The sequence below is a fragment of the Cinclus cinclus genome, chromosome 5, assembly GCF_963662255.1.
Source record: "Cinclus cinclus chromosome 5, bCinCin1.1, whole genome shotgun sequence".
Taxonomy (NCBI): Eukaryota; Metazoa; Chordata; class Aves; order Passeriformes; family Cinclidae; genus Cinclus; species Cinclus cinclus.
The window spans coordinates 38,495,571-38,783,928 of NC_085050.1; the positions used below are offsets into that span (position 1 = coordinate 38,495,571).

Below are 288,358 nucleotides of genomic sequence, written 5' to 3' on the forward strand. Positions count from 1 at the left end.
TTCTCAAGTCATGGTTAACCATGATGGTCCACAGCTCTGCTTTAAAGATTGCACAAAGTTTAAGAGCAAGTATTTAGCAAGGAAACATAGAGATTTCACACAGAGGAGAAATACCAATGCAAAAGCTGTAGATGTACAAAAATGAGGAGTATGAAAATAACCTGTGATTGTCTACAAAGGGAAAATGACAAAATGTTTACAAACAATAAAAACACTCCAGAGGTTTCTTCATTTGAAGGTGGAACTAGAGAGCTGCAGACAGAATTTCCAAGTTAATTCAGTACCTGATTAAAACATTGGTAAGGAATGGGCAGGAATGTAATGCCCATTTCAAACATAAATCTGAACTACTTTTTCTTTAAGAATGTCTGTAAAGACATCTGACAACGTTGGAGAAAGAGTTTCAAATCTACAAACATTCAGCTGAAGAACAGGAAAAAGGTGCCCATGTGTCAGTCACCTGGCATACAAAATCAGAGCATACCTTCAAAATGTACTGCTATGGCAGTGCATCATGTGCATGATGGAAAACACATTTGAATGCATTTCTTGCTGAGAAGCAGCACATCATGTTATCTGAGCTGCTTAAGGCAAGTCAGACTTCATGTTTTGTATTTCAAACTAGACTCACTACTTGACATTTTTGTATTTGAGCTCTTTAGAACTTGGAATGCATTACAGAATACTGAGATTAAAAGCTTAAGGATTGTTGTCAAAATTAATTGCTTCTGTGTATCTGCTTCTTCTTGACTCATAAATGGTCTAAAAATACTTTGACCATCCATCATGGAAATGAAAAAATATAAAATTATCTATCCAATAAGATGTGACTACATCTTCACTTTGAAAACAACCTGAAACTCACATTTATTCTTGGCCCAGGTTACCCTGCTCTTTTAGTGGGCAAAAAAATAGTTTCATGTATGAAACAAAGCAGGAATTTCACACTGTGGTTGTAAAATCATGCCTATGATTAGCCTGAGAGTTTAAAAAATACTATTTTAAGCATCTAAAGTTCTAATGCAATGGTGCTAGGTATGGTAAGAAGTACTTATCAGTTTATTAAAAAAGGTATTCTGCAACACTGTTTAAAATGTTTATAATATCTCACCCATGCATTTTACTGGCCTTTTTTGTAGTTTTTGGTTGTGGTTTTGCTTGTTTTTTGTTTGGTCATATTTTTGTAAATAAACACATTTAAAATTGCCAACCCGATGCAGGCAACTCTACCTAGATTATAGAATATGATATTTCCTTGTTAATCAACAAGGTATTTTGAAAACTTCTACACCATCTTAACATTCAAAATAAAGTAAACAACTCTTTCAGTCCTGGCATTAAGCAAAAGGTCATAAATGTGACGTTGCTTTGGGGTGAGAGTTCAATAGACAGTAGAGTCTGTTACCAAATAGTTTTAAATTCTTACCAATGACCTTGATTCTGGACATATACAAATACTCACACGTGTGAGATCAACAGAAGCATAAATAATTTGAAAGCCTGAAACCTAGCATTTGCAAATTTCAATGTAGATCTTATTTTGTGGAGTTTTTAAAATTGAAGCTATGAGACATGTCACTTCATCTTATTTTGTGCTAAAACATCAGTGATGTACATCGAAGTGCAAAGCCTCAAGAAAGAGTTTTTAAAAATTATTTAAAAGTGCTTCAGACATTCGTTGAGTAGATGAAAGAAGATTATAGTAGTTTAGAACTGTCAGAACCTATGTTGTCTAGGCAGCAAGCTTAAATTGAAAGACAAAAATTGGGAAATAATTATCCCCCAAATCTGCAAATATGCCTAATATTACTAATGGACCACTCCACTGGTTTATTTGCATACCAAAAATTAAATACTTTTTTGTTTTAAGGAATTGATCATAGGTCTGCAATATTAGATAGCTGTTTTGATTCATAGTTTTAATTTATAATGTAATACTTCACTATGAATCATTTTCCACTGACAAACTGGAGACATCCCATGCTAAAAATTGATCTTTCCTCAGTTAATTTTATTGGTTAAAAAATAATATTCCTTCAGAACTATTAAAAATTTGACAATTAATTCTCCAGCAACATATGTGAGTTTCAAATTTCAGATATAGAGAGGCACACCAATCATTTAATATGTACTTTTTGAAAGGTATTGAAAAACATAGAAGATATTAGAAGGTATGACCTTCTTTGATATCTTCATGTTATCTACCCAGAGAGCATTTCAATCAGTCTTTAATAATATTTTACAAAATGATAACTGTGTCAAGATGTCAGGTCTGGACTAGGCATTGCTCCTGATTTCAGAAGGTACTGTGCCACAAAAATTCACAGTAATTTAATTAATGAAAGACCTCATATGGCTGTCATACAAAATAATAAACTCTAGTAAACGTTCTACCAACTACGTTCCCCTAGATAGTTCTCTCTGCAGCAAATAATTTCACCATTAATTAATCCAAAACCTTTTAAAAGCTGATTGAAAATGCTGCCCTTAAATGCCTTTAAATTTCAGTTTATCTTTCTTTATCTTTGCTTATTTTTATCTTCTCTTACACAATTTTCGTCTTTATGTCTTTCATTTCTCTCTCAGATTTCCCATTATTCACTGTTTTTGTCTGCTCCTTTTCCCACTCAGTGTTTTTTTTTTCCTCACATTCTTTGTTTCGTAACATCCCTGTTTTAAATGTATTTGGAATGTAGCAATTACTATGCACACTATTCACGTCTAAACTGCTCCCCTCGCACCATCCCAATCTTTTTCCAGAGCCCAGAAAACAGCAGCTCTGTCTCCCCATAACAAAAAGCAGGATTAAAGACACAATCTTCTTCAGCAGCTCTGCCCTCCACTGCTAACCTGTCATCCTTTCTGGGACCAGTTTCATGCAGTCACCTCTGTGATTTCACTCTAAGACAATAAAACCCTGAGGCATCTCTACTTACAGCAGTTCAGTGCTGTATTATCCCAAAACAGACTCCTCAGCTAGAAATCTATGGATTTTCCCCAAAGGGCATCTTGCTTCTCACTGAAGCTGTATGTCATCATGTGGGAATGATGAACTTTATGCTCCTGGCTAAGGGGCAAGTGATGCACTTCCCCTGGATGCTTAGTTCAGTGAACAGGACAGCTCTGCACAATCAGGTAGGATCCAAGATGCAATACCTAATGAGAGGCAATGTTTGTGTTGTCCTCGGGCATGCCCTTGAGGCCGAAAGCCATCCTGTACCTGTGCTTGTGACCAAACTGGAGAAACCTTCAGGTCCATTGGGAGTTCACCAACTTCATCCTTAGCTCACATGAACAGGTACTCTTGCCCAGGGTATTCTAAATTCGTTTCTTGCAAGCTCTCTTACTTGGTAAATAAATTCCTAAAGTTCCCATCCCATGAAGCTTCTCTCATTATTTAACTTGTACACCTCATTTAAAGGTTTTCACTGCAGTCCTGTGGTGACAGCTCAAACACTGCTGACAGATGCATTGCATGTTGAGCCTGGCAAGGTAAGAAAAGTGTCACCACCTACAACCAAGAGACAAGGAGCCACATTAGCTATAATCTTCTCAATGGCTTAGCTTGTCCTACACCAGTTAATAACTGTGCTTGTGATTCTCTCTTTTAACTCTTCTCTCCTCTGCTGGATGTTTACCTGCCTGTGTTCACATGTGATAGAGCATAACGGTGAGTGTTAAGATTTGAGCACCATAAAAACAGTGAAGCTGTGGAAAGTCTTGGCTGGGACCCCAACTCATGCAACCTCTTGAGTATTAATCCAGGAGCTGCAGCTGCACTCAGTCTCATGGTCTAGCCTGAGCTATGGTGGAGGTGTGCTGTGCCTGGCATTGCACTTTTCCTTGCCTTCCTGACTTGTCATTCTGGCCTGACGTCAGGCATGTCTCTTCACTACAGGCTTGCTCCTTCATCATTGGGCTGTTAGCTGAATCTGGTTATTGAACTCTTTCTTCCTCTTTCCCTGGGGTACTGTGAGAGAGAGACTTCAGCCTGAGGGTGAGGGTGCTGCCTTTCCAGCCTGGCTGCCACCATTGGCTCCTGGCTTGCATTCCCTAATAGAACAGCCTTCTCTGTTTCCTGACAAAACCCTTCAGGGTAAGAAACCCAGCCTTTGGTGCCCTGAGACAGACTTTATTTTGTCTGTACAGGTAGTGACATCCTTCAATCTCTTCCAGTATTCATGTTCTCCATCCATTCTTTGAAGCATGTGCATCGAAGTGCAAGGTGGGAGACAGATGTATAAAGCCATCAATCATCCTGCCTGCTGTAACTGGAAGGCCTCAGGCAGGTACTCCCAATCCCACACATATTCAGGTGTCAGATCCTTGTAACTATCCAATATCTGTCATACAGGTACTTGGCTGTATGCAGGAATGGTTTTTTCTCTCACATTGAGGCTCAGACAGGAGACTCGGACCTGTTGCAGGTTCTTTGAAATGTTGTGAGGACAGTTCCTGGGTCACTTCAATAAAAGCATGAACTTACTCCAAGGACAGAATTTACTGCTATGATGGCTACAGGATGGCATTTTGGGGTCCTTAATGACAGGTCAATGCAGCAGTATCTTCAGCATCATGATCTATTGAAGTCCCTGTAAACCTGGGAACGGCTGACTTGCCGAGGTCATCAGGAACAGTTTCACCAGGAGCAGATGTAAGAAACTGCAATACCTAGTTTTGCTTTGACCACTACTGTGAGAGGAAAAAGACCCAGGACCCATAAGGAAAAAAACAAATGTGGCATCAGAGATTGAGCAATAATGTTGACAGGTGAATTATTTCAGCAGGTATTATTAAGGAATTTATGGTTTCAAAATTTCCTTTAATTTTTAGGTTTATGACATTGAAATTTAGAAATAGATGGAAATAATTCAGTTTTAAGAAATTGTAAAAAACATTTTTTTCATTTATGCAGATTGTTTCTAGTATATTCTGATTCTCATTTCTAGTATATTCTTCAGTATTTTAAATTGAACTGGAGATGAAGTAAAAAAGAAACCTATCATTCGCTTAGCTACTACCATTAGCATAAGAGCTATTATATCTCACTACTTCCAATGGATATATAAAATACAGTTCCTGATACAATGGAAACCTTTGATCCTTTGACAGAGAATGGAGCTATTATTTACATAAATGTAACAGTTCAGAAAGCAGAAGCAAATTGATTTTTCTGCAATGTACCATGCACATTAGAATTATCAAGGAGGTTTCTAAAGAAAAAAAAAACCAAGAATAGAAATTCAAAGAAAGAAAAGCCTCCTCACACCATATTTCCAAATATGCACTAGCAGGTGCATATATAGATATACATTTCAGAATTGCCTTATTGCATTCATATAGGAAAGGCAAAAACTGCTGTTGGAAACCAGGAAACAAAAATAACTTCACACTGAGCAGTTTTTGCAATTCAGTTTAAAAAGCAAGTCTGAGGCAAAATATATTAACTCGGCGCTCATTTATTCCCCCCATCTTTATATTTGCGATTATTATCATAAACTGAAGGAAGAAATAACTTTTTAAAGTAGTGATTATGAGATCTTGCCAGTGAATGTGATATTTCATGAGTTGTGGCAATCTATGTCCTAGGGCTATATGCACTTTCCAGAGGGGTACGATGGTCTCAAAAAGGGCTGTAAGAAAATTAGGGTATCACGCTAAGAAAATAAGTTACCATTTGTGAATGGAGACATAACCACAAGGGCCCACAACCTAGGGATTGTTAAAATTATGAGCCTATGCCTGAAAATTCAAACACTAAAATGCAGCTTCCAGATAAAATGTACAGGAACAATTCACATTTCACTCAGTCCCAATCTTCTATTGCAAAGCATGCCTCCTTTTGTCAAGCATGGGTTTGCATAGCTTGCCTGATTTAAGATGCATTTAATTACCTTCTGAAATGGTACCAAGGAGAAAGATAAAATTACAGAGAAACACTTGAAGGACTGTTGAATTTCAGAAAGTAACCATTTAACAAAGCAAAGCATTGATTTGTAAGTGTGCCTTTTATAATTTCAAATACATTTTAAAGCTTGCCTCTTCTTTGGAGTAATAGCCCTGTTTCTTTTTGCAGGCAACAGGTATATTGCACCTGTTTTCAGGTATAAAAAAGAATTCATTTTGGCATAAACTAATTAGCTTTATTTTGTATTTGGTTAAAAATATAAAGAGTACTTGACAACAGCTTGAGACAATACTGACAATCATAGAAAAAGATTTGTCATTCTTAAGTGATTAATATTTTACATGTAGGTATGAGATTAAACTGAGTGTTTCTCAGGTGTAGTAAGGCATCTAGAGTTGAAAGGGTTTTGCAGTTATATAGCCAGCATTAATTAATTAATTATGTTTTTTACTGTGGGATCCAATGTTCCATTTCAGCTAGGGACATCTTACAGTCATTCTTATATTCTAAGAACAAAAGTTATTTACAGAATTGAAAGGATAAATTCTGTATTGCATGTACTTCCCTCACAATCTGAAGTGCAAATCTAGCCATGCTCTGTCTTCTATTGATACACTGTATAAGTTCTCTGTTTTGCCTCCCACTTCCAAGACTTCCTTAGTTAATTTCCCATGTCAAGAAAGAAATAACAGAAAAGAGCACTGGCTTTTAATTGTGATACTTCAAAATTATAAGCCCTAAGCTTTGAAGGTCCTTTCTTAAAAATTCTAAAAACTGCTCAAGACTAAAGATATTTCTGGAGAAATTTATGTCTTTGTCATGTAAATTCATTCAAGCAGAAAAAATTGGCACCATCAGGGAGCCTGGGGGTTTAAAAGTATACCAAGAAGCATATGAATTGTCTTCATCACTTATAAGTGTAACATAGCTGACATGCTAGGTCAGAGAAAAGGTCTGTCTAATGAAAGATGCTCATAAGTGGTCATAACAGATGTTCAAAAACACCAGGGTAAGAAACTGCAAGTGTTCATGAATCTTCCTGATGACACCTTGCCAGGTGCCGGGACTATCACTGGTGCACTGTGTTGAGGAGTATGCTAAAGATAAATCTACACTCTAGATTAGGATCCAAGGTATAAGCTTACTGCTCTTCTTGGAGACTTAGCAATACTTTCTTTGGAAAAAAAGATGCTTTCTTCTACTTTTAGTCCACCAAGGCTCTTGGGTACTTTTAACTGATAATATATATAACTATTTTGGTGTTAGACAGAAAATTGATCTGCCTGTGATCTGAACAGATGCAAGTTTTCTTTGGTGTACCCAGAGAAGACCAAAAGCCTACTGAGGAGGAGGAGGAAGGCACACTGGCACAGGATCAATGCCAAAATATTTGCATTTTCTTGACTCCCTGAGGTCTTGAACTGTGAACAGTGACTGTGGCTAGCCTGTAAAATGCCAAGATGCACTTTTCTGTTTGATTTAAAGAGAATTTCTAAATTTCCTATCTCGGAGGAAATCTTTGAAGTCAAGTTGGAGGATGGAGCCTGAGGCTGTTGGGAGGTGAGAATTTTCTTACTGAAATGTAAGGGCATAAAGCCAAAGGCTTCTGGGACATATCAGCAAAGTTCAATCATTTGATCATGTGATTAACACCAGAAAAAGATGGCATTGTGTTTTAGAAAGGAAATTTTTAACTAATATTCTTCACAGACAATAAGAATAGATAGCTTGCCCAAAGAAAACGAGAAATCTATGACAACATCTGAAAAGTAGTCAAGATTTTATGTCAGGTTTCTGAGTATAATATCAGACAGTCCTCTATGTCTTAGTCAATGTGACTGAAGTATTTTTTAAGAACTGACAAACGGAAATCTCCTGAAACCTTACAAATGTTATTATTTTATTTACAATTAATGAAATGCCCTTTGTACTGAATTATTCAAACACCATCAAGAAATTGTTTAAAATGTAGTTTCATCTATCCAGGAGATTTCAGATTTTATGGAAAGAGACAATATTTTCACTTGTCTTTTCTTTCCTCTGTCAAACTACCAAACATGCAGCACAGCGGGAGGAGCAGAGTGACAGGGGAGTCCTTAACTGTGGCCTGTATGTGGGAGGTGAAATAGCTGGAAAGATGTTGGTTTGGTGATGTGGACTTACTTTGGAGTGTAGCTCATCAAAGAATGCAGGTTGTGAATTCTCATCCTTTTGTGATGCAGCCTTTGTCTGGGGGAGCAAAGCAGCAGTTCCTTGCTTGGGGCAGAGCCAGAGTTGAGTCCAAAGACAGCAAAGTCCATCTGTCATATCTGCAACAGATTGGCCAAGTTTGTAGCACAGATTTACACCATGGGCTACAACTGTGAAGGAACACAGAATTGAAGTAATTTTCACTGGTTTAAAATTGCAACTTTCTTAAACAGAGACACACATTTCTCTTTTTTTTCAGTGTGAGAAACAAAAATACAGATGTAATCAAGTCTCACTGGAAAAGCTGCAAAAGTGGAATTACATTGGAATGTGATTCCCACTTTTAGCTGCTTGGCTATAGAATCATGTTGATCGTTACTCAATTTCTGCCCTAGTAAATCTCACCATTTATTTCTTTCTAATGACACAATTTTAAAAGAGGAATAGGGACACTGCTAGTGCCTCTCTTAGGACCAGTTTCAGAATAAACAGTAAAACTCTGTGGAGAAGAGCAATGTGGTTGAAATTTTTAGAAAAGAGCAATCAATAAGTCAACTCACAGCAGTAAATACTTCACTGAGGAGCCAAGAGAGTTTGCCTATATCTCTTCCATTTCAGTTTCTAAAGGAGAGGTAACACTTGCTTCCCTAAATCAGCAGAGTTTTAGGAAAACCTCTCTGCAGTCTTGAAATGATACCTCCACCCTGAAAGCAACAATTCAGTCAGACTGTCATTAGCAGTTGCTACCGACAAGCTGAAGTGCCATAAAAAAGCCAAATTTTGCTAATTTTATGTGGCCCTTCACTCAGTCTAAAGCCCCATGCACGGAGTGATGTCGACAATGGGCTTTCAGAATTAATCACCTTGTGTTCCAACATCTGTGTGTGACAAAGTGCCTCTTTGAATCTACTCTAAGTCCTGATCTATGTTGGAATGATGAATGTTTTCAACTATCAGCTATGCAATTATTAAAGATGGTTAATTTGAATATAATTTTAAGCAATTTCTGAGAAGATAGCTTTAAATATTCAATCTTCTTTTTCCACTGCAACACACATACATTAATTTATGTTCTTTATAATTCTAGAATATTAGTCTGTTATGACCATATATTAAGGAAATATTTGATTCAGTAAAATTCTATTTCATCACTTGTTTTCTTCACAAATGAGGAAAGGATTAATTAATTTTTATTAAAGTCATTATACTATTTATGGATATTATTACTTTTCCTGATATTTTTCCTGACATTTTACTTTCATTTCTTAATTTTTCACATAATTTGTGCTTATCTTTATTCAGGACAGGTATTTCCATAACTGAACTCGCCATCCACATGCAGTCCAAGTCTCATGTTTTATGTGTTTATCACAGCAAATGCTCTACAAATCACTTTGACTTGTCTTATATATTTTAATTTCTTCTGTTATATTAAAAAATATGCTTGCTTCTACAGTGTTGTTATTCAGATTTTCCTTAGGCTGATTTTGTTTTCTATTCTTATTACACCTGAAATATCATACAAACATGTTTCTGTCTCACATCCATATAATTTTCAGTCCCCAGTTCCCCATTTCTACCTGTTCCTGGCAATTAATTTCCTACATCTGATTTACTGTCAATCATTTCTGCTTAACACCTGCCTGTTTCATTCTAGATGGCATTCTTGGGCACCTCTAATAGTCTTCTTTCTTATGATTGCTAATGAAGTCTAGACTTCTCTAAAGTAGGAGATGAGAAAATTGGAGAAATTATATTCAAGCCCTGTTAGCAGCTGCTACCATTCAAGAAGACAGCTGCAGAAAGGTACTACAAACAACATCAACCAGTCTAAGGCCACATGGACTGAAAGAATAACCACATTTTTTCATTTATCAGTTTTATTTCTCTCTAGATTATTTCCTTTTTTGCATCTGTTTTACCCCACGGGATTACCTGCCCTTCTCTCCTTTCTCTTGAGTTTATATTCTATTTCTGTGCTTAATTTCCACATCCTTCAGTATTGTAAGGTCATTTTTCTACTCTATTTGTCACTAGCAGGCTTTTTCAGAGAATTATAGGATGGTTTGGTTTGAACAGGATCTAAAAAATCATCTAGTTTAAGATAGCACAATTTCAGCATTTGTATATCCCAGCATCTTATGACCTTCCTGTGCCCACTCTATCGATGCCTCAGTACTAGCCACTGGATCCCATTTTTTATACCTTACCCCTCTCAAAAAAAAATTCTTGAAAATCCTCTTTATAAACTGGCTCCTTGGGCTGGATGCCATGGCTGAAACTCTCAGCCTTGGTCAGCAAAAGGAGCATTAACCAACCATCAGCTGTGAGCAGAGATTTCCCTCAGCAATAAGTCCACTATTCTGTCACAATATTCAAACACTTGAAAGCCCAACCAAGCTCTGCCATCATAGAGACTGTCACTTTATTCACTTTGGAAAAAAAAAAATATAAGCTCTACTCACATCCAGGAGGAGATTCAAGTGTGCTACTTTTTTTTTAAAGTGAGGTGTTGGGGTTTTTCCCCTCAAGCCAAGATTTCCCCTTTATTTAAGCTGTTGACTATCATATCCCACTAAGTCTATGATCAAAGATAGTTCTGTTTGCTGTCACATGAACTACACTGAGTTTGACAGAGACTTTGTCAAAATCTGACAGACTCTGCAATGGAAAGTATTACACACTGTGAACAGAGGAATCTAGCATAACACTAGGAAACAACAGAAATAAAAAACCATACAAGGCTTGGACTGAATTATTTAAACCAACCCACTCTCACTATTAGATTGCTTCACCTTTGATCTCAGCATGCATTTTGTTTGTGGAGTGCAACTGGGGGATGCACCTCACCTGCAGCTCACCTCAGGAGACTTCAATCTGTAAATATACTCCAGCTGTTGGTGCAAGATGAAATCACAAAAACTACTAATTTCAAGTTATAAGATTAAAGTTTCAACTTTTATCTACCTTTCTATCTACCTATATATAGCTCTATGTCTATAAAGACAAAAAACAACTACTTCCTAAAATTTTAATATGCATCTTTCTTGACAGCACATGCCATTACAAGATTTAGTGAAAATGCAGAAGCAGCAAAATGAAGGCAATGCTTTTATTGCTCTTAACACACTGTCATCCAAACCATTATTTGGTCTACAAACCTCCAGTTGAGTGCAGTATGTTAAAACTAATATTGTTCTGAAGAACTTACATGGCCCCTATTCTTTGAATTCAGTTGAACTATCAAACAATACTGTATTAGAAACAATTATTATGGGGGGGGAAGGAAGAAAAGGAAAAAAAAAAATCACAGGGATTTTTTTCTCATTGAACTCCATGCATTTTATTAATAATTTCAACAGAAACAGGATTATACTGGAGGGAAAAGTTTTGTCCCTTTGGTCAGGTACAAAAGGGATCACAAATCTGAACAGCTATTTCACTAACATTTTATCTGACGTTATTCAGTGCCTTTTATGTCTTATCTTATGCCAGAAACAGTTCCAAAGGTGCTGTCCCAGGGCTATTAGCCCATAAAAACACAGCTGTACCATACCTCATGCTTCTACATTTTCACATGGTGTGACAGAGTGCTTTGTAAGCTTGCTGTCTCAGGTGCACTGAGTTGAGGTTACTTTCTCCAGGGAAAATGCATAAAATAATGTACATGTTCTGAGGGCAAAGTCCTCCCAGGATTTTGGAGAAAACTAAAGGAAAAAGAAGCAGGCGCGCCACAGCCGTCACAAAGCTTTTCTCAGAGTGTGTGATTACAGCTTTCCAAATGCATCAGACAGAGAAATATTCCCTGTCAACAGAAATGCAAGGAAGAAGTACAATGGCAAAGAAAAAATAGTGCTTGGTGTGATTGAAGGGATTTAGGGGAAGCTCATGGGAGAGCACAATGGAGAAGATGCAGGAAGCTGGGCTGAAAAAGAGAAAGATAAGGGAATATGCTCACCAATAAATTAGAAGGATAAAGGACTGGAGTTTTACTGAGGAATAACCATAAAACCATAGAGTTAAAATTAAAGCTAACAGAAAACAGATAACACCTTTTATAGAGAAAGGAAATCCTAAAGGCCTCCATCTATTCAAATGTCACACTGGGGAAAGTGGAGGTAACAGGAGTAATGCTTCTTTCTCACCTGCAGACTCCAGACTAAAACCAGAGGTATCTTCATAGAGAAGAAAGCTTAATTTATTTATGAAAAGCTAGTACTGTTTTAAGACAGAACATTATTACTAAGAGGCCTAAATTATTGGTGATTTTATTATAACTACATGTTGACAATATAAGATAATCTGCCTCTAATAGCAAGTAAGTGTCAGAAGCATGGAAAGCAGACAGCAATAGCAGCTACAACTTTCACAGGTTTTGGCTTTCTTAAAAGCAATAACAAAATGCTTACTTCATTAATGTTGGATTTCCTACATGGGCAAATTTATCAGATTTTCAGTACAAGGCCAGCCTGCCCATATAACATCTAATTTCAATCTTGAAACCACAAAGATGAGAACTATAAAGTAAATGGGGAAAAAAACCCACCCCAAGAATAGCCTCCTGGGTTTTCACTAGACACAGACTTTTTCATGATTTTAGCTCTGATTTGTATGAACAGCAAGAGAACAATCAATGCTAGTATACAAATCCTAAAAATTCTTAGCAGTAATCTTAAAGGCTTTATCACAAGATTATGAGCAACAATAAATGGTTTTTGTTGCTCGTTATATGTTAATATGCAGCTGAACTATTTCAGAGTCTCATATGGTCATTACAACTACACTCAATTTCCATTAACACTCTCCCAGGTATTTAAACTGAAAAACAAAACAAAACAAAACAAAAACAACAGCACAAGGAATATAACAGATGAATGGTTCTTCTTTTATGAGAATGGTGTTACTTAATCTTAAGAATTATCTTCTTGGAATATTTAGTATATCTTGCAAATCAGCATATTACAAACTATCCACCAAAATCTGTCTCTGTAAAAAGCACTTTAATTTCTGTTCAGGTTTACTCTAAGTGGTGCAGATTTGAAAAGGCCCAAGATGCTGAGTATGAAGACAGACATGTCACTGCTTTGCTTGAAGGACTCCTATCACCAGTTCACATTGCAAGCAAATATTACAAGTTTTACATCTTTTCACAGATGCCTTCCCTGATAACCATCCAGCTGTTAAAGCCTTTTCCTGAGGCTTTGTGCTTTTTGATGTTTCAATCACACTTTGAGAAATTAAACTCTTACATCTCCCATACTAAAAGTCTTGCATCTTTCAAGGCATCTATGTAACAGACTGGATTTGTGCAGAGAAAGAATCAACAGCTGGATTTGTTCTGGTAAGACAAGTACATTTAGAGTGTGAGATCAGAGATTTGATTCACAGCTAGCTGATTTAGATAGATTTCCAGTCCAGAAATAAGAAGGATGGATATTGGCTGCATACAAGCTTAAAAATCCATGAATGGATGGTCACTGGAGTGGGCCATAAATACTCATGGGTGTCCTTTTAGCAATTTTTGTGCTGATGTGAAGGAGGGCAGAAAGTCACTTTGCTCTGTTCTTCAGTTGCAATGAGCCAGTGTTGCTGCCAGTCACTTCTAGTCCTGCCTCAAAGAAGGCACCATCAAGGTATATGCACGAATATGGAGACAAAACATACAGACATAAGCCCTTAAATACATACACACATTTTCTGATAGTCAACTGGCTGGTTTTGTGAAGTCAGTATTCTAAATGTTAATGAAGTACAAGCCTTCCAACACAAAAAAATATATTTTGTATAAAGCTCAGAGACAACAGCATGACTTAGTGGCAATAACTGGGCCTTTCTTTAACTAGAAATAATATTGACTCTCTTTAATATAATCTTGCAGTCACATATGTGACTGTTAATGCTGAGTCAGATGACCATATCTGAAAAAATAAAGGTAGGCTCACTCTAATAAGATTTATTCTTTGGTCTGCTCTGGCATAATCAGTGTTGTGGCTGTAGACCCTCAGGAAAGCTCAATGTTGCAAATTCTGTGCAGATGACCACTGCCTGTGGCATTCAGTCTGTTCTCAACTTCTTTGGACTAAATGACCTGGGATGCACTGGGAATAGTGGTTCTGCCTTTAGTAGCACTGCCTCTCTCTCTCTTTTCTCACCCAACAAGACTGGGCTCACAGTGGGACAGTGATGATGTCCTAAATTAAAGTCAGAGTATATGTTAATCAAGCTAAACCTTCTATTTTACAGCATAAGACAGGGAAATTAATGCATGAGCTTTTAGTTATTCAAATTACAGTTATTTGATTAAAATTACAATAGTTTCTTAAGCGTACCAATAAGAATGGAAGTGAACATAATGGAAAGTAGATTGAACAAAAACAAAAACTGTGTATATGAAGAGACTGTAAGAAATGGTTACAATTAAAATAAAATGAAACATAATTGAATTTCAGGAGGTCTGAATATGACTTATACAGGAACTTTGTTTGACATTGGAACAAGTGTTTTCATTCAACAGTCAGCATCCAGAGGGTACATAGTCCTTTAAGTCCATCTGAGTTTAAGAATAGAATCACATTGCTATTTTAAAATTAGCTAAACTATGTAGAAGACCTTTATTTTGTGTTTTTTTCCTTCAGAAGTGGCTGGGGAAAAACTGGCAAAGGTTTCATAATTTCCAGAGATGTGTTTAGCTCCAGGGGATGCCTTTGTAAAATATCAACCACTGAATGTGAATAAAATGTGAATGTGATAAACCCCAGATAATAATTTACATTAAGAAAAGGCTGATGCAATATTTAGAGATTTGTGATGGAACAGCTAGCATGGATATAGACAATAACAAGCTAAAAGGTATCTGTGCTAAAGGATTTTTTAATTCACAATTAATTTATTTTATCCCTTACCCTCACAAGAACTGCACACTTATTTGAAGAGCAACATAATTTCTTTTATAGGTTGTACAATATTTTTTAAAATACAAATGATTGAAAAGCTAGGGTCTTGCTATTTAAAAGAGCCATTGCTCTCTCCTTTTCCCACAAATTTTTCCTGCATCAGCTGGGTACAACTTCAAGATTACATATGTACCTTCTTGTTGTGCAGGAGAAAATTTGTCAGGAAGACACACTGTGTCCTTCCTCTTCATATGTAAATTTGCTGCAATTCCATAATTTACTGACATCACATCTGGCACAACAACCAAAACTACCTTCCCACAGAACATCTGACCAGAGAGAGGTACACTAGGGAGTGTGGGGGGGGGGTTGGGGGGCAGAGGAAGGATGCAAAATCCTCCCTGTCAGAAAAGATGAAGAAACTGCACTTCTGTTATGTGTACTTCAAAGTGTGCCAACATGCACAATCCATTTAGAACACACTATTCTGGATGTTAAACATCATCACACATGAAGTTGAAATTTAAAATATATACAGAATTGATGTTTAAATAAGTGAGCTAATTCAAGGTGAAAATACCTTCCTGTAAACTAAGATGTACATATAAAAGGCCTAATCTGACAAACAGATTAATTGCAATCACAAGTAATAAAGAATGCATTTTTTTCAGATTTTGTTAAAACACGAGCACTTTGGTAGAGTTGGAAAAAGAAATAAAACTGGCCAGAAAGATGGAAATTTGAAAAGCTCAAGTATGAGTAAACTGGCAGCAAAGACATACAATATTCTAAACCAAGCCAATGAAATACTGGCTTCTTTACTGTGAAGTTTTATAATGGGTGGTGTTATAACATTGTTACAGTGATAGCTGTATCACTACTGAAGGATGAACTCCTACATTCAGAAAAATTGCTGAATTTATTCTATGGTACTTGACAAAACAAAACTACAAGTATTACATAATAAATGCAAATTCTTTTCTTCTTGAGTGCCAAAAAGCAATAGTTACATAACCGAATAAAGTAGAAGAATGTGTCACAGTAAATCTTTAAGCTTTTATAGTCTGTAAGGCAATAGAATAAAACATTTTAAGGAAACAAACAGATTTTGTGATAAAAGTGACTGCCCCATGTGAACTATCTGAAATGTGAAATCTGATCTGACACAATATTTTAAGCCAAGAATGTGTTAGCTCTTGGGTGAAAATGTGTTATTTTTCCTTTTCCAAGTTGAACCTTCATCTAAAGATAACTTAAAATAATAAGAATACAAAAAGTCATAGGCATAAAGCATCTGTACACAAGAATAATTATGCTGTTCTCTAAAAACAACAAATAAATTACTCATGCATACTAGCATTTTCAGAATCATTAATTCTGTACCATTTGGGGGTATTTTCCACTTTCTTTCAAAACTGAATATGAGTCAAAAATTTAAGGCATTAACCTCCCCATGGTAAAGCAATTTATTGCTATTTTAGGTTTACCCATATTGAGACACTGGTCTCAAGTGCTCAGCAGCAACGTACCTAGCTTAAGTACAAAAGTCAGAAGCCTCAGAGGAATGCTGCCTGCCTGTCTCTTCTCCATCTGTTAGAGTTCTCATACAGCATGGAGAAGACACAGGCATTTATTTCTATCTTCTGGACAGAGAAGTTCAAACATTTTTACAGCAGGATAATGAAGCCCAAACACCTCAGACTACATTCCTATTGACTCCTGACATAGTATCTCAGTACTTTTACATATCTCCTAATACACAGTGAAAACCAAACCCATCATTTCCTAATGTAGTAAGGCATCAATATAAAGATTTTCAGCTTTATTTAATAGTTAATATAATTTTATAATAAATAATATATGACTGACTTTTAAACAGATGCTTATACCTTTGTGCCATATTTCAAGTTTGACTCACATAACAGAAAGTCCCTTAGAACATCTTCAGTGCAACAGATGCAAATAAGCAACTCTTTAATGAGGAGCTTTTACTAGTTACTTCTACTAGTCAGCAAGTTTATTTCAAGCACTGTTTGATTACATTAAGAACAAAAGTGGTTCTGACCATGAATAAAGATTTTCAGTTCATGTCTATGGCTTAATTTTGCTATTCTCACTAGCACTAAGTCATTCTTAATCCTGCTAGTAATTTTACTGAACATTATTCATACCTTCATGTTCACATCTAAAGGTAAAACTGACTCTACATAAAAGTTCATAAAGAGAGAATTATCTATTTACTCCATACCCTGAAAGCTATATGAACCAGTTCAAATATAGTTGCTATTAATTGAAAGGGGAAAGTAGATTGCATTTTATATCAACAGCCTTGGTGTTTTTAACTTTGAAATACTAGTTTTACAAATATGCAAGTTAATACAAGTTTCAGTACTTCATTCTGTATTAACAGAAACTACAAAAAGGTTATAGGAGGTGCAGTAGTCTATCAAAGTCGATTCCCGAAAGCTTTAGAAAAACCTCAAGGCTGTGGAGAGGAAATGCAGATATAGATGAGAAAATACAACCCAGATTAGTTCTGAGATCCATTTTTTTTAAGCCCCAGGAAAAGATACATTATTCTATAAGTAATTCTTTCAAACTGATTTCCAATGAATAAAAAAGTGAAACTAAATTAAATTGCCTGTATGTTTTCACATTAGAAAACCCACACCAAACTTAGAAAGGACATAAAATCTCACCAAACTTATAAAATGTGTAAAATGTCAGCAGTAGAATCAAACTATCTGAATACATTGAAGCCAATTTGATGTTAGGATATGATTCAGCATACTTAGCTATCTATAGTGCAATGCTCAATTAGTACATCTTGATAATACATATTGTATTGAAGATCTTAGTTTTTAGTGAAGTTGCTTTAAAAAAATATTAATTCCTCAAGGAATCTTATGTTTTTATATCGGAATTTAGTTTTAAATTAAAATAAAATATTAACTGAATAAAATAATGCCTTGATAAACATTTTTCTCAAACCATAAGTTCTTTTATACAATTATTTATACATTTTTGTGTTTCTAAATGTAATTTCAGCCCCAGAAATGAAATATGCAAAAGCAGTATTTAATCACTAAGTCAACAATCAACTTTTTAACAGCATCCAGAGAGGTTACTTGAATTCTTTCATATTTTTGTTTTCACATAATACTCTTCCTGGATTTCAGTCAGCTCCTAAATATATTCATTGCATTTTGTCATATTTGATATGCCAGTGATTCCTCCCTTGCAGTGAAATGAAAAAAGAATTTTTTTAATCTTTGAATTTCATTATATTTTATTGGACAGTACACCAGATCCTTTCAAGACTGTGAAATAATTATTTTTCAGCTTTAAGTTGTAGATACATAGGAAGTGGATCCATTATCATTGCACTTTATCAGCTTCAAGACAGTGCCTCTTTCAGACTTTCTCACTAACCATCAGCTTTAGATGTGTGAAAGATTTATAGGTCCATACCTGTGAATATTTTCTTCCTCTACCCCAAGTGTGCAGGGTTTTCAGCTGAGATTCATTTCTTCTCTATACAACTGCAGAGGTGTTTTCCAGTACTTTATGGCTTTGAGTATAGAAAGGTGTTTCTTTTTCCTTGTTCCATTAGGGCTGGGAGAAGTTCCTGCTCCAAACAACCCTTGAAAAAGCTCTGTTATGGAGTAAATCATGCTGCCTCACGTGTTCTCCACAGAGACGACAATTATCCACAAATTGGATCTCTGGCTGTGTTTTACAAGACTTTCAGTTGTGTTCCCAACCTCTTAATTATGCCCTTGGAGATGCTGTCTTCAGTTCTCCTATCCTTATCAAACCTAAAATTTTTTACATGATGTATTACTGCTATGCCCTCAAATGCTGATTTTTATATCTAGATTTTGTAACTTAGAATTTTTTCCCATTTTCTCATCTGACATTTTTGTGTACAGCTCTTGTGAAAACCATGCCTCTATATAGCAGTTATTACTGGAGAGGAGAGTGTTTGTCTGGCACTGGCTTTCTTAGCAGAACCTGAAAGCTTGTCTAGGGTGCTGGGAGAGTTTTCTGTAGCTCACAGATTTTTTCATGACATGAATCCACACTGGACTATCAGCACCTGCTAATCCCAGATAGTCTGGTCAACCAGCTATGGGTTCATACCAAGCAATTGAGGGAGCAGCAGCTTCTTGAGCCACCTCTGACTGGCAGAACCTTTGAAGCCAGTCTTCAGCAGTCAGCTCAGCTGTTCAGTTTTACATTGGTCCTACAATATACTAAAGACTGCATAGCCAGACACAAGTTTTAGTGGAGCACAAGGGAGCACATGTCTGATCACAGTACAAATTTCTGAGCCCCATCAGCTGCATGCTATTTTGTGAGGCTTAAATTCAACCTAAATCTGCCTTGCACATATGCGGTGCGTCAAAACATATGCTGTCAATTGTTGCATGCTTTCAGAAAAAACATTATTTTCTATCACCATTATGCAATCACTTACTGACTTCCTTCATTTTTTGCTTAACCTTTTAATTCAAGTAAAAGTTTGCTTTTGATTCATGTAATTCAACAAGAAAAGATTACAAGAAAATGTGCAGGCTTCCTATTTAGCTCTCTCTTTCATTTGGGCCAGTTAAATAAAATTTGTCACATGACAGGAACAGTGTCATTCTGATCAGTAAGGCTCAGCCTCAGCCAGTATCTCGCAAGACCAAACCCCTGCAGCCATTCAGAAAATCAATAGATAAAGCACTCGGATGTGGTGAACAAACTTGCATTTGGGTTCAACTCCTTCAATAGGCAGAGTGGTGAATGATAAAACAGCTCTCAAAAGGATATTTTATGCCATTAATATTTTTATAGTAATTATTTCTGTGCATTAAACAAAAAGAACTGTAGCAAAGTAGATATTCCCTCTGTTGCTTTTCATTATGCTTGCTTTGGAATTAAAACTTGTTTTCTTGTATCTCATTTTGGACAGGCTCTGGACTAAAAACATTTCCCTATCATATAAGCAATTCACTCTATGACTGTACAGTCATCTACAGTGCAGAAAGGTTATGACTTCTAGTTCGAAGAAAACCACTAAAACAACATTTTTGTTGAAATGAATGCAGATGGTTTCATTAAAATTAATTCTTTTGGCACAGGTGAATGAGGCAAAATATAATTGGCAGAGGATATTCAGAAATGCGCTTTTGTTTATCTACAGGCAAGTAAATCAAAGTTTCTTTCTGCAATTTGAACACAAGAAAAGGAAAGTTATATCCTTTTCTTTTAACTAAATGTAGAGGAAGGATATACTATTGGTTTTCATTGTGAAATCAATGTAAATTTGTTTAGAGGGAAAATTAATAACATTAAGCAGCAATGGGAGAGGTGAAGTCATGGACATTTCCCCTTAGCTTTTTGTGAACATCTATTTTAAAACCAGACCAGTTACAACCACACATGTATCCACTGACAGATAAATTCTGCATGAAACACATAAATTGCATTATCAGGTTGGACATCAGCTTCCTAAACCTAATCACAAGAAGTTAAACTACTTATTTTCTTATGTTGCTGGGGCCATAACAGCCCTGGTATAATCTTTTTCCAGTGAACCATTATTGAAGCTTGCATATTTTATAGCAACAAAGACAGCTAGATAAACTCCGTGTGTGCTCACACATATGTATTGATGGGAGAAACTATTCCATACCTGCTATAATTTTTCAAGAATATACTGCATTGTTGCTAGCATCTGTATTTTATTCAAATAAATAGTGAAAAAAAAAATTCTTTGCTACTCTCTCCAGTTTGCTTGTCAGTGTATTCTTACTCTGAATGGCCTCTTCTAATGAACCTTATAAGTGTTCGTGGCAGCTAACTGGGAAATGTTAATCAAGGGTTTCACTTAACAAGGAGCTGCAAATTATCCAACTTGCTAAGTTTTCTGATAGTCATCTTTTGAATTTAATTATTGGAACTGTTTTTCACCCACCACTCAAAGAAAATTATTTAACTATTTTATAAATTGCATTATCAAGGATTTTGTATCACTTTAATAAATAATAACTCTGCCAAATTCTTATAGAACATCACTCTAGTGATCTATTAACAAACTCTTAATGGTTATCATTTCAGTGCATCTGATAAGTACCATAAGTCTTAATACAGAAAAATTATGTGAAGAAAGAAAAGCCCCATGGGCCTTACTGCAGCTATGATTATGTTGGTAATGTATACAGAAACAGCACGTCTTCCCACTCTTCCAGCTGTTTAAGCAAGTACTGCCTGTACAACAGGTAATAATTATTTTGTGAAATCATCACAGCAGGAAAGTGAATACAGCTCTCCCACAGACCAGAGGCAGATGCTGAAATCCTGGGGCAAGATGGGATTTTAGGCACTCCCACATCTTCACTGAATCTTTTCAGCTAGCTTTGATTGGTGTGTTGTTTTCAGCATGATTTTGATGTCCCTTGGAGTTACTGCACAGTCAGTGAGCTGTCTAACTTGGATATTGTTAAATCTTCTGGGACAGGTTTCAAGCACAGTATCACCAACACTGTGACACCTGATTCCAGTTTACTGATTAGTCTGAAAACTGACTACATGTTAATCTTTTGTTCTGTGTTGTGTATGTACGCTGTGATTATTCAGAGCATCTCTTCCTAAAATAGAGACTCAATATCCTTGGAAAATCCCATGACACCAAATGAGTTAACCAGGAAGTGAAAAACCTGAAGAGTCTACTTCTGACATAGGATAGGTCAGTAAGTTATGGGAAATGTGGGATTTAGTGAAGAAGAATTTACATTTTATTGGAGGCAAACTACTACTGAGCAGTCCCTCTTTCCAATTTTTTCATTTGTATCTCAATACAGCTGCAATGAACTTAATTTCGTTTTCTTTGTTCTTAATGCCTAGGAATATAATTATTCCTCAGAGAAAAGCTTTCAACCAAACCAAATAAAAGCACTTCTGCTGCAACACTGGTGTCTATGAACCATTGTTTGAGCATGTTAATGCGCTGCTGTAGCAATAGATAAGGATAGAAGTGTGTGGTCAGAGAGGCCAGAGTTGTTTATAAAGACTCTCTGGGGACTAAGAAACAATCTATTCACTAATATAAATCATGAACTGTTAAAGTGAAAAATAAAATCTCCTTTGCAGGAATGAAGAAATCACCAAACATCAATGGAATTGCATTTGGGGCACTCATGTATTATTCAGTAGACAATAGAGGATGTAGTAATTGATTTTGGAGAGGATAAGATTTGTCCAGATGAATCTTTCAAGGCTTTTTCACCCCATTAGTATCCCCAGCAGCTAAGTCATGGCCAGAAAAAGCACTAAAATGAAGATAACTTTTAAAAACCCTGACTAAGGATTAAGACATTTGTACCAGTGCTGATGTAGTGTTTTTAATGTTTTACTACCAAAAATCAAACTTCCTTTCTATTTTTAAGTATTCTGTTGAATCAAAATTACCATAGGCATTTCAGACAAATCCAATTTCACTTGGCTTTCTTGGATGTTTAGAAGAGATTTCTGCAGTGTCTGTAGCTTATTTGCTTTTCTTTAGAAAAGCGGGGATTTCCAAAAGAAATTTCAGTGTTTCTGTAATTAAAAAACAAAAATCTTCTGCAAAAAAAATTACAATCTTCTCTCTAATGGGGAGCCTTTTTCTGCAGGGCTTAATTGAAGAGTATTGGATATTAACACTCACTTTGCTAGGCAAGTTTATCAGATTCTGTATTTTTAGTCACATTAAAGGTGTTACAAGACTGAAATCCACTGTTAAACAAAGTATAGGATAAGAAAAATCTCCAGAGAAATTGACACCTAACTGTCTTTTGACATATAAGTACTAGTAGACTATTATACTTGAGCTATGGCAAAGTGATTTCCTAATCCATTACTAGATCCTAGAGAAGCACTTCTTTCCCCTCATAATTGTGCTTTTTATTACCAAATATTTGTTTCTCATTCCAAATATATTTAGTGGATAAGAAACTATGTCCAGGCATAGAGATACTCAACACAATTAAAACACCCATTTCTCTCAACAGGGAAATAGAGACATTGAAGTAGGGAGTTTACAAAGATGTAAAATAGCCTAAATCACAGAATCATTACATTCAAGATCACCTAAGTCAGTCTTCAGCCTAGCACCACCATAATTAACCCTAAACCATATCCCCAAGTACCACATCCAGATGCCTCTTGTATGCTTCCAGAGACAGTGACTCCTCTACCTCCCTGGGCAATTTATTCCAGTGCCTAACCACTCTCACAGTGAAAAAAAAAAATTCCTAATATGTAATTTGAACTTCCCCTGGTGCAACTTAAGGCAATTTCCTCTCCTCTTTTCACACGAGACTTGGCAGAAGAGACTAAACCCCACCTCAATACAACCTCCTTTCAAGTGGGAAGCAACACAAAAACTGTAGAGAAGCAGCAACTGCAGAGAGCAACAAGGTTCCCCCTGAGCCTCCTTTTCTCCAGATTAAGCAGCCCCAGTTCCCTGTCACTCCTCACAGGACATGTTTTTCCTTCACACCTTTCTTGTCCTTCTCTGGACCCGCTCCAGCACCTCAATGACTTTCCTGTAGTCAAGGGTCCAGAACAGAGCACAGGATTCAAGGCAGGGTCTCACTGCCTTGAGAGGAGGTGCAGTCTGGTCCTGCTGGCCACGCCATTCTTCATATAGACCAAGTAGCCTCTGGCCTTCTTGATCACCTGAGCACACTACTGGTTTATATCCAGGGTGCTGCTGGTTGTACACCTGCACCCTAAGTCCCCATTCCTTGCACTTGCCAAGGTCCCAGATGTGGATTTTATCTTCACTGTCTTCTTCCAGTCCCCAAGTGTCCTTCCAGATTTTTGCTGGCATTCTTGCTTCTCAGAATGCAGTTTTTGAAAATGAAGATTTGAGATTTTTGTTCTCTGTATTTTGTGCCAAAAAGATCCAGATGTTTATGACACTGTGAACTTCATTTTCTATAACTTTGTGAGATTTGCTTTTGTGAAGTTTCTGTGAGTTAACCCCTTTGGCTTTAAGGCCAATTCTCTTGCCCTGTTTGAAACTACATAACCAATGTGTAGATAAATGTTTTGTCGATTAAATGAAAACTCTTGCAGGTTGCATTATATAGGAACAGAGTGTTATGCATTTGTCTAAGGACTATTTAACTTTTGTTGGTGCAATTGCTTCCTGTGTTACTGAACAGGTCAGTTTCTCAACGAGTCATTGCCTTCTCAGCCTTTCTCATGCACTGCAAAACAGCTTTGCCATAAGAAGCTGTTTAATTCTAGGTGATTTTATGCACTATATTAGTATTAATCAGTACATAAACCTTTATAACTTGTTTTTCACTCTTCTCATTGCATCCCTTTTCTATTTTGAACAGTGGTGGACAGAAAATATTGATCATGAACTGGAAGGTCAAATGACAAGGTTCTAGAAGAATCTGAGGGAAAGCATTTTTTTGGTGCTAACATTTTGACAACTATTGTTTCCTGCTTGATGTGTGTTCTTGTACTCTCTCTGTATTTGATTTCACTAGTCACAATAAGTACCCCACTGGAATGGGAATTATGTTATATAACTATTTCGACCTTAAAAAAGAAGGAAATATACCCAACTTATAATTCCAGAAACACCTGGATAAATTTAGTTAATTAAATAATGCAGAAATATTGCAATCTGCCATATAAATAATTTTCAAAAGAATTGCACTTGTGAAGTCAAGGAGTTTGTCCATGAGATGCAGCAATAGCTGCTGAGGATTCCTTACTGTGAAGTAAGTAGTGCTGTCTTTTGAACACCATGTATAATAAAAAAAGATTTAGCCTCAGGCTGGTACTGCACAATCATTATGGCTCTTACATTATACACATACTTTAATTATGCTAATATGGTTATTCTGTCCATTGAACTCATATATTAAATTCAGATGATTAAAGTCATTAGCACCATAAAAAACCCCGGATAAAACTAGGATGAATATGAAGAAGGATAAAAGATAATGTTTACTTTCCCAAATGTTGATCTGCAAACTGCTTTTGATGCATAAAAATAGTCCAAGTATTATATATGCACTAAAAAATTCCAAGTTCTCTCAAAGATTTGTGGAAGAAGACTAAATAATAAAAATTCCTGTGAATTTTCAAACCTTAACTTTGGATGTGAATATGCTAAATTAGAGCCTTTTGCAGGTCTCTTCCTTCTTTCAGTTCTCATTTTGTGTCTCATTATGCTCCAAATGCATTTTACCATAGAGGCAAAACTTTTCAACAGGGAAGAAAACAACAGAGAAACAAGACCACACTGAACATGAATACGTAGCACAAATCAATCAATACCAGCACACTGTCTTGGAAATATTACTTTTTGTTGCTGTTTTCATCAACTTTTCTTAACTTCTTCACAAGTGCACTAATTACAGTAGTGGGATTGTTTGAAATTGGGTGTGGAAAGTTGTGATTTTATGTTAGATTTTGAACTGAAGGGCGATGTGGAGTTACAAGAAAATTATACCTTTTGTTTCATAGCATTTAGAGGACAGAACTGCTAAGAAAGTCAAAGACAAAAGAAAACAAGCCAACATTAATTGCTCCTGACAACCATAGGTCGGTTGCTGTAAATGGATGTGATTTTTAAGCCCATCTCTAATTGTTATTCAGATTGAATGATCATTTTTTTCTCTTTCAATCTAAATAACAAAATATCCTCAATAACTGGCATTCATTATTAATGATGTTACATTGCCATACAACATTTATGTTTCTGAGAATCTTAATTTTAGAGATTTTCTAAGAAATAAAAGTAAGGCTGTGTCAGTGGACAATCATCTAGACAAGTAATAGAGATTTGAGGTATTTTGTCACTCCCACTGAGAAAATTCTCATGCCTCTGCCTCCTGCTTATAGTGTCACCAAATATCAGAGGTGTTGCCAGCCTGTCCTTTCAAGCATGGATGTTCTTTTTTAAAGGCAGCATCTTATGGCATTGTTCAGATTTTTGTTATTGTGCCTCTTGACATATCTAGTGAACTGTTCTGTGAATACTCACTAGTTTCTTGCATTGAAGTCAGCCTTTGGGGTATGACAGATATAAAGATCAAAGGAACAGTATGTGAGTAAGGACAAAGTTAAGGGTACTAATAGGTGCTCATGATTAATCTGCTTTTCTACTCAGTTTCTCTCAAAATCATTTGTCTTAGCAAAGTGATGAATAAAGCAAGTGAAATGGCATTCCCTGAGATCTCTGTTTGCCTCCTCAAACCAGCACCCTCTCTGGCCTTTATCTTCTATTTCTCTGGCCTTAAAACAGCCTTGGAATATCAGATGGCCCTAGGCAAGACAGACCAGTATCGACCTTCTTCTCTCCCTGGCTGCTTTGGTGGTGGAGCTACAACCCTGATCTTCTTCAGCAGCTAGACCTCAAGGAGCAGAGACCAACCTCCCTGCAGTGAGTGTACGAGCCTCCTGTTCATCAGGTTTTCACAGTGACCCTTGAAAATTCTTGTAGGAAATGAAAGATGGAGGTTGTATAAATATTTAAATATTTATACTATAGTCAAAAAACCCTCTCAGCAGCAGATACTCCTAAGACAAAATTATTTCAACAAAGCCATAGAGGTTGCACCTACCCTGGAATTTGTAATTGGAGATACATATATCTGCATCCTTTAGTTATGCTAATAGTCCTCTTGGTCTCAGCAGCACGTAGAGGGGAAGTATGACAGCGTCCAACTTGAACCTATCAGATCCTCAGTTGAAGGATCCTCAGTAAATGCTGAAGCTCCATCCAGATCAAGACAGGGCTGTCATATAAATTTGCATCTAGTGGAGATCTGGAAGGGCAAAACAACTCCACGGGATACAAGTATCAAAGACAACAGAAAGGATTTAGGTCACTGGGGTATGACAGCACCAATCAAAGTTATTTGCATGTTCCCTGATTTCAAAAAACTTTGTGGTATGCAGAAAAACAGGAATGAGGAGTCTGGCTACCCTCACACTTTGTAACTTGTATATGTGCGATATGCTGGCCCAGGTGTACAAACCAGCTCTCTCTTTCAGCCTTTCCCCTTGAACGTGACAAAAGAATTCACTTTAGTTCTCTTCCTTCAGTCAATTGGCATTATAGTACTGCTGTCTCCACTGCTTTTCTGCCCTAGAATGCTGATTTGGTAGAGTTCATGTGACACAGCACAACAAAAATTACATTTATTCTAATACTGTCTCCTTTTCCCCCCATCATTTACAGTCTGCAGATTTTCATAGATAACACTGTGCTCATTCAACTCAGGCATTTTTCTCGAGGGAGTGTTTTTTTATCATCTATATAATTAAAAGTTAAACAAACTAAGGTCACAAAATCTGAAACAGACCACAGACAGAAAACTAGAAACAAGTCTATGCAGTTTCAAGCAAACCAAAATAAAATTAAATGTTTCATATCAGTTATGAGGTTTGTTTTAATCTTTTAAATTTTTAGAACTGATGTAAAATGCCAATGAAAAAAAAAAATCTCAAATTAAAGGAATTAACCATACATTTTGAGTCTACTAGATCTTTTTTGGCTTCATCACAGTCATTCAGCAATATACTGTATATGGTAAAATGTTCCAGTGAACCTGAATCTTCTAAATTATTTCATGGTACTTTTTTCCAACAGAAGGCAAGAGAAAGATTATGCCCTGGTCTAAAATCAGATTTTATTTATTCTTAGCTTTCTAGACACTGAAGTTACAGACCACATATTTCTTACCACATACACCAGATGTGAAAAAACTGCATGTGGAAAATGAACCAAAAAAACTTCTCAGGTTTTCTATGTACTTGTGTAATTTTACTCTTCAAGCATGTTTGAGTGAGGCTCACAGAGTAATGTTAAGAGTAAAGCAGTAATGAATCAGAGGCTACAGCAGAAGGAAAGAGGCCAAACCTGGGTGAGAGCAGGCAGTCACAGGTTCAGACAGAGCTCCATAAAATTCTAAAGTTACATATCATGTGCAAGAGAGTGACCTGTACATATATTTTCATATGATCATGTACATAGAATATTTTAAAATGTTCAAGCTGGAAAAGACCACTAAGATCACTGAGTCTAACCATTAACCTAACACTGCCAAATCCACCACTAAATCACAGACCTGAGTATCACATCCACTTATCTTTAAAATACCACTACAGATGTGTACATAGCCCACTCTTCAAGACAGGCTATTTTAAAACTGTCCTTACTGATATTTATAATTGATGCTTCCACTTATTTGTGCAAATAAGCAGTACAAACAAATGATTTCTCAGACACTTGATCACTGTGTGCATGCAGGTGTTTTAATGTGCTAAAATTCACATTAAACTTTTAAATTCTCATTTTTGAATAGGAAAAGGAGTTAGCAGTTTGGATATGGTAAAGACAGCAGTTTTAGAAGACTATTGAAATGAAATATAGCATATTAAAATATTTGAACCCTTTCATTTATTTACCTCTGTGCAATGCTCCTTTAAGATCAATAATGTTAGAGAAAGTTGCATTCTGTTGCAGATACTGGTTGAATATAAGTGGATGGCCACATCAATTTTCTTTATAACTGGTAGATGACAACTGTAGAAGAGAGAAATATTTCACAATATATATTTGTGATTGTTTGGGCATGGGGGCTGGGGGTGGTGATGTTTGTACTTCTGAAACCTGTGTTTACCTTCCTACTGCAAATGAGGAGCAAGTACTTTGATAAATGCACATCTTCATTACAAACATCGACTGACCTTTCTGTATATGTCAGTGACAATAAGCAGGTTTTTGCAACAAGCCTGTGAGAATGAAAGTAACTTGGCCACACCCTTGTAAAGAATAAGATAAGTTTTTGATGGGGTAGGGTCATAAGAATTTCAGTGTGTAGTAATAACTTCAAAATCATTACTGACCTTTCTGAAGATTAGAAATGTGGAACAATACAGTAAATTTAAGACTACAAATAGTCTCCATAGAAGTATTGCAGTTTATTCCATTGATAGTGATCCCAAGCCATGTCCTCTGAATTTTAATGCAGCTCAGGTTCTGGAAACGAGATCTGTAGCAGTAACATGATTTTATTAATCAGGCTGTGTTTGGGTTGATAAGTTTATAATTTGCCTGTGAGCAATCAGAGCTACATGTAGGGCCATTCATTTTTTCAGCTAAGTCAGGCTACATGAGGAAAGCAGCTGTTTGAAAAGGCAAATTGACAGGGAGTGGATGAGAACAAATAAAGCCTTCATCATCATTTTTCGGTTTTGCAGAACCCCAACTACTCCCACACTCAGGCCACAGAAGGTCAGCAGGAGCCCACAGCCAAACCTCTTGCTGGTTTGTGACTCTCTCTGTTCCAAACCCTCTAGCTCCCGCTACTGCTAAATCAGATTGGAACTCCTCAGAAAGCTGAAAGCAATCCCAACAAGTACTTTCCTTTACTATTACATAATTTTCTCAAGAATAAAAAGCTTACTTCTATTTTTCTGACCTGAGCCCCATGGCCCAAACCCCCGCCATGCATACCAGATCACTCATAGCTCAAGTCCTAATTTCTAGCGTCAAATCAAAGGCAATTCTGTTCTTTTATATCCTTTAAAGTTCTGATATTTCCTGACTTTTACTCCCCATGCAGCTCAGCTCTTGGCATAAATGAAAATTCCACTTTAAAGAGCATAGAATTGGCAGACTGGCATGTAGATGAAGTTACAGATCTCAAGGACACTTTCAAGTTGCAAGAGGTGAATGAACACCCAGTAGATTATGAGTCAGAAAATGTCAGAATAATCATATGAGGATACTCCTATGACTTACTTGACCTTTCTTTCTTTTTTATTTTTTAGGAAAAAAACCTTCAACTTTCCCTGCACTTGTTTTATTTAATTTCTACTCAGAAATTAAAAACATGTCCTTAAAGCCAAGAAAGCAATTGGAAATTGCTCATACTGTTAATATTTTATACCTTGATAGTGGAATGAGTGCCAAAAAAAATGCATTTTCAAATGACAATATATGTATTTCAAGATACTTATAATTAACTCTTGTAGAGCTCTTTAAAACTAGAGAACAAAGTAAAATAAAAGTTTTGTGTAGAGAGGGATAGACAAGAAATAACTATTCTTTTCTGAAATACTTTTGTCTCTGACAGAGTAATGCACAATAGCAAAAACCACAAATCTTCAGAAAATTTTGTCTCAGGGATACTGAGCTGAAGCTTATTAGCATATTTATCTCAGACTATTTCTGAGATTATTCTTATTATTTCTGAGACTATTAGCCTTGTCTTTTAAGCAAAAAGATGGACTAGCAACAGTCTTTAGTTCTGGGAGGCTGTCGTGAGCTGATTGTTCAGGTTCCTTGCTCCCCTGCTAGCCACACAATCAAGCTTGAAAATGTCTGCATAGGTGAAGATACTCATTTTTCCTATGCTGGCTTCACATGCATTCCTCAGCAGGTCTGAGGGTTTCTCTTGCAATCCTAGAGCTGACTGACCAGCAAAGTCTGATCATGCCAGCCTGGGGGAATGGTCCTTCACCTGTAACCTCAGGTGAGGTTCTCACTATTTTAGAAAGAATTGATCAGCTTAGTTCTGTTCCTACATGAGAACATGTTCTCTTATGGGAAAATCCAGAATATGACTGCAATGGGACTACTGAGGCAGTAGTAATTATGCTTTTTTACACTGAAATTATCCTATGGGGTGAATAGAAAAGATTCAGTAAAAAGACAATTTTACTACCCAAAAATTATTCCAGGGATGTGATTTTGAGTGTTTCCTGTATATAAGTGAGGAATATTATAAAAACTTGCTCTCACTTCCTAGGATAAACTTTACGAATGCTATATAATGTCTGTGATTATCATATGCATGAAAATATTATGTAAACAGAAAAAATAATCTATGTTTTGCCAGGGCCTATAGAAATAAGCAGCACTTTTGCCTAAAAAAAAAATACAAACTGTTTGCTCACAGTTATTGTTTCACAGAAAATTTTGTTAATTCTTATCCAAGTGCCAAGTAACTCCATGAAAAACTTGCCTGAAGGTCCTGTGAAAGCCACCTCAACCACAAAGGGATCAGGACAAAGACATCTCCTATCCAGGGTCCAGTCCACAGCACCAAGGTCCACCTCCTTCAGCATGACTGGGCCCAAACTCCCAGACCATATTTTGCCACAGCTTTTGCATGCATCCTGTGGAATCACAAAAGATATTGTGGAATGGCAAGGGAACACATTCTTGGGATTGGACTACCCCCATGGGCTGCAGTCTAAATCTCCTTCCTGCTGACTTCCCACCAGTTTCCCTAGGTAGCTAACACAAAGTGCAATTAATTGTCTGCACGTAGAATAAGACTATATAACTTTCAGGAAACCCTTCTTATCACTCAGATGTCCACTCTTAACACAGAAATAGCTTCTGCCTTCTAGGACGATCTGTAGACAGGTAGATTCTCTTTAGGATTCTCAGTAAGGAGCTGAGATATGAGCTATGATATGAGAAGATGCAGCATGTGAGTTCCCATGTGAGTTCCCAGTAAGATGCTGGCCTGACTTTGCTAATAAAGAATAGTTACCCAATATCCTGATCTACCCAGGAGCCCAGCAGGATGACACTCGGTGATAACTAAGACCCTATGCTCTTTTCCAATATAGATCTTCATTACTTACAGCCCTCTATGTGGTGTCTACCAGCCTCCTCCTCCTTGGGGTGTCTTCATTAAACCCATGGTGTGCCTGATTTAACAGAGAAGCAGAAAAAATGCCATTGAATCACTAATTTTACAACAGAACTTGGTTTGCTTCTGTTTAAAACCAGTAACAAAACAAATATTGATATTTGTGGAAAAAGAATTGTGTCTTAAAATATTACCCTGGGATTCATGAGAAACAAATTTTAAAAAGAGCCACCATAACAGTATTTTCCCAGGCTGTTAAGAACATCCAATTCCAACTTTATTTTATTTGCAATTCTATATTATCTTTTCTAGACATACTCTTCAGTCTTCCCTTTGCAAGACAGGTGTCACAATTTTAAATGAAAATGTTAGAATTTTGCAATGAAAACTATTTTTTAGCCATAACATCAAAATTGCTTGCTGTTCCATTTACTTATGAGCTGCAGATTATATTTATCATTAACAAACATTTCTTGGCAAGATTGGATTAATCTCTAGGGGTTTTTTTGTTTTTTTTTTTCTTTTTTTTGCTTTCTTGGTCTTCTATATTAAGTATTCTTCTCAAATATGTATTTTCTTTGCAAAAATCTGTGATTAGAAATGAACATTTCTACGTATGACTTTGCCTGAAGTGTTTGTCTTTTTTGTGCTTTAGTATGTGACTATAAATTTTAACAGTAGAATAACCTTCCAGAGAGCAGGCAGACCTCACCACTACAGTGGATCTAACATTAAACTTGCGTGGTTAAAAATATAGGAACTGATGTTTTCCCATTGATATTCACTTTACATATTTTTTCTGTGTCTCACTAGTGGGCTTTAAAAAAAAAAAAAAAAAAGAGGCAGTCTGCCCGTGGTAGAAAAAAAAGGGGAAAAGCAAACGGACAAATTCAGGTTAAGAAGGATGCCCTTTCTTCTTCCTTGGACGGAAAGCAGCCTGTTTGATTTCACCAGCAGGTCAGGAGAAAGACTGTTGTATAACATCGGCAGTCATCAGTGGTTCCCTGCAGTGCCTCCACTGACTGCTTTTGCATTATCAGAAACTGAAGGGAGAAGTGTCATCACACACTCAGGGGTGGTCAGGGTCAGGCAGGGGTAGATGCACACAAGGCGTGTAAGCAAATGGTACTTTCTGCAAAGGCATGCCTGACAAATTAAAGCTGAGGATTTACTGCTGGGCTTCTTCTCTTTGAAAGGATCCATAAAAAAAGGAATCTTGATTACATTCTATCAACATGAAGGAAGTGAAGTATCAAAATTCAGGAACGTTTTCACAAGGAAATGCATGGAGGTTTTCCAACTATATCGTTTATATTTTGCCTTAGATATGTTTCCTTATCATTTTATTAAATACATAAAATTAAATGCTTGTCTTCACCACCTGTCTATTCATTATTTGCTGTTTGGACACAATGCAAATAAAAGGAATTTTGAAACAGTTTTGCAGGAACAAAGAAAGTGGCTTTTTATTTCATAATCACGATGGTCCCTCAGCTCCAAAACGACAGCATGAGAGAAAGAATAAAAGTATCTATCAAGCATGTAAGAACCATGTTGTTAGCTAGCAACTTAGTGAATATCAGGACGACTGAAACGAAACAGCAAGGAGAAAAGATGGAACATGGTACTATAAAGGGAATTCAAAGGGAAGGAATGACAAGATCGGAGGAAGGAGTCATAAATCCTTTTGACATCTTCAAAGCAAGCAGAGTTGAGAGAAGGAGATGCATGCACAAGTTTTTCGTTTTACTGCACTGTATTAATTTTCACAGCCTTTTTCAGTTATGCCCTACTTATTTTCTATCTGTAAATGCATTACCAACCCGAAGATCCCAGTTACTGTGGGAATTGCAGAGATCTCAATTACTACAGAAACTTGTTAAAATCACTTTTCTACACACATAACTATGATACTAAGACTTTAGTCCCCAAACAGAGTAAAAGCCTGAGGCTGGAAACAGCACAGACCACAGTGTTTGCAGGACTCAGACCATTTACATGCACATCCGTTATTGCATTTATAATGAATATCAATTCATTTTACTGTATTAGAGAAAGAAAATTATATGAGATGTGATATTCAAGGTATGAGGCCAGTCAGCAAAAGAGATGATAGGTGCTTTTTCTTCACTCTCTTCAAGGAAAAAAGAGGGTTTGGGAAAGATAATAACCCTGCTTCCATTCCCTGCTCTGTTTTCTGTTTTCTCTCTTGTGTTCAGATTACTTACATTTTAAACAAGAGATGCCAAATGGAGGTTTTCCTGGCAAGTACAAGAAGAGAGATGTATTCTACATTATTTATATGCTGTTGAATAAAGAACGCATGGTTTACACTGAAGTAGATAAAATGATGCAGGTCAGACTCCCTCATGTGGCTGTCCATGACTGTACAGAAACTCTTTCTACCCTGATGTCTCAGACAGGTCTGTGCTGCTGTCCAGTTTTCTGGCAGAAATAGCCCAGGGGACAGAACTGAGAGATCTGTTACTCTGCTTTTACATATCAAATGGCTATAGATTTGTCACTAAGGGCAGTAATGAAACAGAACAGCTTCCTGATGGAAAAATAGATAAAGAAGAATTAAAGGGAGAAAACCAGAGATGAGTCATGCATTGGTTTCCAAAATTAGTTATAGATACAGCTATATAGAGTGTATAGAAATAGATAGGTGTGTGTACATATATGCCTATATTAAATTTGTACCATCATCTGGGCAATTACTTAGAATAAGATGCAATTAATGGTAGGATATTTTTGGGAGGATTCCAGTATAAAATCCGCAGAGGAAATCTGAATAACAGTAATAAACTTAGTGGTTTAGGCTGCATTACTCTGATGTTTCTTAAACTATGTACAAGAAAAATACATGACCATTCATTCTTAAAACATCTTGTGTGGTAAGTAAAGAATAAGAAATTATATGTATTCTTCATATTTTGTTTACCTGCACAGATGGTGGCTAATTTTGTTCAAGTGTCAGCAGTGTTTCAAACTGAGTTTGGCGGTGGGTAAACATTTGACTCAGCCTGACACTAACAGCCTGAATCCTAAGGACTCGGAGAGCATGCTCACCCCAGCTTGATGAGCTACAGAGCACTCTAATTCTTGTCTTTGCTCTGTTGGCAGTGATGTACAAGTTGGCATGCACTCATATCTAAGCCAGAACACCTGATAAACACAATTGCAGAGCAAGAGGTATGCACTGTTTTTACACTAAAGCTCAAAATCTTTTATATCTGAAGACTTAATAACATTTTTTACAATGAATATGTACCACGATAAGACTAGAATTACTTCCACCTCCTTTGTATTGAGAAAAACAAAGTAATTTTATTGCCATTTCTGACTTCAGTGCTGAATCAATTGCACTGTATGAATCATAGAGTCATTTATTTTGGAAAAGACCTCTAAAATCATCAAGTCATCTGTTAAAAGCCACTGCCAAGTCCACCACTAAACCATGACTCTAAGTGACATATTTATGCCTCTTTTAAAAACCTCCAGGGATAGTGACTCGGCAGCTTCCCTGGGCAGCCTGCTCCAATGTTTCTTTTTATGTAGAATTTTTTCCTAATATCCAATCTAAATCTTCCCTGGCCCAAATTGAGGCCATTTTCCCTTATCCTATAATTTGCTATGCGAGAGAAGAAACTGCCCCCCACCTGGCTACAGCCTCCTTCCAGGGGGCTGTAGAGAGCAGTAAGGTCCCCCCTGAGACTCCTTTCCTCCAGACTGAGTAACCCCAGCTCCCTCAGCTGCTCCTCACAGGACTTGTGCTCCAGAGCCTTCACCAGCTCCTTTGCCTTTCTCTGGACATGCTCCAACACCCCAACATCCTTCTTGCAATGAGAGGCCTAAAACTGTATTTCCCATCTGTGTAATTCAAAGGCAAAAATCAAAGAAAAGTGGTTGAGTTACAACATATGTTTTACTTTCTTGTAGATTATACCATCTATATGACTGAGTCCAGACTGAAGAGGAGTGAGAAGTGGAAAATTTAAGAAATCAGTTTGTCAGACTTTATGTTTGATGATCATTTTATTTGCTTTAATTTTATTTTTTAGTTAATGTATACATAAATAAGAATTAAAATTACTTTTCTATTCATCTAAATAGTGTTTTTAGACTTGCTTGTCCACTGGAGATAAAAAAGGACTATGTGTTAAGATAAACATAGCTACCTTTGGCTTATTTTAAGAGGCTAACATAACTAATTTTATCAATTAATAAATTCAGTGTTACTGCTTTTTTCACATTATACAAGAATAACAAATATTTGAACTTCTAAGGCTTTGGTAGCACTGGTCAAACAAATTAAGTACACCATGAACTTCCAAAAATTAAATGCTGACTTCTTTATCAATAACAGAGCATGCAATGCTTAGGAACCAAAACAAATATTAATAAGGGCAGTGTACTCTGGATGGTAAAGCACCTTCAAATTATAAAATTATAATTATAATTAGTATATATATATATATATATATAAACTTTGTACTAACTTTACAAGCATGATATAATGGAATAAATGATAGCAGAATGTGATGACAGATGAATGTGTTAAATACAACAAGGCTACCATATGTCTTTAATTCATTTTGTTAACGGCTTGTCATGATGTTACCTAGTAAATGGCAATTTAAAAAAAAATATGGTACATAATTGCCAAAATATTTCTTTTACTGGGTTTTCCAGTGAGTACATAGGATTGCAGTCTTAGTATCACTTTATAATGAGAAAAGCAATAGTTTTGAACAACAGTGTATACTACACAGCTAAATAAGACTCTTAAATAAAAACAGAGAAATAAGTTTTGATAGTAACTATACAAGTGAAATGTGCACATGACATCTTCCTATCTTTCTTTTAATAGCTGCAGCAGCATGGCTTTTTCAGGTACACTAAGCATACGGGTTTCTCTCTCCCAGATGTTTAAAAGAATATAAGCCCATTTTCTTTTATCTTTAGAGTAGGAACATACTGAAAACAGTCTGAAAATCATGTTTAACTCACTGTTCTAATAATATAGACGATATGTGATTTGTCAGACTTCATGAATGGTAACTTACTGTGTATGGAACAGCATGACAATCCATTTTCAGATGATCTAATTTCCCTTCAATCTCGAAACTTCATCTGAGACACAAACTGGGCCCTGCTAAAAATCACTACAGGATGACCTGGAAAGACATCAACCATTATGCTAAGGATTTCTTACCACCTCTTACTGCTGTCGCGCTGCATAAGCCATGGGAAATTTTGATGCAAGAGCAGCAAAAGAGGTATAAAATATTTCACCATTTTGAAAAAACATTACCAGTAGCTGGGCCAGATCATCAAATAGGTCATTTCCAAGAATGTTACAGGATAGTTTTTTGGATGTCCTTTTTCTCCTCTCTTTCCTGCAAAGTGCCTTTTCCCTGGTCATGTTGAAGTTAGGGACTGCCATTGAGCAGCACTGCTGGGAAGCAGCTCAGTGGTGAGAGCCAGACCTATGGCTTGGGCTTAGGAACCTGTCAATTATTTCAAGGGGAATTTTATGTGCAATTAGGAACATTAAATCATGTAACACTTTTCACATAAGCCTTTTCCTCAGAATAGTGGGATACCTCTCTAATAGGTCAACAAAAATCAAAAGATGACTGCAGCATCCCATTTAGGATTAGAAGGGTGTCTGTATGTTGCTCACAACTAACACTTCCAATGGCCTTTGTCAAGGTTTGGTCATCAATTTTTCTACCATTCAGAGGGTACTTACATGAAGAACCAACACACAGTTTTAATTGTGTAAAATGATTTTTCAGGAGAATTACATGATGATTAAATATACAGGTGAGGGGAAGGAATAGTTTTTTGAGAGGAAAATCTTTAGTTTCAACTCACCTGACATTTTTCCATAATTTCAAGAATGGCACATCAAAATAAACCCACTGTGATTAGTTTATGCCCCAAGTTACAGTGCAGCAGGGAATATACTATCCCCATGCTGTAAATTGTGCTTTGGAGGAGAATCTCTTTCACTTTCTCAATGTTCCTTTTCTTCTCTCTCCCTCTGCGCAGGAACCCTAGAGAGGCTGGTATCTTAATGAAGGACTTAGTCTGCACTAATATCCCTTTTTTTTGGGCTCCCTCCAGTCACATTTCTCAGCATGTCCCAGGCAGGATGCAGAGCACACTGGAGACTGAGGGCTAATTACATCTCCTTCCTATCCTCTCACTTCCCAAGTGGTTTGTCAGCACATGCTTGTCCTATTTCCCATAAACTCCCCTCCACTATTTATGCAGCTACACCCTTTGCATACATTTCCTGTAACACACAACACTTTTCATACTTCTATCTGATAATTGCATCTGATGAAAAGGTGAGGAGGGTTGCACATTACAGGAAATTTATTGAAAGCTTACGACTATTCAAAATAGTCCCTTCCAAAAAGAACAAGACAACACCCAACTCCTAGCCTCTTGACATTGAGAACAAAACCAATTTCTCAACATAATATCTGCTGCTCTTTCTGTGCTCTGTCCACCTATAATTTATCAGCATGAGACCCTCAAGCCATTTACATTCCTCATAAATTCTCCAGCAAGAGGAGAATCTGAGATACATATTTGATTCTGGTGATATGTGCCATTCATTTTCCTTTTATGAATACTTTGGGAAAGCACTGTGGTTTTACTCTCTTTTTTTGTTGTTTTTCTGTTTTGATCTTATTAGAAATAAATGAGCTCCAAGTCTCACTGGGCATAGTGCGCAAAATTCCAGGTATAGATCTATAAAAATGTTCTTGTTTTTTAGGGCTTCAAAACAGTTTCATGTTCAAGAAAATCTAGAGAATCTCTTGGGTTTGGGGAGTACAATGCCAAAACAAGCTGCAGAAAAGTTGTGTCAAGTGTAGATATGTATCTGATAATGCCTGAATTTCCTCATATAAAGTATACAGTTCCACTAGATACAGACTAGCCCAATTTCAGATACTTGATGGTAACAGTGAACAGCATAAATACATAAACTATACAGAGAGAGGGAGAGAGAACCCCAAATGAGTCTTCTACAGAAATAGCATCATAACTGCCTCAATTATCACATAGAGATAAAAAGCAGAACTCAAGAAATAGAAGCTGTCATGAAACATTTATCTCTGAGTAACTGAAGGATCTAGAAGGAAAAGTTGAACTGAATGCTTTACAATAATTGATTTATGCAAAATTTTGATTAATTTTTTTTAGACTTTATGGTAAGAATGTTCCATGAGAATTCAGAGCTGCTATTCAATGGAAAAAAATAGTAAAGGATAGTAGATTTGAGAGAGAACAGCCTTCATCAATTAAAAGATAAAATCATTATATAATTACTTTGTGGCCAGTTTTGATCAATAATGAATGACTCAATACATCCTGCTGTGGCTGTGGATTATTACCTCCATCTTATTTACTTTTCAATATTTCACCTTTAGCAGCATATTTACTTAGTAATTAGTGAGAGCAGACATTTTGAATGGCAAGTATTTTTCCACATGTGTTTCTTCATTGCTTTCCCCAGTGCTTCTAGAGATTTGTTTTGTAGTTATCCATGATCAGATGCAGATAAAATTTGGCATTATTTCATATTTTTGATGTCACAGTGGTTAATTATTGCAACATAATAAATAGATTCTCTTCAAAAATCACAGAAAAAGCTCCCTTCTCCTGCTTTAAATACATTTAATTTGTTCTAATGTAATCATATTTCCTAGTGTGAATTAGTCTCTGATAAAAATGCCACGAACTCTTTAAGTAGTTATGCAGAAAGTCACATCAACCTCCCATAAACTGTACTCATTCATGCTGTGTCTACAATATGACCTAAATTATGGAAAAATGGTACAGTTTGGACTCTTTTCTTAACATTATCCTCACATAACATGCATCATATAAGACATCACTTTTTTCTCTGGCCAACACAACACATTGCAGTTGTCTTTTCAGTCATTCTTCAGATTGTCAGTGTGGTTTTATTTAGAAAGGTATTTCCCCAATGTAACAGCACAAAATATTGAGTGTGTACCAGCCACTAGTGCACATAAGTTGTGCACTAGGCCTAAAGGATTCCTTATTATCACAAACAGCAATGACTAGAAACAGGGTTGATTCACTAAGGTCAACAGAAATCTTAGGTTCCTTCTATGTGAGAATTACAGACATCGATATTTTCATTGTGGCTTGCGTTGGAAGGGACTGAAAGGATTGTCTTGTTCCAATGCCCCCGCTGTGGGCAGAGACAGCTTCCACTAGAGCAGATTGCTCAAAGCAACCATCCAACCTGGCCTTGAACACTTCCACGGATGGGGCATCCATTACTTCTCAGGGCAACCCTTTCCAGTGCCTTGCCGCTCTCACACTAAAGGTTTTCTTCCTAATATCAAATCTGAACCTAACCTCCTTCATCTTAAGGCTGTCCCACTCTTGTTCTATCACTCCATGCCCTTGTGAAATGTCCCTCTCTAGCTCTCTTGCAGCCTCCTTTAGGCAACAAAAGGCTGCTGTAAGGTCTCCCTAGAGCCTTCTCTTCTCCAAGCTGAACAACTCCAAGTCTTAGCCTCCGAGAAAGGAGCTCAAGCCCTCAGATCATCCTTATGGTTTTGATATAATGAAGTTTCAATCAGCTCTAATGTTGTTCAGTTTCTTCATGCTAATGAGTTAAATTCCAATGAATTATATCAGCCTCTTAAAGTGATCACTGTTTTTGAGCAACCAAATGAACATGTTCCAGATTAAGACTTCAGATTAATTTGATTTAAACATTTTCATCTATATTTTGTACCTAGCTAGCATGAAATAGGAAAATATTTTTTCTAATGATAAACAATATATTCAAAGGATATAGAGTGAATGATGTTAGCCAGCTAAACTGACAATGAAGAACCATTAGAAGAAATTTTGTAAAACTTTAACATTGGTTTTGGCCTGAAAACCCCTTTAAAACCAGAACTACTCTTGATTTGGTAAATTTGTATATAGACCATAGATTAGGCTGAAAAGAATTGTCTTTTAGTCTAAAATAAAAATATCTGCCTAATTTGACAATTAAGTTATTTTTTTTCTCAGCTGTGAAATGAGAACAGCATTTGAATATTGCACAGGGTCTCCACTGAGCTGGAAGTACTTGAGTATGTGTGTGTGCTATGAGCAAGCCTGTCTGCATCTCAAAGACTAGTTCCATGTGAGGGACAACATGAGCATTGTCTAATGATCCTGTTCATGGGCAGGATGGAGCAAGCATTTGCTCTGAGCTAGACCATCTGGATTCTTGGTCCAGTTGGTGAAGTTTTATCAGTAATATATATTTCTCTGAATTTCTGAGTCTCTTGGCAGATTGTAAAACTACTTTGAATTAAGGGGAAACAGAAGCAAATTTGACTCTTAACTAATTAAGCTTTATAATATTCCCATGCAATATTTATTAATGAGGAATTGAAAGTGTCCTACTCATCTTCATGTCAACTGGCACTGTAGATGCTCTGAACCTTGAAAATAAGATCATGTCCTTTGATCCCTGAAGTTGCTCTGATGATTTTGGCAATGGTGTCTCTCTGAGATGTACATTGAGTTACTGGCAGAAATAAAAAAAAAGTAAAAAAAACCAAACACCCACAGAAGTCCATATACTCCAGGTTCATCCTTATCTTTGTGTTTTAACCCAAAAATATAAAATATCTTTTCCTTATTCTCCAGCTTTGCATTTAAGCAGTCTTTTACTATATCCACTGAAAATACATGCTGAGGTGTAGAATGAGAACATCACATCTCAAGAGCTATGGAAAGTATGTTAGGAACTAGGTTGTCCTAGCACATCTTAATGGCTTTAGAGCATAACCCTGTGCTTTTCTGTCACTGCTGGAAACTGACAGACTCTTCTGGGAGGAAGGTGGAAGCCAAAGCAATGTTTGCCAGCTGGTTCACAAAGATGCTGCAGTGTCAGCATATTACAGAGCCAAAAGGCCAGGTGGTGAGAGACCAGACTGTAACTGGAGTAAATTCCTATTCTCACTGCTGTAACCACCCACAGCTATAGTTGGGGCAAGCCAGCTCCTTTCTATCCATCTTTCCTAGTGCAACTGATCAATCCACTACTACTACTCGGAAGTAAAAGGGAATGAAGAACTAATAAACTTTATGAAGTGAAATCTGTATTTCTCCTCAGCACTCCTAGATCCAGCATGTGTTGATCCCACTCAAACAATTTTTCAATTTGTTGTTTACAACAATATTCTTTTTTATATTCTCTATTTCCTTTCCAAAGCAGCTGTTTGCAGCCCCACCTCTAATACTCTTGGTATCCACCTGTTTCTCATTGAACCTGATAATAAAACTTTGCTCTGGATGAGAGGGCAGGGAGAGATGCAATTACAGCTTTTTCCTATGTGAAATTCAGTTTTTTCCCCTACAGTGTTCTGCATACTCACCATAACAACAGATACAAATTTCATCAACAGCCATCTCCATCAACTGGACTCCAAGAGCAGTGCTAATAGGAAAAAATGGAGACAACTAACAGTATAAGCATGGAAAATCTGCATCTTTTCCTCATTGTGTCTTTCTCCTCTGCTGAAAATGACCTGCAAGAAATGTTTGCATTTTAAACATCTTACATTTGTTCTTCTGACACACTTAAGCCTCGGTAACTGCATAAGTGTTATCATGATGTCCCTCTTTTTTAGAAGTACACAGCAGCCTAGAGGATTATATCAATCCAGTAACTACAGGACCAGAAGGCAGCTCCCTTGCATTGAGTTCAGACAATTTCCTTCACAGGCAACACATCTCATACTGCCTTTTGTAAATTTGCTCAATTCCCCTTAAAAAAAAAACTTTTTCGGCTTTTGCTTCACTTATTTGGAGCTGTAACCTCTCTCTCTGAAGAAATCTTCTGCAGTTTTCAGCACTCACATAATTATGCTTATTTGCTTTGATGCAGTGTTTGTTCCTTACCTTACATAGTTATTTTACCCTCCATGATATCCATTTTCAGTAGTTGCAGAAACAATGATACCTCTCTTATACTTCTGCAAACTCAGGTTTCTATTGCTTTAAATTCCACCCTGTAAGATGGGTTGATTATTTTGTGTTTTCTTTTTTCTTAAGAAATTAATAGTACAGGGAAATGATTAATTCTATAATTAGTAGAGGCTGTAGTTGCTGATCTTCAGTGGAGATAGTTCACATGTGATATGACTTAGGGTCATATTTACTTTTTCTCAGCCTAAATCAAATTGTTAACTCACAGATGCATTAGGAAAGTTAGGCTCCCCTCTTAAATAAATTGTCCCACTTCATCTTACATTCAAGCTGTGTAATTTTATCCCAATAATTCTCCTAAGGTGTTTTCTGGTACACCTGTATAAAGCCAAAAAAAAAAAAAAAAAGGCTTAAACAATCCTGAAAATGGGATTCAAAACTGAGTGCATTATTAGCACAACCTGTAGCTGGTTCCACACCTGCAGGTCTGACACTCATCCCTTCTTCTTCCTTCTAAACTAAGAAATTTTAAAATATCAAATATTGTATTCTTAAAAAAATCCTCTAATCACTTGTTGAAAAATCAAAAACTGCCAGATGTTTCTGTTATAATCTTTCTTTGATACACAATCAGTGCAACATTTTATGACATTTCCAATTTACTGCTTGTGAGATTGATAGAGTAATCAGAAGTCAATTACTTTACTCTTAATATTTCAGTCTATCCATTAGGTTTCATTGCATGGGATGGACTTCAGTAGACATGAGAAACTGGTTAAAAATTTATCTCATGGTTTGGCAAAACAGCATCGAATTCTTTTCTTTATACTTACTTCTTTACTGGCCACACATTAACTGCAGAAGTTGTCATATAGATTTTTGTTTTCAGAGATTTCTTAATTCCAAAATTACAACAAAAAGGTTAAAAGACATTCCAGAGCTCTGCTGCTTGTTTTCTGTGCTTAGGATGTGAAATTTCTGCATCGAATATTATATATGCTAGTTTTTATCCAGCACACACAGGTGTCCCATTATGTTTAGCATAAATTATATCAGATTTGTTGAAGAGAAATGCAAAAGAGCTAACATTAAAGAGCTGTTTTATATTCAGAGAAGAATGAAGTCATTTAAATAAACAATGTTTGTGCCTAGAACTGTAATAAAAGCATTTATATTTACCTGTTTCTGGATGAAGTAGTCTAGGGAAATATGGTTTCCAATACCTCAAACAGAGAAAGAAATTTCAAAAGGCAAAAATAACAAGCTCTTCAAGTTTAAGAGAGGCAAAGGTCTTAAAACAAAAGGTTTTTTACATGCAGATACAAGAGATCTGTGAGGAGCATAAGGTCAAAATAAAGGTTAGAAACATGTTCCTGGAAAAAACTCTTTGTTGTCTCTGTGGCACACTAAGCCTTTCCAGAGTCCCTTGCCTATTCTCTGCCAAGCCAGCAGGAATGCAACATATAGTATTGACCAACTTTCATCAGAAATACAGACATAGTAATATAGAACTATTTTCTTCCAAGGAAATGCCTGTGAAAACATTACAAAGAAGGCTATCAAAACTAAAACCTGCTAGGTGAATGGTTTGGGTTGTGTACTAGCTACAGACAAGGTTTCAATAAAAAAATAGCAGTTTAAAGACAGATTATTTTCATGTTCACAATACACATGGTCATGAGGTTCTTCTGACATAAGAACAGTTTCTAACACTATTTAACCCTCAGGCTACTCAGCTCACTAGCACTAGGTAAAACTTAAAAACTACAGCAGTGATGTCATGGAAACAATTATACTATCAGGAACTTAAGTATATTGGAGATTTTCCTCCAGAGTTAAATAACATTAAGTTTTTAAATAATGCTATTATTTTTAAAGTTGCTAAGGATCAAATAAATTATAAGAAAAAATAACCTTAAATGAGTGAATCAATAAATAACTGGTTTTGTGTTTAACGATGTATGCTTTGACTGAAATATCAAGGCATAAATCAAAGTGCTGAATCTCTCACACAGTCTGCAGAATTTTAGGGATAAGTTTATCAAGGTCCAAAAAAATTAACTTTCATTGCAGAAATATGGCAGAGCTTTCAGGGTGATGCAATAAACTGGTTGGACTGGTATCATGGCAGCTCCTTTAATGTCTGAAGTCTGCTGTTGCAGAACAACCCAGGTCTGAATACAGAATGCTAGTCATTAAACAAAAATAGCAACAGTCTTTCCTCTAGCATGAACCTCAAAACATGTATTGAAATTGCTGCAGGAGAAAGTGAGGAATTCCTTCCTCAGCAATGCAGCCGAGTCTCAGAAGTACCAGGGATTCCAGGGATGTGAACTTCTTGGGCAAAAATGATATTTTTTTGTCCACAGTCAGATCTACCCGACACAAAATATTGAATATACCTTAATAACTCTTTGACATTTCTATCAAGTCCATCTGTTTTGGTGGTCCTTCTTTGCTGTTTTGATAGGTTAGCTCTTCTTACAGGGTGACAGGACTATTTTGGTTTCTTCTCCCTCAAGGTCAGCAACCTCTTTTCCCTCCACAATTCAAAGTCTCTAAGAGGTAGAAAGCAAAATATACTAAAACAGTTTCCTTTCCCTCTATTCTCTCTTTAGTCCTACCTTCCTAGAGATATTTGAAACTTGTATAAGTGCATTTGATTCCTTAAATTAAAATCCAAACAAATGATAACTAAAAAAATAAACCACAAACCAAAACCCAAACCCTAAGAAAACCTCTTGGGAATTTTATCTACAGAAATTTCATACACTGAGATATTATCTTAAATCAATTCTTTTTCTCAGTAGAGAGGGTGAGAAAATTGGCATGAATCACTGCCCATATCCCCACAAAGCCTTTTCTCATCTTCCAATCCATGGTGGAACAAAAAATTTCTGGTTAAGAGAAGATCACTGCAGTGACTTTTTTTCTTTGAAGCTTCACTAGCAACAATACTGATGAAATCATGCTATATGTATCTTTATATTTGAACTACACGAATTAAAAATCCTACTCTTTGAAATAAAAAAAGTTCTTGAGTGATTTAGAGCTGCCATTATTTTCCCTTTGGCATCTCCAGCAGAACTGTTTCCTTCTCCAAGCAACAACAGAATCTGTGTTTTCCACAGGGGTACAAGCAAGTTTTTAAAAGTTAAAACATGTACCTAGAAGTTGAAAATGCATAACAAGAACATTGCAATATTTTAAAGATAGAAGGACCAGCTAAAGCGAGAAAACCAAAAGCAGAAACAACAAAAAAATGAAACAGAGCCAAGCACCAGCATTTTCCCTCCTGAACTGAAAAGGCCAGAAACACGCAAAAGTCATGGTTCTTGGAACAAGAAAAGAACTTTAAAGCAGTTATCTCACACTGATTTTATATTTTTCCATATCTCAGTGTTTCTTCAAAGTGAAACTGATTAGTGAGCATTTAACAGAATTTATGAGACTTGCTTATATTTTAGAAACTTTGCTACCAACTTATATGCGTAGGGAATGAAGCGGAAGGGGAAGGAGAGGCAAGGAAATCAGCTGAACCTTTCCAGGCAATTAGTTATGCATCAGATAAGTTGTTTTCTACAGCTGCACAACTGCACTTCTTTTTTGATTTGGGATTCAAATCAGCTTATAAATATTGAAATTATAAGCTTAAGGAAATTGTACTATTTGATGCATGACCTATTTCTAAGAATTATTCTAACAGAAAAATCATGGCTGAAGTGTCACCATTTCAGTGTGCTATTCTACTAACACTTGCTGACCCTTTCAGTAAATGGTCTCTGTAGAGATTGTGGTGTTACTATGCACTGCTGTTTCCATCTTACTTCTATACTGCTCCTGGAAGTTCATTAGGTTGGATTTTAATTCCTAAGTGCTCTCCTCACCGTTAGCTGCTGCAGTGCTAGAGGACCTAGCACCAGTCTGCTTCACAGACCACTTCTACGGAGTCTGCAGTACTTGTTTCATACTGCTTTCAGGTACTTCAGGATTTCTACCATGCTTGCTATAAAAGTAGCTATGTAACTCAGTCTCCCGCCTGCAGTCCACTTTTCTTTTTGCTTCTACATCTTCTTGAACACAGGTTTTCTGCACAGCATAATTAATATTCTTCTTTCTGAGAGCAGGCTGTCCCCAGGGTGCAGTGACTATAGCTTTAGAAGGAAACCAAACTGTTTCAGGAGTTTTCATCCAAAACATAGTAAGGGAGAGGGAGTTGTACAGAGGTAAGTAACACAGATTCCCTCTAGACCCTGACTGCAAGTTGTGGTGTTTTGAATCCTCATATGTATGACTGCAGCAATAACAATAATCAAAATTACTTCTACATCCTGACAACTTATGAAAATATTTTTTTAAATTTTGATTTGGAACAAATCTCATAAAATAATTTCAATAAAATTAAAACAAAAATTCCTCTTTTTTTTTCTATTAAAACAAGCTGGAATGCAGGATTGGGTAGCCTTCTTCATGGCAGTGCAGTCTAAAAGTCAAATCTCCTCCATCTTACACCCCCAGGATTGCTTTCCATTATACAGAGGAAACAGCAAAGACTTGGTTTTCCATCGCTACAAAAGGCATTTTTCATGCTGTGAAATCTTGCATACAGTTATTATTCCCTATCAAAAACTGCATTAATCATTAATATCCATAATAACAATTAATACCAGTAAAAATCATTAAAGTGAAAATTCAGATAGAAACATTCTAACCTGTTTGTTTGGGTCTTTTATAACATGCAAGTATTCCACATAATTTTGTTGCCCGTTTGCCAATTAGATTCAGAGTTTTATGGAATTCATATGTAATTCCCTATTATTTGGTGAGAATAATTTGCATTTTTTTAGCTACCAAGTTATCTCATAGCTGATGTTAATGTCATCATTACCTGCCACAAGGTCCTTCACTAACACTTCCATAAGCTTCTAGAATTTAATGCCATGACCCCATAGGCACTACATTGGAGTGTGGGTCAGACTACAGTAGAGGGGTAGCTCTACTTTTCATTTAAAAATCATAAAGTATACTGCATTTAAAAATCCTTAATTTCTTATTTCTCCTATTTCAGATCGCTTCTGTCTCTTGACTCTGAGAATGCAGGGTCTGGTAAGGTTTCTCTGAAGATCTTTTTTTGAGCACTGCTTCTGCTAGCTGTTTTTATATTAGGTTGCTTTGTTTGAGCACACTGATTTTTTTTTTTTGCACACAGCACACAAGATTAACTGCAGAGGTTTCCTTCTAAAGGATGACATTTCTAAACTATCAAAGTTTTAAAACTCTCACCACTCTTGAGCATACAGTTCACAGGCACATCCATTCTTCTCACTGATCTTTGAGTCTTTTGCTCTGTGCTGTCACCTGCCTCATTGAATCCTGCTTAGAGAGATGCCACAAATTGTAACATAGGTGAATAGCAGAATCTGTTTAAGTATGCCACTATTTCTCCAACATATCTTTGCTCTACAATGACTTACTTTTCTCACTATGTTAAAAGTTTGACTGTTTTGACTGCCTCCTTAAATCACATTTGCTCTTTAACAAGTATTTTATTTTATCAGTCTTGATAGCTGCTATCAATATTGCATGGCAGCAGATGTGAGTGGCTTGTTGAAATGCATCCTTTACAATATTTTGGAAAAAAAATCTTTCATATATTACAACTTGTAGTAAATATGAGTGTTACAAAAATTATAACTTCTCTAAAAATAATTCAGTACATTTTTTTCTGTCCCAAGAGTACTGAACATTAACATACTGCTAATCAACTTACATTAACTACTAAAAAACTATCTCTGTGGTGGGAAAAATAACTCAGCTACACACATGATCACAGAAGTCAGTTGCATTAAGATATGTCATCTCATAGTAGCTTGTTCCCTGCACTATTTTGTTGCAAGTTTATTGGCAGTCTAATAATTAAGTACAGGAAAACTTTAGACTAGTCTGAAAGTCTGATTATAACATCTAGGGACAGGTATCCAACCAAATCCTGCTCACTGTGCTCAAATCACTTTCAGCAGCAGGCTGTTTTCCTCAGTCTACCATCTTAACCTAAATTAGGCATATCCCAGACTGACTGAATGCTCATAAGGCTCAAACCTGCTAGTATTAGGAGGTTGGGTCCCATCAGAATCCAAGAAGGAATGAATACAGCCTACACTGGTATCAGCCATGTTACAAGCATTAAAGTCCAGTTAATTTCAGTTTCAGCTGTGCTATTTTTTTCTCTATGAGCTTCTGATGCATTTCTGAGAACCACATTAGATAAGCACAGAGGAGAGAATTTGCAGAGACAAACAAGAAAAAAAGAGCACGTCAAAGAATGTTCTTCACATTGTAGGGTGGTATTTTTGGGGTTTTGGAAGTTTGAACATTTTAGAAATCAATGTTTAGGCAGTCAAGCATGCATAAAAGTTAAAAACTAAAATAAACCACCTGGACATTGGAATTAGACAAAGGAATACAAACTACTAAATGAAGACACAGTTTTGTAGTCAAATGTAGCTGTATTACTGAATCTTTCAGCTCAGAGTAAATTCCTAATTACTGGGTACTGCATTTACTAGTAAATGCATTCCTGTTGCTAAAAGATTTCCCAGAGATGTAAAGGATGAGAAGGTACTTTAATCCAAAACATTTTTATATTTGCTATGGGCAAAAATGGAGGAGAATGCTGATGAAAACTGGGTTCAGAATGACCTAGCTGCATCATTAAGGTTGAGATCTTGAAATCAGAACATGAGAACACAGACTGAGAGAGAATTGCTGCACAGGAAATATACTTGTAATTAACAAAAAGGAAGTAAGCAGAAGAACCAAAAATATGAGCAGTATAACAAATACACTTCATTTAGGAACACAAGAGAGGATTAATATTTAAAAACATGGGTTCAGAATGTCTTAGGCTGAGACCCTAAACACATGATCAAATCAAACCCGTTGTACCACTTAGAAAACATGATCTACTTTCAGTAAGACTTTATCTTACCTTAAGATTCACAGCTTTTTATATGTGCTAAACACTGACTTCCTACTCTAAGTAATGAAACTTAAATATGTTCTGTTTGTAGATTTAGTCTAGCTACTGACATGAACTTTTCACCAAGGAACAATTCTGACACTAAAAGAATACATTAAAAAGAACTCATTAAGAAAAAGTCTTCTTCTCTAAAGTGCTCTTTTTCTGCAGTACAGCCTACATCTTTGAAAATAAAGATGGTAGAGCTGGACCAGTGGACCACATGGAACACGTCACACAAATGAGCAAGTGGATATGCATCTGTCTGAAAGGCAGGAAGAAAAGCTCCAAAGTTAAACAGAACTTTTCTCCTTACAAATTATTCAGACTGGAACCATGCAAGCTAGTTGATTTAGAGATTGAAGACCATTTAGGCTGCAGAATTTTTCTTCTTTTCGTTCAACAGTCTCTTTTCCTGTACCCACAAAAAAACACTTTAATCTAAATTTCATGAAGAAAATTTTTAGGTAATTTCACACAGACTTAAAAGGAAAGAGGGAGCAATAGTAATGGTTACAGAAAAACAATGATGGATATTTACCATGTATTCATCCTCAAGCAAAAGCATAAAGTAATAAAATGGCTTTTGTTACAGTCATCTGGCATCTGAGAAATACCTAATGCTCAAGGAAGAGAAGGATATTCTAAGGTTTGAAAAAATATGAAGTAGTTAGGCAATTGTTTTCAGATGTAGTCTGCAAAGAATTAGGACTTTATAAATAGTTGTTATATACGTGTGTGTGTGTGTGTGTGTGTGTATAATTTGTTCCAATATCTGGGTGCTTTCATGCTTGCATGTCTGCATCATAAACTTTTGAAAATGGCTCATAACAGCAGTAGTACCAAATGCTTTTATCATTATTGCAGCTCCTCCCTGCTTTGGAAGAATGTCTACTACTTTCAGTCTTGCCTCAGGCCATTCAATAAGAAAGCAAAAATTATCAGAAAACTCACTGGAAACTGTCCCTTCATTATTAGAGCAAGATATTGGTAAAATCAAACAAACATACAAACAAACAAAGAAACAAAAAAGGTGGAATTTTCACAAATTAATTGCATAAAAATAATAAACAAATGTTTATTTCTTTTCAATGCAAATTATGTACTTGCAGATAAAATCATATGCTACAAAGGCAAAATAACTTAAAACATAATTGACAATATTAAAACGAGGTTTGAAGCCTGGGGAAAGGAAATGTCTGTTGGAACAAGCTTTCTAAATAACCAGGTATTCCAATCTGGATGAAGTAAACAGCGGGCAGCCTGCAAATGGACAATCAGAGTTGCTAGGTCTCAGAAAAGTACCATCTTGTAGAGTCCCTTTCCAATTTCTCCCTTTAGATGCCCTTTAATTCGCTGTGTCACAAATTCCCATGAATATTTCACAAACAGTTGATGCTTGGGCTTAGCTATCCCCTGATACATTAGCAAGGTGATCCGAGACACCTGGAAATGCGAAGGTCTCCACTACTCATCTGCCTGACCACTGTGCAGATCTCTTGGTGTCCTGAGCATCCTAAATGACACCAAATGTCTCTGTTTAGGCCTCTGAACTGTGCCAAGAATGTCTAGTCCCCAGTTCCTCAGTTAGGCAAGAGCAAATCAGACAGCCAGGCAGCTCAATAGCAAGCTGGACTGTATTGACACCAGGTGATGAAAGACAAGATGTTTTGAGATGACTATTCCCAACATTATAACCAACCTGAGGAGCACGTCTGAAACAGGTGTTTGATCATTTCAAGCACAAGTGTGTCCACGTTTCTGAATTTATTATAACCTCTTGTGACCAAATATTCCTAGTCACAGAAAATGTACAAAGACCTAGTAGATCAATCAAAATACAATCTAAGATGTGAGCACCTTGATACAAAGAGAGACCTGCTGTAGATAATAATCTCAAGTGCAACTTTGCAAATTAGGTAAACCATTTGTTGGGGGTTGGTTCTCTCCCTTTTCCCTCTGTGGAATTTTCCCCATTGCCATGCTAAGATACCTGTTGACTGGGCCCTGGTGACAAGGGGTGGGGGACGGGAGGGAAGGGGAGGGGAGGGGAGGGGAAAACCCCTCGATATCCAAACATCCAGAAGAGCAGATGGAAGGCTCTGGCTCGGCCCATTTCCCCCTGCGGAGTTCGGACGAGAAGGACGATCGCTGCCTCAGCTCCATCCCTGCCATCCCAGCACCGGGAACCATCCTCACTGCTGTCAGACCCTGCCCTGCTGCCTTCTCGCTGTAACCTGCCACCATCCAGCACTCTGCTGAGCACCAGGACCCACACCGTGAGCTGAGAGCTCTCTCTCCATCTCTCTCTCCCCCTGGGACAGCTCTGCCATCACCCCCAGCCCTCCTGCAGCTCTGCGGGACCCGCCCGCCCCCAGCACCGGGAACTGCAGCTCAGGGAAAAGGTGCCTGCAGCCAAAAAACACTGGGACTGAGTTACTGTTCTGTTTGTGGGTAATTTCATAGCTGTTGTGGTTCTAGTTTGTCTTGTTAGATATACTAGTAAAGAACTGTTATTCCTACCCCCATATATTTGCCTGAGAGCTCCCTTAACTTCAAAATCATAATAATTTGTAATAAGGAAGGATCACATTTTTCAGTTCAAAGGAAGGCTTCTGCTTTTCTTAGCAAACACCTGTCTTTCAAACTAGGACACCATTGAAGTCCAAACTATAAATTATATGCTGACTCTGAGTAAATGGAAGCCAGGTAAAGATAAGAAAGTTGGCTGGCCAAAATTAGCAGGGGAACATTTTGTTTTAAAGGTTGCAAAAAGAAAAAAAAGAGACATTAAATATAAGATTTTCCATAGTGTTGCATGATGGCCCAGCTCCCTGCTCTCTTGAATTCTGCATGAGTTTTTCTGTTTCCTTGGTGCAGTGTGCTCAGAGTTATCAATTTTTTTAGAAATCACAGATTTTTTTCAAACTGAATGCAATGTGAAGTAAAATACTAATGATTTGTAATTGTATCACTGCATTCAGCTGTTCAGTAATCAAATAAACTATTTTGTGACTACTTTCTCATTCAGTTCTTAGCTTAAAACACAAAGAATTTAGTAGTGTCAGTATAATAATCTGAGCATCATTGAGGATAACTAGACTAAATGATTCACAGTAGAATTATAAGGGCTAAACACTAACTGATATCATACTCTGCCACTTTATTTGTGTCCATGTGTATGTGTAAACCTACTGTAAGGAAGAAAAAATGAATTTACTAGAATATTTCCAATATACATACAAAGATAGCATTGGTATCCTACTCATACTTAACCTGATGAAAATGTTTCTGAAAATATGGCAGCCAAGAAATGCTACCCTTGTGTAAAGATTGTCCAGAAATAGTTTATTAGACAAATTACTATATTCATCTGAGATGTTTGCCCAAGAATAGCCAACCACGTAAGAAATTGTTCTAATGTGTTCTATAGTTTATGAATGAGCTCTCTCTATATAGCATCACACTTCACAATTAAAGTTATTACTGTAAAATGCAGGAAATTGCATTCATGGTTAATTGCATAATTCATTAACTTAGGCAAAGTGTGAGCTTGGTAAATATGTAAAACTTTTCAATCAACTCAAGTAGAATGAAAGAGCAAAACACATTATTGCTGAAGCTTTTTATATAGCAAATAAATGTTGAGTTGAGGAATGCATTTGGTTTTACATTCTCATTTAATATTAAAGAGGAAAAATTGATGAGCACAAAAACCCAAGTGGGAACTACCTTCATATTTTGGGGATTTTTTTCTTGTGGTTGAGACAGAAAGATTCAAATATTTCAACTAGTTATTAAATCTAACATTGATTTTCTTGACTTACAAAGCAACTAACTGAAAATTATGATAGCACTGTGCATTTATTTACATTTTTATTACTTTTGATAGACCAAAGGGTGAAATAGGAAAAGATACTATCTTTGAGGTATAAATATCTTTGAAATTCTAGAATTCAATATTAAATTGAATGCACAAGTCTGAGCCTCTAAATTGTTCTTCTGTAACAACTCTGATTTCTGTTCCATTTAAAGACATCTTGCACAAAAACACAGAAAAATAAATATTTATTCAAAAGGGAGTAACATACTGTTAAAATTAATTTTTATCTTTTGAGTCAAGATTTATTTTAACAATTACTTCATGTTCTTTCCCATGTTGGTCATTTGAGCATTATGGTATATGCTTGTGAGTATTAATATAGGGCTTACTGGTACTATTTGACCATGCTCATATATTTATAATATATGCTGTTCTCTCATCTACCCTTCTAGAAGAAAACTGAATAACACTACTAGCATTTAGAGAAAGGTTTTGAATCCAAGAAAAAGGAACATTTTCAGAGTACCTTTATTCACATTTTTCTTCCCAGTTTTGCTGTCCTTCCTCATTCACTTTTGGATTTACCAGGAATGCACTAGTAGCAAGCCTTGCCCTTTTGATATATACCTTTATCTAGTCTTATAAAACATGGATGGATATCAAGGCCTTAAGAGTGGTATACTAACCTCATTGAAACAAATTCTTGCTTCTGATGAAGATGGAAACACTCTAGGAATAACCTAGGAACCAAAGACCTTGCCCCTTGGGTTTTATATCTAGACCAGTACTTTATTCCCCGAAGAGTTGCTGAAACCTATTGCCTTAAATATCAAACTATAGACTGAGGTAATTAAACATGGAGTGTTGAGCTTTCTTTGAGAAAGAATCCCATAATCTCTGTTGAAAATAATGACCTAGGAAAGAAAGGACACTAAATCTAAATGCACTGTTTCTGGTAAACTGCATCTCAGATCTATTGAGCGACTGTTTTTTGGAACATTGTTTTGAAAACATTATCACTAATGAGCACAGCTGTGTTTTGCAGCAGATTGTTCTCTGTCAATGCATTACACATAAAAGCCTCCTACATGGAGTCACTGGTAGAGTACAGATTTTACAGCTAAAAAGAATTTTCTTTCTCTTGATCTAACAACACCAAGGAACTCACACATGAAAACATTGACAGCTAAAAATTAATGTGTCATAGTTAATAATCTCTTACAGTACTTTTACACATTATCTATACATGTATATTTATTTGCACTGTGCATGACATTTAAAAAGCAATTAAGCTCTGCAGAAGAACATAGGAGATTCCAGTAAACCACTGCTGAGCCACACACAAGTGAATTACAAGTCATGTTATCTGTGACATGGCACGGATAAGAGCTGACATATAAGGAACATAGTGTTTTTTACTGCTAATAGTTGCAAAGATGTATTCTATTGATGGTGCAATATTCTGTAGCAGAAGTGAAATCTTCAGTATCAACAAATTAGTTGAAGACTTTCTTATCTAATAATATCCTAGTCTAACAATATAAAATTCTGATTGATATCAGTATAGCACAACAAACAGCAGAATAGTAGAATAGATTTTATAAGATCCTAATCAACTGTCAGCTTTTCAATTGCTTTGTAACCTTCAGCACATCTCTCTCAGTAGATAAAATCTGAGCACTTGATAAAAGTAGTAGCAGAATATCTGTCACGATAAAAAAAATGCAAAAAACTAGAAGAACAACTTTTGCTACAGAAGGAGTTCATACACTGGATATGGTTCACCAGGGACAAGCTCTCTGCACATCTTAGGGGCAGGAACACTGGGGGAACTAGGTGTATCCTCTAAGAGAGACATGAAACAAAGGAATGATCCAGATGGTAATTGAAGCCTGAACTTTGCTTCAGTAACTTGAAAATACATATTACTTTTCATGCCCCTACTTACATTAAAGACTCAAGTCATTCAAACTCCACCTAAACATGAAATGACACCACACGTAACTTTACCTTTTTGCCTCCCTCAAGAAAAAAAAAAAGTCATGAAAGATATTTTCTTTAAAAGGTGAAATGTATTTTTCAGCAATCATACTAGGTACTGTAAAAAAATGACTAATGCTTTTTGGCACCCATTAATAAAATGGCATGCACCTAAGAAATTTGGAAAACTAGCTATAAAAGGAAAACATTCAACAGTCCAAGTAAAGACCCATATAAAATGAATTATCTCAAATACCTACTGAGTGGTTCAACATGCTGCAGAAACTGGGTTTTTCCTTCCTTTCATTCAGTCTGAATCCAAGATTCTGTCACAGAATATCCTTATTCTGCTTGGAATTTGCTTACCTGGGCTCCCAGTGCTAAGATTTGAAGTTTTTTCTAATTTTTTTCTAATTTTAAGATTTTTCTAGTTGATCTTTGAGCACTGAAGGGCATCTTATATTCTTTTCCTGCTGCATTCAGAGCAGCTACTTTGCATATAAAGCTGTACTCGGCTTGGGTTACAACAAAATTTGCTGTTTTCTCATGCATCCTTATAATTTATTAAATGACCACCTGTCCAGTACCACAGGAGATGTAAATGAAAATTGTCCTAATGTAAACATTTTTCAGTCTAAAATCATTAATGCAGTCCCAACAGAAAATTATTCTCTAAATAATGCAACAGCCTGACAGGGACTCCCAACTGTTTGATGAGCCGTAGGTATTCTACAGAAAATATTGTTAATGGTAGGCCATCTAATCAGAAGTTTAGAGTTGACACTGGTCTTTCTGCCTAAAGATGTTCTTCCAGAGAGAGAGAATTAACAGTGTTGGGCTTCACTCATAACAACACAGAATATAATCAGACACAGTAGAAACAAGGTATTGGAAATTCCGTTTGAGGCATATGGAAAAGGTGAGATGTTGAGAGGTGCGAGAGGAAAAAGTGGCTATGATGAAGACAACTGACAAAAACAGAGAAAAACTGACAGAGACGTGTTGGGGGTTGGTTCTCTCCCTTTTCTCTCTGTGGAATTTTCCCCATTGTCATGCTAAGATACCTGTTGACTGGGCCCTGGTGACAAGGGTGGGGGAGGAGGGGGAGAGAGAGAGAGAGAGAGAGAGAGAGAGAGGGGAGGGGAAAACCCCGCGAGATTCAAACAGCCAGAAGAGGAAGCGGAAGGCTCTGGCTCTCCCCATTTCCCCCGCGGAGTTCGGACGAGAAGGACGATCGCCGCCGGTGTCCCATCCCTGCCATCCCAGTGTCAGGAACCATCCTCACTGCTGTCAGACCCTGCCCTGCTGCCTTCTCACTGTAACCTGCCACCATCCAGCACTCTGCTGAGCACCAGGACCCACACCGTGAGCGGAGGGCTCTCTCTCCATCTCTCTCTCCCCCTGGGACAGCTCTGCCATCACCCCCAGCCCTCCTGCAGCTCTGCGGGACCCGCCCGCCCCCAGCACCGGGAACTGCAGCTCAGGGAAAAGGTGCCTGCAGCCAAAAAACACTGGGACTGAGTTACTGTTCTGTTTGTGGGTAATTTCATAGCTGTTGTTGTTCTTGTTTGTCTTGTTAGATACACTAGTAAAGAACTGTTATTCCTACCCCCATATCTTTGCCTGAGAGCTCTCTTAATTTCAAAATTATAATAATCGGAAGGAAGGAAGGAAGGATCACATTTTTTTTTTCAGTCCAAAGGGAAGCTTCTGCTTTCCTTAGCAAACACCTGTCTTTCAAACCAGGACAACATGGCCAATAAAGTGAAAAACTATTTTTAAATACACGTGCCTAGAGAGAAAGCGCTTACAGTACACTAAATGGAGGACTAAATTAAGTCAAAAGCTTAATGTGACTTCAGATTGAAGTATCAACAATAATTGTTCTATTAAATACGTAGTCTAAAATGCAATCTATGGCTTTGTATTGGTTTAAATATTCCATGTTGTTATCAAGTTTAATAATTCTTTAGAAACGTTCTTTATTTTAGCATTCTCTCTAATGGCATATATGGCCTAGCACCGCATATATACTTACCCTCCCTCATATAAAACCAGCAGTGTAAATAAGCTGAATACAATCTACGGATGGATGAAACATTTGGAGCTAATGTATTTGAAAGAAATCAACAGTTTGGAAAGCAGACCTGTGTCGTTTACTGGGTCATCAAATGGTAACCTTTTAAATGAAATGCAAATAAATTGCTAGTTCAAATGCATTTTATCCAACTGAAGCAAAGACTAAAGTTCACTTTAGTTAATTGCTCAAATTCTGAAAACAGTTATGAAGTCAAAGTTCATAATATAAAGGACAAGGCCTGCAATTTTTCCTTAACAGCACACAATGAGTTTATATTTGGAGGTTCCTTCAAAAATAGAAATCTCATCCTACATACTAAATCTGCTATTTTATGTCTTATGAATTTACAATTAATTCCTCCAAAAATTAATTTTTCAGTGGAACTTTGTGCTATACTCTACTTGACCTCTTTATATTGAATGATTAGAGCACAGATTTTAAAACTGTATTTATAATCATGTTTAATATGTTTTAATAATTTATTGTAGTGAAAATTTATTATCCTCTAATTCTTACCCATTTTTTATACTTGAAACTAAATAATAACTTTTTTAATATGTAATATATTAGACAACTCAAGATTTACTAAAAATTAACAACCTCATTGTTAAAAGAGGGTAGAAATAAAAAAAGTGGACAATAAACCCCATGCAGAAATAAACCTCAACAACAGCCTGTCCTGGTTTGAAAGACAGGTGTTTGCTAAGGAAATGATCCTTCCTTCCCACAGATTATTATGATTCTGAAATTAAGGGAGCTCTCAGGGAAAGATATGGGGGTAGGAATAGCAGTTCTTTACTAGTATATCTAACAAGACAAACAAGAACAACAACAGCTATGAAATTACCCACAAACAGAACAGTAACTCAGTCCCAGTGTTTTTTGGCTGCAGGCACCTTTTCCCTGAGCTGCAGTTCCCGGTGCTGGGGGCGGGCGGGTCCCGCAGAGCTGCAGGAGGGCTGGGGGTGATGGCAGAGCTGTCCCAGGGGGAGAGAGAGATGGAGAGAGAGCTCTCCGCTCACGGTGTGGGTCCTGATGCTCAGCAGAGTGCTGGATGGTGGTAGTTCACAGAGAGAAGACAGCCAGGCAGGGTCCGATGGTGGTTTCCCGACGCTGGGATGGGACACAGGCGGCGATCGTCCTTCTCGTCCGAACTCCGAGGGGGAAATGGGCCGAGGCCCAGCCTTCCGCTTCCTCTTCTGGCTGTTTGAATCTCGCGGGGTTCCCTCTTCCCTCCCGTCCCCTCCCCCTTGTCACCAGGGCCCAGTCAACAGGTATCTTAGCATGACAATGGGGAAAATTCCACAGAGGGAAAAGGGAGAGAACCAACCCCCAACACAGCCTTTGTTTTTAAATTAAGATATAACATGCAAAAGCAGACAGATATACCTGAGACATCCTACTTGCATGCAGTTACAAAATAGTTAAAATGTTTAAAAAGTTTTGAACCACGTGTCTGGTAGAGTTATTATGTCACCCACCATGACATTCTGGTCAGTAATTCTTTATATTTCAGTGTCATTCCTATGAGTTTATCAACAAACAGAATGTTATGATTGATGAAAGAAAGGAAAATTCTTAAGCTGGCAAATGATGCAGTCAAATCCAATAAGAATTCTTTGTAGAATACTTGTACAGGTAATTTGGGAAGTAACTTTTTTTCTTTTTTCCATTTATATTTCCAAATGGCATTAAGAATATGCAAAGGCTGCCTCCAGACGAAAGCAACATACCAGTGTGGATCTGGCTGTGGAAATAGTTTTAACACCATGAGGCAAGCTCCTGGGAAAAACATGCCAGTGAGAGTTTACCAAAAGCAAAGCATTTTGACACGACAAGATAGCAAAAGCAGAATACCCTCTTCCCAGAGTAAATATCTGCATTGGAATTTGTTGCCCTAAGTTATAATTATGGAAACTATGAAAATCAAAACTCAAGATCATAAGTTATCAGCACTATGTCTGTGGAAACAGGATAATACTGTCCACTACTGTTTACTTCTGCCTGATATTTAATTTCAGGCTATTTTTCTAATATTAGTTGATCATGACTTGCTTTTCCTTTGCAAGGTGAAAAGTAGGACCCTTTCCATCTTTGCATTTTATTCTACCATCTCCAGTTCTGTGTTTCCAAATTATATATTGTATACTCCTAACCATTAAATAAATTGGCTTATTACTGCACCAGAGGACATCAGAATGCTTAGACCCATGTAAATGACACTGTAACTGTGCCATACAACTATTCTATAGTAATTAGCTTATTTCAGATGGAAAACAGCAGAGGAAAACTGGAAAAGAAGTAACTGAAAAACAGTTAATCAACTTTCTACTGTTACGGTGTATTTCTGCAAAGTGTTCCTTGTGCCCTGGGTCAGCATAAAGCTGCTTCCCTCATCTATTGAATTACCTCATCAGAAAACCTATTGTGGAGTGGAAAGGTGCTGCTAATATGGTCCTGCCTGCTTCCTAGAGCAGTGGCATGGCTGAAGTTTGCTAGTTAGTGTCTTCATGGCTTCATTTCCTTATCTGTATTTTGCAATAAGAAGGAATTCACTACTCTTTTGCAAACGGTTTCTTGGAAGACAGCTAAAGTGAATTGCCTGGGTATTGTATCCCTCCAAGAGCTATAAGGGGAAAGAGAAGGCAAAGGAAGGGGAAAGAGAGGTGAACACTGGAACACGCCCATCTTTTATTGCAAAGAGAATCTGCAGTAGGTGTCCCACACTGTAACCTGCTGATAGTGCATTTTTGTTTAAGGACATACTGCATTGCCATTAACTTGCCAATCTTGAACAGAAATCAAGTTGAGTCAGCTCAGGGCAGAAGGGAAAAATGCCAGTTCAAGCATCTGGACAAACAGAACACCAGGCTTATGTATAACTGTCTGGGGTCCAAAAACCAAAGCTCCTGAAACACTTATTTGATGTAGTATGACATTCCCAACAGCATCTAAAGTTAAATATTTTCAGGCATGTAAACGCATAGCTGGTAGAAAGCAAGTAGGAATCTACTGACAGAAACTTAAGCACTGAAACTGCATCTGAATATGAAACTTAGCAGATACATGGACATTATACAACCATCAGAAATAGCTGAAAGTTGGAAGCAAACCTGCAGATCCAGTCAGTAACCAAGTCCCCTTCAGAAATTTGCCTTCAAAGTTGATTTTAATTAGAGCTCATCTTAATGCATTGCATTGCATTGAGACGAACCTCTTTTTAACATCAGGTCTACATCTCTGTTAGCAGCTTTGCCACAATATTTTAGATGATGCAGTAGTGGAGTTGCAAAACCTGAGAACAGACCAGGATTTACAGACCCTTTTACCTGTTCATTTTAGAGGCTTTTGATGAGTGCAAGATAATTTTGAGGCAATTAAGGCAATTTAGAGAGGAGTGCAAAAACCTCCTAGAGAAAGAAATGAGAAAAGGACATTGGTTTAATTCACTGAGAATTACTTTTAGAATCTCATATTTGGAAGAGATTCATCCATGCCTAATTTTTAATCTGCAGAGCTTTGATCAAATTTTATACATGTAAAATGAGGTTTAGAAGGAGAGCATGCAATACTGATGTTATGGAGGAGCTGTGCAGACCATTCCCTTAACTAATTTACGTAAGTCATGTCAATTTTCTTTAGCTAAAGTAAACACTATAAATATTTCCAGTACAACAGTTAGATTTATTTTATACTCCAAGAACCTAGGACAAAACAGTGCAGCAGATTTACGTATTCTTTATTACTTTTAGTGATATCCATTCAAAAGGAAAAGGAACCTCCGAGTTGAAAGTGAATGAAAATTACAATGCAAATTTAGGGGGAAGGATAAGAATTAGAAATGGTTAGAATGAATGCACTATGTTATTTTCCCTCCTGAATCTTCCTGCTAGGATTCCATGAAGATGTGATGGATGCAAATAATTGACAGTGACATCCTGTTTACTATCACTTTATGGTTTTTCTTATCTACAAAATGAAGTTAGCTGGAAAATGTAATTCTAGAAATCACACAAAAATCACAAGAGTGTGTGCATACAAATAATAAATAGCAATGTTTAAGGATATAGATATTCTTAGTCTGCTTGTCCATGTGGTGAATACACCCAAGTATTTCAGGGTGCTTAGGCAGTACCCTGCAGAAATTCTGGTCTGGCCATGTGTCACTGAACCTCTTTATCAAGTAGGTAATTTCCATTAAATATTTTCAATAAAGAATGATTACAAAAGGATGACTAATTTAAGAATAATCTGGTTTCTTCCATGTGATAAAATACATATGCATGGATATCTCTATGATTTCATATATGTTGTTAATGAGAGACCATTAATGCCATACACAGTATGACACAATGACTGTGATTTCCTCACAGATATTTCTTTTAAGGGCAACTCTTTCAAGACTGATCAGAAATAGCTTAACAAATCACACCTCTGCAGTTTTTACAGCACGTTTACTACATTTTGAAATAACTACCTGAAGTCCAGAATGTCAAATGATTGCTAGGGAGCTTCACTGAAGTAAAATGGTGTTAAAAGTAAGCATCACAGATTACTTACACTGCAACTCTGTACACTGCAAACTTGTAAAAAGTGAGCAAACGTGAGCACTGGTGCTGTTCATCAAACGTGTCTGATATCAAGCAATAATGAGCACAGATCTTCTAAGATACTTTCATTTTATCTGGCCAGAAACAGATGAGATAACAAAATACTGTGCATTGAAGATGATATCCTAAATCAGAAGAAATAACCGTTTAGGAAAGCGGTATCAAGCAAAATATAAGGTCGTTAAAAGATACTTCTCTCTTCCGAATCTTGTGAGTTTTATAAAGACATTCTAGACAATTCTGAGACATACATATTTCTCTGGCCATAAGACCATCATGACTTTTATCAGTATCACAAAAATCAAGATCTGGCCTTTTCACAGGCATTTCTGGAAAGCCTATTCACTTTTTGAGCTAAACATCAGAGTACTAGAGTACCAGTATTAAGAGGCACAGTACTAAATCTCAGATAAGTTTCCCATCAAAGTTCAACTGCTTTGTTAGTGGGTTTACTTGTTAATATTCTCTGTTTGGAGAACCAGCCAGAAGACAAAGTCGGCTGTCTGAAACATACAGAATTTAACTTGCCATACAGAAAGAGAGAACATGTGAACCCTTTTCTCAAGTTCTTTCTCAGTGTGTAATTAAATTGTTCCTTAATATGATGATTTTATATCTTTAATACCAATAATACAAAACTACATAATGGAATAAAATTGGAAATTAAAGGCTAACTTTTGACAATGAAATGCTACTGCTGCTTTCTGCTTACTGCTTCAGCTTGCACAGACTTCAAGAAAAGCGTCAGATTGCATTAAGCCTCACCTTTATTCTGTTGTACAACCTTTCAAGTACTTGCATTTGATCATACAGTTCAGGATGGCTCCTGAAAAGCTAGAGAGAAGCATGCTTTGTCATCTTGTGCTCTAAAAGATTTTATGAGTCAGAGAGAGACCTCATGCTTCTGCAAAATAAATATTTCATTGAATAAACATCAAACATAAGAATGCAATTCAAAAAGCCTGTTTCACATTAAGTGCGTAACATACCCAAGATTATATATAAGCATCTTATGGGTCCTCTGGTTTAAATTAAAAGTTCTAAAATTATGGTTATGGAGAAAGCACATTCAGAATGTCGACTGCAACTTAGTTCCAGCTGCTAAAATTTGATGAAAATATTGTAATTATTTTATAAGGGCCATGTGACTACAAAGTGAAATCATTAGAAAAGGGTTTCTTCAAGACAGCTCCCATATTTTCTGATATTTGTTTTTGGTTCAACTTCTAAAGGTATATAAACTGTGTGATTTAGTCACAATTACTAGTAACTTCAGCTTCCATAATTTTTTTTCTTCTCTACAATACATATCTGTGCACCCATCCCAATTTATTTGACCTCTCCTCTAATGGCATAAATATGCATTTAGCAAATTACTCCTTTCCTGGTCCCCCCATCACTGCCTTCCCCTCCCCTGCCTCCCTCCACTCTCTAATAATCTGGATAATACCAGCAAAAACTAATAAATCTGACACATTATTGGAGCACCCCTCCCATTCTTGACAGCATTAATCTGAAAACCTACTATTATTTACAGGAATACAGTAGGGATGTGATCCAGTTTGCAGGGAGTTAATGGTAGTCTTCTTACCCTAATTTATAAGCAGTAACAGAAGTTGAAAGAACATTTCCCAAGTGATGGGAAATTCAGAAGCAAATGTAAATAATTGTGTAACTGTTTTTTAACACCACGGCTTTTGTGCTTGGTAGATTTGGTCACTGGGCTCTTGCCTTTTGTCTGAGCTTTGTAAAACTTGAAGTTTGAATTTTCTGGACTGCTTAGTATTTTTTCTAGTTAGAGAAAAAAAAATTACCCTTTTTTGAAGAATGCATGTCCAGGTTCAGTACAATGTTGAACAGCGAGTACAACTCTAGCTTTGTTTTCCACTAGCAGAATTTAACTGTAATTGAAAATTAAGATGTATTGGTATTTAAAGAACCATAACTAAATTTGGTAGTTGAGTAATTGACTTCTGAATTTTCACCTCAATTGTTCCTTGAAGTCTATTTGAAAGAGAGGAGATGTGATGAAATGCCCAACAAGAATGCCAAGATGATATAGTCTGTAAAAGGTCTTTGAAGCATCCTTGAAGAATTTGGTTTAGCAGTACATGGAACTCAGAACTTGCTACTCTTATCACAGTTACTACCTACAGAGTATATTGCTGAGATATTCATCTGAAAAAGGGCATGTAAATATGCTAATTTTCCCCCACTGTATTTCAACTAAAATTATATGAGCCAATAATTTACAGCTGGTCTAGTTTAAAATAAGATGCGAAGGTCTGGCACAAATACTGAAATAAAGGATCATCACTTATTTTCAGAGGTAGGAACTGCATTTTCATTGTCAACGTAGTTATCAACACAAATGTCAGAATTCAATGTCATCTTGATGTTTCAGTAAGAAAAATGATGAGTGCTTAAAAAAACCTGAATATTTGGTAATGTTTGAACATTCCCATGTGCAAAATGAGTAATAGAAAAATGTGCAAGGCAATGCTTCAGATAATAGAAATAGGAAAAACAAGTATTGATGTAGACACAAAATACTGCAGATTTATGTCTGATCATGAAGAAAATGTGGAAGCACACTGTTGGTTAATGGTGGTTAGCATGCAATTCAGTAGTGGCATGGAAATTTATGCCAAATATTAGTTAATATGTACCTAAACTCTCATGATAAAATGTGTTTAACTTTATACCGAGGTATTATGGACATTCAATCATTTATTATGCCACCTTATTTCATGACAGTAACTCTGGCTTGCCATGACACCCAAAATGTACCTGGACTAAGTGGAAGAATGCAGCTTGCTAAAAATCTGAGACCTGATTCTACATATTCACTAATAGTACTGGAAGAATTCTTACTACCCAAAGTCATCAGAAAGGTAGAGAAGCCTGGGAATAGAAGATTTTTTAAAAGTACCAATGTTCGGTGTGTGGAACCTGATGCTTAGAGGAATAATAAGTAACTATGCATCTTTAATTACCATGGTCAGATTGGCCTCCCAGGAAAAAATCAGGAAAACCAGACACACAGTTTGATCAGTAAGAGGAAACTGGTAAAAGAAGTGTTGAAAACTTTCCTTCCCATTTCACAGAACAACAAATATTATTTGAAAACCAATTTACCCCTCAACAACTCGTTCTTCATCAAAGCTTTCTTTCTTTACTATTTTTCATTATTTACTGATTGGTTACTGTTACAGACTGAAAACAGAAGTCTTTTTGAAAGAGATGTGATGAAAGGCTTAACAAGAATGCCATGATGATATAGTCTGCAAAAGATCTTTGAAGCACTTTTCAGATAAGTTTTATGTCATAGGTACATTACGTTCATAAAATTTTGGTATTTATTCATATCTGAAAGCCAATACAGAAATGAAATTTTAAGATAGACATAAAATTACTGGCTTAAAAATAGAAAATTGGTATCTAATATCCAGAATATCTATGGTAATATTTTCTCACTTAGAATCTTCCTATGTCTAGACAAATAGAGCAGCATAGTTTATAGATTATTGGTTAGATTATTTCCAGAACACTCATGGATTGAAACTGCTGTTCTCTGGTTAAGTGATTTACCAAGATTTTCACTGAGATTGAGAAAATAATCCTTCTGAAAATACTATTTCTCTTATTTTAGCAAACAAGTAATTTATACTCATTAACTCAGTATAATAATGTATTCAATAGGTCTTTGAAATAGAATCTGTGTTGGTCATGAATTAACTGCTATGCTGAATTTCATTTTGTGAACACAGATGGTACATTTTGGTAAATTACAGGCATTATAAAAATATGAATTTGGAACTAAATTATTTTCTTCTGATAAGCTTAATCTTATATTCCATTATTCTAGGGTGTCTCCGAAGAAGTCATGGCAGATATAAAATAAAAATCCTCCACTCATTAATATTCAACACAACCAATTATTAACACAACCAATGTTCTACATATCAATGAAAATGTAAAAGCCAATTGCTCACTTGCTGTCTGGAACTAATATAATGTGGTTGAGCAGACAAAAAAGTAGTACTTCTGTTTTCTATGAAAAATCTGCTTCTAGTACTAATATTACTCATGATAAAACCTCATGACTATTTGTCCAATTTTTCAAACAGATATTTCTGTCTACATTTATAACTCCTAAATATGATTCAGCTAAGAATGTAGCAAGAATTTTCTTTACACCGCTAGAGAGAGCAACCTTTGTAAAGTTTTTCTTATGATCCTTGATATCCTAGGTAAAAAAAGAAGTTTTCAAAACTATTTGAAAAGAACAGAAAAAACCCCCAACAAATTGCAAATTTTCAGAAAGAAAACATTGCTAAGAAAAATTATGGTGATTAACATTTTATAATAATAAGGGAACAGCAAAATACTTCAAGTTTCATTTCACCTTCCTGGGACAGAAGACATTTTTTTCTTTCCTGACTTCTGAATAAATCAATGTAGAACTGAGAAATGGCCCCTTCGAATCAATCCACAAGATCCAGACTGAAGATCAATTGAGAAGATGAAGTGGTCAAGTGAGGTTGTCAGGGAAAGGTTTATTCTTTACTATGTGATATGCTGTTTTAGTCTGCACAGGTCCCTCCTTGGATGATAGGAAGAGCCTTAGCGGTACTATGCCTGCATTTCAAAAAGTTTTATTTCCTTGGAAAATTTGTCCTTGGTAACTTAATGTAAAGATTTGATCTTATAAAACAAAGCAGTGATGGGAATTTGTAATCATATTTTCAACATCCTTTAATTATCATCAATGTTGCATTGTCATTTGACAAATATTTCAGTTTTTCTGTCAAAATGATGACAAATACAGCTGGATTTGGTAGGAGGAAAGCCATATTTCTGAAACAGGCACTGCAGATATCTTTTCGTATGCAGAATTGGCACAAAGAGACAGGTGTCACCACCTAAAGCATATTTTGGGTGGCCAGTTTCTGCAGCAAGGTCTCCACAGCCAAGCGGAAGAGAATAACTATTATACCACATCAGCTGAGCAGGCAGCATCACTGTGACCTGAAAGTGAGAAATTAGCCTGCACCCTATAATTATTAATGTCAGGACAGGAACTCCTTACCTAATTTTCACTACGCCCCTACATTTTTTTTTTATTGTATACCTGACCAGAGAGCAGGAAAAGAAGCAATCCAAAGAAAACATAGGAAATTAATGGTGATTATCTTTCTTTCTTTCTTTCTTTGAGCTTAGTTTCTGTTTTCCGGTGCAGACAGAGGAAGAAAAGAGATAATGAAGGATTTTTATTTCCTTTCCCTGATATAGAATGAGACATCTTGTAGATCCAAATTTCCCAGACAGAAATTTCTTTGTGATTAAGTTTTTAATTGCAGAAATGTTAGCTAAAAGGTAAGGAGATTGGGGCATACCTGGTTCTGCTTATTCAAGGCTGACCATCCCTTGGAAATAATATCTGTTATCTTCAACTTTATAGCATGTTATCATCAGCTTCAGAGCAACCATGAAGTACATGTATTTACCCCCTCAGCATCTGTACTGCTGAGTTCACTTTAGTGCAACAGAAATTCCAGTGATCAGGACATTTGAAGAAATGTTCCAAAATGCCTGAAGTGTTAAAAACCAGAAAATTGGTGCAGAAAATATCCATTCTGGCATGTTAGTCACTTTAGATCACTACCCACAGGCAAATGCTAATGAACAAAACTGTCAGATCTACTGCTTTCTGCTCACATTCCTGAAAGGACAGTCCTCTATGACACACAGCAGACACCTTCATTTGCAAGTGCTGAAATTGGACAATTCAACTTTGTTGCTCAGATTGAACCTTGCTGTACTTTTACATACTTGGGAGATATTGAGTCCTACCTTTTCCACACAGCAATGATAGAAAGGAGAAAACATACAATGTTACTGCAACACGTTACTATCTGTTCATCCTTAGATTAACTAAAACAAAAAAGGCTCTATGTTGTACATTCTTTATAGTCCCTCCCACTGTGGTCTACTGACATTCAAAGTCTTCACCAGAGTCTTTGTAAAGACATCATGGATCAGTGATAGTCTTTGTCTTGACATCAAAAGCTCTCTGAGGAAGAGAATGCTAATATTTAATCTGATAGCAATTGCAAATTCTTGTTGCTGCTGTAAAAGATACAATTTCTAACCGCACCAAGAACCAAGGAGCTGACTCTAGGCTCATGCACAGAAAAATTATAAGTGACTCAAAATACAGTACATAAAACTGGTCTGAATATATACATTGTGTCACAAAGAAATCTGCAGCTATTTTCTGAGAAGGATTTTATGTTTTCTCCCTGCCATTTGTATTCTCACACCACTCTTGTTCTTTGGTAACCCAGTGTTTGCTGCAACCACTAAATTCTTACCAGAGAAGAACAGCCTTTATAGCCATAATAATTCATACCAGTTAAGGATTTCTTTCTCCCATCTTTTAAATTTTAAGGAAAATTCTTTAGAGGGAAACACATACTCAAATGAGTCCTCTCCTATGTGGTACAACTTGTCTCTGAGGTCTTACAGTCCAGAGCCAGCTGCCAGATTAGGAAGATGGCAGGAGACCAGCATCAAGCTCTCTTGAACAGATTACAGCATTACATTCCTTGCCCTGGAGCCCAGTTTCATCTATGTTGTGCTACTACATTCAAATATGATCCTTATGCTGGCTCGTCATGAAAGTTCCCACAGTTCCCACATGCAACAAAAACTGTAAACAACCAAAATTTGCCTCTACCACCTAAAATATTAAATCAGATTTGCATTTCAAAGCTCAGGGTTCAAATCAGTCAGAGAAAAAAAAAATATTTCTCCCCATTCTGAAAAGGTTTCAGAACATTGTTCTAGAACAATACTACTTTTAAAATCTTGTAGCTAGAAAAAAAACCCAAAACAACGCCTTACAAGTCCTTTTTTGTATATTTAAAACTCTAGGTAAATGGCTGCTTTCTAAAAGCAGTTTCACAAAAAGTGGAGGGGGCAGGAGCAGAAAATGTGTGACATACTCTGGGTACTTCCAAGTTTGAAATTACAATGTCTCAAAACATGCATATAGGAGAGAGTTCAATTGAATTAATTTTAATATACTCTTTACCAATGTAAATAAAGAATCACAGAATATCTTAGGACCTAAAGCACCATGGTAAAAAATAGATAAATGATAAACTGAAACATTGCTGATTGCGAAACAGATTGACTGTGCTGAGATATGATACAATGTTCAATTTATCACAGAAAAGGCTTTTAGGAGACCAACAGTGGCAGACCATACCTTATATATTGTACCACTTACCAAAATTTATTACTATTCTAAAATGCAGAGAGAGGAAGGAAATCTGAATCCTATGTAAGTACTGGCTTTGGTTTCACAGAATTCACAGAATGACCAGGTTGGAAGAGACCTTCAAGACCATCAAGTCCAACCCATGCCCTAACATCTCAACTAAACCATGGCACCGAGTGCCACATCCAATCTTTTTTTAAACACATCCAGGGATGCTGACTCCACCACCTCCCTGGGCAGACCATTCCAGTACTTTATCACTCTCTCCATGAAAAACTTTTTCCTCACATCCAACCTGTATCTCCCTTGCCCCAGCTTGATTTGGATTATTTATTGAGGAAAACGCTGTAGTTAGTCTGCTGGCACCTCTTTCTCAGGTTAGGACTTTGAAAGAGATGCCTAAGGACAGAATAACACTTTTTTGTTTAAAATATCCAAGTATGTTACACACAAATGTCCAGAGGACCCTTCAGTTGCTGCCTAGTAATGTTTTTGAAAAGAGAATTCTGCTTAGCTAACACGTGTAATTCCAGGAATCTCATTAAACCCCCTTAATGCGATTTTACAATATTATTGATCAATACCTGTTCCACAACCATATATATATATTTCTGAATATAAATGGCTGATTGCATCTCATTTTATAATAATAGAGCATGGGACACAGATGTTTATATTGCTTGTCTGTACATAAAAATTGTCCAGAGCTTAGTTATTTGGAATATGTTTAGCACTTTTAGTTTGATTTACCTTGAAAGCATTCCTGTAAGCGTCTCTGACTTATTCCAGGTGGGGATAGGGTCTTGGAATTTTTATGCAAAGGCAATTTTTTTCATGAAAGGACTGCACAATTAATTAAGGCTTGGAATATTTCCATCAGCCGGAAGTTGTATGTTTTCTTATCTCTGTGGTAAGGATGAATAATTTCAAGCACAGAAGAACAACTCACTGAATTTCACACAGCAAATTGCAAGTAGCAGAAGAATCACATCTGAGGGATTTTTAGCTTCTAGCACTTGTTTGACCTCATTGTGCCTTTGAAGTACATTTACCTGTGAAATAGCAGCTCGAGGCTGAGGAAGTTGAAAGGGCTTATAATAGATTTCCAAGGGTCTTAAGTGTCCTATATAGCTAAGCCCTCTTTCTCTCATTAAAGTGCAGCTATCCATTTTGATTCCTTTCAATAACATGTTTCTTCTGTGTATCCCATGAATGGAAGTTGTACCTAAACCACAACACCTTTTTTAAGAACAGAGAGCTCTGTAAAATATCAGATGTCTGAAGGGTTCTAAAAGGCGTTAAAAACAGCCAACACATACTTTAGAAAAATAATTTTTTTTCCAAATGGCAGATGACTGAAAAGGAAACATGAGGACTGGGACATTTTTATCACCTTCAATGAAAATATATATCCCTTAAGTCTAATCGTTCTCAGAGTTTAGTCAGAAAATAATAAAGTACAAGTAAAAAAAGAATAGCGGTATGGCACAAACCAAAGCTTATGCTAAATATTTCACACTAATGTTGAAATTCTTTACTTACCATATAAATCTCCCATGATTCCCCATGTATAAATTATTGGCATTCCTCTCTCGTAGTTGTGTACCAGCCTGCCGTTGAAGATTCCATCCCTACACTTGAATACTTTTGGAGTTCCTCAGCCAAAATAGGCTGGGCTAGTCTTCACAATTTAAATAAGTATTTTATACTAACCCAGATTATTTTCCCTAAAATGTCTGAGGAAATGCTTATAAAACTCCTTTACATATCAATATGAGACAGTCAGACAAGCTGAGAGGGCCAGGGTTCCATTTATTATGTAAAATAAATGGATTTGCAAAGTGAAAGTAGGTGCTAGCCTACTAGCCTCTATTGTCAGGAGACTACCGTTAGTTCCATAACTGAGAATTTTCATTGTTTCATTGGGTTATTTATTTGATTTATAAAACTTTGATAAGTGTGCTAAAAAACCCAGAACACTGCTAGAAAATGGAATAATGGAATTAAAAGACAGTAAAAGGCAAAATCAGAAAAAGAAATACCTTCATCTCTTCCTTAGCTTCATTAGGTCTGTAAATCTAGATACCTTGGAAAATAAAACACAAAGCAGAATGTAATTTCCCTCAAAGCCAGAAAATTTTAGAAAATTGTTAAAACAATGTATTTGGTGACACAGTAGCATTGAATATTTTAACATCCATTAATGACATTCCCTTCCTTAAAAAAAAAAAAAAAACCACTGTTAGTCTTGACATTGCACAGGCATAGGAGACAGAAAGATTATGTAGAAAAATTTATCAGTGAACCTTAGAGAGAGGCTATTCTCTCTGTGAGTAGGTATATTCTTCTGCTAAAGTTACCAGGACAGAAATACCTGCCACAAAACTAATTAGTACAGGAAACTTGTACTGTTTTCACCAGCTGTGATTGGTAAAACATACTCATGTACTACTCCAGCTATAGCCAGGCATGTGGTGACCTGTATACTCTGAACCTGCACCACCATACTATGTTCATTTTCTTAATCCTAGGAACTAATACAATTCTGTTCTGATTTCCCTTTTTCCAACGTACCAAATGTACTGAAATGTACTTTGGGTAGAGCCTAAGGCAGTTAACCCTCAGAGTTTATTTTAATCCAAATACTGTCTTACTCTCCATGTAAATTCAGCCAATGCCATCCTTAAAAATCATCACAGTGATTTCACAGTCGTGTTGAAGAGGGAAGGATGTGACTGACAGTTGTCCAAAAGCACTTCCAAGGGCAGTATTGCTTAACTTTAATCCAAAGCCTGCTTGACTTCTCTGAAAACTTCCAAAGGCCACACCCTGTCATTAATGCCAACCAAAACCATTGTCATTAGGATTTCTGCTAATTTATCCAAATAATGTTTAAGCTAAATTTGAAATAATTGTTTGCTATTGCTCCTTTTGATAGCATGAGAAAAAATATCCATGCTGCCATGACTTTTCCCCCCACTTTGTGATACCAGATAATTTCAGCAGTTCACTGATCAAGGAAGGGCATCTTTCTGTCTCTCACTTGGCAATTCTATCTGGTTTGCACAGGCTGCTGACACACCAGCAACAGCCACTTCACATTAACAGGAGCTGCAGCTCATCAGGACTGCATCAGCAGAGAAACAGAGATGGTGCTAATGGCCATCTCAGCTATGCACCTTTGGGCTGTGGCTGATGTTGCAGATTGAGCTCTTGGTAATTTTAGTGGGCTGGGTTTTCCTTACAGGACTTCAGGCACATTTTCCTCTGAAGGGATCAGATTTATGCAGTCATTCACCTTTCCATGATGTAACAGCAAACCACAGGTTGTGGTGGCTGCTCAAGAGACCAGGTTTGTGTGCAAAATAGAATGCTAATCTAAGCACAACTGCTACAGCAGGTAAAACAAAGTGTTTCTTCATCATTATTACAAAGACAACTAATCTAGTAAAAGAGTAATTCAGTCAACTGAAACTGTGCTGTGAAAAGTACTGTCTTACCAGATGACCAACACAGGGAGGATGGGAAAGCCATAGAAAATACCAACTAAAACACCAATATCAATAAATCTAAATAAAAAGTTCTTCTCCTACTGTTGCAGTAAGGAGGAAGGCTCTCCTATTTTCAGCACAAATTGTTTTCGGCTTTATTTCTTTTCGGGAGTACATGCAGATCTCTGCAAAGCAACAGCTTCTGATTTAAATACATACCCCTCAGTACCAAGTAACTACTGGGCAAGACACTTCTTGCTAACAACCTGGACATCAGATTTCCAATAGGAAAGCAGTCAGGACAAGGTTCTTCACCATCTAAGTGTAGTATACAAATGAAAAACAACAGTGTCTCTGTAAACAAACTAATATATATGGAGCAAATTATTATGTGTGAAAAAACAGCTTTGGTTAAAAGGATTTTCAATATAATTCTTTACTTTCAAATTATCAGGTCTAAGCAAACTACAGAGATTCATTCCCCCACTTAAAGACAGAGGGTATTTTGCTCATGGGGACTACACTTTAATTTTTGACTGAGCCTTTCTAACTATTTTGGCATAATTGAAAAAGCCTTACAATGGGAAAAAGATTCTTTACTTCTCAAAGTACAGTCAAGACATACACATGAGTGATCGCTATAGTTTTCTAGGTAGAAATTCTTTTTATTATACAGTAAGGCAGTGATACAAGGCAAAGACCTTGAGGAAGGACTCACTCAAATCCATACTTCAGTTAGCATCAATATTAAATAGGGCTTAATGTGCAGCTGTTTCTTTCAGCTTTAATTTAATTTTATTTTGGTTAGAACAAACACTCTACAGTTGTAACCCCAAAATGCCATCTTTAATTATTCTCTGTTCATATTTTTTCTATTGTGGATGCCCAATTTCAACTCAGCACCTTTGCAGTTTCAGAGAAGCCACAGCATACACCACCCCCTCTCCTTTTTCTCCCTCTGTTTTGTCCAGTCCCAGAATTCAGGGCAGCTTTGGAATAAGCTGGCATGCAAAACAGTAATTATCCTTCAGTCTTCATGAGGAAATCATTGGAAGACTAGAAATATAGCATTAACTTAACCATTAATTTGTGCCCAGGCACAAGACCCAGCTGTAGCACATGAAGATTATGCTATGCATTAAGATATCCATTAGTGTTTTAATTGTGCTGATTGACAGCCAAGTCTTTTGTGATTCAGTTGTTTGGTATGCACAGATAGAAAATTATTACTTTGACATTCTTATTAATTGATTTAATATTATTTAAAATGTTGGTTGTAAAAAAATAAAAGAAAGGCAAAAAAATGGCAGAAAAAGCAAAGCCTTCTTAGTAATATCTTTTGTGTGTCATTCGAAGTGACATATGTGTGGGGTTGGGTGGTGGAGGTTTTCTTAACATTTTCTAATTACTCTATTCTTTCCTGAGTGACTGCATGTTTCAATTTCCTTCAAGACTAAAACCCTTTATTTTACTGCTCTTAAGTTTTTCTGCCTCATGGTAACTCTTGACAATTGCCTTGCTTGAGACATCAGCCCCAAGATACCTTATAACAAGATACTAAGCAATGCCACAGATAGCAGGAGAAGCATACTGCTGTGAACACTGAAGTTGGTTGAAGATTGATGGGAATAATACTTAAATATTCTAACAGAAGAAAGGGGTAAATAGCTCTGCTAAAAAAGTGAGCTGCATTTCAACAGCCTCCAAACTTACACAAAGACACATATGCAATTATTTTATTTTCTGAGCAGTTTCTGGGATTGTGTATTCAGAGTACCTGTGATAAGCCACAATGAAGAATTATAATCAGACATATAAATCATACTTATTCAAGAGTTTCTTTTCTTCAACAAAAGAAAACCCAGCAAGATCTGTTCACGCTAAATACGGACTGCTCTAGATTCCTAAGTATCTAAAATTATAAAACAAAGGGAGTTTTCAAATGTGAACAGAAGCAAACCTTAGTCCTATCCCCAAAAGTGTATCTTCTACTTGTTGCCAGTGGGACAAGGGTTTTATCCTAGATATTTTACCACTGAGCAGGTGGACAAAATGTCATAGCAGTATGACAGCATAGTCACAGTTTTCCACAGTTATAGGCATCAAATAAAACCACTTGAAAATACATAAACTGTTCAGCCAAGAAACACTAAATTATACATCCTTTATCCACTAATTCTAATTTGTTTGCTAATGAGTACAGGTTGGTAATGGGTTTTTTGCAGAAAAAAAAATTAAGGGAAATTAATGTAGCACATGCCTTGCAATGGTGCTCAAGAGAAGATGGAATTTCACCACTTCAGTTTCACAGTCACAAATACCTTTGAGTTTTCTGATTTGTGTATCATCCAATATGTCTTTATGATACTTTGCTGGAAACTTTAAATACTTATGCATCTTCTTGTAATTACAGTTATATACTTATAAAAATGGTTTCAGTTTTTTTCATTGTTTTTTCTTCTTCCTTTTTTTAATACTTCTGTGGATTATTAGCTTATTGCTGACTTCCTCATTTATAAAACTGCAGAATTAGCAGTTTGCTTGCTCTATCTTATGTGTTAGCATTATCTAAAAATGATTTGGTATTACAAGAGTTTTGTTTGGATTGTTTTCTTTGTTTTAATTTTTGAAATAAGACCTGCTGATACAGCATACTGCTGTTTCACTGTTAATGCATATATTGGCCTTTTAGTTGATATTTTATGAGCTTCATAAGGGAAAAAGAAAAAAGAAATTTCACATTATCTATTGAGCTGCCACACAGACACAGGGAAGAATTAACACATAGCTACAGGCCTTTACATATAATAAATTTAAAAAATAAAATACAGTTGTTATGTAATCGCTAACAAGTTTTTTTTCAAGAGGTTGAGGTTTATACTACAGTGAAAAACAGGCCATAATAATGAAAATGGAAGTGCTTACCCTACAGCAGTCAAAGAGAGAAGCAATGTCCTGCAGACACCTTATGCATTTTCAGGTATTTCCTTAACAATAACAGCTAGAAGAAACAAAATTATATAAAAAGTTCAGTACATGTTTTTCAGAAAGTCTGCATTCAGCAGATCTGATTCCAAGTAAATCCTGTATCTGCAGGTGAAGATGTGGTTTCTTATGAGAGAAACACTTAGTCATGTATATGGCATACCATAAATACAATAACAGTTCAGGGCCATTTCCCAAGAGGACTAAAAAGAACCCATGCATTAATAAATGCATGACTTTGGTACTGTAGTGTAATTAATAGTGACTGTTAAGCTTAGGTCAGGACTTCTAAAAACCTTGTGGCTGTTAACAGTAGGCAGCAGAGACTGTGTTTTGTTAGACAGGAAACTTAAAAACAGAGGAGGCATGGTTCATCTCCTACACACAGAAAACTTCCTTCCCTATTAATTGCCATTTGAAGTAGCAGCATTTCAATCCTTACTACAGAGCAACTTCTTCAAACTCTTAATCTGCAGAAAATTAATGCCTGAGAACACTGTGAGTTTTTATGTACTCATATAAAACACAAGATGCTGTAGTGATGAAGAACATATAAATGACTAGCTATATAAATTTACTATGTGTCCTGCATGTCCTAATAGTAAGCAATACTCATATTTTTCCAGACACAGCAAGCTGTTTTGCTCTTTGCTATGTGGCTGATGAACAGCTCCCAGCTAGATTTTTATCAGGCTATACCTAACTGATTAAATCCAGACAGTTTCAATCTAAATTAAGACTGAAAGACATGTAATTAAATGTACCACCCAAGATGACTGATATCAGCTAACAATTGGTTAACATTCAAGGCCTTGGAAAAGACCTTGAAGGGCACAGAGAGAAGGAAAAAAAATGCTAACCTAATTTCTAGTTCATGGGCTGACTTGGATTTAGGGAAATGTCCTCTTCTAAGAGGATCTTTACTATTTCCATGACTTCCTCTTTCACAGTGTGTTGTTTTCCGTGGTCATTCCAAGGTTAAAACTAAAGTCTTATAAACAGCATGTATCAAGAGCTAAACCTAACAGTGGAGCAGAAATGTCAAAGCAGTTGTTTTATCTAACTGAGAACATTAAAGCTTCCTATTTGAAGGGAAAAGCCTTATTTCAGTGGGAGGGTCACAGCTAGTGAGCATACCAGACAGCACAGTGATGGCATATGGAGCATTTTAGTTCTGGGTCATTGGGCTCAAATCTGACCTAGCTTTTAGTAGGCAGTAGTAATTACCATCTGTTGACTATTAGTGGCTATATGAATTAGTTCTCTGTCTAAAACGTAGTAAAATTATTCACTTTCACAGATAGACAGTATTCGAGATTTGTTTGGCATGCCTCCATCTTTTTGTCCCCCTGAAGGATGGACACATCTCAAGAAATCACCCTCTTTTCTACAGAATTGGACCCTACAGGAAGTATTTGGAGTTATTACAAAGGATGTGTGCACTGGAGCTCATTGTGTGGTCCCTGTTGTGCAAACAAAGGGAAACACTCATGCTCCAGGGCTGCCAGTCTGGACACCTTTTATAAAGTCAGAAACGTTAAAGCTAAAGAGGAGAATGAAAACCATCTCATCTAACCTGCACTTCACATGCCGTACAGCAAACAATAATCAAATGAGAACTACATCCTGAAATACTTTTTGGAGCAATAGCACTCCCGAGTTGTACTTTTCCATTCTACTGATCCAAGATGTTATTGATAGAGCAATACTTTTCTAGGTAAGATGATAAACAAAATATGTCACCACTGACAACCTGGAACGTCTTTTGAGTCTGAATTTCTTCAACTGCAGTTTTCAACTACATCATTTGCTAACGAGAACCAAATACTACCAGAGATGTCTTTATTAGGTATGTAGTACATGCCATGATAAATTCCACTGAATTTATAACTTCTAAACGCAAGTACCTTTCAAAGTTCAAAGCCTTCCTCTATGCTTTTGGAAAGAATTTTAACAATAAAAAGAAAAATTTGACCTTTTTTTCCTGAAGACAGCTGGGATTTTTGTTGCTATAATCAGAGAAAAAACTAATCTCTTTACTTTATGCCTCCTGCCTTTCTTTTTAGGGCTATTAGGTCAGTATCTTAGTATCAGTGAATTAGAAATTATTTCACATCTTTAAAGTCATTATGAGATTGTAATTTATGTTGCAAGGCATGCAACAGGTCTTAATTCATAGATACCTTAATTTTCATTTAGCCTCCTTAATATTCATCAAATGAGGTCCCTGTATGAAGAAATCCAAATGTGTAGACTCTCTCCACTGCTTTTCACCATTTCTGTCGCATGAATCCTTCTGGGATTATGGCTTTTCCAAAGAAAAAGTGGCTTTTCAGTGGCAATAGACATCTGGATGGTTAATGCTAGTCCCTTCTTTTGCTCACTGTCCTCCTAGGAAAAAAACACATCTCTTATTTTAAAATGTTAACTTCAAAATGACAGGGGAAAAAAAAGGCCTACTTTTTTTTTTTTTATTTTTGTGAAAGATGGTGTTCTCCTTCCCCTTAATTCTTCATCTCTACAACTGGCAAGAAAAACCACAGCAAAAATTCTTGCCTTAGTACTTTAATTCTTTCCATTCAACATTGCTATGAGCTATCTACAGGTTTTTACACAGAGTCTCTTTTAAAACTCATGCTACGCAACTCTAGAAACAGCTAACAGCCCAAACATTTTCTATGTGGCCCAAAAGCAGACTTTGCCACTGTGGAGGCTCTCAACAGATTCTATGGTTTGTGGAGGTTCTGTTGGCAAAAGGTCTCCTTCAGCACCAGGGGAGTGAAGGGAAGTCTTGGAAACTGAAGCGACCAAAACCGTCAGCCCTCTAGGGCAAAATTAGCAATTACCAGTTGCAGTTCCTGCTAGTTCCCCCAGCCCATCCTACAGATGCATGCAGAAACAGGAAGTATTTCTGTGTCTTTTCCATTAAAGGCAGAGCAATTCGTGCTGGGCTGTGTTCTCCTTCAGGTCTTTTCATCCCTTACAAACCCTTCCCTCAGCAAGTCTCTGGGCATCTCCAACCTAATGCATCACCCAGAAGACATGTCCATCCACCATACATTTTCTACACTCTCTCCCTCAGGTTCCTCATCATGAAAGGGCATAACTGCAGTTTGACGTAAAAAACTTCTTTCTTCTTTACTAGATTAAGCACTCTTTTCCCACAGTCCTCTAGTTTCACAAACAGCTGAGGGTCTTAATATCAGCACAAGATTTTTCCCGCTCTTTATGTCCCTTCTGAAGCTGTTGATGATCTCTCAATCAAGGTAATTTGTGCCATGGCTTTCAGTGATCAACATGATTTTTACCATGCTATTCAGACTCCTATCAGCCCTCTGTGTGATCTATGTTTTTATTGCTTCAACAAAACACTATGCACATTTTCTGTCCTTTTGCCCTCTACTGAATGTCTTGTCTGTCTTGTCTGCTGTTCATAATGTTAGGAATGTTGAATTAATAACATTTTTTTTTTTTAAAAAAAGGAGAAACATCTTATGTCTTATGAACTTTGATGCTGAGTGTTCTGGAAAAATGCTGATGTGCTCTTCTAAGTGATACGTTTTAACTATCAAATATCTTCATGCATATTAAATTACCTCTGAGCTTGCTTTCATGTTAGTTTGGAGACAAGGTTGCTTTGAAGTGCTTTAAAATACATTCTTTTATGTGTTGCAGTATTAAAAATGGAATGCTTTACCTTTAAAGGATGAGGAACTTTCTGAAAACTGTCTGGGGGCTTTGGGGGTGTTTGTGTTTATGGCAATTGTTCCTGTCAATGTGTAATGACAGCTAAGTATTTTCTCCAGTGACTTTCACAACCAGAATCAATCAGGTAGCAGCATGAATACACAGCAGTACATACTCAGACATAAATTGATTTACAGGGTCATTACTTTTCTCACTAACTTAAGGGAGCAGCTCCTATTAGTGACACCAGGAGATGCTTGACATTCAACTGCTCATAAAATAATAAGACAACGAAACAGAACTGAATCTCTCAAACTGATCCTAGCAGCAAGTGGAAAATTACATTTAAAGCTACACTAATATAACAATTCAAGATTCTGGGGTGACCCTGATAAAACAGCACAACTATTCTCTCTGGAGCATGTATTGTAGAATTAAACTTTCAATGGTCCACAATTACCATGATATTATTTCACGTTTATGTATATCTAAAAAAAAAAAAAAAAAATTAGGAATAAAAAAGCAATTCCTTAGGACAAACATTCTAACTATGCATTACTTATATAAAGTAGCAAGCAAATTCCATTAAAATTTGCATACTATTTATGGATTTCTAGATATGCAATATAATACCAAGACATTGTTTAATTTGTGTTTTAGTTTTTGATATTCAGGACAGAATTCCTTGTGATAGATAGAAATATCAATGCTGTGTCAACTCTGCATTCTAAGACTTTTTTAAAGCCAAAATGTTTAAGCGATATTCTATTGTTCAACAATGTTCATGCCCCTTAATACCTGTCATCACTGCTGCCAGACTACTAAGTTTTGCATGTTCTACCACCCAACCTATGTTCTGTACTTCAACTTGAAAGGGGAGTCTGTCTCCTGAACATCAAAGGCTGACACTTCATAGCTTTTCTATTACTGCCTGTGCTCTGCCTGACACAGCTGAAGAGACGTTGCACTGAGAGCTCACCTGAATCAGCTTTAACTCTGCAGCTCTGCAACAGCAATGTTCCTTTCTTTAGCTAGCCCATACCCAGTACCTCTTCTACAGTTCTGACACTGCTTTTAGGTTAACTCCATTCAGAACTTGCCACTGCTCTTAGAAAAATGCAATGGAAATTGTAGGGCCACATCAATGTGGCACATTCCCTCAGTGCTTTAATTTGGTGCTAGTGATGTCTCATGATAGACAGGTAAGAAGCATAATGTAGTCCGAATTCTCAGTTGCCATTCCTGGCTGTGCAGTAATACTTAGCCTTTTTTTTTTTTTTTAATTAATGTATTTGTTTTTCAGGAACGAGTTGTTTTTGGACTAGAAAAACTTTTCTGAACAAGCTGTATTCATAGTGCAAACAACAAAGCATTAGTAAGATAGGGATCCTTTGTCTGGCATCTCACTCACCACTGACACAACACAAGTATGCTGGGAAAATCAGCAAGATAGTATAGTCTGCCCAATATTTACCTTTTTTAGTTTTCTGGAAAAGTCCAGGGACCTGATAAAATCCATTTTAATTTTTTTGGAAAACAGAAGTACAAAAAGCAGCACAATGTATTTATGTTTAAATTTTCCTGAAACTTCAAGTTTAAAGAAGTGCCACCACTATATATTGTTTGATTTTTGTCTCAACAAAGAAGATTACTTTACTAAAGAAGTTGAAGTCTTCATGTATTTAAAGATTTCTTTCATAGCTACTTTCATGTCAGGACCTTTTCCTTTGCCACTTTTCATCTCATGCCTTATCCTATCTCTTTTTCTTCCTGTGTTTAGATCACATCTTTATAAGTTGTGTTTTCTTTTCAAAAATAGGCATCTCCTTTTAGCTCAGCTACATTTACTGAAAGATTTTTTGATCATTCTGTGGCCATTAAAATAACTAAGATTTATCTGTCTTAGAGAGCCTGTATGAGTTTGTCCTGTGTACTAGAATAGCACTCTGGTGGAAAGGTTAATGCAAAAGCCTAGAAAACTAGAGTTTGAGTCCCATTTTTCTGGTAGAAGAGCTGTCAGTATGGACTCTCAGAGGGCATACATCAGTCTATTTGGAAGAAGGGCTGTCAGGGTTCCTTAAGAGGCATTCCTGAAGGGAAGAGTCCAGGAAGACTGGATATTCTTCAAGAAAATCTTAAAGGCGCAGGAGAAGGCCCCATGAGGTGAAAGATGAGCTGGAAGGCAAGAAGACTGAACTGTCTGGGAAAAAAAAGGGAGAGTTTATGTCCTTTGGAAGAAGGGGTAGGCAACTTAGAACCTCAAGGATGTTTGTAAGGTTATGCAGGTTAAATAATTAGAGGGTCTAAAGATCAGCTAGAAAATTGTCTACATCTATAAAAGACAAAAAAAAATGTTTCTATAAATCCATCAGTAACAAAAAGAGGGCTAAGGACAATCTCCTTCCTTTGCCAGGGAAAATAGTGACAGAAGAGGAGAAAAAGGCTAAGGTACTTAATGTTTTCTTTGCTTTAGTCCTTAATAACAAAACCAGTTTTCTTTGAGTACCCAGCCCCCCAAGATGGAAGACAGGGTCTTAAAGACTATGTGTCACAATTAATAGAGAATGGCAGAATAAACCAACGTAATTATTTCATTATTTCTCACTTATATTGTCTCTATGAATGTAATCCTTTGTTTAAGGACCAGCAGACTAATGTGCTAAAGTGCATACAAACACAAATTAGAAAAACAGTCTCTGGAGCAAAGACTCCACAATAAGACATACAACAGATAACGGTTGGATTCTGCAAAAAATAATGGACATTTCAAAAACCCAGAACTTTCTGTTTCCTGGTGACACAAATAAATGATTCCTGGATTAGATAGAAATGGAATTCTACTGACCAGGATTAACAATCATCCTTCTATATCAGGAACATATTTTGCTCAAGGTTTTCTGTGAGTATAGGGGAATTTTAAGGATTATAATGGAGCATCTTTGTGGCTACGTATGACATATCTCCAGTGTAGGAGACGCATCAAAGGTCAAGGTTTAAGGGTAACTTTTAAAAAATTTACAAGTGAAAAGTAAAGGCTGTTGCCATGATATGGTTGACATTGATGAAAGAGAAAGCACTTGTTTGCACTGAATGCTTCTGCTGCAAGGAAAACATGATTTTATTTGTGACTCTATTTTATATCATAAGGTAGAAAGTTTCTGCATGAGAAAATCTATCTCCATTCTGTGTAATTGCTATTTCCAAAAATAAACAAGAGCATTTCTTAACTCAGCTAAATGTTCTTGCTACAAGATTATGCGTTCAAAATTGCATGTATTGCATGTTACCAAACATTCATCAAAACTGAATTCATCAAAATGAATCAATTCATCAAAATTCATCAAAAAACTTGCCCTTCTTCAATGTTAGTAATTTTCAGAGAACAGACTCTCCCATTTAAAGCATACAGCCCAGGATTTTATTGTTTTCAAATTCTTAGTTCCCTATTTTTGATACCTATTAAGGAAAATGCTGCGCCTCTTCTCTAGACTCCTCCTTCCATCTACACCATGCACAAGCTCGAAAAAGAGCTTAGCAGTGTAAGAGGCGAAAGGTACACAATTACATTTTTGACCCCCTGCTTCCTCCCCCAGACCGAATTGTGTTTAAACAATATTACCATTATTAACTAGCACTTCGACAATTAGCCAAGAACAGGACCTGCACCTCCTGTACCAGGTGATTCAGAGCTTTCAATTACACCTTTCTATTTCCCACACCTCAGCACTGAATTATTAAAACACTTTTGGGACTCTAAAGGCAGGTGGTTAGAATTTAAAATATGGATTAGATACAGTAAAAAAGCAGAGGGAAAACTTAGGCAAGCAGTAAAGACCCTTATATATACAGCTGTACATCCTGTGAGACAACATTAAGGTAGAAATATCCTTCAAGTTAGGATACCCTGGATCTTGTTTATGCATTTGCCACACAAAGTCTCATAGCTACACTTGCAGAGCTTTCAGGTAGTTCATGAATTCCTGCCTGATTAGTTGTTGGTATGTATTCAAAATAGGTAGTGATTTTTCTAATTTAGCACACAGCTGTTTCTGTGAGGCCTCTTTGCCACAAACCTATTTCCTGCTATCGTGGTAGAGACAGCTTCAATCCCTGAGCCCTCAAGTCCTTGTGAGCCAGCAAGATTCTTGCAGTTTAACTGTAGGACATCAATGATTACTTGGGAAAGCAGACCACTGAATTGTAGCTTTTAGATTTTAGCCAATTTGTGCTCTGTATGGGGAATTCACACATCACTCTTTCTTCTCACTGACAGGAGACTGCAAGGGTTCCACAGGAAAACTGCATAGAAATGGCCAATCTTACTAGGACAGAACTGAGTTCATTCCTTTTGTCGCAGGAGCTCTCGTGACACTGCTGGAAATCATTTCACTGCCCCTGCACCTAAGAAAGGCAGAACTGCTGGATGGATAAGCAGTAAGATTAGGAAAACATCCCCAGAACTTGTCACAGTGTGCTTGTTGCAATGTCATTTAAAACCAGTTCTTGAAGGCAAGGAGCAGGTGTAAGAAAAGATTGCTGCTGTTTTGTAAAATACCCCATGCACTGCTACAGCCTCAGAGTAGAGAGGCCTGAGAGCTGCTCAGCTGGATGGGATGTGATGTGTGGGTGCTGGTCAGCAGCTGGCTGGATGTCAGGTGGCAGCACGCCCAGGTGGGCAAGAAGGCCAGTGGCATCTGGTGTTGTTGACCGGCATTCCCAGCTCCTTTTCTGCTAGGGAGCTTCCCAGCCTCCCTTTTCCAAGCCCGTAGTACTGCTTGGTTTTTTTGTGACCTGGCACTGGCATTGTTGAGCCTCATATGATGATGAACCTCATTGATTCAGCCTGTCCAGATCCCTTTATTATGCACTCTATTCCCTCCCTACATCAAGTAATTTCCCTTCATTGTCCTGAAATGTAAACCCCAATACAACAGATGACATATTCGAAACAGAAACAAGGCGTAACTTGGTTTAAAAGAAAAAAAACAAACAGACCCTGTTTGCTCTGCATTGTCCATCTCCTGCACATGTATTACTTTAGCTACAAGAAAGAAATGTGCTACCTTGTAATTTCAATTTTTCATATAGTCTGCATGTGTTCTGTAACTTAACAGCCCTCTCTTCTCTGCAGTCTTCTGCCACAAAAATAAGTCTGTAAAAATTTCCTTAAAGGAAGGTGTGAAACATAAAGAGAAAAAAGCAAAAAGGGATCACAGAGAAATCTGGGCCCTGACATGTTTCTGGGTCTTGTTTTCCTTTTCTTTTCTTTGAAGGCAATTTCAGATGCCCAAACGTATCTAAAAGTTGTAGACTTCCTTCCTGCCATTTACTGATAATCTTTTCTTCTTGTGCAGATGGATCCTGATAAACGCAATAAATATCTGTCACCCAGATAAAAACGAACAAGACAAGAAAATATAAATCATCAATCGTTAAAAAAGCTGTTAAAATACTATGAAACATTTGTTTCTGTACTTCTATATTTCTGGTGGACTGATAATTTAGGCACAGAGGTCTTCCTTCCAGAAGGAAATTTAAAAAATAAAAAAAAAAAAATCAGACTTTTTCTGAGTTGGTGGAGTGTTGTAAAGCTGCACCAAAATATTGTGTACACAGGAAGAGACCTCTATCTTTCCAGGCATATCTATTCAGTCCTTAGAAATATAACAAGAGGTTCTTGATATTTGTCTCTTGTTGCTAATCCTGGTAAGGATGCATTCAACATCAATCAGAAGTTAAACTTCATGACTGCTAGGATGTGGTTGAATCAAATGAATTTTGGGAGCTTGGGCATCCATTCTTCTCAACCCACAAGAGCTAAGGCCTATGTACTCTCAAATCCAGGAGGTTTCATCCCAGCCTGACAGATGCAGTTGTTGCTCTTCCTATGGGCAGGTCTGGCCAAGCAGCAAGATCCAGACGCCCTCCATACTGACATTTTCTCACACAGCCTAGCACAGTGCCTTTTCCAGCATCCACATAAAACCCAGTCTTACAGACATGTAAACAGAGATAGCCAAGGCTTGTGTCACCTCTCCAGCTTCACTCTCTAGATTCATAAGACTGCCACTTTTTTATGGATAATAAAGGCTTAAATTCCTTCTAATCATAAAATTAAAGAATTATAATTTTTTTTTGGTTGGAAGGAACCTTAAAGATCACTTAGTTTCAAACCCCCGTGCAATGGGCTGGAAAACTTCCACTAGGAACAGGTTACTCAAAGCGTCATCCAACCCTTACTTCTCTAGGCAACTTGTTCTGGTGACTCATGACCCTCACAGTGAAGAATTTCTTCCTAATATCTAATCCAAACCTACCCTCTGCCAGTTTAAAACCATTTCCCTTTGTTCTATCAATACATGTCCTTGTATGAAGTCTCTCTCTAGCTTTCTTGTAACCCCTTATCCATGCCTAACCACTGGGCTTCTTCCCTTGTCACTAGCTCAGAGCTTGGGCTGAAGTTCCCTAGGGAATTACACATAAATACACACACACACACACACACACACACACACACACACACAGAGGGCTGGCTTTCACTGGGTATCATGGCTTAAGCCCAGCCAGCAACCAAGTCTCACACAGCCACTCACCCACTCCTTCACCAGTGGGATCAGAGAGAGAACTGAGAGAGATCAGAGAGAGAATCCATGGGCTGAGATTAAGACAGTTTAAGAGGGAAAGGAAAAGGTACACACAAAAGCAAAGCAAAACAAGGAATGAATTCACTGCTTCCCACGGGCGGGGAGGTCCTCAGCCTTGCCCAGGAGAGCAGGGTTCCATCACATTTAATGGTTACTTGAGAAGATGAAGATCATCACCCCCCCATATCCTCACCTTCCTCCTTTTTCTCCCCTCTTTCTGTCCTGAGTATGATGTCATTTGGTCTGAAATATCCCTGTGGTCATTTTGGATCACCTATCCTGACTGTGCCTCCTCCCAAACTCCCACACACACACACCTTCCACTCCAGCATGGCCGTATGAGAAGCAGAAAAAGCCTTGGCTCTGTGTAAGCCCTGCTCAGCAGTAACGAAACCCAAACATCTCTGTTATTGACTCTGCTCAGCACAAATCCAAACCACACCCCCTTACCAGCCACTGTAAATAGAATCACCCCAGCCAGAGCCAGCACACATAGACACACACACACACACAGACATACACAAAGCCTAGAGGCATTTGCGGCCCCTTTACCAGTTTCTAACACTTGGATCTCTTGAATGTTTCTTATACATAGAGGTATAGAGAGTGAAAAAAATAGGACAATAGCAAGAAGAAAAGCCCTCAGTGATCAGGCATTTGGATCAGCCTGGTGAGCTTGCTGCTTGCCTTACTGGAAGGAGACTAGCTTCTTTTATCCACCTGTCTCTCCATAACTCTGTTCTGGGTCATCTCATCAACCTTAAACCCTCTCCAGGTCACCTCAACCTTAAGCAGTCACACCTAGGTGTGTTTAGCCTTGCAAGAGGGAACTCTTCAAAGTGTCCTCAATGCTCCTCTAAAATTGTGTGTAGAGTGTGGCAGTCTCTCATATCACTTCCACTTAACTAGTTGATAAATCTTGTCTTTCCTCAAGGTCCTGTATGCAATTTTGTGAGTCTCTTGTTCTGTTATTTATACTCAGCAGTTTCTCATCTCATGTCCAAAAAGTTCTTGTAGTTCTCTCAGCTAGTTAAATTGCATGCCAGGACCTACACACCTTAACAATGATTATGTGGCAAGGTACTTATCTCTATGCATACGTTTAACTGTATGACTAAATTTCATTGGGTTCCTCTGTGGCTACTTTCTACCTACAAAAGAAAACACAAGTGCTATATGTATATGTTGTCTTTGAAGAATCATTGCAAGATGACTGATATTAATCATAACTCCACAAAATCACCTATGTTCCTGTTATCTCTTTTCATGTAGGGGCACCACTATTTCATCAATCTTATGAAGAAGACCCACAGACATAGCTTTTAATGAATCATAGTGATTGTTGTAGTCTTATATCTGAAAGCATCCAACCTGAGAACCCAACAAGACTGCATCTAAGATAAGAACTAAATTTTCTTGCTTCACATGGAAGGTTAGATTTTCTTGAAGGCAAAAATATACATATGTATAGAGACATATTTATGTTTGATGCATTTACTTTAGTCAGTATTTCTTAATAACAGACATAATTTTCTCAACAGTATCCTAAGGGGTATCTTAAATTATATAATAATGCAAAAGCAGCCCTGGACTACAAGTATACTCTAAGCTGAACGGAAGATACTATTACGTTCTCCTATAGAGGAATTTCAGTTAGGGTTTTGGCAATTTAAATTGTACATTTTTTTGTAACGGACACCCTCATACTACAATCTGGAAATAATTTTACTGTAAAGTTCAAGTTTACTTGCCTTCCTCAGTAATATTCAGCAGCATGATTTTTACTTTGTTGTGGTCCTTGGCTTTTTTAAAATATGATCAAGAATACTGGACTCCTTCAACTGCTTGTTGTAGAAGCAATCTGGTATCTGGGCATAAGGAAAGAATAAACATATACAAGGGCATATGCAGTCTACAGCAGCGTGAAAAGCTTCCAATGACAATCCACTTGTTTCCCTCAGCACAGATGGGGCAAGGCAGTACATAATAAAGAAGGACATCTAGCTTGTATGAAATTTGGGTATAAAACAGACCTCCAAATCTGCATACTTTTACATTATTTGCAAGATTGTTATAGATTTAGCAGTCTATAAAGGCAAACTTGTTTAGTGAGAAAATCAAACTGTCTAAGCACAAAGGCAAAACCATCAACAAAAAGGGTTTTCTCTCACACAGAATATTGGAGCTGTAAACTTGAGGCAGTTAGTTATGGATTTTCATACTGCTGGAGCAGCTTGAATTGAAATCACTAACATGCCAACTGAGCTAGGAAATTTGTGAGTAATTTTAAAATCCTCCTCCTTATGTAAACACTGCATATGGTAAAGATGAAATAAGTGACCTAGTCAAGTGAAAGTTTGCCCTCTGGCTCTAGCCTGTGCACTCAGCTGGTTGAATAATACCCTGTCTGCCTGGAAAGATTTGCCTTTTTCTAATGGTTCAGACATGCAGCTCAGAATTCACATAAGGAGGAGGCAGAGTTTAATTCTCTGCAGCCGGTTTTTGTTCAGGATAATTGCTAGGATGTCATAGCACCTGTAGGAAAGTGTCCATTTCTCACCAGGAATACAGTTACTCTGCTGTACACTGCACATAAGGATGGAAAATGTTCTTAAAAGTCTATATCGTGAAATCTTCACTCTAGAAGGCATTCTAATTTAAACAAATTCAAGCATAATTAATATTTTCTATAATTTAGATTAATATGCTTTTTATAATCAGTGGAGGCTTTTTTACCGGAAGAAGAGCCTACTTTGCCTGGTGATAACATCCAAGGATATCACAAATTCAGTTAGGTGGAACAGATAATGTCTTTATATTTTCCTGAGTGATTTTACAATAAGAAAAGATCAAAGCTAAAAATGCCTTTGCTCAGATGACAACATGGCAAGACTCCCTGAACATTTAGACAAGCAAATAAATATTTCTTGCATTATAAACTTCTTCTATGTACAAACTGCTTTATTTTCTTTATAATGGAACAATTAAATGACTATGAAATAATTCAGTGGAATTACGTTCTCTTTTTAAATATTAATTTTGAATATCTACCTAACGACACTAAAGATCAGTTTTCTCTGCATGTGAACTGCTGAACTAGGAAGGAAAAAAAACTTCAAGGAGAAGTCTAGCAGTGGTGAAAAATGCAGTTCACATGTGAATGCTAATGAAATAGCAGATACAAAGGCTTCAGAACCAGACAGAAATTTGAACCAGACAGAAAAGATGATTGGAGATTGTCATGTAAGGCATATATACAAAGACAATGACAATTTTTATATGCAGGTTCTCAAGCAGATAAGATATCTAGATAGGTGTTTGGGGATAACTTTGTTCCAAGCAGCATGTGAACTACTTGTTCTCCCTGATTTTTCTGTCAGTGTACTGTATAAACAGAAAAGGCAGGATTAACTGAAATACCATTTCAGACTTTGTTGGAAAAATTGACATCGTACTTTCATTAGACACTTTCTTTGTCAAACATATGGGATACAGCCACAGAGATGCTCTGTTGTCTCAAAGCATAAGCAGGGTAAGCCATTTTCTGGAAGTGCATCCTGAGAGGCAAGTGACTGTGGCTCTGCTATACATACTATAGTGTCAGAGATTTTAGACAGCAAAGACTGCCCGATGTAGCTACACATGTAGCTCCAAAATTCAGCCTGCAATTGCTTTCTATTGTGACATCTAGGTAGTCCTAGTTTATCTCATCTCCAATGGCATATCAAAATGAATTGGTGTCTTCCTGTTGAGAAGTACAGAGATTGTTCAGCACCCACTTACAGAACTCATATACCATTTGATCTACTTGCCTAACAAGCTGTAAAGAAAGAAGGAGAGGAGGCTGTTGGTACTGGTTTTAAAAACTCTAAAGTGGTGGCATGCACCTCCAGTTGAGCAGAGCCCAAGGAGAGCACACAACAGTCAAAGGCAGCTCTGTTTACATCATTGAAATTTTCTTTTTTTTCTGAACCTTAAACCTAATTAATCTTGTCAAGTACTATGTGTCATACAAATCTAATAATGTTTCTCAGATATTGGAAGTAATGTTCATCCTGGATTGACATCTACCAGGTTTTTACTCCTTCATGTAGAAGATAAGTCAAAGAGCAAGCCAGGTATGAGTATTCATCTGCCTGAATATTACTAGTTTCAGTCAGTATAATGGCTTTTCTTTTGCATTTTCTTTTAAAAAGCAGAGAGATGAAAATGAGCTTCTACTTTTTGTTAGTCAATATGGCAATTGCTATATTATTTCTCAGTATCATTCTCTGCTAAAAATCAGCTTTTGTAGACTGAAAAGCATTTGCACTGAAATTGTTTGAAGAGCATTCACATCCACAGCAATTAGTGTCTTTGGCTGGAAAAAGAAGAAATGTTTTCCATACTGTATTCAGGAACAATGGTTTAGACACAAATTGAAATAAAAGAGAACTTTCAGGAAGCACCATGCTATTAAATACTTTCCTGGTCACACTTTCTCACACACAGCCAGATTTTAAGAGCCTTTGAGTGTGAGGCTGTATTGCATTCATACGACCACCATTATTTTAAGACGTATAACAGTGACATCTAGTGCAATAATGTTGCATGGCAGGGCCCAGAAATGACTTTAGTAGCTTACTTTCCTTTTTCAAATACTGAGGCAAAAGTCATTGCCAAATTTCTGCAAACAAAATATAGCATCAAAGTTCCTATAGTAAATTTAAACAGACTTATGTTTATGTCTGAAGTCTTGGTCAGTCAAAAAAAGAGATAAACACTTATGATTTAGAAGAGGAACAAACTGTAAAGGAAGAAATGAAACTTTTGTTTAGTTCTGATGTGCTCTGAGAGAAAAAGGGGCCTACCATGTGGTCCTGACAGGTGGTTTCATATCAGGATCACTGATCTTGGGTGCCTCTTATGCAAAGGAAAAGGAGAAAGCTAAATAGAAATCTATGTAGATAAAAGAGAGAATGAAAATATTACCTTGGGAGTGAAAAATGGAGAAGGCTACCTGAAGAATTGCTCAGTAAAGCAAAAGAGAAAATAAGACATTTGAAAAGGAAAAGGATAAACAATTACAAGACATCTGAAGAAAATAAGAAAAATAAGAGAATGACAATGTAATCTGATGTTAGCACAGTGGAAAAAATCCCTAAATGCCAAGTTTAACAACATGGAGGGGGGAAAGGGAGTGGGAAGAAGAAATAAATATGGGAGATGACAGTTAATGAATTGTGCTATTTTAATTGTTTTCATACCAAAAAACAAGACTCGGAGCTTTTATAATTGTTCAAAATTCACATTTTTATTGGTCATTACCCATAATGCTACTTCAAAGGGTGGAAGAAAGTTAATTGCATCTCAATTCCAGCAGAAATTTCCAAATGATCTACCACATGCATTACAAAAACTAAAACTCTGTTGCTGAGTCTGAATGGGAAATATTTTCTCACTTCTATTTAATCATTCTTTTAGAATAAGGAAAGCAGAGAATGACAACACTGTCCTATTATTTGCTGTGAAAACGGCATGAAAAGGAACAAAAATGAAGCTAATAATGCTGAGACATTTTATTAGTAGCATAGCAGAGGATTAAATGTTTTGATCACAATTGCTCAGCTCCAGTTGACTAAATATCAGTTTTGCTTGAGTATGAGTTTTACTTGTTGGCTAAATAACAGTTTTACTTCATGGGTGAAGGTGAAAAATAGATCTTGTCCTGTTACCCTGAAATAAATACTATATCTGCCTTCTCTCACTTGTGATTTTACAGTGTCTTAGACACTTCATACTTTGGCCACTTTGCCAAGAAAGACAGTGCTACATGGAGTGTCTTATTCATTGTCTTGGCTTACAAAGCAGGATGTCACCAAAAGTATGTATTCTATCACCATCTGTTAAAATCAGGTGGGGCAGTATTCTTTATTGTTTCCACAACCCATCCTTCCTCCAGGGAAATATTTTCTGTTAATGGGCCACTGATTCCCACCGTATGACTGATAAAATTACATCATCCCACTGGGAGATGCTCCACTTAGGGGGAGGAACCAAGCCTTTCCTCCCTAGATAAAATCTGAGATTTGGAACATCAGAGCAGCCTTTTTCTACTGGATTCCAAAGGAAAACCAGACCCTCCCACATCATCACTGGACCTTCAGAAGAAAATTGCACCCTTCTACACGACCACTGCTTCAACTGAACCACATCTATCACTGCAGGAGGACTGCACCCACCATTTAATGGGACTGCTACCAACATCCTGACTGACTGGGTGTCAAGTTGTATTCTGACTCTGTCCGTGGTTTGGGTTTGGTTTTTTTCTTTTTTTTGTAATACTGTATTTCTGTTTTATTTTTTCCTACTAAAACACTGTTATTCCTATTCCCATATCTTGACCTGACAGCTCCTTAATTTCAAAATTATAATAATTTGAAGGGAGGGAGCTTACACTGCCCATTTCAAGAAAGGCTCCTGACTTTCCTAACAAATGTCTTTCCTAACAAACACCTTTCAAACCAAGACACTCATGCAAGAGACATTTGCATTTTTTTGCAGTAGCCCTGGCTGTCTTCAATGGTCAGTGTTGGTTGCTGAAGAATGGCTCAAAAAAGGAGGAGACAGGCTATCTATCTAGAAAAAGAGAATTAGAGCTGCTTTATTTCTATCAAGGAATTTCAATATGGAGAACATGATGGCGTACTGTGCTGCGTACATGCAGTAGATCCAAAGACTTCAGGATGTTTGTGTATGAATACACTGTGCAATATGTGCACAGTAAAGCCAACGTTTTCCAGAATTATGGTGCTGACCGTGTGTGTATGCCATGGAAATCTCCAGGCTTTCCAAAGTCATAATTGCTCTGTCAGAGCTACTGTATAGTAACTCCTAAAGGACTGAATCGTGGTCAGGAATTGAGAGGAAATTAATTACTTTTAATTGTTTTGAACAGTTTTGAATTCTGTTCTATTATTTAGTCATGGGGTAAAATCTTTCAAACCTGGAAGCCAGACAGGACAGTCTGATTCATCTCTCATTTGCCACTGTCTTTTTGACTATCTTATAACTTAAAGCAAAGCAGCCTATAAGACCTGTATGAAAATGGTGGTGACTTTATGAGGAGTAAAGAAGGCTGGCTTCCTTCTCCTGACCCAATCTCAAGTGATGATTCGACTCCATACATCAACAAATGCCAGGGAAATGCAACAGAACCAGAAGAGCCCAAGGGACAAACAAAAAATTATTCTGTGACATCTGGAGTTTTGTAGTCAGAAAAGATTAGAAATGTTTAATTTAGGGAGGAAATAAGAGGGGAAAATAAATGTATATGAATGACACAGGAAAGAAGAATCACATACTTACCCATCATCTCAAAGTACAAATGGGCTGTCACAAATGCAAACCCAAATTAACAAGAGCAGCCTTAGAAATCACAGATAAATACAATCAAGCAGATTTTTAACTGAAAGAATCATATTACACTCTGACAAGTTTGCCACTGGAGTTATTAAAACCCTGCGTCTCAAGCCAAACCAAAACCAGATTTCATGTTTTCAGTGGAGCAAGAGCTAGTAAATCACAGTTACAGGAGACCTGTGACACACACTTACTCCCATGGACAGCAGATCCTGCCCACACGAGGTTGCCAGCTGGGCAGGAACCTCTCACCTCAGCCAGAACTTTCACCTCAAAAGAAATTTTAAGTTAAACCCCAAGTGTCCTCTCCCTGAATTCACCACTGTGTCTGCCTTTCCCTGCTCATTACTTATTAAAACTATGCCCAGCAGGGACCATGAAACCTCGCATGGGCCCCTCAGTTTTTTCTGAGTTTAAGCTTTCACTTTTTTTTTTTCTTTTATAATTGATTTTTTAAAGCTTTCACTTTCTGAGTCCTGTTATGCCTGAACTTCTTACATTTTGAAAAGGTGGACTCTCCCGTCAAGTAAGATGTTGGTTAATGATTAAGGTTTCACACTTGACTGCCTTAAAACCAGAAAAGGCTGCTCTCATAATTTTCAGTCTCTAATGTGATCCTAGAATGCAATCACAATCTCTTCTTTACACTTCTGTGGTCATATTACATATACTTTGATTTCTTGGCTGACTGTGCAAGATTCCTCTGCCTGGCACAAATCGATTCTTTAAATCACCTTCATCTCCTGTTGCAGTTACAGCCTCCAGTCCTGTCATCAGCTCATTGTGGACTCAGAGGCAAGTTACTGTACTCAGCTTCCCCCTTCATCATCCTGGTACTACCAGTATCTCCACGGATTGTTCACCTCCTAATTCAAATGAAACATTATCTTCACATCTTTGAGAAAAATCTGAGGAACTGCTTTTTTTCTTCTTTAACTACACTTAGAACCAATTTTATTTTTCTTATTTATTATGTACCTCTCATCCTCACATACTCTTTGAAGTTATCTTCCATTGTTGAATACTCTTCATATTCTTAGATAGTCACTGACCTTGCTTTTCCCATCCAGTGTTTTCTTATAACACTTACTTGTTTCATTACACTTTCAAAGGTTTGTGGAGAATGTGTCCTCAAAGCGTCCTGTGTGCAGAAGCTACACTGGGCCTCAATAGGACTCTGTACATGCAATCAAAAAAAAAAAAAAAAAGACTGGCATGACCCAGGAGGGGATTAAAACACACTTTGTCAAGGTTTTGCCACATTTCTGAGCCAATCAAGAAAGAGAGGGTTTTGTGGGAACTGGTTCTTGACAGAAGACTAGCTGTTTTTATGGGATTTGTTGCAACAGCAGGTCCACCTCCTACAAACTCATATGTGAACTCTGCTCCCCATCAAGAAGCTGAAGAGTGTGTAATAGTGCCAGCTCAGGGTGAATTGCCAGTATCTTTTGTGTTTGTATAAGGCATAAAATATTTTTCAAAGAAGTATAATTTTACCCATAGTTCTACACAACTCCGAACAACCTGCATCTGGCATATTTTCATTATTAAAGGGCAGTGTGAAAGGTGGTTTGCATATGAGGCAGCAATACATTTTATCTGACCTGAAGCTGGAGCTGTTTCCAGAGAGAAAAATATTTGCTGGATATGGAGGTACAACTGCATTTTGTAGTTCATGTTCCATGTTTGGTCTTGGCCTACAGATACCAGCCAAGGCTTTAAATACTGTACCAAGACTGAGAGAGATTATTTTGCCTTCTCTATACTTGTGCAAGGGTTACAGGTCTTCCGATGCTTCTGACTCCTGCTTCTTTTGTGTCCACTCTGTTTCTGAAACAATTTTTTCAGGGCTGTTTTACAGACTAGTAATTTAGAGTAAGTAATTATCTTTAAATTCAACCAGTCATGGAAAATGGTTGTCTGCACAGTCTCACCACTGTAAGCTCCAATATAATCTTTTGAAGGATTTTCAGTACAGGGAATTCAGCTGAGACCTTGGATTTACAGCACAGAAGTATGTAAAATATACAGCATACCATCCTCACCTTCTTTTCCAGCCTCTCCACAAAGAGAAGTCACGGGCACAGTAGATTCAAATTTTGTACTCTGCAATGGAATTTGTAGTGAACCCACTGAGAATGTACAAATGGTACAACTGGACTCGGCATGAACAGCTCGAACTTAAAATGGTTGGTAGAGGAGTCTGCTTTCATAGCATTTGTGCAAGATTGCTAAAAACCCCAGACTTTGTTTTCTTCACCGTGATTTTCTAATGCATCCTGTTCTAAGAAATTACTTCAGCACATCTGCACCAGCATGACTTTAGAGTTACAGCATAATAAATAAAATTAAAGGTTATCACATGAAGATATTTAGCAATTTTTAAGACCCCAAAGAAGGAACTAGTTTTTCATAACAGGCAGTTAACAACAGAAGTCTGGTAATATGGTATTCAATTTACATTGAATTAGAAGCAGACTGAATTTACATTGATCAGAAACAGATTAAATTCTTCCCTTTGTAGTAACTAAACAGTTTGCTTAAACTTTCACTCTTTTATTTTAGATTTGAATTTTTATAGAGTTTTCAAACACAAATCCTCATGGTAGATATTTAATTTTGGAAAATATTTTAGATAACTTACATCCAGGTGCTCTTGAAAAATTGAAAGTAAAAATTGACAAATTGAAAATTAATGTATCTTCCAAGAGAAATAAAATAGGTTCACCTTCTGCTCACATGTACAAACCCCAGTGAAGAATCATTCCCATTAACAGTTTGCAGAGTGAAGTGAGGTAAGGCAATTGTTCAGACTTTGTGCTTTCAGTCCAGTCTTCATAGCACTTCACAGGCCATTGAAAGAATTTTGCTCACTTACTGCAATCTCAATCTGTCACATTAAAAAAAAAAAGCTGCTATTTCACAGACAGCACAAGACTGAAAAGGCATGTAGAAATGGGTATAGAATTAAGAATAACATAATTTTTCATTAAAACTTTTGCATAGTTCTTCACAGCACAGTACTCCTTGACATAGCACAATGTGTACAAAGCACCAACCTATGCTGTGAGGTACATCAACCTACAATCAGAAAAAAACCCTAAGAACACAGTTTAAAAATTGTTTTGAAACCTCACTGGAAGTTTACCTGAAAAAAGCTTTGAACCTATAATACACCAATTTAAAAACAGGCATATTCCTGTTTTTCAGGGCACATTCATTTGTGATTTTACAGTTGTGGTAGGGCTAAAATCTTTAGTTGCTTCAGCAACTAAAGCTGCTGTCATCAGAATCCTAAGAGTAGCTAGAAGTAATAAATATTATGTGGCACACAGCTGAGGAACCTTATTCAACAGAGGTACCAAAACCATAATTATAATTTAATTATTTTAGATTTATGATGGTTAGCTTAGATTAAAAAAAATAAAAAATTGCAAGATTTCTTATACTACTTCACTTTGTGGCCCTTGTTGTTGCACTTGAAGTGCTATCAAAGAATTTTAAAGATTTTTTTTGAAAAAGTCGTATTTCTAAATGGCTGCTAAAAGCCCACGGGTATTTATCTTAGGGCTATTTTAAAACAATGTGCTCTTGATTGCAGAATTCAGGAGATATTATGTGTGTACAGAAAGCCAGAAAATAATACAGTTGTAGAAAAATAAAGCTGGAATAATCTGAATAATGCCTCTGGTAACCAATAATCCTGACACGCCTGCTTATGTGTTCTGTTGTCATCTAACCATAAAGAGAATGGAGTACATCCCATTTCACTTATTAGGAGCAGATGGGTGCAGTACTGTTCAGCATCATCTACAACAAGTAATTGTATTACCATCCCATTGACATACAGTCTACATCACTTTTCTTTTGTTTGGCATGCACATATTTTACAAAAATGCCCCAAAGATGCAGCAGAGGCACATTAAGTGCTACTACAGGGAAAGATGAAGCATTCCCACCTGTTCTATCTTTTATGGTCCTCAAACTCACAAAGCCTTTGGGCTGTCATCCCAAACCCCTGCAGAAGAAACAAATGTTTCAGCGTGGCAAAGCAGAGAACATGCTTGGGTGCCCTAGTAATTTGCTCTGCTCCATTTGTTTTTAACTCGAATCACAAAGGTCACTCTCAACATTAAAAGTGTGGGCAATCTCTTACTTCCCACACAAATAAATAACAAGCAGCAAAACAGAAAGAATAAAAATTTCCACTGGCTTTCTAAATTATGTACTTCAGTATTCACAGAAGTAATATGTGTAAAAGTTATCCTTTTCCTTCATTAAATACTCTTTACTGGGGTTTATTTTAAAACAATCTAAAGTAACTCAGGTCATAAGAAAAGCACACATACCTCAAAACTAGGAATTTCTTCTGAGCTGTAAACATGGGATCAAGGTCTCACTTCTCTAAACCCAAAGAAAAAGGGAGCACTTGTCACAAACACAGAGAGGAATTCAGCCCCGAGTCCTGTATGGCACTACAAGTCAAGGAGAAAGTCTGAAATGGAGGGTCTCAACTGCACCCCGTGCAGGCTGCTAAACCATGAAGTGACCTGGTGGCCTCTCCCCCTCTAAAAAATAAAAAAAACCTCTTTCTGTTTTTCCTGCTTCTTATCACAACCACCTACCTCTGCTCATCTGGGCAGGAAGAACATAAAGAGGGTGTAATTGCTACCCCTGCCTGTTTGGGACTGCAGAAGGGCAGACTGCTGGTTACCCTTCATCACTAACAGAAGCATGATTCTTCGAGACAGGAGTGTGTGACACGCACACACACACACACACACACACACACACACACACACACACAGTTTCTTACTTCCCTTGTACAGGCTGCGTTTTGTTTCCTATTAAAGGAGCAGGCACTAAGAAAGATGTGCCCAAAAGAAAGTCATCCTTTCAAAAAGTCCTTCCGAATACAAAAAAAAAAAATATGGTATGGAAAAAGTAGGTAATGAAGAAATACATAAAATCTTTTCAGAGAATAACTGGACAGGAAATAAGTGTGGGGTTGCACAGGGGGACAAAAATGTCAGACACGCGATACGAGCATTCTCTGTTCTTTGCAGTGAATAGGAAGGGATCCATAATCATGATAATTATGGGTTTAACCAAAAGCACATGCAAATGGAGAGGAGGAAGGTGGTAATTCAATGTTATTTAATTAAATGTCAAGTCTGATGGTTTCCATTACACTTTTCCACTAAAATCTTATGCATGCACTTGAAAAATATGTATGTTATCTACGTGCAGAGGGTATCTAAAATATTTACAATTATCTGGACATTTTAGGAAACTGTGTTAAATTTCCAAATTACCTTTCTATCTCAAAAATCAGGTTCAGGTTGTGTCTCAGGTGTTTAGTGAACCAATACTGCCAAACACCAATAAAATTAATAAGTTACCAATATGGGATATTCTTTATTATTTTTCCAGTCACAGAATTTTCTGATGAATATTGCCGCTGTCATTACTGTCACAATATGAATAATGTCACTGTCTTTTCCAGCTTAGAGGTATATGAGGGAATCTTTTAATAGGCATAACAAACAGAGATGCTTCCTTTATATCAACTGGAGACCAGAAGGAAATTTGTTTTACTCTAAGAAAGCATTCCAATTACTTTGTAGGTACCATCATTATTTTACTAATGTTTAAACTGAAGCTATACCATCCTAAATTATTACAACACTCATTTTAGGATACACTTCTGTATCACTGGTATCAGTTTCATTGGAACATAGGTCTGACCACCCACAGCTCATATAAAACCTTTGCCTTAAGTGTTGGCCAAAAGGGACTGCACAGAGATTGATAAATAAACAGTTTACACAAGATGAAAGTGCTAGTAAGGTCAGGAGAATGTTACAAAATGCACACTCCTGTCGAAAGTAAGTAATTGAGATCAATACATTAATCACAGGATGCATGGCCAAGGATAAGGGAGGAATGTGAACATGGGGATCAGAGGACAGGTCATGACCAAAGCTCATGGAGGGCTGCAGTGAAGGTGGTTTAGTCACATGCACAGCAGGTTTAGGTCACCACGTACCTTCTGATCACTGGACAGAGAAATCACACAACACTGTACTGACCAAAAGAGCACTGCTTTCTGCTAAGCATACAGACATTGACACCTCAGTAGAACAGCAGCCCAAGAAGCATCTTTATGATAATAAAGCTTGCCAAGCCTCAGTCAAAATTGCAGTAATCTCTTAAAACTGAGACTGAAGCTTTCCAGCTAATATCGTGTTAGCACCAACATCCTGTTAGACAATAAAAATACACCAACAAAGGACAACAACAACTTTTATAGTGCTTAAAAGTCCACAAGCTCTAAAACAAAAGAGAGAGCGTTTAATGCCTGATTTTCCATATAGAAGACAACATAAAAGAAATTAACTTCGAGCAAATCTTATAAAATTACAAGTTTGCTATTATGTATTAAAAACGCATCTCTATGTGCAACAGTGCATTGCTACTGCTTTGAGGGAAGCAGAGCCACTCAGTTGGAGGAAGACACTGACTAATCACCTTAAAGCAGAGTCTGTTGAAGTGTTAAACTATCTTTTAGCCCCAGGAAATCCTTCTGCTATCTGGTTATTTCAGTTCAATAACTCATTTACTCAAGTTGAAAACCAACTAGGAGGTGAAAAAAGAGCTAGAGTTGTTTTCTTCATGCAGAAGAAGAGAACAGAATAGTAGAATAAAAATGATGCGATGGCTGATAAGTTCTGCTATTTCTGAAATGTTTGGTATGTACTAACCAAAAGCAACAGTTGATTAATTGCAGAGAGCATTGCATTTTAAAATTTAACTTCTTCTCAAGTACTGGACGTATTTAAGGTAGATTAATAAAGGTAGACTAATAAAAACACCATGTAACTCATAAGCACTTTCATCTCCTGGGTAAATTCTATCCAAATATAGTCTCAAATGAAATATCAAAAATGAGCTTAAAATAAATTAAATTCTTTGCATTCTACTGTCTAAGAGACACAAAGTGAGATTAAAACTAGAGCTGACATACTTAATGTATATCAATTAATTTCAATACAGACATTCACTGGTTTATTTCTAATCCATCACCATCATATTTTCAAAGTCATAAAAAATCCCAAGGTAAATAAGAGAAACACTTTTTGATTTAGAATGGGGGAGAGGGGTTAATCAGAAATAATGTTTCTATCTTGTTTGCAACAGCCCTTCTATCCCTTCCATGCCTGCAGCAGCTGATCACAATATTTAGCAATTCTTAACCCAGCCAACACTGTTAGCTCATCTACATGCTGTCTAGTGTAGAAGTCATTGAGCCCCTGGCTGCTGGCTCCCCTTTCCTGAAATGCCCTCAGTAAACTGCTTTCCCCACAGAAAACAATTAGACATGAACAGCAGGGCATCCAGGCCATTTGGAGCTTGTCCAATACAGCCGCACAAGGAGAAGGGGAAGTCACTATTCATTTTAATGCTGGCTGCTTCAGAGATGACAACAAAGTATTTATTATCTGAAAGCTGTCAGCATATGTAAGGAAGAGAACTAGGAAGCTGCAGTTCTGTATGTTTTGTGAGCCACAGTCACTGCTAGGGAAGTAATATATTCCCCTAAATTGTTTAAGCAGAGCATGCAGCTTAAGGCTGAAGTGATTGTTTATGCATTTGTAATAGCATTACACGCAGGATTATGAGTTAACTGGTTAACAGATGGAGAGATAGAACTTTCCAAGTCCTTTCGTTAAAATTACCTAGGTTATTCTTCTGTAGCCAAAGAGATGTTTGTAAAAAGAAAATTACATACCTCAGGCCAAGTTTTATAAACTTGCACTTCAATCTACTATCCTTTTTACAGATACATGAGATAAACATTAAGAGACTGCAGTTATCTGAAGACTACCTGCAAATGTGTTCTCAGTTATGTTTATTCATAAGTTGACTTAAATCTTTTGCCCTGATTCAATGGTAAAATTCATATTACTTCCACTGAGACCAAAAGGGAGACCAAAAGGGAGACCAGTGTTGCTATCATGGAGTGAACTAAATCCCACCTAAAGTCTCCACATTGATGCAGTGCATATATGTCTATTTTGAAATGAACCATTTACAGATGGCTTTCTCCTCTAACTTCACAGATGATCTCTGGGAGTGACCCACTGATCTAAATTGTGTCTACAGAATGAGTAGTAAAGTTATGTCATTGTCTAGATTAATGTGCAAAACCCACATCACCACAAAACTATTTATGCAAGACTTGTTATCTCTTTGACCAACTCCATTTTAGAAGGCAATAAATATCTATATCAAAAGAATGTCAGAAAGTGTGTGTTTGGAAGATGTACTTATTATTTCTTGGAATTTGACTGTAAGTCAGTTGTGGGTCTTTCTTCATCTTTTCATTTGCCTTATACAGCTTATGGTGTTGAGATGCTGGCCCCCAGTTTACCTGCTCAGGCAATACTGCAGGTGTAACAGAAATATTGCCTGTCACCCTGCTACAAAAGGTGAAGGAGAGAGGAAGATTTGTATTTGCTTTCAGGGTGGCATGCCAAAGAAGAAGTTCCTGTTACCAGAGCAGACAAGTAGGGAGAAGATTTTTCAGAGTCTGTCAGAAGTTACAGAAGTTACTTTCTACAGAAGTTACTTGACTGCTATGCAAAAGTAAATGTTGACTTAGTTTTTATATTCTGAGGGCAATCTGCAGCTGAAATAAGAACAACAACTACTGGTGTGTTAACACTTGTTCTTTATGGCAGGTCTACAGCTGCGGTCATCAACACCTTCCAGAGGAAAACAATCTCAAATAGATTTCAATCATCCTATTTACCAATATCATCAATAATTTTTTATATTTTTTTTATTTTCACCTTGGCTAGGACAAAACCCAAAAGCCATTTCTGAAAGGGATTTCCCTTTAGAGTGGTAGCATAGGATGCTTTGAGACATCAAAGTAGAGAAAATACTAGGAGTGGAGAGCACTTCACTAGGATGGCAAGGGCAGTTTGCCTAAGGAGGCAGCAACAGCACAACAAGGTTTATCTGTGCTGACATTCTCAATTTTTTAAAAATGAGGAACACTCTTGAACAGCTTAATCCTCACTTTATATCATTATTTTCTCTTGACAAGACTTTTCCCTTTTCTCTTTGAATATCCAAACAGAGCATCAAGCCAAGAACACAAGTTGTGTTCATTTGTTCATCTCATGCTCCAGAAGAAAATCAACTCTCTTCCCACCCTGACCCTATATGAGCAAGAGCCAAGGTTGCTCATTTGTGTGTAGGTGTAAACAGATGTTTTACTCAGTAACTGATGTCCTTGAGTCTTGTAATTCATTTGCCTCTTCCTGTGGGGATGTGATTCATAATACCCTCTCTCTCTTCCTTTCATATTTATCCAAATACATTAGCAGAAGCAGCCCCACAGGCCACTGGCCAGCAGAGCTGTGGACCCCTTCCTGTAGTGATTAGAGTCCCAAGGACTAGGTAGAAATGACATTAAAATGAAGCTTAGTCCACTTGATATCTCACCATCTTCCTCACCAGCAGAAAAGGGAGCAATTTCTTTTAAGCAGGAATGTGGGGACAAAATTTCCTCTTTATACTGGGCACCAAACCCACAATGTAATCCTAAAGAGAAAAGAGTGTATTTAGATGCTGGACTAACACACAGAAGGCAGAAGACAATTCACACATCTACCAATTTAAATTATAGTAAATTGCAGTTAATTTGCAGTAAATTCATTATCCCAGAACATTAAAGCGAATAAAAATGAGATGCAATCACAAATCCCCCTAGAAATTAAAATTCATTACCTTAGCATAGTATTCAGGTCAGTGGCCTAGACCACAAAAACAATATTGTTGGCTTTTACTTTATTTTAGCAAAGGATTTTGAGTGAAGTTGCTAATTCCCTACATGGATTGAGCTGCACAGCCCTTTGGATCCTTACCATACTGCCCTTCAAATCCCTTCCCTCCTGGGACATGACTTTCTTGTCCTTTCTTCCAAATATACTGCTGTAGGTGTTGATTTATATAAATGGTAGGGGTTTGTACCTTCTAGCTCCTTTCCTGACAGGTTGCTGGGGTCCAAGAATGCTATATGAATATATGATTTTTCATTTGTGTCAGATGCAGAAAGGCAGCAAGCAACTGAGGCAATGCTCCACAGCTAAACCACATGACGTTTTTCTTCATTTTCTGCTTTGTTCAGTCCCATCCTGTGCAGCAGGGAAAGAGGCTTCATCAATCCCACCCACTTCTTGCATCCAGTATAACATGGGCACTGCTCTGCCTCTCTCTCAACCCCTGCCAGGATAGCCACTAAACAAAGGCAGTATTTGAATGAGAAGCCCAAACCACTGCAACTGTGTAATGACAACTTCTGTCTTTCCCATTATGGTGGACTTCAAACAGCCCTTCCCACCTCAGCCTCTCCATCCACATCCCTGATACCCCAAGAGCACTCCAGTGCCCTGTCCACAGACAGCCAATAGCACTTGTATAAAAACTTATGTAAGGAATTGTAAAGGAATGGGATACAGGAGGTGAAGAGTTCCTTCAAAGAAAAGGAAGATTATTGTCTCAGTCAAGCATATATTTTACTTTGAGTCTACTAATGCATTTATAAGTGCCTTCTGCAAATGACTTGCCATCTTTTTTCCTTTAGGACTTAAAGGTTACACTAAATGTCAGAGATGCCTTATATTAACTTTGATCTGTATGTTAAAATAAGTAGATAAATGGTGCTAAAATCTTTTCATTCCAGAAGGATGTTGGGTGATAAACTGCAAGGGTCAAATTCTGACCTGCACAAACCCAGAGCAGAACTTCATTACTTCAGCTGTACAGAGAGCTAAAAAGACCTGACTTCCTAGTGGTCCCCAGAGACATAATGATTGACAGGCAGATAAATAAGGAAGTAGAGTTGTAAGAAATATGGACTATCTTTGAGTTTAAAGGAAATGAGAAAAGCAGAAGGACCTTTTGCAGTCCAAGTTAAGTGCAGGCTTAAGAACAAAAGGCATATCATTAATAAATCTTCAGATTAAATAAATATTTAAGACAGAAGAAAAGTAAATTGCTAAATCATAAAGTGCTGTAAATTCGGATTAGAAAAGACTGCTCTTCAGATGAAAATCTGTCTTCCTTGAAAACTGTATGCAAGAGAAATAGGAGGAAAGACAGACTGGCTCCCAGTAAGAGAAATGTTGTTGCTTCTAGAGATACAAATGGATAAACTGCATTTTGGGGGAAAGGAAAAGATAACTGATAGGCTGAAACATGGAAAATTAAAGGAAATATTGCTGAAATTTTGCCTGATAGGAAATAAAATTTTAAAAATCCAACAGCCCCCAAATCCACATGACCACTTTTTTACTCATTTACATTTATTAACATACAAACAAAAAATTACTTTTCCTTCTGACAGTATTTTTAAAGACAAACATGCAGTACTAGAAAGCACAGGTGTTTCCCAGTCCAACATTTGACAAAGAAAATTTCAAACAAAAGCTGCTGGTGATTCATTTTATTTTATAATATGCTGGTGATATAATTTTATTATATTCTAAATCCATATTTTACAAATATGGAATCCAGTGGAAGGTGTTGTTGCATTTCTTACTTCCATAGATGTCACAATGACTACATTATCCCATGTTTGTATGTGTGTCTATCTATTCCTAGACATGGTGTGCCTTCTGAAGGAATAGCAAAAAATTTCAAAATTCCACATGACCTTTGGGTTAAATCCATCATACAAAGTAATAAAAGCTAATAACATTTCAGGAAAAAATGTTGTATCTTTGGTTTTTTATGTTTTTGCAGCACATAGTAAAGTTATTTCAAATCACTTTCATTGTGGGAACAAATTTTCTTACAAGTTTTAATGAATTACTTGATATATTTTTTTTTTAATTGAGTCTCATACAGGTATTTTGGATGGGGTTGCAGGATGAAAAACAGACCTTGGAAAAACACAGATTGGCTGGATATGGCCATTAGACCCTGCTATAGTATACAGCAATAAAGTCACTATAAAAGACTGATGCTTATTAATAGCAATCATCAGCTCTATAAATCAGACTAGAAGTTACCTATGTTTATCATGTGATCCCAAATGAATGACACATGGTCCTGGCACAGGCCATGAGAAGAGTGCTGTGGTCTGTAGATGTCACAAAAATATGGTAAATAGCACTAAATCCATTCTGTACTGAATGAAAAAAAAAAGTGATAATAAAGTTTTTTTCAAAACTGGAAAGGTTTGCTATTCATCCATCCACCAATCTAAGCCAAATGCAGTTAGGTAATATATTATGATCAGTAGAAAAATGTGAAAAGTAACAACATGACTGACATTTAAAGAAACCTCAATGAAACATTTTTACCGCTATAAATGTCACTGAAGCTTTTGTGGAGCGTCTGGCCACAACCACTATTTCCATCTCCAGTTTCCATGAAATGCTCCCTTGATGCAGAATTTAAAAGCCATCACTGCAAACGCTCTCTCCTTCCTTCTTGTCCCCACTTTTACTGCTGAGCATGATGTCCTACAGAATGGAATATCCCTTTGGTCAGCTGGGATCTGCTCTTCCAGCTGGGTCCCCTCTCAGCTCCTGGTGCACCTCCAGCCTCCTTGCTGGCTGGGTGGGGTGAGGAGCAGAAAAGGCCTTGACTCTGTGCAAGTCCTGCTTACCAATAACAAAAACATCCCTGTGTCATCTACACTGTTTCCAGCACAAATCTAAAACACATCCCCATACCAGCTACTGTGAAGAAAATTAACTCTACTGTAGCTAAACCCATCACAAACCTTTTAGCATTATTCTCAGCTTTGGTTTCATCCTGTCATTCACATATTCTTTCTTAAACTGGTCCTTTTGTGTTGTAAAGTTACATCCTTTATTTTCCATTTCTTCCTGTATTCATTAGATTTCTCTCACCCCTGGATTAATTTTCTATTTTTTATTTGGCCTTTTGTTTTTTCTTGCAAAAACCTGGTGAAACATTATCTTTTAAGTCCTATTCTTTATTTAATTTTTGCTTCTTCTTAGTGACTGGTGACTGAAGATTGCATATCAGAGCCTTTACCCTACAAACAAGATAGTGATACTGGCCATTTGCAACTTGTACTGCTGGGCGCAAAGGCAGGGGCACACTAGAGAATGAAATAGTAGTTGGTGATCTACTCTTGCACTGAAATGTATTTGAGACATGCAGGAATAGTATGGAAATTGCTGCATTTTATTGAAATAAGAGAAGCCAGCTAACCAACATAAAACTCACTTCTATTCAGTCAATCCAACATATCCTCCTCAAAGCGCTCACAATTCATTTCAGAGTCCATAAGGGAATAATCAAAAGAAACAATGTCACAAACTATGCCATGTTAGCCACCAAGATTTAGCTGAAATGACTATAAACAAAGTCTCTCTCTTCCTCATGCCTAATTAAAGAGAAGTCAATTATGATTGTTTAGAAGAGACAATTTCCCTCAAAAGAAATTTCCAGTGGGAAAGATGAAACCAACTTTAAAGAAGCATCTTGATAAATGATTTTCTGGGTGGGAATTTAGTTCAGTGAAGAAATATGACAAAATACAAAGCAGGCAAGTTGTGCATCTAGGTTGGGGTTACTGTAGGTCTCTTTCAGAACTCTACTGTTCCTGCCAGGGATCCATTTCAAAATGCAATCCTGATGTTATTCTACCATAAATTTTGCTACGAACTCATGTCTGATTTCCACTGTATTTCTTACACTTTGGATAAATGAAGTGAGAAACAGAACAACAAATTCTGAAGTATTCCTCAGGTGACTTGTATCAGAACACAGTATTTAATGAAGTGCCATAACAGGCAACTGTAGTCCTCTTTTTTGGAGGGACATCAAGCACTGGGGATGTTGGCAAGAGGATGCATTTTTCATTTGAACACTACTTCCAGACTTATGTTTTTCACTTGAAACAATCAATCTCACTCACGATGCAAACAGCTGTTCTTCATTCAACAACTTCACCCAGAATAAGGGATTTTAAAGGACACATTTGGGGTAATTTCTGTGTCCATATGCAAACTGCTATGAAGATCATGACTGAAAGTAAAAACTAAAAATAAAGGTCTTCCCTTGTGTGCAGAAGCAATAACACCACCATCACAACATTTATCATAACATTTCAGTTTTTCTGTTCTTCCTCAGTCATTCTGCACTGTAGTCAAATCCTATTTTCAGATTCAGGAGTTCTATATGAAGTTCTATATGTCTACATTGTGACAATGTCAAATTGTTTTTAGCAATCAAAGCTTAGAGATTCAAACCCTTTTTGTCCCCCAGCTTGCTCTTACAATGTCATTTGCTCCAAAAATTTAAATAAAAGCAGTGAATCTGTGGCTTCCCAGAAGAAACATGATATATGCTGTGCTCAAGGAAAGGAAGAGAGGCAACTGCACATATGTAATCTTCTGACAAACCTCTTTCCTACTGGTTGAATTTGGTTAAGTAGTCTCAGTATAAAGTAAGCAAATTTAATCCAATTTACATTTCTAAGTATTTTGTCTATTGTTTTCAGTGTGATACACTGAATCCACCAAGAAATTCAAGGTTTATTTTGGGTAAAAACCAGCAACTGCAGGGATTGCCAACTGTCTTTTCAAGGGGGAAACTAACCATCTTGTCTGTTTGGTTCCTCAAGAAAGGAGATCCTCAGGCCAAGGACCTTTTGGAAAGGCAAACCCAATAGCCTCTCATTTGTAGTTCTGCCAAACCAACACTAAGAAACACTTGGAATCAATTCTTCTAAAATAAATTTTAAAAAATAAAAAACAAAAGTCTGATTTTTATTCATACAGCTTTTCTCATTAGAATCAATATATTCTCAAGGCTTCCTGAAGCAAGAGTATTTTGAAACATTCTCAGCAGAACTTCCACTGTGGCTGTACATAAGCAAAACACTAACATGCCCTTTGCAACAGAGAATTTGAGAGCCAGATTTTGTGAACAACATTGAGAGCTGCTCCTCCCTGCTTGTGTCTCTCCATTCCTCACCAATAGGCATTATGGTAGGTTACCACACACTAAATTCATTTAACATGCACTAAATTTTCCAAATGTTAAGATCCTCCTTTATAGCATTAAAAAAAAACCCAAACCAAGTCCCTCCAATGATATAATGAATCAGCCGATACTTTAAACTGTTGCAAACTAAAAATATCACTAATGTCATTCTATGTCCTACAGGACAAATTGCCTAAGAAAATTCAGGCTTTATCTACTCTATAATGCACATTTTTAAAACTATTATGTCAGTGGTGCAGCAATCTCCAGGAAGTTTCACATTAAAAGAATAAAAATTGAGTTACCACTGCAACTACCTAGAAATATTCCAAAGACATTTTATTCAATGTCTTTACTATAACATTGCCTTTGCTGACATAACAATAATAATTTTTAAGTACATAATTGTCAATATGTAATCTTTGCAGCTCTGTATGGTCTTCCTATATAGCATGGCCAAGGCTATGGATTTTAGTAATTAAAATTGTTTGCCTCGTGACCAGAAGAAAGAGCAACAATGTAAGAAAGGCAAGTATACTAGTAAAGATGTCTCAGAGAACTCAGCTTTTGTCCATGCAGCTCTTCAGAATATCAACTCCCTAAAGGCATCTCAACAACTGTCAACACCTGCCATATATTAATATTCTACTTGAGAATTATTACTCAAGATGTTCAGGTTGCAGATGTGAGTCATTACTGTATCCTATCTATTGTAATAGAAGTGTTTTCATCTTCACTAGCTAGAACTCTTTCAATTACAAAATCATATTGCTATTACTATTAAATTATTTGAACATATAGCAAATGTTTTGCACAAATTTGAGCAGAGAGTTTCCTAACTGAAAGGCACCTTTGGGTAATGCTCTCTCTCCATTAGACAACATTCTGTATGATATGGCTCCTGATATTTGAGAGATGGGACTATCACCCTGGAAAACTATTCTGTCTCTAACACTCATCTTAAATATTATATTGTTCAGATTAATTTTTTTACTCCCACATATATTCTTGTAACATGTTCTAAACCATCTCACTCTAGTCTGTAAGAATGACATGCCATATGCAAGCCAAAATGCTCTTTTCATCTTTCTTTCTTCACTTTAACTTCCCTTCACTGCATTTCATTGTGTGGACACTTACCTGTCATGTCCCTAGAAAACACTGCTGTGGAAGGAGAGAAAGGAGAATGCTCTGAAGGATTTTCTATTCCTAATGATTATTGGCATTCCTTGTATTTCAGCTGTTGCTATCACACAATAAACACCCTCTAACATAGGTGCATGAATTCAGGGATCCATTCTGGTAGTCACAACAACACAGGAAGGATTCCTACCTACGAAGGCCATTGAAGATATTCACACACGCAAAAAAAAAAAAAAAAACCCTGCCGTGTCTTTTTGTCTCTGTCATATCACTTAATTGCGCATTATTATGAGATTTGATAGGTTAAAAATAAAAACCAGGGAAAACAATTGCAGAAATGGGATCCAAACTTGAGAGACTCAGTGGGATCCACGGCTTGAGAGACTCAAGCCTTGCTAATATTTCCTTTTGCTGCTCACCCAATACCACTCTACTGTAAATACTTTTTGCAACTGCCACAACTTGCTTTCTTTGTGAATTCAGAATGAAAAATCAGGGGAAATTAGAACATTTTCCAACAAGGAATAACTTGCAAAATGCATTTTCCTTTGTTCTTTCTGTTTTAATCAGACTTCATTCATTCAGATTCCATGAAACAATATTAAGCAGCTGCTTATTATTTTGATTAATTCAATTAGATCAAGCAGAATAACATTAAAATTTTGTCCCAGGTACACAGTTTAGAGCACAAAAACTTGATAGTGCTAGAGGGGGAAAAAACCAACCTGTAAGAGCTATAGCTCAGTGTTACCCCCCTCACAAAGGGCAGTTACTCTAGATATACATGATTAGGAAGCAAAGCAAGCCATTTATTAGATTGTCTTCAGTTCTCTGTTTGAAGATTTCACTAACCAATGCAATTAGTCATCTAACTGTTCCATAGGGAGTTGAAAGCAATACATCATGTAGCACTTTTAAAGAATATGAAGGATGCATTGAAAAAATAATATATCAGTAACAGTGCTGACTTTGGAGACTCCTTCTTTAATGTAATGTAGTTGTAGCTGTGGTAGCTTTATATTTTGCTTTTTGAGGCACTTGGTTCTGGCTCCTCTTTCTTTCACTGACCAATTAGTAATCAAATCATAATCATCAATGATAAAATCAAAATCAGAGTGAGTTCTTTGTTAAGGTTCTGCCAATCTGTATGATCAGGTATGTTAGCATGCTATAACCCATCCACTCCTATTAATCATTTCAGATGAATTAATTTCAGACTTGTAGTCAAAGCAAAATTCATCTCTGGTTACTGGCCAGGTCTATTTTAAGACTGCATACTTTCCTGAAATTGCATACACATATCAGGTCCCTAAAATCTGAGATCTGTAAATTTTGGCAGAACAGAAGCATTTAATTATAAAAGTTCCAGTGAGCCTCGATGGTGACCACTCTCTGTGGTGGTGCAGCACACAGTTGGTGCAGCACACACACAGCCTGTGAGGTCAACAACAATTTCCCCTGTTAGAACAAATTAGGTGTGCCACTTGCACCCCGACAGCATAGCAAAAGTGCAAAACTGATTCCCCGTGTGGATAAAGTTTCCATCCAATAATTTGATTTTTACAGTGGTTCAAAAGCAATCTGCTTTAAATGAAAAAGCAACACTGCAATATTGTGTTAAGGATCTGATTTGGCTCTCACCCATGCTTAGGTCAACTTGCTGTTTCATGGGTCTCACAGCAAGGCAATATTACTCAAGTATGTTGTTGACTATAACAAAAAGCCAGCAAAGAACAGAAAATCTGCTGTGTGTGCACCTACCTTGCTTTACTCACTTCAGCTTGACCTCCACAACTTGTATGTAAGGCAAACATTTTAACTACTTTCACTGGTAGCTTTTAGTATCTTTTAACTTTTTTTCTCTTTTGTTTGTTTGGGGTTTTTTTTAAGGACACAAGGAAAGTTTCTCATAAACATACCTTACCTTCCCTCTTATCTGAGTGTGATATTGATCACAAGATTTGGTCTGCCACAGACTTAAATACTCCAAGAGCTGTCAGCCACAGAGAACCTGTACATCCCAACAAAATAACACTTAATGGTGAATTTAACTTTAAAGAACAATACTCAGCACATCACAAGCTGTTTATGTAGTGGAGAAGAAAACTTTACTATATGCCCCAGGAAAAGTAATTTAAATCCAGTGACTTAGCCACAGTCAAAAGAGTTTGTGTCAAATAGGAAGCAGAACAAGTATTATCTTCACCCTGATGGGAATGCTGCCAGTAAATGCACTCTAACTAGATCTCAAAGCTGGAAGTGCACATGTAGATAACCCACACTCCTTTTCACAATTCCAAAAGTCAAAATAAATTATTTTTTCATTATTTTCTTATTGTTAGGCTAGTTATAAGGCATATTTCCCCTATAAGGGAGGAGTTCACTGCATATGACATTTTTCATTACATCAGGAAAAATCTCCTAGGACTTGTAAATAGCTGTGTTTTTTATAGCATCTGATAGCACCACGAGGCACTGACTAGGATCATGGCCAATGAGAAGATAGAACCCATATGGTCCATTTATCATCAAGACAACCATTAAGAACACCTTCTGCATTTTCACCACTCTGATGCATATGAGATCCACAAAGGAATAAGCAATCAGAGAAATAAAATCAAACTTTGCATTTAAGGTTATGGCAGCTACTCTCTTCTGACTCCTACATATTCCATGTGAAAAAATCCCAGAAATGCTGTGCTCAAAAGCAATACTTGGATATGACCATAAACAATCACCTTCCATTGGGTTTTGAAAACACAACATAATATGTTGCCCCAGTCCAGCCTTTTCTCCATCCATTCCTGCTGCACTATTTAACATAGGATAGCAGGATTTATACAGGGGCCTGTATGAATCAACAATACCAAAAGAAACCTTTCCAAAAAATAATGATCTTGGCTCAACCATGTAGTTATTAGAATAATCCTGATGGAAATAAGAAAGCCAAATTTAGAGAAAATGAAGGTTTTAGGAAACAGAGAGAGATAATATTAAGAGGAGACCAGAGCAGAAAAGTGGCAAATAAGATAGCATAGAAACTTGCATTTGCTTTCAGCCTCAGACTTTCCCAGATCCTTTTGATTAACCATGCCAGTAAGATACCACTTCTGCTGCTGCTAGCTTTTCCTTTCAGAAATTCAAGCACTGAAATTCCACCCAGCTGATAAATTATGTAAAACATCAAGAATATATGTTTTATTTGTTTTTGACTTTAGTAATATCTCTGCTTGAATTTTGTAGTAAAAGACCTTGGAGAAAATGTTTATAGTTTATTTCTTGATCAAACAACCTGAAAAATGAGCCACAGAGACAGTGGAGCAGCATTATAAAAACACAGAAATTATTAAGTTTTTGAACTTCACACACATCAGCTATCCAAAAAGAAAAATATGTGTGAGTAATAACAGGGCTATTAAAACAAGCAAGGAGACCTATACAGACATTCGGTTTTTATTTTTATAAAAAAGTTCAGATTTATTAGTGCCAATGTATGTTCATAGAAGGAAACAAAAACTAAGCTAATTTGAGTAGCAACTTACATCAAAGGATATCAAAATAATATTTCTTGTAAGTGAAACATAATACTTCATTTAAACTTGATTCTTGCAAACTAGAAGTCCTTGTTATCTGTCTATGAAGCCTTTAAAGAAAAGTTGCTACAGTCAAACAGGGTCCTGATAGAACTTGGCACATAAAGAAACAATTCCATATTCACCCATACAATACCTCTCACTCTCCTGGAACACTCATTCATACAATACTTACATAATGCATATACATTATGACTAGAGCCATGTACGGCCTAAAGCACATAGAATATCTCAGTTCTAAATGTAACATATCTCTACATCAAAAGCAGGTCACTGTATTTACAGCAGATGATCTCTCTCTGCAGATGGGACTTTTGCTTGAAGATCCTTTTGTTAGAGTATGCTAAGATGCTCAAGTTGTCAAATTATTTATCAAATTAGAAGTGTATCTACAGGAAGAACTGTCTGATTGTGTGTGAGGATTCTAAGGCAATAATAGTAGTTGTTCCACAGGAATAGCACTGCCGTTGCAACCTACTTTCCATCGGAGCAGTAAAGCCTTCCTTTTCCAGATGCAGCCAGGTATAGTGAGACATTCGTGACCTGCAAACTGTTGGCTCAAAAGTCTAAAACTTCTTGGTTTTTGTTGTTTGTTTTGTTTTTTTTTTTAATGTTCATGGAATAGCACCATAGGAATTCACACTTGATACCCAAAAAATCCTGGATCTGTTGCTTTGTTTTGCTTTTTTCACCATCATGGATAGTCATACTCTTAGGAAAAAAAAAAAACCTAACAAAAACCTCTTTGGGAAACTTGTCTTTTGGACACTACTGCAGCTTCACTTCTGAGTAACTGAATTAGGCAAATAGCTCATTCACAAAAAGGTCCAAAGAAATAAAGTTTAGCAGTGGTTTCAAATGTACTGCTGAAAACAAATTCAGTAAGAGTTTCAGATGATCCTTGACCCTTTCTCTTTCTCATGGATACAGATTTTGATTCAGGACAGGTTTTCATCTCAGTCCGTTTCCATATTCAGTGCAAAATAAGAGCACATCATCAGAGATAGCTTACTTAACCAGTAAACCAGATGCTTACACCATTAAATTTCAGTCAAATAGTGATCTGTCACTAGTGATGACTGATGTAAGAGTTCAGACTTCTCAGTCATTAGTAAAACAAAATACTCTATAGATCAGTTATGTTTCAGAAGTAGGATTTTCCAGTTTCAAAGCACTGACAACCTGATATGACTGGAGAATTTGTAAAAAATACAGAACAATGCAGGAAGGACTTCCAATTTCAGATCTTCTTTCAAGTCCTTGTACACGCAGAAGGCGGGATTCAAAGTCAAAGCAACTAGGTAGAAGGACAGTATTTTGAATGTGTGACCCAAAAGAGCTTCATTTCCTCCTAGACACCATACAATTGTCAGAAGGAAGAATGGTCTACAGGGTCACTTCCCCTGAATGAAACTGATCAAAGCCACACGTGGTTCTAGCAAATACTGGACCGTGAATAAAAACTTTTATATTCTCCCTGCATGCAAAGTCTTTTCACAAGCTCTGCAGAGACAGTCAAGTATGGAGCCTGCACATCATTGTCTTGACTATTCCACTGGGGTAGGTGATTTTCTTATTTCAGTCTCTGTTCTTATAAGTCAGCATTTCAACTGAGCTTATATTAAACATTTGTGCTAGCAACTTCAGTTTCAAAAAAAAAATGACACACCTTCCTTCCTTTTCACTGTGCGTTCTTTCTTTCTCACTCTTCTTTTCTGGCATAGAGGTTCTTGTGTTATTTTTTGGTGTGCATGCTATCTGGATATTTTATACTTCTGTATCGTATATGGAATCCTTTCTTGTTGATTGTATCATCAGTGTGAAAGTGAAGTAAAAGAGACTCCCCTGCTGAAAAAATTTCTTCTGGTGGCTAAAACAAATGAATAAAAAGCAAAAAAATTATCTGTCCTCTCTGTGTATTCATTCATTACTTTTTTTCCTTATGAACATTTCTATTTTCCTGATAGACCTCATCATGTAATTCCACTGTCTCTTATACAGTGCCATCCAACATCATCAGATAGAATAGTTCTATCTAGTTGTGCTCTCAGTTATAGGCTAGGAGTTTTAGAAGCAGACTGAGGAACCTAACCTAAACATAACCATAACCTAAACTCCTAGTTTTCGTCTAGTTCTGCTGGAGAAAGTGACTAGGCAGAACCATATCCAATATTCCAAATTTAGATAAGCAACAGAGGCCAATACCTATTTTCTATCGTATTCTTAGCAGCCCTCACGATGTCCTGTTTTATTACTGAAGTACATTGATCAGAAGTATCAGTGGAACTACCAAATCCTCCTTCTAAAGTTGAGAAGGTGGTAATATATGCCAACAGTGATCCAGTTTGGATCATTTTGCTTTTTATTTTCAATAGCTTTTCTATTTAATTGTATTTATCCTATGTGGCATCTGAAGACGTTCATTTACATCTTATCAAAACCAAACCATTACCCACCATTTCACCCTAAGCTCCCAAAATAAGAAAACAATTCAGCCTATTTTCTTGCTTGCTGCCCTTCTACTTGCAAAATACGGTAGCTTGTAAAGAAAAATGATTTGTGTAAATTAGTAGATTTTAGACTCAGTTTAAGCATTTCCTTTAGAATACATCTCATACAGTTAAAGTGGAAGCACCTTTTGTGCTTTATTAGTGTTCAAAAATGCACTGAAAGCATTTAAGTGAGTTTACAAGTAACTTGTCTGAATGACTAAGATGTTTGATCCAGCACAGTGGCTGAAAAAAGTGACACATAATTACTTAAGAGCTCCTGTCATCTCATGTAAAGTCTTTTAAGCCTTTTATCTAGGAAGAGAGTATATGCACAAAAGCATGCTTACACCGGCACACATATAGAGAATTGATGAGGACTTGTGGGATAATTGCACCAGTTTTCACAAGGCAGGCAGCCAGCAGACCAATACAGGTCTAAAATGAGAAATAAGATACAGCATTTTCAGGGTGTCATCTGGCCAATTTCCTCCATGTCTCACAGTTAAAATGTGTCAGAATGCATATAGGATTTCATGTTTCTTTTAAGGCCCACATTAATCACCCAAATTAGGACCATGGTTTTTTCTTAAAATCAGACTTAAAAGTCAATGAGCATAGTATAAATACTTCCCAGCTGCCTCTCCTACTGTAAAATGTGACTTCTTTCCAATTCAAAGAACTTTAATGTAATAATTTTCAGCAATGGTGCATTTGCCTAAAGGTGCTAACTTTTCTTTGTGTGCTGATAAACATGCCACTGCCAGCTACTTAAAGATTAACATAACATTACAATACTGTGGTTAAAAAATAGGTAAGAATATTTAGTGATGAAAATATTTCAAGGGAGTGATTGTACTACAAGCCTACAAGTTTATACATTAAAATCTGAAGTAGATAATCTAGTGCCCTCACTATAAGGTGTAGTAACTGAATCTCGCTACCCTCACCTTCCTCTGCCCTGCCTTTCTTATTCTTTCTGTAAAAATGAAAAATAAAAAAGGTTTAATACCTATTTACTTACCCCAGACCCACAAAATCTACCAAGTCTCATAGTCTTATCATGACCATCAAAAAGCTCCACGTAATCATAGCCACAGTCCGCCTCTTCCTCAACCTCAAAAGTCTGGAACGTTAACTCGACGCGGGAGCCGCGCTCGGCCACCAGCAGCCAGTCGCAGTCTGCCTGAACCGGGTAGTTGTTATCACCAAACTGAGCGTGTGAGTACAGGTCCTTGGCCTTCAGCTCAGCTTTCAACCGACCACCACACTCTAAATGGAGGGGAAAAAAGACGAAGAAACTTATTCAGCGCAAATCTGTGTTTCCCTTTTGCCAGTCTCATTCAGGCTGAGTGCATTTTAATGCCACCCGCGGGTTAATCAAACAAGCTGAGAGTGAAGTACTGCACAGTACGAATATAACTCCACCATTCTGAGTTTTCTTATATAAATTCTCTTTTATAACCAGAGAGATTTGAGCATGGTTCATAATTTTCAAGTGAAAGACAAAGGGAACACCAAAGGAATGTGGCTTAAGCAGTACGATGGTCTTTGGGTAGGCACTGGAAAGGTTCCTGTGGCCACCAAGACAGCTGTTGTGAGGGCACCCACATTTCAGTGATGAGGCTTCCACAGGAGTTAATGACATCATTTGCAAGTGATAGATCAGCTCCAGCACACGTGCAGTCAGTGACTGAGTGCAAAACTCTTTTGTTTCACAGTATTGTCAGCTTTAACCACACAGTGGCACCTGGAGAGCCAGTTCAATACTAAACGCAACTTCAAAGCTTGCTACCTCGCTTGCTGCGTAGCTCACGAGCAGGTCTTTTTCTGCAAAAGAGTGGGCTAGGAGAAAGCTGCTGCTACCAGAGAAAGTCTTGTAGCTGAAAGCCTGTTCTTGAGGCAAGCCTTTGGCAGGAGATCCATGCCTTTTGTCAAAACCATTATTTTAGGATAAATCTCTATTTGTGCGGAGCTTGTTTATGACTGCTCAAAGATCTCAGAATTTAAATATTAATTAGCTTCAGTGTATAGGTGAATAAGGTGTACAACAAATAAATAAAAGTGTTATTAGAATCCAATGAAGAGCAGATGAAATTTGTACTTAAGAGAAAAAAATGCATTGTTTCCAAATACATCATATTTCCAAAAGGTGGGTGCAGGCGGTTTTTCTTTCTACATGTCTGAAGATTTCAATGCAAACAGAACAATTTTGTTTTGCTTTCTCATCAAGAACAAATAATGTCTTACAGCACTCAATAAAAACATCAAGTGCAAATGAGCTTGAACAAAATACTGAGACTCACAAGTTTAGATTTAATTTTTATAAATAAATGAACAGATAATTTTATCGGCATTTAAAGACTGTAGATATTGTTCAATCATTTTAGAGTAACCTGAAATAAACAGCAAGATTCAAATCTTTCTAGGCTTTGGCAAAGAGACACTTTGAATTTTGCTTTATGGACTCCACCCACACTAAACACGACCAATTGCACTATTATATTGTGAGGAGTCACATTTTAGGTAAGGCTTAATAAGGGCAATGACAAAATCCTTACTTTTTAAAAAGAGTGGAGTTTTTCTTAATAGGGAAATGAAGGAATAAAACCAGGAAATATAAATTATGTAAGTAAATTTTGTAAGTATAAATAATGTAAGAAAAATACATGAGTTAAACCTGAAATTTCAAATTTTTTGCTCTTAAAGAACAAATAGGAGGACATGATAAAACACTGGCAAGAAAGATACTCCAGTTATTTCTCACTAATATTCTAATTTACTGTTTTTTTCTCCCTGTTCTGAATTTTATTTTCTTCATTTTTTTAAATATTTTTGTTTGGTTTTGGTCTTTTTTTCCTTTTTTTTTGGGGGGAGGGAGGTTTGGTTGAGGGGAGAGGGGGTTGTTTTGGGTTTTGTTTTTTTTTTTCTGTTTGACTGGACTCTTGCCAATATTAGGAACATCTCCCTGCCTTGGACACCAAACAGCTGCAAACAAGAAAACATTGCATTAACTGTCTGCATTCTTTGCTTCTGCTTGCTACAGAGGACAGGAGCTTAAAGGAAAGTTGTAGCCCATACAGCCACAGAAAATGGCAATTCTTGTTCCCATGCCCTTCTCTCACAGATTATAGTCTCATATTTTAGAATAGAAATTACAAGCCAGTTTTTCAGTTTCGTAAGAATTAAGCTGCAGTTTCGGAAGTCTGCATCCAGCCTGCCAGACGAGGCACAGCGCTGGGACATAAGGGACAGGCACAGAGCAGAGCAGAGCCAGGCAGCACTGCCTGCTTAGCCCTGGTACCAGAGCTAACCCACCAGTGGTACCAGTGGCTACCACTGTGCAGGCATGGCTGCTCTGCTGCAGGCAGGATGTGTGCTTCTGCCTGCAAGGAAATATGCCCAGCTTGTAATATGATGGTGATCTGGTAGCTTCAGTGAAAGGCTCTTTCTAGATCATCTAAGGCACAAAAACCCTCTCATGTTTCATGACCTTTCTTGGGACTTTTAGGCTTCTTACAGACATAAGAACAAATCAACCAGTAGTTTCCTGACTGTTTAACAAGCCAGACAATTGGGAAACCTTAAACCCACACCATCTGAACTAATGAAACAAGATTATATATTTGATTCAGCACTCCCATACTGAATTATCACAGCTCTTTTGGAAGCAACACAGGCCTCTAAACAGAGTGACATCTGAGATATCCAAATTTGAGACATCGTCCCAACACTGACAGATATGAATAGGAGCTGTAGTAGATCTGCAGCCTCCTAGAGCAGTGGCTGGAGGCCAGGAACCACAAATGAAGCTGTCCAGAAGAGAACTAGATGCCTGAGTTAGGGCTGACATATCACTCTTTGAACAGTGATGTTTAATGTTCTGTCAGGAGCATTTTTATGAATTCCTCTTGGATGGGTTATGCCTTTTCTGAGAGGGGAAAATATGACAATCTTCTTCTAAAACTGTGTTGCACTTTCAAAACAGCATTTTATAGGTTTTGCTCCACCCAAGGAAGCCTTTCTATCCAGTTTATTTTTTTTAACTTTACTGTATTTGCTGCTACATTTTTATCCTGTTTTCTGAAGTATTAAATGGAAATTTGGAAATTGGATAGCGTTTCAAACCAAAAAGCGTCATAGAAGGGAAATCAACATCATCTACTGGAATAATAATTAAATTGTGAAGATGCCAGGAACGCAGCAGCAGAGACTGCTCTGGGCATAGAATCCAGCTACTCGTTCACTGCTGTTGTGTTACACCAGTCCTTTCACTGAGTTCTGCCAACATGTTAGAAGTGACAGGAGCAGATTTTCAGCACTCCCTGTCTGTCTGCACAGCTATGCAGGACCAAACACAACCTTGTCTACTTCCACTGCATACCATCAATTATTTCTTTTCTAGAAAAGAAGAACTAAGGGAATACAATCCTCTGCCCCATACACTGGTTAGGTATCTTTTCACTCACACATGTGCCTTCAGCACAGCGGTAAAATTCTCACAGAATTCTCACAGAGCATCTGACTCAAGGCTGGAGGAATAGACTGCAAGACCTGAGTTGTCCTTCATTCCAATGCTACCTCCAGGTCCATGCCAGTGATGAGGGTTCATCTCAGGGAGCAGTCTGTGCAACAGCAGCAGACAGAAATAAATGTCCTCTCTTAAGGAGGCAAACTTTGTAGTTTTTTATAGCATTCTTTAAAACTGGGTAGATTATATTCTTCTCAGTTTCTTAGAAAAGCACATGCTTGTCCATGCTATGAATGTTTTTATATTTAAGGAACATTAAACTCAGCAGATACGAAGGAAAATTCAGCAAGTTGTAACAAAACTAGCAGTCTTTAGAATTCAGGAAGTATTCCATCTGAACTTTGTTCAAATACTGACCGTTCCAATTCTGCAAACTGAAAGTGAGGACAATAAATGAGATAGGTTTACAACACCTGTCCCAGTAAGACTTCTGACCTGTAACTACATACCCTAAGATAATTAAAAATGGGTAATTATTACTTCTATCTAATTTTGCATCTAAGGGAAAGTGTTACTGTAGTAGGGAAGGCAAAACATTGCATGCTTGTAAAAGGATTTTTTTCCACAAGAAAAACCAACTGAATTTCAGGTAGCTAAATATTTAACTTTCAGGTCCCGGATCATAAAAATTTCATATACTGTTGTCTACTGTCTTTCTCTGAAAAGGAAATTAAATTACTAAAGATTTTGAACTATTCAGAACAAATCAGAAGAAAAGACAAAATTCCAGCATTGATATACATAAGGATGTTTTAGCTGAGCATTACGTATCAACTCGATGGATACGTTGGGTAATATCACATTACATTAACAGTGACTCATCACCTTGAGTATTCTATTAATAACTATTACCTGTCATTAAACCTTATCTCCTGGCAGATATATTTATTAAATATTTTCTGAATTATTTATTGCGTGGATAAGTAAGAAGGAACTTTGGAAAGTAAAGGCAGACATTAAAATTGAAGATTAAAATAAAGGCAAAAAACCCCCAATCCCCTTGTTTTACTGCAGGCACTGGATGTTCATGGCTTCAGCACTAGAGGCCACTGTAAGCCAAGCAACATGGGAGGAAAAAAATCTACACACTGAAAATGTCCCAAAAACTCTATTAATGCAATTACACTTTTCAATTTCAGTGACCTGTGCCAAACAAGAAAGCTGAATGGTAAATATGAGGAATTATATTTTAAAGGTCCTAAGAAAGTCTTTAATGTTGTTTTTTCTTATTCTTCTTTGGTTTTCTGTCCTTTAAAACACTACAAGAAAGAAATATCTGTTTATACAAAGTACAGATTTTTGTTTAGTTAGAACAGCAAAGTAATGGAAGTGCATCACACGTCCCAGCTAAGTGATTACATTACAAACATAGTGAAAATATATTCAATCTTTTATGATCTCAGGTCATGAATCTGGAGGAACCTCATTTCTTATTTGGCTCTGTTTCAACACCTTTTAATTTCTTATCTATGAGAGAGACAGGGAGAAAGGAGTATGTAAAATATTAAAGAATACTTTCTGCAATCTCTTTCCTACTGGGTTAAGGCTTCATTAGATACAGCTGTTACATCTGTGAACTCATCCCATTCCTACGAGAAAACCAAAAAAAGTCTGTGTATCTACCACTAAGGAACAAAGGGTAAGTTAGTAAAAAGCACGTCCTGATTTCTGACCTGTAGAGTGAGTTGCCTGGAAGCCTTTTCTTTGAACTGATGCATCAGAAATAAAGCGGAGAAACATTTTGTTTCCAGTAGCAATGAGAGGATCTGGTATTTTATTGCCACATAACCGTCCCAGGATTGGTGATTTTTCACTTTCCCCATCAAACACTTCCAAGTGGTCATAAGCACATTCTTGATGTTGTTCTATTTCAAATTCATTGAATGTCTGGGGAAAAAAAAGTAAAATTACCCATTACAGAGTACATACGTGTATATCTTAATATGTTTTAGAATACAAGGATGCTGTTAAAATGACAGATTTAACATTACAGCCTCTACAAGCCTGTAGATTTAAATAACATATTGATCTTGAGAAAGCTGAATAAAAGTTAAGACAGTGAACTTCAAGAGTGCATCACACTTCATACAGAAAGGCATTAGAATCTTTATAACCAATTATTACCTATAAGAGAATATTAAATCTAGAATACTGCTGCCTTTCTGCTGAATTTGCACTGTTTTGAGGATTATTCCAAATTTCACAGAGCATTCACAACAGCAAAAAGTCAGAAATCATTGTTTCCTTGCATAGTTGAGGATTGATTGAAACATCTGCAAAACATAATGGCTCCCCTCCACACACCCTTTTTTAAAACCTACATCACACTGCAACAAAAGCCTCTGAGAATTACTTTTCCACATGACAGTTCATGCAGGAAAGTTATATTTTCTAATCTAATATCTAGAAATATATTTTTATTATTACTACTTAATGATGTTTCAGGCTTTACTCTTCGTGCTAAGGTCATATTTTTGCTAGCAAAAGCATTGTGAAACGTAACAAAATTGTGTCAATTATTCATTAGAACAAACTTCAGGCATTTCCAAAAGGTGTATGCCATGCCTGACAGAAACTGTTAACACACATACATCTAATACTTGAATTTCAGATATGGAAGAGTGTCTTCCAAGACTAGAATGATATAAACAAATTTATTTCAAGGGGACATCTAAGATTTTTCAGATAAGAATTTTTGACCAGAGTTAAATTTCACCAACAGCCCTGAAACTTAATATGTGGTAATTTCCCCTCATGTAAACACTGTGAAGCAATATACATCTTTGTGAATTTTGTACAGAGTATCCTACAATTTAAGGTGAAATTCAAAATCTATTTTGTTCAACAAAATAGCATAAAAACACCAAGTACACATGCTTTCATGAGTAATCATGTAGCTGACTGTTTATTAAAAAACCCAACAAAGCCCCAAACAAAACTCCACAACCCAAACAGAATAGGATTAAGAAACAGTAATTAAAAGGAATAAAACTGAATTATCAAATACAGAACAAATATCACAATTAAGCATTCTCCCTGGTATCCCAAAACAAATCTGACCTACCAAATCCCTTGAGGAAACCTGAGAGTGTGAAATGCGATGGGAATTTATATTAAGAGTCGACCTAAAGAATATGTAGAGAGCTAACACAAAGTTTACTCCCAGATGACTTCAATAGTCAGAATAACACTCATTTTTTGTGAAGAGCTGGATGCAGTGGATGCAGGTTCATTTCACTGTGAATGTTTGGGGTTTACATTAAGGGACTGAAACTGCAGAGGCAATGAAAACAGCTGTACAGCAGTTACTCCTGCTGCTCTTTAACTGTGGTCAGCCATTCTACTTTTATGATGCCAACTATGTCTTGTCATTTATACCCAAATAAAATCTGATGGATTAAGAAAACCCCAGAAAGCTGAGAGACTAACTCTCTGTAAGGGAGTTAGTTAAACACATTATTGAGTCAAGCCAACTTGGAATCAATGAGAGCAATAGGCATGATCCAAGAGCAGCCTGCAGAAATTAATTTTCTTTTAGAGAAAAATTATGTCTGTTTTGTTTACTTCTCACCAGCATCAAAAACCCCCAAGAAAACCAACACCCTTCAGGAAGCTTATCTCAGTATGAACTGTAAGGCCCACCTATTATTTTTAATATTTGATTTCTCACTGGAATTCCTAAGCCTGCAGAAGCACAGCACATTATATTGTGACCCTCAAACATTACTAGAAAAAGTAATAAATCTGTTGTGGGTATAGCTATTGATTCTAGCAATTCCATAGAGAATGCAAGGAACTTGCTTTTTAAAGGAAAATCAGATCTTAATACACATAGTCTTTTAAAATCACAAAACACCTGATATTTTAAAACACCGAAAGACAGTCTCTATTTTTTAAAAATCCAGTTCCTTGCAGGTTTGAAAGAGAAGAACTGACACAAACTTCCCTGAAAGTTAAACATAACTGAATAGTTGCTGCCAACAGAGTTCAGAAATGATCTAATGAAGTTGGTAGTATAATTAAATCATATCCTCTCTTCCTGGGAAAAATACTTTTGAATTCCTACCCCACTATGACTATCTTAACCCCATGTGGTTTGTCTCCTTAGTGGGAATGGTGTTCAGAAATGTTACACACAGCTTCTGACCATCCAGCCCTTTCTATCTACACCAGTCAACTGAGCAGATACATTGGTGGCACTTATGGACGGCTGCGTGGATGGGACACAAGTCCGTCTCTTATAAACATCTGGATGATTAGCTCATGAAAATCAGTCTCTCTGTTGTATACATTTTCAAAGCCATCTTCATCTACATGTTTCATTTAAAAGTTCTGAAGTGCATGTCCCTTTTTTCATAGGCTTCTTAATTGCACCAAATACTTGAACTTAGCCCATTCAGGAAGAGACTTTTCGATGATTAGCAGAGTGAGGGCAATCACAACAAAGGATTAGTTTCTATACACACACCCCTCTCAAAAAAGAAAGCACATCCTCACAATTCACATGGTTTGTTACAATGAAGTAACCAATTCTCTTCTTGCTCAATTTGAACAAGAAAACTATGAAAAACAAACTTAAATACAGCGTGAAAGAAAAAATAAGGATCCATTATGGAATTATGGTATTAATATTATTGATATGGGACCTTGCTGTACTACACAACTTCATGGTATTGTACACACAGAATTTAGTAATTGACTACTGGCTTGCACAGAAGAGCACATCTCAAGCCCTAAATCATGGAGGTATTGTTGAAAACCCTATCTAGTAGAATTCTATTTTTCCAGTTCCATTGGCAAAAGCCAATTTAAAAAATCTTTTCTTTTAAAGAAGACCATGGAATATTTTGCTAAGATATCTGAATGTTGGAATTTTGCCTGCTGTGGGTATAAGCATTGGAAAAGCTTTTACAGTAACATGCCTATACCTGGCTTTAGTTTATTCAGCCAGTATGAATACTTGCTCAGAAGCAGCAGCAGTAAGAAGGCTGGCTGAATTAGAAACCTATTTTTCATCCTTTCATTGGCCAGAGCAAGCAGATCACTCATTCTCCACCACCACCACTCCCTTTAGTACAGTACAACTGTTTTACTTTTGGTGAACAGGGATCAATACACACAATCCCTCATCAGCACCAGTAACAGGAGTGGTTTAACCCCATGCAGAAGCCAAGCCCCACACGGGCTGCTTGCTCACTACCCCACCAGTAGGACTGGGGAGAGAACTGGAAGTGTGAAAGATTGAAAACCTATCGGCTGACAGAAAGACATTTTAATAGGGGAAGCAAAAGCCTCACACACAAGTAAAGCAAAACAAAGAATTAATTCACTGCTTCCCATGGGCAGGCAGGTGTTCAGCCATCACAGGGGCCCCATAATGGGTAATGGTGACCTGGGAAGCAAGCATCATCACTCCGAATAGCATCCCCTTCCTCCTCCTCCTTCCCCTGGTTTGATACCCTGAGCATGATGTCATATAGTCTGGAATATCCCTGTGGTCGGTTTGGGCCACTTACACTGGGTGTGTCTCCCCCCAGCCACCCTCAATTTCCTTGCCAGCAGAAAATGCCGTGGTTCTTAGCAATAACAAAAACATCTCTGCATTATCAACACTGTTCAGCACAAATCCAAACCACAGGCACATACCAGCTACGGTGAATAACATTAACTCCACCCCAGCCAAAACCAGGAAAAGGGGTTAGGGTTGGCTAAGGTTGGTAGTTATGAGACTGCAATATACCTTTCATTCCTGCATGAGTATTGACTATTGCTTCTACCTCTGAAATAGAGGCATCTCTCTCCGTAACTTTATTTGCTCCAAAACAGTTGAAAAATCAATTTATGACGTTTAAATACATGTAAGGCCAGCTTTTGTTGTGGCTGTCCCATAAATAAGCTGCTGAAGAAATACTGGGGCTGAGCTCAAAGCAAAAACGGACAGGACTGTGCCTTTGGCTTCATACAGAGGCTACATAACCTCAGTAAACCTACAAAGCTAGCTAAGCTCTGCTAGGCCTGTCTTTGCACACCAGCACTGTCCTCAGCCAGCTGGACACAAAATTCACAAGTCTATTCCAAGCTGCTCTTCTACTTAGGTTAAAATTTGAAACCACTTATAAATGAGAAATCCAGGTTCTCAGTAGTTTTGTATCTTTTTTCCTCCTCAAAAAACAGACCAGGAAAAGGTGTGTGTAGAAGACTGTTCATAACTCAAAATTTTGCTTTTTCCATATATTGGATTTTCTGTAAATGGTCTCTGCCACATTTGCTGAAGCTCTGCACAAGTTTTATGAGTTGCAACAATGATATAGTAAAGTCTGACAGGAGGAAAGTGCTCCTCCTGCCTTTGCCGTACAGAGTATTTCCAATCGCCATAAACTTAAATCACAACTCTATGATATTGAGTAGTCCCTGTTGGCCAGAAATGGAGAGGAGTTAGCAAGTTTTTAAAATAGTTTACCTCTGGGATGCAAACTGACAGTAAAGTTTAGGACCAGTTTCATATCATTGAGCAGTCATTTGAGAAGCTGATTTGATAGAAGGAAAGCTAAAAAAGAAGGGAAGGCAGAGACTCACCAGTTTGACCCTCTGCCCAGGGGTAGCACTGATTTCCCACGTGCACTCCTTCCTGCTGGGATACTTGTCAGGCCAGTTGGGACTCGTGATGAGGCCGTTGGGACTGTGGATCTTCTGTTCACATTCAGCTGTGCCAACAGTGACAGCATCAGTTAGTCTGGGGGTCCGCATTCACAAGTAGTCAAAAAGTACTATTTTTTTGTCAGGGCAGCCACCAAGTGGAAAGGATCTTTAGGAAGATAGCTAAGTGTGCTTTTTGGAGTGCACAGTCATGTTTTTCCCCTCAGGCATATGCTTTAGAGCATTAATCCAGCACGTTTCTTTACGGATTGTTGTGAAACATGCACTGTTGTTTACAATGGATGGCTTTTCTTCAGAAAAAAATATTATACAGGAATAAACATAAGATAAATATTAAAAATTTATCAAGTATTTTTCCTATTACCCCCATCCTACATACAAGTTAAGTGTGTAAATCCATATGAAAAGTCTCACTACTCCAACTTCAAAAGAAATTTCTTAAACAACTAATTTTTTCTTTTCTTGGTAATTTTCAGTGCAGCTACAGAGAAATCAATTTGATTTGTAAACCACAGTTTCTAGGTATATGTATATACAGTTTGAGAACAGCTAAACCGAAGTATGAACAAAGAACAGCTTAGTCACTGAACTTCACAACTGAACCACTAGTATCCAGAACTAAAAGAAGGCATTTTTCTATTTAGTTTTAACAGTCTCAGATTGCTTTCTAAATATCAGAGAATTATTTGAAAAAATTTTGGAGTAGGCATGTAGCATTCCAAAACCAGTGAAAATGCAAATAATTCACAAAAGGCATGTCTTTACTCTCAGATTAAATCCATGCTAGAAAACATTGAGACATTACAGCAGCTCAAATTATATTGCACACTTGAGGTTCATTTACAGAGAATTTAAATTCTACTTAAGTCCAAAAGCCTATTGTTTTCTTGAAGGTAGCCCCACATTGAAAGAGCCATGAGGAAGAAAGATGCATAGGGCTTTGACTGGAACTTGCCTATAACAAACCCAGAAACGATAGATATGGTTTCAACCTGGCTGTGAGGAAAATAACTGCTCCTGATAGCAGCAAACCACAACTTTACCAGGCTTCTCTCCAGAAACTCTACTCCTGTGTTTAATACAGTCTTAGATAAATACTTTATCAGAGCTTTAAATATTCTACACTTCACAGAACTATGGAAAGTAGCACTCCGTGCCAGTGAAGCCAAGTTTTCCAAACTTCATTCCTGTGGAACTCGAACTCAGCCCACACATATGCTAGGGATGGAGGGGATGGGAAAGGGGAGGGTTGCTGTAGTGCCTAAGCCCAACTGTCTAAAATCCCATTACCAAGAACGTTTTTCCTTTCTTTTGTTTGAAAGGAGAGCTACAGAAAGCTTTCTGCAAGGCTGTTGTGTAACCAACTGCTCCAATGCCTTCTTACTCACCCTCCTTGCAGTCATGTTTATTTTCGTGTAGCACAAATCCGTTCCGGCACTGGCAGACGTAGCTTCCTACTGTGTTGATGCACTCATGCTGGCAGCCACCGTTGTCCTTTGAACACTCATCCTTGTCTACAAAACACACAATAAGCTCAGGTGAGCACACAGCACCCTGCAGACCTGGCTACCAAAGGAGCATGAAGCCTGAGGCTAGAGCAGGATAAGCTACAGCACAGTCACTCTTCCCAGTAAGGCACTTTCGTGCCTTCTATTCACTCTTTGCTCAGCCTGCAGCCTTGCACTGTGGCACAAAAGAGTCCGTCTCATCATTCTAGGAAATGAGCATTAGTTCCTAAGGGAGAAGAACACTAGTGAAACAAAGCTAGAACAAAGGAGTTAAGAGATTCACCAGCTTTTACTCTTTCAAGTGGTCTAGCTGGTAGAAGTTTCATAAATATCCAGTTTTATTTTAGTAAACAGTGGTAGTGTAGTTTATGGACAACACAGATTTGTGCAATTCCAGATTTGTGCAAATTCCACAATTTAATGGTGATATCTTGAAAGGAACATATAAATCAGAAAAGACTTCAACTTCTACACATTACAAAATAAGAGAAAGATTTTACATAAGCTTTTCTAATATGTGGGGCTTTTTTTTCCCCAGCAGAGTGACAGTATGCTTTGCTTTTAATGAATCTGGACATTATAAAACATCACAAAAACAAAAACATTTCATTGAAAGAAAAAAAAGAAATTGGCATTAGTTAGTTCAAGAGCTACAGTACAGCATGCATTTATGTTTATTAACATATAATCCTTCAAAAGAGCTTTTAGTGTGTTAGAAATAAAGCAGAGAGTAGTGGAGGAAATATGACCTGCATTAAACAGCTACGAATTCATTGCATGGACAAAAGCCAAACTAGATTAACAGGCTGTCATTATAGCAAGAGGCCTCTGCTGCCACACTTCTATGTCATTCAGCTGTTCTTGTTTTAGGTGAGGCTGGTCCCTTTAAAAGAGGCAGACTGCTCCTGACATGTATATATACATACATGTATATAAGTATGCACATGTATGTAACTATAAATGTATACACACACACACGTGTATATATTCTTAGATACAAAAATCTATGCATATATATGTATACATATATGTATGTATATGTATATATATATATATATATATATATATATATATATAAATACACACATATTAAACCTTCCCTGTATTTTACTAAATGTGCCATTTCAACATGCAAAAGGACTTTTGGTCATCCCTGGGGTCTGTTTTTTGTGGCTTAGAATGCGGAGCATTTACCTCTTTCAGTCTTATTTACCTTGGAAAGCAGCAGTTAACATTATCTCCAAAAAGGCAATGTGGTATTTCAGACTTCAGCAGGTACAGCAAGAGTTTCTACAGACTAGAAGCCACTACAGATAATCTAAGTCTCTTTTCATTGCCTTACTCATGCATTTTTTTCCCCACTCTTACTGATGCTCATATTCAGCAACACAACAAAGGAAGTCTGCATTGTAATTGCATACATGTCATCTTCCTCTGCCAAAATGCATTCAGCACTTGACCCGTTGACTTGCAGGTCTTTCCATAAAAATCAGCTTCTACTTATAATAGAAGATGATAGTGTGCATTTATAGATAAATTCTGCAAGCCAAACCCAAGCATCCACTGCATTTTGTAATGCAAATCTCAAATCTGTTTGCACTGTAAGTTTTTGGAAGTTTTCTGCAAACGTTAACAGATCTGAAGGTTAAGAAATGGTTGAAAACATAGATACCTCTTAGAACCATACATTCAAAGATATACTACTTGTCATTTCGATGATGAAAGGAAGCACAGAAGCTCCACAATACACTGTTTATGCACCTTGCAAAGCAAGTCCCTAACTGAGGGTTATAACAAGTCTGTGCAATTTAAAACCAAAGTCATCATTTTGCAAAAGCAAGAATTATCATAAATTAATTGCACATTGCAAGTGAAGAACAGTAACAAGCAACTAAAAAATTAGAACTAATATGAATAAAAGTCTTCAATATTTCCCTCCAAGGGATTAGTTTGTAATTTTCCACCAGAATAACAAAATAAAAGGAAGGCAAGCTCAAAATGCAATCAAGCTAGGCTTTCAAGGACAGAGTCAGTGCATAAATTCTTTAATAAAAACTCCGTCCATTTTCATCATTCACCAAACTCTGTGAAAACACTGAAAAGTATTTTAACATTAGATGTGCTTATATTCTGTAAAATAATTTCTTAACAGATAAGTGCATAAGCAAATAGTCCCATTTTGGATGTCCTCAGAATAAAATAATGGACAGAAGGTAGAAAGGAGACGTGTTGGAACACATGTGAACTACAATAACTACTTGTACATAGTTAATCAAGGATGCAACTGTTGAACAAGCCTTCCTCACACTTCATAATTGAGAACAGACTTTCTGTCAAATTGATTGCCCAGTTTAAAAAATTGTGAAAAAACACCCAAACAATTAGTTTGTATTAGTTACAAGAACAAATGTTTTGCCATGTAAAAACAAAGCCATTTGTTACGCTGACAGATGGACATGAGTCCCTCCAGTTTTAAATGGATACTTTCCTTCTTTTCTCATTTCAGTACTCAGAAAAAGGAAAGATCCTTTCTCAAGAAAATAATAGATTGAATCATTCTGAGGACAAACGGTCGTACCTCTGAGACCTTCAGAGGCCACCAGTCTGTGAATAATACGTACTCAGCCTGAAGGGACCTGTAGCAAGTCCTTGCAAAATTCAAAAACAAAAATTTTCTCTTTGCAGGCAGCTTTCTTGTCTGTGGAAAAAAATGTACCAGGATGGCACCAGAGATGAGTTTGTGTTCAGGGCTAGAAATATTCCAGCTTTCTCTTTTTAAATGATCAATGAATCACCACCCAAGAAAAGACGTCCCAACAAACCTAATTTCTACATTACATCAAAACCCATGCATATTTTGAATGTTTATGCAAAGAATCAATCATGTTTACTTAAAGCTGTAAGCCTGAAAGTTACGATAAATGGAATCAGTTTAATGTCAAATGATGACTAATCGTTAGGCTATCTTCTCAGAAAGATCACTGAAAAATAAATAAGGTTATTTAAATATATATATATATATTTATTATTATATTTTTGGAGTTATTTAATACTTCTCTTGTTTTACAGGCCCAGCAGAGTGCTGAGTCCTGCAGGGACTTACTCCTAGGTCTTGGTCTTATAACAAAAGCAGGAGACAGAGGAGGACAGGAAAAAAGAGAGAGGAAGAAGAATAAAAATCTAAGTTGGGAAGTTTTTTGTTTAGAAGCCTAATATCCTATTCCAATAAGTCTTAATAAAAGTTTTGTTTTTTTTTAAATAATATATAGTGACCCACTTGTTTTCTCTCTTTATCTGACAAACTTGATTCTAAGAAAAACAATAATGTCTCTTTAGACCAGCTAGATCCCTGCAGATATCTAACTGAGCTTTCTTCAGAACTGTCCCATCAAATGTAAATTTTACAGAATGCTGAAAAAAAAATTTTTCTCACTTTCCAGCAGCACCTGTCTGGCTATTAACACTATTTTACAGCCAAAAAGATAATTACATGTTGTCTTGTGTCAACATAAATACCTTCCTAATGCAGGTCATCTGTTACCCTATGTCACTGTTTGTTTTCACAGTTTATCACAGCAGGTTTCAACCACCCAAAAACTGCTTTCTGTCAACTAAGCTGGAGCTGGGCCACGCGTTCTCATGTCTAGCTGTGGTGTAGAATACACCACCAAAACAGTTGCTGACTAAAAGAAGTTCTTTGGCTGTGCTGAAGGAACATTTTATGGTTCCTAAACTTCACATCAATTTAACTTACCCACTTTTCTATCTTGCTGAGCATTGCATATGCTCTTTGCTGGTGAACAGAGTGCATGGTGCTGTGTTTTACTTACACTTTTTTTTTCATTATGTATGTCTTTATAACTAAATGTTTACACATCTACTGTGATTTAATTAATTGGTAAATGCCTGCAATTGAGTGTCTACCCAGACATCATTCTAAAATTATTGTATTCTGAAGATTAATATAAACAGGCAAAAAACCAACACTTAATCAGCTGAAAAATTATGTCATCAACTCCCAAGAGTCAAAATACTTGAAGTCTCAAATCTGTTTTCCACTGACAGATCAATACTATATTATGCCCATATTAAGGAATTCAGGGATAAGAAAGTAACAGTGATTTCTGACAGACCTACTACGTCTGATTAATTATTTGTAGATGATATCTTCTTTTTAGATACTCTAAGTTCAGAAGTTTGGTTTTTCTCAAGCATTACAAAATTTCTGTTTCAACAAGGAAACTGTGTCAAACAGAAAGCCAGATGACATAGAAGAATGGAATCTGCTAGAAATTAGAACAAATGGAAGATAGTTGAGAAAGAATAAAAATAAAATACTGATACTATATTCAGATATTTGAACTCATATGAAATGCTGGCAGGAATACATTATGAAGCAGTCAGTAAATTTATATACTTACAGAGTCAAAGACTTCTATATCAAACTTTTTTTTTTTTTTTAAGGATTAGATATATACTATATCTAGGATACATCACACATTTCTATTCATTAAAAAGCGCTTTAGTTCAAAATTATCCCTGACTAAAGAATTTATTGTGTGATCAATGACATCGCTTAAACATTTGTTTTTGCAATTAGTTTGTGAGGGAAAGATAAGAACATTTCATTCAGAACTGAAATACACAAAGGAAGTCGACATTAGTTCTGAAGAATTACAACCTGATGCTTTGTAATCCATGACCTCTAGTCCAGTCTTTCCCCAAGATACAGCATGGTTGGAACCCACTCATTTAAAAAAAGTCACTTGAGCAAAATAAATAAACACATATGTGAAAATGAACTATTATTTTAATGAAAACCAAAATTTAACTGACTATAGATAAATTACCAGGAAGTCCAGAAAACACAACCTCTGAACCACACAGCTTATACAAATTGCTATGCTATCATTGCCAGTCTTATCTGAAATATCTGTAAGATCTTAAAAACATTTAACAAACTCCACTTCCAGTTTTCAGAACTTGAATATGTCAATATTTATTCCTGTAAAAAGTCAAAGTATGTGACAATTCCTGGCACAATTAGACCTACATAAAATGACTAGTTGTATGCTTCTAGGAAGAAGCTCTGTTGTGTGCACAAATGTATTTTTAATATACTACAAGTAATGAGTAAACCTTAAATGCTTCCTGATAATGTAAATCATAAATTTTAAAGAAGTGTTGCTATGGGTAAAGATAGATCTGTGGAAGATTATGGCCAGAAAAATGTGATTACTAGGAAAGAGATATACTTAAAAGAGATCAAAGGTTTGCTATTGCTATTCATCTTCATATGAGACAAAACACCTTTTTCTTTCTTATCTTTCATAGTTGCTTAATAAAATCATCAAAATAGTCATAAGAAAATACTGCAAGTCTAAACTGTTTGCCTTGGTAGATATTTTTTCACTTTCAAAACCACACCCCTTACACACTATACAGAGTCTTATCAGTCCTAATTATTAGTTATTAACAGTAACCAGTGAAATATCATTTCATTTCAGTTTTGATAAAATATTTTAAGCAAGTAAATGCTAATAATGGTAGTATATTTTAATATATACTAAGTGTTATCAGAATTCTCCAGATTCAGATTTTTCACTGCCGTAAAGAAATCTGGGGCACAATTCAACTCCCAGATTCTTCTGTTTGACATCTGGTTTAGGGAGGTGGGCAGATGGGACTGGTGCTTTGTGCTGTTTTACACAAGGTAAGATGCTTGTCCTTACGTGTGTGTGCAAACACACAAGAAAAAACACAAAGCAAACTTTCCTACAAACACTGAGCAGTCTCCTGCCAGAGCCAGATTTCTATATTCCACTCTCAGTGGATAATTGCAGGGGCCACTGTTGAGCAAATATTTCCTCACACCTTAAGCTTCATTCATGCTTAAGTTTATTCAACAGTCTAAGTCCTTATATGATATAAACTTCCATCGCTCTGATCTCCCTCAATAAAATTACACTCATAAATAAAATGACACCGTTTTTTTTGCAAGATCAAGATCTTAAACCCTGTTCTTCTGCAAAGCATTAGAAGTGCAAAGTTTGGCACAGATGTGCCCATAAAGTTAAACAAATGCTGTACCACAAAGTGGTAATTTCACAACAAATGGAATATATTAAGAGACTCGAGTAGGAAAAAAAAAAAAAAGCACAGACAGTGTGCAATTCATATCACTTTACAACTGGGATTTGAAAAAAATAGCCACGAAACTCAGGAAAAAGGAAACCAAATAAAAATATAGAAATACAGTAAATTTTCTTTTGTCCTCTATATCTCACAAAGTTTACTTTCTTCTGCTGTTATTTAAGTATATATAGATATGTTCCATATATTTTCTACAGGCATTACAATTCAGAATGGTAGTTTAAGACAGGAGAGTACTCTATTTTTATGTAAATAATGCTAATTCAAAGCTACCAGGAAAGCCATTAGCAAAGAAGCCACTCATTTTCATACCAAAATTGTGGTTGCTCCACCTAGTCAGTGGACACCCAGAGGCACTTACAGGTATACAAGGGTACTTTTCTATACCTGAGAAGAAGTGTGCCTTGAAGCCTTTTTTTGAGACAGTGTTGTCAGATCGAAACTCAATTCGCATGTTGTTGTACTGAGAGGTGATAACTTCAGGCACTTCTGTACCGCAGAATTTACCATGGAGCTTGGAATCAGAAGAAAGGCCACTGCGGATCTCCACATAATCATACTTGCAAACCTGAGAATAAAAAGAAAAAATATTCGGCTAATCAAAATAAAAGCATGGAGCTGTTTACAAATGCCAGAATTCTGATTGGTATATCTACTTTTGCTGACTAACAAACGAACAATATACTTCTTCACTTTCTCCTGATTCTGAATGTGCATGTAAATTCTTACATTTGTTGATTTTAGGTAAGAATATTTATTTTAAGGTCACTAATGCACAGCTATACTATGAATTACGTTCAAACTTATGTTTTTAGAGATGCTGGCCTGTGTTTGATATCTAAATTTCACATGCTTAGAAGCACTTCCACTTAATTTCAAAACCAAACATTCCATTGACAATTGACTAAAATCTAGAAACACTCACCCTAAAAATTATACCTGTGTGCTATAAATCACATACCTCAAACCTACAAACCTTCTACTGCTTGCATCTCAAGGACTTATTTTTTTTAATATTAATTTCCACTTAGACACTTACGAGGTAAGTTTTCATCATTATAGATTTAAGATATATTAATTTATTATCAAATAGATAACTTTCCACTATTAAAACCATTCAACTTTCATCAACAGTAGCATAGCTATAATTTGGAACAGGATGCATGCAATTTTCTTTAAAAGGTTAAAAATAAAGTAATATAATGTCATAAAAAAGCCTTATGCAAGGCCTATTTCTCATTATAATACTTTCAGTGCATAATCCCTTGGTCAACTTAAAGCCATCCACCCAAAAACTTCTAAGCTTCTTAGGCTCAACTATCAATCATTTAATCAAAAACATCCCAGTTGTCTGCAATTAATAGCTTAAGAGAACATTGGCCAGGAGGATTCATGCAGAGCTTATATTGGTCCATTAAATCCAAATCGTATTTGAAAAAATTGCATTTTCTAGTCAAAAAAGTGCCAGGGGAGCTGGAAGGGAACAATAGAAAAGGTAGTTTTGGCGTTTGTTGTTCTCTATGAAAAATTGTCATAATTTCCAGTTTGTTTTAATATAATACATTGAAGATGCAGATTAAACTTTTATTGTTACCAGTATAGTTTTCACACATGGCAGAGTTGAGAAGTGACCAGCTCAGTTGGTCTTTTTGTACAGTACAAAGAACATAAAGATTCATAAAACCTGAGTTACTGCCACATGCTGATCTCTATTAATTGGAAGACATTTATAATAATGCATACAGTTTTCAAATATAGCTCACTACATTGATAAATCCCACAAATTTCAGCAATATTATAGTAGTGAGTTTTTATGGTTGCATAGCTTTAGAAATCAAATGTAATTTCAGACAGGTCCAACGTCCTCTATACAACACTGCACTGAAAAAAATGTACAAGTCAAACTGCACAATGTGTATGCAAAATACTAAAATTGTAAGTGCAAAAGACATATGTCTATTTTTACTATAAACTTGGTCTTAAATGGACTTCCTGTAACAAATTTTTAAAAATAGAGTACTTGATAAATGTATATATTTTATGTCTTCACTCAGACAATATATTAGAATTTTCCAGATATTATATGTTTCTTCTGATTTTTCACAGGCATTTATCCTTAGTACTAATATTTAACAGTATGAAGCCAAGATTTAGTAGCACGAGATGATCAAACTCCAGTTCTGATTGTTGAAACAGATTTAGAACTTTTCAATCCGTTATGTTACATGTCTTTTACGACCTTAGAAAAATTATTTAACTTCATTCCATGCCAGGTGTTTTCCCTGCAAATCTTGCTCATTTACCAAGAAAGTGCAAGAAAAAGGTTTTTATTACTTGTACAAATTGGTAATTAAATTTTAATTCTTTGTGACTTTTAAGTTTTTATTACATCTCTTGCAGTTCTAGTAATAATGATTATAGGACATGAGTGTAATGTATGTATCGTTTAAAACTGGAATTTCATGAACTTGAGAACCCACTCCAAAAATTATGGGGAAAAAAAAAAACCTCACATTGCTGCCTCTGAAGATAATATTTATGTATTTTGGAGAAGCCATGGCTAGTTTTATTCTTGGTTATAAATTAAACTCCAGCTTTTGTCTCTTCAAATACCTCTGCCCAAAAGGTGGGAAATCTTTATATTAAATACATTGCTACAAATTTATTTAGTCAGAAATAACATTCTGGGATTTGTGTTCTTAATACCATGCAAAGAATGTGCACATAAACTCAGTGGTTATAGCGTGCTATGGCTGGAGCGTGGTGAGGGAATTCAATGATATGACAGAATCACCTACACAAAGCAGAACAAAAGCTGAAAAGGATGTTGAAACCCACATTTTAGTGCTTCTCATCCAAAAAACACTGCAATGCTCACCACTTTGTTTAAAACTGTAAGGAGCATCCTTTAGCACATGGAGGGCTCTGCCCTGCTCTTCCTCCTACCTGGGCAGAAGATCCCCCATGCCCCGAGGGCTGCCCAGCTCAAAAACTGCTGCTGTTCTATTATGCCTTATTTCTGGTACTGCTTGTTTCAAAATATTCCCCCTGGTAAGTGTTTAAAATGCTCCCTCACTCCACCACTAACCACGGCTTATGTGTATTATTTGTAGTCAGTCTATAAAGATGATTTGGTTTCTCCAGATTTTCTTCTCTTGAATTCTTTCCAATATGCTTCAGCCCCATTTGCTCTGTTTTATTTTGTTGATAAAAAAGTCAGCTGAGACTCAACAGAGAGCATTTTTTAAAATTTCTCGTAATGCACATACATTTAGATGATTCGTAGAAGAGAGCTATTCTTTCCATGTTTGTTTTGAAAGAATCCAGAAACAGTCCCAAAACGAAAACAAGAATATCCATGCTTATTGTCAGCATATGAACGGTCAGCAAGGGTTTTATAAGACAATATCTATTTTCAAATGCTTGTGAAACCATTTAGCGTATAACAGACTGTGCAGCTCTTTGTTCACGGTTACTTACTTCATTCCCTTCTAACTCAAAAAACTCAAACTTCATTGAAATTCGGTATTGCGTCGGGGCAACCACCTGCCACACACAGTTTTTGTTTGGAGGATACTCTTTTGGCCACCCTGGTGTGGTTATAGTCCCATTTAGTTTTGTCAGGAGTCCTCCACAAGCAGCTGTAAAATTAAAAGAGAACATCATTTCTTGACTGACAGTGCGTTTTACTATAAACAGAATCACACTGAGAAGAATCAGTCCACTCATAACTTATATGCTGCAATGCCCAGACAGACTAATCAGACTCTTGCTTTATCATGCTTGGTGCAAACAAAGAGAAAGACAGCCCCTACCTATCTTGAACAGCTTGCAGGTTTGTGGGCAGAGATAAGTTTCAGGACTACACAAGGCGTTATCATATTCATTCTTTTCCCTTCCTTCCAGAGACTCTGGTTATTCTCTTATAGCCTTTCCCATGCAAGTTCTCTGACCTCATTGCCCCCCCCACCAAGACCTTGACCACCCCTCTTCTGACAGAGGGATACTTAAGATTTGCTTCTCTCCCTGATTATTGATGCAGAATCAGCCCTACCTGTCTCAGCTCATATATCAGCAGATGCCTCCCATAACCTACTAGATAGGGTCACTTCTTTGAAAGAGCAGTCACGTGCACTTCAGTCACAATTACTTTTGCTGAAGGTTGGATGTTCAATTTAAAGAGAAAATGCCTCTTATTTCCAAATATATGCCAAATCACCTCCATAAAACAGAAAAATACTGTACTACGTTCTTGAATGCATTTCAACTAGCAAAGGATAAACTCGTTAATCTTTTCCATCTGTGCAATTTTTTTTTTAAAGGAAAGTAATGGGATTTAGAGAAGCTCTCGATCACACTCTGCTACACTGATACCATTACAGCACTGTGACAGCACTGGAAATCATCCACAAACCTCTTTGCAAAGAGGTGAAGGGGGGAGCTAAAACTTAAATGCTCTCTGCTAACACTGAATGCTTTAAAACCTGGCTATTCCAGACTAGCTGATGATCTCACATACTGCATCTACTCCGTCTAACACAGCTGGGAGAATTCACTAGTTACTGTGTCAAGGCTCATTTTGTCAACTAAGACACACACCAGTGTTTCTCCTGGTCCCTACTTTTCCAGGCAGCACACTTCTTGGTATACATGTAAAAGTAATCTGATGGGGATTTGGTGGACTAAGACCCTGGGTCACACCTCAGTGTATCTAAAAAGACCAGACATCAGCTTAGAGTCTGCACCCTGATGATACAAGCTGTCCCCTCAAATGATCCAGTCTGGGTCAGAGCAACTACTGCCAGATTTTAATTTCTGCTTTTGAACATTGCTCTATTGATCCTTGAGGCAAGGGCGGGAAATGTAGAAATAGTGAAAAAAGAAAATCTTAACGCCTTCTAATATGCTGCCATTGATGGAGACTTGGCTTAGAAGACCATAAAGCAAATTTCTGTGCATGCCAATGCTGCAGTGAAGTATAGGGCAAAGTTTCTGACCTAGAGGGTTCTACTCATGTGTGAATTAACACAGCTAGCTCATCTCCCAAAGGCCCAAACTATAATGAGGAAGCAATGTTCACAGTGAGTACACAGTAATTTTGATTCAGCAGTCCCAAGTACTATCTACATACAGTGAGTGCCACCTCAGCTGGAACATGTACACACTTCTAGATTTAGCTCAGGGTTTTTGCTCTATGCTGCAGTGCAGTGCTCAGAGCAACTCCTTTGACAGAGCTGCTTTACTGTTTGAGTGCAAAGAATGTAAGAATGTATCTCCTTTCCATTTTTCAGTGGCAGAGAGAAGAGTATTCTAAAAGACTGGTAATCTTCTCTAGTATTCTGACTTGAGTTAGCAAGCAGACTAAACTCAACTCCTTACATAAATCTGGGACAGAGATCTAACCTCTGTCTTCATGCACCCCCTTAAACTTATTTTCTTTCTTTCTGCCTAATATGCACACATCCGAATAAATTATTTTTCCAGTTTTCTCTTTATTAAAGGTGAGGGAGGAAAGACCTTGCTCTTCTAGACCCACCAACTTCCCAGGCACATCCCAGTCAGAAGTGCTCAGAGGGGTAGTTAAACACTCTGAAACTGAGAAAATGGCACATTAACTCTGATTGCAATTATCTCCTTGAGAGACTGTTTTAGGGAGTATGAAGAGTGTAATAAGTGGTTTGCACCATCCCTGACTGACTAACAGCAAAATCTGCAAAATGAAATTGCTGACAGACATGGGTCGAAAACTGCTCTGGCATCACTACCAAAAAGACAGCACTGGTTTTCTGGGTTGGGCTCCATGAATCTCATGCTGCTCAGACAGAGCCTAAGAAACGTTTCATTAAGGCATTGGCACTCTGAGAGCTTTGAGAGCCCATAAAATAGCAATAAAATACACTGTACCTTCACAACTCTTCTTGTCAGGACCAAGTTCGTAGCCAGGATCGCAGGCGCACTGGTAACTGCCCAGGGTATTCACACAGCGCTGCTCACAGCCACCATTGTCAGGTTTGGCACATTCATCTTCCTCTGCCAAGACAGGGAAGAATGCAAAAATGTGTTAAATAATTACCTTCCTCAGCTGTAACTGCTGGATCAACATTAACCCAGAAAACTGCATGCATGCCATTGCAGGATGTACTACATAAAACACTATGGGTTGCTGACTAGAGGATTTCCAAATGCCATGGAGACCTGCAATGGAGAAAATAAAAATTTGTCCTTTGTAGGGTGTGGGGGTTTTTTTTATTTTTTTATTTTTTTTTTATTTTAGGGTTTGTTTTTTTTAACAATATCTACTGACAGCAGCAGAAATAATTTATAAGCAGTTTGTGTGCAGCATACAGTAATTCAGGCACCCATAATCTAAAGATTGCACAAAGTATTGAAGGAAAGATGGAAAATCCGCAATAGGGTCACTTGAAGGGCTCTTTATCTCCCTCAGAATAAATCTGTACATTATCCTGAATTCATACTCAAAAACAGATTAACAGAATCCTCAAATCCTAGGTTTTTAGTCTACTGATATTAAAAGGAACAAGATGAATCAGGGCTGGGGGAGGGAGAGGAATTGTGTGTTCTCTCTACTAGCTCTGAAATATACCCATGAGATTTATTACTTTAATGCTGGAATACTGTTTTCTTACACCAGGACAAGTAATTTCTCAGGGAAAAAAATCAGAGCTCCTACTCTCATGCCTGTAGCCTTCAAAGTCATAATTGTCTACAATGAAAACTATCAGTTAGGACTAGAAAAGCCATGGTTTCTTTTCAAAAGACCAAAAAGGTTTTCCTGGTGGCATGATCTGTATTTCAGGTTTCACCTTGGCCACACCACTGCCAGTGGCTTTAACTGTGCCACCAACAGCATTGCGTGCAAATTACAAACTTTCCATGCATCAAATGCTTCAGGTACAGCTGCACTTGTACAACACCCTCCTCTCCCCAAAAAGCATCCATAACTGAAGGAAGACTACGAGGTTATTGCTTAATAGGATTTCTGATCTGGGTTTGTTTTGCTTTTTTCCCTGCTTACAGAGAGTAATAAATTTATAAAGCAGAGTAATCAAGAAAACAGATTAGGAAAAAACTGACAAGATTTAGACAAAAAAAAAAGAAAGAAAACTTAAAGAGGAGGAAAAATAAGCACTATTTCCAATAATACTGCTTAACTTTATATTTGATAATACAATGTAGAAAAAGTGCCACTTTTTTATAAAATTAGATATGTTTCAGAACTAAGTTGCTTAACTGAACCTGAAGACAGTAGAAAGTTATGCTGAATATGTTCCTTCATTCTTTGGACACATTTGACTAGTATATTAAAAAAAACCCAAAAACGTCTATTGCTTTTTTTTTTGAATAAACTGTATGCCCAGGAAAAAATATTCTATAGACAATACAGTCTATTAGAAAAAAAAGATTGAGAAACATTTTTAACATCCTTTCATAATTTTTCTAATCCAAGAAGAAGTGAGAAGCTGTTCATAACTTCCAAAATATGTTTTAACACTTACCTTTAAAAAAGTTAGCTGCAAACCCTGCTTTGTTAACAGTTCCATCAGAAACAAATTTCATCCACAGGGTATTAGAGGTAGATCTAATGTCTTCTGGCTTGTCATAGCCACAAAAGTGACCAATTAAAGGACTGTTCTCATTTGTTCCATCTCGGATTTCCAAATAGTCATATGCACAGTTGTCATGTCTTTCAATCTGTAAAACATAATTTTCAAAATTACCTACCTGAACTTGACCGTAAGTATCAAATATCAGTCAGATAATGAACAGAATTTAAATTTTTCAAAATTAAGGTTAAGGTCTCTGTTTGGGATTCAAGCACCAGGAAGATGAAAGAGCATCACTGAACGGATTTTAACTACATCTGTTTTCTACAAAAAAAAAAAAAAAAAAAAAAAAAAAAAAAAAAAAAAAAAAAAAAGAAATTTTACTAAGGATGCAATAGTCTAACTGTCAAAAAAGTAACTAAAAAAAAGACATGCTTACCTCTAAGCTTCCTAGTGTTCTGTAAAACTTCTACTCTCATCTCAAGTAAAGTCCTCTTTTCTCATGTACACTCAACTAAAGAAGATTAATGGCTCAGCAACTAAACAGGTCAGAAATAGTCACTGTTTTAGCAATATTAAAAAGCTCAATTTTGATCAATATGGTAAGATTTTTAGAATCTCCCTTCATCCTCCAGACAGAGCAAAATTTTGCACTTGTTACTGTTCACTGATGTTGCAGGATGAAGGTGAATAACTGTGGTGTGTAAGGAATTTGATGCATCTGAAGAATTAGATCCAGACGCACCTAAAACGATCAGCTCTTTAGTAGTCAACAGAAAAGAGGACAAAAAGAAAATCAATTTTCTGTGGCTGATGTGTTTAGTTTCTCTTGCACAATTCCTGATTTCAGGTGTCCTCTTTTGATTTTCTGGGTCAATGAGTCAATCTTGATTGTACTGATGGAGAAACCTACTGAAACCAGAACAACTGAAAATTACCCTTTCCATTTAAGCTTTCTCCTGGATGATACTCAAATACAGACTAATATGTGAGTGGGCATGTGTGCAAGTCTACTTGAGTAGCAAGCCTTGTGCTCTTCAGATAATAGTATTTGCAGAGTCAACCAGAATGGGAATTGCACCAGAGAGGAAAGCAGTAGCAGCCCACATATGATCTTGTCCAGAAGCTAGATAATTTATGATGCTTGTCTTTATTGAGAGTGTGTCTTTCTCAACAGAATTAAAAACCCTCTTAAGCTGGGTCATTTTACTGCTGAAATACTTCACATTGCTAAATCTTATTTATAGAAGAACTAACTAGATCCAAACACTCAAAAATAATTCCTATAAGAATACTCTTGTTCAATGAACTGGCTGAATTGGGAGAGGCAAGTTTAAGAATGGAGAGGATGGGGAGGGTGACAGGATCACAGTCAGGTAGAAGGGCTGGAGAAAGCCTCTAATCTAATTCAGCACACCCACATTCTGTCAAATCAATAAAGAAGTCTGAACTAAGCCCGGAGAAACATTTTACATTTTATCTTGAGAGTTTTTCTTCCACCTAAGCTTCACAGTAAGTAAAAGTACCCACTTGTTCTCTGATCTACTTGTGCATCATGACCAACATGAAGCTCAGGAATCACCACAGGCTAAGGAGCTTTCACTTAGCACATTAAGATTTCTTATGTAAGTGGGAAAATTGGGGAGAAGGAGCTGTTTTATTTTATGCCATTTTAGTGTCATTAAAATATGGCACTTACACACAACATTAATCTTCTTTCCAACTTTCCAATTCTTCAGCATTTACATGCATAATTTTCTCCCACCCATTCCTCTACCACAAACCTTACTGCCATTTACTGTAATTTCCTAGATGTTTGCTCAGGAATTGCTTTGGGACAGAGTTTGGGAATAAATGAGGAAAACCAGGAAGATTTGGGATGCAACCACCTATTGCTGATTTTAGTGGGAACTGTATGTAACTAATGTAGCACATGAGCACTGCAAAGATTTTGACAATACCCATTCCAAATTTTCATTAATCTAAATAATAAATTCATAACATCATATTCCAATTTGAAACAAAGTCTGCCTTGTTATCTCAGCAAAAAATGAGAAGTGAACGGGTCCAAAGCTCACTACTATCAATGAAGGAATTGTGCATTTTTCCCACACATCTGTGGTCATTTTGGTACTCAAGACATTTAATTAACATCAGTTTTTTCCATGTTTCCATTTTTTATGGGCAATATGGAAATTATGATTATCCACCAGCCCAGTGTGTCTCTAAGTTTCATGTGCCAAATTTCCATTGAGGTGATTTTGTAGTTTATTTTCTGAGGATCACTTTACTTTGGGCAGAAGAGAACAGCTAAAAATAGATTTTGTACAGGAGTACGTTTCTAACTTCCTAAGACTATAAGAATCAATCAGCTTGCAAAGTGCAATTGAGTTTCAAAAAAAATCATTTGATAGGTGGCTGCTCTACCATATTCATATATATTTACTTGACTACTAGTGCAAGTGACACCAGTATTGTCAATGTTAAGGAATTAAAGTGTTACACATACATATAACCTAACAGATAAGTACTGTGGTTCTGAGAAATAACTGGTACTTAGTAATCAATTAAAGAAAATATTTTAAGATGTGTTTTTATCCATATCTCAAGTTTTAAGGTAATGTGGTATTACCATCTGGGAACACTACTGTAAAAAAGTCTATTATACTTGCAACAGTCTCTTATTCCTCCTGCTTCCCCCTATATTTTCTGTCTATCTTTCTTATTCTTCCTACTTCTTATTTGTTTCTTGAGGGAAATCTCTTCCAGTTAATGAAAGGACCCTGATAAATTTGGTTGTAACTGGACAGACCCCATAAATCTTGTTCACTGGAGTACTAAAATTTCAAAAGATATTCATATGATATTACATGTTGATGATAAGAAATACGTGGAATGTTAGCAAATGAAAAAAAATAAAACACACATAACTAAAAGTTTTTTTACAGAAAAATGCATTTCCTACAGGAAACTGAAGGATAACTTCAGCTCCTGAAGGCCTTGGAGGAAACCTTGAATTTGAATGGCACTGGAGAACTAAGCTGATAAAATGACAGAAAAATTACTAAAGCAGGCACATAAGAGCAGGAAAACATTATTAAATCTCCCAGAAAAACGGCAAGCCAGAGACATTCTCTACATCCCTTCTCAAAACAACCACCTCATAGGTAAAGAAAAAAGGTTTAGAAAAACAACAACAAAACCAACCAAACCAAAAAATCCCAAATGAAAACCCACATAAAAACAAACAAATGCACACTCCAGAATACCTTTGTTTTATAGCACTCCTCCAATAGGAAAAAAAATGAAGATAAAATATAAAAATTACAACAGGAAAGCAAACAAAAAATCCCCCTAAAACCGAACCAAAAAAAAAAAAAAAACAGAGAAAAAAGGATATGAAGGGCAAATCTGGTAAAATCTCTTCACATTATTCTTTTGTCATTGTTATTTTTTTGTTCATGAAGTCAAACTGCAATACAGGTAAACATATCTGCCTCAGAGTGTAGACTTCAGTCATAAAAGGTAGCATATATGCCTAGAAAAATCAGAAGATCAGATATGTTTTATTCCCCAATTTATGTAAAAATAATTTAAATGATTGCTATCAGCACAGAGTTTAACAAGGTCACTCAGTTGAGGAAGATTCATGTGAATCTGCTCTACAAACCCTCTGGATTGTGTTAGCTGGTGAGACTGCTTGACAAAACAAGTTTTTAAATTACAAAAAAATCAAACTAACTAACCAAAAACCCCTGCTAATTTTCAAAGAACTATATTACAAAGGTGCCTGTAACAATGAAAAAGATGTTACCAGTCCCAACATCTCTACACTCACACAGACAGTGGAAATTATAGCAGCCAAATAAGAAAGTATAATCCTGCACTCAGTGGAAAATGTGTTGCCCACAGCAGGCAAAACAAGATGACTCAGTGACACAGTTTGAAATTCTCAGTTTCCCTAGTGCTTTCACTTCAGAATGGAGGTTATTTATACACTTATTTTTTCCTAGTATTACATAGGGATAATGAGAATTCCTCCTACTTAACTGTACCTTTCAGAAGATAGAGAAGTAATTTTCTCACAAACACGCTGCAATAACTCTCTGGCCTGACATTTACTTTCTTCTATCTCAGCTGGCACCAAGAACTGTGATTTTTAAACAACTTCTTGTTTTACTGGGCAGTGCACCAAGGATTCAGTCCACAGAGGGACTCAGTATCAAAAACCAGAACACCTACCTTCAAGAACTGGGAGCAGAAAGGGAAATTGGACCCACTGGTGAATGTCCAGACACTCCAGAGCAGCTCCCAAAGCAACTCCCATCCTCAGCAGGGAGCCCAGTGGGCGAGCCAGTAAGGGATGTCACAAAGGCAGATATAGCAATCTTGTGCCTGTCTGGGGCCCCTCATTTGATGCTCAAGGGGACCTTGACACTCTGGAATTACAGCTCACACTCTCCCTGGAAAAGTATTTCAAGTCCCTACTGTTGGAAAATTTTATTTTTTTGTTTTCAAAGCACATGAATTATAAGCCCCAGCTCGAGACTGTCCCCTGACTATATTTCTCCTCAATTTCCTCTTTCTTCTTATGAGGTGTTAGTCCACATGTTTCACCTCTAGAGAGTGCCATAATACTAAACAGCCTGGAGGAAAAACTGGACATTTCTCCCTAAGGCTTAATCACTTGTCTACTAAAATGTTCTGGTTTTTTCTGGTCCTTTACTTCTAGTTATTTCCTGTATGGTAAGGCACAAGCATGCCATCTTCATACTTGTAAATAGTCCCTAACTTGGTGACTAGAAAAAGGTCCTGAAAGATAGGGAGAGATGTAAATGTGATTCTCCCAGAGGTGATACTGAACTGAGGTCAGTTCAAGTGATAATGCATCACATGTGTAGACCATTGCTGATCAACTGCATCCAGACCAAACATTGCAGCAAGTCTCTTTTGCAGAGGAATAGGGCTATTCCCCTTGTCACCACATTAAAAGATGCTGAGCACCAATAGCAGACTAGAAAAGCTCCATAACTAGTCAGTAAATTATATAAAATGTATTCAATGTATTTTCAACGGGGCTTAAATAAAGAGACTAGTAAGTATACTGTGGTAAGTAATCTTGAACCAGGTCATGCAGACTCAGAAGACCTGGGGGAAGCTGATCTTGTCTGCACAAGAACTGATATTAATTCAGGGTGGGTTTTTTTTTAAAAAAAAAGGAAAATTAATTAGAATTTATAAAATTATTAAAACATTCATAATTGCTGATGAAGTTCTAATCCCTTATTGTCTCACAGTCAAATCTTTCTACCAGTTATAGCAAAAATGTGCCATAACCCTGAAGTCTGTCTGCAAGACTAAAGTGTCAGGTTGGAAATGATAGCTGTGTTTACTATACCTGTATTTATATCTATGTACAACATAACGCAAAAAATGTTTCGATTTTTAAAAAGTGTTCTTCATGCCCCTACTGCTGAAGCATATTGAATTAAAACAAATTAACTCAAAGTATGGTACTAAATTAATCTACAAAGTTCAAGTCGGTGGATAGCGTAGGAATAAAACAGTTAACCACTGTTTAGCAATGTTTTGCACAGTGCAATGTACACGAAAAACACACAGGTATGATGACTTACCACATCTTTTTCCTTTCCTTACTAAATATAGGTTTGTGATATGAATATTAGTTTTAGGGCTTTTTCCTTTTCAAAACAGAAGCCAATTTTTTTTTTCTTCAGAGATGCGTTCCTTTTTGACAATAGGATTTAGCAAGTCCTGGTTATTTAACAGAATATTGAAGTAGCCTTCCTGAGTTGGATGTTGTACTCAGTAAAATGCTATTATCTTCAGTAATTTAAACATTCTAATTAAAATATTAGAGATAACATAAAAAATACCTTTAATTTTGAAAATTTCTGGGGAGGGGAAACTTTCATGGGTTCTGGAGTTAAATTTTCATAGATAATTCTTAAATTCATTCACATGTTTAATAAATATGCCCTTAAATTTCACTGTCACTTAGCCAATAGTTGCTTGTCTGAGATTAGGTAAAAGGTTTTACCTCAAATGCTTGAAAGGTTAATCCTACATTGTAGTTTTCTGACACTGTTATTTTCCACACACATTCCTTCATTGGTCTGTAGTCATCAGGATAATTGGGAGACTGGATCTGGCCTTCATTTTTGTGGATTTCACCTCCACAAATAGCTGATGAAAGCATAACATTTCACTGTCAATAATGACATTTTCTGTAATTTCCCCATGCCCAAACTGACACTATGAGCTTCCATTTTTAAAACTAATAACAACATTGTTCTGGAAAATGCATAAATCTACCAAGGACAAATCATTGAAAACAATCAATTTAAACCATTATATGTACTTCAGTTAGCAAATATAATCTAGCATTTTTAATCGCTCTAAACATGTCTACTGTGTTGAGAACAAATTTGAAATCATGGATAATCTGAATCTATAAATTTTACAGAATATATTTAAACGGTCAAAATAATTAAATTTTTTTCACCCTCGAAATATACTTAATAAACATTCTTCTTTAATATTTACTAAGCTTCAGAAAGAGACAAATGAAAGCAAAATCTCATATTTTATAATTATCTATGCATTTTAATCTTCCATTTATCCTTTCAAGCTTGCAGTTTGAAGAAATAGCCAATATAAATTTAAAAAATATTTCCACAAAAAATACAGCTTCTATTTTAAATAGTGAATGTTTACTTGCTAATATACCCAATGTGCATGGGCACCTTTTTTAATTATTCCCAGAGTATATGGAAAATATAAGACAGGCTTTTCTGAAGGATAAACAGAAAACAGACAGAGAAATCTTTACAAACACTAAGAACATGCATATTTAAGTTAAGTAAAGACGGGTAAAGAATGTTTATGATTATTATCAGTGATTTCTGTGTAAAAGAGCTCAGCTGAAATCCAATGACAGGAGGAGTTTCAAAATGCCCCGTCTAGCAATTTAGTACCTAGTATCTCTTACTGATAAAACACTAATTGCATATGTTAGTTTTGGTGGGGAATGACTAATATCCAAAGACATCTGGTTAATATCTTTCTTCCATAATCAATTCATTTTTAATGCCATAAGAGGCTTACCTTCATAAACTGCTGCAAAACCTTTCCCAACCCAGTTGCTGCTGCTGCGGAACTCAATCCACATCCTGCTGTCAGTGGACGTGAGGACTTCTGGCAGTTTGTCACCACAAAACCTGCCTAAAAACATGCAACCAGTAACTGCATTTTCTGCCGCCTCTGAAGCCAAATGCTGCAAACATTTATACAAGTGTTTAACATTATAAGCAGGGGTAGTGGAACCAACTCAGTGGAACTATTCATACGCTTATGGTCAAGCACATGTGTTTCTGCAGATCATGACCTAACACACAAAGATTTTATTATAAAGCTCTCAGAACTTTTTATTGCAATCAGGCTCACAAGTCTAAGTATAAAACCTTAGGGGAATTAATGAAAAAAAATTACTCTTAGAGATTGTTTCTATATATACAAACACTTGCATTTTGGAAGGGGAAGGTGAGTAGTAATCTTAAGAAAGGAACACAGTGTAGGTCACTGCTCATTGGGCCTAAGTGCCAAAGATATTTAAAATGTAACATCTAAATGACCTATTTTACATTACCCTCTTAAATTCTGCCTAGGTAGGTAAAATTTCTGTTTTTCTAGTTGATAGGAACAGGAGAAGAGGGTAATTACTGTCTGGTCTTAACTGTCTCTTCTTTATTTTCTGTTCAAGGTCAAGAAAATAGACATCCCTGTTAGAGACCTGTCCTTTCTACCTGGGCACTAGCATTACAGGAAGCAAAATCTTCCCACCAAACTTGTCAATTAAAATAGGATGACTGCAGCTTATATATTTCAATAGCAACTCAAACTTAATTCATTATTGCTTTGCATGTCTCTTCTCTGCAAGACCAGGGAAGGACACACAAAGAACAAATAGAAGCAGTCTACTCTTATCTTAAAGGTACTACAGGCACAGAGCTCATAAGAACAACTCTACAGCAAGTGCATGTTCTCATCACATGACCTATGAATTTCCCGTCACAAGCTCTACAGATTTGTCTGTAAACTACTTCCCTATCTCTCTGGAAAAAAAATTTAAAAAAAAATCTTGTACATTTTTCAGTTGTCATCTTTCCACACTTGCAGCTGAATAATGGCAAGCTGCAGTGAAAGGAAGGATTGAGGCTTGAAGTCAAAATCAATTAGAGGAGTTCTTTCCCATCCCCAAGTTGAGATACATTCTAGACACCTAAAACCCAAGATGTCTGTTGTGGGTTCAACAGCAGGTCCACTGAGCCCAGTGAGTGTGGTACCCTGGACAGTGCAGCATTTAACAGTTGCATACCAAGCAGAGAGGATTTTCTCCAGTAGCCATCTCTTACTTCAATATAGTCGTACCAACAGAGACTGCTCTTGTAAAGGTCCATGGTGGTAAAGTTTAAAACGATCTGCAATCAGAGGAGAAGGCCTAAATAAATCGTGTGTGGCAAATAAGAGAAAAACTATCTCAACAACATTCTGAAGAATTGAAACCAGAGTGGTCACCTGTAATGGGATTCCAACTATTCAGACATTTAATTAACCTCTCCTAAATTATTTCTTTGGCTAATTAAAGTTTCTTGGGAACATTAAAAGTTTATTTTATTTAATCTTATAAACTTGAGGAGATTCAAGACAAACTACTCACATTTAACTGCTCACAGGGAGTTTTTTACTGAGAAATAAAAGTTTGAGAATGCTAATTAGGTAAAATATTAGAGTAATATAACCATGTTACTTGATAATGCTACTGTCAATTCCTCTTCCATTACATTTTGACTACAATCAGCACTGACTATAATCAGCTGCAAACAAAAAAAAATTTAAATCATTGTTTTATTTTGGTTTGTGCTTCTCCTACTGTTTTGACAAGATATTTTACCTTCAGACATATAAATACTGACAATGTTGGACAGTAAATATTTCAGAATTTCAGAATATTTCAGAAATTCTGAAAGAAATTTCACTAATAAGAAACATTATACAGTCGCTTAAGATTCTTAATTAAACTATAATAAAGCTTTTTATACAGAGAACTGAGTTCTGCACAATTCTGGAACTTTTGAACTTGGACTCCCAGTGTTATTGAGAATATCTGTAAACAGGCATATTTTCAATACTTATTACAAGGACTACTCTTATATTAAATTACATTTTCCCTGTTTTAGAAATATTAATCATAAAGTGCCATAAACGTATACTTCTAACACATTAATAGGATTTGTCCTTATCACACAATGACATAATAGCTACAGTTTAAAGCCTGACTGGGATAGTCTTAGCATCATGTCCTGCAAATGCAGGGATGATTCCAAACAAACAGATTAAAAGTTATTTGTATATTGTATTATAAAATCATTTCCAATTAATACCTTTTTATTGGATTTAGGTGTATTTGGAAAAACAATTAATCTTCAGAATCAATTCCTCAGCGTACATAAATATTTCAAACTAACCAAAATTCTTCTCTATTCACGTTTGACCATAGAATTGGTATTATCTTAAGCTTTGATCCTAGAAACTCACAATTGAAACCTGCCATTATAAAACAAACACAAATTGCCACACAGTAGCAGACACCTCACACTGCAAAAAACATACCTCCATGGCAGCCTATGGAACAGCTGTGAGTGTCAGTTGAAAGGAGAGGTATTTACCCTTAGTCCAGATGAAAGGGAAAAACATTTAACACCATAACTGCAAAAATGAACCCAATCAGATAAGATGGTTTAGTTCCATCTCAAACTTCTTCTCACATGCACTCTTTCATGAATATTTAATCCATGGGACATTTTGCCTTTATGATTCAGGCAGTCCTCCAGGAAGATTTACTGAAGAAGTAAATGCACAAATATTGCCAGAACTCCAAACCCACATATTTACCATGAGAAACATAAAGAGCTGGCTAAAAGTAAAAATATCCATGTGCTTTACTCTGCTTCAGTTTTTTAATACATTTCCAAATCCTATTTCAATCTACTTCAGAGGATGGCAGAGAGATCATTCTCTTGTTCACACAGCAATTCTCTGTCCTTGGCAGATATTTTTCCTTCAATTCTTCCTTCAAATAAAGAGATCGCACCAAATACAAAGCTTTGGTTCTCCTCAAATCATCCACTTTGCTGTTCAGATTCCCTCTAAACTCCTACCTTCTTTTTTTCCTCAAAACATTATTAGGTACCTCTGTATTTAGCCACACTGTTTGGAAAGCCTGCTGCCCTCATCAGTCTTGCCCTTTTCCAGTCATGCCAACTTTACCCCCCAGTCCGTGCAGTCAGAGAGGATCACAAGGGGGCCCCTTTTTCTTTGCCCTGATGAGATGCAGACAGCTGCTTAAACTAACCCAGCTGGCCCTGCTGCAAGCAAGCTACAGAAGCCACAACCTATACCTGCTTCATTGCTTCAGCTCCTTAGAGCCTGAGAGGTCTCTCACCAGTCTAGCCACAAGTTTTTCTTTTTTCCATGACACAGCTGAAACCTCAGATTTCCTCTCTGTTCTTTGTTTGGAAATTCACCTTTTTCCAAACCAGGAAAAGTTGCCAGGATAGAGCTGGGAAATGGATGGTTTCACTTTGCTGTGATCATGTCAATGTCTCAAAGGGCTGCTATCTAAATGGAAATGGTTAAAATTTAATGAGCCTCCTCAATGGCCCCTGATTTTGAACCTGTATGAAATAATCTTCACAGCCTTTTCTCACTCTGACATGCCAAGGTATTTGATGATACAGCAATTTCTTAACACTGACCAGAATTCATTAGCTGTATATAGGCAGAACCCCCAGTCTGTCACAGCATGATACCTGGTCATGAACCAAACAAGTTAAATATATTTAAGATTCTGATTTGCTATTCTGCAAAGTATTAAATAGAGCTGCAGACTTGGCAGAGCTTATTCCAGGGGACAGGACAGCTGAGAGGCTTCCCACGAAAAACAGTCAATGGGTATTTGTCAGCACAATTAAAGAATTATTGATTACACAGCAGGTGCGATTGTGCTACTGCAGCTTCCAAGTGAATAAATATATCATACCTCCTACTGCCTGAGAGAAGAAAGCACAAAATATACAACAAGCATCACTAATACCAACGTTTCTGTAGGTGGCATTTTTTACCCATATCAATCAAGGATTTTTCTGGCCTATTTTATCTTTCATGTAAAACATTAAGGAAAATTGAAAAGTAGTGTAACCTATTCAAAAAGGCAGATTCAGATAAAACACTGGCACAGTTGCAACTCTCCCTATGCCAATAAAATTTCTACACACCAGAAGGCAGGATTCACCCTGGCTGGGGGCATACAGCATTAATAACACCATCCTCCCTCCGAGACTTTTCTGTGTATAGATATATTGAGTAGAGCTTTAACAGCTACAGTTTACCATGTAATCTTAAGTCTTGAAAGTAGAAGGTATTTTGCTAATAAGAACACACATATTTTACATTGGCGTGGCAATTTATGATGCCTTGTGAATAAAGGGAATTCTACAACTAGTGCATGACACCGTAGTGCATGCCAGCCTTCATTAAATTTCTGGGCATCAAAGATGAGAAGAGTCCTTACGTGCAGAAAGAAGCATGGATAGAAGTTGTCCAAACCATGCTCATACAACAGAATTCTAAATCTCAATAAATAAATAGAAAAGAAGTAGGCAAAGCCTTTTCAGTTTATTTTTAGGTGACTAAAGTGCTCACTGACCTTTCAGAACAAGACATAATTCACTTACATGTACTCTAATCTCCATACAATATTCCTGAGATTTATCAGGACCAAAGCAACAAAGGAACAAAAATTTGAATATAGTTTCCTTTTCCCTTCATTACATGAATGTGTTATCATTTACTGAGAAAAATTGAGATCGAGTAAAATGCTTGTCCAAGGTATCATGATATATGCATTAGTTAAGATTTAAATCTCATGGTTGTAAATAAGGTTCTTTATCTCAAGGCAGCCAGTATCCATCCTATGGGAATAGCACGGACAAAATAGACTTTTTGACACAAGCACAAGTATAATTTACTTTATTCTTCCTGAACTGTATGGAGACTAATGAGTTGAAGGCATTAACAGTGCCCTATGGACATGACAATTTCAACTCGAAAATTCTTCTTATTCTTTTTCCCCATTTGGAGCAGCAGGTAAATAAATTAGCAAAGGAGCCAGTCCTCTCACGTTGCTTCAACACAGGGGCTTTCCCCATTAAGACTTTTTCCAGTATAATACAGCTTCAGTAGTGGTTACAAACTCAAGACTATTTTTTTATTATATTAAAAATATATTAATATTACACTGGTGTCCATATATAGGCTTACACAAAGTTGGAGCATGCTATAAATATTTAAGCATCAACACTAATACATTAGGATTTTTTTCAAGAGCAAATAACTGTAGGTGAACACACCTTTATATTATGTAGCTGTGGAAAAAAAAACCCTAAGTTTCTGTTATCACAGTAATGTCTAAAACACAACACAAATAATGGGGACATAAGTTTACTATCTTGAGCCATTATCATCCTGTGCACAACCATTTTTTTATTCATCTCTTCATTTTTTTCCCCTGACAACCTGCTGAGCCACCCTTTTCCTCAGAGCAGAGTGTTTAGTGTTCCTCCTGTCTCTAGCCCTTGCCCAGAGGAGGGCAAACACTCTCCAAATGACTTTGCTTTCATTCCCCACAGTGGCAAATGCCCTTACAGCTCCTCAGGATCTATTAGAACATCAACAGTATATATTCTTTGTCTTATTGTTTGTCTCTACCTGGACCCTGACCTGAACAAAACATGGAACAAAGTGATACAATCAGGAGGAAAAAAAAAAAAAAAAAAAAAAAAAAAAGTCCAATTTATACTTAGTGGGAGACTTCTGACACAAATGACTGAAATATCTGGGGGAAGTGCTGGGTCTTCCTATTTGAAGTTGCCAGTACTGAATCTGTTAGATTCTATATTTCAGTCTTTGGATTCTGTATTTTAATCTTCAGTATCTGACTGCTTGATATCCACCACTGCTTCATGTAAGGAAACCTACATCCTTTTTCCTGCATATTTTGTCTCAGCTGAAGCTTTTTATCACTCCTTTTATCACTGCCCTTATTTGTTTTGAAGCAGCCTGATATTTGAGCCAATAATTTAAAATAAGATTTAGCTAGCACATTTTGAAAGTGTACACGAGAAGGACATGTTTTGTTTTCACTAGGATAGCACACTTCTCTCTCCAAACTGCTCTCACCAAGCCTATTTTTTCCCCACTCTTTCCCACAAAATTGATTCCCAGAAAGTAAAACTATATGCATTAGAACCAATTCCAGGGAACGCCCACAATGACACTTTCTTTACTCATGTTATTACAGCTTCATTTTAGAAACAACTGATTGAACACTTGAAGAATTTCCTTAGTTATAGCCCAGCTATCAGCCCCACACAGCTCAGACAGCTTGCCTGAGCCCATGCTGGAAAATGGACCATTCAGGAGCCTGAATCACCTCTTCTACTTTTATATTGAATGATAAGTTGAACTAGGAGCCAGTTTTAAAGGGAATTCATGGTGTAAACATACTGCAGATTAAAATCATGCCTTTATTTCACAAGGACATCTATTGAATTGATGATGTGGTTCTAATGTCACAGATCAAAGTAAAGTCAATAGTACATAGCCTGTGGTCCCATTTTTTATGATATACAGTTATTTTCAATTAATATACATCTTTTAAACTTAAACAAAAAAGCTAAATAACCTCAGCATTTTACTTTGAAAATAGCATCTGTGTCTAGCTAAAGGAACGCTAAAATACCTTCTCTCCTGGGGTCACAGAGATTCTCCATATGCAGTGCGTGTAGGAAGGATAACCATTTGGAAATCCAGGAGAAGAAAAGTTGCCTGTAGAGTCTTGCAGTGTTTCTCCACAGGCTGAAAGAAACAAATTATAGTAAAAATATAAAACTTAATGTGCCTAACGGAGAAAAATGCATCTTTCCAATATCTACTCGGAATACATTTAACTCACTGCAGATGCAGAATGGAAAATAAACTGGTTAGTTTACAATTTATTCAAAGCCATGATTTTCAGCCAGTCTGACATTCATTCAGTTTTATGCAGGATGTTTTTATTCCGTGAACTATTTCACTTGTGTGCTGTCCGCTGACATAACCAAAATTATGTCAGTCTTAAAAATATCATTGCTGTCAATCAACTGCAATATTATACATAGAACTTTTTTGGTAATTAAAAAAAAAAAAGTTAGACATCCTGTAAGAACTAAAACAAATGCTAGCCAAACATGAGTTGCATCACGCTGAAATTTTGTCAATGGTTTCATTTAATTTAGTCCATTACCCACATGAAAAACTGATCTGACCTAAACTCACTCATTTATGTTGGTATAGAAAACTAAATCCTGTTTTTGACAAAGTCTCTTAGCAAGAGTAATTTGTAGAGATTTGAGCTGTAAAAGCAAAGCAAATATAAAGTCTTAAAATACCAAAGGCTCTTATATTCTGAATTATTGAATCTTTTACCACCCTTCTCTCACCTGTCAATTATGCTGCTAGATGCTGGTGGATGCTGGGTAATAAATTGTCTTCGCACGAGAATTGTTGGGAGTTACTGGTGCTCTCCACCACTAAAACTGATTTTGGTAGGGTGTTGCACCTTAGTCAGTCATCTTTTGACCTTAATCAAATTTTTTCACCAACTGATTTTGCAGATGCGATAAAAGATATGAATTTGATATTATCTTAAGACCAATAGTGTCAACAGATCTTCAGTGCTTTCAAATAACAGGGCTACCATTGCCAGCGGGTGAACAACTGTGTCATCAAAATGTCAGTGAATTATAAATGTTCTGGAAAATCTTTAGATAAAAGAGGACAAAAGGAAAGGATTTCTTACTACAAAGACAGACAACACACCTGTAAAGCCTGTTTTGTTAAAATGCATCTAAGATGTGATTGGACAACTGCACTGTTATATCAGGTGTAAATTACATTCAAGGCATTAAATATGCTCTCCAGCACTCAGATGGTTATCATGATGAGGAGAGAAAGGAAAGATTGGCATGGGCTTCAAGAAGTGTGATGGCTAAAGCCACCACCACGGTGTCCTTTAGGAAAGAAACAGGAAAAAAATATTTTCCTCCCTTCATTTAAAAAATGTGGTTTTATCCTTAAAATGTTGCAGGCAGCCACAGCAAATGAAATTTCAGCGCAAAAGGCACAAAGCCTTTTCAATGAAAAGGCTATATCTGTTATTAACAACAATTTCTTTTTAACACAACAATGAATGCAAAACCATTGAAGTTGCAGAGTCTTGTACTGGGTTCCCCCAGAGCTGGTGAGCAGTGTCATAGCTTTTACAGTGCATAAGTAAAGCACTTCAGAAAAAGCCAGCCGTGAAGTTACTAGAGCAGAGGACAGTAGGTCCTAAAGATGACACATCCACAAGAATCCAAGTACTCCTCTCAGCCCTCTTAAAGCCCTCTCTTATTCTTCCTCTCATTCCTAGTTTCATTAAGGCTACACTGGAACATTCCATGCTCTATGTATAGAAGACGTGTACAGACCTAAACCAGTGTTTTTTAAGTTGCAAAAGGAGTCATGGAACTCTTTTTTCCCCTCGGGAATTACAGAATAAAGCTATTTAATATGAAAATTTACCTTATATCCCTATTAAATTCTTGGGAGCTCTCTATCAAATTAAAATTATTTTCAGAAATATCTCTATATCTAAAAAATCTCTTTAACAAAAGCAAAAGAAAACTTTTTAGTTGATAGCTTCTACTAAGACTTAACACAATTAGAACTTATAAAATGCACTTGGGCTTTGTGTGTTTCTCCATACTTATCTTTTAATTTTAAATTCTTGATTACTCAAGGGAACTATAACAGGAACAGCTTATACCAATCAATAGTTGCATTAATTTTCTATGGGATTTGAGCTCTAGGCTGGCTTCCAAAGCTGCAGTAGACAGGGCAATATTTGGGAATTTCTTGTTGAAAAGCACATTTCTCGGCAGTGGGAAATAGATAAAATTCTATCACTAGAGAATGTGAAAGTTTTCTTTGTATTTGGACTGCAGCAATTGCAGTATTCACAACTAGGCTTATAAAACAAAATATTATAAAATTGTTTTACTGTATAATGGTCCACTAGTAATGAAATCCACTTTGGGCAAGAAATGTGAAAGGAAAATCAGTGGCAAGGGCCACTTATTTAAATTTCATTTTATACTTATTTTAGTATATTTCAAGTCAGAAGATATAAACTACAACTTCAATCTCATATGACTCTTTTATAAAGCAGTTGTACATTTTTATTACTTTATTAATCATTAACATTTGCCAAGGTTTTCTCTGATGCTTTTCCTCCCTTTCAAATTTCATGCCTTATATCAATTTTACTAGGCTAGACCACTTGCAGAAATGTCACTTAAGCTTTCCCCACACACACTGTCTAGCCATAAAAGCCTCTCTCCTCTGTTTTACAGCTTGAGAAGGTTAGACATCTAATAAGACTTTCCATGGTTAGAAGAGGGAAGCTATTTTTGCTTCTCCTTGTAAAGATTAGCAGTGGGTGTAGGCAGCAGGTAGATTATGTGCTTATACAAAGCCATTCCCACCAGTGCACTCTGCAGCAGTGTTTGATTGCACAGCCTGTGTATGACACCTCTCTGGGCTGGCTTACACACAGGGTCAAGTCCCATCAAGGATTACTGTGAAATCTGCAAATGATGAAACCTAGATCCTACAGGAGACTTAGGGAACCAAGTCTCATTCCTTTGTACATAGCACTAGCAAATGCATACTATCATTTATGGCTAATTTGAGTTGACCCTTTTTCCTTACTTTCTTTTTAACACTAAGACACTATACATATATGGCATATAAAGCTGCCACAGAGCCCTAAAAATATCTACTGCTGATCACGTTCTGGTTAAACAGAAAACTTAAATCAGTTTACTACAACTCAGGGTCTAACTATCGACTTGATTTCTCTTTCTGCTTATAGGGAGACTGTCTTAATCTGAAAACTCTAATTCTTCTTATGCAGTGAACAAAGGCTGACTTTCGAAGGTGAACATTCTTTTTGAACCTGATAGGGATGGCAGCAAATTAAGCCTGAGGAACAATGAGAACAGCACAACAAAGAGACAGGCTTCAGCCTTCATCTGCTCTTTTCTATACACACTGTCACAGACCCAGGTAATTTGTACATTTGCTGAACTTCGTCCATCCATCATCTTTTCCTCTAAAGTGATTTCTCCCACAAGTCTGAGATTCCTTTCCTACCCATTATACAGTCCCACTCTACCCACTTTTTTTGTTCTCTCTTTTGGCATATGAGTACCTTTCTCCATCATTTTCTTTTCTTATTCTTCTCCTCCTGTAAAACTACATATAAATGTCAGCTACAATTTCTATATAAAACTATAGAGGCAGACCTGTGTTGAACTCTCAGCAGCGAGAAGAAAACACATTTTATCACTCAACTAGACTGCCTGAAAACCACTGTAATACATCCAGCCTGGAAGTTCAAGTTTCATTCTCAAATACCAAGACACTCAAAATGCAAAATCAGATTGGCAGAGGAAGAACTTCAACCTAGATGTTTTCTTTCTCATTATTCCATCACATAACAATATAATTCAGTTTTAAAATGTAACAGATCTCTATCAGCAATTACATTTTCCTTTTACAAAAATCCTAAGGAAAAGTTAAAAACAAACCAAAATTGCTGTTACTACATTTTAGAGACCTGGAACTTACCCTGCTCCTTAAAGGCAGGCTATCAAATCTCACTCTTTGGCTTCACCAGTCTCAAAACTGTTTCTTGGTCAGTAAACCACTTCCTGCATAATGACCCTAAATATCCTGACTAGCTAAAACACCCTGGAAGGCTCAGCTGCTTTCCTGCTGTGAGGATCACCTGTATTTTCCAGCAACCCTGAGCTCAACTTGATGTTCATGGGCCCCAGAAAAAGACCTGAGCCAACAACTGTTTGAAGAAACAATTAGAACTCCAAACAAAACATGCACAACACTCTAAAATCCTTTATCATAGAAGTGTGGGTCTCTGGAAAATGTTGATCAAGTAATTGTTTTCTGCATTTTCTTTGTATTGTGTTTAAGGCAGCACAAATTAACCCATGAAACAATGTGTAAACTATTAAGGATTGACATATTCACTGCTGCTTTATCATAAGCAGGCATCATGATTAATATCTTTTATCTGAAATAGGAAATAAAACATACCTCCAAAACCAACTCAGAATCAGGGATTTTATTTCTTTACACTACCATGATCACTTGATACATAAAACCAAAAGTTTTAGTCTGTCTGAATTTTCAGTTTCAGTATTTGCTGGAAAATTTATTAGAAGAAAAGTACTGTGCAAATTTCAGAGATTTGTTTTTTTTATTGGATTCAGTCTGGTTGTATTATTCAGCCATGCAGCTTCTATTAAAAGTAATAGCAGAAAAAATAGCATTTTAAATAGTATGCTATTTAGTATTTTTAGAAAAAAATTCTGCCTTTCCTCTCTCTTAAAACTCACTTTCTTTTATGGCATGGCGCATCTAAGTAAGGCTGAAAAACCAGTGTGTTTTATCCCAGAGTTTGAGAGGCTGGGTACCAGAAAAGGAGCATAATCCTTCAATCACCATTCATTTTTATTATTCATGTGACCTGTGTTCAGCAGTGCTGAAAAAAAAAAAAATCTTATTTTTCAAGTGCAAACCGCTACTGAACAACCACAGTGATTTTGCAATATTGTGTAATGAACTTTTAACAAGACTTTCACGACACTGAAAGAAATTACAACTCACAGTATGTTTTCATGACATATAGGATATTTTCTCTGAACAACCCTTTGACTATTAGCTCAAAATGTACATTGCATCTTTTACAGTTTTGCAAGTGCATATGAGAGTATTATATATAAACTAGTCTGGTCAGTATTAATCTCTTTCCTTTTTTTCTTTCTTAAGTCAATACGATCATAAGATACTACCTACTTGTACAAAAGTGGTTTTACTTTTATAGGCTATTTTTTCCCTCCAAAATTTGTCTTTTATGAAAATATATATGTATTGTTTGTGATTATGAAATTGTTGCTCTCTGTATGCTTTCATCAGAAATAATGCTGCCAAGCGTGTCATTATTAAAGTACTTTCTGTACCAAAAGGAAAGAGCAAAAATTGTTCCCAAAGGAACAGCTGTTAAAGAAAAGGTGTTTAAGTGGTTTCTGCTCTGGCAGGCCCAGAACCTCTGTGCATGTACTTGTTATATACAAGACTATGATTCAGCGTACTTACAGCACAAAAGAAAAGCGTATTTCAGCTGTACAGTGTACACCAAATGCACATCAGAATCCCCAGATCTTCAGAAGATCCCATTGCTGCTGGTACAAATTTGAAGCAACTCCATTACTTCAATACTGATCCCTTTCTTTAGTCCTTTTGTATTGATCAGTTGGTTAAAAGTGGCAATATATCTAAGTTAAAGCAGTTCCTGAAATGTCATTAATCCCCATGAGGAGCAGTACACCTGTCAGCCTATGTGGCACACAGCTGGGGTGTCTAGCCTCCCATGAGAACCTTGCTGGTAAATTCTGACTGAGAGAGGGCACTTCTGAACTTCTTTGGTTGACACCAAAAGTTGGCAGTGGTATCAGCAGTAACTAGAGCAAGGGAATGAAAACCTTTTCATTAGAGATTTCCACCATTCTGGCAGCACTCACTGAAGAAAGAGCACTAGAGAACAACACGAACCACAGGGTTTACTCTGAGTTACTCCAGGCTAGCCACTGAAGTCTCTGAGACAGACAGCAGCTCTACCAGACTATTCTGAGATCAATAATTAATATGCATTCAAATTACAGGATGACAGAATTAGGCAGAAGATTTAAAATTTTATCTGTTAAACGCACACAGAAATTTTGCGGTAAGATCTAACCATCTCATCCACACAAGCGTTTACAATTTAGTTGTCCTCACTACTTTTATTGACAAATTTAAAAAAATAAAATGGGTTCAGAGACAAGTGCAATAATTCATTTTTCTCTTTCTGCACTCAACTTGAATTCAAATAAAGGACTCGAGCCAGTATGCAAGTGCTATTGAACATCTCTTGCTAGCTGTTGAACAGCTAAGAAAAGCAGATTGAAACGTCACCTTAGGTGCTTTGCATTTCAGTGACCTTATCCATAAGATTTTTTTGTGATTTGATTCCTGAGCAGCCTATGCCAGTTGCAAACACAAAGAGAATACTGAGCAGCTGACTTAAAATGCTTATCATTCCTCTTGAACAAGTCAAACAGTTGCTAGTATGTGGTTTTTGTTTGTTTGTAGTGCAATACCTGGACATCTATACAGCTTTCTTGCCTGTGCAATATCTCCTTTACTTAGACGGGTACGCTGGCCAATGGCAGGTCGTATACCATTGTCATCACTGGAAGGGAGAATGGTATCCAGAAACATGCCCCTAAAAAAGATAAAAATAAAAATAGACCCCAAAAACCCCTATCAGGTTTCCATCATAAAACTGTCCGAGTCCCATGAATGTATACCTGTTTTGTATTTCTGGTTTTTACATTTGGCATAAATAAAAGGGCAAAATACAGAACTTTAAGTGCAGACAACATGCCATAAAACTCCTCAGCTTGGTAAACTTTATGCAAAGTTACCAAAAAATAATCTTCTCTCAGTACATCAATTAATATATCAGCTTTATATTTCTGCTAAACAAGAGGAAGTTCTCTTACTACAATTAAGACTACACAGGGAAAAGATACTGCCACTAAGCTATTGCTATATTGAAAAAAAAAATATTAAATTGCATAAAAATACATAGGTAAATCTCTAGCACAAAATTCTTAATCACAAAGCCCCTATTTCTAACAAAATTTTTATGAGAAGTCCTACAGTCAGACTTACATGTGAGAGCAGGTAAAGTCAAACACATTTGCCAGTCATGATTCTGTCAAGTGTTGTAAGACATTTAACTCCAGTCTAGCTGCTGATACTTTCAAAACAGAAATGCTTACTCACTAGCCTTTACTTGCCTCACAATAAAATAAATCAGCTTACCATATGTGATTTTCGTGACATTCACCTTAAATGATAAGACTTCATAGAGAAGTACACTTGTTCCAAATGCGCAGTTTATTCAAAATTTCCCAGATTTTAAATATGATCTAAAACATTTTGGTATTCTCAAATAAATTTTAATAAAGTAGGATACAAAACTACATTCTATTATCATGTTGCAGAATTTAAAAGCCCTCAAATCCCATAAAAATACAAGTTAACAGAAGAATATGTTTCTATAATCTCTTTTTATTTTATTTTTTTATGGTCACTTGTATACCTGTAGGGCTTTGATTGAAAAGTAAAACCAGTACTTTCAGACATAACATAGATTCAAAAATTAATCAACAGTAAGGATCTTTGTAGTTATTAATACCATTTATAAAAACATACTGGTTTTTAAATTATAATAAATGAACCATTTTGAATATTGCAGATACATACTGCTCTCTTTATCCAGTTAGATTTTTTGAGGCATCACTAGGAATTTTGTAAAGACAGAATCATCTCAGGATGTTAGCCTAAACAGTGAAATAAATTACATATGGCATTAATCAGTTTCTAGAACTAAGGCACATTATTCTTTAGAAAGTGATAGCATCTATAAATTATAATTCTATTTTCCAGTGAATTTCAGCACTACATCACACTGACGTTTTCATTCTTTGAAAACATTCCTCTCTTGAATGCCTTAGCTCTTTAATAAAAGAACATACTGCAAATTTTAATATAGCATGAACAAAATCATTGTGTTCGACCAGAGCTTTATAATGTTTTGTGATTCCTGCTACTTACCCAGGTGAGCAAAGTCTAGCAAACAGCTGGCAGTGCACCTCACTGCACATGACTCACGCTTGCAGGATGAATTAGTGCAAACCAATACCTGACCTCAGGGGTTTGCTGGCTGTTTTTAGACAGTATGAAGTAACAACCCCTTGTACCTTGGGGCAGGGCATGCCTACTCATGGCACTATCAGTTTTTGCCAGCTTGGAAAGTGGTGAGATTGAGGCCAACAAATCAAATTACCTTGATGTTGTCATTGCCCTAGGACTTGGGGGGGGGGGTTCTGTCTTGTTCAATTACTCTATTTTATACAGGTTCTTTTAATCTCTTCCTTAAGGTAATGGTATGTGTAACTGGATTAAGCAATGTGACTAATAGCTACCTCATGTGGCTCATTCCCCTGCTCTTCATAGGGGTGAATTATGTGTATGCTGAGTAATACAGCCTTTGGCTGGATTTTTATTTAATAATATATATTTTTAATGAGAGAACAAGCCAAACAAATTTGCAAAGGCTGGTGATGTTTTAGTGGCCCTCAGTTTATCTCAAAGTGCCAGACTGTCTAGTAATTTTGCCTTAAAATGCATAAATTGGAAAAAAAAATTTTAAAAAATCCCACACCCAAGCACATAACTTTCCAAACAGAAACTTTTTGTTGGGTGTTTTTGGAGGTTTCTTTTTATTTTACATTACTCTGGTAATTTTAGGCAATAATTAGCTGATGAAATATAATGAGAGACTGGGTGAATGCCTCCTTCACTTTTTCTCCAGAGTAAAGATAATCTATGGGATGGGACCAACTCATTATACAGCTCCCAACAACCCAGCATCCTTTCAGAGGATGAGTTACCCCAATGAGTTACTAAGGAGCTGAGAACAGATCAGCCTGCAACAGCACAGAGCAAACCCAGCTGAAGTCTTTATTATAAGGTTTTAATGACAGTAACAATCTGTACAAGTACCAGAGAGGAGGCTGCAGCCTCTGCTATAAATGCTTGACTGCAGTCCTTGGCAAAGGCTGTGGCTTGTGTGGTAGATGTCCTAATAACCTGGGCTCTACCTGCATAATCCATAGTTATGAAACTCTACTCCAAATCAAAGGAGATTTATTTGTCTTTTAGAGAATAGATCATGTTACACATAACATTCCTAGCCATTTCACTCATTTGATTTTTCTAAATTCAAATTTTTGTCGACACAAAAAGAAAGCAAAAATCATATAAAATGATGTTTCCAGTTTATCTTGTCTGAAAATCTAAAGAACTGAAGCAAGATCAAAAGGCTGCTTTGAAACTGAACAGAAAAGAAATGCATTTTCAGCTATAATTAAATTATTTTGGCTTAAAATAAACAAGCTGTGCTTTGACTGCTGTAGGAATAATATATTGCAAGGAACATTTTAAGGGATTTCAAAATATTTCAAAAAGCATAGTTCTTAACATTCACAGACAGGAATAGAATTAAAAGTCAAAAGGTATAACCTGAGACTCCAACCTTGAGAAGGTGTTCCTGGCATAGTGCATAATGCTGTCAAAGTCATATGGTTCCCCAAGGGAGTTCACCTCTCCAGGCTCCATCTTCAAAAAGTTATATTCCTGACCTACAAATGATTGATAATTATAGATTCTTTAATATCTTTTTCTGTAAAGATAAAATCCAAACAGGAGAGGAAAACCAGCAAAGATCCTAACCTAATTACTCACTGACATTCACAAATCTTTGCTGTTTGGCAGGAAGTGTATGACTTTATTATGCCCTATTAACAGATAGGGCAGGCATCTTCTGAGACACACCTCAAATTTGTATATCTGGATTTAGAAAGACTAGTCTCATGCAACTAACACATAATGGTCTCACACATCATGATGTGCTGCATGTACAGTCCGTACAAATTTCTGATTTGATACTTAGTTCCTAAAAGAAGTAATTTTGACAGCAAAGACTCCAGAGGAACCCTCCTCACTCATTAGTCTGGATACTAAGAGTCTAACTGGACACTAAATCCAGCACTAGACTAATGGATACTGGAGACCTTGCTTCAGCAAAGGCTGCTCTCTGAAGCTTAATGTATTGCAGACACTACAAAGTCACATTTCCAAGATCCAGCTGTTGCAAATTAACAAGAGCAGAACAGGGAAAAGAATTATGCTTAGTTCATAATTCCATACCCTAAGTTCTTTGACCTAATCAATACATTAGCAAAACAAAACACCCCTTACTCTAGTTCATATTCCCATTGGAGTCCTGCAAAAAACCCTGCAGTGACATTAACATTTTAATCAACATAAGCTGCATAATATAACAAAACCCAAATGCATCAGTGGTCATGGCTTCCTGATCCCATTTAGTGATTCTCAAGCTCATGCCACACCACAAGAAGTGCACGGTCAGAAACCAGAGATACAACTGAAAGGGAGAGCAGGGGGCTGAGGAGGGCACTCCAGCTAATTGTCTCATCATAGTAAAAGAAAAAGGGAAGAGCTCTTATGGCATCTGCACACGTCAATAATACAGCGAGGCAAGAGGAAGGCTCAAATGAGCATTCCCATTCAGGACTTTGGAGACTTGAGGGAGCACGGATCAGCTGTCAGTTTCCTTCCAAGTCCTAGATTAAGTGGCAAAGATTCATCGTATCACAAATATTTTTAAAAATATTTTCTAAAGACACAGACAAATGCTCCAAGCTATCACTAGACAATTCCTGATTTCACCCTTTTTGAGCATAGAATTCCTGCAAGTCAAAATCTGCGTGTCACAAAGACCATACGCATTTATGAACACTGCAAATGAAACACGCCTACTTCCCTCCCATTCTGCCTACAAGCAATGGCACAACAGCTAGGGGGGCAAAGAGCTGACAGTCACAATTTAAAGTTCTCAAGTTCCTCAGATGCTTTATCCCAACACCACCAGGGTCACTGAGTAAAGCTGCATGTTCTGTAGAGAGTGAGGTGAATAACACATGAAGTGTAGGACCTGTGCCTATCTGTGACATATTCAAGGTCACCTTACCTCCCAGGTCAAAGCCTCTTGAGCAGCTACAGACACATTTCTACTTATCATTCACTAAAGCCTACAAGAGAAATGCCCTTCCTCAAGCACAGAACTGTGACTTTTAAAGAGCCTTAAGAGCAGTGGATTCTATCAAAGTTTTTGAGCATGATTGCTATTTTGCTCCTTCTAGCCCTCTATTTTAATGGCTTTCTACTTAGCCAGACCTTTGGAAAATATCATACTATAATTCCAGTATTTTATTTGTAAATCAACTTGACATCAGTCAAGGTAAGAAGAATAGCAGGCATAAATGCTGTTTCAGCTATTAAGCACACAGTTGCAATACACTTGAGCAGATGAAGGAAACACCAAAAACAAACACATGATTTTTTTTTTTTTTCCCCAAAATACTTATCAGAATATCTCACCAGGTTGGATGTTTTCTCTAATGATGGTGACATGGTCATCACGGTCTGGTCGTGTATGTTCATGCCAAAAACCTATCACGTGACCCAACTCATGGACAACTATGCCAAATTTATCACAGTTCTTGCCAATAGATATAGCCTGAGGACCATTTCCTCTTCGACCCACATAAGAACAGCACCTGTAATTAAAACATCCACACAGATGAAAGTTTTCATACATATCTCTACCAACCACATATCAAATTCAGTTAAAACTTGAGAAAATAGTATATAAAGATTCAGCATTAAAATGCACAATGTAATTTCAGGTGTCTCACAAACTCTAGATCTTCTACAAGAACAGTTTACTATTCAAAATAGACATGAATGTGGCTTTTTTTATATCATTCAAGGTCTTAAAAGATGTCAGCTTTGATCAACAGAATTCTCACTGTCATGGCAATCTATTCAGTCATTGCACAGAATGACACAGGAACTTGTTTTCAGCAAAGGAATAAAATTAAACAATGCTCTGATGACAGCACACGCCATCATCTCTTTGTGGGTCATTGATAAAAATGCTAAAAAATGACAGATTGCAGGATAAGCCCCTGTGATACTGCACTTTCAGACACAGCTTGAGTCCAATCCATTTACCACAACCCCTCATGCCCAACCATTGGCTTGAACCAATTTTAACCTATTTAGTTTTCCATTCACCTATAATCCTGCAAAATCACCTTGGAGACTCAACACATTTAAACACATTTGTTTAAGTCCTGGAATTTAACTTGTAGTTAAAAGCCTTTATGATCTTAATACAACAAATGATGGCAGAGGAAGGGATTGATGAGAATAGAGTTAGGATAAGCACATATAAATGTGAAAAGTCAGAAAGAATCCCTTTGTTTAAAACAGTTTAAACATTTCTACAGAGTCTTCATTTTTGGCATTGTGTGGAAACTACAGAGAAAAATTGTGATGCAGAACTAAAGAACCTTTAATGACTATTTATGGCTTAAAACAAACCAGCAGATTATTGAGACCTAAAGCTGTAGACTATTTAGCATATTTTCAATAGTTTTAACATGCCTATTTTATTGACTTCATATACATTACATGCTTCAGCCAGAAAATATGTATTTGGTGACCTAAAAATTCCTCAGTATATTCAATATAGGTTTTCCACAGTGAAACTTTGGAGATGAACAGATATAAAGGAAAAACTGAAAGAGACATTATTCTAAATACTACCTTCTGTGATGCCTCCTGCTTTGCTTTTATTGATACTATTGATAACAAGGGCAAAATAATAAAACAAGAATTTAATTACAGTTTCTCTTCCTGTCCTTCTTATTTCTTTTGGACCAAATGAGGGTCTAAATTTTAAGGCTGTATTTTAGATGACCTCTGTAAGCTTTTAGCTATACTTCATAAATTAGATTTTTTAGGTGACAAAATAATTTGACATTTTACAGTAACGAAAAAGAAAGGTTCAGCGTTCTCAAATGTTTAATAACTGAGGGCACCTCATCTAACAGATTTTAAAGATGGCTTTTTTCAGAAGAAAAAAATAACTGCAATCTTCTATATATTATTCCTCTAGATTGTCTAACACTGTACATTTAAGCCCCAACACCTTGGGAATTATTTTCAATGCTAACCTGCTCCTAAAAAGTAAGCAGCCAGAGGGTGAGAGTTCCCTTACACTGGTTACTTGACAGATTTCAAGTACTCCCTAGAAAATATAAAGAAATTTATTGAGTGTTTCTTTACATGCCAAGGAAAATAGAATTAACACCAAGTCTTAAAATAACAGCAGCAGTTCACACTTACAGAGGGTCATTAGGATCTGGTAGGCTGAATGTCTTGTCAAGCACACCAGATACATCCAATTAAGCTACAACGATTTACTTCAACAACTGCACTGAGACAAAGAATAAGGAAAACTGAAATTTAAAAATCTATGAAGTAAATTAATTTGTAATATTATGGGTTTGATCCCAGGTGTGTTTGACAAAAAGCAAAGATCTCTGTGCTGTCTGAGCACTTGTCACACCCCTTAAATTGAATCAGCTGGCAGGTTTTAAAGCTCATCTCTTTAATCTTTATTGCACCAGACAGCATTTGGAGACAGTAACTATTTATGAATCTCTAATTCCATTTAATCAGTCTAGCTGATCAGCAATGGTGAGCAGTGAGAAACAAACGACAAAGAGAAAGTGAAATGAATGGAACAATATGCTCATTCTTTTAAGTAATACTATTTCACAACTACTGTCAAAAATACTCTTGGTACAAAGGAAGAGAGAATCAGGTAGGGTCAATGTTGTCCTTTTTTGAAAAAGCTGCACCGTTAAAAATGTGATAATATAAAAATTATCACAGACCACGATATCAGCTTGCCATGGCATAATAAAGGTGTGGATGAATTTTAAACGCATACTAGGATCGTGTACGATCACTTCTATGTTACACAAAGCAAGATAAAGAGGTACACAAAATTTCCAAACAAAATCTCACTCAGGAAGCAGAGTGTTTTTCTTGGTGAAAACACCTCTTTCAATCACAGATCTAACTCCATCTATGCAAAGGAGATACTGGCTATGACCTGGCTTGATGAATATGCCTTTTGTCAGGGATCAGGATACTATCATGGTTACCAAATGTTCTGATTCACTGCCTTAAGAGGACTTGTTGTGATGGCAGAAGTGTCTCCTTCATCTGATCAGTGGAGATGTCCACCCAAATACTACAACCAGCATTCCTCAGCTAACAGCTGCCTATCCCAGTGTAACTATATAAACCACCCCTCACTGTCTGTGCCACCACACCGTGCTCCAGACTGGGGCACCCTGTGCTTTGCTCACACCCTCCAGCAGGCCACACCTCAGCTGGAGGGAAGCTGTGCCAGCTGCCAGGGTTATTTAACACCTGAGAGCATGAGTCAGCCCTCCCCCACACACTGATTATTTAGCACAATTCTGGTTTCTTCTTATTTTATAAATAATTAAGCACCTCTTGCAACATGTTCTTTAGCTGAAGTATGCTACAAAGGTGCACTTCAGACATTGAATTTATATGTTTTACCAATTTTAGGAATTTGCCTGCAATGCCTTTTTAATATGCTAGCAAGTCCAAAAGAGGTTAAAATATTCATCCATTAACTGTAAAATGTATGGGGAAGAATAGGAAAGAGATTTGGTTTTCCTGTATCTCAGATAGATCTGTCAAATACTTAAGACAAGAGGATACAATAACAATTGCAATAAGTCATCTGAATTTTGTCATAAAAATTATTTGTCTTCTAATTGAGAACAAATTGAGATCAAAGGCATGCTGAGCTACCAGAACAACATGAATAATTGCTCCTTTCTTATCCTGCTATGTAAAAAGACGCTTGATCTTGTACTCAAGAATATTGTAAATAGATGTCATCCCAATATGCTGATCCTTTTTTGGCTTTGCATACAGAGATGTAGACTGTCTCCAGGCCCTTGTAATTTGATAGGAAGATTCTTATTTTCTTATTTTGATTCTTATTTTCACATATGAAGCTTATGGATACAAATTACTATCACTAGAAAATTTCAAAGTGATTCAGCTATATTAAAAACGTATTTTAAAAATTAACTGTTATCAAACTCAGATTAAATAAACTAGACATGATGAAAAATAATTACAGTTTACAACTTCAGCCGATTCAATTATTCTCTGGGAAGGCAGGATTTGGCCATAAAGTTTTTGACATTTTTCTGAACTGCCTGTAAACAAACTAGAGAAGTCTGATATCAAGGGGGATATAAAGCTGGTTGGAATATTACATGAAGTTAAGACAGAGAAGACACATTTTAAACTTGCAGTCATAGAAAACACTGCTAAATGCCATGAAGATAAGCAACTTTAAGAGATTATACAGGAGATCTGGAAAGGGAAATAAGGAATTACTTGGCATCTTAAGATCTGCAAAACCTGGTAAAGACTGGAACAAATGATGGGGTGTCCATGCTGTGGAAAGAGCTCTGGCTCTTATTCAAAATATCATCCCAACCAGCCATGTGCTGAACATGGCAGCTTTTGAGAAACAGGGAGGCACCATGCTTAAGTACCTAAGAGGAATGAGAGCTATATGAATTAGCTCTTGAACTGGCTCAGCAGAAGTTACAACTCATCTGCACAAACATGCCCTAGTTTTGGGGCTATCAATTTCAAGAATTATGTGGACTAGCTGAAAAGACTCTCAAAGAGCAGAGCAGTTAAAGGCCTAAGAAACACTATTTACCAGGAAAGATTAAATTAATTAGGTGTTTTCTAGCCCACAAGAATACAGAACGGGGGGGGGCTTAATAAGAGTATCAAACTATAAAACAGATTCTTCAAAAAGTAAAAGGGATTTCTTTTCTATAGTCATAGGGAAAAAAAAAATCATGCCCTTTAAATAGAATAAGAAATATCTGGTTTAGCTGTGAAAAAAAACTGCTGCCCAAACCTCCTGTGTTTCTTATATTAAGAATGCTGAAGGAATACAATTCCTATAAAGCTGTGAAATATTCACTTCTACAGGTTTTTAGAACCAAGTTAGATAAGTGTATATCAGCAATGATACAGGAATAGCTGTTTCTGTCTTAGTAATACATTTAGACACCTTTCTGAGATCCCTTGTAGTCCTATGGGTCTATGATAATCAAAATTTATCTCTCTTTTCTTGCTGATATGGAACCTCTCAGCTTTAAGAAAGCCATGTAGCCCTGTAACCAGCTGCTGTATTTCAAATATGCTTTTTTAATCACTGCCCTTCTGGAATGATCTTCCCATGAACTGTTTCAAGATGTGATGTATTACACTCCAAAATATCCTTATTGTTTACAGAGGCTCAGTAACACTTCACTTGCTAGAGTGCTAATGCTGTCATATGAGACTTTTGTAGATACTGCCACCTGAACTTCCACATATATGACTATCCACTTTGTTTCATTTAATGTGTTATGGTTTGACTGTGTGCTCTTTGGGGCAGGGTTTATCATGTAGCTTTTAATTGCAACAGTGCTAAGTACAATAAAGTCTCCACCATCTGTGAATGTTAGCTGCCATGGTAGTACAAACAATACTGACACAATGTGCTAACAAACCAACACAGCAGGGTGCCATGGGAAAGAACTGAAGATTAGTTTCAATGCAAATGGCTGTGTAGCAGAAAGTGTTTGCAGTTGGTTTGGTGTCACTTTAGTCTGGGCTCTTTCCGTGGAAAATCCCACGTCAGCACTGGTTGCCGGTGGGTAGTGCACAGTTCCAGCTCACCACAGAATATATGTCCCTGTATGTCTGGATCTTCCTGAAATGACTTGTGGACCCCCAGAAAAATCATTCAACAGTCCATTCTGTTTGGCCTGGCTTTATTTCATCAATGATGGACTTTTTACAGCCACCCTCTTCTTCAGTTTTATTTTAAACTTCTTTGAGCCTTGGTAAATTATTTGTATTTTGCAAAGTACCCTTCAATAAAACAATATTAATGATATAGAATAATATAGACCTTGGAGGTGGATACTGTGTGTATTCCAACCTTCTGATTAAAGCTGCTTATAATCCAGCCTTCCCCTGAAGTGATTTGATCTCATGAAACATCAAGCAGCCTAAGGAACAGTTCTTTGGCTGAAGAGATTATTTTGTCATTTGGCTTTGAGTATTTTGAAGTTGTAGAATTTACATTTGGCAGATACCCCCATAAATCTCTTACTAAAGTGCCTGAAAACACATCTTCTGCACTCTTCTGTTTAAATTGCATTCTGCCTCTGTGAGTGCAAGGGAAAAAAATCATGATTATTCTCTGCTTTCCATTTTCTTCCAGCTGTGTCAGATACTCAATCTTATTTAATGGGTGAATCTTTTCTCACAGGTTGCTAAATAAATTTTAGCAATAATTTTAGTTGTTAACTAAAATACCCATGCTGCCTCAGAACAAAAGTCTATTTCATTTGGCACTGTTTCTAAGGGGGGTCTACAGCAAACCTACAGTGGCACAAGAACATGAGAGGAAACTATAAAATCCCCTGCTGCAAGGATCTGTGGCTCAAAGACTTTCAGGAGCAAAGGCAATGCTTTTCAAAAATAGTCTAGGAGTAGGTTTTATTGCGTTGTCCTATACCTTAAGGAGAATACAATCGGTGCTTTAAACAGCTAATTCTACATGTAATTTTAGAGGCTATAAATTAAAAACATTCAGGATCATTCCTACAATGCAAGGAGGTCCCAAAACTTTTTCTCACTACCCTGTCCTATTAGGATTCAAAAGTAGACAAGCAAAGGGCTCAATGATCAGGAAGTCAGCAAGATGGAGAGCTGTTCACTGCAGAGCCTACAACTCAAACGGAACGTGACTGTCAGAAGTACAGAATTTCCACATGCAGTATGCCCTCTTCTTGGGATATGAACATAGTGCACTCAGGAAGTTCACTGAGCACTACATAAAATTAAGAATTCTGGGTAGAATAAATAGCAAACATAGCTGACTGAGGCATTTGTGAGCAGTAATATCTGAAAATGGAACATGGTGATTAATGAAAAGCTGCAGTCACGAGTAATAAAACCTGTTCTGTTCAGTTTTACACATCAGTGACCCAGGAGAAAGAATATACAAAATGGCCATAAATTTGGTCATTAAACAAAGCCAGGCAAGGACAGTCTAGAAATACGAGAGTTACAATCACAAAAAAAAAACCAATTTAGCTGAAAAGGGATGTGGGGTAGATGTCCATATTTAATTCAGCAGTAAATACATGACATGGAGAAACTAAGAATAAACAAAATTTATAAACCTGAAATACCTTTAGAATAACCCATATGAATATTGGAAACATGTCAGAAAGCAAAAAATAAAAGTCTCGTATCTATACGTGCATATATTAAAATAATTTCATCTAGAAATAGACAAAAGAGGTGCAGGTTTACGACAGTACCACACATACCTGTTTCAGCGAACTTAAAAGCCGGGCAGAACACATGCAACATTTGAATGCAGTAATTATCTATTCATTTTCCTGAAAGTACACATTGCCTTATGAAGGCAAAGCTGACAGATGTGGCCAGAGGCTGAGGGCAGGACTGCGTGCTCCCCTAGGTGCACACTTACCCACAGGGTCTGTAGGTGAAGACGATGTAGCTTTCCTCGTCGCTGCGCTCGATGAAGGTGACGCAGGTGTGCTTCTCCCAGTGCCGCATGGCCTGCTTGAACATGGCTCGCTGCGTGCCTGCAAGAGCAGTTGGAGCACATGAAACCACACATTTTTCCTAACTGCACCTTCCTTCTTACAACCGGTACTCAGAACATAGGCCTGGAAGCAGTCAGTGAATCATGAAGCCCTGTGTGTCCCAGTAGTCCCACGTATGGCAAGACTCCAGCTAAAGGGATACTCAGGCCATCAGTTCATCATAACACATGTGCCTGCAAGGGGGCTAATGCTGCCTGACACACCCCAGTAAATATGAAACCTGCAATAAAGATCACGACTATGTTACACCAGAGGAAGACAGCAGAAGAAATACAGCGCTGCTTATGTGCCTGCATCAGCACAGCATTCACTAAGCAATTTCCCAGATGAAACTGTCAAGTGAACCACATTGGGGGAGAAAATAAAGACAAGCAGAAATAAAAAGAATGAGCAAAATTCAGTAACTTTACATCATAGCTGTCTATCTAGTAGAAAGAAAAAAATAAATAAAAATCCTACAGCCTTCAAGTCTGGACACCAGTTTAATCTAAGCCATGCAAATAGGCATACTGGTAAAAACATTTGATTAAAATAAGGCTGTCATGAACATGGACCAGTCTCCCCTTTCTTGCATCAAAATCTCTTGGAAAACAATTGATCCATCAAAAATGGGAAATTCAGAATTTGGTAAAAGCACACCTAGATATTTGATTTTAAAATGAGAAACACATCCTGAAAAGGCCACAACTATCCCCTAGAGGCAGAAGCATCCAGGCCAGCTCTCAGCATAGAACACAACTTCAGAGAGCAGAGCAATGTAATTTCATTGCATGACGTAAGACAAGTCTTACTGCTGTAGAGGCAGCATGTGAGAATATACCTGTATTGCTTCTGAGATGAAAATCCACAAAGAGTAGCAGTATTTGAGAAGAACATGCCAGCAGAAATACACCCACCTCACAGGTTACAATGTAGGATAAGTAAACTAACAAAAAAAAAACCCTAACCTTTTTAAAACACAAAGACAACAAAACTTGAAAGTTCATTAAAAGAACCAAGCTCAAATCACATCAGATTCTAAAAAATAAAGGCTATTCCATCCCATCTTGACCTTTTCTTTTATCTTTAAGCAGTTTTTTTTAAGCCTTAGACTTTATCTTTCATTATGAAAAAGGCAAAATCTTTAATATGGTGCTTTCATTTAGTTTACTATGATTATTTCAGAAGACAGTAATCCTAAAGCAAAGGTCACATTTGGTACAGTACTATGCAAATACCCAAACTGAAAGCTTGACTGAGCTGGTTTCTCCATATACAATGTGTGAGCTTTTGCATGTTTCTTTTGGTTTCCTGTATTATCATGCACAACAAATAGGATTTTATTTCATGCATTTTCCCCTCTTTCTTTGCTTTCCTTGCTCTATTTTTGTTTTAAATTTTCTCTTACATCCACATTGATATTGATCCATTTACATTTTTCACGGATAACAAATGTTTTAACTTTTTCCACAGTTTTCTGCCGAGAATTTTATATATGGGGTAGCCAGTCCTTCTTTTGGTCACATACAGTGTGTGTGTGTATCCATCTGAAAATCAAACTGAGGAATAACAAAACACATTTGAGCCGGTTTGTTAAGTGAAATCAGTTTAGAATACATGTCACACCAGTTAAATTTAAGACATTCTTGTGCTAAATATACTGCACTAAAAAGAAATTCCTTGACATTTTGCTACTTAGGCTCATGGAAACAGATGTGCAACAAGAAATATTAGGTAAAGAAATGGAACCTTCCTTCTCTAAAATGTTGTTATACATTTTTTTATTAAGTGGCTTGCCTTTGAAAACAATTAAGTATGACTAATATTTTCAAAACAGATGTACTTCAGGCCTGTTCCAACAGAAACCCTTCTACTGACTTCCATAGAATGACTTCACATTCAAATATTAAAAAGAAAAAAAAGAAAAAAGGAAATAAGGCAATTTTAAAAAATTATCTTTCATCTTTTCACGCAAAGCACAAAGCTTACCAGTGAAATTTCCTCCTATTACGTATGGAATGACACCACCTGGCCATATTCTTTCTGTTCGTGATGTAGCAGCTCTGGGAAATCGGTTTTTCTCATTTTTCCCTGAGAATTTTACAGTAGTTCTTCCTTTAGAAGTATTATTTTGTTCAAACCCTGCAATGATAATTAAAGCACTGAATGAGATCACACAGACAATGAAAAAAGACAGCAATTATTTTCTAGCAGGTCAAGCTCAGATTTCTTCATGGCCTTTCAAAGTAGGACAGCTCTGCTGCGTGACAGTCTATCATTACACAGCCTTCTGAGAAAGACATGAAATCTGAATCTTCATTTGTTGAATATATCTAGAGTAACAATCTTGCACATATGTTTATCAACTGGAATGTGCAATGCGTAATTGCATCTAAATTTTCTCATTTAATAAAAATATCTCAGAAATCACACTCCCTGTGGTTTTGGTGGTGGTTTTTGCATTTCATTTTTTCTGGCTTTTCTTTTGGCCTCTTTTTCTAAATAAATGAGAATTTTTCCAGCAAAGAATGACAGACCAAATTTGGACAGACTCAGTCTAATCAAGATATTCACTATCCCTTTCATTTGTATTGTATGATCTGGAAAAAGCAAGTATATTACCATCTTTAAAGCACTGGACAGTAAGAAATCCTTAATTTTTCATAAACTAACATTTCGAACCCCATGAGAAGGTTTTACTCATGTCTGGAATTTCTTTGCAAAAGAGAAAAAATGTCTACCATTTTCAGGGGTACTACCACCATTCATCCTTACAGGCAAATCTTTCTAAAGCAGTTGAAACCTATTGTGAGAACAGAAAAGGACAGTTAGACAAGGACTTGGACACCAGAACAGGTGCTTCTTCTGAACAATTTATAAGTTAGTTTGCAGATCTGGGCAGCTACTCAAAATGAATCTCTTGAAAGGTGGTTAACAAATCCTACTCAGTGCAGTTGAAGCCTTATGTCTTATTCCTCCTGGAAGATTACATTTTCCCTCTGTGAGAATCCCCTGTGGTACCAGCTGCACTTAAGTGTTAATGACTGGGTCAGAATCAGGGAGGATTCCAGGGCAGAGTCATGGTAAGGAATGTTGGCATAGCCCCAAGGCTGTGAGCAGCAATAGGAAGAAAAGGAAAAAACTACAACACAAGGCAGGGAGGAAGCTCTAATATATGGGTAGAAAAGCCTGCCTTTTTGACAACCAACATGTAACTTGAATTATACCAGGAATTATAAAGAAAATTCTAGGGCTTAAAAAAAAATAAAATTAACTTTTAAAAAAAACAAAAACACAGGTAAAGCAAATAATAACTGGTATTAAATGAGTGTGTAAAGGAGAATTACACAACAAATTGCACACAGTGTCTACAATATAGGCAGACTATTGACAGAAAAACTATTTTTACATTTAGTTTGCAGTCATTACTAAACCACATCACATGTTTATTTAGACGTTTTACCATTCCAATTTCTTTTTACTGGTGCTCTTTAGCAGTATAAGAAAGAAACTTATTCCAAACTGCACCCAAAAGATGACAAGAATTTATGCAATACTAAAAGTTTAATTCTCCCCTTAAAGAATGAAGACTATATATCAAAGCATCTCTGCAAACGCAGTTACTATGCTCTGATTAACACAATGTGGTGCAATTACAATGGAGTTTCACATATTTTCCTTTTCTGAAGTGAGGGTTCACACAACATGAAAGTAATGTCTTCTTGCATCAAATATGGAGCGTAAACTCAGCCCAAATTAGGGGGGATTCCACTTCTGTATGCTGCTCAATTCAACCACATTCACACTGACAAGAGTATTATTAATATAAAAATATGCCTGATCAGCATAACACACCACAAATGCTTCAAACACAGTATGAATCATCAGAATACCCCACCTGGATCCAGAAAAAAAGTAAGAAACAAACGAAATTAGCAGCATTGCATCATAGTCTACTAGCAGTGAAAAGACACTGTATTGACATTAGTTAAGCTGATAACTTAACTGTGAGCACAGCCATAAAACAAAGTTAAGGATTTTTTTAACATAACATTTAAAACTATGTGGTTCAGCTTTCAGATTTCATGTTGGAAGAACTCTAAGAAAATGGAACAAAGACCTATCTTCATTACTATTCGTGCACTAATAATTTTATAACTTGTTTACGCCAGTAGTAATACAGAATCATTAATGTTCATGATACACTATCACATCAGGCAACTTGCTAATATAAACAGTGAAAATACCAGCGCCAAATCTTCTTATCCTCTCTATAAGCTGATAGAGGGCACCTCGTTTTTTTGACATTCCATGCTCTCCAAAGCCACCTTTGAAAAGGAAAAAAAAAAAAAAAAAAAGGAATTTTCAAAAGTTAAAACCATGACATTTTACATGCACAGCAACTATATTAGCCTAGAGAGGCATCCAAAAGGAAGCTTCATATTCTTTGATACTTTCCATAAAAACATTGCAAGTATTTTTGACAATGCAATGAAAACACATGATTAGCTGAAAACTTTTGTAATATGCATTCCATGAATACAAGCCAACATGTCTTTGTTGTTTCGGCAAGTCATGACAATTACATCATCTAATTATAATTTGGAGCTTTTTTTCTTCCTGGTGACCCTGACATCTTTGGAGCCATATTGATTGACAGCTGAAAGGGCTACTCTCAAAGAAATTTCCTGAATGCATGCCATAATTTTCTCATTTCAAGGGAGGGGAAGGAGAAAAAGCAAACAGTCAAATTTTCATTGCAAAACAAACAAACAAACCCAGCAAAACTGATGCAACTGATATGGTTGAACTAGCCAAGAAATATTTTTCTTTGCTAGCATGCAAGTAGATGCCAATGCACTTTTAAGGCTTTGAAACATCACATGCCAGTGTATATTGCAGTAAGACCTGGCAGGTGTATATATACATATATGTCTGTGTGATTACAGTAGTCAATGAAAATCTAAGCTAGGAAGTAGTTTATTATTAACATTTACTATGCCATTTACAGAAAAAGTACATTTCTGGGTTTACTGCACACAGTCTGATATATGCTCCCTTCACACATAAACCTTTTGTGGCTACAAGTGGCCATTCAAACACCAATAAGCCAAAAGCAAGAACACTGACTACACTACGAGTCAATTAAATAGCTCAGAATTGTTCAGAAAGTTTTATGATTTTACAGGTTTGCAGTAGGTTGTATTTTACAAGCCACTACTAGTTATAGGACAAGAGAGTTTCTAAACTACTTTTACAACTGAAAAAGTAAAAAGATAGAAAGAAATAGACCATTATTACCTCCAACCACCACTACAAAGGCCTTTCCCAACTTTCCATAAAAACTTTTAATAGCTATGTAGAAAATATACTTATTAAACAGCAACTTAAATTCATATTACAGATGAGAAAATTCCATATAAGGCAAGTGAGCGTGTGGCTGCTCAGTGAATAACAATGTGCCTAATTATTTGGACTATGCTGTCACATAGCTGCTGGCTCCCTTGAGAAAAATTTTCCAAATTTTTCAAAACATTTTAAACAGATGAGGTAAGAGATCAACACATTCCTTTCAAACAAGTTGCATGGTAACTACAACATAAAGTGTAGAGGATATAACATTGATCATCATTAATGTAACTGTCTCTCATATTAACACTTATTTTATAAGGCTTATAGATAAGCATTCCAAACAAATATTAAAAAATCATTATAAGCATCAACTGTCAAACACAACAGAAAACCCCTAAAGAATCCATTAGTTACTTAAAGAAAGTATTATACTATATTTTTAAGGGAAAAGAACAAAAAAAACTGTCTTACTGCAGCCTGTGCATTTCATTTAGTGAAAAACCAAAGAAAAAGTTTCTCACTTAACTAAGCTATATTATATGACTATAACTGTATATTATGACTATATATGTCATATCTTATATGACCATGCAGCCTTGCCATACCATATAGGCTACAAGTTTTAATTCCTGCATGCTGCATCTTCTTATAATTCAGGCAGGATAAGGATACTTTTTGGACTTATAAAAATATACATATAAATGTTATCAGCTTTGCTGTTGTTTCTCTTTACAGCAATTATGCATTTTGTTTGGACAAACTGAAAAATAAAATGACAGAGCTGTACTCCAAGAAGCCCACAGATTATTTGGCCCTGCAAATCCAGGCAGATAATCCTCACAAAAAGGAGCAGTCCCATAATGTGCATCAGAGCCTGCGACCCTCAGGATTTTAATTAGAGTTGTAATAGCAACTGTGACACCACCACTTCATCTTGATGCTTTACAACTAAGTACCTAATCCTTCTACCCGAGTCTGTGAAAATCAACAACAGAAAGTGCTCATAAAAAGAAGTGCTTCATAAAATGAAGCCTACAATTCATGTATCATTGTATCTTGTAACTAAGATAAAATTTTGTTTTCTAGATAACAGCTATCTAGCATTCCTTTTATTCCTTTTCCAGTTGCTACCTAATATTAACGACCTAGTTGGCAATTTGCTCTTTTGGAATTAGGGGGAGACGAACACCCAAATCCTAGTATACACATCAAGAGTGTTATAAATTTAGAAAAATAAATTATATATGTGAGGTGTAAAATTGAACTTCTCCAATGATCTTTTGGGAAAGATCAAGAATGTTGAGGGTTCACTGAGAGCAGTTATGAAGTCATTAACTTAGGAGAGTTTGTTCTCCAAAGCTTAGTCCCACTGATCACAATTGCATTGATTCCTGTAGTGCAATAAAGGTAGAAAAAAACTGGTCCAAATATATTAGTAATACTTAACAGGGTAATTCAATATCCTGAATAGGGTACCCTCCAAAAGAAAAGGTAATGTGCATACCACAGAACCTTTCCTAAGAAAGGAAAAAAAAAAGTAATAGATTATTAAATATAATTTTAAAAATGCTTAGAAATATATATTCTTGTGGGACAATTAGAAAAATAATAACTTTGCAGTTAAAAAGAAAAGTAGAAAAGCAAGAAGAAAAGAGTCAGCAAGCCAAAGAAATCACTTGACTGCATCCACTTTAAGGGGAAATGACCAATGTTGTACTACATTTTTTTCAACAAAACTAGCACCTGAGATATCTTCAAAGACAATTAAAATTATTTGTTTGGAGGAAAGGAGAGCAGAGACACCATTAACTCTATTAACATTTGAAAATCCAGTCCAGATCTAGAAGTGATCAAATGTTTTCTGGTTTTGGAAAAACAAGTGGATGTAAGAGGAGATAAAACAAATTTTCAAGTTGTCATAAAACCACTCTAATCACAACATCTACCTAGAATGAGTAAAAAATATTTTTAAATATATCACTATTGCAAGCTTAAATTCAAAATTGCTTCCTTGGTCTGAATTTTTTTTTCCATATAACAAGAATAAGTTATGGTAGCTCAGTTCAGGCACACATAAAACATGCTTAACAGAAAAGAAATTTCAATAATATATTTTTACATTTTTAATAGCATTTTTCCCAGACTTTTCCTCAGTAAGTTGTTTTTTTTTTTTTTATCATAACCTGAAAGTTTTTAACACATTCTCAGTTATCAATTTACAACTCACAGCCTGAAAGCATAAATATTTTTAGACATTAGACAGACATCCATTTAGGCATGGATTATATTTTCTCTCTTGCAAACAGACATATTTACACATAAATAAAATCTCTATCTATCTGCCTGAATACCCAGCTGCCTCTGTTAATCAGATTGCAGCTTCTGGTGCTAATGCATTTTATGCTAACAATAGCATAGAAACATGCATTAAAATGCCAAATAAATAGTTGTTTTTCTGGACAAGCCAAATCTAGCAAGGATGACACATCCTAGTGTTTCTTCTAAGTCTGGGTAAAGAACAGGATTACATGGTAAAAAAAGCAAAAGGAGGGGTTGCAATGCCAGGATACAACATATGCTCCCCATAGTGTTTGGGCTCTGCTATCAGGAACTTTCTATGATTAAATCAAAGCTTTGTACAATTTCCTTTCCCACATGACCACCTGCAGAGTAGACTCTCTGCTTCCTACCAGTTTCTGCTCCTCAATTCAACGAGATATTTTTAAACAGAAATGCTGGAATAAAGTTAAATGTTTTGCTTCTCTTTTCCCTAAAATGAATCTAGTCTTTGTTGAATAACTTTTCTAACTGTAAACTGATATTATCTAAGACATTATACTGACTTTTCACATTTAAGACACAGATTGCCTTCCATGCAGAATTAACTAACAGGAAAAATAAATTAAAACAAGGTTGAAATATCATACCTGTAGTATGGCCAAGTCTTTCGTTGGAGTGCTGCGTAAGGTCAATCGTCCTGTCAATTTGAAAGATTTTTAAGTCTTCATCATCTAAGGCAATATCTCCCCAAAAGACAGCTTTAAACAAAAAAGAGCTCAATTTAATTAAAGAGTTATTTTGACAATAAAGCCAATCTGAAGAATATAATGCTTTGTTTACAACCTTTGAGAAAGTACATGACAAACATATATTTCCTTACTGATCTATATTTTTATATGAAGAAAAAAGAAAACTTCCTAGTAAACTACAAATAACTTACTCCAAAATCTTAGTCTGTTTGGTTTCTTTGTACATTACCCCTAAATGCAATAGCTTAAATGTAGTGTCATTCTATTAGTAATTTTTTAGCATATATTTTTATCTATGTGAATGTAACAAACCATAAAAGACACTGAGATGTGAACATTTAAACTATGAAGAAAAATATATACATTTCTGAGAAAACACAACCCCTACATTTCCTAACATCTTTCTGAAAATAGCAATTATTTGAAGGAGTTTTTATTTTATGTTTCAGTTGCTTTCTATATTACATTATGTTTTGCTCAGACAGTTAAGTCTGTTTTCTGTTACACTGAGAAAAGAAAAAACCTTCGTTTTTTTATTTTCCTCTGAGTTTATTTGTATGCTTTCTTTTTATAGCTAATCTCACCATTAGGATGCTTTCAAATTCTTTACTTTTCAAAGCTCCAACCTCTTTTTAGCCTTCCTTTGTCCTTTTTTGGTGGATTTCTCCTTCTTTTTCTTTTGCTCTATTTACTTTCAGGGTAAAGCTTCCTTTTTCACTCTTGCATAGGTAACTCATCTTCCCTAAGCTGCCTTTACAACTCAGTGGACCCCAATACAATCCCACTTCCAAGAATTCGGGATCTATAACCTCAAACTTTCATCTCCACCTATTTTTGCTGAGATTTTATCCTGAGATTTCCCTGCGTATTCAAACTTAGCATTAAAGGCGAGCTCAACATTGTTGCTGTGAATGAAGTCAACAGAGAATGTACCAGTTAACAGGAGCTGAAAATGTTGTTTATCATCTTTATCCAAATCCCTCCTCTTCCTGCTCCTTCTATCAACAACTATTTTTTGCTCCCTCAGAGTCGCAAACCCCCTGGATTCAATCTTGGTGTCATTTTTTTCTTCTTTCCCCCATCCAGGGAGACACCACTAACTGCTTGGCTGCTTGTTCCACAGCTCTACAGCAAACTGCTTTCTTCACTTCCACACAAATATACCCTAGTCCAAAGCCCAGCTGTTACCAAGTCAATCTCTCTATTCTCCCTCCATTCAAACTGATCCTAAGCATTATTGTTAATTGTATTCTTCTTCTCTGTCTTTTATATCTTGCTTTAAAGACCACTCATCACACAATATTCTCACCACAGTAGTTCCAGGTTGCTGCAAAAGTTACCCATTTCTCAGAATGCGATGCTCACATTCATTGGTGTTGAATCAAAATAACTTTAAAAACAGTTTTCACTAAAGCAAAAAGATAGGTATTTTTTAATAACTCCAAGATATTGTATTGCCCCCTCCAACTTACATGATTTTTAATGAACACAATGCAACTCGGAGAAATTACGTTGAATATGCCTGCAGCCTGCCTTGTAAAATACCTTTAAAACACCCCCAGGTCATCTAAATAGTGTTAATAATAAAATTATTAGAGAAACTAAAAATTAAAATTTTCAATTCAAAACAAACAACATTTTACGTCTCCTCCAAATATTCATATTTCCACTTATATAAACTTTTACACAAGGCAATGGTTCTTAGAAACCACAAATACTTGAGACCATTACTGAAACTGTTAAGTGAGTTTTAGCACATTGTGGAACACTACCCTTCCAAGGGTCACTATTCTCATGCTCACATTGAACACGCTGGAACATCATTCCTCTAGCTAACCTTTTCTCACCAGCAATGGTTTTACCATCACATCAAGACACAAAGCCAGTGACAGCCTGAGATGTTTGGACATCTTTTCATTTAAGTTTCTAGGAAAAAAAAAAAAAAATCTCAAATTATTGGGGTTTTGAACACTGAAAGAAGAAAGTCAGTAGTCTCCATCTCTTTGAGTTAAATATTATCCACTTTTATAAATGCCTTCTAGAGGTTTCTCTTATGAAATGCCATTCATAACAGGGACCGCTGTACAACCACATGGAAAGACTGCAAACTTGAACAAACAGAACAAAGTTGTAAAAAGAAGAAACTATTAACATTTCTGTGGATAGAGACTCAGGGTGCCCCACTGAACAATCACACAGATTGCCCACACCTAAGTCAGTGAAGTGCCAAAGCTTAGCAGCAAGGCCATTTTTCTTTCCTGGTGATATCAAGAGTTAACAAAAGGAAGATTCCAAATTAACAACAGCTGATGTAAAAGACAGCCCACCAACAGACATGCATTAGCAGAAATCACTTTGGTTTCTGTGTGCAATACTGATGGATAAATAGGAAAACCCAAGGCAAATCAAACTTCCTACTAATAATAAAGTAGAAAAAATCCTGGAAAATATCTGCCCTAGTCCTGGTGATGCATCTTTATCACTTTTACCACTTCACTGTGGTAACATTCACTTAAAGACGAAAGTACAAATACTAACTAATGTGAATTTGTTTAACATAAAGCATTGAATTTGCATGCACATATGTAATATATACCTTAGTGTTCAGGCAGCATGTAGTAACTTTGTTGCCTTAGAAAGGAAAAAAAAAAAGCTATTTTTGTTAAACATCTGGAGCATTAGCTAGTTTCTGATAAGCAACCAAGGACAAGGTTGAGTTTACCAGTAATATAACCACAGCAATAAAATAGTAAGTGTTGATGCAAGTGTCACAGAACTCTGAACATGTAAAATGTATGACCAATAGCAGCCACATTCTCTGACACATTAAAGAAATGTGAGTAAGAACTAACATCAGAAATAGATAAGATTATTTGATTAAAATATAATGGAAATTTTGTAACTTAGTTTCTTCAGGCCAGTGGTTCATTTTAATCAAGGCAATTCTGTTTTGCAAAAGGCAATAAACATGCCAAAACATGGAAACCTTGTTAAAATTATCTCATATAACTTTAGAAATAAAGTGATACTTCTCAGATTCTTGCTACTGAACTAAACCTCTGATTTTATGAATTAATTTAAATTTACCTAGCAGAAGAAACAACAGTTAACTGGATGTTCTTTAATTTCAATATAGTCCAAGCAAACAGCAACTGAGACAAAAAGGGAGCCGATAACTCTCTTTGGAAAAAAGTTACAATTTTAAATAAAAGGACTGCACTGAATAGTCTGCACTGCATGTTAATCTTGCCCTTCAAAGCTGAAAGCAAATCCCCTACAGAATTATCAAAAAGAAGTTTAAAAATTATCCCCCATAACTATTAAAAGTATCCTTTAATTTTTTGGAATGCCAGTTTAAGTGTCAAAATACTTTGTAACAAGAGAAGATCCTGCCTTAAATTTTTTATGGCCTGAAACCATCTGAGGAAGTCACTCAGTATACTTCATCATGTCACAAACCAATGTTAATATTGCAGAAAGCAAGCAGAGGATTGTTTGGGTATGCAAGGCATGATGTTAAAGGCTTTGCTAAGAGCATGTTAGGATTAAGAGCTTTAGTAGCTCCCTCTAAGGAACTTCTGACAGACGTGATCAGTTCAGCTGCTCACTCATTTTTCACACATATTTAATTCATATTTCATCTGGAAAATTAACAGGAATCTGATAATCAACTGACCAGAAAGGGAACAAAACTGAAACAAATGGATAGCAAAACTTTTAAAGTGATCCAAACAGAACTTTAATGTACCTCTATTTATTTAAGGTTGTGTCATATTATCTCTTATCATACCTATTTATTCAGTGATCACAAAAACTTGATATTACAGATGGTTTTTTCACTTAATTTGAAAAGGCATGACTGACAATAAACTTAAGAAATATCTGTTGAAAATCTGAGACAGTATTAATTGCAGAGAAAAAGTATTACAAATAGCTTTTATGATATAAAGGTTCTTAAGAAAAAAAATAAAATGGGCCTTTTTGGCCAATAATTGATGACGACAATGCCTTGTCATACCAGATTTCATGCCGGTTAGTTTTTGTTTCCTATTTTTGTATGTTTTATATGGCCACAACATGAGGCACTTACATAAATTCAACAAAGAAAATACACACATGTGTTTCAGGAAGATGGACGAAACCTGGTTATGCAGTAAAGGCATGTTTTTCTATAAACAGTGGAGAGAGATTTTTGTGGAGCTGTTAAAACAGAGAAGATGCTTAACCAACAGATGTGGTTCTGCTTTCTCACAACTCAAAAACTCTCAGATGAACAACACCTTCAGAAAGGTCTTATTTAAAAAGACAAAGCACTGCCATTTAAAGCAGCTAAATTCACAACCTGTAACCAATCAGGTCACAAGCACGAAAATAAACAGGAAAATAGTAGGTTGTAAAATGTATTTTCCACCTAGAGAATCACACCTTAATATTGCCACACAAACCATATTAATGGAAAGGAAAATTAAGATCATCTATAAACTACAGGTGAAGCACAGGAACTCCAGCTACACTACTACTTGTAACAGGATGTATTATTTAATGAAAAATAATTAGTGTTCAGCTGAAAACTTCTCTGTGCTAATTTACTCTCTCCCAAAAAGGCCATCACCATGAAAAATGCACAGTATTCTAAATTAATAAAATATGCTATTGACAGGAAAGAAACATAAATAAATTTATACAATATTTTTCAAAAAAGAGATTTAAAGGATTTTATGTTTATAGAAGTACACACATGGTACGAGTCAATGAACAAACACAGTAAGAAAAAAAATCATCTTTCACAAATTTCAAGGTGTCTGGAAGAAAGAAATTATTTGCTAAACACCATAGGGCTGCAATATGTAGTAGGATGGCTCATTCAAGGATTTGAAATATCAAGTAACATGTATGTCTGCAAAATATAGAAAGGAGTATGTTCTTTAAACATCACATTTTGTTTAATAAAACAAAATTATCTACTTCAAACTTCATCTCAATTCCCCCTACAATTACTGCTTTTTAAAACTCAAGTCATAAGCAGCCATTTTTTTTAATAAAATATACTCATACCAGTATTAGTAACAACATGAAATGCAAGTCCAGATTGCTGATGTTTGTTGCCACAGCACAGCAGCACAGCCCAAGAAAACCAACTTGACCTTGGGGTAGGTCAGGAGCACGCAGCTCCCCAGCAGAGACCAACACGACCTAGAAACCACTCCCAGGACCTGATTTGCTCTGATGACTCCACAGACTAGAAACATGTTCAACTGAGACCTTCTCAAACTGAGATGTAAATGGTGATCTTGTCCTGTGAGCAGATGCAGAATTTTGATAGGGGGATTACTCCTATACTGACAAGATACCAATGAAAGGATTAAGGAAATACTAGAAGGCATTTCAAAAGCAAGTCCCAAATTCTAGTATGGTACTGGGAGTGCAAGGCACATAAAGTTTGTGCTTTATCCCCATTGCAAAAGTTGCAAGAACGGACAACAAAAAATAAATAAATAAAATAAATAAATAAATAAACTGCAAGGTGCAACAAGGAAATCTGAAGAGCTCCTTTAACATCCCTGAAGGTGGGCTGCCCAACACAAAGCAAAGCCTGACCCAGTAATTCATGTGCAGCAGTTTGCAATAAGCAGACTCTTCTATAGCTGAGTCATTGAGCACCTCCCTGTAACAACACAGCTATGTGCACTATATTCTATCTTGGGGAGTCACTTTATTCCATACAATCCATTCATGACTTACATAACTGCCTCTAAATCTGAGCAGAAAATTGAAAGGTTAAAGTTAAGTAAGTAAAGACAATTTTACCTCATTAAAGGAAAACAACATACACTACTAATACACTAATATTATTCTCTATTACCATTGTCTTCAAATTATTTCAGTCTTTCCAAGATTTTCAGATGCAATACATTTTTTTTACAAATTATCAAACTGACAAGACAGGGGGAAAAGAGCAAAACATCTTGTGTACAACCATGAGCATTCCACTTCATGCCAGACCCTGAACTCTTTCCATCACTGTTCATCGCAAGTGCTCCCTTCAGTTGTAACTGCGCAATAAATTTCCATGTTTCCATAAAGAGCTCACAACACTTTCAATAGAAAGATAATTTAATCAAGTGTTGCATAATTATCCAAGTCAATTTGCCTTTTTATTGAACAAAAACGACAGAAAAGGGAAGTTAAGTAAAACTTCAACAGCATGAAATAGAAGACCAAGGTAGCCTATTTTCAAAGACACATTAAAAAAAAGTCAGCTATTTCATGATTTTCAGCATGCAGCATTTCCAAATCTGCACAACTCTAAGCAACTGTCATGGAAATAACAGATATACACTGAAATAAATTGTATACTTGAAAAAGCTCGCATAGGCACCCCTGAAAAGGGATGCAACACCTCCAACAGGCTGCTTCCTTGTTTCCACATATATTATATGAAACAGCAAGTTCATCAATACTCATACCAATTCTATTTTTCAAACTCACAATCAGAAAACCATTCTCCCTAAGAAACGTATCCTTTCCACTTCTATCAGCAAAGAAAATAATAATGGCAGAGTACTTTAAACATCACCAAACAGTACAACAGTTAGAAATTCATTCCTCCATTTTTTGAATGTGGCATCCCTTGACAACAGCTCACACGGACACACTAAGTTATCCAGAAATCAGCTAGCTTGTACATAGTAGTGATGTAGTCTTAGAAGAACAAATTGCAATGCAATTTACTCTAATATTTTATGACACTATTGATGTGTTGACAGCGTTACCTGCAACTCACCAATTCAACATCATCCATCTCTAGAAATCTTCCCAGTGTTCCCCATGCACAACACTTTTGGCTTCCTTCTTTTGACCATGTGTTGACATTTATAGCTAGGATGCTGACAAGGCAACATCCCTATTAGGATATTCAGGTGCAATATACTTTTCTTAAAAATCATTAAAATTAGAACAAGACAGGGCAAATAAACAGCATGCAACAAGGAACTAACTCCCCATTGTTGCTCCTAAGTTACACTTATGGAGCACCATCTGAGGTATGCAGCATTTCACTACAGCCACTTCACACTATTTTCCAGGAAGTTACTACCAAAATGACCCAACTAGGGCAGCAAAACAGCCAGGTAGTACCTGACTGTGGACACAAAAGCAGCTATAGAGCCAAGGGTAGGAGAAGAGAAATAACTGCTGGAAAGCCATCCACCAGCCTACAGAGTGAACTCGTCCCAGACAGCCCTTCCAGGAGCACAGCAATCCCATCACAGTGCAGGTGGGCTATGGGGTTAGTGGCATGCAGCACTGGTCCTGATATTTTCAAAGTGAGAAACATGTCTGACATAAAGCAATGTCACAGTTATTCCATATTCTTTGAACAACCTTTATCTGAGTAGAACCTTCCCTTACCAAAAAAGACACTTGTAGACCTTGATCTTTTTGAAAGGGGACACTAATTTGCTAAATATGCTTCTTCACGGAACAGATAAATCTCAATGTACAGATATCCATGTACTCTGAGCTAATTCCAATTTTTACTTTGCTCTTTATTGCAAAATAGTGATTTTTTTCAATTCAATTTTCCTTCTGCTTTTTTTTTAGTGATAATTTTCATATTTCTTTAAATTTAGTATCAAAAAACCCAACCAAACAAAAGAAAACCCAAACAAAAAAAAAAAAAAAACAACAACATCAAAAAAAGCAAAGACAATTCTGACAGAAGTTGCAGTCTTAGGTAAAAGGAGAAGCTTCACTCCTAAACTTACTGGAAGGGGTTTAGAGGACAGGTTCTTCAGTATTGCCACAGCTACTCTGCAAAAGGTTTTGTTCTTGGTTAAGCTGCTCAACCTGGCAAGCTTCCTGACTTTCAGTAACTATTTTCTTTTTTTATGCAAGATCATCATCAACACCACACATGCTTTGTAGCTGGTAAAATCAGCTCCTCATATAATGGGTTAACCACTGAAGTGAATGCAAAGGACACTGCTCAGCAAACAGTAAAGGTGTCTGCACACTGTTGGCAAAGCAAGCAGCTACACAGAGAACTTCCTTCACCACTCATAACTGCCTCTGGCCAGATATAGGCAAAACAAAGCTACAGAAAAATAAACTCAAAAAGACCCACTTATCCATCCTACTATTCATATTTCTCATTATAATTTTCTACTCCTTCAAGTTTTTAGTATGCAGAAATAGTTAGAAGGCTAATAAAAATAAATTGTAACATGCAGCTTTCTTCAGAGCAGTTATTAACCCCTTTAAAAGGAAAGACATAGCAAGAAACCTGTGACTCTTGGGAAGATCCATGAGTGCCAAAAACATAGGGCAATCACAGCTAATGTTTCTTACCACAGCAAATGCTGACCTGCTTCATACGAAACCACACGCAGGAAAACCATCATTTCCTGGGCCTATTACTCCTTCTGCCACTGAATAGCAGAGGGAGTGGAGAAAATAACTCTCCATCTTCCTGAGAGAGTGCTCGTCACCCCTAACAGAAACCATTGCAGCAATATTAGCTGAACTTCCATTTAGTGATAACTGACTCTGATTGCTGGCGTAGGAAAAGAAGGCTGACATGTCATGAGGGCTTTTTTGCTGTACCCAGGCACTTGCTAATGCTGACTTCTTCTGCTATAGCTAGCTTTACTAAGGAAGCTAGAAAAACACACCGAGGGAAATTTCAGATCTGTTGTATCACAACAGTCATAATTATCCCAGTTAGTCCTGTGTGACCACTATGATGCTATAATATTCATCTTCATTTTACTTTGAAACTCCATTATCCTGGACAGCCTTAGGGTCAAGATCTACAAAATTAATTATATGGCTAAGCTTTCTTACAATAGAAAAAAATTGACACTCTTAAAGTGAAATCTCTTTTTATTTAATACTGAAAACCCATAAACATATAAGACTGAAAAGAAAAAAGTTATAATTTGTTCTGAAATTAAGAACAGATTTTAATTAAGTTACTTAGAGAATGGGGAAATTGATAACTTCAAAAATAAGAGACATATAGATGAATTGAGAAAAATCCTGGTTGGAAAGTTGTCAGTCTGAGGGTGCCACCTACATGAAACAGCTGCTAGGGCAGAGACAGACACAGCAGCTGCCATAAGGCCTCCCCAGAGTTGCAAGTCTCAGACATTTTCATTCAAACACCAAGAAAACAGAATATCAGCACCAAACCAAGCGAATTACAAGCTAAACAGATAATGCATGGCACAAGCCAAAATATTAGTTTAGGTAGCTAAAAAGATAGAGGTAAAGTCTTTTGTATTCTTTTCCAATCTCCAGACTTTAGACAAGAAAAAAGGTAACTTTCAAACCACTCAGTGGAACTGAGGTATTATTGAATTGTAAGGATTTCAGAGAATAAAATCCCTTTCAAAGATGAAAAACAAAATTAATAAAACATCTATACATAAATAGACTGCTGCTGGTATGAGGCAAATCAGACTTCATCTCAACTTCAATTTAACATTCCAGCCTTTCAGTGCCAGTAAGTTACAAAATTAATAAAAAATGATTGTTTCTGATAAAATGAAGGATTAAATTTATACACACTACGGGAGAGTAGTAGTTCCCTGGTCTTACACCTTTGTAAGTATATTTCCCTGGGTGCTTTTTTCTTCCACAAACGCTCAGCAAAGTCAGATATGAATGAGTCCCCCTGAAAGAATCCTGCTACAAGGACAGCACAAGCACGACTACAGCCAGCAGAGCACAAGCACCGCACATGAGCCCTGAGAGGGAAGCAGCAGCAGCAATCTGGGAGAGGAAACACAACTTTTTTTAAAAAAAATAAAAGAAATAACTACTTAGATAAGCTATCTGGCCTTTGGCAATGCCAGTCTTCAAGAAATTCCACAACCATAACATCTTTCCTTTAGTGTTACAGGTTGTTACAATGGAGTAGAAGGGGATAAAGAACTCAGTAATTAGGGAGAGAACTCCCTTAGTAATTTTGCTGTGCTAGGACAGTAAGAGTCACAGTAACACTTTCTTTATAACCTAGCATTAGAACAAAATAAGCATGTCACAATAATGTTACAATAAAGCAGCACTGATATATGTGGAAATCCTCCCCTTCTGTACCTTTTCTTCATCTATGGGAAATGAAAAAAAAAATCTTTCATTTTCTCACATACATGAAATCCCAAGTATGCTAAAGTAGTACCTCAAAAACAGAAAATCCTGAATAATCATTAAATGCAACTAAAGATTTATACAGAAAGCCAAATGGCACAGAAAGGAAAGTGCATATCTAAGGGATTATCTAGCATTCAGGAACAAGATTGTCATCATGCCACATGAAATAAATATTGCTCCATTTGCATCATCTTATGTTTAAACATGGAGAATTATTGAACTGTATATAAATAAACCCCTATTATAGGTTTCAGAAATGATTTTCATTATCAGCTGCAGCTTCCTGTTTCCATCATTTTTGTCATGAACCTCACTTAAGTCATTCCATCTCATATTTTAACACATCATTCTGCAACTTGGCTCTGTGGAAAAGACAAGGAAAGAGACTAAATAGCTCTTAATGCTGTTTTTTTTGGCAGTGATCCAGTGCTTAACACAGTGAGTTCTGGGTTTTGGACCAAGGCAATTCTACATTTCTGTCTTCATATTCAGTAGTTGCCTTCTGCCATATTTTTTTTGCCAGAGCACAGATTTTAGTCAATAAAGCTAAAAAGTTGAGACCTGATTCCTTAATTCTGTATCATCCAATTTATGCAATCATTTCAAACAAAAATTATCAATCTCATGTATTGCAACCATTTTCCTTGCTTGTCTCTGAATACTGTTTCCTCCCCCTCCCTCCCCCTGCATTTGTAATTTAAGTGGTCGGATTTTATTTTCCCATGGAGACTCTGCACAGCTGCTGATTATTTTTGGACATAGCAAATAAAAGAGAAAGTGAAAAATTATCCTCAGAGTTAGTGAGGTGACAGTAAATGTACAGTGGAAAAGTATTGATGTTGTTCAATGCCTAGTATCAAGTTATTAAGTAGAATTTAATATTTGATGCATCTGATTCTTACATAACTTAATAATCTGAGCAATTTCAGCCATGAGAATACTTGAAAGAGAACTTATTCCATCATTGTAATATTTTGCCTCTTGATGGATACAATGAAACATCATTTTACCTTTGCATTTATTTCTTTGCTCTTAAAAAGCCCTATTCAGCATAACTGCTAAAAGCGTTTTAAAATCCTTGTTTCTAACCAGTAGAGAGTATTAGCATTTTGAAAGTATTCTCCTGCAAGCCAGCAAAATCTCCACCCCGTTCTGAAGAGAATTACAGCACACACACTTAAGTAATGTCCACACTTAAGTAATTTCCTAGTTTTTGGCATGGTGGTAATTCAAGTGTCATCCACAGGACTTAAGCGGGGGAGGTAGGGGAGAGAACAATTGAAAAAAAAAATACACAACTTCAGCTTTCTCCTGTCCCTATAATTCCTTTGCAAGACTCTATTTATCCTCAAACTTTTGAGTCTGCAACCACTATTGCCACTCCCAGGCTGCCACAAACCGGATCAGGGTAAATTGTGCATATTTACAGTGGGATTTACATAAGGTTTGCTACAGTTTGCAGCTGATTATCAGGCTGATGCATCACAAGCAAAATAAGATAAAATCAAACCTGTGGTGAGAAACACCCGAGTCCCATGTATTTAAATACTGACCATTCTGTAGTGTAAAATGGTAGTTTTGTGAATTCTTGAACCTTCACATGTCTTAAAAGAAAGCACAGTTGTACCTTGTTTAGGCTTTCTATTTCCATAGTCAGTCTCATGCTGATCCTCATTTCACAGGGCATTTCAGCTTGGGTGTCAAACTGAAACACCAAAGGGTCAATTCAAATAACAGATCCCAACTTGTTCTCCGTGTCAATTATTCTTCCTTTCTTGCCTTCATTAAGCTACTGCAGCTCCTTATGTACTGCTCACCACCAGATTTCGTGTGCTCCTTTCTAATAGCAGCCCATATGTTAGCAGGAGCGTACCAGGGTCCATTTGCCATCCCACCCGCATCCACTGCTTCTCCCTTTTCAACTACAACAGCCTTAATTGTAGCTGCTGTTTGCATGAATACAGAGAAAACAGATACTAAGTATTTACTTTTTTAATGGATTTGTTGCTTAATTAATAAAGATGTTATTGCCTAAATTAGTCTCAAGAGTATTTTCAGATGTCTTTCAGTACAATTCAGAAGCTGAAACAAAGTACTCGAGCCAAACATAATGTTTCCAGCCAGCTCACCCTGGGCTACCATGGTCTGCTGGCTATGAGGGTTGTGTCTTTTGACAGCAACGCAGTGGTGACCTTAAATAACCTCTAAATATATCTCTGGAAATAGGAATTACACAAGATGCTGAAAATACTAAGCTTCTTTCAAGCTCAGAGAAAATACAAATATTTAATATAGCTAACATTCAGAAAAAATATGCCAAATTAAATATTAAGGTTTTCAGAGGACTGCTTTTTAGCCTATGGCATTACAGGTCTAATATTTCAAATTTCCTTGACTATTAACATTTTAGAAATGGAGAATTGTAGTAGGTTCTTCAACTCCTAGGTGATCTCTCTTTAGTCTTTTATACTTTCAAAGCAAACAATTCAGAAATAAACATGAATATGTAGAAAACCAAGGAAAAGCACTTGACCAAGTAAAGAGCAGTCAGAAAATATGCTACTGTATCACTTACCCCTTAAATAGACCATACGTATTATTACTGACCATATATATTATTTCTGGAGACAAATCCTATATTATCAAAAAGCATACTCCTGCACATATTTAAGAGACTTGTGTTCCACATGTGGGAGGAAAAAAAAAGCCAGGCATACAAAACATATGCTTTCTTCTTCCCACTATCTCTTCCCATATGAATTCTGGTCCGTAAATCATAATCCTTGATGTGCACATTTCTCATGTAAATTGTCTCAATACACATACTTGTTTTAAGTGTTTCCCCAAGTTCATATGAGAATAACTAAAATGTAGAATTCCTAATAAAGAACAAAACAGAAGGATTTGCTGAGCCAATGCCCTAAAGCACAGCTCTTTCAGGCATTGGTCTTTGAATATGAAAGTGCTCAAATAGTACAGAGTATTCTGGGAGAGAGAAGATTTCAGGTGAATGATCGTGGGTGACTCCCTATGTTTGGAAAGGAATGCTTTACATTTTCTGTTCACAATTAAAATATTCATAGACTGTCATTTAATAAAAGCTGATCCATCTGAAGCTCTTTAAGGAAGACATGAGTTCAGATTTTGGATTGGTAACATGAATACTGCTTCCGTTATTAGCAAGCTGTAATGTCACAGGCCTCTTGTGAAAATCATAAGTTATTAGATATTCCCCAAAAACTCAGATCCCAAAAAAAAAAAAAAAAATTATCATAACATGACTATTACTGGTATAAATACATTCAAGTGGACAATTCACCCAATTGGCAAATAAAAATTGATCTATAAAAATGTCAATTAAAAGCACCTTCACTACTGTGAAATTCAGTGTCATTTATGATTTATAAATTATTCTTGCACTAGTTCTGAAAGTACATTTCTTTCTACCCCTGAACAGGAAAAAAGGAACAAAATTTAAAGACAGACAGCTTTTTAGTACAATCAGTAGAAATATATCATCAAAATCTCTTAGAAATGCCATAATCATTTTCAACTGAAGGACTGACATATTAATCTTTAAACTAACAAATACCTAAAAAAGATAAAAGGCAGAATAAGGACAGACAGGAAGCTGTCATATAATCTAAAGACATAACGTGAAAAAAAAAAAGAAAAAAGAAAAGAAGAAAAAAGAAAAATCCTGTATTAGAGGACTTAATTGCTTTTTTTTTCATTGCAGACAGAAGTAGGAAGCATAGTTTTGGTTTACCATATATACCATGCATATACCAGAAAACTGTCTTTATGGCATCCCAAAAGCTTTTAACTTTGATGAATGTGTTAGAAAACCATGAATGCACAAGGGACACTTCAGAGAGCAGTGAATGACCTAATACAAAGGTAGAGAACAGAAGACATCTTCATGTGCTAAAATGACTTCATTTGTTTTCATAAAACATGGGAGGAACATCTGTCAGGACAGGAAAGCATTCTGGAGAAACTTAAGGCATGAAAGCTGAAATTAGTAGGAGGGATTTGGGGGTTGGATTTTTTTTTTCTGAATATGCTTGTTTGGCTTCAACAAAGGGTACTTCACATTTCTGTGACTTAGAGAAAATGAGCTAGAACCCTAGAGCTCAAGACTGCACAGAAAGGATTGCAAGGCTCCTATAAATCTTGAGAAAATACAGTAAATTAAAGATCTATGGAGTACGGATTTTAGGAGATTAAAAGAAAAACTTACAAAATGCATACTAGTGCCACTCCACCTGAAACAGTTCAGTCCATTTGCAAGAAAACACCAAAAAAAAAGCTTCTGAGTTACTAAAACCAATACTTCTATTCCCAGTCCTATATGCTGAGTGACTTGATTGACCCCATCTATTTTTGTCAATTTGTGATATCTCAAGAGGTATTTACTGGATTCGCATTAAAATAAGTTATCTTGATAAAATGAGACAAACATCTCAAGGAAATAAGGCACTGCTAACTCCACAGGGATCTCCCAGTACTTCCAAAAAGCCTGAAAGATGAAATGCCACAAGCATTGCTGGTTGCCCAGCCTGTGCTGAACAAAGTGCAGAGCTAACTGCTGGTGAGCTGATGGTGCCAACCTGGCAGGGCCCAGTGCTGCACAGCATCTCACTTCCCACCCTGCAGAGCTGCCCCATGGCTTTTCTGGAGCACTGCTGCTCTTTAAAGAGCATGGCAGCCCCCAGTCTCAGCAAAGTTTTGTGTGCCACCACAAAAAAAAAAAAAAAAAAAAAAAAAACCAAAAACAAAAAAAAAAACAAAAAAAAAAAAAAAAAACCAAAAAAAAAACCATAATTTGCCCGACTATTGTCACTAGTTCAACAAATATGGGTTTTTTTCAAGTTTGGAATTGAATATTATTAGTTCCAGCATGGGAGTATGAAAAGAACTTTTCTTTCTAATGATTACATGGTTTTCCATTTGGGAAATGGATTTTTTCCATTCTCCATATTTCAAAAATAGAATTAAACTCAAAGTCACTATTTTTGGTTAATCTGTCTTATTGGAATTTTCTTTTATTTAAATTGCAAAACATAAACAATGAGTGAATAAAAGTAGAAGTTATAAAATATGATAACCTATCTTATGAACAATGTACCTTTTCTTTTCCATGTTACTTACAGTTTTTTTCTGTATAAGTGTCAAAGATAAAAGTTCAACCATATATTTAATCAAAAATTTCATGGAATACCCAGAAGTTCACTGTTTTGACAACACAGAACTTATCAATAAGATGACCATTTGAAGTTCTATTAACAGAAATATGCAACCAGTTGAGCTACTAAATTCAGATTCCTGCTGGCACACCAACTTTATTTCATTAATCTTCCCACAACTTACTAAGAACCATTTTGAAAACAGTACATTCCTTTCACTGTTCCTACTAACAACTTTTCCTTTGAGTCTTTCAATTTGAAGCTGACCTTTCTTACTTAGCTTTAGACCTACTTTTTAAAAAATAGTTTGGCACTACCACTCAATTTTCATAAACCAAAACTACAAATACAAATGTAGAGACCATTCCTACTATAAGAGTTTAAAATACATCAAGCCAGACATTAAAATTTTGTGAACAGTATCACTGGAATTCCTACCATGTAATAAAATTCTTTAAGAGCATTTAACCGGTCACTAATAATAATAATCATAATAATAATATAGGATTTGAGTCCTACTGCACAGCAAGATACAGATAACTTTAAATTACTAGCAAAGTAAGATAAGTGGACTTTTAGAGAAAGGCATGATGCCAGCTGGCAACCACTTGTCAGAAAAACTTTACACTCAAAGATAAAAATAATTACTCTAATACTTCTAAATCTCCAGCTTAATAAAAGAGGGATGAACAAACTTTGCTTTTAATTTGGTAGCTATATCACACTTTTATGTCAAAAACTAAATTTTTCTTCCATAAACAATTGAAGTCTTTATCTTCATATTAGTACCATTAGTTAAAATAATTCATATTAAATTGATTAAAATTGCCTTTTGACAAAAGAAGACACAATTAAGTACAAAGAATTATCATTAATCTGCATCTATTTTCTTGCAAGTTACCTCTTAGCTTAAAGCTATACAACAGTGTTTTTCAACTAAAAAAATAAAGAGAAACATTTATGAAAAAATCAGCATTTAGCATGGGGCTGTGGTAACTGTATACAATGAGAGAGAAATCCTAAATGCAGAGTGACCTGGACTTCTTGCTAAACTGAAACTACAACTGTCCAAACCAAGAATTAACAGCTAACTCGGGTGCATTTTAGAAAACTCCTACATTCAGAACAGGGGCACGCAGGTTCATGTACGTTTGAAGAAAATAGATCACATTATAGGAAGCAGATGTATCCTAGAAAACAGAAACTCCCCAAAAGGATTTTGGTTTGCATGTCATACAACCTCAAAATCAACAGTTTGGTTCAACAGCAGCCAAGAAGCAGAGCATGCCTTGACTGACAACTGAGAGGCCACGCTTTCACTGTTCATACCTCCATCCACCTCAGATAAATATTAGGCATGTGGATCAAACAGAACCTGCTTGCTATCTTATCAAGTTGGCAAGCAATGGAAAACAACGTGGGAGAGAGATGAGGAAAAGGCCAGGGTTCTCTAGGGATGCAGCTGGACAGAAACAGGAGAAATTGCCAATGACCCACTTACCAATATGACATGGAATTAGCAGAACGGTGAACAACCCGGCAAACAGGATTTTCAGGGCAATACTGCAGCCCCAGAGGTGTAAGCTATTTTATCAGACAAGTGGTATAAAAAAACAGTAGATATTTCCGCTGGCAAAAAAATTTAGCAGGCCATTGGCAGAACAGTTAGTTCAGCTTTCATATATGCTCTCTCAACAGAATGCTGACAGGTTGGAACAGGTTCATAAGGTATTCGGACAAATGAATTTTCAAGGTACAGCAAGAGACCTGAGAAAGTCACTATATATAAAATGTAACAGAAACAACGTTAAATTATTTGATGAGCATTAAAATAGTAAAGAGAAGAAGTTTATTTGCTGTGTGACTTCTTAGCCCCACTGACAAAAGTCTAAGAAAACAGAAATTTATAACAGGACAGATCAAACTGGTCATAACACACTGTTATGGAATAAGGCATACTGGAGCTGGAAAGGTATTTACAGTATAGCAATGGTCATTAACTTTATTGATCATCATTCCTCTAGTTTTTGTCTGTAGCTCATCAAGAATAAGACTCTATTCCACACCCCAGAAAAAAGTGAGTTGCAAATACACTCATTGCTATCTTAAAATAATAGAAAGCAAGGAAATGGACAGAATTGTAGTAGGCAGTCAAAAGTATAAATGCTTGATATGATGGTTACAATAAGCGAATTACCAATTCAAAATACTCATTTTATGGTTACTGAACTGCAATCCCTGGGTAAAACGGTAAGAGAAACAACTGTCATTTCTCCACAGATCCCACAGAAGAGTAAAGCCTCTCTTTGGAGACAGGCCAAAAGACACAATATCTGGAAAAGAGACAATGAGAAAACAAAATCACTCTTATATGAGTTCATCAGAAGTAGCAGCCAACAAAAGTTAAGTAGCTCCTTAAACAAAGAAAATACCAATATTATCACGTTCTGGAACAGCAAAATTATCTCAATTTCAAGAAAGCTGCATGTAAAACATATCTGGCATGGGCAATCAAAATAACAGACAGCTCTAATAAGCTTCATCTCTGAAGACCGTGTGGAACTTATTTTATCTCTTTCAGAGGATAAATTTCACACATTTTTTTTTAATATGAAGGTCAAATATACACTTTCCAGTGCTTTCAGAAAACCTGCTCTTTGCTGTCCATATCTTATAAGTAAACTTCTTATTGTAAAACATTTTGATCCTTAACAAATGTAGAAAATGCATCCCAGCAGTCACACAAGGCAGTTTTCATATGATGCTGTAATTGACACACACAGACTGACAGAACATTTTCCTGCTCACTGCTCAGTGAGAGGTCAGTGCAAACAAATTAACAAGACAACCTAGGTTTCACGAATCTGGCTTCTTTTTGCTGTCCTTGGTGTCTGATGTTTTGCAGAAGAACTTAGCTTCACCCTTTTAGGGTATTTCCGTCAAGCAGATAGTGAGCATTCTACAGCTGCCAACAAAAGCTGTTGCTGCCAAGATGTGGCTGTGCCACTTCAGACCAGGTTTGGTACCAGCTGGAGTAATTTCATGTGTTATGATCAGCATGCTTCCCACCACTTTCTACTTTGGATCTACAAAATACCCTAAAAAAAAAAAAACGTATATAAACACTGAATTGGAAAGACAGGACAAATTCTTAACATCTGGTTTCAGTTGGTTCAGATGCCTTGACAGAAATACACATTATTTTTCTGAACGGCGTAGGAAATGACAGTGAAGATTCACAGTAATCTCATGATCCTTGAGTTTAAGGTAATCACAAAAAAGACACACATAACAAGATTCGACTTGTGGTAAAGTTATCTGAAGAGCAAAAAATCTCTTGCCTATACATGATGGACAGATAAAGGAACAGTTTTGATCTTGTGTTTTTCCTATCATCCTATTTGATCTGGCAAAGTCATCTGTCAGTGAAGCAAAAGCAGCTTTCAGGAATGGAATCTTTGGTATTTTCCACTGGGGCAGAAGTAAACTACTGAGGCAATTCTGTATTATGATAATCAATGAGGTGAAATTTAACATGGAGTGCTGTACAAACTACATTAACAATGCATCACTGAAGAAGGTATTTACTGAAATTGCAACTCCCGGAAGCACCCTCATCTTCAGTAGAGAAATAATAAAACAAAGCAAAAATCTCATGTCTGCACTTGGCAGGAAAAAGAGAAAGGCTGAGCCTTTGGTCTGATTAGTTTGAAAGAGAATGTAGGTTAGGTTTGGAGAGAAAAAAGAAAAGGAAATCCTTAACAGAAATTTGCGTCACCATTAAAAAAAAATACGCAAAAAAACCCAAACAAACAAAAAACAAAACAAAACAAAACCAGGCATGAGAAAAAATGTTGTCCAAGTTTTAAAACATAACAAATACTTAGTGATAGGTAGCTACTGGAGATAAATACTTAATTTCCTACCAAGAAATATCAGCTAGAGTACACTAGTGTGCAGCTATGCACACATCTTTTCCAACGCTTGCATCCTACACTCCTTGCTTGTTTAACAGTCAAAAGCACACTGCTATCACATGTAGGTATGCTGTGCTGTTGAATATTATGACTTTGACATTCTTTAGAAAAATGTAAAGGCAGTTTGCTTTCATAATATAAAACATAAAATGTTTTTGGAGTTTTATCCCCATCTGAGTACATGGAATTTCTTCCCTGCTCCAGAAACATTTTGAAAATTGTCTCTCACTTGGTCTGGAACAAAATAGCACTTTGTTCTGATCTTACATAATATCTTCTGTGTGGATATATAACAAGATTTTACTTGCAGTAAAATGTCTTAAAAAGCAAAACACCCTTGGAGATCTACAGTGAAGTATTATTCAGAAGTTCCAAGGAGTTAGTTTGATGGTGCATTTTACACTATAGTTTCAATCTGTCAGCAGATCAGATACTTAAAAGGAGCATATCCTGCAACCAGTTAATGGTAGCAATTTTTAGCACTTCCCATACTGACTTTTACTCCATTTCTATTATTTCTGTCCTCTCTTTAATTACAGGGAAAGATTACATCTGAAAAATCAATGCCTGCAGGTAAAATATTAAAGTTAAATTTAGCTACAAGTTAGGCAAACACAGAAGAAAGACTAGTCCATACTAATTATGCTTTAAAGTACCAGGATCAATTTTTCAATCTTCTACATTTGGACACTTTTTATGGGTCTTTTCCCATTTTTCCACTCGCCACACAGGGTATACAACCATCAAGAACAGTATTTTTTACTTTTTCCCCATAGAAGTCTTTTCAGCAGCACCCATGGCTAAAATAAATTTGATTTTTCTTCCCAGCTCACTTGTATATTTCTGCACACAGTTTCAGCAAAACTCACTCTTAATAGGAAGCATGAATGAAGAAGAGTGTGTGACATTTACAGCTAAGTGGCAGGATGCAGACTACCAGGAAAAGATAACTAAAGTCCATGGTGAGCACTTAAAAAACGTAAGCCAGTTTGGCAGAACCTGACACTGCTGCAGTCGGGAAACTAGATAACAAAAGGTTGGCAATGTGCATTCTGCTCTTTAATAGAAAAGATAGTATCAGATAAGCTGACAGCCAAATACTCACATCGTGCCTTTCCTCACAATAACATGGACAGGAATACCTGGCAATACTAAAATTTAATGGTATTTTGTTTGGAAGAAAAATTAATCTGAACTGTATGCTCGGATGACCTTTCATTCAGATAAAATTGAATTTAAAACTACTCTTTCTGAAAAGAAAGCGATAGTGTAACTCATTAAGACAATTTTCTGTAAAAATCATAAGTATCTAACCATTGTTATAAGTTTCACCACTATAAAATGTAGGACTATCTCACTAGTAAAACTCAGTCTTCTGCCAAAAGACGTTAGCTAATGAATTCAAGAAACAGATATAACACTTAGGCTATTCTGCAAATAGAGCGGTCTTCATGGTAATGTTTAGTTTTCCTTGTACGTAAATTTTATCGAGAGTGCACATTTGAAACAAAAACTTTGGAGGACCTGAAACTCTTCCATTTCTCCCATGATGTTTCACATAAGTTAATCTGTTAAAAGAAAGGTAAAATAAAGTATTGCACTATGTTTCCTGTTTTGGGTCCTTGTATTATTATATAACTATGACTAGGGGGGAAAAAAAAAACCTGCAGTAAAAGAATCTAAATAAAGATGTAACAGATATACAGATATTTTAAATCTTTTCTATCGTAGGATTATTTTTTTAAAACAAAAAATTTGCAACATTGAGGATAGTGTCATAATATGCTTCTATTATGTATTTTTAGGAAACAGGTAAAAATTATTTTAAATTTCCTAGCTTTGGCTTTAAAACATGAAAAATCAGTTTCTAGCACAGCCAGCAGCAAGGACCATGTACCCACACAACATCACAGGTTTCAGCCTGAAATTACAGCAGAGACTTCTGCAAGCTGAGTTGCAGGAAGTTAACTGGCAATAGAGGCTTACCCCAGAGAGGGAGACGACTGCTACCTCCAACATCAGCCATGGCTCAATTTATCCTCCTCTTTTCTCCCACTCTGCAGGTGGGATCTGTGCAACATATTTGTGTCCCCAAAGGAGGGAAAAGAAACTATGGTTTAATGGAGAAAGCCTGGTCAGGCTGTCTGCTTCTCCAAGTTTCCCAGCAACTGTGAGAACCTTTTCTCCCAGGAGGCATTCTGAGAGGCTGATGGAGTTAAGGACAGGAGGTAGGACTTCACTAACTTGCTTCCCTCCAAATCATATTACTCTGTCAGCTCCCAGCATTGTAGTCTAGTGCTTTGGTGGCAGCCTGGGATCCTCACCCTGGAACAGCCACAGATACAGTCATGGGTTTCAGTCATGGATTTTCAGGTTGAAAACAGTTTCCTGAGAGAAAAAAATCAAGTGAAGGGAAATCTGGTGTCTAAACTGAACTGTTTAAACTCAATTAAATCTAAATAAAATTGGATGGGAATTAAAAAAAAAAAAGTGGTTTTCTAGCTCCAAGGTCTTTTTCCCTCCAAGTTTCAAAAATCTGCAATGTAATACCTTTTCTCTATCCCATCTCCCACAACAGTCAAAATAATCTTTAAATATCAAAGGCAATATCAAATCTACAGATGAGTGTAGTAATCCTGTCCAATTATAAAATTATGGCAGTTGTAGAAATTTGCATTTGAGGATTGTGGCCCTCACTCTTTAACTCTTCAATAAGGCAGAGGTCAAAATGGACAAATGCCCAAAACATAGATTAGTGCAGATGACAGTTCAAGAGAGACCTCTTCAGCAGCAAAGCCCAAGTTTGCTCTGAAATCAGTAGCTAAAATCCAGTCTAGAACCTTTTGTGGTCAGCATACTTTCCTATGAGGAGGCTTACGTGAAGCTCAGCCCATACTATCCAGTACACATGTGTTAACACTGCAATTGAGAGTTTTATTGGCAGGCTCATCAGAATCATCATCACAACAGCCTAGAATTGCCACGTCAGGCACTTCATGCTCTGCATCACTTCCTAATACCTATAAAAATAAGAAAAAACAAAGCTACAGTGAGAAATTTATTTGTCCATACATTTTGTGTACCTAGACTGGAACCATAGTGTAACTACTATTTTATCCACGAGAATTTTGGTAAAAAATTCTAAGGAAATGGGGTGGGTTCATTCACACTTCTGTGATTATATCTACTTGATATCTTGAAAAGCTTTGTAAGCAAAGTCAAAAAAATATTTGCCATTTATTTAAGCCACGAATGTAAGCATAATTCCCACCCTTGGCTTGCTCTCTTCTAAATGCTAACTATGAAGTACCGTTGGTGATTTACACGGTGTTTGTAGATTCGCACAGATTTTATAGATTTGTCTTTGTTGCCCAAACTGACACTTGTGTTCCAAGCAACCAGCGAATGGAAGGACAGGCAGACATGTCCTGCTATGAATGCCCAGAGGACTGAAAGCAGTAACATCCAACGGACTCGTAGTCTTTCCTCAACTCTCAGTATGTTTTAACATTTGTTTTGTGCAAGCAATTTTTTCAACACAATTTTAACTTAGTGCCTCAGTTTGGTGCTTCCATCAACTCTTCATTCTGAAACTTCCTAAGTGAATACTCAGTTTCTTGAATTATTTGAAAATATTAAAAAACATACTTGATAAGTATGTTCTATGAAAAGAAGGGCTTGTTTTCCTTCTTTGTAAGCAAGAAAAAGTGTACAGCTTTTGCCATATCATGTTTACTTTTGCAGTGAGGACAAAGCTATTGGAGCCAAGAAGAAATACATAATACAAAGGAAAGCTATTGAGGAATGAATTAGTAATGTTTTCTTTTCTTTAACAGCATTATCTGTTTCTAAAATTGAATATATTTATTTTTCATAAGTAAGTGTGATTGCAAAGCATATGAGCCAGGACTCGTTTTCACTGACTTAGAGACTTTCAAAGGATATTCTTAAGTCTAATGCTGAACTTCTGCTAAATTACTGAACCAGAAGTAGATAAAAAAAGGAACTGTCATGTATTCCTCAAAAGCTCTATTTGAACATCTCCTCTCCATTTGTGTGAATTTCAGTAACTGGACAAACTTCAAAGTACCCATCCAGTTTTACAATAGCTCATCTCAACTATTAATAAACCACTTGACTCTCAAAATGAACATCTTACAGGCCATGAAATCTTTGGAAAGAGTGCCTCAACATAATTTTTATGCCTTGTAGTCCATTCTTCAATATAAAAATATCAAGGCCTACCAAACATGCAAAAACAGGGAAAAGTGAAAACCAGGGAAAAATTTTTAAAAAAGGGTCACCATGCCTGCAAAGTGAAGAAACACCCAGTGCACAGATATCATGCTTCCAAACTGTTGTCCTTTGCAAGGAAAACTCAGGAATAAAAACTATCTGTCTGTGCAGTATTAAATCAAACACCAGTTATGTGAATCCATTTGGTAAACAGGTATTTGCACAAACTATTTTAATGAAATAAAATATCTGATCACTTACATGGGAAGTTTAGTTATTCCCTCCAAATTCAAGAGTGTCCAAAGCGCATCTCACGTCATCATACACATCTATACCCACTCTTCCAGCAAGAAGAAAGAGACAAACAGGTATTTCAGGCCCAGGGCATGCACCTATGTCTAATGCAGATGTGTAACATAGGCAGGCCTAGTGGCTGGCTGATAATGCCACATCTCTCTTCAACTCATTAGAGCAGGAGGAGACATGACCAGTTTAAACTAAAACCTGTCTTTTACAAAGCTGGCCTTAAGGGAGATAGAATTTATCTTGAGTGTTGCTAACGCTTTACCACATCTCCTCCCCAGTATTTTTCAGATGCAACAGAGAAATTGGATGCAGAGTGTTGTGCCTTACTTATTCTTGCAGTGAAATTACATTCTCCTACGAAGGCATAAGTGGAAATGTAACTCATCTTCAGGCAAGTGTGGCATTCGTGCAAATCAGAAAATACAAGGCTATATATACTTGAGCAGGTGATTTTTAAAATGAAAATATAAAATACCCTATAATACTGGGTTGGAGTTCAAAAAAATATCACTTCCTTATGTTCTTATGAAACCATTCTGCACATTTCAAGATAGAAGTTACCTCTGTTTTGTCTATTTAAATGATTTTTCTAGGATTTGAAACGTTAGCCTAACAGTGTACTGAAACTGAAGAGACAAATCAGTAGCTTCATTTATTATTATACTGTGCAGTAACCTGACTACTCAAAGGTGCTTGCCAAAATTACGTCTTAATCTCCATCAAAATTTTAAGACATAATTTGCGCAGGGGACTGTGCAATTACCACTTAGGTAATTAGTAATTTTGGCAAAAAATGTCCACATGTGACAGAATCTTCCCTGTAGATTCTTAGACCAATTATATAAAAGACCAAACAATTGCAAAGTTGAAAAAAACACCAAGTATAAAAAAGCAGCACAAAGTCATTCTGATTTCTCTAATTGCTGTAAAGCAAAGTTTAGTATAGTTTTTACTTTAAGCCCATATCTTGATTCAGTTCTGAAATTAATTAAGCCACACATAAAACTCTGTATATTAGAAAAGTTTGCTCTAAGGGCCTGCCAAGAGTTTTTACCAGTTACTCCAGTACTTTCAGAGACATAAAGAAATAGTGCTTCATGGTTTTCCTGGTTTTACATATTGATTGCAAAGTAAAAAGGGGACCAAAGCAAATAAATCTGAGCATGGGGCATGTGATTGTTGTGACATTCTCCCTGTCATTCCCTCACTGTCTCAAATTGCTCCAACTTGCTGTTTTACAGGCAAAATTTAAGCATGCTCATAAACCCTCACTCCAGGGACCACTTCCCAACAAAACTGCAAATGTTCAGGTCCCACCAGCTCAGATCCAGAGAGCTCCTGGGTCTCTCCTGACACGCTGCAGGGCAGGCAATGCATGCCCACATATACACTTCAGCTCATGTATAAAAACCCATCACTTCAGTAGAACACAGCACAGCCCATGCCCATTTTCATACTTTGAGCCAACAAGAACATACACAGTCACAATCATCAATTTCTCTCCGAAACAATGTTGGGACTCTTTATGAAGCTCAACGATGATGAAAATTGCATTTTCCTCAATTCTCAAGCATTCTGAAAAAGGGTCTACTCAGCAACAATATGCCAAAGTTTAAGCAGGGCTTAAGAGACAAGAGTATTTCTTACAAGACTTAATAGAATCCTTTGATAACTCTGGGTACTAGATCGTATTTTTCTGAAAAATGAGCTGTTGGTTTTCAAATAAACACTGCTCAGCCTAATTAACATTTAGAAAAGTCTTTAAGGTTCTTGGACAAAAAGCAAGCACTCATGTAATTTATGATATCACACCAAGTCTTAATTGACAACACTTTATTTTAATTAAGGGCATAACTTAACCTACTCACTAAATTACTAATTTGCCTAATTACAAGGAAGCATCATTCACTATGCCACTAATGGAAGACAGATTTTCAAATTACACACTCTTCTAGGTGAGACCATTTAGTTTACCTGGAAGCTATCTCCAGGAGTGCAGTACTTCAAACCAGAGCATAATACACTGGTTGTAGGTCTTCTTTTTTCTGTCCAGAAAGGTATTCTGCAATTAAGTGGAAATGCCAGAAGCTAAAATGCTTAATCCTCTTACAATTTACTAATCCATTTTATTAAGAGCAATGAAGATATTTTTTTCTTTGGCATATCAGGTAGGAAAAAGCTAGTGCTTGACAAACAACACCAAGTTCAATAAAACTACATTTTCAGCTAAAAGAAGTAAAATGAAACCTCTTTAAACAGTGCCTTAAGGCAACAGTCTCAGAAACATTTACCTAATCAGCACTCCTAAACAAACTTACTTAACTGTATTTCTCCATTACCCTCTACTGCGAGAATCCTTAACTCGATAATATTGTAAATATCTGAAAAGAAAGAACCAAGCTGAAAGGCAAATATACCAGTGCATAATTGACAAAGGGACTGTCACGTAAAGAATGGTAAGACCAAAATCAAAGCAATAAAGCATCCTTACTGCTCCAGGAGTGAGAGAATTAAAATAAATAGGTAAGAACAGCCAAAACACTAAGAACAAAAAAACCAAAGAAAAACAACAAAAAAACCCCACCAAAATCAAACAACCCCCAAACAAACCAGAAAGCCACCAAGCCAGGGACTTCACAAGATGAGACCATAGCGAGTTGAAACTGAGAAGGTGCAAGACATGGTCGTGAAGCTCAGCATGAAAGGATCACCACCATCACCTCCACCCCAGTATGAGCAGCACTGCCACCAGGTTCGCTTCTTGCCCAGAAAGGCAGTGCTCAGGGGTATCTCCAGCCCCCTCTCCGGTCAGGTACACGGGCTGGGGGACAGCCCAGGCTCTCCAGGATAGGTGCCATTAGCTCCATGGAAGGCACGCGTGGAGGCTGCAAGCACTCCCACAGCAACTGCCCAGGAATTAACACAAGGCACAGCAGCTGCAGGAGGGAAAGGAGCCGGGAAAAATAAAGCATGTATGGGACAGAAAAGGCAGTCTCAAGTATAAGGAAAGCTCACCACGTCTGTGGGATTTAATCACGTGTTCTAAAGGGGACAGAGTTGAGCAGAGCGGAAAAGATGGGCTCTAACCCAAACATTACCATAAGTGATGAACAATAGGGACAGGAAATCAGAAACTCCTCTATAGTGGGCAATGAGCTCTGAAAGTTACCATCATTTCAAACTCAGTGTTGATAAGGGTCAAGAAGAAAATCCTTACTTTTAGGAATGTTTGCTGTGATCTGTTCCTTGAAAAAATGACAGCTATGGAACAAATCAAGTAACTGCTGTGAAAAAGTCATCTGTTCTGCAAAAGCCAACTTCTCTGCCAGCTGGTATTTAGGAGACAATTTCATGTGAAGAAAAACAAAACATAATTTGCAGAATACATTTATCCAAATTCATGAAAAGGTAAAATGTATTTATTTTCCTGACTGTAAACAAGTTCTCCTCTCAGACACAAACCCACCAGTATCACAGCTGATGGCAATTTCTAAATCTGAAAAATATTCTTAGAAATCACGTGTGGATTATCAGTGCCAAAATCCATCATGTGGATCAATGAGAAAAAATTCACCCACTAGCCTATTTACCAAGAATTCTTTCAAATTTATTCCTTGGTGAATACCTAATTAGAGTGGTATAAACACTGTGGTATATATGTGACACAGAGAGAGAGAGCCAGCTCCTTCCGAGATGCACCTTCAGTGATATTTGAAAGATACACAATTTTATGACCCTTTTAACTTCATATTTGAACTTAATATTTATCCTTTAATTTAGTTGGATTGGTCCCCGAGCAATTTGAACTAACGGGTGACATTCCTGCCTACAGCAGGAGGTTTGAAACTATATGATCTTTAAGGTCCCTTCTAACCCAGGATATTCTAAGACTCTGTGGTTAGTACTTACCTCTGAACACATTTAACAATAATAACTTTGTCTAGTTTGTTCTAAAAAAAATAAAACCAGAAAAACCCAACCAAGAAAAAAAAATCTCAGGATTCCAAGGGTGAAATTTGCATATATTAAAATAAACTGATTTTATTTTTACCCTCTAAACACGCAAATTGATTGAGCTCTATATATAGCTATAAAGCACAAATTTGACACCTACAAAGCTCAAATTAAAAATTTGGTCATGTAAATATTTACTTTACATTCCCACTAACCGCAGAAATTTATTCCACAAGCTGTTAATCAGCGGTTCCAAAGCAAAGATGACTTCGAGCTGATCTGAGAAACAATGCAGAGAGGGATGTGTAATCTCTCTTTGAACCAAACACCACACATCCAACTAAAGTACTGAGATAAATTGTGATCCTGCAGATATGCAGTACAAGAACATCCAATGGAACCGGCCGAGGATGTCAACAGAAGCTCTATTTATTGACTTTAGCTAAGTGCCCACAAGACAAAACTCTGCTTATCTTCATTGATAACACGCTTAGACAGTCCGGGGAAGCCGACCACCCCTACCACTTCCATGTGAAAGCCCTGGCCAGGCCCGCATTAGCTGCTCGGATAATCTGACTACAGCTGCAGAGCAAGTGGGAGGACGGTCACAGGTTTAGCAAACAAACAGCTATGAATTTCATTTCAAGTGGTTAGGAGCAGAAACTTTTGAAATATCTCATCAGGCCCTTAGTCACAGCAAAAACTTCTGTTTTGTCAGCTAAACTGGATCAAAAAATGTTTCACAAACGAAAGTCTTCACTGTAAAAGTTAAGGGGCTTACTGAAAGTATCCCTGTAATTAAAAGACTTAGACTTCTTTCTCATACCTACAGAGTAACAGGTTTAACTTAAAGCACATACTGAGAGTTTTTATAATGAGTTGCTTCAATAATTAAATATTTCAGCTGCTTTCTCCAACCTTTCTTTGAGTTTGTGTAACTAATTCAGCCTCGTTAACATTTCACGTACTCTGCCTTATTCAGATTTCCTCTCATCCCACACATGGAAGCGCTGCTGATAGAAATCAGACACCTAAACAGAAGCTCAGATCGGTGTTTAGTCAGCATGCTTTCAAAATGTCTCAATTCTGAGATGTACATTTTACAAAGCATTTCATTCGATCTGAAAATCAAACTAATTTAAATTTCAGTGGAATCACTATCTATGTTATCTTGTTCTCTATTCTGCCAAATCAGGTCACCTCAATCTTAGCATCCAGTCAGTCTTTCTCTTAGCTTATCACAAAAAAACTCCTCAGTATGTCCTAAATGGTAAGCAAGTATGTAACCAAATATTATAAAGCCCAGCTGAGAATTGTATCTCACAAATCACACCAATGGATTTTCAGAATGTTCTAAAATTGAAGAAACACAAAACTATATGCTTGTGCTAAATTAGACATTAAAAAATGCAACTCTTCATACATACATGGTAAGAGACACTTTTTAATTCAGCTGGGTAGACAAAAATAAACATACTTCTTCACAAATCCTACTTCAGAAAAATCTTCCCCATCCAAAAATAAGCTGTGTGTGATGCCACTTGTGATTTCACTATAATAACCTAGTGCTTCACATTAAGGAAAAATAATAAATTTCCAAACTCTGGAAGCTAAAATAACATTTGATTACATACTACTTCTTCTCTCATCTAAAGCCATGAAATGGCAATGAATTTATTATCATTGCCATTAACTTTTAAGAAGCTTTCTCTTCCCACCATCCTCTACAGAGCTTCTCAGAACATAAATGCACACAGAGAAATTCAGCAGTTGGCACCACTGACAGGTAAGGGGAAGGTGGGCTGGCAACCTCTTTCATGCCAGATCTATCCTTAGTTGTTCTGTCAAGGTAAAGACAACAAACCTATCTTAATCTGTATTTTCCTACTGTGTTTTCAATTAAGTATTTAGGAGAAGAAACTTCCTAGAAGAACCTTCAATTGTATCTGAGACCATTGTTTTAGCAACTAATTTGACTAATTAATGCTGTTTACACATCAGGTGTGCTGGAGTTCCTTGCTTTAAGAATGTTATATGTTGATTTAACTAGAAAACATTAGCATGAGGTGCTCTTTAATTGAAGAAAGAATGTCTAAAGAAGGCAATGCCTTGTTTAAACTGATCTCTAAACTTTAGTGATTTAATCACTACACTTTTCTTGTGTACACAAGGCCTTTGTGTTACAACCTCTTGAAAAGGGGCTTCAAGGGTACTGAGAGAGGCTTGATGGACCAGGAATCCAAAACGAGCTGCAGATTAGGTACACAAGGCTTTGTTTGATTACTCCCTCCTAACCAGCTTGCCCTATGCTAACAGCTCTTGGGATAGTTGTATTTGCATAACAGGGAAGTAGAGATTTTTAACTATTGTGTGTGTAGATACCTATTATGCCACTACACTGAACTAAAAAACTGTAACTTAGGCAAACGAAGGCTGGATAGGATAATATTTTTTTCTAAAATCTATGCAGCACCATATGAACACACACACAGAAAAAGAAAATAAAGGCATCACTTAGAAATAATTTACGTTTAGGAAAAGGGATTTCATTTACTACAGTCTATGCCTAAACAAAACAAAATAATATCCTTGTGAAAGGAGATTTAACATACAAGCAATCTGCATAATGAACTTTTCTCCAGTAGCACTTGCCTTTTCCCGTATAATAGAAGCCTGTGTGGATGACAGTGCACATGTTCCTGGTACAATGCTCTGGGAGAAAACCATAATTCAGTGAGGCAGGGCCCCACCTCACTTCCTTCGCTGACAGGTGCTTGACAGTCCTTGTGCCCAGGGCATGCAGCTGGCTTCCCCTCTCCTCCTGCAGCACTTAACACTATTCTCACCAGCTGCTGGAGGACCCCGGCCTTGTAAAGACCTCTATAGACATCTCCTTTTTAAGATTCTTAGGTTCAATCTCACAGTGGTTTGCTTTCAGGCTGCACTATAACCTTCCTTTCAATTTTTTTAATAGCCTCTTCAGATTTTATATTCATGTAAAAGTATGAGAGATGGGTTTTTTAATATATTGTTTTCTCCCTTACTGTTCTATTCACTTGCTTGAATTTTCATATCCAGATCAATAAAGATAAAGGTAAGACTTTTCTCTCCTTTTTTTCCTATACCTTCCATCCCTGTACCTGTTTACTCACAGATTTTTCTCTCACGCTTTTAATTTTTCCCCCTTTCACCTCACCTTCCTTGGTAATCAATAAAAGCCATCTAGAATGCCTAACAGTAGAGGAAAACCTCCTTTCTTCATACAGGAAAGAGAACACTGATTTAAGTGTAAGGACACACATAAAATGCAGTTTAGCACCTGCACAAGTTAATGGGCACAAATTTCAATTCTTCTTGCTATATAAAACCATGACTATTATCAGAGTACATTCTTGTCTTTGACTTTCCAGCAGATTTTGAGAGGCAAGAGAGTTTCCTCTAGTACAGACACATGCTTTACCTGGGTCTACATGAAAACTGAAGATTTAAAAAAACTTAGGCAAAAGTCTCACTTTTTTATCCTAAAGTATTAATTAATGAAATATGTCAAGTGTTTTCTGTGTGTCATGGCTGCCTTGTTTGTCTTCATTTCTAGAACTAGAAGAAGGGAAGATGTAGCCAACTCAAAAATAAAGCCACCTGGGAAAACGGACAGCATTAACAAAGGATTTGACATAATTTTTTCAAGGTTTTCCTACTTTGCCACATACCCTACATCAACTGAGAGAGGTCAGAGATACCTTCCTGGTGTGACTGGGAAAATTTCTTGCTTTCTGCAGACTATTCCTTACAGATGAGGCAATCAACAAACATCTGAAAAAATATTTTTAAAAATCTAATAGAGGTTTCATTGCCTCCTGTGTGATTTGCACATGGGCAAACTACAGTTCTTTGATGGAGGTAAAAATCCCAGTTCATTTTTGGCTCTTCCCTGAACTCCACACCCACCTCTGGTGTCAGCTGTGGTTGTGGGCGTTCAGTTTGACCCCGGGTTCGGCACTGATCTTCTATACAGCTCTTCAGTACGAGCATATTTGGGTATTTTCCATCACCTTATTATTGCTCTGAAATATTCATTTAGCTTTTTACATGAGCAAATTCTCATTTAATTTACTGCTAGACTAAAAACCTCAAGTGTCTGGACTACTATTTATTTGACCCGATCACTTCCCACAGATGGGCAAGGTGCTCTACAGATAAACAGCACATCATGCTTAAACAGGGATCAGTAGTAACATTTTCTTGCTTTCACATTTGATTTCATATATGCAGTGTTTTGTTTTCTTTTGTGACAATATTTTGTGTCTCTTGTGTAAGTTAAAAGGGTGTTTTTTCTTCATTGTTGAAAGCTGGTTCTCAAGCTAAGGAAGACTGGGAGGAAGAGGTTCTGCAAAACTAGGGGGAAAAACAAGTGCTTTGAGCAACTCCCGGTGATTACAAGAATATTGGATAAATACCCCACTTGTAGAAGGATGGAAAATAAAGTATCCAAACCCTACACTGTAATTTGCATAACGCATCTTTCTAAAGAGACAAACATACAAAAGCAGAAAACCATAGCATTTGTGAGCTCCATTTACTTCATTAAACCAATGGAAAAAAATTATTAACATCAGTTTCATGGAAATTTACTATTGCTGAGAAGCTTCTCTGTCTTTTCCTTTTTGTTTTTCAGCCAATACACCTGCCCACAAACCAACAAGATTTGTAAAATAGTTCTGCTCTATTTCATAGACCTGAGCATCTTAGACAGCAGTGGAACTGCCAGTTTCTGGAATAAAGGGTACAGTAACTGATCTATTTCACACAAGTCTTGTTTCCCACCTAGAATCAGTGTTGGCATATCGCCACAAGAATGGTAGATGTAATTTGAGCTTAAGAGACCAAATCTCCCAAAGCAGCTCCTGACAGAGTCCCTGGAAGGAATATTCTAGCCATAATTTCCATTTTTGTCAATAGCGACATATTGGCGCGTGCACTGAGTCACCAAAGATGATCTTCCAGGCCAAACATCCATCTATACAAATATAGATTTTGCCTGGGCAGACTTTGCAAGAGATCATTCATCCAGATGGAGTGCAAGATTCACTTCATGTGAGGCCCTCAGGTGCTATAGAAACAAAGCCATTTTTAAAAGGTCCTATTTTTATCCATGTAATGGCATGAATAAGGTAGAATAAATAACTAGGATAAGATTGTAGACAATGTACTTCACTGCAAAAAAACAGCCACAGGGAATCTGTTACCTTTCCCTTTGAGCTTTCAAATGTCATCTCAGCAATCACCTTCTCAAAATTCTTCTTTCATCCACTACATCAAATTTCTTGGACTCAAATCAGACCTAACTGTGAAGTTATAAGTAGCAGCTGTCTGACCACAAAGTTAGTTAACATGACCAAAAGAAATCCCAAATAACTCCACTGACGCACGTTGCCACCTGCCTCACAATGTAGTTTAGGCATGTAGCTTTATGTATGCCTAGAACGATTTACACTGCAATCCAGTGATAACCAGTATGTTAACAAACAGTGATGCTGACCACCATAAATTTTTATATCGTGTCAGAACAAAAGTATTTACAACAATTCATTAGTTACAAGTAACACAAAAGGATTGGCTGTATAAAAGCCAGTAGTAAGTTTCTCCCAAGCTTTTAAGCTAAGACTAAAAGTGAAGTAGTAAATGGACATCTGACCAGGGCTTCTGCCTCATCACGCTACTTGTATTGTTTCACCCCACACAAGCCAGTCAGCCTTTATAAAAGTGCCTTCTATAAAAACATCTTCCTGACTCACAAATAATTTTTCAGGATCCTGACTCTTCAGGAAGACCAAAAACCTATCACCTCCATACATTCTCCAAAAACAAGAAAGGAAAACAAACCTTTTTGTTCCACTCCTTCTTCCCTGCCACCATCATGGGAAAGGTACCCCATGATGATTTCCCTACCTGCTAGCAGCTCCCTGCAGCCATGCAAGCAACAGATCATCCACCAGCCCTTAGGGATGGTGACAACAGCAGGAAGAAGTTTTTCAGGACTTAACAGACAGTAATAGTAAGCACCTGCCTGCATTAATCTGTTTACTGCAGGACCAACTGTGTGAAAACCAGGTAACTTCTGAATACAGAAGATGATATAGTAGGGGCACATAACAGATTCTTTATGATGAGACTAAGGGCTCGTCAAGTCTTGCCAAGTTTAATTTAAAACAGTGAACAAGTTTCCCCTGTGATAAGGGAAGAATCAATTCTCCCCTTCTGGTTTCAGAAAAAATAACAGAGGCAGCTTCCCAGACAGACTCCATATACTAAGTGCCTTCTTACATTCTAAAATGAATACAAGAGAGAAAGTACACTTAGTCAAGGTGCAAGGTGCACTGGAGAGAGAAAGACACAAGATTGCACTGGTTAAGAGGCTCACAGCAGTAGCCATCAGGTCTGCAAACTCTGTTGAGTGATGATGCAATGTTCCCAGTTGCCCTCCTGTTTATTTCAGCAGCTGCCCCAGGTACAGAGGGAAATGAAGAACCACCTGCCTTCAACTGTCAAAGCTGGTAGGAAACACTAAAAACTGACTTAGGAAGATCTGGGGGTAAGGAATGAAAGATGAATCAGTGCAGCATTTCTTCTCCAGCTTTTGTCTACCACAGTCTCGTCACTGTGCCTGAAAGCACTATGTGTGAATAGTTGATTTGCCAGCACACATCAGTAAATCCAATTTTTTTAAAGTTTAGAAGATGTCTTAGGCTTCCTAGACTTTCTCTCCAATACAAGCAGCTGAATATTACATTATGACTATTTTAGTGGTCAAAGAAAAATACTTCTGTCCATGGTTATTTTTGAAAGTGAAAGGAAAATAAAATTTAAACCAAAATATCTGTCACCTGCTTTAAATATCTCTAGTTTACACAATAATTCTGAGACATCAAAAGGTACTAGTGGAATATATAAAATAGTTTTTGAAAGGAAACCAAGAGCTTGTGCAGAAAGCATGCTTCAATAAATGGATAACGTAAAAACTTTTTATTAAACCACTTTTTTGCTCAATATTCTTTTTTACTGTTAAAGTTATTAAAAAGCTTTTATGTGATAAGTTGTCAGCATTCTAGAGGAAAAAAACCCCTGCTAACTCAATATGAGGCTGTCATAAATGTCAGCGCTAGGCTGACACAGGACTAGTACCTTTTTTTACCCTACCATTAATTAAATTCTCAGTATGAGAAAATGTACATTGCAAGAGCACGTGAAAAAAAAATACAAGGAAAGTACTGAATGAATCAATTCATTATGCATGTATTCACAACTAAGGTATTTTTTCTTCTGTTACTTCCCCTTCTAAACCTGATTAAGCTTTACATTAAGTCAGACAAGCTGTCTCCTACGAGTAATAAATATAGGAGTTTTGCTATAATGATATGCCTTTTGGTACACCAGCACTACACAACTACAACTACATTTTCACCAGCTAGATGATCAAGGAAACTTTGATTTGTACTTTCTGTAAAAAAAGAAAACAAAACAAACAAAAAAAGTATCCATGGATAAGAGGTAAAAATCCCTGTGAAATGGCAAACATATTTGAAAGTGAAATATGTAAGTAAGCAGACAGTCATGTATACATGTGGTTTTGGGGTTTTGTTTCTTAATATAATGTAGAGTGCTGGTTAGCAGCTTAATCACTTGAAAGCAAATGATTATTCAGCATCAATTAAGCTATTATGAGTTGTGATTTCTTTTTAAGTTAAAAGTGCTTAAATAACAGAACAGATATAAGTTACTGGGAAAAAACAAATGCTTTTTAATAAATCTAATTTCACATGCATTTGTACACTTTTTTCTGTAACTAAGAGGACTTTAATTTGAAAAGTTCATTAGATAAAAAAAATATTTTCCTTAGCCCTTGTAACATACTTAATTTCAGATTTGTTGGTTTCAGGTTTAAGCAACATATACAGCTCTAGTTTAAGTCTTTCAGCGCCTGTGAGGGAGAAAGAACAAAGGAATACTCAAAGCCTCAGGGAATTGCCAGTCTCCCTTTTAGCAATGAGATAAAATCCTGGAAGATTCTGACAGAGATGCAGAATAGCACCTGCATCCAACCCCATGACCTCAGAAAAATCAGGGATGTTTTCACTTATTTGCAATTGTTGCTGCTGAATTGGGGCCTGAAGTAGAAACTGCAGAATAAAAGAGCAGATGGAAACCCCAGAAGAGCAGATGAAGAACTGCCAAGAGTGACTGAGGTGAAACGGAGCCAAATATTTTTATCAGCTCCTAAAAGAAGACATTTTGGTAGTGAGATCAGAAGCTGAGCAATCACACCAAATTATGCTCCAACCTGAGATGAAAGTTTTAATTTCGTTCTTCCAGCCAGTATAAACAATAAAAGAAAAGAAAGACATAATAGGAACTTTTCTGAATATATTGAACAAAACTAGAGACAATCTTATGACTTGCAAGCTCTAAAAGGGAATTCCACTGGAAAACAAAATAATACTGGTAAGATGGGAGATGCTATACAGCAATTCTGTTTCACAAATGTGAATGTGGTTTGTAAGATGAAAGTTATTTTTCTGTTATTGCTTATCAGGGTGTTTTTTGTTCTGATGGAAGGCAAAGGTCAGACCTACTCTAAAGAAACTTCACCTGATTATTCAGAAGTCAGGGTTCAAGCTTTTATTGTTGCTGTTTCCATTAACAAAACTGCATCTTGGGCAAACAGAAAGGTGATGCTGGTTTCAGACTACTGGTGCACAACAGCCTGACTCCCTCAGGTGCGCTCCTGGGAAGGATGTCCATGATGGGCTGAGAGGGCAATAAAAGCTTTCAGAGACTGCTCAGGAATTAACGTGTCTAACTAAAAAAGAAACAAAAAAAAAAAAAACTGATCTGTCCAAATTTTCATTCACCAAAAACAAATTTAAAAAGCTGTGTTCCAGAAATATCCCCCTAAAAGATGAGGAGACAGAAATCCTGGAATTCATTAAAGACCTCTGTTAAGTATTTTCACAGACAAACCTAAAAAGGCTCTGCACACAGCCTTTTATTAATTAAAAAAAAAAAATTGTTTGTCAACAACAAAACTACATATTGTCCTGAGTGGAAAAGGAGGAGGACCAGTGTGGAAGACAAAATGTCTTTGAAAGTGAGGAGCTGTAACACTCAAGTTCGAACATAAAACTCTGGAAAAGCGACTAAACCATAGAGGGACCCTTATGCTTTAGAAAATGCCATTTGTACCAAAACCTGTCCCTGACATGCAAAAAGAATGACCAGCTTTGTGTGGAACCACTTAACTGGGCTATAATGACTTCCAGCTTTTCTAGGAATTACCCAACAACTGCGCAGCAAAGGCATAGTTTCATTTTCCCTCTTCCATGCAGCTTCTCACCCTCCTACCACTCATCCCAGCCTGTTACTCAGTCCACACTGCTTTTTCCGTGCTCAAGTTTTAAGAGGTTGAGCAACAGGAACTGCTTCCCACAGTGCCAGACTTTCAGAGTCCCCAAGAAGCCTCAGATTTATGGTGATTTCTTCTTACTCCTAACCTCTGTATATGAGGGAATCAGAGTCCCCAGAGACATTGGGCATTGGCAGCAGGCAGCACGGGCATGTTGCTTGCTGCTGCCGAAAACCAAGAACTATGCAGCTAGATCTGAGACTAAGACCCTAAATTATAGATATGACACAGAAACAGCCTGCTCTTTCACTGGTTACCTTGCTTGACATAATGCAACTGGAAGTACTTTTTGCACAATCAGAGTTGGAAGGGATCCACAAAGACTGAGTCCAGCCCTTGGTGCTGCACAGGAACATCCTAAGAACCACACCAAGTGTCTGAGACCACTTCCCTAGGGAGCCTGTTCCTGTACCCAACAACCCTCTAGGTGAGAAACATTTTCCTAAACCAACCTAAACCTGCCCTGACACAACTCCAGACCATTCCCTCAGGTGCTATCACTGGTCACCAAGAGAAGAGATCAATGCCTGGCCTTCCCCTCACAAGGAAGTTGTAACTGCAGTGAGGTCTCCCCTCAGCCTCCTCTTTTCCAGGTTGAACAGACCAAGTGACCTCACCTGCTTGGAATATTGAAACAATGAATTCAGGCGATCAAGTAAGTTATGTCCTTGCTACCTTTATCAACAGTTTTATTAGTACTTGCAGTTCACATGAGCTCCTATACCACAAACATTTCTGCAAGTACAGTAAATGGTTTGAAACAAAGACATACATTGTTTCCAGGAAAAAAATCTGCATACTGCATAGATCAGTAAATTTTTAAAGCAAATCATCTTCAAATGCAAAGTGTGCCCCATACTTTTATGTCACCCCCATAAATTTAGATATTACTCCTCTAAATTTAATATTACTCTGTTCTGTAAACCAGTGAAAAGGCTGACAAACACTTCCATAAGTTTTTACCTAGAACACACAATGACAGCAAGTTCCCATTTTTCATTCACATTACCAAACTACATTTAACCTTCACAATCAAAATCCAAGTTCATGCACTTCTTCAAGTTACAGTTGATTTATCAAACTGTTTCTGTGTCAACATATACTACAGCTAGATGTTCCAGCACCCTCAGTTTAATTGACCTTACAGAGCTGAGAGTGAAGTCTTACTTTGTCACCACATTATGTTCATTTTGACAGCACAAATGAAGCAGACATTTTATAACCAAGACTTGTTAATGTTTTAGTATAATAATTATCTCAAGTCTAAGTTGGTGATCTAAAAAAATTCAAACTGCCACAGCTACCCAAACATGTAGGAACTAAAACACAATGTCATTTATATAACCAGGAACTGGAATAAGAATTCTAGAATTACCCAATTTCTTACTTCTCTTCTAGCTTTGCTGTTGAACAGAAATTTGACAGACCTAGTCAAGGCAAACTCCAACAATCTCCCTCAAGCACTCCTCTTTGGGAATATTTTAAACTCAGTTCATACCTACAAGCCTGCGAAGCACTGGAAAGTCTTCCTCACAGTCACATCACTGGGTGAACCAATATTGCATTTTACTACTAGCTATATTCACCTCAAATCAATCTATAGCCAGTCTACATAAAGAAACACTACTCTCACAATCTTGCTGTATCATTTGTCTTCTAAAGACCTACTTCCTCCCACATTAGTGTCAGAAAAACATCAGGAAGAAACTCTGTGCAAACTTTATTTTGGAGAATTATTTGAGCAAACAAAAATAAGTAAAACACAGCAAACTCAGGAAAGCAAAACTCTCTGGGGTAAATTATAAATGTGATATGAAATCCTTAGACAAATATTACATAGTGAATACAGATATTAAAATAGCTAAATAATATTATGATATGCAATAGTGGCAAAGTATAAATACACCTGAGTCCTTAAAAGGTACACCTTTAATACTGGACCCAAATCCTTACTTCAAAAGTAAGGATGAAAATAATACAGATAGTTGAGCCAAATTCTGTCCTGTCCTGTTAAAAGGACAATAGCTGAATTTTTTAGCTTGTATTTTTTTCCAGAAAGAACATGTACATTTAACTATAGGAATTCATTTAGGCCACAGAAGATGAGAAGAATTACTCTTGCACAAAAATAAAAATACAGTGAATTAAATAAATACGGAATATAAAGATCTTGTAAATATATATTTACATTGACTTCTGGTCCTTTAATGTTCTCTCTCCTTGGAGCTCAAAAAAAATCCAATTATTAAGGAGGGTGGGTTTTTGGTTTTTTTCGTGTTTTATGTGTGACTATATGACACCTTTTTAAAATAAATTCTTAACTACAGAAATTCTTAACTACAGACATTGAAATACACCCATGTTAACAGTAAAAATCAAAATTTCTCCACTATGTTAGTTGAAATCTTACATTTTGTTCCATGAGTGCAAAGGACGAGGAACTTTTTGTGGCATCTTACCAGTGACTCTCTGAAAAGTGTTGATAGGCACAGAAGTCTCTCCTTCTTTCTCTGAATCAGGAGGAGATAGGAAAAGGCCATCCAGGAGAGAACTCTTAGGTGCAACAGAAAGGACAAGGTTGTATTGCTACTCAAGTAGGGGAAGCAATGGGAACAAATGAGATCTCCCAACTTTGAGCTTTCAAAATCATGACCTTAATATCAATAAACTGCCATAAAAAAGGAAGTCTCTGCTTTCCTCCCATAGCCAACGGATAGAAAAGTCCATCCGCTATGTTTCCACTAGTGCCAAGTCTCAGAATGCACAGGTGTCTAGGTTGGGAGCACTGATTGTCAGTCAAGGGCATTACAAAGATTTGTTAGAAAGCATTTAGCCACCTATAAAAAGGAGTCTGAAGACAGAGTACAGCATGGGTTGGCGTGATGAGCATAATCCAGCAGTTCAGCTTCCTTGGAAAAAAACCAGCGAACTCAGCACCAAGCCTGTATGGCACAATTGCATCCCCACATGAAGCTGACAGCTATTTCGGTGTCAGAAGCATTGTTTCACATCACCTTCTGTGCTGGTACACCATGGAGGTCATGCAGAATAAGTTTGCATTGAAATTCAGGAAAGCCTGAACAAGAAACACACAGTGAAAACTATGAGACAAACTAGCAGGGGGAAAAAAATGAGACAAAACAAAATAAAACAAAACAAAGCAAACAGAATGAGCCAGTACCTGGTCATTACTTTCTTGTTGAAATATACCTGTGGCATTATGCATTTTCTGTACTTTTTTCCAAGTATGCCAAACATTTCCAGCTGGACAGCTGCTTGTCACCCTTGAAAGATGACACATACAGTACACTAACTATGGTAAGCATTTCCCTGCTCCAGAGAATTAAACACATTTTTCTTCTTGGATGAAAAACAAGACAAAAGTTATTAAACACTGTCCCATATATCTTCTATTATAGAGCAAGGCTATTGGGAAATGGTGTATATTTCGCCAAGTTTCCTTTGAGTCAGCTGCAAGGTTTTTGCTTGCCAAATGTAGTTAAAATAGAAAGTAAAGAAACTGACAGCAACAACTGAATCAAAAGTTTGGTGCTACAGTTTTAATTAAAATCAGAGCTAAGAAAAAATACTGAAAGTTTTGTGGGCTAATATGTATGTTAAAGAAATGTACCAAAGACCAAAAACAACAACAATCAAAAACTGTTATTTAAACTCCTCTCTATGCCTAGAAGATGCATCATCAACAGCACTTAATAACGTCTGAATTTTTTTTTATTCTATACAGAAAAATCTTTACTACCTTATTTTTATACTTTACAATAAAAGTACATTTATAACTTTAACACATAAACACTAGTTGATGTATTAAAGCTATGTGGAACAAACCAGAAAATTAGTTATTTAGTTGAATGCATATCTAAAAGCATCTTATTTTACACACATTTCTGGTACATTTCACAAGGCATGCTACACTATTTTCATTGTAGTAAAATCATTTACTAAATATGAAAATCCTAACATTCTTGCAGTTCTTCAACATCCCATGGAAGCTTACATTAATAAAATGTCAATGCATCTCTTGGTCTCCAACACAAAAAGAATTTTTCAAGATGTACAAAAGCATTTTGCTTTCAGATGTACTGAAGCATTACAGTATTCCTCAGCTTTCTAAAATTCACTCCCCAGCTCCAAGGAACTACAGCAAGTACCCTCCAGACTCAGGGGGGAGCTGCAGGATTTGTTCCGGAGCATGGTGTGGCGTGCAGCCAAAGGAGTCATTTAGCAGAGTTTTTGGCCAAGCAGGAAAGTGTTCCATTTCTTCTGCCATTCACTGAGACCCACGAGGAAACTGAGACAGGAAGTCAGGCTTCCAGATAATAGGAGTGTTCCTAATGATGTCCTTTGGCTCACAGCACAGAACAGTTCCTCTGTGCTCCCCCTTGCTACAACATCTTCTGTCCATATAATTTCCTACTGTGAAGGGAGAACAGAAAAAGCTTTTAAAATTAGCTTTTCTTTGCACCCAGTTCAATAATTACCCAGTTACCTCTTGACTCCACTGTAATGGATTGTTGAAAAAAATGCACTCCAAATAAGTTTCAGTAAAGTGACCCTAAATACAATTTTTCTTCAACCTTAAATTCTGACTTGGTTAAAGTGAATACCACCATGCCATTCATCTCATTAGAAGTAACAGGAGATCCTGAGAGAAAGTACAGCCTGAGTGAAGAATTCAGCCTTATACACAGACTTACTCATCCTTATGTGTTGCAGCACAAAAACATAAAGCATTTAATATTCATACATAAAGGTGCCAGAACACAAAAGTCAGATAAAAAAAATAAAAACACTACTTTATCATAAAGGGAAAGAAACCCCCAGACAAAACACCTTCATTGGCTGCTGTGTGTCCCTGCCCAGAGCACAGCTCCCTGCTGTACACTCCATATCATGGCCCATCTAACACAACCCAGGGTCTGTTCTTCTGCATCCCACCTGTCGGATCTGCCCTATCCCACAGCAGGATACAAGGCAGTGCTATTTTAGCTATGATAGCCCAAAGAGATGAAATTCAAAGTCTGCAAGGAAGGTAGCTACCTTTTATTAGACCAATCTCACAGAAAGAAAAAGCGTAACAAACTTCCGGACACAAAATCTTAATAAGCCAAGGCATTTTACCAGGTGTAAGAGCTACTGAACAATCCACAGCAGTGTCCAAAAGCAAAACCAAAAGATCTGTGCAAGAACAATTCATCTGTTTTTAACAGAATGACAGGTTGGAACAAAATGCCAGAAGGAATTTTGAGATGTGTATCATTAGTTAAAAGTCACTACTTCAGCAGCAGATAAACTTCAGAGAGCAGTTTGTTCTGCAGAAAAAAAAACATTGACAGAAATTTCTGCTGGGAATTATCTGTGACTGCAGAGGGCTCAGTACAGGATAATTCATCTATGTTTTGCATCTCAGGTCTACCTAATTACCTGGCTTTACCAGGCAAATAACCCATTCTCTATGATTTCTCTACAATTTCTATCCAGCTTTAAACACTGATACCTGGGACTCCTCAGGCAACAAACAGGAAGGGAAACTAAATCCAGAAGTGATTCTGAAGAGGGCAGGAAGATGGAAAGATGCAGTGTGTGTTTGGTTGTGCCCTGGGGGGGCAAGGAATCCCTGCAGCTCCATTAGTGCAGGAGCAAATCTTGCACATGCTCCTTTCCACTGGACAGCTGTACAAAGGGTTTATTTCCATATCAGTACAGCATAAAAGGAATCACAACTGAGGAATCACACAAAGAATGGGAATGTTAACTTTTTTCGTTAGCACTTGCTAGTGGATCCAAAATCTTATCTAGGTCTTCACTGATTTTGATGATTTATCACCTGCTTGTTGGATGGAAAAAAACATTTTTCCACTGATAAAGCCTAGGATATTTTAGGTCAATGAAGGCAACCCAGATTATGTGAGCAGAAACCAAGGGTCAAATAGTTTTTCTTCTTCTGTAAGATTATGTAGTTAGAATTAAGTGTTACTATTTATATTCATTTTTGTTGATTTTTTTTCCTTATGGCTCTTATGTAGTCTTACCTTGTTCATAATTAGGAAAGACAAACAAAATAATTGGAAAGACTTGATTATAAGTGTAAGCAATTCTGGAAATTATTTTATTTCTTATACAAACTTGAACCTAGAATGTCTAGATCAATGAATCAGTAAAAATACATAATATGTGATGGAATGTTATACCATACACCAAATAAATCTAAGACACGTTATTAAAAATCTCAAAAAATAGCCAAGAAAAATTAATATTGTCCAAGTTGATAAAGATTGTCATGACTTTAGCTGACTCTCCACATTTTTTATTTAAAGCACCACAGAATTTCAGCTTTAGCTAAAAGATCTGCATATCTCTGTAACCACGTTACTGATCTAGGAGGCAGCTTTGTGTTTGGCTCTCTTCCATAACGCAAAAGGAAGCGTATGTTATAAATTCTCTCTACTCATGCTTCACTTCTGTAGACACACTGACTGTGATCCATCAGCACTACAATTCATATTTAATTCAGCTTCTTCCAAATTAAAGGTATTATGAATGAAAACATCCAAAAAGCTTGGATTAGGTTTCTGTATTTTCACCTGCATTTCATGTGTGAAAGGATTTCTTCTTCGTGAATGCAGATAAAAATCTGGAAAAAAAAAAAAAAAAAAAGGAAACCCCTCTCCTACCCTCTCTGCTCTTACTGCTCCTGCAATTTAGTGATCAATGAATCAAAAAACTGTAGAAGGTGAATCTTCTTTTGAAGAGGAAAGATTTTTCTCCTTACTTATCAAATAACTCCAGAAAACTCCGTAACTAGAGCCAATAACTTTCTTCAATAAGAATCCTCAGTCAAATCAACTTGTTTATCAACCTGCAGTTCTCACTCTGGCCATGATTTAAGTTCAATGCACTGAAGAAACAACATCAGAAAGACAACAGAAGTTTTCAAAACACAAAAGTAACAAACCATGTGATTAAATGCAAGGCTTGCACAGTTAGGCTATGTTATAAGGTTACTTAGTCCTATACAGCAATCTAGAGCTTTTCCAATCCATCCAAACTACATATAGCTCTGGGTGAAAAAATACTTTCTGCTCCCTTTTTATTTTGCCATTAACTAAATCTTCAATTTACTAAATAAATAAGGATATTAGTACACCTGTTCCTCCTAGTTTCCCAAGATCTCTTTAGCTACTAGCAGTCTCTGCATTAGAAAATATGTTAATTTGGGGACATGGGCTTGTCAAGCTTTACCTAATGGTACATGACTGGCACCAGTTTCACATGCTTGTTGTATTTTGTAACAAATGGTATATTATCTTTGACTTTACATTTCTTGAAATTATACAGATAAAGAACTGTATATGCAACTGCAACCATCATGTCTATCAGCATATTTAGCCATTTATCAGATTGCCCAATAAATAGATTATTCAGTTTTGACAAGAAGAAACCTATCTCCAAAGGTTGATAAATTGTTGCAGTAATCAAAATCCAGTCTTATCCTGAGGCTTCTCATAAGGGGAAAAAAAGAGAAAATCAGATGCTCTTCAAGCTGCTGGATTTTTTTCGCACCCCAGTCCAGCAAGAAAGAACCTGTAATCACAAGGTCACTGAATGCAAGATTTCATTATACTCTTGTGTTAGTGATGACAACTACAGAAGCTGGGGCAAAAATCCAACTGCCTTCATTGATGCGCCTGCAAAGCATTTGAGCACATGCACACAAGTAAGCCATAGCCCAAGTATACAGAAGTAAATTAATAGCCCTGCTTATTACTTATTCACCTATAAACATTATCTCTAAAGTAACTGGAAACACTCCCACTGAGTCCAATGGCCTCTAGGTCAGATTTACACACCTTGGCATTTATAAGTGGGGGAAAAGCAAAAAGAATAAAAGCACCCACCCAATCTGTATACATGACTTTAAAGAGCCTCTATAAATACTTCTATAGGCATTTTTGCTTCAATGGTAGCTCCTTAGGTAGTCAGGTAAGCGTGTGCATACATGTGATTTATAGATAAATGTATATAAGTGCTCCACTGGACACATACTGACAATCTATAAACGTGGGTAAATGCAGTTTTCTTCTTTTATGCTTGCATACAGTCATTTTCATCAACTATAGTTGGTCAATGTGTTTTCAGTGATATTGAGCTTTGAAATTCATTCACATCCCAAAATAGCTATATTGCATTTATCTTTTAGGCATGCTACAAGTCATGAGTTTTTGAAATAGCACTTAGGGAGGGCTGAGGAACAAAGGAACTGCAACACTGGATCATATCCAAGGTCCTGTCTTTGACAGCAGTCACCACCAGCTGCTTCACAGAATGAAACAAGAATTTGCAGTAGATAGACAGGCAGAATCTTGCCATATATTGGGGTTCACCCTTGTTTCAGGATACTAAATACTGGCTTGAACTCTGAAGCCTGAGGTATATATCCACTTGAAAATCATTATTGTTACCATTATTAAATATCAGCCCTCCAGATACCTCTGCTACCTCTGTAAATGTCATATCATATATCCAAATACTGACTTTGTGGAATCCTTTAGGAGATTTCAATGTAAAAAAAAGTTGCATAAAATCCCCACATCTCCTAGTCTCTGTTCTGAATTTTCCACTTCAGAATTTAACAGACTAGTAGAAGTAGAAACAAGTATCTTATATTTTATCTTCTTGTATGATTTCTGAAATTGTTCATGTTTATAATGTTTCTTCTTTTTCATTTTCTCTTTGATAACTTGAACATCATTTTACCCTGTTTTCATCAAACAGTTTTTTCCAACAATATAACCTTGGGGGAATTAGCTACCCATGTAAGCCTGGTTCCTTAGTGATTTACAGGCTGAATTAATATTTTTTGTCTAAGGGTTTATTGTGGGTTTTTCTTTAGCAATTTATTTTTCAAGCATAAAAGATTAATCTCTGTAAGTTATTAGAACATAATGCAATCATGGCATATCAGTAGCAACTGAAAAAAAGATTCCACAATTCAGTCCTGAATCAATAGTCTTGAAGAGTTCCATAGGTAAAGACTGAATAGTTCATATTATGACAAAAGGATGGGCTGATGGACGTATCAAAGATCCTGGTACTTAAATGAAGGTCATAAAAAGTGGGTAACATGCCTTCCTTCAACATGGTGCTGGCAATTTTTCATGGAAACACACTATGCTCTTCATCTGAAAAGGGCTGAGCAGACTGCCCAAACATAAAACACCTAATTTACCCATTTCCCTGTACACTTATACAAGGGATCAAGTACAGAATTATAAGTATGGGAACAGTTGTAAAGTAGTGTGGCATAAACCACCTACAAATAAAGCTGTAGCAAGAGCATGATTGTAAGAGTAATGTTGAGTAAGGGAAAAAAGCAAGTAGAAGTGAAAAAGATGTATGCAAATTTGTTATAAATATAAGGACATTTTACCAGATGGAGAAATTGGGCAGTTCATCGTCATGTTCTCACACCCTCAGAGTTGTTCTAAAACTACTCCTCATGAAAGCAAATATAATTTGCTCTGCAAGTAAACTGTTTAAATAAATCTTGATATTATATAAGAACCATGTGAAATTATTTTCTTTGCTTATCTGAATAAATTATCCAGAAACATCAGAAGCTCTGCCTTTTGGCCAATCTTTGGAAAACCACTGTGCCCAAAGCAAAATTCTTTATGCACTTTTGGGTAAGTGGAAAAGCATTGAAGGTCTTTAGTGCTATAATGCCCATGAAAGAAAGAACATACCTAACTAGCACCTATTAAAACATCAGACACCAATAAAATGGATTTGTTTTTGTCTAATAACAGTTAAACTTGTTATTAGGAATATATTTAACTGCTGCTACCAGTATGAGAAGAATGTAACTCATCTGTGCAGCTGTTTTGATACAACCTCCCCAGCTGATGTCCTTGTCCCCTCACTTCTTATAAGAGTTGATACTTAAGTTCCACCATACAATTTACGATATCCAAGAATCACAATGTGGCTGGAGAGGTACTGGCACTTTTCAAATGCAGCAATGTGTCTCTGTCATTCAATTTAGTAGGAAAAGACATTAAATTCATGAGGAGAGCAAGAGAATTTTTTCCAAAGTCAATTTAAATGCACTGAAAATGAATTTTAAAATAAACATCCTTCCTTTTCAATTTTGTGTCCTGATTTTGCTGATTACTTCCTGATCAGGCATCACTTATAACCATCAAAATGAAGGAAAAAAATTCAAAATCAATTCTAGTCAATTATTGATGGACCTTTTTATCATTAAAGTATATATAGGAAAGAAACTGGTTTAAAAAACACTGCATATCCTATTAAGCATTGTATTTCACACACCTCAGGAAAAATATAGGAGTTATTTTGGAATAATATTGATTTTTTGGCATTTTGGTCCTGACAATCTCTGTTTTGTAATATTGAAGAGAAAACCCACAAAGCTACATTTTGGAGCATTAATGTTCTCTATGAGCTATCTGATTGTGCTCAAATATTTTCAAACATCTGATTCTCACTTATAGTCACTCAACATTTGCACTTGCAGACCATTGCTCAGGCAAAACTTCCCCCAAAAAGCCATCTGAGAGTATCTGTCTGAGTGGGAGCTGCCTCTGTAACAGTCTGCAGGAGCAGTCACTCACATGGGTCGCACACCGACGCTCCACATACGTCCAGAGCACAGCCTCCACCTTCACACTTCCCAGCTCAACCTGTTCTGCTGCACTACTCTTTATACAACCTTTGCACTTCAAATGCTTCGAGTACTCCTATTCCTGTTGATCAGCAAGGGACTGTCTTCACATCAAATCTTGGTATTTAGGTACGTGAGTTCAGCAGAGAAAGAAGATTCATGTATGTGTTCTGTATAAACATTTGTAGCTGGATATTTCAGGACTGGCTGTGCAGTGCTTAACAGATCATTGCAGCCCACTGAGCATCCAGCACGAGGCCTCTGAGAACATGCTGGTCACACACAGCCCACTCATCTTCCTCCTCCTCCCCATTTCCAGCTGTGTGCACGGGCGCCCAGTTTCTTTGCTACAGAGCTATCAAAGCACTAGAAGACAATCTTACAGAAAGCCTGATGATGAGCTAGAAGTTATATTTGGAGGGAAGAACTGATAATTGTCAGCAAGAGAATAACACATCGAGGGAGGAAAACAGGGAGGAGTAAAATACTGGTCAGGCAGCAAAGGGAAAAGCTGAAAAGCAAGTAAAAAGTGCATTCAGTGGAGAGGGAATCCAGAAGCATGGGAACTTGCCATAACACAATGAAAGAAATTACAGGAAAAGAAGTAGAAGATACACAGCAGACGCAAAGAATGAATATGCATTAAAACACATTAACAGATTGGCCATTAGCTCTCAGCCAAGAAAAATATCCTGACAAGACAGAACTAAAAATACCACAAAGATTTCTCTAGTCACACTTCCAGTTCTGTTACTCTGAAGAGACGTAGGGAAAAGAAGAGAGGTAGCTTCTGGTTAAGAATGGAGGGTATGGACTGTATTCAATAATGACTGAAACAAGTAGATTAGAAAGATCCTGAAGAGGCTGAGAAAAGTCTGAAAAACCTTATGAAGTGCTGCTCATCCAACTGAAAGCTTTGAAAGGCCAAAACTTAGTTTTGTTCTGTAATAGTGCTCTTCCAATATATCTTTTCTACAGATACATATTAAAAACAAAAAATATATACCATAGTATTTTTCTTAAGTTGAAAGCCAGACTATAAAAAGCTATTTCAGTTTGAGGATAATATATCTTGTCAAAACAAAGACTAAAGATTTCTTCCATTGTTCATTCACTGCTATAAAATTTAGACTGCTGTTCTGCATCCAAGAAGGCAAAAAAAAAGAAGTCTTCCTTCTCCACAATGTCCATTGTGCTTGAGAAAACCAGAAGGTGACTCTCCAGTCTTACAGCACTTCCATTTTACAGACCTTCTGTCACTACCATGCACCACACACATGACTTTTTCTCCAAAAAGAAGTTAATGAAATTATGTCATAAGCCCACTGTCCAGAGGGGCAATCACAATGACATAAGGCAGACATCCAGGTGTGGTGAACGTTTCGGAGTTTGCCTTGGGGACTTGATTCCAAGCTCAATTAGATTTGTCTATTAGACTCATTTTTCAGTGATGTAATAATGCTCCTTGCAGTTTGACATGCTGGACATATATTCAGAAACAGGCGCCTATGGAAAATGGTCTGGACATGAAACTGAACCTTTGGTGTGGAAGGATATTCACAAAGTTGGAACATAAAACGCTTTTAATGTAGTTTTCCCAGGGTTTCATATTGAATTAATCTTTTCAATGAAGCTGAGGAGAAAAACAACTTTATGTTCTCACAAATCTCTTTCAAAGGTGTTGAGATACCACATTTAAGGGCATAAAAGATAAAGCAATACTGGAGAATTCGGGGAGGGGGGGAAATATTTAAAAGCTAAATTTGTCAGTGATCTTATTTACCCTGTAAGTTTACCCGCAGCAGGATAGAAACCAGTTGGGAAGAATATTCAGAAAAGCTTGTTTCTGTTTTAGCTGCCTACACTATGCACTTACTACATGAACAGTCACAGTTCTGTCAATCTGGCAAGTGATATTAGCAGCACAACCTCTATATTAGTACAAACTGCACAATATAGCTTTAAAAGTCTACTACATAACTCAGCTATAAATATGAAAGATCTTGATTACCTAAATCATGCAACAAATTCAAAATATATAATCAGAGGTTTTAAGAATTTTCTTATTACCAGAATGTAAAATTAGAATGCTTACAACTGAGCACATGTCCCAGAGCACAAGAAGGAAACCAAAATAAAAATGTAGCAGTATAGAAAGCTGCTGCTACAACATCAGGAAACGATAGTTAGACTGCAGTTACAGATAACACTGCATAATAATTGTAGTCAACACTTACCATCAATCTTTCCTTTTCAACTATTTTACAAACAAAATATATTACTAGGTTTGACGCTTCAGTGATGTGGGAAATGCTAATTTCCCTGCTACAGACAATCCAAACTTTCTTTACTATTATTTATAAAGGTGCAAAGTAAACAAACTAGCTCCTTGGATTCTCACAGGAGGGGGAAATGGACAGGTGAGGACAGTCTGTCTTAATTTTCTCTAATTCTCGAGCAGGCAAGCATACATACATACAGAATTTGTTCTTAGTCAAATAACTGCAGGCTAACAAACTTTCAAGGTATAAAGCTGCAAATTTAATTGATAGTCTTCAACTTTATTTTTTTAAATATTTTTATCTGGCATCACTGAGGAAAAAAATAAAAGCAATTCATGTATCATTTGAAAGGAAAACAATCCAAATTAACTGGGTTTTGGCAGGGGGAGTAATCCAAACTAACTGCAGTGAAAACTGTAAAAGTTTCAGTGATATTCTTCTTGGGAGAATTTCCCCTAGTGCAAGGCAAAATTTCTTGTAAACAAACAAACAAACAAAAACAGGTCCACAAAAGGGAAAAATAATGGCCCAAGGAGCTCAGCTTCAAGCTTATTCCCCAAACCTTTTTGTTTTAGGAAGTGAAATACCTCACAGAAGAAATGCTAAAAGATACTTATCTGAGGACAGACAGCTGTCCAGAGGCTGAAACAGCACTGTGGCTATACAACAAAACTAAGACTTCTTGCCTAATATCCCACTGTTCATGGTATTTTAATTGGAAGACCACACCAGAGCACGCCCTCTTTTTTTATTTGCTTTGTTTTGTTTTAGGAAAAGAAAGCTGTTGAGAAAACAAATCAAAAGCCTTCAAAAAACCTTGAATATCAACTCAGTCCACACTATGAACAAGTATTACAGGATGGAAGATGATTTTTCAAGCCATCTCACTATATGTTTCTTAGCAGATATCCTAAATAAGTCATAAACTGTGGTAAGAATGGAAAAAAGGGAAAAACTTCAGGAATCCACAGATAAATGCAATTGCAATCTGAAAAGTCTGATGATGCCCCTAGAAATCTAACCCAGCATTTTCTTCTTTGGAGTGATATCTGATCATACAAATGCTGATCTATGTCCTAAGAATTTGAGTATGGCATTCCCAGTCTCTCACATCTTCTGGCAAATTAGACCTTGAAGATGAACTAAGAATGCCTTACACTTGAACTCACAAAGGTAAACACTGAGGGCAATATCCTGCAGAGAGACACAAGGAAATATCCGAGACATCAGAAGCTGTTAGATCACATCCCGCTGTTAACAGTGTGCCAGGATTCTTGTCATAAGGAGGAGTAGCATGACCCAAAAATTCACACACAGGTTAAAGGTCTGCAGACAAACCCATGGGAAACCACACTGCTCATCAAGTTCTTCTGCACAATGTCAACAGCTTCCTTCCAATGATCGTCTCCCAAGCAGCATCACAACATTTATCCAGGCCCTTCTCTTCTCTGAAGCTCCAGGTCTCCCAGTGTGATGGCTTCACTACTGAGACCGGTTGTTGCATAAAATAGCTGCTGTTTTAGATGCAAATGGCAACATCAGTTCCAGAAACACCTCCTAGCTCTACAGGGCATCTGACAGACTGCTGTTACCTGTAGATTTTTCACAAAGCTGGAAATACTGTAAGAAAATGTACTTTTCAGCCTCTATGGCATCCCGCACTGTGCTGCTCCTGCTGAGAATTTTAAGTCAAAGCACCCGTGTGATTCTAGGCACATTCACTAAAATGATCCCTTCCTCATGAAAATGTTAAAACACACATATAGTAACCATAAAAAGATCCCACAGGATACCCATAAATAACCCCTCAGAGGCAGACTGTGTTTCTGGTAAATTTCTTCAGTTTTTTCACAATAAAACAAGGAGAAAGGGACCTACAAAAGAACATTCATTCAACAGGGGTAGATATCTATGAAGAGATACAGAATTACAACTTCATCTAACTATGGATCAGATGCCTCATGTACAGTGCTTTCTGTCAAGATTACAAATGTAATCTATGCAGTAAAAAATTAAGCAGCGAACACTACTCACTGGGGAAAATTTGAACGCAAATAACTTCTAAAATACAGGTGAAACAATCTTGCATCAGCATATTTGGGGGTAGGTCAAATTATTTTAGCATGTCTAAAATTTGCACAGGTATCACTGGAGTTTTTGAAGCGTGTCACTAGGTAAAACCATAAATGACTTCAGGTGTTTGCTAAGTTGCAGAAATTCACTTATATTTGGTTCCTAACAGAACACTGACCAGCCTGAACAGACTAAAAACATTAAAAAGCACTTTTACAACCTCAGCTGCAGACCCTCAAGATTCATTAAAAGCAAGTGTTAACTATATCTACAAAGCTTGGATACCTTGAGCATTATCTCAGTAAGAATTCTCTTATTTTATCCTGTTACCTTTCGCATAGTGACACATAAATTTGAGTGTGAATGTCTCACACTCCTGAGTGTGAAGCCTGGCTTTGTCCTTCTATAGGGCCTCATTGCGGCACCCATCCTAATGGCAGAGGATCAGTAAATTTACTCCTGGGAGTGCAAAACCCATCCAGGATGATAAGAACTGACCTAGGGATAACACACACTTAGGCTATGCTGCTAAAAGAGGCTGAGTACCCGCATCACAGCATCTTTGATCAGGCACCAGTACTTTAAAGGCTGAGATTAATGGAGCATTTAAGGAAGGTCTAGCAGGAAAAGTAAATTGTGAAATACTCTTGGAGGATCAGTTTCATTGATATAGAGTTTTCAAGTTTTTATTAAAGATGATGGCACACACCCAGTGTGCAGCAGTGAGGCAAGTTTTCATTTCTGAAGTACTGTCACACACTAAGAAGCAAACAAAATAAATTTGATTTTTTTACTGGTTAGAGAACCTCAAAGTGACAGCTTTTAAGACTAAGAGGAACGACACACAGGTAACTCTTCATATACCTACCCGTCTCTCATCCCTGTACTACCTAAGCTCCCTATTCTTGTGAAGCAGCACAAGTAAGAACTTCAATAAAATGTTTCCATGGGCCAAATTTTCCAAACAAATGCTTCTTTCTCCAGGCAAAATGAAGTGATGGCAGAGAATTGGCAATGCAGATCAAATTGCAGTCTTCTACTGTTGTCTTTCTCTCATGCATAACCTCAAAACAGTAAGTATCATGAATTATAATTGCTAATTATTCCCACTATGAAACAAGAATCCCACAGCAAACTGAGAGCAAATACGCATTTCTCATTACATAAAATGATGCATTCTTAAAGAATTGCAGACCAGAAGAGTTTAGTTTAACAATGACCAGTTACTTATTTGTGAGTGCTAATTGAGGAAAAAATAATGTTTTGTTTGCAGTTGCTTCTGCTCTTTTTGAACTCGAACATTCTTCAGTGGTAAGCAAGTCAGACCTACCAATTCACACTTAGTAACAAAATATTTTTGTGACTAGAAAAACAAAGTGTCTGCATATGTGGCATATATGTACACCACATTCTCGTGAATAAATTAAGGAAAACCACACAGATACAACGAACACAACCATTGGCTGAACTAGTTTTCAGAATATAAAATAACTAATTAATGCAAAGGAGACTGCTAGAAAACTTGAGCACTTGTTTAACAATAGAGATGTTGGGAATGGACAAACCACTGTTGTTGATAATACCTTGAGGAGGATGGAAAAAAGCATCACCGAGATACACTTGTCTACTGAAATACCAGAGAACCCGATTTCTGAGGTCAGTTCCTGTTACTGATAACTTTAACGGGTGAAGAATTGTATCTAGCATTAAAGAGGCTGCAGCCCTAAATCAGTAGGATAAACGTTCTAGAAAACCACTGTACAACGTGAGAAGAGGCTGTAAGGCAACTCTTCCCGCCCAGTGTAGATAGAGATCTGTCAGGCACCGACCACCAGCCCGCAGCAAGCCCCGGTCGGGCTCTGGGAGCGGGACGCGTGGGCTCTCCCGGCCGAAGCCCCGGCAGACAGTCACCACCCCCGCGCATCCCTCCCGCTCGGGAGCCGCGCTCATCGCGTCCACATCCACGGGGCGGCCGGCGCCGAGGGTCCGCCCACGGGAAGGGGTGCCCGGCCGGGGAGCGACAGGTTGGGATGGAAGAAGGCGAGAGGGAGGCGGGGGCCGCGCCCGTACCCGCGGCGGGGGCGGGCAGGGCCCCGGGAGAAGCCGCCGCCGTCCGGCGGAGCCCGGCCCGGCCGCTCCGTGTTCCCGCCTGGCGCTGCGGGCCGACACCTTCGAGCCCCGCCGAAATGTTCTCCGCAGCTTCCGCGGCTCCGGCGGCGCCGTGACCCCAGAGCTCTCGGCCGGCCTGCCCGCCGCCGCGCCCCTCTCCCAGCCCTGCCGGAGACCGTAGGGAAGTAAGCGGCAAGTCCCAGAAAAGCAGGTCCCGGGTACCTTCCCCAGCTAAGGGGGCTGGACGTAGAGCTCCGGCTGCCCTCGCTGCCGCTGCCCCGGCAGGGAGCAGGTGAGCCCGGGACTCCCCCCCCTCGCGCACCCCGCGTAAATAAAGCCGAGACAAAGTCACCATCTGGGGAGGGGGCGGGGAGCTGCATTAGACGTGGAAGTCACTTACCGGCTTTGCAAGGATCCTTATAATCTATCGCCTCGGCTTTATCCTCTTCAGTGAAATCGTAAGTGTAGTCATAATCAAGGCCAGAGCAGGACGAAGGCTTCCCGCAGACAGTCCACCCGGCCAGCCACAGTGCCATCCTCCAGCAAAGCATCTTCATCCTCCCTCGGGCGGAGAGGTGGCGAGCAGGGCGAGGGTGAACTAGGCGGCCGGCTCTGCTGTCCTCGCCGGCTTGGGAAAGGAGGGTAAGGGATGGAGAAACCATAGGTTTTGGGGCAGGTTGGTATTTTTTTCCTTCTACACCTGGAGGCTCTTGCAGGAGACGGTGCTCCCTAGGTAGCCCCAGTCAAACGGGTGCGACACAGAGTGAGGAGCATGAGCGTCGCTGCCCCCCTGCCCCCTCACCGGGGAAAAGTCGCTGGGTGTCTGGGTGGGCGCAGGGGGTGGACTCAGGCCGGGAGATCCTGTCTGTCAAGGCTTCCCCTCGCCTCTGTCAAACCCCAGCCAAACTTCCCGCGGAGGAGGAGGCGGCGGCTGCTGCTGCTGCCCGCGTCCCGCTCCGCGCCCAGCCCGCGCCCCGCTGCGCGCCCGCCGACCGCCGCGCCTCCGACCGGGGTCCCGCTGATGCTGCCAGAAGATGGATCAGCAAACTGCACATCAGCAAACTATCTCGGGGAGAGGGGAAAATAGGGAGAGAGAGGGGGGAAAAAAAATAAAAAAAAAAAAAAAAAACAGGAGCGGAGAGAAGGGAGCGGAGAGAAGGGAGGGGGAGGTGGGGTGCACTACAGCAAACCGCGGAGCTCTACTGATGGGAGGCAGCAGCTAAGCTGGAAGGAGCACAGTGTCAGAGCTTCGCCCCCCTTTGCACAAACACTTACTCTAAGCTCTGTCTCTGGCCTGTCCCCCCTCCTCCGTCCCCCTTTAACTTACGAAAACCTTACAGGCAACTAACACACAGTCGTCAGCATCCTGCTTACTTATTCATACAGTCAGGGTCAGGATCCGGGCTGCTTCTGATCTGCTCCCTTGATAGTGTGTCTTATGGAAACGCGCGCATTCACTATACGCCTCTATCTCCATATAGCTTTCTCTCTAGATAAGCAGTGCATGGCATTTAAACAACAACAACAAAAGGATCGAGATCAGATAAAACAATGCACAGACCGACACCCGCCAGCCAAAAAAGCGCGAGAAAATGGGTGATGAGGAGGACGATGAGAAGAATTAACTACAATTTAGGAGACAGGAAAATAAATCGGTATCTGCATATTTCCCCCTCTGCTACCGCTGCTTTGCAGTGTTAGCCCCATGAGCTGAAGGATGGGGGTTAAGGAGCGAGGGGGAGGGGGAAAGAGAAAAGTTTAAGAGCCCACAGTTTGTTTAAAACAGAAGAAGGCATTATAAAAGGTCCACTGGTCTCCAGAAGTTCAGCCAAGCAGCTGGGAACCGGTTCCAAAATGAAAGTAAGAACCAACAAACAAACAGAAAAAAAAAAATTCACGGCAAACAAAAAGTAAAATTGCAGCATGCAGCAGCAGCGCAGAGATCTTGCAGTACGGCTTTCCTGCTCTCACGTGGATCTCCAGGAAAGTGGTGGTTTATTTTCCAAGCGAAGTTTCCGCGGGAGCCACCGCCCCGCTCCGCGGTGTCCTGCCTCGCCTCGCCCGGCCCTGCCGCGCTTCAGCGCCGAGGAGCCCCGAGCTGCCGCCGGCTGCGCGGGGCCGGGTTTTGTTTTAAAACCCGAGAAGGGATCAGCGCGCAAAGCCTCATTTCAGCCGATCAACCTGGAGAGGGAGGGGGAGGAGGGGTGGAGATACGTGCTGCTGGAATAAAATAAGATCAAGCGGGGGGAAAAAAATACACATCTAGGTAGCTAGAGATCGCCCTGCCTGCCTCCTCCCCTCCCCCGAGAAGGGCAGCTCCGATCCTGCAGAAACGCCTGAAACTGTTTCAGACCAAGGTGAGACTTTTCCGTAGCAAACTCTACTCCTCCTCCTTTTATGAGTTTCCATGGAAAAGGGCGGGGGGGGGGACGAGGGGCGGGTAGAGGGGTGTTTCTTCTGCTCCCATTTCGCCGGAGTGTCACATTTAACACGGACTTTTGAAAGCGCTGCCGCGGAGAGGTGGCCGTATCTCTCACGTCCGAGCCCGCACAGGCTCGCTCTCCCCGCAGCACTTCCCGGTAGCCTTCCCTGTGTGGTAGGGGTGGAAATCCGGAGATTTCCCGGTCCCTTCCCCTGGCCGTGCCCGGAGCGCAGGCAGCGCCGGCAGCGCGCCCCTTGGCCCCGCGGGCCGCTCCAGGTGCCGCGGGGGCGGCGGGCACGCCGAAAGCACTCCGGAAAGCTCCGGGTGGGCACACTTTGTTATCGCAGCTATCGAGGGAGGGAGGGAGGGAGGAGGCACAACTTCCTATCGCCGCTGTCAAGACTTACCCAAAATACGGGGGTCGGGTGGGGGCAAGGTGCAAAACCTCCTTTCGAAGGACGAAACCTGTATACCTGCATACCCAGGCACTCTGCATCTCTCCCTGCCGTCCTGCAAATGAAGGGTTAGTGCTGCTATAGATAGGCACGCCTGCCAGGCAGTAACATTAAAACTTCAAAGGTCAGTTAAGACAGAGCTTATAGGAGTTTATCAATATTAAGAAGTCTGGCAACAAGTAGCATCTCTAAAGCATCCATGTGCTTCCTTACATTTTTGGCATCCAGGTTGTGACCACATTGTTCCTAACTCAGTCTTGTTACTCCAAATTTCAAAGCCAAGGAATGGGTAGCTGCCACTGAAAAGGTTCACTAGGCAATCTTTGTCCCAGCAGTTCAGTTCGCTGTGTGTCATAAAGCTTCCAAAAACACCACATATCAGATGAAAGAAAAGCCTGTGAAACTTGTGGCCTGCTCTTTTCCCCTTTTCCTCAAAATACTTTCTATGAGCAGACACCTCAGACACTTGGAACTGACTCCAAGGAAGTTATCAGAGATCCTTTCTGTCAGTCCCTCAGAGCAGTGCTGGGGCTGGTGACTACCTCTGCTTGCAGTGTCATGGTTTGGTGGACTGTGTTTTGCTAAAAAAACCCAATCTGAAATATGGTTTCTTTTATTTTTTATGTCCACAAAGGAGGCAGCTGATTTTGCAGTGTTATTAATTACGTGCTCATTTGAAAAAGTGGACCCCCCCCAAAACTGGTTTTGTTACTTTGCTCTTGCTTCATATATACACACCTTTAAAAAATTAATTTTCTTTCCTGTGCCTTTGCACCTCCACCCCAAAAAGAAACAATCAGTCTAGCAAGCACATGTTTGTCAACAGAGCTTTAGAAACAGTGATTTTGCTGATTGCTTTACAGCCCAAGAAGAGGAATGTACAACATGCAATCCTCAACATGCCAGTCTCCCAAGTGAGATTACTGGAGCCTCTGCAGCGGGAGATTAACTCTCCCAGCAAGGTAGGCACTGACGTCACCTTCAGCCTCCTTCTGCCCCCGACCTGAGCATCCGCAGCACAGGCAGAGCAGCACCAAGCACTCACAGCCTTGAGGACAGCTGGCCTTGCAGAGCCCTGACTAAGGCAGGAAACAAACTCAGAAACGCTAGATGGGAGTCATGCAGAAATCTGGGCACATGAGCACTATAACAAATGTGTGTATATGTCAGGGTAAAAGCTGTTTTCTGCTTGTAACCCAGAGCATCCACACATTAGAATTACCCTTTAAAATATGCATTGCAGGTCTGCAGAAGCTATTCTACATTGCTTAGTTATTAATATTCCTATCAGTCACATTAGTAAAAAGCTTTCTTTATATTAAAAGATTCTTTTTCCTAGTAACCAAACTGTTCCACAGTAAAAAAAAACAAACTTTTTCCCTAAGTAACCTGTTAATTATTCAACCTAGCTCTTTTCATGATGCAAATTTTTGAAACATTTTAAGTAAAAAATATTTTTTCCTTATCACACATTCATGTCTACCATTCCAAAAAGCTCACAACTCTGATAATCCATCTGACAACACAGTCAATCAAAAATCCATCCTACAGCCGTTTCCAAAGAAACGAATACATAGCCAGGAAGACAGAATGCTTAAGCTGGAAGGAAACCAACCAAAGGAACACAACAACAGCAACAACAAAGCCATTTTCCCTTTTCTTTTAAATTTCCTGATTTGTGGGTATATTACAGGGACAGAGATAATGGTAAATGTAGTTATGTTAAAACTGGCGGTGGTATTTACATATTTATTTATTTATTTTATCCAGAAAGCTGGAGGCTTTTCAGCTCTTCCTACACAAAAAAATAAACAACCAAAACAAAAAAAAAAAAAAAAAAACTTCATAAAAGGACAAGTACGTACAAAAGACAAACACAATCACAGAACTAAAAAAAAAAAAAAAATATGAAACATCGTTGCTCACACCTCCTCCTCATTCTTTGGCTATCTGTCTGCTGCATAGGCCTCTATCTAGTGTGGAGTTTTTGGTGGGTGGACACAATGGGCTTATTCACAAACATCAAGCTCAGCACATGCCTAAGGCTTTGAAGGCTGAAGACCATGGTGGGTCAGCTCCTTGAGATCAGGACTTGTGGGACTTTTCAGGAGGCTAAAATAGAGAAGTTCTGCAGAAGCTGGTTACCTTCCTGCTTTATCTCCTGATAAACATGTTCACTCTGAGGTACCTAGAGCAATTATGAAACAGCTGTAATTATGTTTAAGTATTTTTCCCCTCTCCCCAAGTGGTCATTCTGTAGGGAAATACTGAAGCTGAAAGCATATTGTGACAAATAAAGCATCTACAGTAACAAGGATGCATATACACAATTGTAAAACTATACTGAGTGAACCATATAAACTAAAATTAAACTTTTGAAGTTAAAAATCAAGCACTCATGATGTTAACAGCAGTGAGCTCACCAGAGAAACCATATTTCTCCCTTCTCTCTTACATGTACTTATATATTATGAAAGTTGCCCATTGCATGTTCACATACAATTTTTTCCTACAAAACTCCATGCTTGATTAACAAAAACCCCTTCAGTGTTATGTTTTCTGTTTTATTTTTGAAAGCATACCCCATGCTTTATTCATTATGCATTTATTCAGATCCTATTCTGCATACAGAGTTATTAATTTCCTCATGGGCATTTTGTGAAGCTTGTTGGTACAGTATTTATGAGCTTCAAAAATATTAACTATTTTAGTTTCACAATACACCTCTCAAATGAGGGGATATTGTGACAGGATATGAATATTTCATTTGGGAAACAGCAACAGATTACCTGGTTTGATATCTTGTAGACCTGTCAGCACTTGGCACTATAGAAATGCTTATTTCTTCAAGGCCTGGTTCCCACTGCTTTCAGTTGTAGTAATTTTAGTCAGGGTCTAACCATCTCTAATCAAACCTTGGAGTTTCCAAGCATCTGAAAATGATAAAGAAATTATCAAGAAGTGTAATTTTAAAGCCTTGAACCAGCTCTATCAAGGAACTCTGTGGCAGAGTCAACAGCTAAGACATTAATTTCAAAATCTCTCAGCTCTCTAAAGACTTTTGACACTGCTTGTCTTCCCATAATTCTTTTTCTTCAATGTTTCTTTTCGTTTCTAGAATAAACACAGCTAGACTTCTGCCAGCAAAAGCCCCATCAGTAATGACACCCACATAATTCATCCACTGCTTTGAATCTTCTGCTTCTCAAAACAGTACCTGTTAACATGAATATATCATTCTGTGTTTGGCCCAGCATTTAAAAAGATGTGTCTCTCTTCACCACTGGATTTCATGGCAGAAGAGAGCATCTTGGGATCCCTTCCAAACTTTGGGAGAGGGTGTTTTTAAATAGCACACTCCCATCTGCTTGTTTCCCATGTCCATGCTTTGCCTTATCTTAGCTTGTTATTTCAAACCTGTCCTCATTCTCTCTTCAGTCTTGGCTCATCCCACTTTTGTTTTTCTTATTTAGTTTATGATAGTGTTTGATTCTCATCCCAGTTCAAGCTGCCCTAGTTGCACTTTTCTTTAATCTTGCTCTGGGACTTCTCACTCTCAGATTCATCTTTAGCTACACAATGTTCTTCTGTTGTTGTTTTTGCCATTGTTTTGTTTGCATTCCAAGTACCTAGCTGACCTTTCTCTTCTGTCTTCTTACCTGATTTCACTTTTAGTTATGTTGACATCCACCTTCCTTGTCTGTTCTTTACTCCAGGTGTATATCACAAAGCTGGTCTTGCTCCTTGACCGTATTTCTCAGTTACAGAAGGAAAGTCCTCCCTCCAGTCTTTGCATTGCTGTTCAGGCAGTTTTTGCTTGTTTGCTACCTTCCATCTACCTCTTCACTCTGCTACTTCTCAGGCACAGTTTCCTTATGCAAAAAATGTTGTCGTCTCAAAATACATGTATCATTCCCATTGCTGATTTCACCCAATCACACCCCACATTCTTTCTCAGGAGTTTTGTGCTGGCTCAACCATGCTGCAAAATCTGTTCTTCCTCTCCATCTATTCAAGTGAGACAACCTTCCCCTCCTAATCCCATAGGTATGACTGAGGTGGATTAAGCATCTGAAATTACATCTTTTTCTCAATTAAGTTACAGATCCAAGCAAGGCACTGCTCAAAATGATCCTATGCAGGTGGCACACTCAGGTAAGAAAGCTGCTAAAACTGCATCTATCCAAGGCTGGCTGTGGTGATGTGTAAGTCCATACCAATGTTAACAGGAAAAAAAAAGAGGATATATCTCTTTATATAAGGATGGATATTCTTGTTCATTTTATTGTGCTCAAAATTTAACTACATTTCCTACAGGCTGAGCATACTGAAGCCCTTCCAAAAATACAGCTATGGTTTTTTTACTTAGAATCAAACTCACATATTTCCATGTTTCATTTTCAAATACTTTAATAATTTAAGGTAACATTCTGAAAGAAAGATTGAGAAAAAAAAATAAAATTGGAAATCAGCTCATAGCTGATGCTACCATGGAAAATATCATACCAAATCTTCACAATTAAACAAAGGTGTATAAGTAACTTCAACAATAACTACCAGCAGAGAGTGTCAAGAAAATTTAATATTTGATACCCAACCAGACGGTGTTTATAACACAGTTTATGTTATGTTCTCTCCATTTTTAATCCTCTAAAAGCTGCAGAGAGCAAAACCACATTGATAACATATACTGATGTTAAAACAAGTACTCAAGCAACAACAACAAAACCACTGGTGCACTACTTAAATTAGAAACTATTCTGTGTTTGCTCAGCATCCCTGATCCTCATCAAGCAATAAATCAATGTGCAGTAGCTGTGGACAGCTATTTAAACACAGGGCCAGAAGAGCTTAATTGTTGAAGCAATGTTCAAAGCTAGAAGGTATAGGAGGTTACTATAAGAGGTCATATTAAATATTCACTTGTCTGAAAACAGCTGCATTCCAAGTATTAGGAGGCATCCTGACCTTCTCTTAATTAAAAAAAAACAAAGTCTATGAGCGCTGAGCTTAGCAGAGCTTAGCTTGCAGTTCTTCAGAAGATAGAAGTTGCCAGATGAAAAACAGGCATCTAAATGTTTGCCAACTTGATTTTGTTTGGTTTACTTTATTGTCTAACATAAAACAAACAAACAAACAAAAACCAAACCAAAAAATCAACACCCCACCCCCAAAAAACCAACACCTTCCCGCTCCCCCAAAACAATAGCTAAAAGCTGTTTGGTTTGAAGTTTGCAGTTTGTGTTTACAAGTTGATAAATCATTCAGGATCCAATTCTCAGCTTTGTAAGATGCTGCTCCTTGTTCAAAGTTGACAGCAAATTTACATTTGATTTGTTTCAGAGCTGATCAGGGTCACTTATCAGTAATAATTCTAGATACTGGTAACTGGTGAACATCATTTCTTTGGCAATTCTATGATAATGTAAGTGTAATAAATTATAAACATTATACTACCACTCCCAGACCTGTTCTGCTGTGAAGAAATGTTGCTGTTAGACTCAGAAGTGACATTTGTTATTAGACTGACTAGGTGTACAGGGTTAATCTTACCCTCCAGTATTCAGCATCCTGTCGCATAGCTGGGAGTCAGTGGATGATTTTTGACAGAAGAAAGCCTCTAATGAGCCTGATCTTGAGTGACTGCTGAGCATTTTGATCTTCCATTCATTTCTAGAAGACGAAGCAGCTGAGTACCTTGACAAACAAGAGTCACTGTTTTGAGCCATGTGCCACTCAGAAGAAAAATCTCTGGTTTAGTTTACATCGTAATTTATCATTTAGAACATGGCTGGCACTTACTGCAGAAAACATGTAACACTGACACTGGAGGTAAGGAATCAAAGCAAGCAGAAGAACCTTGCTCTAATTGGGTTACTACATAGACACAATGTTTTCTAACTCTGGTCCACTGAAAATAAATTAGGTCTATCACAAGCACCAGAGAAGAAGAGTGGCAATTGTTCTACAGGAAGCAGCATGGGACTATGAAACACGCACTATTGAAGACAGAAATATTGTTCTGTAGTTATCAGCATTGTTTTAGCTGTGGTAATACTTATGTAAGTTCTCTAAACAACAGAGAACTTTTACCTTTTTCAGCACGGTCTAACGTACATTTCTCATTAATACAGGTAGTAACATACCCACTGAATTTTTATGGTGCAGCTATCAAAAAAAATTCCTCATACACCTAAGATGTCTTTCTTGGCAATTTTTTTCTTATTTTCAGTGTCATAAGATCATAAATGTCTATGGCAAAACTAATTTAATTGCCTCCACATTATCCAGCCCTATCCAAATTATTTGCACTGCATTTATTGTCAATTCTTCATTACTACAATAGAACATTTTCCAGCAAGAGCTTCTTTTGAAAAAAGGCACTGATGCACCATGCAGCAATAATTAACAACCTCCATCTGGAGAATTCAGGGATTATATTGTATTCTAAAGATGAGTGCTCTTTTATTTACTAAGGTGATAGTTTTTGTGTAGTTACAATCAATATTTGCTGTAAATAATACATATTTCACAGTAATTACACCCACATATATGGAATACATATATGTTTTACAATTTGAGCTTAACTTGCAGCCATCTTAGTACAATTTTCCTTCAGCACGACTAGAGTACTAAGCTCTTGCAATTCATTTTTGCCCCCCTACTTCAAAGCTGTATAATTTGCAATACTAGAGATGTCACAGATGACTGATTAGAGATAGCTATTGTCAATTGAGGGCACATATATATGAATACTCAATATAAAGGACAAAAACTAAACTCTGAGACCAAAGCACTTACACAATTAATTCCAAAATCTGGAACCAGCATTTGCATAAGATGTTTACCTTTCCAAGAAAAGGGTGAAAGAGGTCGCAGGCACCACTTGTGCATGCACAGTTGTGTGTTGCATTTAATAGAATCCATTCTCACTGCAAAAGCAGTGAGGATTTTCTGAAGAGTCAGATTTATTATACATTCTCCAGACATCTAGGTTGTGTTTCCCATGTGCTGGCAGGAATGCCCTTGTCAGATTAGTCACTGAAGCCTTTACTTTATGAGTACAGGCTTAAAACATTGAATATATGAACAACTCAGAATCTTCAAGTTCAAAGCACAAAAATCAAGGTGTACATTTGTATGTCTGTAGTATTATTATTAATTTGTATTATTATGTAGAACTGCACAATAGGCAAGATTTATTTTTTAAGTATGTGCATGCATGTGCATTTTATTTGTTAAAGAATTGCACTTACCGAAAAAAACTACACTTAATTTCCAACGTCCAAAAAACCCCCTACCTTTATATACCATAGCCAAATTTGTATCTGTGTGGATCCTCTTTTTCAGTGAGTGACATGAATACAGTTTGCAGGACAGACATTGCAGATAAACTTTGCACAAAATGGTAGCGGTGAAAACAGTCAGAAATATTCCTGGTTTAAGACTAACCTACATTAAAGCAATAGCTCATGCCCTCTAAACAATTCAAGCAACCTTCACTTTGTAAGAAACTCTCCTGCTACTACTTTTCCTCCTCTTTAAACCTGCTTTTATCTCTCTGCATTCTGTTCCTGTAACCTGTCACAAATATGCTGAAACCCATTACTTTGTCACTCAACCCTCTATAGAAATTGATACTGTCAGTTCATTTTTATCTTTATAAATAGTTATTTCTTTGGTGTCAAATGTCAAACTATTGAATACAGGTTTTTATATTTGCATATTTCATTTGACTTTTAATACCGTTGCTTGATGTATTTGCAACAAGTTCTCTACTCCTGTCCAAGTTCCACTTACAGATCAGTTTGCCAATTGTCTCCATCAGTAAATTTGGATCTTTGGTTGTTATCACTTGTTACTTTTCTTTCTGCAACTTCCATTGTAAATGTCACCACAGGAAGAAAATATCTCTTTGGAAAATAAAGATATAGGAACGTGTCTGAGATTTGGTTTACAAAGTAGTGGCAAACTAGACAAGAAGAAACCCAATCTGTGATTATATTTTAGTATCAGAACATTTGCAAGAATCATGTTGAAGGAGCCTACATTAGTTCTTCAGACAATGTACACATAATTGAGTTAATCAGGTGGCTAGTCAGAGAAGTGATAAAATACCACAGGCAAGGATTCTGTGTGAAAGAGGCTGGTACTTATAATTAAAATTCATTATTCATTTTCAACAGTAAGCACTTAATGAGCATAACGTAGAAAGCACTCCGTGACCACGTCTCCTATTAATGTCCAGGTTAAGGTCTGCAACAAAAACCTGTACCAGAGATAGGCCTTTTTTACAGATTACCCACCACCTCTAGTCAATAGGAAGTAGATGGGGTCTTCTTCCCAGACTAAACTCTCTTGTCCTGAGCAAAGCTCGGTTTTAGCAAGAGACCAGGACCACCCGGAGAGAGGGCAGCGCACCGTCCCGATCCTTGAGCGTGTTTTCCCCCGGCTTGCAAGCGATGGCATTGGAGGCAAGGTGCAGGCGTGTGGTGGCACCCCTGCCCTCCGAGCAAGCAGTGATTTTTTGGCATCCTGCGACCCCTAGTGAGAGCCGGGGCCACCCCTGCCCCCGCCCCGGCGGGCTCCCGCCAGGCACCGGCGATTTCCAGGTCGCGGGCAAAACATCTCCCATGGGATTTCCTTCTCCCCCGTTAACTCACTGAAAGCTACTATGAAAACCTCGTAACGCGCTGCCTTTTGTTTCTTCGGAACAATGCGCTTGATTGTGTTGCAACTTCATGAAAAGCTGCCCTAAACTCTCAAGGCAGTGGAGGGAGAGGCAGCGCTCATCTTCTACATGCTACCTTGAAGGGAAGGGAAGGGAAGGGAAGGGAAGGGAAGGGAAGGGAAGGGAAGGGAAGGGAAGGGAAGGGAAGGGAAGGGAAGGGAAGGGAAGGGAAGGGAAGGGAAGGGAAGGGAAGGGAAGGGAAGGGAAGGGAAGGGAAGGGAAGGGAAGGGAAGGGAAGGGAAGGGAAGGGAAGGGAAGGGAAGGGAAGGGAAGGGAAGGGAAGGGAAGGGAAGGGAAGGGAAGGGAATTGCCGGGTCCACTTCTACTTAATTATCCACATGTAAGGCCTAAGCCTTTGCAAACGGTGACGATCAGTAGGGAAATGTATTTGTTTGCCCACTGGTGCTAGGAAAGCATCGGTGACAAGTTAGTCTCACAGTATGCAAATTTGCAAGCTAAGCTTTTTGCTGTTGTCATCATGCTCAGATCCACCAGAACAATGGAGTTGAAAACAATGATTGGTTCTGTTCTAAACACATACATGAATTAAAAGCTGAAAATGTAAACATGCAATTATTGAAGAGGAAAGGGTATTTCTTAACTTGGTTCAGTTCCCCCAGCTAAGATCAAGCAGGTATACATGCACCAGAATATGTATTTGAATATACAGACAATGGTAAATATCAAACTGTTTTCTGTACAGAGACAAACTGTACACACACTTGTAGGGCCACAGCTACAGTAGGAAAGGGGAGGAGTCTACTCTTTTAATTCCTACAATTAACAAATAAAACATGCAAACAATTCTACTTAATGCTAAAAATAAGCCCGCCAGAGCTTTAATATTGTGATTATCCAACAGAAATTATAATACACATAATATCACTTTTTTAGTGGGAAGATCTTCACAATCTTACTGGGGAAGCACTGTTATCTGTCAGATTAAAAGATTCCAGGATATGAAATACACCTGGATTTCAAAGACATATTAATCTCTTGTGATATATTCATTTCCAAAGGAGCAGTAGAGGCCTAGAATGAGGGAGGTTTATTCAGTCTTTTACATCAAAATAAGTATGGCTTGACTTTGATTAATAGAATTGTCTTCTGATTCACAGCTTTCTAAAACCCACTAAACTCAAATTCAAGCCTTCTAGTCAGTCTTCTTTGAAGTTTCCATGTGCTTACAACCAAAACTAAAAGATCTTCAGCAGTTCAGATTAAAAAGCCTACTTTGAACTCACTCAAATTATTTTCTTTGAGAGTCAAAATTCTCACAGATGTTTGAAATTCTCCCAGAGGTTTGCATAATGGGAACATGGATAATAGGAATGTTAGACAAGCCTGCAACTGCCATCTCTTATTTTTTCCAAAGTTCCTTTTACATGTTTTAGTGCCTCCTACCCATTGCTTACTTTGCTAAATCACCACTTTAAGCAGCATACTTTAAAGCCTATAAATTGCCTCTGAGAAAATGACTAGTGTGGAGAATTCATTGTTAGTTATATTCTTTTATGTATTTAAAACACCTATCCATTATATACTTCAAAGGAAAGAAAGGAGTTCACCTTTCTGCAGCAGTATGGTGAATATCACAGCTTGGATAACCCATAATAGTTCATATTAGTGAACAAATAGTGAGTAAAAGAGCCGTGTCTCTTCTACAAAATCTCTCCTCAATCTGCTGGGCTATTTTTTCTTTAACTTGGTCCCACAGTATGGACAATCTACTACATGGAAGCTTTTGTAGAACTGTTTGGCTGAGCAGAGAGGCCGCAAACCCTCTAAATACCAATATAATCCTGCTGTGCCACGCTGAGAGAAGGGAGGGCAAACAGTCTCTCAGAGGCAGCATACCTCATTCTGTGCAGCAGTGTACATCAGGCTGATGGCTGGGTTCAAAGCTATTGGGTCCTTCACTGCTGCATGAATCAATTTGTTTAAAAACATTTTTATGCAAATGGAAGTGTACATTACTAAGAATAAATTATATAATTTTAAAAAGCATATAGTTTACGTTCAGATTTATTTATCTTATTTACTGAAGACTGATCTAAGCAGAAAATAAAGGTCTATTTTTTTCTGAATCGTCATAAAAACTTTCTATAAGTCATCTGTTCTTTAACCAAATAATTCTGGAAATTCTTATAAAAATGCAAATTGTAAGATGATATTTACATACATTCTCTGTAGGTGTCAGCATTGCTTTATATTGTTGTACAGAACTGTATTTTTTTCTTCTCAAAGAAAGATGACATGCAGACTTGTCATTTTCCACATGAAAGGCAACTTTCACACTGCCAGTTCTTCTTCTACCACCTATGTCAGACTAAAAGATTTACTACTATATTGCATACATGCAACCAAAGAAAATGTACAGCAAAAACCTACATTGTTTTTCTATGCACCCATTTGAAGTTTTAAAACGTTTTTACTGTAATTATTTTTCAAATAAATATCAACCCTATAGATGTAAACATAAGGTTCATGTAGGCTTTGCAAGTGTTTCTCAAGTGTTGCAAGGAGGAACAGTTCAGTTAAACAAATGCTAAACAAATTGTGAATCTACCTTCTTTACACAGACAGTGAACTGGACCCAAAAAAGTTATTTCAACTTTTTAGTGGAATTCTCAGAAAGCCACTATAGGGCAAGTATTATTTAATACTTTCATTCATAAAGTTATCATACAAAAGAAAATTGACCGCTGAGATCTGCTGATAATGCATTACTGAGGTGAATTATCCATGCAGAAGAGAATTGCACTACCATACTAGAAGTGAATGACCTTGGAAGCCAAAGTAATAGTAATTGGATGAAAATGAATTGTGCAAAGTACAAGGTCATGAATAAAGCATAACAACAAGAATTGTTTCTGGAATCTCAGGCATAAAGAGTGATTGAAGAATGATACAAATTAAATGGTCAAACAAAATTTTTATCAACCTCCTATACCCATGAAAAAGAAATACAATCCAAGCCCCTATGAGGCAAGATATTTTCAATTTTAAAAAAATAAACATCAATGACATTCTTACAAGCTCAAGTATATATAAACATTACTTTAAATGGTGCATATATGGCATCCTTTTTATCAAAAGAATGGAGAGCCTTTTTTCCAGGAGGTTATTAAGACAGCACTTCAAAATCATTTGAAGGGATATGTTAGCTTCCTATAAGATTAGTGGAAAACAAATTAACTACATAAAAGAAAATCAACACAAGAAAAAAAAAATCTACAAACTGCTCAAGAATGACATTAAATCTGGTACAGAGAGTCTGACACCGCTGCCCAAAAGGAATAATAAAGGAAGAAATCCCATCTATTTTTCAAAGAGAGTTCAAAAGAGAGCATATGACCTGTCTGCTTGGTCTAACAGTATGATGGAATTTGTGTCCCAGGGAGGCCTGAGTAGCCCAGTACTTCATTTGCATTACAGGTTTGAGCCTGGTGCTATACTTCTATTGACAAAGTCAAGTGCTACTTACAGTCATTGATTGTGGACAGTCTCAGTTGGTCTAAGTGAAATGGAACAGATGAGAATTTGTGGGTTTTTTGCAGCGGTAGTCTCAGAATTTATTTGAACTAGATTATCTGGAATTATCCTTCTTTCCTTCAAGTGAAAAGCACCTGGATTACAGAGACTTCTCAGCCACTGGCTTCTCACAACCAACATTTTTGAGTTAGGGAATTTAATTTAGATAAGGATTTCACATTGGGCATTTACTTAAGTGCAAGTTTTACCTATGTATTTCCATAACACACATCCTTTAGAAATTGTTGCTTCTAGATTTGTTTACATATACCTTTTTGTCTTCTCTGGCCTCCTCACACCATGTCTCTAATAAATTTGTCCATAAAATTGTAGAGCTAGACTGGCTTATTTTTAGGTCATCTCAAAAGTACTTAGAAGCTCCTATTAATGGCACAGTAGAACGCTGAGTTTTCTATAACTGTGGCTGCAGAATCTTGTCTCTATCACAGATTTGCCCTTGGGCTGCAGAATAAACAAAGAGAGTATTTATAGCCTTTCTCATACAAAGAGATTTGATCTTTCAGAAAGAAGGCAATGAATTGCACAGAACTTTCTGTATCTCCAGACTAAGTACTAATATTAGCGTTAAGGAAAAGCTGATGTCACCTGATCTGCCACAGTATCTGCATTTGTACATCTTTGGGTAACAATGGGCCAAAAAGGTTAACTATTATTTTTGAATTAATTTATTTCAACACAGTCCCATTGTCATGACAGATTTAGAAATACTGGCCTCTACCTGAATTACATCAGATTGCTATAGCTGATACAGGATTTAGGAAAAATCAAAGTAACGCATATCAGAGTTCATCCAAAGAAAGTTTTCAGGAAACAGATGGCTCTGATCACTTGGAAATGGCCCAAAGCTATCACTCTTAAAAAGAGAATCTGGAGATGAGGTAGAAAACCCCCACCCCCTTTTGTTTCAGGCTGTAATTTGATTCTAACATAAGATTCAGAAGATTATTGGAAGACTCGCAGCTTTTTGTACCTAAGCAGGAAATCAACAGAATAAGCTCTATGACTTAACTGGCCTTCTCAAAGTCATTCTCTACCCTCTAAATCCAATATCCTTGGTTTGGGGACATTTGATTTAAGATACATCTTACAATGTGGCACCCAGCAGAGCTTTGCTTTGTTGAGAATACCCCTGGCTGGAAGCCTCACTTACTCAGCTGGATTGAATACTCTGTGGCTCAGGCTACTTGTGCTGCAGTGTCAGAGATATTCCTCTCTCCCTCTGTGCTGAGTACACACACTTCCATGCTCACAATCACAGCCACATCCGGACCCTCCTCAACCCTGGAATATTCTCGTAAAGCTCAGTCTTTATTATCCCGAACTAAGCTTGATTGCTGTAGATAAAAACTTAAGTAAAAACATCCGATACAAGTTTATGACTTTGCCTAGCTTCTATGATGAATAACTACTTTAAAAGCAAGATAACCTTTTATGACTTTAAAATATATTACAGTCCAGCAGAACCATCAAATTGATCTCACTTTTTGCTACCTTTTCCTTTATTGTTTGCTGAAAATCCAAAATACAAATTCTTGCTAAAATTTTTGTAAAGAATTTAAATATTCAAATCCTTAAAACAAACTGATACAAATGCCAAATTGGATAAATGCTCAAATCCAAGGAAATCTTTTTAGATTACTAATATATTGCCATGTACATGGCATTTTGTCATGTAATAGGTGAAGAGATAATGGAGTATTTTCTAAGTAATCAATCACTTAGAAAATAAGAATAAAATTAGGGGAATCTCAGGTCGATTTTCCACTGTAAAACAACAATGTGATTTTCAGTTCAGTTACTTCAAAGTATGAGGACTAGAAACCAATAAAATCTTAAAAAGGTGGGAATTCCCTTCTGATCTATGGCCTGTTTGTATTAGTGAAAGCGACAGAGTTTGAAGATGTCAGAGATAAGGAGGGAATTTTTTTTTTGTCTTATGATACTAGGATTTAAAGAAAAATCATATTCACATCTGAGCAGACTGGAGCTTGCAGTGCAACTTTTAAGCACAGTGTGGATCCTACTCTTCATTGATGAGGCCCTTCCTAGTTACACAGGAACAGAGGTCAACTGGATTACTTCTACTTTGTTAGAGAATGAGGAAAAGTTAATTCTGACCACCTCATTGTAGCATTGGCTAAATTGATGTCTAAAAGTAGGTGTTGAAATGGAAAGGGTAATCACAGTGAGATACATGGAGAACAGACCAGATGCAAATAAAGTTCTTGAAAGCTGGTACACCGCTTTCATTCTGGTTGTGATTTTAAAAGAATCCCTTACAATGAAGAAAAACTAGATTATTTCAAAAGACATTGTAAAAGAAAACAAGTCCTTCACAGAGAGTTTGCAGCTATTGTAGTAGGATATAGATCTGCACATCAAAGATAAATGCACATTGTCATAATAAATTAGGAAACCTCCAATTAATATGTTTGGTAGTTTGTACTACTATTTCATATCCATATATACCAAAGACTAACTTACTCCTAGTGACTTTTTTCTATTTTTCTATTTAACAGTTGACTAAATGTTAGATACGTTTATGTTAGATAACTGTTATTAATACTTCAAATAGCTATAATGAATGTAGAATATGGTGTACTGAAAGCACAAGATACCTTTATACAGCTCCCTTGCAAAACAACTTTTAATATGATTGCACACTACATTTTCCCTAAAGTGCAACAATAATAATAAGTGCTGGGTTCAACATTATGTCTCATATTGGTAGTATAGAATGTGGACCCATGTCCTCAGATTTCTCAGGAAATTAGGTGCTTTGCTTTTCCTCCCAAAACAGTACCTCACAGGATCTTTTTGGCAAAGACAGTGACAGAAACTCATTCTCCTGAGCAACACACAGTTTCCTCAGCTACAAGACCATCCTTTCTTTTCTTGACATCCCAACTCATTCAAAACACATATCCCGACTTCCTCAACAAAACTGAGATGAGACTTGCAAACAACAGACTCTTTCACTGTGTTGTGCTGATTCATTCCAAGCACTGTTCATCCTGCACACTGAATGAGGCATTCCTGTGGGAAAACAAAGGATGAGATCATGTAATTAAAGACTATCTCATAATGTACACAGGGATTGAACTATAATGGCCCCAACAGTCTAAATTCTATTTCTTAACTCTTGAGTGACTTAGAGATTTTTCTAAATCAATAGTTATTAGCAAAGACATTTTAAAATAACCAAGAACTCCAAACAAAAAAAAAAAATAGCCACATGGAACCATACCAACTACTGCTTCATGGTATGCAAGGAGAATTATCAGTGGATCCAACTGGAGTGGAAAACAACAACACTGCTTCTTTTGTTGAACATTCTATTCTCAATTTGCCTATCCCTTAATGTTTATATGAAACCTCCAGAGAGGTTTTGATTTTAATGTAATTCTGGCAGATTAAATTATTTTCAAATCCTGCCCTCTGATTCCCACCAGGTCACAGGCTTGCTTACTCCAGAAGGATACTGATGAGTCTTTTTATATTCCCCAGGTCCACCTGACAAACAGAGAGACCCTACAGACATTGTTCTCTGCCATTTCTCTTCTGAGTGCTTTGTCAAGTTGGACACAGATTGGTCATTCCGTTCTGAAGGAAATTTAACTTTTCTAGGAATTCTAATTTAAAGGCATTCAGTTTCTGAATCTATCCTAAAATGGATGTCATTCTCCCCTCCCTCAGCACATGTCTCCAGTACATGTACAGCTCATTTGGAAGCTGAAAGCCTGAAACTTAGGCAGGCACTCATTGTTCTTTGACCATTCCCAAGAGCTGGATCTTCTGCAGGCCCTGACAGCCATCCCACAGCAAGAGATTATTTTGAAAAAAACATCCCTCCTCCCTGAAATTCTGGATCTGGAAAGCACTTTGTTTTGAAGCTGCAGAGAAACAGATTTCAGATGCTCATGCCTCATGTATTCTGTCTCAGCACACCAGGCAGCAGCACAGACAGCGCTGCTCTGCAGGAGCAGGAGCCCAGGGCAATCCCAGCACAGACCTAGCACAGTCCCACAGCACACCAGCACCATGGGCAGGAGAGGGCACTGGAAACAGGGCCCATCCAGGCACTCCAGCAGGGAGCAGCTGGAGTTAAAGGCTGGAGTTAAAGCTGCAGCAGGAAACAGAAGGGATGGAGGTAAGAAACAGACTACCTCAAGTTCCAGGTCCAGCAAGGGAAGCAGCGATGGATGGACAGACAGATAGACCTAGCACAGCTCTGGAAGGGACTGGAGTCTCAGATCTGAGCTTTAATGGAGCCCCAGGGCTTGTAGGCAGAGGTGGGGGGGGGAATCCCAGGTGAGGCTGCTCAGGGACTCTGACACCTATTAGCACACTTAGGCATAAGGAATGTTAAGTGCTGGGGATAAAACTAGGAATAGAAGGGTCTTCAGACGCTCAGCATGTTCAGTGGTTTTCAGCCTCCAGAGGAGAGCGTGAACTTCTATGAATAATTCCCATTTGTTTTTTTTTTCCCCATATTCATTTGGGGCTTTGTGGTTAATATAGCTTATTTAAAGGATTTACTCTTCCTCTCTTTCTTTAGTTATATTTTGACTTATATTGGCTTCATTTGTTTGAAGCCATATCCTTCCTTTCTCTGTTCTTTTTGTCTCCTCTGTTCATATTTTATGTTTGTTGAAATGTAAACTTCTGGGGACTGCAGTGCTGAACAAGTTCCTCAACTCTAGCTGAACTCATTAATGTTGGGAACAAGAGCCAATGGAGCATAAAGGATGTAAAAACTTTTGTTCTTCATTCCTGGATGTTTTTCCATCACATGTACTTGGAACTCCATGTCCAAGAACAATTTCTATTTTTTTTTAGGGTGAAGAACAAGTGGTGAGTAGCACAGCAACACAATAAAGCATTGTGGCACCGATGGTGAAAAAATGTTCCATAATCATTTAAAATATGAGGGCATATGAGGGTGCTGTTTCTTTGAGGGTGCTGTTCCATGAGTTTTGCCAGAGCACCTTTTTTAAAATTTCACACCAGAAAGCACCATCCTATATTGGATAATTTCTGACATAAAAGGTAGCAGGTCATAGTCTCAGTTGTGTTCTGCTTCCTTTTCTCTGTTTAGGAACCAAAAACTGCTGGCAAAGTAGACAGGAAATTCTCAGTGTGGAAGAACTTCACTGGGCTTATTGATGCCATGCAACACTGGACTTCAGATGCACTGAGCATTCAGAGCAGTACAGACACATTGTGAGAAACAAACAGTTTCACCAAAAAAAAAAAATCTATTTTTACCTGTTACAACAAGAAATTGCACCCAGCAACACAGTTAATACACATAATCTTAGAGCAATGGGTATAGTGCCAGGGTACTCTGCTGACTTCACCCCTGCTGTTACTCACTGATCTTTCCCAGTACAGTCAGATGCAGACAGTCATGAACTAGTTCACTTACTCTCTGACCAAGCACCACACAAGATTTTATGGTCCCAAAATTCTTCAGAGATTCAGAAGCTGACCCTCTCAACCTCTCTATGAAGCACATCCAAGCAGGATTTACAAGCTTAGACACGGTTCCCTGCTAACGTGGTCTAAATGCTTTACAGACCACTGAGTGAACAAAGTGGTGTCATGACTTATGTGCTTGTACTTGGACAGCTATCCAAGTGCTAGAAAATCCAACCTTAATTAAGTTGTTAAAACAAGCTGTTAGAGATGCAGGATTTGACTGCTTACATAAAATAAATTATGCTGGTTAGATAAGTTTGCTTATCATAGCATTTTTACATATCTTCATTATTCCAATGGACTGTTTCCAAACTAGTAACATATTTCTATATATTTTCACTAAAGCCCAAGATACACAGCAAAGCACTCTGGGCTTTCTAAGTGAGAAGACAATCAAAAATCATAAATATGCATTTAGTAATTCATTCAGCCAATGCTAAACGGAACCCTTTATATGGACTGTTCAAAAATATTCAGTGTGTGAGGTGAGTTCATTAATGTGGTGTAGCAGATTTGGAGCAGCCAAGATTTGGCCTAGAGCAAGAATGATCAGCTTCATCACTGCTGGTTTTACTAAAAGATTCTTCTGATGATAGAAAATAGGTCTAGAACATCTAAAGAGCTGCTTCTTTCCTGGTCCTCTTTCTGGTGTAGAGGCTGTTCTTGGGAGAATTTTTAAGTAACTGAAGTATAAGTCTAGTTAGGAATCACTCACACAAACTCAAATTAAATACAATATTGAAACTGTTCAAACATTTAATTATGCACAAAGCAGAGAATATATTTTAGTGACAAATAAATAAGAATAAAATGGGGTGGAGGGCTTAGAAGAAAGTAAAATTCCTGGTTAGTAGCAATTCCACAGAAGGGCCATGAATATGATCAGAGGACTGGAGCACACGCCTACCCTGTGAAGAAGAGCTGAGCAAGATGGAGTTGCCTAGCCTGGAGATGAAAAGGCTCATAGAGATTTTGTGACATATGGTGACTTTTGTCAGGGCCTGCAGTGACAACACAAGGGGCAAGAGTTTTAAACTGAAAGGTATATTTAGATTGGTTATAAACACACATTTTTTTTACAGTGGAGATGGTGAGGCACTGGAACAGGTACCCTAAAGAAGTTCTTGATGCCCCACTCCCAAAAGTGTCCAAAACCAGGTTGGATGAGGTTTTGAGTAACCTGGGATAGTGGAAGGTATCCCTGCCCATGGCAGGGGGTGTTGAAATGACATGATCTTTAAGGGCCCTTGCTACCCTAACCATTCTGTGATTTTCAGATTTTACACTCTTGACTTATCTCTAAGTATATGAGATTTTATATTATGGTCATGCTTGTTTATATATACCTTGATAATGACAGAAACATTTAATTCACAACTTCAACTCTTCTTATACATTTAAAACTCATAAAACATTTTTCTTTAATATTAGAAATATATTTTAAATGTACACAAATTATAAGCTTCTCCTTCTGAGATCACTCAATACTTAGCAAATTTTGAAATGTAGCTCTGGGACATATACAGTGCACATCTGAGTTACAGAAAATTCTAGTATGCATAAACAGAATAGATCAAATTGCGTCTCAGATAACGAAATGTAGTCTGCCAAATATAATTAGCAACAAACCACTGAATTTTGACTCAAATGTAGCAGTTGCTTTGTGTTCAGGTACTGAGTTAGAACTGATAAGAGAGTTTTAGCAAGACAGTAAAAAAGCAGGATTTAAACAAATCTTCACCAGTTTTCATGGCTGTGTTTTGATGCAAAATACATGTTAGAATAAAAAATAAACAGCATTATATTCCATTTTACTTGATAAAAGACTTGAAAAAGGCAGTATCCTAGCAACTAGACATCAGAACTTTTCAGTGTAAACACCTCGACCTTTCACTGTGTCAAACAGTAAAAAGAGAATCTCTAAAACCTTATTGTATAAGGTTTCCTTTTGATGACTTTTATTTCATATCCAGCAACTATCTTTTTCTGGACTTGTTCCTTCTATCTAACACAAGCTGTCAAAAGCCCTGGTTGTGGTCCTCTCCCCAATCTGCTCCACCCTAAAACAACACAAACTGCCGTTAATACATCAGAATACTTGATAAGTATCAGGGAGTAAAGATTCCTGGAACATCTAAAGAAAGTGCCAGAAATGGGTCACATGTCACAAACCAATAAACTACAAAGCATTTCATAAAGCCAGCTGTATAATAAAAGTGCATTCATTTAATATCACTTCCATGCTTTCAAAGTACTTACTGATCTAATCAAAAGAAACTCTATCTCTAGATTTATCATACAGTATTGATGCCGGTTTCTAGAAGACTATCAAAGTTGCTGTTAGCTCTGAAAACACTACAATACTTTTTTGGGTCTTTTTTTGGTATGATATGCACTCATTCAGCTCTTATTTTGGGTACTTCCTGCCTCTATTGCCATAAGAGGGAAAAACATAAAGTGATTTGTTTAAAGAGGCTGACACCAGGATGCATTTCATCTGCGCAGTAATCAATAGCAGCCAGAACTCACAAGGAAAACATGGATCGAGATTTTTTTCCCTTTTTAGTTTGAGCACGGGTGAAGACCTGAATATGCTGACCATCCTCTCCAGTAAACGGCATGCTGAAATGTGTGCACTATTTCTAGTAAATTCAAAACTCTTCACTGACCCATTGTATAAAAGAGAATAGCACAGAGGAAGTTAACTATAAACATATTGTTGCCTTTGCATGAGAAGGGCACAGGGGTTGAGAAGGAGGGCAGGCTGAGAGAGAGGATCTGGGAAGGCCAAAGCCCAGCTCTGCCAGCATTTGTGTCAGGCAACATCTTGCAAATGACCATCAGAAGGAAGGAGGGTTCAGCTCCTAGGTAGGCTCCAGTTCAAATATCACAGCCAAAACCCCTCTGCTGGGCCTTCTGCTCTCTCTACATGCTGGGACTTGGGCAGAGGTTAGCTGGGGAGAAGGTTCACCAGCATGCCCACAAATTGTTCTGCTGTATCTGAGAGCCAAAGGTTGCTCCCAGCTCACGTGCTCTGTCACACTGACTTGGAAAAAGGCCCCTCTCCCAATAGGATACTGCAACCATCAGGTTATCAGGCAGTTTCCATTCCTCTGCACACAGCTACTCCACTGTGATTTAGAAAGTACCACATTTACAACAAGGGAAATACACTACATAAAATTAATGACCTAGGCAAAATTGATAAAGAAAACTGAGAAGACCAAGAAAGTGTATGTATTTGGCAATGACTAAAGCAAAAATAAAATGTTTACTAGTGCAGGTAATTGAAAGGCTTATTCTGTGCGCTGCTGTTTTCTATCTAGGAAAGAAGGATGAGATACTCCATCTTTAAGGAAGAATGAACTTTTTCAGAGTGGACTAGTTACTACAGAATATGTAGAAAAACTTTATGGTATCCAGAGTTAAATATTTTTAAATTCCACGTAGGAATCCCAGAAGAGAATCTGAGAGGATTTCAACTGATTGCTTTTATTTTCTGAGACTTTTTAATAACTTAAGTCAACATCAGAAAACTGGAGCAGTACCAATATTCTTTTGCTGCTATTCTAAAGGTCATGCAAGATGAGCTAGGGAACAGAAGGACAAATGGTCTGACGTCAATCCAAACACACAGAACAGAAACAGATAAGATGTTTCATTTTTATAAGGTATTATTCATACTATAACACAGCTATAGGATCATTCCTTCCATCAGCCTGATATCTTTCCAGAAGGTCTCCATTTCAAAACACCTGGCAGCCCCAGGCTTAAGGCAGTTTGCTTGGAAGGTGGGAAAACTTTCTTCTTACCAGGCAGAGAGAGGAATCTGGGCTCTTTTTGTGTACCCCAAGTAGGCATGCTAGCACTCAGACACACAGGAGAACCACCTCCAACTTCTTGAGCATCACAAGCCAGATTTCTTTTATGTGCTGTCAAAACGATCTGGATGTTTCAGAAAATTTCATTATAACTGAAAATATTTTCCATATTTATGATATATTAACATTATCCAATTTATGAGTTTGGATATAAGAATAATAACTGATAATACCAATTTCAGGAAACTCTAAAATTGACCAGTAAAGATTCTTGCAATCACAATATGCTTTCTCATTCAAATTAATTTCTAAGAAAATTTTAATATGAAAAGTTCTTCCACATCCACTCTGCACAGTTGGTCTGCCCATCTCACCTTCAGGCAGCTGTAGAATTATTTAGTTACAGCACATTCTGCTTCCACACTCACAAGCCATGGAAGAAAGAATAAATAAACCCATTTACAAGTGTTTCTACAAATGTGTGCATACACAGGTACACTACGCACACCAGCACACCTTCCCTCTGCTACCTCATTCTTTGTCTTCCTTAGCTGTTCAAAGACAAGCAATGTAAATACAGGTGCTTGGCAATCTAATTTTAGTAATTGGCTTTTTCTTAAATTATACAAATTACATTGCAGCTTTTCAATCTCATGTTATGGCAATATTATACTGAAATATATTGCAAATTAAATTATTGGTATTTATTTAATTCATGATGTTCCATACTGGCAGAGCACATAACAGACACGATCCAGGCTCAAAACCTAATCATGGAAAAAGTTTTGAAAACTGAAAATTACTTAAATATTTTAAAGTAATTTTAAGTAATTCTATCATGCTGTATATCCTGTTAACTTAAAATAATCACTTAATTACCCTGAAAAAAAACCATAAAAGGCAAACTTTCTAGAAAAAAAGTTCCACTAGCACTAATATTTGTGTCATCTCAAAATAAACTACATTTAACGCTGACCAGTAATTAATGTTATAGAGGTGAAACCCTCCAGAGGTCCAGATCCACAGTATTTGCATTAATTCTATACAATTATGTCACAAGTCTGAAACCTGGGCTTCAGCTTTTGAGCTGAACTAGGTGTTTAAATGAAATTTCAAAAGCCTTTAGGCTCTCAATTTGCCTTGAAATCAAAGAAACTTAGGGGCATATCTAAACTTGGAGTGTATTTGGCCCTCTGTTGCATTTTTTAATACACAAGAGTAACATTTTTTATAAGCACTTAAATAAGTTAGAATTATTAATCCCATGATTTTAGACCCAGATGGGAACCAAAACATTTATGGTTTTTTGGCTTCTGAAAGGTGTTTCTATTCAAAGTAATTTCTAATTACAAGAACAGATCCTGCTGTTTAACTATAAGATCATTGGTCTTTTATTTCAATTTATACCTTTTAACTGTAAGGATCTGGACCTTTTCTTCTAGTGGAAACAAAACCTTTGTGTAAATTTGTGAACCTGAATACTATTACAATCACCAAACTATTATACCTTATTTATGATCAGAACCAGTAGAAATAATAATAAAAAACTGCTTTATTCAAAACACACCTGGAAAAGTAATTCCAAGAGCATTTTATTGTCTTGTTAAAGTAATGATTTTCAGCCACTCCATACACATGAAACCTAGAAAATAGACAGAGTTTCTTAATGAAAAATGTAGTATAAGGAAAGCAGATTGCTACCTATGTGTGTACAATGTGAGATTCTGAATCTCTCATTTTAGGTCTCTCTTCAGTAACATTGTCTCACTGACTCCTGAAAGAAAAGCTCTCTAGTTCCACTAGAGAACAATGCCAAATAACTTCACTTTCCCTGCCTCACAAGCAGAGCTGTCACTTCCCTCAGGGTGTAATTGTGAAGTTAATCTACCCTAAAGCAAAGCTTTTTACCTGCAAACAGCTCCCACCACTGACAACTGGAACAGCAGTGATGGCTTATGGCTGCTGGTTTCTGTAGGAGCAATGCCATTGCACCTGGCAGCCTCACTGGATCAAAGCATATTTAGAAGAATCTTCAAGAAAAAAATAATTTAAAAACAGCCCAGCACCTATTCCTATCATTCCTTATGTCCCCAGAAGCTGGGGAAACACTGCAATTGCTATATGTTGCATCCCCTGGGTTCTACGTCTGTATTTCATATCTGCCTCATCAGCAAAAACAGCAGACTCATAATTCCTTTTTGCATCCCTCTATCCTCACTGTCTCTTCCCTCTCTCCAGAGAGCCCATTTAATAGTGCAGAGCTCCTTTGATCTCTATGTTCCCATCTTGAACAAAACAGCTGTGTAACTGCAACTGCATCTCCTGTTCCTTCAAGAACTCATCCACATCATTTTCCTGCCTCTCTTCTGAACATGTCTAGTCAGAGAAGATCAATATCCAAGACAGAATCACTTACAAGCTCGTATACCATTGCCACTTCCCCCCCATAATCAATCCCAGAAGCAAAAGTCATGAAACTCTGAGACAGCAGAGTAGAGAGAAATTGTTGTTATAAACTCAGCTTCACTTTATATTAATGAGGCTTTCTGGTTTTGTTAACTTTGGCTGTAAAAGGACATTGCTGTAAAAAAGCCTCTGAAACATCTAGACAGAGCCAACACTCTGCACTTTTGCACTTGTGTGCAAAATCTTTCTCACATGCATATATTTTGTAGAGATACATCTGTGCACTCGCTGATAAAGGTAGAAATACAATAAGAAAGCAGGGTCCTTGGCATAGCTTTAAGTGAACCCTCATATGAAGAAGTCAGCAGGAGGTAGCTCTATGTGACTGACATCTATGATCATCTGTTTAAAATGTCTTTGGTAGGGAAGAATAAGAAAGAAAAGACTCGATGAGTAGAGTGTCCTGCATTTGTTTGTTATTTGGAAGAAAAGCACCAGAAGCAAAGAGCTCATCTTCTGGACACTAGACTGAATATTTGTTTTCTACTTGGGGAAAAAGTAAAACAAGAAAATAAAAGAGGCCAGTTGCTATATATTACCAATTTGATCTTTCTCTTTTGGACATCAGAATATTATTAATTTTGTGTGAATGAAGTTTAATCATCATGACCACATTAAGGTCTAGAAAGTAGTACACATTCAAAATTTGTGAACATGGATATAATACAGACAGGATATTTATATATTGCTTTTAAACCATAAAATAAAAGTCCACTTTTTATAAATATCCCTGTCTCCTACAGTCATTTATTTCCTACAAGAATTGTTTACTTAAAGTTCACTGTGAACCTCAAAAAAGCAGGGAAATTAGTTGACATCTCTTCTGATTATAATAATATTATTTTTAAAATGTTTTTTCTCCAAAGGAAAGATAAACAGTTCCCCAAATGAATATCTCCCCTCCTACCAGCATCATGTACTAACTCCCATGGAGAATTAAACTCAGGACCTTTAGAACAGATGGCAAAGGCCTTATCTGCTTTCCTACCACAGCATGAGGCAATATAGGTTTGCCTGATAATGCACTCACAATAAGAAAAAGGTTTATTGACCCCTCTTAATGTATTTACACCCACCAAACAAATGCTTTTTAAATTTAATCTACATGTTTTGACTTTTGCAAGTTAATTTACAAGACCTATGCCAAGTATTAAACCTGAGATACTAAAGAAACAGTTTTCATTTTAGTGCTATTCCAGCTGTACATTTTGTCAAATCTCTGGCACATTTTATTATCTGTCTTTAATTTTCAGCATTTATTTTAATAACTTCAGTGTTTATTTTCTATGTATTTCACATCTTCCTTCCACATTTGTTCTTAAATTTAACCAGAGCCTTGACACTGCGTTGGTCTGTGCTATATAATGAACTCATAGTGGTTTAGCAGACAAGTAAGCTCAGTTCTGACACTGCATGAGCCTAACAGATCCCTTTGCTCTATCCATTTGTCAGCTGCCCACCTATAAAATTCTTACAGAAAGAAAACCAATAAAATATTTCCTGCAAACTATGAAAAATATGTAGACATCAGACCAAAAACAGCTGCAGTCCTGAAGTCCTTTTCCTTTTCACCAAGCAATCTACGCCTAGTTAATTCTCAATTCTTGAGTGTTTCAGCTATTATTTGAATGCAACAGTCTTAAAATTTGACACCGTTGTGCATATTACTATACTAGTCAAGGTTGTATTAAAAATTATTTTTCATTTTTAGTGGTCTGCAAAGGCAACAAAATTATGTTTAGGGTGATCTGTAAATAAAAGGGAAAAAATGGTGAAAATGTTTTGAAGTAGGGAGTGAAAATCAGTGCCCGATAGTAGCAGATCTGATGGCCATTGGGGTGCTGAAGGATATGTAGATGGGTTTCTTCTAAAAAAGTACTTATTTACACAGCTTTCTTTTTTCCTAGGACCCTTGTTAAAACGCACAGGGAACCAGAAAGACATACACCTTCTTTACAGGGAAAAGATAAAGAAAGACAAAATAAATTATTGAAATGTTGACTCACTATTACTTCTAAACCCAGTATTTTTGCTGCGTGGAATACAGCAGTAGGAGCTGAGGTTTACAAAGGTTGTTCTAATTAACTCACACGTGTTCTTTCACAGAATGGTAACTACAATGGGACCATTCAGCTATTTAGCTACAAATGAACAAAACTTATAGGCATGTACATGAATAGGTAAGAATTCTTGTGGCTATAATCTCTCCACATAAACATTGCCTGTGCATCAAAAAAAATTCTGTCGTTAGCTGGAAAGAGATTAAGGTCTTGTTTACCTATAGAAATACTGTTGTTCTTCTTATGACCTAAATAGCTCAGAGTTCCCTGCAGCTACCCTGACTCTGTACCAAATAATATCCATGTCTTCTTCCTACACTGCTGTTGTACTGACATATCCTTGCAGCAAGGAGCCCTGCTTTTGTTACGTGTGATGGAATCCCAGTCAGTGAGATTTCACACTCCATTAGAGGCTAACACACACACTTGCATAAGATGTAAAGACTGAGCAAAGTACTGTAGTACCAAAATCTAAAGCATGTCCCAAAAAAGGTTTTTGGAAATGCCCTTTATCAAAGCATTCAATGCTCATGCACTCTTTAGAATCAGCAAATTAATTCAAGAGTTGATTAATATGGTTTTGTCCTGATTAACATGGTTTTTAGTTGAAATACTAAGCAGTTTTGCAAAATATCTTTACCCAGTTGTTGCAGTCATCTGCCTCCAGGAAACTGTAGTGTTTCTACATTACCCAAACACCTTGATTAGACTGAGCAAAGGCATCTGGAAAACAGTTAGCAAAGCTGCTGGGAAAAGGAGGCTTTCAGCCCACATCTTACATTATTGCTTCTGGGAGAATATTTTTCCTGTGTTTGGTGTCTGGGTGCAATCTGTAATGAAAGTAATAAAAAAGGGAAAGGAAAAGTAGGGAAAAAAAAGAGGAAGAAAGGTAGAAGTTGAAATAGTCTCATAAAAAACAGCCTGCCACATGGTCAATTTTTAAAATATTTTTTAGAATATCTGTGATGATTTATAATGAATAACTTAACTTGGAAAAAATAATTAGCATAGACTACCTACATGGTACAAGGTACCTACCTACCTAGGACAAGCATAGTTATTTTTAGTTAAGACATAATTTTTGTATCTTGCTATTTGGATGAATGTCCTCTTTGGTCTTTGTATAAGTGTTTGGTCCACCCTAAATACTACAAGTCTTTTCCTCTTTGTGAAGTTCCTATTGTGTTCTTCCACAATAGAAAGGAAATGGGGGATGAAAGAAAAAGAAGGCTGGCCACAAGGCTGACCACAATGAGACTGGACATGCTTTCAGCTGGGACACTAACACTTGGAGATGGAAAACTCGGCAAGATTACTTCCCCTTGTGTAATATCAAAATGGAAGTTCTTGAAGGTACCTCTTGCACATCTATTAGAGGGAGTGATATTGTGAAAAAAAAACAAAAACACAAGTAACAAACCCCTACTTTCAAAGCATGCATGCATGTTCAGTATCAGAACAGTCAACTCTTTAAAATCTTTAACCAACATTTTATAATACTCCTTAATTTTTAGTCCTGCATGCACAGATTTTGTTTGACATTTCCAAATCCTGATCTTGTCTTTTCCCAATTTCAGCAGAGAAGACCCTTAAGACATACTTGCTTGTTCCTCTGAACATTATTTTCCTGCCTCTTTTAAACATAAAAAAATTGTCTCTAATTATAAAGATTCTGTAAAACAGATGAAAAAGTCCCATCAGAAAATGGTGCAGAATTGAAGGCAAGAATGACTCTTCAGCTCTTTCAAAACTATGTTTTCAACCTCATTGGCTTTTCCCTTATGATCAGAAACCCACACAGGAAGGCATCCACAGGTAACATATACTCCTTCTAGCTAAATTAAACTTGCCTACTCCTTTCATGTTTTCTAAATGTAGCAGAACGTTTACCAAAACAGAAAACCTGTTCGGTAAATACAATTGTAAATATTCTTACAGCTCTGCAACATGAATATCCTCACTGCCCTGCCTGGCGAGGGGTGCACTAGGGCCTGCAGGGGTACAGGCTGACACAAGAGATCAGAGTCAGACAGTCAAGAGCACCAAGAGCAGGAAATTGGCTTTTTACAACCTATTGTTATCTCCCCACCAGCTTCTTCCAGGCAAAACAAGCAAATGAGCTACTTCAGGATTAGATCTGGGAGCATGGTGCACATAAAATTGTATTGCTGGTAACTGAGTTTTCCTCAGAAACATGTTCAAGGATGAGAAGGAAGAAAAAGGAAGCACACTGAGGCCAAGCACCAGTTCTGAACAGTTGCACAGCTGACACAACTATATGCTCAAGGGGGAAATGGTTTAGGCAGGATGCTCTCCAGCATGCAGCAACAGGCCAGATCTGTCTGCAATAAAGGCTTTGGAGCATCCATATGGCTAAGAAATTAAAATTATTATAGTGACAAAGACATATTCCCTTTTACCTATGAGCACAGTAAATGACAGCTAGAAATGAGAAGGTTTATTCCATTTTATAGTTTAAGAAAGTAATTTTTAAAGTCCACATAACTGGAGGATACTAACACTCTGTAAAAACATCTGGAATATAATTAAAACTTGTGCTAATTACTGCATAAATTGTCATACAATTCTTATGACTGTATGAGCAAAATTTTTATAGTCATTCCTGAAAGCAGTGCATCAGAAGCATTTCTCTTCCTTATCCACAAATTTTATAGGTATATCAGTTTTGCATATGAAATTTGTGAACTTAAAACTAAAGAGAAACTGCATTAAATCAGTAACATGCCAAATATCTATTTGCCATTTTGATTATTTCATGCTTAGCAAGTACATATTTCTAGACCCTATCATGTTTATTAAAAGTACTTTTTCTTCAAATGGGATTCTTTCTTTCCTTTATCTACTTACACTTTCAAAATGCCATGAATTCAATACAATTGAATATATATGTATTCATATGTATATATATATATATATATATATATATATATATATATGTGTGTGTATATATATATGTATGTATGTATGTCTTATTAATCTGAAATCCTCAGAATCTGCTCATCTGTAAGGTATTTTTGGAAAATTGGAGGCTTCATCAGAGCCTGGCATAACTATCATCCAGGAAACTACTCCTTTAGTATGCTCCATTTATTCAATAGAGAATAAATAAAATGTATCAAGCTAACAGTGGCTGAATGGAACAAATGAAACATCTTCCTTTGTGACAGAATTATATTTTTAGAAGTTGTGTCTTCAGTATTGCTGTCTGTGGCCGTAACAGAACTTGGCTGAGAAGGGGAGAAGGATATGGGTTGATCACCTCTAGGTTGATCAGCAGCCAGTTCAGGCAATAAACCACTTGGGGCCCTTGCTATATTTTTTAATTAGGAGGACTCCAGTAATTATGTAACATGGTTACTACTTTTTCTCCTCCTCCTCCTCTCCTAAGAATTGCTGTAAGGAGGCTTACTTTAAGGACCCAGTTCCACAGAAATCAAAGACAAAGCAAGAACTCGATTTCCTTTTTCTGTCTTACTTTTTTTTCATGTGTACCACTGTGCTTACTCTGCAAGTATCTGAGAATGCCAGGGACATAAGGAATAGTAGATTGCTTTTTCTTATCACAGTATCTCTACCAGGCAAGTGAAGGTGAAAACTCAGCTCCAATCAAGTTTTAAGAGAGAAAAAAATATCATGTGTCCACAACAGGTATATTTCTTTTCCAATTATATTTATGAATAGCCCCTGCTCCATGTATTAGAGAACTCTCCACAGATCAAACCCCCAACCATGTTTATGCCTCTGTCCATTTTTCTCACTGTTTACAATTCTCCCCATAAGTCAGTAAGGTTTTATTACTTTTAGCCTGTAGAGCATCACTCTTCCACAGATGCTGCTACCTCAACAGTTATGTAAATTATGGGTTGCATTTTCACATAAAAAATGTGCTGAGTAACTCATCACCTGTCTGCATTATCTGTAATCAAAAAATTGTTGAAGCTAAGATCTCAACTCTAATAGTTTGACAAAAACCTAAGTGAAAAATTTACCTCCGTTTTTGTGATTGTTGTGTTGTATGAGCTTTAGCTTTTACTACCCAAAAGCAATTTAGTGAAAAAAAATTCCCTAAATTTGAATTACTTCATAATAATCTTTGTAAAGACTCCAAAATAATATTTTGACTGAGTTGCTCTACGATGCAACTGCTGACCAAATTGTGGCAGGCCTTCATTTCATATGGGCAACAGAAATGAATATGTGGTTTACTCTTTTTGGTTTATTTCCAAAGTTTCCAAGATGAACATATTAATAATTAAAATTTTACTTTCTTTAGGTCTTGCACAACAGTGGTACAAGTCCAACTGTCCTGGAAAGATATATGTGATTATCATACCACAGCTGCTGACTCACAGCAGGGATTTTCTCCCCTTGAAGTTCATCTCCAGGACCAGATTAAGAAGCAGTAGATTTGCAGAAGCAGAGATTTGCTATCCCTATTACCAGTCACTCTCCTTCTCTGCACTCTGCTGTAACTTTATAGAGACTAAAAGTAAAAAATCATATAAACATATACAATCTCAGAATGAGAGTTGTATGGGACCTTCGAGATCATCTAGTTCCAACCCTCCACACCTGTGAAGAGGGATGCTGCTCACTAGGTCATAAAACAAAGTACATCATAAAAATAAAAACTGAGAGGTATATTATGTTAGCAATCGTTGACTCAGTAGGCTGCCTCTTCAGAGGCACTGTTCACTGAACAGACAGAATCTCTTTAAAATATATTATTTCCTGAAAGTGTTGGGTTTTGTGCATGCAGCATACTGTAATCGAACTGAGCCACTTCAATGTTGGTTGTATTAGCTATAACAATATGCCTAGCAAAATGCAAGTCCATTATGCATTAGCAGTTCACAGCCAGTATTGGTTATCTCAAAATAAGAAATATGTGTCTGGAAAGCCTGCATGAAGGGAAACAAACACCTCTAATACAACTTTTGGCAACAAATTTAACATGAAAATGCATTTTAAATTGCATTTTTAATGATGGAAATTCCTGCTCACAAAGACATATTGTTCAGAGAAGCACATATTCCATCTGCCTGGGCAACATGAGGACTCTCAATGCTGAGCAGAGTGAAATGTCTGACTCCAGCTCCTTTCTGTAGTCAGGCTGTGCACCAACTTTGATGAAACATAACAAATTTGTTTTGTTTGTTTTTTTTGGTTTTTTTTGAGAAAAATAAATGCAGAGTTGTTCTGTGAGGCTCCCATCGTGCTAGTTACCTGTGTAAAATCTTCTTTTATTGTGAGAGTGAGCCACTGAGGCGTGAGTAAAAGTTTTGGCAGTCACGGAGAGGAGAGAGCTTTTTCCAGCAGTACATAACCAGGTAGCCTGGTGGCTAAGCATGGGCTGCTCACAGGTAACTGAGGGGCCAGACACATCTGCATAGACAGCTGAGGTGAAACAATGAGTGAGAAAGCAAAACAAGGTTTCTGCCAGAGGTTAAAGGAGCAAGTCCATGTACCCCTGAAGAGGAGTCAAGAGTGCAACTCAAAGGCAGGCAAAGGGAAAATAGGCACACTGCTGGGAATTGCTGAGAAAGTGTACGTGAGTGTGAAGGAAAAACCAGCCTAGTGGTCCACAGCAGGAACTGGATAGAAATGGACCCTGTGAATGGGGCTACAGGTGAAGGATTGGGAGGTACAACAACGGGCACAGCCCAAGACAATTGCCAGATGACCACTGGTGTCTGCCTGCCAATGCTGTGGCTTTGCAGCAGGAGCCTTTGTTAACTGGGGTTTTCGGCAGCCCCAGTAACTATTGGCTTCTGCACAGCTTTTTCCTTCCTTGTGTGCATACAGACTTGTCACAAAGTGACACTGGTAGAACTGTGTTGCAGAAAAGCAGTCAGAAGTTGGAGCTTCTCACTGAGTACAATTCACTGTGCTTTTATATAATGTAAATATAAAACTTAACACCTACAATCACCAAGCCTCATACCTAAGCACAGATAATATCTGTGTGAAATATGAGTATAAATTTTAAAAGTCTCCAATAAGCAAAAACTGGGATCATATAACATTGCCCCTGGAGTTGCACAACACAGGATGTAGAAACCCAGATATGGGTTTGTATGTACATATTTTCTTATATGTGTATATTACAGTTCTTTATATTCTATTTTTATGATTAAAATTTCTTTTATAGCAATATTGTTTCCCTCTATCTTGCTATCTACTAATCCAAAATAACTGCTATTTCGAAGTTATTTTTCAGGAAACTATAACATTTCCAAAGACTAAAACTTGGATATTTCATAACCATTACACAATAGTGCCATACACAGTTCACTGAAGAGATTTCATAGACATCACAGCTATAAAATTCATACCCCTTACTTATTAGTGGGTCAACTTATTCTTTGATTCCCTGCTGAGCTTCTCAGGCTACATGTTTATATATAGGCCTTCCTTTTGTATCCAGCTCAGTCTCCCATACAGCAAGCATACAGAAAAAGCTGGTGTATCTTTCAGAACAGTGAAAAAAGCACTATATGGAAATGGGTTTCTGCATTCACCCAGGAAAGCTCAACCAAAAACATTCAATTCTCAGTAATGTCATTGGGTTCCTACTCAATCTATGCAGCTGCATGAAATCGAAGTGAATTGCCTGAAGCAGCAAAAGCAACTCAACCTCCATTTTTAATTTGGATTATTTAAACCCTGAATTTGTGAACTCTAGTGCTATCTTCATTTCATCAGGTCTCATATTTTATCTTTATAGAGTTCCAAGCTCTACAGACACACAGTTTCATTTCCAGATTAATTAAGAAAAAGAAATTACTAGGTCATAATTCCTCTCCCTCCATAAGACTTGTGGAAGAGGTTTGAAAACCTTCATCATAGTCAGCTTTCATAAGCTAAGCTGTTCCCTAAAATCCTTTGATATCAGAGCAATTGCACCAGCAGAACGAATGAATCAAATGGAAAGCCATACCCTGTTCAGAATTCATAATGCCCTCAGGACCAAATAGAATATTCAGACACATGTCTGTAAGGGGGGAAAGATGGTATCCTTGATGGATGGACAGAACTTTACTGTACTTGTCATTATCACAAAAAGTGTAATCATTAACCATGCAAATATTTTTTTTTCTGAATGTACATGTAAAGACAGACAGTATCATGCAATTACACATCTTCACCCAGTAAAGAAGAGTTTTGTCTTCCACTGAAACAAGCTTTACCAGGCTCATATTTTTAGCTTTATTAGTAGGGTAATATTTCAAAATTCTTTTGTTTCTGCAATGAAGTTCAGAAGAAAGTAATGTTAATATCCGAATCTGAAACCAGCATAATTTTCAGGAATTATCTTTCAGTTGCTTAAACATCAGCAAACTGAAAAGCCAATTTTTCATAATTTTGAGATCTGAATTTTAAGATAGAGGAAAAACATTACTTGATTTTTATATTTGAAATAGATTTTTAATTTCTGCTGGAATGCTCAATATATAATTGCTGCTTTATAGAGCAACACTGCAAGCACAACTGTAGCTACACAAAGACTTATTTTCATTCTGTGAAGATGGGAAGGGGAATCTAAAATACAAAGGAGAAAGGAGTTAGGAAAAAAGTCTGACCCTAAAGAAGAAAAACTTCTGTTTTTCAAAGGATATCCCTTATGCTGACGGTCTGCAGTAGTTTGATCTTGCTTGTGTCAAGTCGAGTGAACCAAGCTGGCCAAAGCAAACGCAGCTGATATCATATTTTAGCAGGTCATCGAGCTTTTGGGGCTGAAAAGGAGAGAGGCCGTGAAGCTAATCCAGATGAGATACCTAATCTTTTGTTTATGTTCCACTGTGATAATGTCATTTCAGAGTAACAGTAATAATGAAAAGCAAGGAAGTTGAAAAAAGTGGAAGGACAGAATAAAAGGAGTGGCAGAATTATTTGATTGTCATTTTGTTTTGGCAGATAACAATACAAAGTTCAAAGGCTATGAATCCTAATAAAAAGTTTCTAAAACAATGAAGTTTTGATATCAATAGTGTATGCGTTGAAGGACATACTAAGTAGTTTTAAAAGGGTGTTCAAATAAGAATGTCCCTTGCTACAAGTAAAGTAACAAAAAATGGCAGGAATGTCCAAGGGAAATGGTTATTTTGCTCTTATCTGAATACAAGGTGTAAATCATTTTCTCCCAGTCACCCTGATGATTTTAACTTTCAGTTTTCCCAGCTCAATAGAAATTTTAAGGAAAGATTCAGAAAATGCATCCACGACCAGTATATTACTACAGCTGAAGGAATGAAAGAATACGTCAGTTTTTGAAAAATCCAGCAACAGATTTTTTTCTGAGAAAAATAATTTCTGCGCACAGCACCCTTACTCTCACATCATGCTATGGAATTGCCCATTTTGTACATAATGTAAAATATTTTCTACAGATTTTAATTTGCTCTGTTTTCATAAAAAAATACTTTAAAAGACTCTTATGAACTTCTCATTTATAAAGGATACAAGAACAACAGTCGTTCTGAACCTCAGTAAACCAAGTCAGTACTTTTGATTAAATACTACATTTTCATTTCTCTTTTAAAATGAGAATAATCATTTATAGATGAAAGTATTTAAAGGATAATACATACATACATTTATTAACAGCCTCTTATGAAATGTAAGTTGATTTTGAAAATCCAGGCTTTCTGAAATTCACATTTAATTTAATTTTTAGAAGCAGCTCAGCATTCTGTACAAAACAGAATGAAGAAAAACTGGGTGTTCACTGTTCAGTCAACGAGGTCCAGTAAGTCCCCAGAGCTCCTATTTGCCTGCTCTGCTCGCAGGACTGTGATGAATCATTTAAAACATACATAGGAACTAGTGAATAGCAGTAGTTCTATTAAAATTAACATTTCTGAAGATAATTTTCTAAAATTGCATACATCAGCAATGTTAGGTTAAGAATACCTGTCTAATGATTTTCCTTGCCGATTTGAGGCTTCTACCATAAACAAATAACTTCTAAACAAAAGAAAATTAGTCATATTTTAGTTCTACAGTGTATTTGTCCCTAGAAGAACATTTGCATGGCCTATTATTACAAATCAACATCTGCAGCTGTAATACATCGAGTCCCTCAGTAGCATTTAGCAGTCTATACAGCACTTTTTTGCACAGTTTAAATGTGATTTACTTTTAATGTTGTTTTACTTCAGCCTTTCCCAGGCACAATGAAATTTTACTTCCACAATTTTACTTTTTTTCTTTGTTTTTGCATGTGTGGCAGATTCAGATCTAGCAGGCATGATTCCGTGTATAACATATATTTTGTTGGTTTTTATCCCAGCTGATAAAGAACATTTGCATTCCAAGAGTTCCCTTGTTACTATTCAGACATGGGTGAATACTGCAAAGTAAGTACTCAGAGATATGTATTACAGTAAAACCATGAATTCACCTCAGTGGTATTTATGACCTTTTGTATTTATTTTCAGAAAACATGTGAGTAATTTTTTAGCCAAAATGCTTGAGGAAAACAAGAAGTCTCATGAGTACTTTACAAAGGCTCACGCCTATGAATGTTTATTAGGGCTTTCTCAAACCTCTGATTTTCCTTCTTCGGTCATCTGCTCACTAACCACAAATATTAAGTAGCAAAGAGTTAGCTGAAGCAGAGAGAAATCTTAAATCTTGGCTGAAATAAACAGCTCAAATACATTTTTTGTTCAGTAGTTTGTGGCCTATAATCCATAACTGGTCCGGAGATTACTTTCTGTCTCCTCGGAGGGACATCTAGTCACTCAGTACACTCTTACTTCATCTTCTACACTGCACTCAGACAAAGCAGGAATACAGAATTCCCTGTCCTATTATTTTGCATTCAACAATTCTTGTGCAAACATGTCTCTGGAAGGGGACAGGATGACCCTTAAGTGGTACTACATAGTGAAATGGAAAACTAGCCACTATAGCAAGTAATATGTTTTCTCCTCTGTTGAAAGCTCCCAAATGTGTCTGTCTTTGCAGATAATTCATAAAGGAAAAGCAGCTGCTGCTATTGACATTCTGAGCAAAATCTGCCCAGTGCATTTCTTAATGAAAACCTTTTAATCTTAGAAAAGATTTTTAAAATGACAAGATGACTGGAACTGGTTCCAGGGACTTGAATTAACTAGACTGTTTAAACCATCCTATTTACACTTTAAACTCACAATTCACACTCTTCAAAAGATAAATTTGACATCAGTTTTCCAGTTCACTAACAAGGACATTCCAAACATTCAGTGTATTTTCCCAAGTATATCTGCATATGTCATGATAGAATTACTAACAATTTCAGTGAAATTAGATATTTGGGGAGAAGACTGCAGTATGTAATTAAGCTACAAAAGGAGAATAAAAGAGTGCGTGTTTGCATAATGAGAATGCCTCAGCTTAAATTCATGAAGGGGTAGACATCCAGGATTTAAATTGCCCCATCATGTAAGAGTAACACAACACACATAACTGAAATACATATTGACCTGAAGTGCTGCCAATGCTTAAAGTCGTAATTGCTATATGAAATTGTTCAAGATGACCATACACACACACACACACACACACACACACACACACACACACATACACATATATATGAGTGTGAGTGAGTGTGAGAGCAAAATGCAATGTGAAGTGTCTTTGGATCAGTGTCATTTAGGGTAATGAGGTTCAATTCATAAAATGCACTTGTGAATAATTTGTGCAGTTCAAGGTATGCTTTTGCATAAAGATTGGCCTATTCATATGTAAATATACTTCTAAGCATAGTCAGCACATGGAGACATCTACATTACTTTGCTCACTGATTTATTTTATTACACTATCGTCAAAATTTAGAGTACGAATTATTGACAGATGTTAATATACTTTGAAACATTCAAAGTGGATCTTACTTGAAACAGAGAATGCAATTATGAAATGTGAGCTTCTACTCTTGACTTTTATATTCCTGTAAACTTAACAGTTAAAAATAATAACAAGCCAAATAAGTTCATAGCAGATATTTTATATTCATGCCACGTTTAGTGTTTGTTCAGCCCAACCTGACAGACATGGCCAAGTTGCAATTAATGTCATAACATAGAAACTAGGCCAATTAGTGCTTAACACTGTTGGCATGGTCTGATGCTGTTATAGTTTTGTTCTTCATTGATTTCTAGTATGCTGAATTTGATTGATGGGGTCTTTATTGTTTTTAATAATGAAACTTAGTTGTTCTCCAGAAAAGTGTCCCACACTTAGATTTGAAATAGTATTACCAAGTTTTAAAACAAAATTTGTTCTACTCTCTAAAAACTCCAGATTCAGAGCAAAAGCCTTAAAATCTGGTATTTATATTTATGGACTTCTAGCAGATCAAGCTATGGTTTTTGAAACAAAAGGAACAAGCAATAACAAGTACTTAATTGGCTGTGTTTGGATAACATTTAAGCATAATCAATGACTGGTAGCATCCTATGAGTATCCATCCAGTTCAAATACTGGATCACAGCAGATACAGGAAACCCACAATCATTACAATGTAAACAAACATAAACATTTCTGCAGCCTTTGGGGCGTAAATCCTCAGTAATTCCAACCAAAATATCTTCCATTTCCTTGTGCTCACAGTTTCTCAGACTGCAGTTACTTCAATTGCAGTTATGGTACACCACTGCTCCCTAAGCTGTGTGGTCCTCCCAAATAATGCATGAAAAACAGAAGGAAAAAGAAACATCACTGTGACAATCCAGTATTGGCAGAGATTTCTTCAAAACAGGGTTTTTAAGACTCATTATGTGGTCCAGACATTCCACTATTACTAGGAAATATAAATCTGCTCCCTTTGAGGGGAGAGTGTATTACAAATCAGTTATCCTTCCACAGACAAAAGATGACTTTGGACACTCCTTGCTCCAATTAAGTAAAAATCTTTTATTAACCAGATCTTTAATACCAGACAATATTTACTACATAACAACAACAAAAAAGAAACCACTTCTTTAGTTTTCAGTTTTAAATGAAAGACACTGAGTTTAACAGACATACAAACACACACACACACACAAAAGATCAAACTCTCTCTCACCTCTACATTAAAATACATTATAAATATGTTATAAAATATATTCAAATATATTAGTTTTCTCTTTCCCTGGAAGTGTTTTCTCAGTTTAGGAATTTTTTTAAATCCATCCAATTACAGTTCTGATCAGTCATACTGATTTTAAGCAAGTACATGTCCATGAATCCCAGTGAATCAACAAATACATATATTACAATGCCCAGTGAGACAATAAGACAGTTACTTGTTTTGTGTGACATCCTAATTACTAGTCTCCTTTCCACTAAAACAAGCTTTTCTAAAATTTAAGGAATTTTTGTAAATGTATATGAGAGTTACACAGGCAGATTATGTAGACTGATTCAATCTCAATTTCTTAGCAAGTGTCATACAAGTGAGAATTCATTTATTATTTCTTATCTGATATGCACTTACTATAAAATTCTTCCCTCCTTGTTTTCCCTGGGAAGATCCAAGATGTATAGGCATAGACTCTGAATACTATGTGCTTTATATACATCTCCATTACTATTTAGAATAGATGGAGAGTACCTAGGTAAGACAAAATATTTGAGGTGTAAGCCGTAATTAATCTCCCTACATTAGTAAAAAGGTGTAGAACATATTAATACAAAACTACATAATTTTGTTGAGAATCTTATCCTAGATTCACAAAATCACAGAACAGTTTGAGTTGGAAGAGACCTTAAAGATCATCTGGTTCCAAACTCCCCTGCCATGGGCAGGGGCATGTCCCAGTAAACCACATTCTCAGAGCCCCATCCAGCCTTGACTTAAACACTGCCAGGGATGAGTCGTCCACAGCTTCTCTGAGCAGCCTGCCCTGGTGCCTCACCACCATCACAGAAAATAATTTCTTCCTAACATCTAGTTTAAATTGACCCTCTTTCAGTCTAAAACTTACTCCTCAACCTGTCCCTAACCTGGTTTTGCAACTGATTTTTCCCAAAGTTCGACTGAGCTGCATTTGCTCACTTTACCATCCAAGGAAAACCTGGCTGGCTTGATATGTGATAACATAGTCATACTCTTCTACCACAGTGGAAACAGTGCAGGCTAATGGAAATTTCCCAACACCTGTTTCTGTGAATGCTAAAGAAGCTGGAAAGGTGGGAAATGAGTGACTTCAGTGAGGAAAAAATGCTGCTTCAAAGAAATCTTTGTTTCAAGCACTAAAGAAAGGATCACCAAATCTTGCATATAGTTTCACAAACCCAGGAATTGCACTGAGAGATAGGCAGGACATGCAGAGACACACGTGTACATACAATATAGGTCTAATGCATAATGAATTCACTGTAGAGGTAAAACCTTGGTAACTTTAGTTAAGAATCTTGAATTCTAGCTTAACATTCTTTAAACTGTGAAAACCCCTCCTGATTTATTGCATGATCTTACCAGAAACTCTCAGTGGAACTATGCTCTCTTGTAGTCAGAATTGCCCATGTTATATTTTGATACACATCGTATACAAGACATATAAACTGCTATTTTATTGATTGCTAAAGCTTTTCTGGCTCTGAGGTCCAGCAGTGCACTATAGTACAAGTAGAAGGAAAGATCCAGGCTTGTTCTAGAAAAGTCCTATACAATTCTGAACAGAAGAGCTTTCTCTTGCCCGATCTTCCAACAAAATTATGGGGCACATATCAATTCATATTGTATTAGTATACTCTGACAGAACTCTGGAGGCTATAATCACAGAAGAAGGAGGTGATACTAAAGGCTCAGTTCATGATAGGTATTTTAAACTGTGGTGCAAGCCAATTATGGCAAAGAGGTGTAGAATGAGTTTGACTAACATTCCAAGACACAGTACATGATCCTGTCCATTTTTATTATTTAGTAGGCAAATTATATTATAAAAAATAGATGAAAGTAAAATTTATTAGACCATTTTCATTGCCCTACTTCTTTGCAAGTAGAACACTAATAACACAGAAAGCAAGAACCAAATGTACTGAATTTTACTTTTTTCTCTTCTAGCACAGTAAAATATAATTTATATACTTTTTCATGATTTTAAGTATACCATAAATTCTTCAGACATATTTGTACACTAAGAAAATTCTAAAATATAAGTGGAGTTATCAATATCCCTATAGTCTTATGAATATAATAAAATATTTAATATAGCTAACAACTTACACAATAAAATAATTTATTTTTCGCTTAACCTCATCACTATTCCTTTGGCTTTCAGAGTAACTCCAATTCGCTCCAGAGTGTTTTCAAAAGTGTTTCAGAGAATGAAGAGAAAGCCTGTTATATCTATCAAAATACAGTTCTTTCCATTCTGTTTTCAAGCATTTACTTGGTCCTGGAAATGGTAGGACCATGAAGAAACTTTGGTATTCTGCTAAATTTAACCTTTTTTAACCAATGAACTTTTAAATTTCAGAGGAATGAGTGACTTGTCTGGGAACCTTTATGGGAACAAATGAGCTCTTGAAAGCACTGGGAGCTGAGGAGGCACTTGGCAAGAGTGCCCTGTGTCTATTGCTGTAAGGATGACATACAATGAACATAAACAGGCAAACAGTAACTTCTCCTTCCAGCTGAAAGTCACAAGAGAGAGTACTCAGAACAGGGCACAGACTCACACCCACTTTGTGCCCAGGGGAGACTTAGGCAGTTGAATCCTAAATTGTATACTACAGTTTCCACAAAATGCCAGAAACAAGCCTGCACAATCCCAGCACCATGTGACGCATTCTTTCTTTTCTAAACAGTAAACAAAATCAGCTCTAAATTGGCTGAAACTGTAAATTCTGTAATTGAGGGGTGGCATTGGTCAAGTCCAGGCAGCTGACCCTCCCAGAGCTTCAAACAGATGGCTAATAACAGCCTACGACATCCAACCAGCTCTGACAATTTGTCACATTTCCAAGCTGTGGTGACAAGTAGCCCCCTGACACCTGCTGCAGCTCGAATTTGAAATCTTCAGTGTTAATGATAATCACAACTAAGGTAATTTCCCCCCCATGGTGTTATAGTAGAAGATTTTCAGGTAGCTATTTTAAAGCAAACATTTTGTCTAAATTAAGCACATGCATATGTGAGCTGGATGAGAAAAGAAAAAACCTCATAACAAATTATGAAGTTATATAACAATTTGGAAAATAACTTTGTAACCCAGACACCCTACAATGGGTTCCAAGAGAGACATGTTGGAGTTACAAATTAAAATGTTTTGGCATTTTTCCAGGCAATTATTTATCTTCCTGGGGTGAATCATTATATCTACTTGGCTTAGTTTACGGTGTAGGGTCATTAGAAAACATTCTGGTTTCTCCACCAGATTGCAATAGCTTACATTTATCCAGCTGCAACTACACATCACACTTTTAAAAATTGGTTCAATATTGGCTAAAAATTGATGATGTAGGCAATTTTTATGATCAGTTCATTGTGACAGATTAGGAAAAAAAAAATAAGTGTAGGCAACTTTTATATTTGTTCAAAGCCTATTAAAACAACACTTTTATCTTCCCAAACCATAAGTGAAGCGTTTGCAGCATTGGAGCTGACCCTGATCTTCTGCATATTCTCTGCTTAAAGGACATGAACAGGAAATGGTCAGCTTAAGGACACAATGAAAGGAAACACAGCAGCAAAGGTTTCACTGATAACATGTGATTTGAAGTCAGTGAGCAGATTCAGTCAGTCATCCAGCTGTTTGGGCCAAAGTCTATACAGCACTCTGCTGACTCCTACAAGACTGTGTCACGAAAACATGTGGAAGACTGACGCTTGACTTGGGCAAGGCAGGGAAAGCTGAGCACTTTCACATCATCAGATGCTGTGGCTTAGTTACTTCATGCCAGAACCACAGAAAATTATGCTGGTTTAGAAATGTTTGCTTTTCTAGGAGTTAACTGGGCCAAATAGAAATAGGATGCTGAACTGAGGGTGTATCCATATGTCAGTGCATGAGTATCACTAGGTGTAATGGAGTTCAAGTCAGAGCCAGAACTGCAAATTCCACACCCACAATTAAGGACTAATAGTATTATTTTTTTATTTTTCTTTGACAGAGAGAATTTTCCAGAAGACATCAGCACTTTGGATACTGAATGATTACAGTGTGTCTAAAAGGATTTATAAACTCTAAACTTAATGCAGTTTGTAATTTCTAAGTAATTCTTTTCTTTCCTCACACACTCAGCAATAAACTTACACCAGCCAATAATTAGAAAGAAATCCTTATTGAGTGTAGCAAGGAAGGGAAAGATTTCATAATCCTTGGGTAATGTGCTTTCTTACTGACTTTAGAAGCATAGTTTAATCTAATTTCTGATTTTGAATTGTGGTAGTTACAAGTCTTGTGCTTAGATAAGAATCACATCCTCTATATTTTTCAAGGCAAGTTAAACAAAAAAGAAAACATACTGAATTTAAAAAAAATCATTAAAATCCTAACAATTTATTAAATCTTGCTTAATTTTGATTTCAGAAGACAACCACTTCCAGGTTGTGCAAGAGCAAGAAAAAGTTTTAGGGTACTGACAATTTATCAAATCATCATGCAGGTTTCTATGCCAGCACTATTGGTTATTTTTTTTTCCAGTCCACAATATACGGGTTGGCCAAAACCTAAGTAATTAATAGCCTGACCACTTGAAGGGATTCTGGAAGACATAAGCTTCAGACTCCATCTTCTACCTGGTTTAATGTTTTCTGCTCTGTCAGAGCTGTACCATCTTACCCATTTTATGTATTTTTGTATTAAATGCCAATATTAAGACAGATAGAAAAACGCTATAAAGGAAAGAAATCTTGAGTATAAAATTCCCCACAGTCTAAGAAAAGTTTTCTACCCAAGAAATTAGTTTTCTACCCAAGAAATTAGGTATGCTAGAATGAATCAATACTTATAAGACATTCTAAAAGGTCATGTGAACGTTCCACAGCAAAATTGTTGTCTATTTTAAACCTCAAATAGTTCTTGTTTTCTGGCCAACTCTTCTCTTAAAAGAAGCAGACTTGTAAAAAGAATCAAAAGTACATAGAATTTTACTCTCTACTATTCATTTAAAGGTTCTCTCATGAGTGTTCAGTTTCCATATCCTTTTGTTACCCTGGGGGTCATAATGAATAGTGGCGCTAATGCTGAATATATGTATTATGTGGGGGTTACCAACTACCAAAGATGCTAAATTAATGAGCTATTTACTCACAAAATTTGCTAGCTACCTATCAGCAGAAGAAAAAAAACTGGAGATGACAAACTCTGATACACAGCATTTTTTACTTTTATACCCTCAATATATCTAAACTGTGTGGGGATAGCCAAGAGAGAGGAGACTAAACAGCAATAAATTAGATGCATAAAATTAAAATCTGCATTAATAATATATGTTATGTCATAATGGAATAAGTAATTCGATAAATCCAACCCCAGTCAACAGGTTTTTTTCCTATTTAATTTTTTTAGAAAGAAAGGGGTGAATTTTCAAAGCTCAGGGAAAGCCACTTATGGTAGGCAACTCTATTTGCATTTACATTTATCATCCTGCCCCCATTATGAGCCAAGTATTAACCAAGAGTTTAGATGTAATTCAGACTAATATTTACTAATATGAACTCATGGTATCTTTCTCTTATAAGGTAACAGTACTTTATCTGTGTTTAATAATCTGTTAGTTTTTAGAAGACTCTGTATGCATTATTGCAAATAAACTTGGCAACACCAGGAATACCCAGAGTTACCAGCATATAGAGTAGTTGAATCAATATTGTGAAGAGTACGCCCACCTGCATTAAAATGATCTTAAGTCACTCTCCTTTAATCACTCTATCAAATGAATGAGGTGAATATTTTATGTGACCCAACTGTAGTCCTGTTAATGATTTATCCAAAGTCCAGTTTTAGCTGGTATTGCTATTTTGGAAATAGGAGATCTTGAAGCTATTAGGAAGGACAGAATATGCATTATCAGTGGTTTGAATTTTTTTTAATTCCCATCTAAAAATTCTAAGATATACTGGTGGACCTAACTGGTGTGCATAGCTGTGCTGGTGAGGGTGAGGTTGGAAAATTGACCACTTTCCCCAGAGGAAGACCAAAGGAAGTCTGAGGAAGACTGACACAGGACATTCAGGAAGAGAAATATTGGAAAGAGTCCATTTTATGAGTGTTGTTCTACATAACGTGTTCTACATGCAAGACAAGGAGAGCAAGTTTGGCAGCATTCATTAAAGATCTTTTGCTCCAGAAGATGGAATATTAGGTGTACAACATAAGACAGCTGCATCCTCTACTGTAGGAGACTTTCACAATTCATTTAGGTTTTTCCTCAAGTGCCAGATTCTCAGCTCTGCTCTTGACTCTATCTGTCATAATTTCCTCCCCTGAGCTTTCCATTCCTTTCGCTGTGCATCATCTACCAGTATGCATCGTCATTTCTCCTAGTTCAGCTTCCAGAGTGCACCGAGCTCCCTGCCATCAGCAGGCTTACAGACAAACAGCTTGGATCTGTGATCAGAGGCTTATAGTTTCTACAGTAGAGTGCAAATAAAGACTGGCATTCTCCACTTCTGGGGCTTGCTTGCCCTTTTAGATTGCAAATGCTTGAAGGAGCTTGTTTGTTAGACACAGTTTTCAAGGAAATAGCTTTGAAAGCCATGCTGTGATTACCACACAACATGAGTAAGGGCCTCTGCCTCATGAGGAGCAGTGCTGTTGAGGTCATCATTACTGCCTTTGTCAATGAAACCATAACTAAGACCTTCACAACTAGATCTAGGCAGGTAACTTTGACAAATGGTTCATTTACCAAGAAGGTGTCGTTTTGTTCATCCCAAATGACTAATCAGTTTGGGTCTAATATATTGAAAATTTTCAGAGAAAAAAAGCTTTGGTTTTACAGAAACTAGATTTATGGTACAGAAAGGTGTAAATTGGAAAAGCTATTGGGTAAGAGAAGCTAAAATAAATGCTCTGAATGTGGGTGATGATCAGGATTCAATGTTCACCTTTGGGGGAGGGGATCTTGCTTTGACCTGTGCTGGTGACTGTAGGGGTTACAGGTGTCCTTGTTCTTTACAAAATAGCACTCTTGTTTGTCCAAGTGACTGGCCACCTAGTAAGGCACTTAAACAGGTGCCCTACCCAACCTGGACACACATATATGTTAGTATTTATAGCTTTAAAGCAAATTTAAAGAGCTCATGCCTCAGGGACTGAGAAAAGCTCCCACTAGAGAACCTGGCAGCAGGGTAGTTAAGGGTAGTTAGCATTGCTACCAACAATTGCCCTGAATTTGGCATAAAGTGATGGAGACACTGGGCCATTATTGCAATTTTATAATATCTTAACAAACATTTATTCACTGGACTGGTGTAAATGTTGCCATGGAGGAGCAAAAACAGGACTTCTGGCTCCCAGCCAGTGCCATCAACTTCTTCCCACTTCATGCCATTAATGTAGAATTTACACATAAGGTGTACTGCTCCGTAAACACAGGAAATTACAATAGTTCCTTGACTTTTCTAACTAGCAACCCATCTCTAGTTCAGCACCTTTTTTATCCTGGGTATCTTTCAGGAGTGTAACACTAGAAATAGTTATGCCCCTCAAATGCTGAAACAGCAGAAGCCAGTATTTTAGGTAGGATGTTCCTGTCTAGGAGTCCTTTACACCTGAACAGGGTTTGCCCATGGACCAGGCTTATAAACATGGCCTAGATGCTCCTAGGTCCTTTCAAGACCTAGCACAATCCTGGCACATCTCTGCTACATGACCAGAAAGCTGGAGAAAAATACAGCAGCACTTGTAATGTATAAGAATTTGGTAAATTACTCTAAAGAAAAACAAAATAGATGTCTAATTGTTCCAAAGTTTCAGTCCTGCCCCCATCCACTCCAGCCCCCATCCACTTCATCTATGCTCTCACTTCTAATCAAAAGTTCAAATCCCTCAAGCACAGTATTCAAGATTTTTAAAGAAGCACAGTTCAAATAAATACTTGCCTTAACTAGTGGTTTTCTTCACATGCTAGCCCACAGCTGCAATAGGCTATCCTAACATTTGAGTACAAACCCCAAGACCTATTGATTCAGCAAGGAATAGTTTGGGACAAGTTTCATGTTTCCCAAGGCTTTCCAGTGCCTCCCATTTTAAGCCTTCTTCCTGGACCTAGCTGACAGCACAAGTGTAACAGAATAAGGTTCATTATGCCATTATTCCACATCCTTCCTGGCTGCAGCTTAATTAACTGTCATCTCTCAAACTGTTTATTAAAAATAGTTTCTCATGTACTCTGGATATCTATTCCAAATAGCACACTCAGGTTACTCTTTTGAGCAAGCACAGTAAGCACTTTTTTCAGGGTTTTTTTTTTGCATAGTTTGTCACTGAACCATTGTAGATAGACACAGAATCCCTGCCTTTTGCCAGCTTTAACCATGCAACTCACAGTTTTAATTTTTCTTATAAATGCACTCTGAATTTGTTGTTTATGCAGCAGCTCAAATTTCTTCCAAAATAATCCATCTTTATACCACTTTACTTTGTTTTCCTGTCACTAAGAAACTGTTTTCCTAGTTCCTTGAATTTTATTTTTTCTATGAAACCCTTTGGAACACTTTGTTCAAGCGACAGTGAGAAACCCAAAAATCTAGCAAGTGATGCATGCACAAGCATGGATTTTTTTCTTCATATAGTGCCTAGCAGAATTCTGCAGGTTTATGACGTATACACAGTTAAGTGGCATTTGCCTTACCTCAACACCCTTCCTTCTCAGAAATGTTGTTGTTTTTATAATTCACTTTCCCCCAGTAACTTAATGCATGGAAAATTTGAATACTTCTGTTCTCTCCTTGATTATTACTCTCTTTTCAAGAAAACACTATCAAAGGCTCTTCACCCACCACATTTGTCTTCTACTCTAATACACACCCCCCTTCCGTGAGATCAAAGGCTTTATGGACTTCTAATCCAACCCTGGATGTGCTTATCATTAGCACCTTCCTGTGTGTCTTCTAAACTAATACCTAGTCACAAGCGGTTCATGTACTCTTCTAATGGCAGTGTTCCTACTTGTGTCCTGAATTTTAATCTACCTGAGGGTTTTCTTGCATTTCACTGTCACACTAAAGCCTCAATTTTATAGGAAAACCTGCCCATCTTTCAATGAAACTGCACCTACTTGGAGCTAAAAAATCATTCATCTGAGTGAGAGGTATAATTGTCCTTTTTGTTCATGATGAGTATTACCCAAACTTACAAACTGCATCTAGTGCATTTCTTTTTGCAGATCTTTGACTTGTATAACGTGTTGGTTGCCATGTTGAAGTCTGGTTCCAGAGAGTTCAGCTTTATGTTTTGAGTCTCTTTGCTAGTTCTTTTCACATGGGCACAGGCTCCAAATAGAATTTTTCTTTTCAACCCTTTCAAAATGTCTCTTCCACATTCTACACTGCTTCCTTACCCAAACTACAGTATTATAACTTTACAAGTTTTTTTCATCTGCCTGAGTTAACAGAGAAGTATTACATAGCATAAAAC

The 288,358-nt window shown here is 37.0% G+C and overlaps 1 protein-coding gene across 2 annotated transcripts; it reads right to left on the reverse strand.

Moving 5' to 3' along the window:
- Positions 1 to 115,182: 115,182 nt before the first annotated feature.
- On the reverse strand, positions 115,183 to 238,355 carry TLL1 (tolloid like 1). Of its 2 annotated transcripts, XM_062493689.1 has the most exons (21): positions 238,184 to 238,355; positions 183,236 to 183,346; positions 179,204 to 179,284; positions 176,946 to 177,098; positions 174,839 to 174,956; positions 167,731 to 167,909; positions 165,803 to 165,908; positions 162,795 to 162,919; positions 156,233 to 156,348; positions 150,749 to 150,851; positions 149,479 to 149,595; positions 148,412 to 148,557; positions 142,303 to 142,498; positions 140,690 to 140,815; positions 138,266 to 138,426; positions 135,173 to 135,353; positions 128,513 to 128,638; positions 127,044 to 127,171; positions 122,141 to 122,354; positions 116,961 to 117,208; positions 115,183 to 115,317 (listed from the first exon to the last, which is right to left on the reverse strand). In XM_062493689.1, the coding sequence occupies exons 1-21, from the start codon at positions 238,338 to 238,340 to the stop codon at positions 115,183 to 115,185; spliced, it is 3,027 nt and encodes a 1,008-aa protein (XP_062349673.1). In that variant the 5' UTR covers positions 238,341 to 238,355. The 2 variants fall into 2 exon arrangements, with proteins under 2 accessions (XP_062349673.1, XP_062349674.1); XM_062493690.1 differs by lacking the exons at positions 167,731 to 167,909; positions 174,839 to 174,956; positions 176,946 to 177,098; ... (1 more) ...; positions 183,236 to 183,346; positions 238,184 to 238,355 and having other exon boundaries at positions 165,790 to 165,848.
- Between the last annotated feature and the right edge of the window lie 50,003 nt (positions 238,356 to 288,358).

What these genes read in the sequence shown, in the direction of transcription:
- TLL1 (XM_062493689.1), bottom strand. Translation starts at nt 238,340, where the DNA reads ATGAAGATGCTTTGCTGGAGGATGGCACTGTGGCTGGCCGGGTGGACT. An exon ending in AAAGCTGTATAGATGTCCAG is followed by an intron (nt 156,349 to 162,794) that starts GTATTGCACTAC and finishes TGTTTCTTTCAG; the next exon opens with CCTGTGGAGAAACACTGCAA. An exon ending in CAAGGCACACTTCTTCTCAG is followed by an intron (nt 128,639 to 135,172) that starts GTATAGAAAAGT and finishes TGTGTTTTGTAG; the next exon opens with ACAAGGATGAGTGTTCAAAG.